Source organism: Pelophylax lessonae (assembly GCF_965119305.1).
Source record: "Pelophylax lessonae genome assembly, chromosome: 3".
Lineage (NCBI taxonomy): Eukaryota > Metazoa > Chordata > Amphibia > Anura > Ranidae > Pelophylax > Pelophylax lessonae.
In genome coordinates this window covers 608,086,959-608,375,316 of record NC_138770.1, presented here as the reverse complement: position 1 = coordinate 608,375,316, position 288,358 = coordinate 608,086,959, and the positions used below count along the sequence as shown (strand labels likewise).

At 43.7% G+C, this 288,358-nt stretch overlaps 2 protein-coding genes and 2 pseudogenes across 4 annotated transcripts; all 4 read left to right on the top strand.

Moving 5' to 3' along the window:
- The first annotated feature begins 74,988 nt into the window (after positions 1-74,988).
- On the top strand, positions 74,989-197,777 carry LOC309549109 (calpain-2 catalytic subunit-like). Its single transcript, XM_082249145.1, has 20 exons — positions 74,989-75,406; positions 91,204-91,273; positions 128,061-128,179; positions 131,648-131,781; positions 133,736-133,904; positions 138,487-138,570; positions 139,517-139,602; positions 141,563-141,637; positions 153,440-153,600; positions 154,937-155,130; positions 159,322-159,521; positions 163,397-163,433; positions 165,779-165,844; positions 173,081-173,138; positions 177,277-177,341; positions 178,874-178,942; positions 182,787-182,865; positions 186,935-187,051; positions 194,575-194,633; positions 197,739-197,777. The coding sequence occupies exons 1-20, from the start codon at positions 75,170-75,172 to the stop codon at positions 197,760-197,762; spliced, it is 2,103 nt and encodes a 700-aa protein (XP_082105271.1). The 5' UTR covers positions 74,989-75,169; the 3' UTR covers positions 197,763-197,777.
- A 17,918-nt stretch (positions 197,778-215,695) lies between these two features.
- Positions 215,696-272,658, top strand: LOC309550642 (calpain-2 catalytic subunit-like; the record flags this gene model as incomplete). The annotated part of the gene is made up of 12 exons (XM_082250979.1): positions 215,696-215,753; positions 215,902-216,020; positions 217,953-218,086; positions 220,031-220,199; positions 230,388-230,471; positions 231,378-231,463; positions 241,287-241,364; positions 263,266-263,426; positions 264,719-264,888; positions 268,229-268,240; positions 269,999-270,210; positions 272,499-272,658. The coding sequence occupies 12 exons, from the start codon at positions 215,696-215,698 to the stop codon at positions 272,656-272,658; spliced, it is 1,443 nt and encodes a 480-aa protein (XP_082107105.1).
- Positions 220,756-225,765, top strand: LOC309550194 (annotated as a pseudogene). The gene is made up of 3 exons: positions 220,756-220,778; positions 222,908-223,092; positions 225,160-225,765. The product of its transcript is annotated as an uncharacterized misc_RNA (transcript).
- Positions 272,659-272,959: 301 nt separating the features above from the next.
- LOC309550641 lies at positions 272,960-278,415 on the top strand (annotated as a pseudogene). The gene is made up of 2 exons: positions 272,960-272,983; positions 277,341-278,415. The product of its transcript is annotated as an uncharacterized misc_RNA (transcript).
- Positions 278,416-288,358: the final 9,943 nt, after the last annotated feature.

The window sequence follows — 288,358 nt, the reverse complement described above, 5'->3', positions numbered from 1 at the left end:
TCTCACTGATCCGCATCTAGTGGTGAAGGTTGCGACCTAGTGACTGGAACTCATCTGGAAGAAGATGGGTTGGGCAAAGGAATCTCAGTTCTTGCAGGTACCCTGACAGGTTCATGCAGAGGCAGTAGGTGATTTTGATGCCTTCAGAGGCCCTGTTCCCCCATCGGGACAGATTTGGTGAACAGAAAGGCAAGGCAATTGTTTGCAGATGACATACTGTTGGGAACTCCACCGCCCAGCTATCCTATGCTTTTCAGATGGCTCCGGTTTCTCAGCAACACTTTGTGTTCTAATGGCTGAAGAACATGAACCCGAACTCTCAGATCATAATTTTTCTTGTTTCACTGTCCTCTAGCTTTAGAAACATCTCCTAATGTCAACTTTTCACATACCTGACTGATGAGCCCAATAGTGCAGAGGAAGGCCTCCCTTACGTATATGACTTGCGGCCCCTGGTAGAGCAGACAGGTGGCACAGGAGAGCAGAATGGTATGAGGGCCTGGCAGGTCAGCTGTTGGACGGGCAGCTCCAAAGTCCCAGATGCTTTAAAGGAGACAACAAGCAGGTAGCAGGCTGAAGGCCAGAACGCCAGAGTCCACACTCACGCTGGGGGCTCACAAGAAAACGGATCAGTTCACAGGCCGGGTCAACAACAGGCGGGCGGCGTGGAATCCAAAGGAGCAGGCAGGTTCAAGGTCATAGGGGAGCCGAGGTCAGGTGCAGGCAGAAAGCAAGGGGAGTCCAAAAGTCAAGCCGGGTCGTACAGGAGATCAATCACAGAAGCAGGTAAACAGGAGCAGGGGGTCACAGGAAGCTGCAGATCAGACAGCAAAGACACAGTGCTGCTGAGGTGTTTATTAAATAAGGCAGCCTGTTGCCAGTCACTGAAATTAGTCTGCAGACTCTGCATTAACTTAACCCTTAAGCCCCGTACACACGTACCGAATGTCGGCCGAACGATCGGCCGTCTTTTGTCCAGTGCTGTCCTGTCGGTTGAAAAATGCTAAAGACTGCACACGAATTTTGTCGGCCAACAACAGCCGACTGCAGAAGTGATGCCATGTGATGGTTAACTTTCCGTGTGTTTTTTCTTCTCTGAGCATGCCCAGTCTTGCTCATCTGCTGTTTGTCGGCAGAATTCTGTACTGACAGACGAACAATCGGCCGTTCTGGTGACGGCCAACAAAAATTTTATAGCCTGCACACCCGATTCTGTTCGGCCGAAAAGTCGGAGTCGGCTGTCGGAAGCATCATACTAACAAGCCAACAATCGGCCGATCGTTCGGCAGCAGAATATTTACGGCCGACAATCGCTACGTGTGTATGGGCCTTTAGGTGGCAGACCCATGACACCTAAGTTATCTTTAGGTTCTTACAAAGATTTTCCACGTGGCCTCTGTGATATGAAGCTGACCTTCCATCTGTGGAGACGCTGAAGTCCAAATCACTGGCAGATGAGCTTCTTTCCAAAACATAAACCTAGGGGAAATAGCCAGTTGCATCATTCTCTGTACTACTGTAAGCATGCACCATAGCAGAGATGTGTCTGCTCCAATGTTTCCTACATTTTTCAGAAAGGGTCCCCAACATGTCAAGCAGGGTTCAATTAAACTTCACTGGCAGTGGATCCCCTTGAGGGTAATATGGAATTGTTCTTGATTTCTGAATGCCCAACATTTGCTTATTGAGCCTGCTTTCAAAGTCTCTTCCTTAATAGGAATGGGTTCTCTGAGGCAGTCAGTAATGAACAAAGCATTTTCACAACTCATTGATCCTTTGTGGGATAGGCTTGGGTGTAACAAATTAAATGATCAGTCACTACCAGTACATTCTTTTTGCCACTTGTGTGGGGATCCAGACTTAAGCAATCAATGTACAGTCTAAAGGTGGCCCATTGGTACAGCTCTGGAATGTAAAGTCTTCCTCTGGATTCAGTGAAGGCAGGGGTGGCAGTAGCTTTTAACTTCAGCTTGCATGCCAGTAGAATTGATCGATGACTAAATGGAATCTTTTGTCCAGCCCTAAATGCCCATGATCAACATGGAATTTCTTTAGCACTGTTCACCTATGCCTCTCTGGGAGGAATGATTGCCATCTTTCTTCTAGCTTGTCCGTGGGACCCTCTAGCAGACCACCCTATCGCGCAGTTGCAAATGATACCACTCTTTATGGACTAGTTCTTTTGAATGGTCTGTGGTGAGTAGAAACTCTGGGCGGCCTCCTTCCATGGCTTTCAAAATTATTCTGCACAGAGAAGGTTCTTTCCTCAAATCTCTCTCGAAGAAATTTAGCAAGTCTTCATCCCTCACTTGAGTTAAGTCATAGTGGAACTTTGGGTCTCCAGCGGCAGTGACTCCAATAGCTTCAGCCCCAACTGCCCCTCAAGCTATGTACTCTATCCCATGGCACAAAGCTTGAACCCCCTCTGGTTCCAATTGAGTCCACTCTTCATTGAGAGCCTCTGAGTTGTAGCGTCTTTTTGATAAAAAATCAATGTCCCTATTCTTGACTCCAGAGCAATATTATAGGCTGAAACGCAACCCAGAGACAGACACCAACCATCAATGTCTGGTAGCATCTAGCTTGGCCATGGTAAGGTCATACTTGAGTGGGTTGTTGTCTTCCTTCAGCTTGTCCAAAATTGCCCACTTCAGGGTCAAGAATTGTAACTTATGAGTAGCGTAGTTTCTCCCAGATGAGATAAGACTTTGGCTCAGATGAGGCAAGACTTTGGCTCAGATGAGGCAAGACTTTTGCTCATAGAATTTAAAGGCCTCAGAAATCCATTATGCTCTTGATACAGTACACCACCTAACACTTATCTGCTGGCATCGACATGCAGTTTATAAGGCGTGGCTGGGTCAGCATGAGCCAATACTGGAACACTGGTTAAACTCTACTCCACTGAAGAAAAACTTGTTCAAATTGGTCGGACAGTTCTCCCTCTCTGGACTCTCTGAATTTTCGGGGGTCATTTGGTTTGACAAACTCCTGCTGAGGTCTCTTGCTCTTCCTCATCCTCTTTAGGCCGCAGGAGCTTGGTGAGGGGTCAGGATATCTTTGCAAACCCTTCCACGAACCTCCCGCAATAGGAACAGAATCCCAGAAATTATCTGTCATGTACCTGGGTGGCACCCAGGGCAGGCATGCAGGGCAAGCGGGCTGTACAGAACTGAAGAGACGTAGTCAGAATTAGAGCCAGGGTCATACACAGCAGATCAGGCAGGAGGGTAACCAGAAGCATGGTCAGAAGCAAACTGAGGTCATGCACAGGAAGTCATCAAGAGAAGAGTTCATGGGAGTAAGCAAAGGTTGAAACCAAGACAGAAGCAGTCGACAGATCCAGAGGCAAGCCGGTTCGGTAATGGGAGGTCCCAGAACACAGAATACACGTGCCAATTTTTCAGGGTATTTGTCAAAGAATTCCTAAAGAAGCTTGACAGCGTGCATATTATTCTCAGGTTCTCATGAATTTTCCTTGAGTGCATACCCCTTCCACTTGATAAGATATTGGATTTTTTTCCTTTAACTCAGAACAGATTCCACCTCAAATTCCATTTTATCCCCAACTGTTATCAGTGGAGGAGGTGAATCTTCTCTCCTCGGAAAGAGATCTGGAACAATTGGTTTGAGAAGGGAAATGTGGGAAACCAGGTAAATCTTGTAAGAATTTGAGAGAGATAGTTCAAAAGCTACAGGATTTATTTCCCTTTTTAATTTCAAATGGGCCAATGAACCTTGGTCCCAGCTTCCAGAATGGACAGAAATTTTTTAAAGTGGAAGTAAAGCCTTTTGGGCATTTGTACCTACAGGTAAGCCTATAATAAGTCTTACATGTAGGTACATTGAATACCTCCTAAACCTGCACAGTTTAGGAGATATTCACACTGCATGCAGCCGGTGACGTCACCGGTGTTTATTCGCTCTGAAGAGATGGCATATCCATATCATCCCTTTAGATCTCAGTGCCGCGGTCCATGCGCATGGGAGTGATGTCATCGCAGCGCAGCCAATCAGACAGCCAGAGGATGCGAACCTGTGAGGAAGATTAAGTGAAGATGGAAGCGCCTGTCAGCGGTAACAGCGTGGCACTGGGGGCTGAGCTCTAAGGTATTTCATAATGTGCTAGTATGCATCACATGCTTTTACATTGCAGGGTTTAAAAAAAAAAAATTGGTGCAGTATACTACAGCTTTAATTTAGCTGTGGACAGCCAAGCCTTGTCCCTAACTTCCAGAGCTGGGTTCCCCTCCTCTTTTTATCATAGTTTTTTTCATAGTCTTCCTGTACACTTTGTATAGATTTCTGAAGTACCCGGTAATTGGTTTGAACAAAAGTTAGCCTGTTCTTCACTGTGGGCAATATTGCTTCTGGAATGGCATCTGGCAAAAAGAGAGGGTTGAATCGATAATTGGCCCAGAATGGAGATCGATTGGTGGCTGCATGAACTGATTACTGTATTTTCTGGCGTATAAGACTACTTTTGAACCTCAAAAAAATTGCCCAAAAATGGGGGGTCGTCTTATACGCCGAGTATAATATCTCCAAGGTAACCTAAGTATAAGTATTACCGGTAGATGAAAATTAGGGGGGTCGTCTTATACGCCCAGTCGTCTTATACGCCGGAAAATACGGTAGTTATACACAAATTCAGCAAATGGAAAAAGAAAAGCCCAGTTGTCTGAGAAACACCTGAAGTATTGTTCCAAACCCTGGTTGGTCCGTTCTGTTTAGCCATTACTTTAAAGGACAGAGGACAAGCAGACCTCAATCTTCAGAGCTTTACAGAGAGTCCTCCAAAATAGCTATGCTATTGTGCAATCCATGCAGTCTCACTATCTATTTTATGAACGAGTGTGCTGTCTCTGTAGCTGAGGGTGTACCCACCATTGGCAAAAAATAAGCCATTTTGCACAATTGATCCACTACTACCAGGATAGTAGTAAACCTCTTGAATGGAGGTAAGACCATTATAAAGTCCATGGCTATCTTTTCCCAGGGATAGTCTGGAATAGGTAGTGGCCAAACTGGTGAATGAGTTCTGTTGTCTTGTGAGCTCCAAAATGCCCAGCTAGCTGGTGATCATGAAAAGTTTGAAGGACCTGGGGCCCTATTTCCATGGGTACAAAAATGTAATTGTGCCACAAAAGTCCTTCTTGTCTCCTCAATAAACTAACTTCAGATTGAAGGCACTATGGAGAAGCATATCCAATGGATGTCATCAGAATGGATTGAAGTAACAGAAAGTTTTGAGATGTCAGAATGGTACCAGAAGATATAGATTCGGGGGTTTCTAGGAACATGCATGAAAGAGCATCTGCTTTTCCATTCTTGGACCTTGGGCAGTATGTTATATTTCTAAAGTTTAAACTGGAAATAAGCAAGGCCTATTGGGTCTACAGGGGTCCTTAGGTTTTCCCAAGTTCTTGTGATCAGTGAAAATCATAACAGGATGAGCTGCGCCCTCCAACAAGTACCTGCATTCCTGAAATGCGGACTTGATGGATTATAGTTCCTAGTCATCTACATTAGAATTCCTTTCAGCTTGGCTGAGTTTCCAAGAGAAAAAGCCACTGGGTGGAACAACGCCCTAGGCCCCTGGCGCTCTGACAGAATTACTCCAAATGCGACTGGTGAATCATAAACTTCGAGAACATAGTACAGAATAGAGTCTGGGTGTTACAACACAGGAGAAGAGGTTAACAAGGCTTTTAGTGTTTTAAAAGCTGATTGGGCTTCTTGAGTCCAGTGAAATCGAGTTTACTGGAGAGTGAGATGAGTGATTGGGGCAATAATGGTTGAGAATCCCCTTATCAACTTCCGATAAAAATTGGCAAGGCCCACAAATCTCTTGATGCCTTTCTGTCGGTTGTGGCAAGCCATTCAAGGACGGTGGACACCTTCTGTGGGTCCATAGTGATTCCATCAGTGGATATTTTTAGCCCCATTACTTGGATGGATTGTTTCTCAAATTTGCATTTTTTCGCCGTACAGTCCATGTTCCCCTGTAGATAAGACCTTCTTCACATAGACAATTGGTAATTCTAATGAGGCAGAAAAAAATAAGATGTAATCTAGATTAGGAAGGGGTCCAGAGATTCCCTAAAAATGTAATTCACAAAATGTTGAAAAGTGGCCGGGGCATTGCAAAGTCCAAATGGCATCAAAGTTTTCAAAATACCAGGAAGGCTGTTTTCCATTCATCACTCTCTCGGATTTGGACCAAATTGTAGACACTACGTAAGTCCAATTTCATGAAGATGTTGGCTCTTTGGAGCTAGCTGGGGTTGTGCACAGGAAGTCAGCAAGGGAAGAAACTATGAGAGTGAGCGAAGGTCGAAGCCAGGATAGAAGCAGTAGACAGGTCCTGAGGAAAGTCAGGCCAGTAACAGGAGTTCCAAGAACACAGAATACATGGGAGAAAGGAGTACAGGGAGCCGAAGATCAATCAGTAAACACAGAGCATATCAGTCATCCTTATAAAGGCCATTTGGCGCCAGGTCTTACTGAGGGAGTGTGCAGCATGCGCCAGCATGCATGGGAACATGGTGGTGCCATTCCAATATGTCTGCGCATATCCCTGCGCAAACTTTTATGGCCAAGTTAAAAATGCTTAAGTGTGCCAGGTCCTTGCTTGCCCTGCCATGATTTCAGCTCATTCACAGTCCAGGGCCTGGGCAAGGTGGTAACAGCTTCCAACTTTATAAGGTCAGTGGCCACTCCCTCAACGACACTATGCCCAAGGAAAGTGACCAATGACTGAAAGAATTGGCACTTCTCAAGAGATAGTTTCAACCCCTCTTCATAAAGATGCTTCAAGACTTTCTCCAATTGCTCCTCATGCTCTTCCAAAGTATGTCCCAAGATGATGATGTCATCTAGGAACAATAACATTTCAATTTGGTTCATGTCGCCAACTGTTTTCTCCATCAAACGCTGAAATGTAGCCAGGGCTCAACTATTCGCTTGCTCAAAAATATAATAAGTAAATACCACCTTTTGCCTGTACCGGAATATAGCTTTAATGTATCCCTTACAATAAGATTATTATTAACAAATAACAAGTGTGCTAAATAAAAAGAAAATAAAAATCAAATTTATGTACATAGAAAAGAAGTTTGCTATTATTTAACTCAAATATAACGAAATACAACATGGATGGTATCACTCCAAAGGAATGATGCTACGCATGTAAGCACAGAATGAAACCAATACATAGAGAAAATGACAGGAAAGAAAGTTACAGAAAAATATAATAAAGAATAATGGTGGTACATCACGCAGACACCCTGGTGTCCTGATGCCTGGGCTTAAAGAGAGGGGTAGAGAGAGCTGTGTCTTGCCTTTATATCCCCTCTCTGCCCCCCTCCCCCACCCAGGTAGAGACACACCCTCCAAAAGATTTCAGTAATTTTAAGATTTTGCCATTTCCATTCAACAGAAGGCCCTGTTGGACTGTGACAGAATCTCAAGACACTGGTCAGCTGTAGGTCACCAGCTGGCATTTATGACATCCATGTCCATGACATCCATGCCCAGCTGTGCTTACATTTTTTGAGCCCCCGTTTACATCGATTTGCATGTCCATTTGCTTGCCAAATCGCAGCCTATTGCTGGCAATGGCACCATCCGCATCGGTGTGGCGCCGACTTTGCCGCGCTGCACGATTTCCAAAAGTAGTTTTGGCGACTTTTGGGGTGATTTTAATAGACATATGTGCATAAACCCACACAGATGTCTTTGAAATCGCCCCCGAACTTGCAATGAAATGTGGGTTTGAAATCGTGTGAGTTCAGCTGAACGTGCACAATTTCAAACCCGCCTCCAATGTGAACAAGGGTAGAATTCAATTCCTGCAGAAAGATCTATTACAATACTTCCTAGGAGGTGTTAGAAATGTCAATGAGTGCAGGGCTTATTTCTTTACATCAGTCAGGTGGCCTTACTAACATGACCTCTTCAGAAACCCTTCCAGTGGTGTTTAATTGTGATAAAACAAATGGTAAAATGCCTATTTAACCAGTTACCGACCGCAAGCCGCAGATATACTGTGGCAAGGTGGCTCGGCTGCGCTAACCGCCGTACCCATAAGTCGATTGCGTGCAGGGCTAGGGGGGGCGCATGCGCGCCCCTGCCGTCTCAGCGATGTTCTGATTTGGTTTAGAACTGCCCAATTCCAGAACGTCCTGTGCCCATGTAATGTAAACACAGGCACAGGAAATGATGCAATCTCCTCTCCTGGAGTCCTTTGCGGTTCCAGCGTGAGAAGAGAGAACATCTACTGTGAGTACAGAAGCAGTACACTGACACCAGTACACATAGGCACACATTTAACCCCCTGATCTCCGCCCAGTTAACCATTTCACTCCCTGTCACAGTGCACACTATATACAGTATACAGATAAATTTACTGATCACTCAATTAGTGTCACTTGTGACTTCAGTTAGTGTGAGAGACAGTGGTAGTTAGAGGGAGTCCCAGATAGGGGATATATGGCGGGTACCCTAAACCTATCTCTACGTGGCTAGACGTTAAGTGGTTAAGATCAACCCAATAAAATCAGAAATCTGGGCTTAGCAGTAAGAAAGAACAAGCGCAAGTCATTTCCCATTCACCTGGGCAAAATCCAAATTAAAGTATCTCGGGATATATATAACAACATTAATAGAAAATCTTTACCAGGCTAATTATATACCCCTATTATATACCCCTATTAAATGAGATAAAATTGGATATTAGAAAAGATCTCAATCGCCAAGTATCATGGGTGGGGGGGATAAATGTGGTCAAGATGTTTTTGTTGCCCAAGATTCTGTATATTTTTCAAATGTTACCAATTGATATCCCACCTTCTTTCTTTAGGATTATAAAAACAATGATATTAAATTATACTGTATTTGGCAACGGAAGAAGTCTAGGGTGCAGTATGCGGTTCTCACTAGGGATAAATCACAAGGAGGGTTATCAGCACCAGATGTGGAAAGGTACTGCAAGGTAGTGATTATTTCATGAATGATAGAGTGGACAAAAGGGAATCTAGGGAAAAGGTGGGTGGAATTTGAATTTACACAAAACAATACTCAATTAAATAAAACTATATGGATCCCACCAAAATTTAGGGAAACACAAGAAGAAGCACTTGAAATGACAAGAGTGGTGTATACAATTTGGGATATGGTTAATAAACAGTTTAATTGGGAATAAAATGCCCCTTTGATATCACTAGAAGGCATAAAGTACTTTGCACCTGGAAGTGAGAAATATTTTAATAATTGGATAGGAAACATGCAGTTAAAGATATTATTCACAATGGTGATATTAGGACATACCAAGAGTTACATTTAAATCAAAATGGTATGAAATTAAATGAATGTAGGTATCTCCAGTTGAAGTATTTTGGGAGGTCTTTACCACAGCCAATTATATCTGAGAAAGAATACTAAACATTGTGGAAAAATTATGCAATGCAACTAATATGCTAAAACATAGTATATCTCAAATTAACAAGATGCTAACAAAGGGGATGTGTCTGGAGAAGCCTCCATTCATGACAAAATGGGAAAAGGAAATTGGGTCACAACTGTCAAATCATGAAATAGTTGTTATATTGAGAGCCGCACGCTGTTCTGCAATCAATGTGGGTACCATTGAATTGAACTATATGTTTGTCTAGATGGTATATTACACCAGTAAGAGCACACAAATATCAATCAGAGAAATCAGATCAATGTTATAGAGGATGTGGAGGTCTAGGGACGATGTTCCATATTTGGTGGGACTGTCCCAAGATCAGGGATTACTGGATGAAAGTCTGGCAAATTATCAGGGAGATACGAACATATTCGCCAGCACATCATTGATCTTGCAAAGCAGTCCAAAGAAACTTTTTATTGTAAAAGGATCACATTAGGAAAAGTGCAACGTTTCAAAGTCAGGGAGGTCACTGAGGTGGCCATCCCTGATGGTCCATGGTTGTGCCTGTTCCATAAAACAATAATACCATTAAAATAATATAGAACTACAATGGTCCCAATGGTTATTGAACGCAGCAAAGGGAGTAATACCAAAAAAATGTCTGGAAGTAGAGTCCAACCCTTAAGGAATGGTGTAGTAGAATCGACCACGTTTATAAAATGGAATATATTGGTAGTAGGGAAGAGGAACAATTAACAATTAAAAAAATTGGAAAAAAATCTAGTAAATATGTTGAAATCAGCACTTCAGATCCATTAAAGAAATAGAAATACTGGGTAAACTAGAGGAAAGATAGGAAGTGACATCAAATTGAATATCGATTAATAAAAGGTAGAAGGGGGGGTAAAAGGGGAGGGAGGGGGTATGGAAATTATTGAAATTATCAGAATTATGGTTAACGTTTTATAAAAATGTTTTTTCACTTTCTATTTCCTATTGTAAACAGGATTTAAAATCAATAAAATTTGTATAAAAAAAGAGAACGGTCACACATGATGGAGGGAGTCTGCCAGAAAGAGGAATAAGGACCATCCAGGACCACCCGGGCACCGACGAAAGGGAATCATTTCTGGATACATACCCTAAGCCTTATTGACCTCCTTGCCGTACGGCACTGGGGGTTAACATCTTCTGGTGAGTTTGTATTTCTACCATACCTCACGAGCACGGAGGGTGACAACACCATTGCATTATATTTGCACAGAATAGTGATTGGAAGACCCACTTCACTAGTCAATGTTATAGAGGAGTTTTTTCGGTGTTTATACTAAACACATCAACAGCATATTCACTTTGAACTTTTGGACACTTTGTATAAGGACATTAAATATCAGTTTTGTGTTCATAAAACCTCTTTTTTTATTAGTTTTCTTTCAACAATTTTTTGATGCACTTTTTTATGGACACTTTTTGTATTGCTTTATGATGCATTGCACATACTGTTTATGATCATCACAGATGCACTGTAATAGATGCACTTTATATCTTGGGATGCACCCTATATGATTAATATGTGAATTGCTAATGGCACATGCTATTTTATGGTATTATTTATTATATATATAGTTTTGATATGCACATTCCGTTTTCTATACCTACCCCTCTGTTTATTTGGTTTGTATGGATAGCACCCCTATCATACCCCTTGAGACATTGCGCTGTTAGTAATATATTATATTACATTTTACAAAAGGGGTCTATCACGTGTGGGTGGGATCATGGACTCCACAGTTGACTAGGAACAGGAAAGTACAGATGCAGGACTCACATAAATGGCAGGAGCACAGTGCAGCACTGAAGAGCTGGTCATAATGGCATGCAGGACACACTACACAAGGAATCTAGTACAAGAAGAAAACCTTTGGGTACTATCTGAGGAGTATAAAGCATGCCTGCACCTATAACGAAGGTGAGAGCCCTTGCAAGGGCCAAGAAGCAGAGTCTAAAGGCCCGTACACACAATCAGATTATCGAACGATCTGTCGTCCGTTTTTTGTGGCATGCTAGTCTGATGTGGAAAGTGAAGAGGTTATTTTCTTACGAATTTTCCCATACCACAGAATTCTACTTCAGAAGTGATGTCATGTGTTGGATTGCTTTGTATGTGTTCTTTCGTCTCTGAGCATGCCTAGTCTTGCTCTTAAGATTTTTTTCCGTCTAAATCTGTACTAATGAGACGAGACGAAACTCGGACGTTGTATTACGGACGACAAAAATTTTATAGCCTGCACATCAGGATTTTGTCAGCCGAAAAGTCGGAGTTGGCTGTCGAAAGCACCATACTAACAATCCGAAAATCGGCAGATCGGTCGTCGGACGAATTTTCCCTACAGATTTTCTTATCGTGTGTATGGGCCTTAAGGAACCACCTTGTCTTCTTCAGAACTCCTAGTGGTGGAGATGTTGCACTGCAGGCAGCTCCCAGGTTCCTGTCCTCAGACTCACCCAAAGAGGCAGCTACTGGGAACCAACAGACAATAAACAAATTAAAATCCCTTGTAGCACTGATGCACAGGGATCACTGGGCAGTAGAGAGCACAGTTCAAGCTGACAGATGTTTATGGAAACACAGATACTGGAGACAGATTCACAAAAGACATATCAGACAACTAGGATAAAATAGCCATGCAAACAGACAAAAAAGAATCTCTAGGAGCAGGTAGAGGTGCACAGTGACACTGGGCAGGAAATAGGCTTGGAATACACTTGTGGACACATAGGCAGACTGCTAGGAACACTAACCGACGACCGATCGGCCGTCTTTTGTCCAGTGTTGTTGTGTTGGTTGAAATGTGCTCTAGACTGCACACTAATTTTTTCGGCCAACAACAACCAACTTCAGAAGTGATGTCATGTGCTGGTTTACTTTCCATGTGTTTTTTCTTCTCTGAGCATGCCCAGTCTTGCTCATCTGATTTTTGTCTGCCGAAATCTGTACTGACAGAGGAACAATCGGCCGTTCTGTTGACGGCCAACAAAAATTTTATAGCATGTACACCAGATTTTGTTCGGCCGAAAAGTCGCAGTCGGTTGTCGGAAGCATCATACTATAGCCTCGTACACTGTAATACAAAAACAAAGAAAGGGCGCACCAGCCTAGCGCATTATCCTCAGCGAGTTTATTAGATAAAAGTTAAAATCAGTTAAAATTTGTCTTTGTTTTTGTATTACAGTTTTTGTATTACAGTGTTTGGTCGACCGCCCTGGTCGTAAGGGGCAGCAAAGCCTAGCCATAATGGATGCCAAGTTTTAGCACGAGTTCCCGGGATTGAGGCAGCCTGAGGACCGGGTTCTGAGCGCGGGAGGAGGGTGCTGTATAGCACATATCTTTTTTGGAGTATAGCCTCGTACACACGCAACGATTGTTGGCCGTTAATTTTCGGCCAACGTCCGATCGGCCGATTGTCGGCTTGTTAGTATGATGCTATGGTTGGAGATTGCCAACCATATTGTCACTGGTATTAGGGAATTGCTGGCTTTATCTAGTTCATTTTGTCAGTGTCAGCAAAGAAACTCATTAATACCAGAGCTCCATACATGTCAGATCAGGACACACGGGGTCTAGACCAAAACACAGCAATAGACAAACTAAGGCTGGCTATACATTATACAATTTTCTTCTACAACTTTTACCAAAACCATATAATATGGTTTTGGTAAAATATTTATTAATACACATTCAATTTTTCTCCTAAAAAAAAAAAAAAAAAAAACAATGGTTAAAAACGTACCAAAACTTTGCAAATAATAATATGAGAATACAGTAATGTACATACATTAAGTCTTTAACCACTTCTAGACCTGGAATGATTTGCCCCCTTAATGACCAGGCCTTTTTTGCGATTTGGCACTGTGTTATTTTAATGGATAATTGCGAGGTCATGCAAGGCTGTACCTAAATAAAATTGATGTGCTTTTTTTCCCACAAATTGAGCTTTCTTTTGGTGGTATTTTGATCACCTGTGCGATTTTTATTTTTTACGCTATAAACAAAAAAAGAGCGACAATTCTGTAAAAAATATAAATATATTTTTCACTTTCTGCTATATAACTTTCCCAACAAAAAAATGTAAAATGTCTATTATTTCATCCTTTTAGGCCAATTTGTATTCTGCTACATAGTTTTGGTAAAAAAAAGAATCCCAATAAGCGTTTTACCATAGTTAAAAATGAGCAGCTCAAAATAAACATTTAAAATGTATTTACAAAATGTTATTCTTCACCACAATTAAGCTCTTCAAAGCTGTTTCTCTATAAAAATACGTTATAGTGAATATACATGTAGCACCCTCTGGTGTGCTGTGCTTCTAGCGGTAGAGTAGGTAAATTATAGTTTGGCTCAGGGATAAGCCTGACCCATGGAATTTGGGTCAAGGTTACTAAAGTTTAGGGCTGCATGACTCACCCAGGCAGCTCTCTGGTGCCTCCCACTGGTTCTAGAATGTTGGAGAATGTTCTAGAAATTAGGGGGTGAAGGCTAGGAGGGTTGTCCTGCATATTTAGGGGAACTTAGCCAATCCCTAGGCAGTGGGCCTGGCAGGGGACTAAGTGAGCCCTTTAATATGTCATGCCAGCAGTGGAAGATAGAGATGGAGCGCTGATGGAGAATGTCTGTGGCCGTCGTGGGACCCCTGCTGGGGAGGGGCTCTACCTTGGGCAGGGGCTCTGGTGGCTGGCCTGGAAGGGTCCTACCACAGGAGAAGTTGGAGGAGGCTTTCCTGAGAGGCAGCAGGAGCCAGGAGAGACAATGTGGGTACTACAATGCGGGACAAGGGTCAAAGGGACAAAGAAGAGCAGAGACTGCCGGAGGTAGCGGAGGATAGTGGTGTGCTTAAATCTTCCCTCCTTGCCCTGGGAAATATCCAGAGAGTCAGTCGGGCAGACTGGTGAAGAGAATCAGTCAGATAGACTGGTGAAGAGAATCAGTCGGGTTTAGACTCAAAAAACGAAAGAAATAATTAGTGCAGCGAAAAAAATAATAATTTGTGAAAACCTAAAATAATATAAAGTAGAATATAGTATAAGTAATGCTGCTAACACACAAAAAGTGATTTTACCACACTTCACCAGTAAAACATAAATATCATGAAGAGTGTAGTGCAATACTTCTTACCATCTATCATAATTTACAATTAAAAAAATACTAACAATACATAAATCAGTGTTTAATCACATATATCATATAAATGAATCCATGAATATGTGAATCCACAAACGATCTCCACAAACGATATCTGTGCTCCTCCACCACATGAGACTTGCAATAAAATAGTGTGCCACACATTATCTGTTGCACTCTTTACCAGCAGGTCAAAATATGCTGTGCTTTCCTTTAAAGGCATTGGCATGGCATTTCTCTGCCTTGCTGCTCTGCCTTTCTCTTTGTGTCCCTGTGCCTCTCGATCTTTCTGTGATTCATCCGGGATATCAAACTTGGCATTATTTTGTGGCTCTCATTTTTTGTCAACAGCTGAAAGATGACAGTCCATATCAGTGCTTGACAGGGACTGGGTGACTGTACAAGGCCCCAATCCTGACAATTGTTCATTGTCCCCCTGTTCATCACTGCCACAACTCTGGGGTTTTGACTTTTGAAACTGTTCCTGCTTGTCTCTACATTCAAGTCAAGTGTTGTTTGGAATGATTTCTCCTTAAATCCCATAGTATAACTATTCTAACATCCATACACTCTTTCCCCTGTTTTGGCTATAGCCGTTCAAGCAGCCTGGAGATTTCCTGAACCTGTCTATAGTTCAATCTCCCCCCCATTAACTTTTGTGAAGCATTCTGAAATATTGTTTAAAAAAAGACTATTGCTTCTATTATCCCAAGAAGGATTACAGCATACTTGGATAATCAAAAATATTAGTGCATTGAGTAAAGCAGGTAGTTAATTGGGGCACAACTATCTGCATAATAGTTCACGGCAGCTACAAAATAGCTAGTGTCTACAGGTTACAAAGAAGACAGATTCTTACCCAATAAAATCACTCAATGTGATTTAAAGCGTTTGTTACCCCAACATATCATATTCCTGATATGTGGCTGCTGTACCATGTACTTGTATGAGAAAGTATCCTGTTCTCTTTGTATTGCTTCCTTTATGTGAAATCCCTGGTGTTCCTGCCAGTCCCCCTGTTTTCCTATTAAAAACTGACCACACTAAGCAGAAGAGCACAGCGTGGTCAGTTCTCTAGCTAGATTTCTAGCTATTTCTGGGAACTCAGCCCGCTCACCTCCAATTATCAGACTTGTCCTAACATGCCCCCGCTGCACAGCCATTCAGTCGCAAGCTCAGTGGCCTGCTGTTTTTCCTCCCCCTGCTCTTATGCAGCTGAGAATCGAGGGAATGTGATGTGATCACTTATAAAAAACAAAAAAAAAAAGGTATTTATAATGTTTTTAACCACTTTATCCACTTGAAGACCAGACCTTTTTTGATATTTGTTGCTTACAAAAAAATCAGTATTTTTGCTACAAAATTACTTAGAACCCCTAAACATTATATATTTTATATATTTTTTTAGCAGAGACTCTAGAGAATAAAATGGCAGTCGCTGCAATATTTTATGTCTCACTGTATTTGCGCAGCAGTCTTTCAAACTCAATTTACGGTGAAAGATGATGCTATGCCAAGTAAATAGATACCCAACATATCACGCTTTAAAATTGTTCACGCTTGTGGAATGGCAACAAACTAGGGTACAGTAAAACCTTGGATTGCGAGCATAATTCGTTCCGGAAACATGCTTGTAATCCAAAGCACTCTTATATCAAAGCGAATTTCCCCATAAGAAATAATGGAAACTCATATGATTCGTTCCACAAGTCCTTCAGTTTATAGTCTATATACAAAGATTATAGCAATGTGATAGGTTGTGTAACCATAAAATGTCCATCCACAATATGCAGCCTTCCCAAGGGGATTAGAAGCAAAATCTAGCAGAGCTACAGAATATAAGAGAGAAGAGAGGAGCCTCTAAGTGTAGCAATATGGTTACATTTAATGAAGGTTCAACATTTAGCAACTCACATGGTTGATGATTAAAATAGGCACACCTAAGTATGCAGGCATCCGGGGTAAAGCTGTCCACATAGACCATCTTCTGAACCACCGACTCTCACCACTGTCAGTCTGCAATCCTGACCGGGAAGAATAGCCTGCAGTAGAGTGATCTGAAAGTGAGGCTTTGAATCACTCTTGGAGTGCAGCGGGGAAGGGATGATGAAGCTGGCTGTGCAGAAGATGGTCTATGTGGACAGCTTTACCCCAGATGCCTGCATACTTAGATGTGCCTGTTTTAATCATCAACCATGTGAGTTGCTAAATATTGTACCTTCATTACATGTAACCATATTGCTACACTTTAGAGGCTCCTCTCTTCTTTTTTATACATGACGCTACTTGTATATCAGACATCGCTTGTATATCAAGTCAAAATTTATTTAAAAAATTTGCTTGTCTTGCAAAGCGCTCTCAAACCAAGTTACTCTCAAACCAAGGTTTTACTGTACTTAAAAAATCTTCATAGGTGTTGTTTAAACATTTTTACAGGTTTCCTGTTTAGAGTTACAGAGAAGGTCTTGTGCTAGAATTATTGCTCTAGCAGCGATACCTCACATGTGTGGTTTGAACACTGTTTATATATGCAGTGACTTACATATGCGTTTGCTTCTGCACGTGAGCATGGAGAGACGGGGCACCTAAAAAAAAAAATGTTCTTATTTATTTTTTTTTTCTTTCTTACTGTCCCTTCAAAAAAAAAAATTATCACTTTTATTGCTGTCACAAGAAAATTAAACATCCCTTGTTACAGTAATAGGCAGTGACAGGTACTCTTTATGGAGGGATCTGGGGTCTCCAGCCAACAGGCGGACGTGCTGGCTGGTTGCTCGAGTCTCCCAAGTCTCGAGTCTCTCAATACAATTTTATTTGAATCATACTGTTCATACTCAGTCTAATCAAAGACAAAAGGTTTAAAAAAGGAAGTTCAAATGAAGCTTTACTAGCTCAGGTGATCAGACAGTCAGACAAGGGCAGATAGAGGTGAAAACCTGTGTCTTGTTTGTTTATATACATTGCAGATACCAGCCCTATACTCAATTACTCCCATCCATCCAGGTAGATACACACCCTTTCAAATACAGTATTTTAAGACTTTACCACTTTCAGTGACCATATGCCACTGTTGGACTGTGACAAAATCCCAAGATACCGGTCAGCTTTAGGTCATCAGCTGGCATTTATGTCACCCATGTCCAGCAGAGCACACATCCTTGCAATTTAACTCCTGCAGAAAGATCTATTACAATACTTCCTAGGAGGTGTTAGAAATCACAAGTCCAGGGTAAATCCACTGAGCTGGTTGAATCATGTTGCCAGGGAGGATGGTAAACTACTTTGGTGGAGCTTAATTCTTCAGCAATAGGATTTCACAATCCAGCATAAGAAGGGCAGCACCCATGGCAATGCTAATAGGTTGTTGTGACAAGTTGAGCCAGCAGACGTCTGTTGTGTACTGGGTACACGAAAAGCTGTGTGTGTGTGGCACCATTTTGCTCAGGTCCCAAGTCACCCCTGCTATTTTGGCATAAGAGAGACATAGTTGCAGTGACCTTCCTCCTCCCTCCTCACTTCATATATTACACAACTGTTAGCTGATGCCAGAACCTTCTCATCGGATTCTTGAGAAGACAGATGTAGATCCTCTCACGCCTTTTACCTGAATCCACACTTTAGTCTAGAAACCCTAATAAAAATGTTAAATTTGCAAGCATAAGCAATCCCCCCCCCCCCCAAATCGTAAATACCTTAGCTGAAGTCCCTAGCAATAGACATTTCTGTCTCTTCCTCTTGGTAGAATCCATAATCCCAGTGTATTTCATGACTTCTGAAATAATAACCGTACAGCCATAATAAAAACATACTGTATTTAACTCCCTCAATTAATTAGTAGCGTTTTGAGCCCACAAACACGGCTATCCTAGGAGTACCAGGAGCAGAGCCAGCCCAATTCCCCTCCTAGGCATACTGGGCATCCGAAACCTATACCTATGGCTAATTTTTTGAACAACTGGTGTGATAAACCAGTGGCCCCCCAATACCACATATTGAAGTGGGGTGTCATCTGAGTATACTTTCATAAGTGTATTTGTGTCCTGCAACAATATTGCATCTTTTGCTGTGTTAACTCTGATACACACAGTGCCAAACTCCCTGGCTAATTTTTTGAACAACTGGTGTGATAAACCAGTGGCCCCCAATACCACATATTAAAGTGGGGTGTCATCTGAGTATACTTTCATAAGTGTATTTGTGTTCTGCAACAATATTGCCTCTTTTGCTGTGTTAACTCTGATACACACAGTGCCAAACTCCCTGGCAATTTTTTTGAACAACTGGTGTGATAAACCAGTGGCCCCCCATTACCACATATTGAAGTGGGGTGTCATCTGAGTATACTTTCATAAGTGTATTTGTGTCCTGCAACAATATTGCCTCTTTTGCTGTGTTAACTCTGATACACACAGTGCCAAACTCCCTGGCCAATTTTTTGAACAACTGGAGTGAAAAACCAGTGCCCCCCCAATACCACATATTGAAGTGGGGTGTTATTTAACATTATACTTTTCTAAGAGTGTATTTTAGTCCTGCAAAAATTTGGCCTCTTTTGCTGTGTTAACTGACTGTGCTACACACAGTGACAACAGTTACTGGGCAATTATTTGTGGAACTGGTCTGCTAAAACTGTGGCCCCCCAATATCACATATTGAAGTGGGCTGTTATTTAACAGTATACTTTTCTAAGATTGTATTTTAGCCCTGCAAAAATGTGGCCTCTTTTGCTGTGTTAACTGTGCTACACACAGTGACAACAGTTACTGGCCAATTATTTGTAGAACTGGTGTGATAAACCTGTGGCCCCCCAATACCACAGACTGAAGCATGGCGTTATATATACCCTTTTCCAGATATACTGCGATTCTCTAGAGACTTTTGTCACAGGGTAATTTAAAAACATGACAGGCAGACACTTACGCAGGGGTGGTAGGGGTAGGGCAGGAGCAGTAGGCTGGAGCCAAAGTGTGAAGTTTCAGAAGGCACGTTCTATTATGTCAAAGGACGCGCCAGACTTGGTTGAGTGGCTCACTCAACCTTCCTCTTCTGCACCCTCCTCATCCTCTCTAGCTGCAACCTCTTCACTCTCTGCTGTGTGCACCCCCAAAGACACCACCACAAACACCACCACCACCACCACCACATACCCTCTGCTTGAGTCACTGGAATTATTTTCCGATCCATCACAAGACATTTGCGATGCGCAGACATTGTTGGCATCGGATCAGGAAGAGGAGGTAGCAACAGCCGCCACTCAGCAGTCTGACGACAGTACCCAGATCAGCCCAAGGAGGTTGGTTCCCGCTGTTGCTGCCTACTCCGAGATCTCGAATGTTAGTGGTGGGGAAGGTGACGTGGATGATGACGTGTCTATGGAAGTCACGTGGGTGCCCACAAGAGAGGAAGAGGGAGAGATGGACCGGCAGATAGGGAGGAGAGGCAGGCAGAACTTGGATTGCACAAGAGGTACAAAGCAGACTGCAAATGTATCAGGAACGAGCCATCAACCATGTACAGTCACATCTGGCGCTCCCAGGACGTCTGCACATGGCTCCGCAGTGTGGGCTTTTTTTAATGTGTCCATTGCTGACAACAGTGTTGCCATCTGCAGCCTTTGCAGTCAACGCATACGTCGCCGTAAGCCCAACACTCACCTAGGGATGACCGCCTTAAGAAGGCACCTGAACTCCCATCACTGAACCCAGTGGGAGCATCACCTTCAGAACCCACAAAGCCACACTCCAGGCTCTCACCATCCAGCCTCTTCTCCTTCTCCTCTCTCCTCACATTTGTCCTCCACTCCACCTTCCATGATGCCGTCGTCACATTGTTCTGGAAAAAGGCAGGCTTCTGTGGCCCAAATGTTGGAGCAGAAAAAAATTAAGACGCCGGATAACCCTCTTGCCCAACGTTTGACTGCTGGCTTGTGGAAACTGATAGCCCGCCAACTACTGTCATATCAACTGGTGGACTCGGAGGCCTTTTGTAAATTTGTGGCCATTGGAACACCGCAATGGAAGGTCCCAGGCAGGAAATATTTCTCGCAGAAGGGCATTCCAGAGCTGTATGCATGTTCAGCGGCAAGTGAATATATCTCTGGCACACAGTGTTGGTGCCAAGATACATCTGACCACAGACACATGGTCTAGCAAACACGGGCAGGGAAGGTATATCACTTTTACAGCCCACTGGGTAAACCTTCTGACGGCCGTCAAGCATGTAACCTGTGGCACCCGTGTAGATTGGGTTGTACTGCCACGGATTGCATGCAGGCCTGCCTCTTCTTCTCCTCCTCTTCCTCCATCCTCCCTCTCCTCCTCGGCTGACTCCTCCTCTTCCGCTGCTACCGTCTCTTCCGCTGCCCCGCCCAAGATCCCCAGAACCTATTCCACATGCCAGGTGAGACGTTGCCATGCTGTGCTGCGTCTGTTGTGCCTGGAAGCCAAGAGCCACACTGGTCCTGCACTCCTTTCAGCTTTGCGTTCACAGGCAGATCAGTGGCTGACACCGCTCAATTAGACAGTTGGTAAAGTGGTGTGCGACAATGGTGCCAATCTGCTGAGCGCGCTGAAACAGGGCAAAATAACACACGTGCCATGCATGGCACACGTCCTGAACTTGGTGGTGCAGCGATTCATTGCCAAATACCCTGGGGTCCAGGACATCTTGCGGCAGGCCAGGAAAATCTCGGGCCATTCCAGAAGATCTTCACAGCCATGGCTCGCCTTGCTGACATTCAGCGGCGACACAACCTGCCCATCAGGAGTCTTATTTGTGACTGCCTGACGTAATGAAACTCAACGTTGCATATGCTTGATAGGCTGCTCCAGCAGAAACGTGCAGTTAACGACTACCTGTACGAACTCTGCGGCAGGACAGGTTCTGGGGAGCTTGGGTTTTTTTCACCTCGCCAGTGGCTGCACATGCGGGACGCATGCAAACTTCTGCAGCCATTCGGTGAGATCACTAAACTGGTCAGTCATGGCCAGGGCGCCATCAGTGACATCGTACCTTACGCCTTCTTTCTGGAGCGTGCATTGCATCGTGTCATTGATCAAGCCATCGAGGAGCAGGAAGATGGGGAAGTCGCAATGTTGGATGAATTCCTAGTGGGCGCTACTCCATCTGAGACAAGTCAACAGCATGAGTCTGAAGAGGAGTCAGAGGAGGATGGTGCTGGGGGGGATGAGGAGGAGCAAGAAGAGCATGCTTTAAACCTTTCTGGGATCCCTGGTGCTATCCGTGGATGTGGGGAGGAGAACGACAACGACATTATCGTGGATGATGAGCTGGAAGCAGGCCACTACACCGCTTCCAGTTTAGTGCGAATGGGGGCCTTCATGCTCCAGTGTTTTAGGGGGGCCCCCGTATAAAAAGCATAAAGGCCAAGGACCAGTACTGGGTGGCAACGTACTTAGACCCCTGGTAAAAACAAAAAATGGTGGAAAATGTTACCACAATCACAGAGGGCGGTCAGAATGCAGCACTTCCAGGCCTTACTGCGGGAAATGCTGTATTCTGCTTTTGCATGCACTGGCAGAGGAATTTCCACTCACAGAGAGACAGTTGCAGGTAGCAATCCAACTGCGCCTGCAAGAAGAGGGAGGTTTGAAGATGTCTTGGTCACTTCAGATCAGTGGCGGCTGGTGCTCAAAATTTTTGGGGGGGCGCAAACAGAAAAATGTAATAGGCATTGCTTTGCCGCAAAAAACGCGGTAAAAAATAGCGTGACTTTGAGGTCACACAAGTGTGAAAGGGGCCTTCAGTAATCAAGGTACAGTGTGCCCCATCAATGCAGAGTGACCAGTGAGCAGTGCCCCCATCAATGTAGAGTGACCACAGCATGCCCCCATCAATGTAGAGTGACCACAGCGTGCCCCCTTTAATGTAGAGTGACCACAGCATGCCCCCTTCAATGTAGAGTGACCACAGCGTGCCCCCTTCAATGTAGAGTGACCACAGCATGCCCCCTTCAATGTAGAGTGACCACGGTGTGCCCCCTTCAATTGACCACGGTGTGCCCCCTTCAATGTAGAGTGACCACAGCATGCCCCCTTCAATGTAGAGTGACCTCAGCGTACCCCCTTCAATGTAGAGTGACCACAGCATGCCCCCTTCAATGTAGAGTGACCACAGCGTGCCCCCTTCAATGTAGAGTGACCACAGCGTGCCCCCTTCAATGTAGAGTGACCACAGTGTGCCCCCATCAATGTAAAGTGACCACAGCGTGCCCCCTTCAATGTAAAGTGACCACAGCGTGCCCCCATCAATGTAGAGTGACCACAGCATGTCCCCTTCAATGTAGAGTGACCACAGCGTGCCCCCATCAATGTAAAGTGACCACAGCATTCCCCCTTCAATGTAGAGAGACCACAGCGCACCCCCTTCAATGCACAGTGACCACAGCGTGCCCCCTTCAATGTAGAGTGACGACAGCGTGCCCCCATCAATGTAGAATGACCACGGCGTGCCCCCCCACCACCGCCGGACTCGAGTCCGCAGTCCCGCACAGTGACAGGAGAAAGAGGAGGGAGGCACTGAGTCTGAGGCAGCGGCTGTATTGAATCACTTACCTCCTGCTCTTGGGCTGGCTCTCTCACGACGACCGGACCGGACCGACTCTGCTGCTCTCTGCTGCTGACGGCGGGACTCAGGAGACTCGGGACTCTGGAGACGAGACGTCTTCTTCCTCGATCACACGCGCAGCTGCTCCTCCTCTCTGACAGCGGGCGGGAAGGTGACGCCGGGACGGTGAGTGACTGACGCACGCACCGCCCCCACGCGACGTCACTCGGGATGTCCTCCTGTATGATTGGTCCAGGCTGGAGTCTGGACCAATCACAGCCAGGACAGCACCACAGTGGAGAGTGTCGGGGCGCATTGCTCTGCGCCCCGATGACTCCCAGAAGGCCGCCAATCGGCGCCTCTGCCTGGCGCATGTGGGGTGCAAAACCCCACCCCCCCATAGCCAGCTAGTGGGCTTCAAATGCTAATTATTATTTTTTTTTTTCTTTGCACAGATTGGGGGGCAGCGCCCATGCGCCCCCTATAGACCGGCCACCACTGCTTCAGATATGAGATCCTTCTTTCAGCCGACCCATCGACAGCTGTACTCCGGATCCAGCATCAGGGAAGGCCTAGACCGACAGGTGTCCGACTACATCGGGTTAACGGCCGATGTGGACCCTCTGAGGAGTGATGAGCCCCTGGACTACTGGGTGGGCAGGCTTGACCTCTGGCCCGAGCTTGCACAATTTGCAATGGAAATGTTGGCTTGCCCCCCATCCAGTGTCCTGTCCGAAAAGGACGTTCAGCGCAGCAGGGGGATCGAGACCGATAAGCGCACTCGCCTAGCTCATGACAGTGTAGACTACCTCACATTTATAAAAATCAATGAGGCATGGATCTCTGAGGAAGTCAACACATGGGACCAGTAGACCATGTTTCATTGAAATTCCTCATGCCAGGCCACAAATATCCGCCAGACCGCCATCCACCCACCCACAACAATTCCTGGTCCTTGTCTTCGCTAAATACAGAGGCATAAAAGGCATTTCATGTCCATTGAATGGCAAATTTTTGGGGCCTTTCAGGGCCGACAATTATTCACAGAATACTATGTTCTTAGCTGTCAAGTAAACCCATGTGGGCTAATTTTTGGGGCCAATACTGGCCAACACTTACTTCTGTATCCTGTGAATGCCTAATGTACCCTCAGCCACAGAATACTACGTTCTTAGCTGTCAGGTAAACCCATGTAGGCTAATTTTTGGGGCCTATACTGGCCGACACTTACTCCTGTATCCTGTGAATGCCTAATGTACCTTCAGCCACAGAATACTACGTTCTTAGCTGTCAGGTAAACCCATGTGGGCTAATTTTTGGGGCCAATACTGGCCGACACTTACTTCTGTATCCTGTGAATGCCTAATGTACCTTCAGCCACAGAATACAACATTCTTAACTGTCAGGTAAACCCATGTGGGCTAATTTTTGGGGTGTATACTGGCCGACACTTACTTCTGTATCCTGTGAATGCCTAATGTACCTTCAGCCACAGAATACTACGTTCTTAGCTGTCAGATAAACCCATGTGGGCTAATTTTTGGGGCCAATACTGGCCGACACTTACTTCTGTATCCTGTGAATGCCTAATGTACCTTCAGCCACAGAATACAACGTTCTCAGCTGTCAGGTAAACGCATGTGGGCTAATTTTTGGGGCCTGGAATGGCCGACACTTACTTCTTTATCCTGTGAATGCCTAATTTTTCAGACTGGAATTAAAAATCAATGGGTTTGTAAAGGTTCCCGCCAAATTGTAGAATGGATGCGGACCCATTTTACGGATGTGTGAATGGACCCTATATGTATTGGACATGTATTTACCGGCTGCTGTCAGTTCTGGCTGATTTATAAAAAAAAAAAAAAAATTTTTTTGCTGTAAAAAAAAAAAAAAGAAAAATTTTAGGGCAACTTTTCCAATTGCAATACTTCTGTTATAAGACGTGGATAAAAAGGCGCTGGTAATCTTTTATATTACTGGAAAAACTTATTCAAGGTATCACGTGTATTAAATTAAATATTAATATTATTAAAAATTATTAAAAAATATTTTTAATGCTGAGTAAAATAGTGCAGTTCGTGATTATAAAAATTGTTTAAAGGTGCATCAATCTATAATAGCAAATATTAATTATCATAAATCTCATAAATAAATATGTTACATAAATAAATATATAAAAATATTAATCAGTGCAACAAGCAAACAAAGTGCTAAATAGTGCGTGCATAAATTAAACCACATCAAATACAACTGAAAATGGTCGTGCTCTCCAGTAAAGTGCTCCAAAAAAATATATATAAAAATACTTCTGTTAGGACATTGTCCATGTGCTGGGACTATTTGTGCACAGCTAGTACGTCTTTTGTGGCTGCAAATATTACCTAAAGGTTTTTAAATTTCGCCTTCCATTAAAGTGAATGGGGCCCGCGGACTTTTGAGAAAATTTGCTGCTGACGTTCGCGAACCGCCCCGGCCGATGTTTGTCCATCACTATTAATGAGTATTTTCATTTTTCAACCTGTTTTGTTTTATTGTTGCCTTAGTGCCGGTTCACACTGAAGTGGCACGACTTCGGGGGGCACGATTTGCACGGACTTCATATAATGAATGTCTATGCAAGTCGCTCCGAGGTCGCCCCAAAGTAGTACAGGACCCTTTTTCTAAGTCGGAACGACTTGTGTCGCTCCTATTAGAACGGGTCCTGTAGCAGTCAATGGACCGCGACGGACTGCGACTTGTCAGGCTGACAAGTCGCCTGACAAGTCGCGGCAGTGTGAATGGGCTCTTAATGTCTCTTTGTTTTTTGTAATACCCTTTTTCTGTAAATATTTTATTTTCACCATTTTTACCTTTTCATGATTAAACAATATTTTGAAAAGTGTTAAAAGTGTCTCCAATGCCCTAATGGAAACGTAAAGATCCCTGTTTTTTGAAGAGCTCTACTACATTGTAAATCTCTGGACATACCTGTTTGTGGTGGCAGTGTGTGTACAGAGTTTTATTTAGATTCATAATTGCTATCTTGTGGCATTTTGGAGTTATAGGGTAATTTGCGTTTTTAACTAAACCCAGTGACAATCGCTCTCAGTCTATTGGCACTGAGATGGTGGTCCCCTAAGCTTGAAAATCTTTGTGCAGGGTGAGGCTTAGAGTGTCATTGTCACGTATCAGTGACAGCGTGGTGTGAGGTTGACCAGTCATACTGTATGTCACAAGTTGGCGAAAAGGACAGGGGTCTGACCCTCATTTGTCAGAAGAGGAAATCCACCCAAAGTGAGAAAATCCCTTGTCACCAGGTTCAACACTGACAAATTTCCTCTCTTTTTCTGTTATAGAGACAACCCAAAATTTGTGATTTTCTTTTAGTTTTGGTGATTATTATGATAAAAAAAAGGGAGGTACACAGAAAGCAATAACAACTGCACAGGTGTTCTAATCCTTCACCATTCAATCCAAAAGTAAAAAAAAAAGGTTTGCCTTTATTTATACTAGAAGGGCTCTCTGTTTATTCAGACCCATCACTAGGGGTGGTAATGGCAAACAGCCACCTTTGCCTGAGATTTGCCCATGAGATGCTTGTGCATCTCAACCACTGCCATTCTTATACATGTACTAATACCACAGTTGTAAAAATAGAAAGTGTATTTCAAAATGAATCATGTTTCTGTAACAACATAGCCCTGGTCCCCACCGTGCCAGTCCCTCACTGCACCTACTTGGCTGTCATTGAAATGCCATATTAACAGTCAGTACTGCAGCTGCTCTCACTTTTCTTGATCACTCCAGGTTGCATAGGTCACTCTGACTGGCTGTTGTACATTCTAGGAGGAAAGAGGACTGTTGGGAACCACCTGGGACTTTGGGAAATGTAGTTCCCAGGAGACATTTGAAAAAAGTAAGGTCTGGATATTAGGAACCCCTCTCAGTAAGACCTGTGTATTAAGGAAAATGATTGAATTGCCAGCACTTTCGCTTTTTTGAAAATTTGTGATAGGAAAGTATAGAATCCTATTATCTTGCTACTTTTTATGTTCAGAAACTGCCATTAGTGTTCCAAAATAGCAGAGTGGGTGATTTTAGTGATATCCCAGTTTGTAATCAAATATGGCTCCCTTTTGAATTTAAAATAATTTTTTATATCATAGGTTACGATGCTGACTGCAGAATGAAATGTATGATTGCGTGCTGCCCAAATTATCATGGACTGTAGCCATGTCATCTGCTGGTGTTGGTCCACTGTGTTTTATCAAGTCCTAAGTCAGGACACCCCTCTACCAGGAAATTCTGAACCATTTCATTCTTCCCTCTGCTGCCCAGCTTTATGGAGATGCTATTTCATTTTCCAGCAGCACTTGGCACCTGCCCACACTGACAAAAGTACCAATATCTAGTTTGATGTTCATGGTATCACTTTACTTGATTGGCCAGCAAACTCACATCACTTAAACCCCATAGAGAATCCGTGGGGTATTGTCAAGAGGAAGATGAGAGACACCAGACCCATTGCAGATGAGCTGGGCCTCTATCACAGCAACCTTGGCCAGTGGCGTAGCGTGGGGGGTAGAGGGGGGGCCGGCCGCACCGGGCGCAACATCTGGGGGGGGGGGGCGCATTCGCGAGGTCACTCTGTCTGTCTGACTCTGACATACACAGTTCACACACTGTCTGCGGCTGCCTCCATCTTTAGGCTGGGAGATGTCCAGCGCAGCCGCCCTATGGCTAAAAATGGCGGGTCAGGGCAGGGCTGGACTGTGCCTCACCTGTCCATTGGTGTAGGGTGGGGTGGCATTGCAAGCCAAGCCCCGCCTATGCTGCCTCTCCTCACTGCTCAGTCAGTTTAGCAGCGAGTGAGTCAGCAGCCTGGCACTGTCACAGAGTGTTTTTTTTTTTTTTAACTCACCTGATCAGAGGCTCGAATAGGCTTCAAAAAAGGGTGGACCCGGGGGGCAGAGCAGTGCGCCAGAGCCCACCCACTGTGTGACAATAGCGAATGAAAATTCGCTATTGTCACACAGATCCTCCTCCTGGCCAATCAGGGAGTGGGTCAGAGACCCGCTTCCTGATTGGCCGAAAGGCGAACTCATCCCATTGGCCGAGGAGGAGGCGGGAGGACTCGAGGAGATGCGGGGAACTGAGGAGAAGCCGCCGCTGCAGGTAAGTCTCTCTTCATTGAAAGGGGGCATGCTGGTCATTCTGCATTGAAGGGGGCACGCTGGTCTGTCTGCATTGAAAGGGGGCATTCTGGTCACTCTGCACTGAAAGGGGGCACGCTGGTCACTCTGCATTGAAAGGGGGCACGCTGGTCTGCCTGCATTGAAAGGGGGCACACTGATCTCTCTGCATTGAAATGGGGAACGATGATCTCTCTGCATTAAAAGGGGGCACGCTGGTCATTCTACATTGAAAGGGGGCATGCTGGTCATTCTGCATTGAAAGGAGGCACGCTGGTCATTCTGCATTGAAAGGGGGCACGCTGGTCATTCTGCATTGAAAGGGGGCACGCTGGTCTCCCTGCATTGAATGGGGGCACGCTGGTCTCTCTGCATTGAATGGGGGCACGCTGGTCACTCTGCATTGAAAGGGGGCACGCTGGTCACTCTGCATTGAAAGGGGGCACGCTGGTCATTCTGCATTGAAAGGTGCACGCTGGTTATTCTGCATTGAAAGGGGGCACGCTGGTCATTCTGCATTGAAAGGGGGCACGCTGGTCTCTCTGCATTGAAAGGGGGCACGCTGGTCATTCTGCATTGAAAGGGGGCACACTGGTCATTCTGCATTGAAAGGGGGCACGCTAGTCTCTCTGCATTGAAAGGGGGCAAGCTGGTCATTCTGCATTGAAAGGGGCACGCTGGTCTCTCTGCATTGAATGGGGGCATGCTGGTCATTCTGCATTGAAAGGGGGCACGCTGGTCATTCTGCATTGAAAGGGGGCACACTGGTCATTCTGCATTGAAAGGTGGCACGCTGGTCATTCTGCATTGAAAGGGGGCACGCTGGTCATTCTGCATTGAAAGGGGGCACGCTGGTCTCCCTGCATTGAAAGGGGGCACGCTGGTCTCTCTGCATTGAATGGGGGCACGCTGGTCACTCTGCATTGAAAGGGGGCACGCTGGTCTCTCTGCATTGAAAGGGGGCATGCTGGTCACTCTGCATTGAAAGGAGGCATGCAGGTCATTCTGCATTGAAAGGGGGCACACTGGACTCTCTGCATTGAAAGGGGGCACGCTGGTCATTCAAACTTGTATTTAGATGCTTTTTACTTTAATTACATCAGTATTTTCATAACAAACAATACATGTGCTTAGGGGGTAAGGGTTTATTTAACTAATCTAGTGGAAGAGACTTGAGTGCTAAAATCCCGTGGGTTAGGGGACGCAAATTACTTGCCTTGCCCCGGGTGCTGACAACCCACGCTACGCCACTGACCTGGGCTTCCATAACATCTCAGCAGGGTCACAGGCTGATTGCCTTAATGCCATGCCTCATTGATGCAGTAATAATGCAAAAGAAGCCCTGACCAAATATAGAGTACATACTATACGGTACATGGACATACTTTTCAGTAAGCCAACATTTCTGTATTTAAGAATTATTTTTATTTTTTTATTGTTCTTATATAATATTCTAATTTTCTGAGATACTGAATTTTGGGTTTTCACTCGCTGTAAGCCATAATCATCAAAATAAAAAATAAAAAAATGCTTGAAATATACTGTAGCATCTATATAAAATATAAGAGTTTCACTTTTTGAATTGAATTACTGAAATAAATTAACTTTTTGATTATATTCTAATTTTGAGATGCACCTGTATATAGCATTGTAATATCTGAACTGACCACTTGATGACAGTATAGATCGTTTATACTTTAATATTTTCATTCACCCTACAAAATGTTTGACTTAAGCAGAAGTAGTTTTGCAATAATAATTAAGTAAAGTAGCAATAAATGCAAAATGAAACATGATTAACATACCTGTTACAGTCTGTCATGCATTAACTCTTGAAAGTTTTGTTAGCATTATCAAACTGAGTCAGGTATATGCTGTGTGCAGAGGAATTTAAAACACCCCTAAGCACCCTTTTTTGAACAACCCCAACTAAAAACATTACAACTGCTAGATTTTATATTTCATACAGCTTAAAAGATCACAAAATTCTGGTCTGGGTAAAGGTTTGGTATTCCCCCATGTTGTCTTTTTTCTTTATTTATCTATGTTTTTTTATATTTTTATATTTTTTATATTTTAGACTGAGATTTGGCATTACTCTTTTACTGCCACCACCATAGAAACTACAGTGGTGGCTTCCGTTGGCAGTCAGATGGAAGCAATCTGGTGGCTGTGCTTGACAACTGCAGGTTCCCCCCTTCCTGCACGCACCTCTGCCACATTTTCTGGGCTGCACATGCCCATTGGCCGACCCATGACCAGCATTTTGAGTCTCCCCTTCCTGTTACTGACCCAGAAGTAAAATGTCACTTCCCCAGCTCAGTATGGAGGAAGAAGAAACCAATAGACTAAGATCTGCACTCTTTTAGTTACATTGGAGAATAGATGGGACATCAGGGGTTCCCCACCACCACATACACCAACGTCCGAGTGCAGTGGCGGCCGGTGTGTTGGGGGCTCAGGGGCGCCGCCCTCCCTATCCATGTGTCAGGCCCCCTAATCTACATGCGGGGCGCCGGACGCATGGAGTTCAATGGGTTTTTTTCTGAATCACCTGATTAGAGCCAGAGGCTCTAATAGGCTTCAGAAAAGGGTGGACCCGGGGCGCAGAGCACTGCACCCTAGCCCACCCATTTGTGTGACAAGTGAATGAAAATTCGCTATTGTCACTTGGATCCTCCTCCTGGCCAATCAGGAAGCGGGTCCTAAACCTGCTTCCTGATTGGCCGAAAGGCAAACTCATGCCATTGGCCATGGAGGAGGTGGGAGGACTCAAGGAGACGCAGGGGACTGAGGAGAAGCCACAGCTGCAGGTAAGTGCACTGGTCTCTCTGCTTTGAAAGAGGTCACAATGGTCACTCTACATTGAAAGGGGGCACGCTGGTCACTCTGCATTGAAAGGGGGCACGATGGTCACTCTGCATTGAAAGGGGGCACGATGGTCACTCTGCATTGAAAGGGGGCACGCTGGTCACTCTGCATTGAAAGGAGGCACGCTGTGGTCACTCTGCATTGAAAGGAGGCACGCTATGGTCACTCTGCATTGAAAGGGGGCACGATGGTCACTCTGCATTGAAAGGGGGCATGCTGTGGTCACTCTGCATTGAAAGGGGGCACGATGGTCATTCTGCATTGAAAGGGGCATGCTGTGGTCACTCTGCATTGAAAGGGGGCATGATGGTCACTCTGCATTGAAAGGGGGCATGATGGTCACTCTGCATTGAAGGGGGCACGCTGTGGTCACTCTGCATTGAAAGGGGCATGATGGTCACTCTGCATTGAAAGGGGGCACGGCACGCTGGTCACTCTGCATTGAAAGGGGGCACGCTGGTCACTCTGCATAGAAAGGGGGGCACGTTGGCCACTCTGCATTGAAAGGGGTCATGATTGTCACTCTGCATTGAAGGGGGCACGCTGTGGTCACTCTGCATTAAAAGGGGGCATGATGGTCACTCTTCATTGAAAGTGGGCACGGCACGCTGGTCACTCTGCATTGAAAGGGGGCACACTGGTGACTCTGCATTGAAAAGGGGCACGCTGGTCACTCTGCATTGAAAGGGGCACACTATACCTTGATTACTGAGGGCCCCTTTCACACTTTTGTGATCTCAAAGTCACGCAATTTTTTACAGCGTTTTTTTGCCGCAAAGCAATGCCTATTACATTTTTCTGTTTGTGCCCCCCACAAATTTTGAGCACCAGCCGCCACTGTACGAGTGTAAATGCATGTGTTGGTGGGCACATTTACGTGTGAAAATGTATTTTCCAGCACACTTATTTTATATCAGTGTTTCTCAACTCAAGTACCCCCAACAGGTCATGTTTTCAGGCTTTCCATTATTTTGCACAGGTGATTGTAACGCTGAGCGCTCCGGTCCTTGCTCCTGGACTGGAGCGCTCGCGGCGTTCGTCCCAGATCCACTCACCTGTGCCCGCTCCGGCTCTCTTCTCCGCTCCCCGATCACGTGGTTCCCGGCGTGCGCGTCCCTGCACCATAGGGCGCGCGCACCGGCTGTTTGAAATTTAAAGGGCCAGTGCACCAGTAATTGGTGCCTGGTCCAAACCTCCCTTCCTGTTTCCTGTTTCATATATAAGTGACCTGCCCCTTCTTGCCCTTGCCGGATCTTTGTTGCCTCAGTGCCCTAGTGAAAGCGTTATTTGTGTATCCCTTGCCTGTTGCCGAACCCTTTGCTAACGATTACCGCCTCTGAACCTGTGCTGCCTGCCCTGACCTTTGCTACGTCTAACTACGCCTCTGCCTGTCCCTTTTGTACTATGCCTATCTCAGCAGTCAGTGAGGTTGAGCCGCTACCGGAGGACACGACCTGGTAGTTACCGCCGCAGCAAGTCCATCCCGCCTTGCGGCGGGCTCTGGGGAAAACCAGTAACTACTTAGAACCGATCCTCCGGTACGGTCCACGCCATTCCCTCACTGACACGGCGGATCCACTCCCTGCACCGCTCCTGCTACCAGTCCGGAACCTGACAGTGATTTGATCAGTTTCACTACCTTAGTAATTACCAAAGCCGTTTCATCTGAGGGAAATCCTGAAAACATACTTACTTGAGGACTGGAGTTGAGAAACATTGTTATATATTACCACACACACCGGAGTGAGAGTAATAAATCTAGGCCCAAGTTTAAATTCTAAACTGTTGACCTGTAGATCTTTAAAAGCGCTGGAGTGCGCATACTCCATTGCAGAATGGTGCATGCTCCGAAACGCGTCACATTGCAATCTGGTCTAGTTGATGTCACTCTGCTTCTACGCCGCCCTCCACACTGCATTCCATGTTGCTATCCATCGAGGCTGCGAGAGACAACTGCTGACTTCCTCCTCCTCTCCTAGTAAGCACACACAGCCATCCATCGGGCGGCCGCGCAGATCTATCCACCGTCTAGCGTCCAGGTCTTTCACTGACGATGTGCTTGTTTTTTATCTTCATTTTGTGAGTAGCCCCTTAGGGGGTTATGTAATAAACCTTACCATTCTTACTACACTTAGTGGTGCTTCTCCTCTTTATTTATCTTATAGAATGTATAGGGTTTTGAAGTTTGTTGCAGTTTTAGGGGCGCACGTAAAGTAATATCCTTGTACTGGAACCCTATGTGCTGGCTTTTAATTTGTATGTCATTTTTTTATTGCTGTCTGTGTCCCCGCTGTCTGTTGGTCATGGTGACTATTATGACTGGAAAGTAAGAGATTCAAAATGTTACATTGTCACCAGAACAGAAATAGAGGGGAAATCTTCAAATTGGGATACCAATTATGGTAACAGTTTATATTTTGCATTTCCTGGTTCCCCTCTCCCCCGTATCAACATTGTAATGAAATTTTGAAATCAATCTTATTGATTTTTATGACATACCTTATTGTAGACCAACTAATATCATCACTGGCTCTCTGTGCTTCTATATGCAGTGCTGTGAAACACAGTTGGCAGGAGGGGCTTGCAGGATGCTGTACATAGCTTTGTGAAAACATCACTTGATGCAAGCAGTAGGCTCACTTTTGGGAGGAGTTGTGCAAATATGAAAATGCTCTGAGGGTGGAAGTAAATTTGGCGGAGTGGGCATTCCTAGGCAGGCTGTATTGCATGTAGACTACCCTAGGCAGCACCCATATGTGATGCTGAGCCTCCATGATTAAAATATATGAAATCCAATGGTGGGTTAGGGACAATCAAAGCACTATGATACTGGATGTCCTCCAGCCAGGAAATGCGGTAGGCTCTGACTGTCTAGATGTAGCTTTTAATGCACACTGTGAGAAGGTCACAGTGTGTGATCAAATCAGAGTACAGAAAAAAAGTCTACATCTGTGCAAGACTGAAGGGAAGGCTGGAGTTCAGCTTTAAGATGGGATTTACCCTAATTTTGAAGAGTTTTGCTTTCACTGCCTGGGATGTCTCCAGGACAGGAAGTAAAGGTAAATCCACCCAAGGGGGCTCAGGGATTAAACACAAAACCTGATGGAATTCTAACCATTCCCCACTATATCCAAAACATTTAAAAAAAAAGTTTTTCTTATGGATGCACACTTATTCAAGCTCTTCTGCCATTAATCAATTACCTATGTCATACACCTTTTTACATTTTTTTTTTTTTTTTATTAGTTAAAGCGGAGTTCCGGCCACAAAAAAATGTTTTCAATGAACATACCCCCGTGACAGTCAGGGCTAGTGCATTCCACAATGGCTAGCCTCTGATCTGTCCTGGTTCGCACTTACCTTTTAGAAGAAATACTTACTTTTAAAATTTCTTCTCCAGCGCTGCCATCTCAGGTGTGGGCAGCTTGAAGCCAGCGCGATCCTCTTCTGTGTTCTCTTCCGTCCTCTTCGGTCCCACGATGCACTGTGCCGGCCCCGCCGTCACTTCCGGGTCTGCAGCGTCATCTCTGCACAGCTTCTGGGCATGCCCAGAAGCTGTTTAGCAGGGAATGACGCGCCTGCGCCGGAACTGACGTCGGGGGCGGTGCAGGTGCATTGATTCCTGGGAGCGATGACGTTCAGCTCCCAGGAATCATTGCAAAGCGGAAGTGACGGCGCGGGCCGTGCGGCCGAGGGAGGAAGTGGAAGAGAGGTGAGTATTTTCTTTCTGCAATTACAAGGTAAGTAAAAAAAAAAATTACTAACTACCCATTTCTTTTTCAAGTGAGCTAGAGCAAGCGGATGGCCCAAAATCGACTATGTCGATTTTGTAGCAGGAACTCCGCTTTAAAAACTATTTTTAATTCGCAAAAACAGTGTTGGCTCCTGGCAACCTCTCTACACATTGAGATAAAGGGAAACCAGGGCTCTTCCTGTACAATGACTCACCGAGGTCTGTGACTCAATACACAAACTTGTAGAGCGCCTTTTCTGACAACCATAGCAACCGAGAATCGCATACCAAACACTCATCGTGAAAAGGAGGGTCTGAAATTGTATATTTTTCCTGAATAGCAAAACATTCTTGTTACATAAAAAACAATGTAGGTGCTACAAACACAAATCATTAAAGGAGATCTGTGGTCACAGCATACGCCTTCATTTTTATAACATCAGCATTGTGATATCAATACAAACAATACTTATATTTGACAATCCAGTATAAGCTTACTTGAAAAAACTCCTTTCAAGTTGTGAGTTCTGCCTGTCTGCTGGTCATCTCTTTCCACAATTTCTGGATTCCCTGCATGCATTGCAGCTTCTCCTTTGCTGTTAAAGAGGAGCTCCAGGCTCATTCAGACAAATATAAAAGTCAGCAGCTGGGAATATTGTAACTGCTGACTCTAATACTGGGCACTTTGACTCCCTTCCTGCCTGGGCCAATTTTCAGCTTTCAACGCTCTCACACTTTGAATGAAAATTGTGCTCATGCAACACTATACCCAAATGACATTTTTATAATTTTTTTTCACACAAATAGAGCTTTCTTTTGGTGGTATTTGATCACCACTGGGTTTTCATTTTTTTTCGAAACAAATGAAAAAAAAGACAGAAAATGTTGAAGAATTTTTTTTCCTTTGATTCTGTTATAAAATTATGTAAATAAGTATGTTTTATCCTTAACTGATGGGCATTGATAAAGCTGCACCGACGTGCACTGATGAGGTGTCACTGATAGGCAGCACTGATGGGCACTGATAGGCGGCACTGATGGGCACTGATAGGCGGCACTGATGGGCACTGATAGGCGGCACTGATGGGTGGCACTTATGGGCAGATGACACTGATAGGCAGCACTGATGAGGAGGCACTGACAGGCATTACTGATGGGCACTGATTGGCATCCCTGGTGGGCACTGATTGGCATCGCAGGTGGGTGGGTGCTTTTGGGCACTGGTGGGCATGAGAGGTGGGCACTGCTAATGGGGGCTGCTCAGATAACCACTGCACTGATTATCAATCAGTGATTGATTCCTGGGAGCGATGACGTTCAGCTCCCAGGAATCATTGCAAAGCGGAAGTGACGGCGCGGGCCGTGCTGCCCTAGGCAAGACTAAATTTGGGCGCCCCCCTCCTATGTAAATGTGCCCCACTCCTTCCTTTTTAATGGATGTGACTCCCTCCAAAAGTGAAGGACTACAAGTCCCAGCATGAACCCATGAGATCTCACGAGGGGGGTGAGAGGGGGTGGGAGAGAGAGAGGGGGTGGGTGAAGGAGGTAGAGAGAGGGGGGATGAGAGTGAGAGAGAGGGGATGTGAGGGAGAGAGAGAGGGGGGTGAGAGAGAGGGGGGGAGAGAGAGAGAGGGGGATGAGAGAGAGAGAGGGTGATGAGAGAGAGAGGGGGGTGAGAGAGAGAGAGGGTAGGTGAGAGAGAGAGAGAGAGATGCGGGGTGAGAGAGGCAGCTCTAGCAACTAGTGGCCAATAGAGTCTAAGGTGGAGGGGGGCTTTTTTGACGCCCCCCTGCAAAGTGCCGCCCTAGGCCTGGGCCTTGTCGGCCTAGGCCAAAATACAGCACTGCTTCCGGGTCCGGGTCCGGCCGCCGATCGGCGATTACGTCATTTGGCGATTCGCTAGTGCTGCTGGGATGTATCTCATGAAATCTCATGGGATGAAATCTCACATTATTACACAGGAGTCCTGAGCTGTACTCATATGTATTGGATTGAGTCCGTGCTCCGCCCCGTCTCCGCCCCGCCTCCTCTCAGTGAGCTGTACTCGGATGTATTGGATTGAGTCCGTGCTCCGCTCCGCCTCCTCTCAGTGAGCGAGGACTGAAAGCATTATATCCCGTAGAGCTCACTGAGAGGAGGCGGGGCGGAGACGGGGCGGAGCACAGACTCAATCCAATACATACGAGTACAGCTCAGGACTCCTGTGTAATAATGCGAGATTTCATCCCATGAGATACATCCCAGCAGCCCTTGCGAATCGCCGAATGACGTAATCGCCGATCGGCGGCCAGACCCGGAAGTGAGGATGAATAAAGAAGAAAAAAAGGTATTTCCTAGAAAAAAAAAAAGTTTCCATTGGTAAAAGTCGTTTTAAAGGGGATTACATACATCTAAAGTTACTAAAATGGGTGGAACTCCACTCTAAAGTGGTTCCCTTTTCATTTCTAAGCACTACATATCCCATGGTACCTTGCTTCCTGCAAGCAGTGATTCCTGTACTGACTCCGCCTCCTGAAACTCCTCCTCTCAGCACCTCTGTAGTTCAGAAGGCAGGCTTTGTGAAATGTGTGACACAGCAGTGCCTGCTCACAGGGCATAGTGACTACATGTCACAGAATTCAAGGAAGTAAATGTGTGGGGATCTTCACAAAGTTAATTTACAAACTTCTAGACCATTCAGGTTAATAGGAGTAGTGTAGATATTATTGAAATATAATGTGGACACACATATATGATTATACATTTTGACCATAGATATGCTTTAACAGCCACACTCACTGCATGTGTTTCAGTGTGTTTTACATGTGTTCAACTTGTTTGACTGTGTTTCTAATATACAATATTTTTTTTGTGTTTTATGCATTTTTTTTATTTTCCTTAAATATATTTCTCATTATTGTTTGGAATATATTCCAAAAACACCCACTTGCACGGGCTGCATTTTGTGCACTTATTGGCCTGAACCTACTGAAGAAACAATTGCAGAGGACCTCTTTTTTTTTTTTTTTTTTTACAGAAATATCTCTATAATTTTTCAAATCTGTGTGGAATCCCCCAGGGAACCTAGTGCATGGGACACTTGGTCCAGTTCTGATCTGTGGCTAGTGTGGTCAACAACTTACCCCCACCCCCTCTACATCACTGTTCATCCGCAGTGCTAATTAACCAGTTGCCTACTGGGCACTTATACCCTTCCTGCCCCGGCCAATTTTCAGCTTTCAGCACTGTCGCATCTTGAGTGACAATTGTGCGGACATGCAACACTGTACCCAAACTAAATGTTTATCTTTTTTTTTTTTTTTTTTTTTTACACAAATAGAGCTTTCTTTTGGTGGTATTAATCAACACTGTTTTTTTTTTTTTTTTTTTTTTTTTTGCTAAAGAAGCAAAAAAAAAACAGAAAATGTAAAAAAAAAATATTTTTTCATTGTAGTACCCTCCTAGGTGGGTACTAGGAAAAGCATATACTGTATGTGTCCCGGTCTGCTTATCAGTTTTAGTGAGGCTGTCATGTGTTTCCAGGTGTGGTCTGTTGAGTCTCCCCACTGTATCCAATGAGGGCTCTTGTTGGACAGTGGAGGAAACCTGGCCAATAGTGCATCAGGGCTTATAGCTGTCTGAGTGGGCGGAGTTTGCCGCAATGCACCCTGGAATCGGATATAAGCCTGAGGGGAGCATGTGATAGAGGGTCTTTGGTGGGAAGTAGAGTCCCAGAAGGAGGCTGACGGCTGTCTCTCCTCCTGTCAGAGCAAGTGAGGGTGTCCTGGGCAGTCGGCCTAGAGGACCAGAGGTTGAGCTGGGATGAGGGAAGTGGATCCAGAGCGTTGCTGACTGAGTGGAGTTGCTGGGCAGAAGTTTCCAGGAAAAACAGTATTGTGAGGACTCAAAACTGCCCAGGGGTCTGCCTAAGAGAGGTCCTTTGACTCCAGAAGGTCAAAGGGATCTGGGAGCCAGCTAAACAGTAAAGGAGGCTTAGAGGAAGGGGATTCCAGTGTCTAAGCCCTGAAGATTAGAGAGAGAAAGGGGGCGCCGGTGTGGGCCCTGAAGTGTTCAGTAGTGCAGCAGTATACAAGTAGCTACCTCAGCAAGAGTGCTTAAGGGAGCTCAAAGAGGACTTCTTTCGTCAGAAAGCAATCACAAGTCAGTTCAGCTTTAACAGGCATCCAGGCAGCATTAACCGATTGCCGACCGCCGCACGACTATTTACTGCGGCGGTCAGCCCCTCACAGGCAGAGCGACGTAGTACTACGTCGCTAGCCTGTGAGGGTCTAGGGAGCGACCCCCCCGCGCGTGTGACCGGCGGACCCGATCGTCCGCTGGTCACTCGCGATTGTCGGTGGAGAGGGAGAAAGGCAGGCGGCTAATGTAAACAAGCCGCATGTCATTCTCCCCGGTGTATGAATGATGATCATAGGGTTCTACTATGTAGAACCGTTGATCACTGTTCATACATCTCAAGCCACAGCCAATCACAGTTAGAATCAAGCCCCTAGGGACACACATAGCCCCTCCCTCTCAAAAAAAGTTAACCCCTTCACTGCCAGTGTAATTTTACAGTAACAGTGCATATGTATAGCACTGATTACTGTAGAAATGTCACTGGTAACCCCAAAAGTGTCAAAAATGTCAGTCAAGGATCCGATCTGTCCGCCGCAATGTCGCAGTACTGCAAAAAAAATCACAGATCGCCGCCATTACGCGTTAAAAAAAAAACAACAAAAATGACAAAAATCTTTCCCTTTGTTAGTAAACGCGATAACTTTTGCACAAACCAATCAAAATACGCTTTTTGCGCTTTTTTTTACCAAACATATGTAGCATAAAACAAATTGCCCAAAAATGTTAAAAAATTTTGATTTTTAAATTTTTTTGGGGGAATTTCATATAAAAAAAATGTGAAAAATATTGTTATTTTTGCAAAATTGTCGCTCTTTTTTTGTTTATAGCGCATGATCAAAAAATCACACAGGTGATCAAAAACCACCAAAAGAAAGCTCTGTTTGTGGGAAAAAAAGGACGTCAAATTCTTTTGGGTACAGTGTCGCACGACCATGCAATTGTCCGTTAAAGTCATGTAGTGCCAAATCGCAAAATAGGCCCTGGTCAGGAAGGGGGTAAAATCTTCCGGGGCTTAAGTGGTTAACCAGCGTCAAGTCAGCGCCAAATAGTGTTTTTTCAGTGTCCCCGCCAAATTGTGCATAGTTCAGTTTAGGAGTATCCCACTCATACCTTCTCCTATCAAAGTTACAAAATAAATACAAAAACCCAAAGATATTGGACTGGTCATTGTCTCAGTGCTCACACTTGGTGAAACATACTTAATTGTGCTGTTGTTGTTAGCGGTAACCCAGGGGGACCCATATACAGCAAAACAGCTGGGAATTGTGCTACATCATAGGTTATTATATAATTTTGCAAACATGTAATTATTCTCCTTCACTGATGTGCGCTGATAAGGCTGTACTGATGGACAGTGATGAGTGGCACTGATGGGCACTGGTGAAGCTGCACTGATAGGCACTGATGAGGCGTCACTGATGGGCACTGATGAAGAGACACTGATGAGGCTGCACTGAAAGGTGGCACTGATAGGTGACACTGGTGGGCACTGATTAGCAGCACCGGTGAGCACAGATTGGGACCGATGTCCCAGTAACAGAAGTGACTGGCTTTTTCTTTTATCCTCACGCTGATCGTTAGGAGCAAAAAAAGCCAATGACCGGTTTCTGTTTACTTCCGTCATCAGTTGTCATTGGCTGACAGCTGATCACGTGGTAAAGGGCTGCTGTGATTGGCCCTTTACCTTGTTTTATGACCAGCCATGATCAAAGGACTCAGGGATCACAGGGGATGCTTTCTAGAAGAGGTAGACCTAGTCCCTGCACTCTCCCTACTGCTTCAGAACCTTTCCCTATCTCTAAGTACTGTCTCTCACAGACAGTGAAACTATCCCCACAGTAGCCACTCGCATAAAGCATGCCAAACCCAGGAGCCAGGGTCTTAAATAGACTCTGTCTGACCGAAGATGGCCACCAAAGTCACATGGGGCACCAGCATCCAATCAGATAGCTGCCCCCGTGTGACTGAGGAAATCATAGGGGAACAAAGTTCCTCTCAGTTTCCTTCCCCATCTGCATTGCTGCTGCAGTTGGGCACCAACTGTAGTGGATAATACAGACTGCACCTGCCTACAAGGGTCCCCAATGTAAGATTCCCCCTCTTTTCCTGTTTTGGTCACAATCCAAAATGTGATATTTTCTTTTACTTACATTTCCAATGATAATGGTAAACAGGGTAAATAGAGAGGGTGATTCTCCCCAACGGGGACACAGACAGCAATAAACATCTAATAGGTGTTCTTATCCCTCTCCACTATAGCCACGAAAAAAAAAATTGTCTTTAGTTATGCTTTAACCACCTCAATACTGTGCCATAGCTGAAAAACAGCTACAGCACAGCTCTCTTGTTCTAGTAGGCCTTCCATGGATGTCCTCCCAGAAAACGCCTGTCGTGCTCCCCCCCCCCCCAGGCATGCAATGAGCGCGTTCTGTGACCATTCACAGCAGCCCTTTACCATGTGATCAGCTGTGTCCAGGGCACATGGGTCCAGGACACATCTACACTGATCATCAGTGCCCTAATTATTAGTGCAGCCCCATCAACTCCAATCTTTGTCCATCAGTGCAGCTTATCAGTGCCTATCAGGGCAACTCATCAGTGCCCATAAGTGCTGCTTCATCAGTGCAGCTTATTAGAGATGCATCATCAGTGCCCATCAGTGCAGCTTATCTCTGATGCCGCATCAGTGCTCATCAGCGCAGTCTCTTTAGTGCACATCAGTATAGCCTCTTTAGTGCACATCAGTGCAGCCTCACCCATGCACATCAGTACACATCAGTGCATTCTCATCAGTGCACATCAGTAATGAAGAAGAAAAAAACTTATTTGCAACATTTTATAATGGAAACTAAGACATTTTTTTTTTTATTCAGAATTTTCGGTATTTTTTCATTTGTTTAACAAAAGAAAAACCCAGTGGTGATTAAATACCATCAAGTTTTAAATAAATGAAAAAAAAAATTAATTTGGGTACAGCTTTGCCTTACCGTGCAATTGTCATTCAAAATGCAATGGCACTGAAAGCTGAAAATTGGCCTGGACAGGAAGGGGGTGAAAGTGCCCAGTAGGTAAGTGGTAAAGTGAGACTGACAGGCACAGAGAGATGAGGGGACAGTGATGGATATCGCACACTAATCTGAGAGGGTGGTGAGTTAGGCTTCAGTCCCAAGGTGCTGCTTGCACAAAGCAAGCATAAAGACATAGAAGAATGAGTTTGGGGTGGAGGAACTTGTCCTGACCTCAACCCGATAGAACACCTTTGAGATGAATTAGAGCGGAGACTGCAAGCCAGGCCTTCTCTCCAACATCAGTGCCTGTCCTCAAAAATGCGCTTCTGGAAGAATGGTTAAAACATTCTTAAAGACACACTTCTAAAACTTGTGGAGAGCCTTCCCAGAAGAGTTGAAGCTGGTTAGCTGTAAAGGGTGGGCCAACTCAATATTGAACCCTACGGACTAGAACTGAGATGCCATTAAATTTCATGTGCATGTAAAGGCAGATCCCAATACTTTTCATAATGCAGTGTATATGCATACAGTTCGTTCGCAATAGCTGATGATTAGACAAACTAGGCAAAGTACCATCTTGTAAGACAGAGATGTGCCCACAGTGTCACTGCTGGTAGAGCATGAATGCAATGCATGCATACCTTACTGCAAGCTCAGTTGAAAAGCCAAACACTCAGGTTGTGTAAGCTATGCTAATACAGGGAAGAGTGAAGGACTTATCCCTGCCTTATTTTAACAGAAGGTTCTATTGTGGGCGAGGTTTTTTTAATATAGATACAGGTTTTAAATTTTAATAAATATAGAATCTTTTTTTGCAGCAGCAGTTAAGGTTATGTTCGTTTGGGTGTGCAGTGTGCAAACCTGGGATTTCCCAGCCTGATGACATCAGATCCAGTGTAACAGGTTCCTAAGTGTGTTCTTACAGGAGTGGCACCTTAGTTCTGAAGCACAAAAATGTAGATCTTTTTGTGTAGTGGCCAGAGGTTATATCATAAGATAGCAGCTTAGCATCTGAAGCAAATTCTAGAGCAGAGGTCTCCAAACATTTTACATAAAGGACCAGTTTACTATCCTTTAGACTTTAGAAGAGACAGACGGTGGCCAATGGGAGTAGAAATTGTCTTGGCATAGGCAAAAGCGCCCCATCATTGGTGTTAGTGGAAGGAATAGTGTCCCATTGTTGGTGCCAGTGGGAGGAATAGTGCCCTATCATTGTTGTCAGTGGGAGGAATAGTGCCCTATCATTGTTGTCAGTGGGAGGAATAGAGCTCTATCATTGGTGTCAGTGGGAGGAATAGTGCCCCGTCATTGGTGTCAGTAGGAGGAGTAGTGCCTTATTATTGGTATCAGTGGGAGGAGTAGTGCCCTGTTATTAGTGGGAGAAAAAGTGCCCCAAAGGCCAGATAAAGGCAAGCAAAGGGCCATAGTTTGGTCTACAACAAGTTCAGCTTCACGTTAAAGTAGGGTGACCAGATGTCCTTGGTTTCCAGGGAGAGTCCCCGGACTGAGGACTCTGTCCCCAGACCAAGACCGTCCTCCGTTTTGTCCCGGCTTTGCAGGGCTGATCCTGGGCAGGTGCCCTGCAAACTGGGGAAGAGGAAGGGTGCCCAGGATTGGCCCTACCATGGACCTGACTGGGCCTATTAGGCGGCCTCGGAGGGGAAAGGATGGGCGAGTGCCGCTAGATTACACAGAGCAGGGATCTCGTGCTTATACAGCAGCTGCTGGCATACGAAGTCCCATCTCCTGGACTGGCTCCTATGATAGACAGCACACTTGCGACATCTATCATAGGAGTTGGTCCAGGAGGCAGGACTTCGTATGACAGAAGCCTTGCCAGGTAAGGAGGAGATCCCTGCTCTGTGTAATCCAGCAGCTCTCTAATCCCCATGCACTGAGTGATCACGCTGCAATGATGGGGCACTGGTGAGGCTGCATTGATTGGGCACCTATCATGCTGCATTGCTGGGGCATTGGTGAGGCTGCATTGATGGGGCACTGATCACGCTGCATTGATGGGGCACTGATGAGGCTGCATTGATGGGGCACTGGTGAGGCTGCATTGATGGAGCACTGAATAGGCTGCATTAATGGGGCACTGGTGAGGCTACATTGTTGAGGCACTGGGGAGGGTGCATTGATGGAGCACTGATCACGCTGCTTTGCTGGGGCACTATTGTGGCTGCATTGATGGGACACTGATCTCGCTGTATTGATGGGGCATCATTTCATTTATTTAAATATGCACTTGTGGATTTAAACTAATTCTCATTTACCCTTATTGGGGTTTGTTTATTATACATGTGGTATTCAGGCACTTTTTTCTAGTGTGTTGGATAGGTTGGGGAGAGTTTGTTGGTTTTTTCTATCTGTAGTTTTTTTTAGCAGCGCAGCACTTTTTCTTCCTCTGCTGTACATACTACCCACCACCATACACTCCATACCCGACTCCCTGCACATATTACCCTCCTCCATTCACGCCACATCACTCTCCTGCACATACTACCAGCCAGCATACACTCCACACCCCTCTCCTGTACATACTACCCACCGCCATACCCTCTGCACCCCTCTAATACTTCATAAAGTTTTTTCTCTATCTTATCTTCTTAACATTTAGTAGTCATATCTCAAAAAATTCTAAGAAGTATCTTTTTTTTATCCCATGGACAAAATGTGAGAAATAACGTATATGTTATACAATTATTTCAGAAACACATATCACATACACTGCATATATAATTTGAGGAAAATATGCTTAGAAAATAGTTTACCATTTGCCAATAAAAAAAAAAATATTTCCCCGGATTAGATTTTAGAAATCTGGTCACATTACTTTAAAGTCTATTTGAAAAGTGTCAGTTTTAAAAATGAGGTACTGCGAAAATGACCTGTGAAAGAAAATTTTCTAATGGGAACGCGTTTCAGTAATTTCTGGCTACAAGCTAAATTTCCTCCTACTTTCTGTTAAATCGCCAAGACTGGAAGTGAAAGAAAATTTTCCTAATGAGACACAGACAGCAAAAAATAAACTGATAGTGGCTTACTGCTTCCTTACTTTATTCATAACTAAAATAAAAAGGTATTAGCTTCACACACACTTTACTTAAAACTGCACCCACCCAACTACCCCCACCATGTATTTTGGGCTCCACTGTCCCTCCTGTGTCAGAGGGTTGAGCTGTGGGAGATCAATGAACATCCATACCTTGTTCGTCCCTCCAATGAATGAAGCCGGAAGCGAAAAGCACTTCAGTTCTGTCATTCCCCAGCAGTGCTGGCAAGAGAAGAAGTTAATCAAGCACGATCTGTGCTTGATCTGCTTCAACTGGGTATAACGGAGCCCTTAACCACTTAAGCCCGAAAGATTTTACCCCCTTCCTGACCAGGGGGTATTTTGCGATTCGGCACTGCGTGACTTTAACGGACAATTGCGTGATTGTGCGACGCTGTACCTAAACAAATTTGACGTCCTTTTTTTCCCACAAACAGAGCTTTCTTTTGGTGGTATTTGATCACCTGTGCGATTTTTTGATCATGCGCTATAAACAAAAAAAGAGCGTAAATTTTGCAAAAATAACAATATTTTTCACATTTTTTATATGAAATTCCCCAAAAAAATGTAAAAATCAAAATTTTTTAACATTTTCGGCCAATTTGTTTTATGCTACATATGTTTGGTAAAAAAAAAATCGCAAAAAGCGTATTTTGATTGGTTTGCCCAAAAGTTATCGCGTTTACTAACAAAGGGAAAGATTTTTGCCATTTTTGTTGGGTTTTTTTTAACGCGTAATGGCGGCGATCTGCGATTTTGTTTGCGGTACTGCGACATTGCGGCGGACAGATCGGACCCTTGACTGACATTTTTGACACTTTTGGGGTTACCAGTGACATTACTGCAGTAATCAGTGCTATACATATGCACTGTTACTGCAAAATTACACTGGTAGTGAAGGGGTTAACTTTATTTGAGAGGGAGGGGCTGTGTGTGTCCCTAGGGGCGTGATTCTAACTGTGATTGGCTGTCTGTTGAGCTGTAGAAACAGTGATCAACAGTTCTACATAGTAGAACCGTGTGATTACAGTTTCTACACAGGGGAGAATGACAGGCGGCTTGTTTACACAAGCTGCCTGACTTTCTCCCTCTGCAGCGGTGATCGCAGAGTGACTGGCGGACATCGGGTCCGCCGGTCACACGCACGGGGGGGGGGGTCCGTGACCACGCGGGAGCGGGAGCGCGCCTCCGGTGGCGCGCGCTCGCTCCCTAGACCCTCACAGGCTAGCGACGTAGACCTACGCCGCTTTGCCTGTGAGGGGCTGACTGCCGACGTAGATAGTCGTGCGGCAGTCGGCAAGTGGTTAAAGTGGACCTGTGGCGTCTATCATGCTATCACATAGAGGGCTATCAACCTCCCATGTTAAAGAGAAGTTCTGCTTTATTTACTCCTCTTCTTTTTTTTGTGGGGGGGGGGGGGGGGTAGGGGACTGGAGTGATTACAAAGATTTGGTAGGTACCGTACTCGCTCCCTTTTCTGGCCAGATTACCTAGGTGATTCCACTGAAAGTTTATCCCCAGTTTTTTGCTGTTTGACAATTTTTTCTCCAGGGTCTCGCTTTTAAAATATATACACCAATCAGCCATAACATAAAAATCACTGACGGGCAGGGCTTTTTTTCAGCGGGAATGCGGGGGAACGCAGTTCCGGCACCTCTAGCACTGAATGTATTTTATGAAAAGGTGTGCTGGAGGGTCTATTGATGTTGGCTGCTGGGGGGGATCTATTGTCACTGGTGAGGATCTATTTTTGTGGGGTCTACTGTTGCTGGGTAGGTCTATTTTTGTCAGCTAGGGGGTTTTTATGTTGCTGGGGGGGGGGGTCAATTGTTGCCGGGAGGGATCTACTGTTGAGGGAGGGGTCTGTTGTTGCTGCTGAGGCTCTATAGTTGCTAGGTTGGTATTTTGTCGCTGGGGGGAGGTCTGTTGCTGTGTGGGGGATGTATTGTTGCTGCGATGGGATCTATCAAATTCCCTACAAATTACTTAGTAGCACAAAATGATACTTGGTTCCGTATTCTCTAAAAGGGGTGGTACTGGGAGGTGGCAGGGGGTTGAGCCAAGATAAAGTGCATGTAGCAGGATTCCCAGCCTTTTTGCTGGATTTGGGTCCGCCAGGGTTACCGCTAACAACAGCACATTTAAGCATGTTCTCCAAGTGTGAGCACTGAGACAAGGAACAGTCCAGTATCTTTGGGTTTTTTATGTGTATTGTGAACTTGGATGGGAGAAGGGATGAGTGGGATACTCCTCTGGCTCAACTATGCACCATTTTAGTGGGACAACTGGAAAACACCTATTAGCGCTGACTTGACGCTGGCTGGATGTCGGTCAACGCCGATGGTGCTGGTTAACGCTGACTTGCTGTCTGTTAACGCTGAACTGACTTCTGACACCTTCTTGTGGCACAATGTTCTAGTTAAAGCTTCCTTTACCCCTCTTCACTGAGGTAGCTTCTTGTATACACTATTGCATTGTTTAACACTTCAGGGCCAGCACCGACACCCTATTTCACACACACTTCTCTTCAGGGCTTAGACACTGGCACCCCCTTTCCAGGCTCTCTCTACTGGTTAGCTGGCTCCTGGATCCCTCCGACCCTCTGGAGTGGTCCCCTTTCCTAGGCAGACCCCTGGGCATTTTACAGTACTCATGACTCTGCTTTCCTGAAAACTTCTGCCCAGCAGCTCCACTCAGTCCACAGCACACTGGATCCCTCTCTGCAGCTCAGCTCAACCTTCTGTCCTTCAGGCCAACCACCAAGGACACCTTCACTAGCGCTGACAGGAGAAGAGAAAGCCGTCATCCTCCTCCTGGGACTCTGCTTCCCGCCAAAGACGCTCTGTCATGTGCTCCCCTCAGACTTATATCCCCTCCCAGGATGCATTACAGCAGATTCTGCCCTCTGGGGTAGATACAACCCCTGGTATTCTATTGGCCAGTTTTCCTCCACCGTCCAATGAGAGCCCTCATTGGACAAAGTGGGGAGACTCCCCAAGCTCAACAGGCACACCTAGAAACACATGACAGCCTAGCTGAACAATCATTCCCCCCTGATAAGCAGACAGGGCCTCCACTATGGTTTTCCTAGCACCTAGGAGGGTGCTACATGAATAACACTGATTATCTCTTTATTACAGAAGAGAGAAGAGCTGCTGCAGACCTGCACAGTGCTGGACTGAGATCAGGCTCATGTGAGTATTTAGGGGGCAGGGGGGGAGCTGCATGTTAAAGGTTTTTTAACTTTATGCAAAGAATGCATTAAGATTAAAAAAAAAAAACTTTTACCTTTACAACCACTTTATCCAGTTCTGGACCAGAAGATTTTCCCCCTTAAGGACCAGGCCCTATTTTGCGATTCGGCACTGTGTTACTGTAACGGACAATTTTGCGGTCGTGCGGCTCTGTACCCAAATAAAATTGATGTCCTTTTTTCCCAGAAAATAAAGCTTTTTTTTGGTGGTATTTGATCACCTGTGCCATTTTTATTTTTTGCAGTATAAACATATAAAGAGCGACAATTTTGAAAAAAAAAAAAAAACAATATTTTTCACATTCTGCTATATGACATTCTCAAAAAAAAAAAATTCAAAATCAAATTTTTTTAACATTTTAGGCCAATTTGTTTTCTGCTACATATTTTTGGTAAAAAAAATCATACTAAGCGTATTTTGATTGGTTTGCGCAAAAGTTATTGCGTCTACTAACTACGGAAAGGATTTACGTATGTAATTTTTATTGTTTTTTTTTTTTTTTTACTAGTAATGGCGGCGATCTGCGATTTTTAGCGGGACTGCAACATTGCGGTGGACAGATCGGACCCTAACTGACATTTTTGACACTTTTGGGGGTACCAGTGACATTACTACAGTAATCAGTGCTTAAAATATGCACTGTTACTGTAATAATGCCATCGGCAGGGAAGGGGTTAATACTGTTGATGATCAAGGGGTTAAATGTGACCCTAGGGGAGTAATTCTAACTGTGGCGGGGGGGTGGGCTTGTGAGATGATCACAGAGACATGCGATCCTATATAGCAGGATCACATGGTCTCTGTGATCATTGCAGGGAGAAGGATGGACAGCTGTGTTTACATCAGCTGACCGTCCTTCTCCCTCAGTGGGGAGAGATCACCGGTGTCAGGCGGCAATCGGAGCCGCCTGACACACACACGCCGGATTCCCCGCTGACGATTAGGGGCGGGAGCACGCCACCGGCAGCGCCCGCTCGCCCCCTATCTCCTCCCAGGCAAATTACGTATATATATGTGATTCTGCCTGTAGGTGCCACTGTGCCGCCGTTTATATACAGTAAGCGGTCGGCAAGTGGTTTAAGTGGAACTATATCCTAGGTGATCTGATTGAAAGTATGTTCCCCCTCTCTTTGCCTGCAGCCTTCTTTGACATGACACGAGTCCCAGAAGGCTGCAGGACCATTTACAAAGCACAGCGCTGCTCACCCAAGCTGCAAGGAGTCAAAGCCAGTAAACATGCCGGCGCCGAGGGCCTGCAGACCAGTAAGGAACCAAGCCCAGGTGAGCACAGCACTGGATCCAAAAACAGGTAAGTGTCCTCTTATTAAAAGTCATCAACTTCAGTATTTGTAGCTGCTGCCTTTCTTTTTTTTCTCTCTAGGGTGAAGATCCTCTTTAATATTTATTTTTTATAGGTCTACTTTGGCCATTTACAGGAGCAAAATGGTCAAAATATTAAAAATATCTTCCTGTGTCTGAGATACTCATTTTACATTTTGTATTTTATGGAACATTGATTTGTATTGCGTCCTAGAATAAATGATTTATTGATAAAAAAAACGGTGACAAATCTCTTTGTGGTACAGAAGGCACTTCTGCCCTGATAACATTGCAGAGCGATCATTCTGCACCCAGTTTCCTCTCTCTGGATTGCAGGTTTGGCAGAATGAAGAACACGAGTGACTCATGTGGAAAACATGAATGGAACCCAGATGTGTTTCGGTGGTCACTTCCTAATGTCTCACTCACCCTAAAGAGAACCTCTCTTCTCATTTAGCAAAGTCAAGCATAACTGTTCACTGTGATAGAATTTTATCAATGTTATCTACAGTGAGGGAAAAAGGATTTGATCCCCCTGCTGATTTTGTACGTTTGCCCACTGACAAAGAAATGATCAGTCTATAATTTTAATGGTAAGTTTATTTTAACAGTGAGACACAGAATAATAACAATAAAATCCAGAAAAGCGCATATCAAAAAAGTTATAAACTGATTTGCATTTTACTTTCAATACATTTTTATTAAAGCATGTTAGTCACATGTACAAATACAGTCGCCAGTTGAGAGAAACAGAAATACAGACATCAGGCATCCACACATAGGGGCGTTAGCCCGCACCTGATACTGTTAACCACTTAAGCCCCGGAGGATTTTCCTGCTAAACGACCAGGGGGTATTTTGCGATTCGGCACTGCGTGACTTTAACAGACAATTGCGCGGTCGTGCGACGCTGTATCTAAACAAATTTGGCGTCCTTTTTTTCCCACAAACAGAGCTTTCTTTTGGTGGTATTTGATCACCCGTGCGATTTTTACTTTTTGCGCTATAAACAAAAAAAAAGCGTACATTTTGCAAAAATAACAATATTTTTCACATTTTTTTATATGAAATTCCCCCCAAAAAAAATGTAAAAATCAAATTTTTTTTAAATTTTCAGCCAATTTGTTTTATGCTACATATGTTTGGTAAACAAAATCGCAAAAAGCGTATTTTGATTGGTTTGCGCAAAAGTTATCGCGTTTACTAACAAAGGGAAAGATTTTTGCCATTTTTGTTGGGTTTTTTTTAACGCGTAATGGCGACGATCTGCGATTTTGTTTGCGGTACTGCGACATTGCGGCGGACAGATCGGACCCTTGACTGACATTTTTGACACTTTTGGGGTTACCAGTGACATTACTGCAGTAATCAGTGCTATACATATGCACTGTTACTGCAAAATTACACTGGTAGTGAAGGGGTTAACTTTATTTGAGAGGGAGGGGCTGTGTGTGTCCCTAGGGGCGTGATTCTAACTGTGATTGGCTGTCTGTTGAGCTGTAGAAACAGTGATCAACAGTTCTACATAGTAGAACCGTGTGATTACAGTTTCTACACAGGGGAGAATGACAGGCGGCTTGTTTACACAAGCTGCCTGACTTTCTCCCTCTGCAGCGGTGATCGCAGAGTGACTGGCGGACATCGGGTCCGCCGGTCACACGCACGGGGGGGGGGGGGTCCGTGACCACGCGGGAGCGGGAGCGCGCCTCCGGTGGCGCGCGCTCGCTCCCTAGACCCTCACAGGCTAGCGACGTAGACCTACGCCGCTTTGCCTCTGAGGGGCTGACTGCCGACGTAGATAGTCGTGCGGCAGTCGGCAAGTGGTTAAAGTGGACCTGTGGCGTCTAGGGAAAGATTTCTGTCATTTTTGGTGTTTTTTTTTTTAACGTGTAATGGCGGCGATCTGCGATTTTTTTTGCGGTACTGCGACATTGGGGAGGACAGATCGGACCCTTGACTGACATTTTTGACACTTTTGGGGTTACCAGTGACATTTCTACAGTAATCAGTGCTATATATATGCACTGTTACTGTAAAAATACACTGGTAGTGAAGGGGTTAACTTTATTTGGGAGGGAGGGGCTGTGTGTGTCCCTAGGGGCGTGCTTTCTACTGTGATTGGCTGTGGCTTGAGCTGTAAGGACACTGATCAACGGATCTACATACTAGATCCGAGTGATCAGTGTCTTTACAGCGAGGAGAATGACAGGTGGCTTGTTTACACAAGCTGCCTGACATTCTCCCTCTCCCCCGCCGATCGCCGAGTGACCGGCGGACATCGGGTCCGCTGGTCACACGCGCGGGGGGGTCCGTGACCGCGCGGGAGCACGCCTCCTCGGGCGCGCGCTCGCTCCCCAGATCCTCACAGGCGAGCGACGTAGACCTACGTCACTCTGCCTGTGAGGGGCCGACTGCCGCAGTAAATATACTGTGAGCAGTCGGCAAGCGGTTAATAAACAGAGTTGTACATATATCGTATAAGAAGATACATAGTACCATAGTTTAAACTAACAATCAGCTTACATTGGTCATAAACTGGGGGTATGGGGGAAACAGGGGGAAACTGGGTGAGGGGTCGAGTCTTGTAAGCAAAACAAGTAGTGTCATTCAAATGATCTCAGCTAATCTTCATTACCTTGAAAGCCACTCTACCCATGGAGCCCACAACTCGTCGGCTGTCTCCAGTCTATTATTGGCCGACGCAAACATTCTCTCATAGGAGCAATATTGGACTATTAGATGTAGCACTTCATCCATGGTCGGGATGAGGGGGGATTTCCATTTCCTCAGCACGGTTAGTCTAGGAGGTGGTGTAGGGTGCCCACCTGGCCACACCCTCTCCAACATAAGCTAGAGGTGTGGGGGTAGAATGTGGATAACCTAAAAGGAGTCAGGTACCATCTGTGGGTAATTTTGTACATCGTTTCCCAATGGTTGGCGTTTCTCGTGTATTTGTAAATGGAAGAAGCTGCCTCCCCCCACTGGTCTAAAGAATAGGTCACCCCCAAGTCCACCTCCCATGCATACATGGTATTGGACTTGACAAAGTCTAATTTACTACCCAGTATCGAGTAAGCAAGGGAGATACCACCCCTCACCATCCCCGAGCGTTGGAGGTAATGCCAAAGTTTGGAAGGAATTTTGTATGTTGTGGGTGTGGAGGGTCGCAGGAGGGAAGTTATCCGCATATAAGCAAAGAATTCCCCATCAGGTAGATCAAATTCATTTTGGAGGGTGACAAAGGATTTGATTCGGCCATAGGAGAACAATTGCCTAAGCCAGTGTACTCCTCTAGTATGCCAGTTAAGCAGGGATAGATCTGGTGTAAGGGCATTACATACTGCCAATTAGTGATGCACCGAAATTTCGGCCACCGAAACTTTCAGCCGAAAATGGGCTTATTCCATTTCGGCCGAAAATGGGTTAAATATGCCGATACTAAAGATGGCCGCCGCGGGCGCAGCGCAGGTTTCAAAAAACCCGCCTCTGGCCGGCGGCCCGCCTTCCGGTGATGTCACTACTACTGCGATCTGTGCATGAATGAATTAACACACCGGGCGGGCGGGCGAGCGGCCGCTAATAGCTGTAACTATGTGATCGCTTCACGTCCCTGTCATGCATGTATCTCCGCTGACAGGGAAGTGAAGCGATCACATAGTTATAGCTATTAGCGGCCGCTCGCCCGCCCGGTGTTTGAGTTCATTCATGCACAGATCGTAGTAGTAGTGACATCACAGAGAGGCGGGCCGCGGGCCAGAGGCAGGTTTTTTGAAAGGAAGGACACCGGAGGAGCAGAGTGAAAGTAAGGAGATTGCATTGGGATGGTGAGGGACGCTGAGGCGGGGGGGAGGGAAGCTGAGGCAGGGGGGGGACGCTGAGGCAAGCTTACCAATGGTATTAGTATTATGCAACATGAGAGGGTTAATGTATTGCCACTGCTGGTTACTGATGAATTAGTGACTGACCAGTGGCAGTTAATTAACCCCTTTGTGCTGCATTAGTGCAACCAGTATCAGTGCAACCAGTGTTAATTAACACTGATACTGGTTGCACTAATGCAGCACAAAGGGGTTAATTAACTGCCACTGGTCAGTCACTAATTCATCAGTGACCAGCAGTGGCAATACATTAACCCCCTCATGCTGCATAATACAAATACCATTGGTAATTCAATTAACCACTATACTGCAACAGGGTGGCAGCTACAAGTGTACGCCTGCCTGTTTTTGGTGTATGCCCCTGTTCTACCTATTTAAAAATTATTTGGGGGAAAAAAGTCATTTTCGGTTTCGGTTTTCGGCCAAGGGCATCCTGCATTTTCGGTTTCGGTTTCGGCCCAGAATTTTCATTTCAGTGCATCCCTACTGCCAATGGTATAGGAACATCACTCAGAGGGCCCTTTTGTTGGTGCTGGAGGACGTGTTTCCACGCGCTCAAGGTGGCCGTGACCGTGATGGGGATAGTTCCCAGCACAGCATGTGGCAGAGCCTGGGAAGCAAGGAGAGCCAATAAGTCTTTCCCTTGGATCGCCGCTGCTTCCAAAGATGGCCAGCGGTGGGGATGCAATGGAAGAAACCAATACCTGACTTGTGCTAGCAATGAGGCAAGATAATAGTCCTGGAGAACTACGTGTCCCAGGCCTCCTGCTTTCCTGTGTTTGACAAGTTTGGTAAAAGCACACCTGGATCTTCTGTTTTTCCATAAGAATGCGTTAACCATAGACTGTGCTTTGCGGAAGAAATGGACAGGAATAGGAATAGGAAGGGTTCTGAACAGGTATAATAGCTTCAGGAAGACTACCATTTTAAAGGCTGCCAACCCACCTAGCCACGAGAACTCAGTTTTAGATATTGCCGCCAGGGCAGAAGGGAGGGACTGCAGAAACGGGGCAAAATTCGATCTATAGAGGCCCGTGACATTATGCGTAAGTGTACAGTAATACCTTTATTTGCATTTTAATTAGTGAAATACAGTAAATATTTGATCCCCTATCAGTCAGCAATATTTCTGGCTCCCAGGTGTCTTCTATACAGGTAACAAACTGAGATTAGGATTGTTACCTGTATAAAAGACACCTGTCCACAGACGCAATTAATTAATCAAATTCCAATCTCTCCACCATGGCCAAGACCAAAGAGCTGTCCAAGAATGTCCGGGACAAGATTGTAGACCTACACAAGCCTGGAATGGGCTAAAAAGATCATCACCAAGCAGCTTAGTGAGAGGGTGACAGCAGTTGGTGCGATTATTCGCAAATGGATAAAAACACAAAATAACTGTAAATCTCCCTCGGTCTGGGGCTCCATGCAAGATCTCACCTTGTGGAGTTTCAATGATCATAAGAACGGTGAGGAATCAGCCCAGAACTACATGGGAAAATCCTGTCAATGATTTTAAGGCAGCTGGGACCATAATCACCAAGAAAACAATTGGTAACACACTACGCCACGAAGGACTGAAATCCTGCAGCCCCCGCAAGGTCCCCCTACTCAAGAAAGCTTATATATAGGCCTGTCTGAAGTTTGCCAATGAACATCTGAATGATTGAGAGGAGAACTGAGTGAAAGTGTTGTGGTCAGATGAGACCAAAATAGAGCTCTTTAGCATCAACTCAACTCGCCATGTTTGGAGGAGAAGGAATGCTGCCTATGACCCCAAGAACACTATCCCCACCGTCAAACATGGAGGTGGAAACATTCAGGGGAGGGCTGGCAGCCTTAAGCCTGGGGGGCAAGTCCGGTCAAGTGGCCCGCTGAACTACCGAATCAACTCACCATCCATGCCCAGCTTTTTAGTGGGACTGCGACATTGCGACGGACAAATCTGACACATAGTGACACTTTTTGGGGACCAGTGACACTAATACAGTGATCAGTGCTAAAAAATGCACTGCTACTGTATAAATGACGATGGCAGGAAAGGGGTTAACACTAGGGGTGATCAAGGGGTTAAGTTTGCTCCTAGGGAATGCTTTCTTACTGTGTGGGGGATGGATGTACTAGAGAAAATAAAAAGATCTGTGTTTCAGCTCAGCTGAAACACAGATCTCCATCTTCCCGTGACAGAACAGCCGTCTGCCTTGTTTACAAAGGCAGACCGCCGTTCTGTCATTCTCAGGGACCCAATACCTTTAAAGAGGTTGTAAACCCATGAAACTATTTTTTTTTTTTTTTGCTGCAACCTGAAAGAGAAACCCATAATGAGCTAGTATGCATCGCATACTAGCTCATTATGAAATACTTACCTTAGAACGAGCCCCCGCCGTGCTGCCCGCTTACCTGTATGACGGGCGACATGTCCAGTCACCCGTCTTCCGGGATTGCGGCATCCGGCCATCTGATTGGCCAGAGCCGCGGGAGCCGACAGTCACGGCACCGGACTCTGAAGAAACGGCACCAGCGGCCGTTCCTTAAGAGCGCATGCGCCAGTGACGTCACTGGCTGCATGTCAGGTAAATATCTCTTTAAAGAGGAAGTAAACCCTCCTCTGACATTTTTACCTATAGGTAAGCCTATGATAAGGATTACCTATAGGTACTGTAAATATCTCCTAAACATCTACCGTTTAGGAGATATTTACCTTACATGCAGCCAGTGACGTTACTGGCGCATGCGCTCTGAAGGACCGGCCGCTGGTGCCATTTCTTCAGAGTCCGGTGCCGTGACCGTCGGCTCCCGCGCTCGTGCGCGGGAGTGACGTCACCGCGGCTCCGGCCAATCAGATGGCCGGATGCCGCGATCCTGGAGGACAGGCGACTGGACATGTCGCCCGTCATCCAGCTAAACGGGCGGCACGGCACGGCGGGGGCTCATTCTAAGGTAAGTATTTCATAATGAGCTAGTATGCGATGCATACTAGCTCATTATGTCTCTCTTGCAGGGTCAAAAAGAAAAAAAAAAAAAAAGGGGTTTACAACCTCTTTAACTGGACTGTATACAGCCTGTTGATTGATGTATAGCTGCTCCTGGCTCTAAATACTTGTCTCATACCTGTATAATACAGGTATGAGACAGGTATATAGTGCCAGGAACAGCTATACATCAATATACAGGCTGTATACAGTGCCAGGGGGAAAGTACAGGGAAAAAATGTCCACATCATGTCACTTTTTTTTTTTTGTCACTCACTGGCTGCCGCTGCTCTTCTCCAGTCCCGACCACCTCACAGACACTGTCCACCGCACCGCAGCAGGTAACTTCACTAGAATCAATCTGGATTGCTGCTGACCCGCCGCTGTTGCCCGTTGCAGACTTGCATTTTCCTAGGCCAGGCCAGCCACCTCTTCTGCATCTGCCCCACGTTGATGGGATGGAGGGAGGAGCCGGAGGTGGGAGGGGCCGGGCGGCTGGGGCCAGTGATCGGCGCGGAGGACGGCCGAAGGTGCTTTGCATGATGGGTCTCCTCTCCTCTCTGCTCTGGAGACCGCTACGTCACTGGTTGCTAGACGCTAAGCGGCTGGTGATCTAGCAACCAGGTCTCCAGGGCAGGGCCAGGGCAGGAAGTGACAGCGTGTCTGTTACTGTGACTCACTGACTAGCGACATACCGTACCGACGGACGGCGGGACTGACCCAAAACTGAGCGGCCTTTTCTGAGGGGGATTAGACCGGCCCGGGGGGAAATTGCCACCTTGCCCCCCGGGCCAGCCCGCCTCTGGAAACATTATCCTGTTTAGGGGTGTTTTTCTGCTAAGGGGACAGGATAACTTCACCACATCACAAGGACGATGGACGGGGTCATGTACCGTTAAATCTTGGGTGAGAACCTCCTTCTTTCAGCCAGGGCATTTAAAATGGGTCATGGATGGGTATTCCAGCATGACAATGACCCAAAACACACAGCCAAGGCAACAAAGGAGTGGCTCAAGAAGAAGCACATTAAGGTCTTGGAGTGGCCTAGCCAGTCTCCTGACCTTAATCCCATAGAAAATATGTGGAGGGAGCTGAAGGTTACAGTTACCAAATTTCAGCCTCAATCCTTAATGACTTGGACAGAATCTGCAAAGAGGAGATCTAAGATGTGTGCAAACCTGGTGACCAACTACAAGAAATGTCTTACCTCTGTGATTGCCAACAATCGTTTTGCCCCCAAGTACTAAGTCATGTTTTGCAAAGCATATACTTATTTCACTCATTAAAATGAAAATCAATTTAAAAAAATTTTGAAATGCGTTTTTCTAGATATTTTTCTTTTATTATTCTGTCTCTCACTGTTAAAATAAACCTACCATTAAAAGTACAGACTTATAATTTCTTTGTCAGTGAGCAAATGTACAAAATCAGCAGGGGATCAAATCCTTTTTTCCCTCTGCAATTTATACCAATCGAAGGCGCCAACCCTATAAATGTGTCATAAACTTGCAAAGTAACTGCTGCCCCTTTAAATGTGATAAACACATAAAACAATTAGGTAAATAGTAAAGTAAGGGCGCTGTTATGGAAAAAAAAAAAACCTATGTTTTCAATATAAATGAATAAACCTGAAGAAAAAAATTAGTGTGTGTGCATCACCCCAAAAAAACATAAAACCAACAAAGTGTCAGTGAAATATAAATGAATATCACAGTCCACTGTAAATAAGATGTCGATAGTCTGTGTTGCACATCAATCTCTGTGACCACAACCAGTGTAGGATATTGGATAGCGATTCAGCACTGCAATAATTTAACTGGCAATTGCGCGGTCATGCTTTGCTGTACCCAAATAAAACTAATGTCCCTTTTTTCCCACAAATAGAGCTTTCTTTTGGTGGTATTTGATCACCTGTGCGATTTTTATTTTTTGCGCTATAAACAAAAAAATTGCATCAATTCTGAAAAAAAAAAATATATATTTTTCACATTCTGCTATATAACATTCCCAAAACAAAAAACATTTAAAATGTAAAATTTTTTAACATTTTAGGCCAATTTGTTTTCTGCTACATATTTTTGTTAAAAAAAACATGCCTTCTGCTTTCTGAGGTGAAGATATGCACTAAGGTGAATCGCGGTTGCTGTGGAAGAATCTCTGGATGTTTTGGTGCTTATATCCATTTAAAGCGTTAGAGGTCCCTGGGACCTGGGGACTCTGGTGAGCGCAGTATTTTTAGTATTTTTGTATTTCATGTGGTGAAGCACTTGTTTTATGGGAAGAGAAGCACATCCAATATTCTACACTGGTTGTGGTCACAGAGATTGATGTGCAACACAGACTATAATCACTTTATTTGAAGTGGACTGTGATATTCATTTATATTTCACTGACACTTTGTTGGTTTTATGTTTTTTTTTTTGGTGTGATGTACACACACTCATTTTTCTCTTCATGTTTATTCATTTATACTGAAAACATATGTTTTTTCCATAACAGCGCCCTACTTTACAATTTATTTAAAAACTTTTTTTCCTTCACTGTATATATTCGGTCAGTGTTAAGCTGAAAAAAATAGTCCATGAAAATATGTGTTAACCCCTTCTAGATGCGATAGACTTTCTTGATATGTGCTCGCTGTGACTGGCCTGTACTGCAGCCACTGACACAAGTTTCTATCCCTCTCCCCAGTCACAGTGAGCCAGAGGAGAGAGAATACACAGGTGTTTTTACAGGACTGCTTAGTAAATGAGGGAAAGCTTCACTTTGCAAAGAATACCCAATTACTGTACATGCAAGGAAAATAAAAAAACTGAATTTTTGCTTGCACATGATTGGATGATGGGAGCCAGCAGAGCTTCTGCTTATTTACTAAGCTCTGGAGCAAATTCCCTTGGAGAGTGCAACTACACTTGCAAATTACACAGTCTGTTTGCCTTTAGTAAATCAACCACTGTTATTGGCTGCAGTGCAGCCTGTGGAGGAAGGGGTTTTAAGCCCCCCCTTCTCCCCTTTTCTTCATGGGAAGGAAGTTGATGCAGGTAAATTTATTAAGTAATTTAAGAGTCCTTAATACAAATAGCTTATGCACTAACATTTTTGAAAAGAAAAGATATAGAGGAGACAAAAAGGTTAATGAAGTGTCGGCAGTATGGTTAGAATCAGAGGAAAAAAAGCAGGGAAGTAATAATTAATTGGCATATGTTAGTGAAGAATGCTTTAATGGAAAATTAAATGACAAGGTAAGTGGTATTCCAGAAGTGGTAGTTAAAGAAAGTATGCCTTGCTTACCATCACCACTGGGTTTTCATTTAGGCTGCATTCACATGTCAGCGTATGATCGCGGGCAGAACCGCCGCGGTTCCGCCCGCGATTCGGAGATTTATTGCAAATCGCGGGACGCCTAGCGTTGCCCGTTGATTTGCAATAGCCCCCCAAACGCCGAGCGATGTTGCCGCGATTTACGCCCGCCGAATCGCGGCAACATCGCGCAAACAAAATCGCGGGACGCAATACGCTCCAAAAAAGTACAAGAGCTTCTTTGGAGCGTATTGCGTCCCGCGATTTTGTTTGCGCGATGTTGCTGCGATTCGGCGGGCGTAAATCGCGGCAACATCGCTCAGCGTTTGGGGGGCTATTGCAAATCAATGGGCAACGCTAGGCGTCCCGCGATTTGCAATAAATCTCCGAATCATACGCTGACATGTGAATGCAGCCTTAACTATGAGCCTCAAAGAAAAAAATTGGAGTGAGGACTTTTTAGATATTTTGTCATTACTGCCATCCAGTAAAGAATTTCTGAGACAGGAGAAGAATGAGGAGGATAGAAGAAGGCGGGTTGCTAAGTTCTTTAATAATTGGCTACAGGCCTTCTCCATCTATGCTAGCATGATGTGTGAAAAGCATCCACATAAAGGTCCTGGTCTATTTCATCATATTGAAATCATCTTAGAAGCATACAAAAATGTTGGCGGCTTTGGGTGGTTTACATATGATTAATCATTTTGTCAAAAATTGGCAGTTCATAAAGATATTAAATAGGGTTGTAAAGATGTTGGATTATGGCTTAACCTGCTAATTTTTAAATCCGCCATTTGTCAATTTTAGAATTTCCCCATTGAATATTCTTCCTAAAAAAAAGAACCAAATAAATTAAGATTTATACATCATTTATCTTACCCACACGGTTATGCGCTCAATGACCAGATAGATTTGGAGGAATGCTCGGTTGAATATGCATCATTTTAAAGTGCCATTGGCTTTTTGAGAGGTCTGGGCAAAGAAGCATTGTTAGCAAAGGCTGATATAAAGTCGGCATTTAGACTGTTGCCCATTCATCCGAGCGGTTTTAATTCGCTTGGTTTTAGATTTAAAGATAGATACTATTTTGACAAATGCCTTCCAATGGGGTGTTCCTTATCTTGTTTCTACTTTGATGCCTTTGCAACCTTTGTAGAATGGGTTTTAAAGTCATTGATGGGATCAAATTATATTTTACATTATTTAAATGATTTTTTGTTTTTAGGTTCAGCGAAAACAGAAGATTGTTTAATGGCACTTTTCCACTGCAAGTACCGGCTCGGCTCTACCCGGCCCTGCTTGGCCCTGCTTGGCCCGGTTTGCTTTTCCACTGCTGGTACCGCATGGTACGGTGTTGGAACGGTTCGGTACGGTACGGTATGGTTTGCTTTTCCACTAAAGTAGTACTAAAGTTAAGTGGGTGGGATAACAACGGGGTGGGTGGGATTCTCTGACCAATCAGTGGCTAGTGACTGCATGTAAAGGATTGTGGCATATGGTACCGGGTATGGTACCTCTTGGAACCACAATCGAGGTGGTACTGTTTTTGAGAGCCGTACCGTTCGGTTCCATGCAGTGGAAAAGCGCCGCCGTACCGTACCGAACCGTTCCTACACCATAATATGCGGTACCAGCAGTGGAAAAGCACAAAAGCGAGCCGAACCGTTCGGTTCCATGCAGTGGAAAAGCGCCTTAAGTTTGTTATATGCTTTTATGGATCTTTCTAAGAAATTTGGTATTCCATTGGCGGAAGAAAAAACTGTGTATCCAACAGAATGTTTGGAATATCTAGGTATTACAATAGATACAATTAACATGGAATTTAGGCTGCCCCAAGATAAATTGGAAAAAATTGTTAATATAATTAACATCTTGATTAGAAAAAAAATATTATTGAAAGAGATGCAGAAACTGCTAGGATATTTAGCTTTTGCAACCAGGGTTCTACCGGTGGGCAGAAATCACTCAAGAAGGTTGTACTTAAGTATTACAGATTTAAAGAATCCATATTCACAGATCAAAGTGACGCAGGATTTACCCAAAGATATGTTAATTTGGATTCATTTTCAGGAAAGCGTCAATGGGAGAGCAATAAGGCAGCAAGACTTTGTATTGGATAGCCATTTCTGTTTATATACAGATGCAGCAGGGTCAAGTGGGTTTTCAGCTATATGGAGGAATAACTAGTGTGCTGCAAAATGGCCACAAAGCTGGAAAGAAAAAGGATTATTAAAGAACATAGTTTTGCTTGAATTATTTCGTATAGTGGTAGCTATGGAGATCTGGGGGGTTTGATTTAGTAACAGACGTCTTTTATTAAGTATAAATAACAGAGGTGTGCTATTTGAAATCAATTGCTTATCATCTAGATCCCCCCCCCCCCCCCCCCAGTGATAAAATTAATCAGATATCTAGAATCTAAATGTCTTCTACATAATATTTGGGTTAAAGCAAAATACATTCCAGGTAAACAAAATATTGTTTCTGACGCTCTTTCACGTTTTCAGATGAGCAAGTTTTTCCAGTTGGCGCCAGAAGCGGACAGAGTGGGTATAGCTTGTCCCGGGCATCTGTGGGACTTGGTTTGATTCAGCAAAACATTCAAAATTCCTTCCCAAAATCGAAGTGGAACAGTTATTTATCTGCATGGTTATTATGGTTGTCATTCCTAAATTAAACCAAAAATGATAAGGCAGTTGTTTCAGAAAGGATGGTGTTGGCATTTATTGGTTCATTATTAAAGGAAAATTATTCATGGTCGCATTTAAACAAGGTTTTTTAGAAAGTTACAAGGGTCAGTGTCACTGTTTAGTTTCTTTTCAGTTCAACAGGTTATGAAAGGTTACAGAAGAGAAAAATTTAAGACTGATAAAAGAGGTCCTGTTACAGCAGGAATTCTAAATGAGATCTGCAAGGGTAAGCAAAAAGTACGTTTTTCTGAGTTTGAAGCTAATCTCTTTCAAGCGGCTTATTCAATATGTTTTTTTGCTGCCTTGCGGATCTCAGAGCTCTTGCCGCAAAATAAAAAGGACTTAGGAGGACTATTATTAGAGGACGTAGTGATAGAATTAGATATGGTTAAAATCTTTTTGCGTAGATCTAAAACAGATTAATTGAGTAGAGGGGCATGGATATCTTACGCCAATGCCCTAATAGCAGGATTTGCCCAGTTAAATTCTTAGAAAGATACATTCAGAATATGCCTGTAGGAGTAAAGAATTTATTCATACAGTACATGCAGATATGACACCATTAACAAAATTTAAATTTAGCAAAGTTTTAAAAAAAATGTTTGGAAATTTTAGGAATGGGCAATGCTAATATATCTTGCCATTCATTTAGGATTGGGGCAGCCACTGAAGCTGCAAACTCAGGGATGGTCAAACAAAAAAAAAGAAAGTGGAAAGATGGAATTCTGATGTTTATTTAAGATACATTAGACCTAACTATGTATCCTTTAATTCCTAGGTAAGAAGTTAATAGTGTGGATTAACGGGCACTCTTTTGTCTATTGGGCACAAAAAAAGAGCTGAAGAGAGGAATTACGGAATTAACCAGGATTTGGACCCGAATCGTTGTAAAATAATCTGGTTTGTTAAGCGAGGAATGGTCTGGGATGAGTTGTCAGTGGAGTTAGGGAAATTGAGCTATGGCTGGCCAATGCCAGACATATTACTAATACATCTAGGAGGTAACGATATTGGAAAATAAAAAACTTTACATTTATTATTTAAAATGCACTTTGTTATTCAAAGATTAAAAGCAGTTTCTCCTAACACTATTGTGATAATTTCCTAGATCATTCCTCATTTAATTTGGTTACAAAATAAAGCAGGCAAAGTTTTTGAAAAGATGAGAAAGCGAATAAACAATAGGTTGGAAGCATTTTTGAGTTTGGGTTATGGGATGTCATAAAGACGTACAGATTTGGAGGGCGGAATTCCAGGCCTATATGGGAGGGATTAAAAAGGGGGAGCAGGCCACTAGTGTGAATGTCTCTGACCAAACAATCAGAAACAGACTTTGTGAGGGTGGCCTGAGGGCCCACCAGATGACGTTGGGCTCTCAGGCCACCCTCACGAAGTCTGTTTTTGATTGTTTGGTCAGAGACATTCACACTTGTGGCCTGCTTGATGTCATTTTGTAGGGCCGTGGCAGTACTCATCCTGTTCCACCTTGCACAAAGGAGCAGATACTGGTCCTGCTGATGGGTTAAGGACCTTCTATGGCCCTGTCCAGTTCTCCTAGAGTAACTGCCTGTCTTCTGGACTCTCCTCCGTGATCTTGAGACTGTGGCGAGAGACACAGCAAACCTTCTGGCAATGGCACATATTGATGTGCTATCCTGGAGAAGTTGAAATGCCTGTGCAACCTATATAGGGTCCAAGTATCGCCTCATGCTACCAGTAGTTACAATGACCCTAGCCAAATGCAAAACTAGTGAAAAACAGTCAGAATAAATGAGTAGGGAAAAAAGTTTCAGTGACCTCCACCTGTAAAACCATTCCTGTTTTGGAGGTTGTCTTATTGTTGCCAATCTAGTGCCCCTGTTGTTCATTTCATTAACACTAAAGAAGCTGAAACAGATTAACAACCCCCTCTGCTTCTTAACTTACCAGATCAATATCCCAGGAGTTTAATTGACTTGATGTTATATTCTGAATAAAAAGTGTTCCTTTAACTCATATATATATATATATATATATATATATATATATATATATATATATATATATATATATATATATATATATATATATATATACACACTATATATATATATATATATGTATACATACACAGATATATATATATATATATATATATATATATATATATATATATATATATTTATAAAGAAGAGGAGGGACACAATCTCCAATGCACATTTACTGAATAGTATTCTCCATACAATACATGAAAATTAGCAGCAACTGTACAGCAGTGTGTAACCACACAGGTGCATCCCAAATCACCAGTCCTACCTGGATTAACCCCTGCAGTCTACTATGTACATGAGATTACAAAAGTGTATAAAGATTTGCTGGTGGATCTTATTTTAAATTGTAGTACATATACTGTATATTATGTTTGAGTTACCTTACCAGATTAACTACTACACCATGGGAGGCTCGTCTGGCTCCCCTCCATACAGCGGGGGCATCTGTCTGTTCAGCGCTGGATGGTGGTGTCACAGTCAGTGAGATTTCACCCTGATGCCTAGTGAAAATTAGAGCCAATCTTTGTCAAAGAACAAAATGCTTCCGCTGCTATAATTTATGCAGCCATACCCTCTGGTGAGTGCCGAGTGTTGGTGGCAATTATTATTTGGTGGCCTACATAATAGAGGAAAAGGTCCAAACATACCTTTTATGAACTGGTGGAATGGAATTTATTTTTTAATTTAGTTGATGAACGGATGATTTTTAGCACATAAGTAAACATCATGCAACCATTATTATGCAATTATCTGTTGGTTCACATAAAAGTGGTGGCAGGTTTCATAAACATACTGTATCTTTTATAAATTGGTGGAATTTTTTGATATTTATATGTAGCTGTATGAGCTTTATTTTATTCAGTTGATGAATTGCACTTTATTTAATTTGATGAAAAAATAGTTTTATGTATCTAAATATTCACTTATTTAATTACTTTATTTGGATTTTTAGTATTGTATATTTATTTTTAGTGCTGCATCTAATATATATGTAAATTGTCCCACTGGATTACTGCACAGATGTGGAATAAATACACAAAATGAAATAGGAATACATGTAACTCTGGTATTTAGACAATATATACTTCAGTTTTAGGCTGCATTCATGGGGGTTTTGAATCGTGGGCAGAATAGCCAAGATTCTTCCGGCGATTTGAAATTCCAAGGTGTGAATGACAAAGCGCACAAGGCACAGAGCAGATGCCCTTCATTTGAATTGCACCTAAAAACTCGATGCGGTAATGCCACGATAAATCGCACGATAAATCGCAGCAAACCACATCGTCTGAAGCTTGTCGGCCAAAAAAGTTCAGGAGCTTCTATTGGACGACATGTTTCACGCTATGCAGTTTGCCATGATTGCAGCGCGATTTATTGTGCGACTATAGCGGTAGAACCGCACCACGTTTTTAGGTGCCATTCAAATGAATGCCATCTGAAATGTGCGATTTGTCATTCACACCTGGGTGTGTTAAAATCGCAGGCAGAATCACAGCTATTCTGCCCGCGATTTAAAACGCCCATGTGTGAATGCAGCCTAGGATACAGTACAGTCACACAGGCTGGGTGGAGAGGGCTGGGTGGAGGCTGTTTATTGAAAATCAATAGCCTGGTGTAAACATTAAACTATATTATGATGGAAATACTTTGAACCTTAACCATATGGTGTAAAATTGCAAATGAAGGGACATTAATATCGACAGCCGGATTGGGTGAACATTGTCTGGTGCTCCTTAAAGTAGAACTAAACGCAGAACATTGTTTTTTCATTTTGGATAGAGTAAGGGAGGGTTATAACCCCTGTAAGGTTTTTTTTTTGCCATCTGCCTCTCATTGGGGAGACGATTACCTTTAAGTGGTTCTAAAGTCACAAGGTTTACCAAATTCATTACCTGCATTAGGATGAAAAACCTTTCACTAAATGTTTGCTCCCCCAACTACTGAACCCAGTATGGATCCACAGTTTATTCCTGGACAGAACAGATTAATAGCAGTGGGAGCCATTGGCTACCACTGCTGTCAATGACATCCAATGTGGAGCGACTGGGGGCGGGGTTGAGCCGTACTGTGTGTGTCTGTGGATGTGACTAGCGCCTTGCTATGGTGGCAGACACAGAAGATGAGGAGAGGACAGCGCTGGTGGGGATCCCACAAGAGAAGTTTCAGGGAAGCTTTGTACAATACCAGTACACAGAGCAGGTAAGTATAAACCTCTTTTTTATCTTAAAGTGTTACTAAACCCAGGAGCCTGCATTCATTATATCCGGGTCTCCCACAGTACACAGAACATGGTAATGCAATTATTTTAATAAATATAAACTGCTAAATACCTTTTCCCATCAGCAGTATATAGCAGTCTTGTGACTTCTATCAGTGTCTGGTTAAAGCTTGAAGGAGGAGTTTTCATTCTCCTGTAGACAAACATGTAAACAGTGGTGAAAGCATTAGCATGTTTGGATAAATGCAAGGTCCGTTTTACAGTCCTAAGAGCAACAGACTAGAAGTTGGGATGTGCACAGTCAAAATACTCAGAGTCAGGGGGGGAGCCTGAAGCAGACCCCAGACATGCTAAAAACAAAAAAGAAACAGGCGCCTCTGCGTGCAGACTGCTGGTTGCTTTAATAATAAAACAGAAGAATAAAACTCACATAGAAGACAAGGTTAGTAGGTAGATAGGGTAAACCAGTGACTGGAGGCTGTGCTTGTCCGTCCTGGGAGCCGTCCTGGGAACAGGTCCGCCGTTTGTAGGGCCGTTGTTCTATCAGAAAACCCTACCCCATCGGATTTCCCTACCTTACGTCATTTCCGGTGCAGGTTCGTCATGCACCAGCTGTAGCCGCGCCACACGTCCTACTGCGCATGCGTGGAATAGGTAGGGAATTTTGATAACATAGTAAGGGGGGTGAGGCAATAGTCCTACTGCGCATGAGCGGGCGCATGCGCACCAACGGATCGGGTAGCGGCATCTCTTATAACAAACATCCATCCGATCTCCATGGCATACACTGCGCCGAGCCGACAATGGGACAATCCTATTCCTTACCCTCACGCGCACGCCCACTGTCTCATTGTCGGGTCGGGGCAGTGTGGGGCATGGAGATCGGATTGTCGAGTTGGTGCAGTGTCGGCTTGGTGCAGTGTGTGCCATGGAGATCGGATGGATGTTTTTTATCAGAGATCCCGCTGCCCGACCCGTTGGTGCGCATGTGCAGGCGCATGCACACTAGGACTTTTGCCTGACCCCTTACGATGTTATCAAAATGCCCTACCTATTCTGTGCATGCGCAGTAGGACGTGTGACGCGACTACAGCTGATTCATGATGAAGCCACAGCTGATCCGCAACCGGAAATGACGGAGGTATGGAATTCTGATAGGGTATGGTATTCTGACAGAACACCGTTCTTGTCAGCAGGAAGTGGCTGTGTGATAGTGTGTGGGAACGAGGGCTGGAATGCACTGGGACACAGGTTGGACCGCAGCGTCGTCCGTGATGATGTCACCGGTGTGTTCACGACGTGTTTCGGAGCATGCGCACTAAAGGAATACTGCCAGAGCACGCTCCTTCTTCAAGCTATTGTGATGGGGACAAGGAGCCAGGACAGCCTTACGAACAGCGGATCTGTTCCGAGGACGGCTCCCAGGATGGACAAGCACAGCCTTCAGTTACTGGTTTACCCTATCTGCCTTCTAACCTTGTCCTCTATGTGAGTTTTATTCTTCTGTTTCATTATTAAAGCAACTAGCAGTCAGCACTCAGAGGCTCCTATTTATTTTCTGTTTTTTCCATTCTCCTGTGACTGTCCTATGATGCTGCAGGACCCCTGACCCTCTGTCTGGACAGTGCTTATTGGCCCTGTGTCGATCACATGCACTCTCCCAAGAAAAAATACCCCTTCTAGCAATACACACCAAACTGAGCATGTGGAGCTTGCCCCCTAGCCTCTGTATTATCAGGAGATGGTTTGGGGACTCTGGAAGAATGGGAGGATTAGAAGAGACAGGATCAAACTGCATTTTTACACAATGCAAAGGATTAACCCCTTAGGTTTCACAGTGAGTATAACAAGCATGCTTTACTGCATATACAGACTGAATTTACTGTTGTGGGTTTAATAACAATTTCAGTAAAAAAAAGGAAGCCTTTAAAATGACTTTCACTTCCTGTCCCATAGCCAAAAGAACAAAAGAAGCCGACTCGCCCCCACCTCCATCTAAAACCAGTAGATCACTTTTCTGTGAACTTACGTAATAAAATATATTTTTGTTATATTAATGCATGCCTAAGTAAATTATGTTCGACACTTCCAGGATTATTTATTATCCCTCATAGAGGTCACAGAGCTTCCCACTCACAATGCGTTTATCTGCTTCTCTATACAGAAAGACAGTGCCTTCTTTGTTCATCCAAGGTCAACATTTGCTTCCTAGATACAAAAGATAACACTGTCATGTTAATTCTGGTGCCTGTGCAGTTTGTGGCCGTGTTCACAAACGTTTGACGAAGATCAGCCCTGGCTGCAGTCTCTCACCCTGCTACAAAGATGCAATGTACAGTCTGATTACTGGTGGAGAGGAGACTGAGAAAATGCTTCCTCCTGCCTGCCATGAATTGAAGACATAATTTAAGCCTAGGCAAAGTCTCTGCTGGACTGGGGCTCAAGGACTGATTGTTAATGATAAAAGGTACAGGTTGCTGTTATTGTTGCATATTGTGACATGCCAGTAATTTATTCATGACGACATGTAAAATACTGGCAGGTGCACTTTAATTTGCATGACTGGACTTCCTTCCTGGCTTTATACACTATATTACCAAAAGTAATGGGACACCTGTCTTTACACGCACATGAACTTTAATGGCATCCCAGTCTTAGTACGTAGGGTTCAATATTGAGTTGGCCCACCCCTTGCAGCTATAACATTTTCACCTCTTCTGGGAAGGCTGTCCATAAGGTTTAGGAGTGTGTCTATGGGAATGTTTGACCATTCTTCCAGAAGCGCATTTGTGAGGTCAGGCGCTGATGTTGGATGAGAAGGCCTGGCTCGCAGTCTCCGCTCTACTTCATCCTAAATCAGTGGTGGGATTCAAAAATTTTAGTAACCAGTTCCGACTTTCCCAGCAGAATGACCAGCGTGCCCCCTTTCAATGCACAGTGACCAGCGTGCCCCCTTTCAATGCACAGTGACCAGCGTGCCCCCTTTTCAATGCACAGTGACCAGCGTGCCCCCTTTCAAAGCACAGTGACCAGCGTGCCCCCCTTTCAATGCAGAGAGACCAGCGTGCCCCCTTTCAATGCACAGTGACCACAGCATTGCCCCCAATCATTGCAGAGTGCCACAGCATTGCCCCCAATCATTGCAGAGTGCCAGCCACAGCATTGCCCCAATCATTGCAGAGTGCCAGCCACAGCATTGCCCCCAGTCATTGCAGAGTGCCACAGAATTGCCCCCAAACATTGCAGAGTTCCACAGCACTGCCCCCAATCATTGCAGAGTGCCAGCCACAGCATTGCCCCTAATGATTGCAGTGCCAGCCACAGCATTGCCCCTAATGATTACAGAGTGCCAGCCACAGCACTGCCCCTAATGATTGCAGAGTGCCAGCCACAGGATTGACCCCAATGATTGCAGAGTGCCAGCCACAGCATTGCCCCCAATGATTGCAGAGTGCCAGCCACAGCACTGCCCCCAATCATTGCAGAGTGCCAGCCACAGCACTGCCCCCAATCATTGCAGAGTGTCAGCCACAGCATTGCCCCTAATGATTGCAGAGTGCCAGCCACAGCATTGCCCCCAATGATTGCAGAGTGCCAGCCACAGCATTGTCCCTAATGATTGCAGAGTGCCAGCCACAGGATTGACCCAATGATTGCAGAGTGCCAGCCACAGCATTGCCCCTAATGATTGCAGAGTGCCAGCCACAGCATTGCCCCTAATGATTGCAGAGTGCCAGCCACAGCATTGCCCTAATGATTGCAGAGTGCCAGCCACAGCATTGACCCCAATGATTTCAGAGTGCCAGCCACAGCATTGCCCCTAATGATTGCAGAGTGCCAGCCACAGCATTGCCTCCAATGATTGCAGAGTGCCAGCCACAGCATTGCCCCTAATGATTGCAGAGTGCCAGCCACAGCATTGCCCCCAATGATTGCAGAGTGTCAGCCACAGCATTGCCCCCAATGATTGCAGAGTGCCAGCCACAGCATTGCCCCCCAATGATTGCAGAGTGCCAGCCACAGCATTGCCCCCAATGATTGCAGAGTGCCAGCCACAGCATTGCCCCTAATGATTGCAGAGTGCCAGCCACAGCATTGCCCCTAATGATTGCAGAGTGCCAGCCACAGCATTGACCCCAATGATTGCAGAGTGCCAGCCACAGCATTGCCCCCAATGATTGCAGAGTGCCAGCCCCAGCATTGACCCCAATGATTGCAGAGTGCCAGCCACAGCATTGCCCCTAATGATTGCAGAGTGCCAGCCACAGCATTGCCCCCAATGATTGCAGAGTGCCAGCCACAGCATTGACCCCAATGATTGCAGAGTGCCAGCCACAGCATTGCCCCCAATGCCCAATGATTGCAGAGTGCCAGCCACAGCATTGCCCTCAATGATTGCAGAGTGCCAGCCACAGCATTGCCCCCAATGATTGCAGAGTGCCAGCCACAGCATTGCCCCCAATGCCCAATGATTGCAGAGTTCCAGCCACAGCATTGCCCCCAATGATTGCAGAGTGCCAGCGACCCCCCCCCCCCCCGCACTTACCTCACAGACAGTCTCGCAGCTTCGCTTCAGTCCCCGGCTCCCCGCGTCTCCGAGTCTTCAGTCCTCCCGCGGCGCCTCCTCCTCGTCCAATGGCACGGTGTTTGCCTTTCGGCCAATCAGGAAGCGGGAGGACCCGCTCCCTGATTGGCCAGGAGGACGATCCGTGTGACAATAGCGAATTCTCATTTGCTATTGTCACAGAATGGGTGGGTCGGGGCGCACTGCTCCGCTCCCTGGCAGCCACGTCTGCGGCTGCGCGGTGCGAACGCGGAACATTCAATTGTACTGCGCTCGGACGCGCAGAGGGATTCAGCCGGTTCTGCGAACTTGCAGAAAGTTAGTAACCGGTTCTATGGATCCGGTGCGAACTGGCTGAATCCCACCACTGTCCTAAATGTGTTCTATCGTGGTTGAGGTCAGGACTCTGTGCAGGCCAGTCATGTTCCTCAACCCCAAACCCGCTCACCCATGTCTTTATGGACCTTCCTTTGTGCAGTGGTGCGCAGTCATGTTGGAACAGGAAGGACCATCCCCAAACTTTCCCCACAAAGTTTGGAGCATGAAATTATCCAAAATGTCTTGGTATGCTGAGGCCGTAAGAGTTCCCTTCACTGGAACTAAGGGGCCAAGCCCAATCCCTGAAAAATGACCCCACACCATAATCCCCACTCCACCAAATTATTTGGACCAGTGCACAAAGCAAGGTCCATAATGACATAGATCAGTGAGTTTGGGGTGGAGGAACTTGACTGGCTCGAATTCTCCACTCTTATTCATCCCAAAACTGTTCTGTCGGGTTGAGATCAGGACTCTGTGCAGGCCAGTCAAGTTCCTCCACCCCAAACTCGCTCATCTATGTCTTTATGGACCTTGCTTTGTGCACTGGTCCAAATAATTTGGTGGAGGGGGGGGGGGGTTATGGTGTGGAGATTTTATTCAGAGGTTGGGCCTTGCCCCTTAGTTCCAGTGAAGGGAACCCTTAAGGCGTCAGCATACCAAGACATTTTGGACAATTTTGTGCGCTTAATTTTGAAGGAACAGTTTGGGGATGGCCCCTTCTGTTCCAACATGACTGCGCACCAATGGACAAAGGAAGGTCCATAAAGACATGGATGAGCGAGTTTCAGGTGGAGGAACTTGACTGGCCTGCACAGAGTCCTGACCTCAACCCGACAGATCAGCTGTTATAGCTGCAAAGGATGGGCCAACTCAATATTGAACCCTACGGACTAAAGCTGGATACACACTATACAACTTTTGTTGGTAGATTTCCTTTAGATTTACCTTTCAATGATGTAGTGCAAGGGCCTGCCTGATTGCATACAAATTGAAAGTGTTTAGGTCTGACCTCATATTATAGGGTTTTGGTAAATCTAAAGCCTTATACACACGATCAGATTAAGGAAAGATCTGTCGTCCGTTTTTTGTTGCATGCTAGTCTCATATGGAAAGTGAAGAGGTTACTTTCATACGAAAATTCCCGTACGACAGAACTCAACTTCAGAAGTGATGTCATGTGTTGGATTGTTTTGTATGTGTTCTTTAGTTTCCCAGCATGCCTAGTCTTGCTCTTATGATTTTTTTCAGACGAAAACTGTACTAATTAAACGAAAATCGGACGTTGTGTTGACGTACGATAAAAAATGTTATAGCCTGCACATCCTGTTTTTGTCGTCTGAAAATTCGTAATCGGCTGTCGAAAGCACTATACTAACAATCTGAAAATCGGCAGATCGTTCGTCGTACGAAATTTTCCTTCCGATTTTCGTATCGTGTGTACGGGCCATTAAGGAAAAAATCTAAAGATAATTGTATAGTGTGTATCCAGCTTAAGACTGGGATGCCATTTAAGTTCATGTGCGTGTTAAGACATGCATCCCAATACTTTTGGTAATATAGTGTATTTCAGTCTAAAAGACAGCCAGCCAATCACTTTTCACATAGAAAGAAATTGTCTACAGTGAAATATTGGCCAGTTTAGCTGCTCTATGTATAATATTTGCTACATACAATGGATCATTATTATTATTATTATAGGGCTGAAACAACTAATCGATTAATCAACAACTAATCGATTATGAAAATAGTTGTCAACTATTTTCGTAATCGATTAATCGGTCAGCCGATTAGTTGTCCTACATACGGAATGCATTATTTGCTTACATATCAGAAAATACAGTGCAACGCACCTACAGCTCAGTACACCCTCCATACATGTATGTAGATGTCAGAGAACCTGTGAATGTGTGAGGAGCAATGCCTTATGGTAAATGTAGTCCTGGGCAAGAGAAGGAACCAAGTAATTCTAAAGGCAGAGGTTTTTTTTACCTTGCTATAACAACACTCTGTAAAATACTGTACTATACTTTTCTATCAAGCTACCTGCCTATTAAAGTGGAGTTCCACCCTAAAATTATACTTGCCTCCATCTTCTCGCTCCGGGTCACCTGAAAAACAAATGATAATCGCAATTTTCTTTTTTTTTACTTACCTCGTTTAGAAGAACATATACTTACCTTACTTCCTCCTCCTCCCCTCGGCGGCCACGGCGATTCGTCACTTCCTGGCTTTGCAATGATTCCTGGGAGCTGAACGTCATCGCTCTCAGGAATCAATGCGCCTGCACCGGCCCCGATGTCAGTTCCGGTGCAGGCGCCGTCATACCTTGCTAAACAGCTTCTGGGCATGCCCAGAAGCTGTGCAGGGATGACGCTGTGGCACCGGAAGTGACGGCGGGGCCGGTGCAGTGCATCGTGGGACCGAAGAAGACGGAAGAGGACACAGAAGAGGATCGCGCTGGCTTCAAGCTGCCCACACCTGAGATGGCAGCGCTGGAGAATACATTTTCAAGGTAAGTATTTCTCCTAAAAGGTAAGTGCGAACCGGGACAGATCAGAGGCTATCCATTGTGGAATGTACTAGCCCTGACTGTCCCGGGGGTATTTTTATTAAAAAAAACTTTCACTGGGTGGAACTCCGCTTTAATAAGGGAGTCTATCATGAATATTATATACCAATCCGGTCTGAAAATTTGCAAAACAGCGTTTTAGGTCTTTTAAAAATATTGATCTCGGAGTCTGATATGTACCACATTTAAACCTCTAATAATGCATATATCTGTCCCACAGTGGATTAAATATCCAACTATATAGCTGGGTATTTATATTTACCACTGCATATAGATATTCAAGAATATTAACTAAATTATACACCAACCTTTTTTTTTTTTTTTTTTTCGAGGTTTCCGATTAGTCGATTAATCGAAACAATATTCGGCCAACTTATCGATTATGAAAATAATTGTTAGTTGCAGCTCTATATTATTATAGATGATTTTTATGGGGGCCAACAGTTTGCACAGCACTTTACATATAAAGGGAAAGTACAGTGGCAATACACTTTAAAACAAGGGGGTTAGGAGGACCCTGCTCAGGAAAGTTTGTATTTTTAATTTGCACTGTTAAAGAAATTGCAGATTGTCTGCACACAGCATCCCAGGTACTATTGGAAGGAACAGCCTAGGGCTGGCAGCTGCCTGTTCAGACAAGGCACACCCTGACTATCATCTGACAGGCTGGGCTGCCTCTTCCTGCAGCTGTAATGGGAAACCTCCTTGATGACGTTTCTCAGTATTTGCTGCATCTCCTTCATCCAGCCTCCCTCACTCCTCTGCACACACAGGGATGCCTGCACCTTTCTTCCCTCTGCTCTAATATATACATCTGTCTGTCTGTCCTGGGGTGTCAGTACAAGGACTGCTCTGCAGTGATTTCTCTGTGCATGCCTCTGAAGCCTCCTGCGTGCCTCCCCACCAGCTCCCTTCCTGTGATCACAGCCCAGGGACGATGATCGGTTCAGCAGCCAAGTTGGCTCATGACCGGGCTTTGGCCAATGGCTATGGCACCAATGAGAAGGCACTGAAATACCTCGACCAGGACTATGAGACCCTCAGGAATGAATGCCTCCAGTCTGGGACTTTGTTTAAGGATTCCCTTTTTCCAGCCATCCACTCCTCACTGGGGTTCAATGAACTGGGGGCCAACTCCCCCAAAGTGCAAGGGGTGGTGTGGAAGAGACCCACGGTAAGTCACCAACCAAAGGGGGGGGGGGGTGCATGTTGTATGAGAGTTGTAGAGTGTGGGACTGCCTGCTGTGGAACTACAAGTCCCAGCATGGGCTGATCTACTGCAAGATTGCTGTTTTTAGGTTGTTGCTGTGAAATTGGAGTTCTCAAGGTAACCAGCCAGGTTACAGGTAGGGTTACATATGAGAGCTGCCAATGTATATATGTGTATAACTACATGCCACTGGGCTGTCATCCTCAACCTCATTTCACTACTTAGCTGATCACACCTGCAGAACAAGTATGGGGTGGGGAGTTCCAGCTTGTCTGGATTCCTAGCACTTCCAAATCAATATCAAACCTAGACATGGGGCCAAGATTATGGAACTTGTACCTTTATGGACAAGTCAGCAGCGGGAGGCCCCCTCTTTCTGTACTGTCAGGTTCCTTAAAGAAGGGTTTGGGGATCCCGACATCCAACATCCCAGTTTATTTGTAGATACTGTCGGGGCCAGAATCTTTATTTTCCTGGTGACTACTAGTTCCAGCATGTCCGAACAGTATGCAATTGTCATGAAGTGTTAATGTTGGTCATGCATATGGCAGTTTATCATTTTATCTATTCCCATCTGGCATTTATAATAACTGAAAGAATCAAGATAACTTCTCACCAACAAATAGCTAAGTGGCAGGAATAGTGGGTGCATTGATCTGTTTGTTTTGTAAAAATGTCACAAGACTGTTCATTTATATCTTGTATTTCGAAGATAAACCAATGCGGAAAGTTTGGTGTTTAACCACTTCTGGACTGGAAGGATTTGCCCCCTTAATAGCCAGGCCATTTTTTGCGATTCGGCACTGCATTATTTTAACAGACAATTGCACGGTCGTGCAATGCTGTACCCAAATAAAATAGATGTCCTTTTTTTCCCTACAAATAGAGCTTTCTATTGGTGGTATTTGATCACCTGTGCAATTTTTATTTTTTGCGCTATAAACAAAAAAATAGCAACAATTCTGAAAAAAAGGAAAACAATATTTTTCACATTCTGCTATATAACATTCTCCCCAAAAAATGTAAAAATCTAATTTTTTCATCCTTTTAGGCCAATTTGTATACTGCTACATATTTTTGGTAAAAAAAAATTGGAATAAGCGTATTTTGATTTGTTTTCGCAAAAGTTATTGCGTTTACAAACTAGGGGAAAGATTTGTGTCATTTTTATTTATTTTTTACTAGTAATGGCGGCGATCTGCAATATTTAGCGGGACTGTGACATTACTACAGTAATCGGTGCTAAAAATATGCACTTGTTACTGTAATAATGACACTGGCAGGGAAGGGGGTGATCAAAGGGTTAAGTGTGAGCCTAGGGGAGTATTTTATAACTGTGGGGGGAGGGACTTGTGCAATGATCACAGAGACCTGTGATCCTAAATAGGAGTATCACGGGCATTCTGTGATCATTTCAGAGAGAAGAACGGTCAGCTGTGTTTACAACAGCTGATCGTCCTCTCTCAGCGGGGGAACGATCGTGGGATTGTCGCTGGTCCTGTACATCGGCATCCCCACTGCCTAGTAGAGGTAGCGGCGTGCCCCCAGGACAGCTCCCACGAGCCGATGTACCCCCTATGTCAGTTCGTGCAGCCAAGCCAGCCTGCCGCAGTAAATCTGTTGCGGGTAGTCGGCAAGCGGTTAAGTGATACCCTTAAGGCCCCTTTTACATGGGGTGGATTCCACTGACCGATCCCTTGCTGATCACAGCAGAGCGGGCATATGACACATCTATGTTTGCTCGGTTTCTGCAGAGTGAATACAGACAGAGCTCGCCCTGCTCTATGGGCACCTGGGAGTATACGGACGCCGCTGTCCATTTACACCCTACTACCCTCTGATCATATACCATAGCTAGCGTCCAACTGTCTCTGATTTTAAGGGACTGTCCCTGATTTCGAACAAAGTCCCTCTTGCCTCCTCATTTGTCCCTCATTTTGGTCTGATCTATACAGTTGTATATAAAATGCACTTTTAGGCCTCTTTCACACGGAGCGGACCGTATTGCGATCCGCTCCGGCACTTTTTTTTTTTTTTTTTACGGACACAGATGACACTTGTCATCTGGTCCGTATGTCCGCATATCATCCCATCCGTTTGCGGATGATATACGGACATAATGTATGTCTATGGGATAGCGGATGCCACCGCTGACATCCGATTTTGCGTCCTTTCCGTTTTTTAAACGGAAGAAAAATAGGGTTCTGTTCCGTTCCAAAAAACGGAACAGAACTGAAAGAACGCAAATCGGATGTCAGCGGATGGTATTCCGCTGACATCCACAATCCCATTGACTTACATTATGTCCGTATATCACCCGCAAATGGATGGAGTGATATACGGACATACGGAGTGCCGTGTGAAAGAGGCCTTAATCTTTCAAAAAGTGTTTCCCAATGCCAAACCTTTCCTCCAATTTCTAAATTGCTGCATTTGCAAAGTTCAGAAGCCAGTATAAAGGAATGTAAAGAAAAAGGGGTTCTAATGAGCCCCTTTTTCTAGATGGGATGGCGGCAGGCTTTTGTAAAGATAAGCATCCTTTAGTCATTACAATAGGTTACTAGGCAGATTTAGGTGGGCTAGCCAGTGTATGGTCAGAATAAGCCCCAGTCACTGTGGGGCTTATTCTGTAGCTAGGAAGAATAACATTTAAACTGGTTCTTTCTTGTTTTCTTCCCGCCCTTGAGCCTGCCCAGGATCTATTTAAAGGGGGGCTCGGCTCCTGAAGCGCCACTTACCTCAGGAAGAACGTCGTGTCAAGTTGAGAAGTTTTGTTACCCTCCCTCCCCTCCCCTTGGCTGTCGCGGCCAGTTTATACTTGTTAGGTCATCTTTGCGTGGTGCAAAGAGGGACTTTTTTTATTGTGGTTTACCCCTTTTATTGGGATGAGTATGCTTGGATAATTTGCTTTTGATATGATAATTTGTTGGTAACCTGGATCTCAGTGATCGTGTTAAAGTTATTGAGTTTATGTTAACAAATTTTAATACAAGTATTAAAACGGCCGCGGCCTTTATTTTTCCAAATGGTGTTGTCAGTCTCTTTTATTTTAGTTTAAGTTATTAAAGTTATAGAATAAAGTTCTGCCTGCTATCCCATAGTAGTGGTTACAAAAAAAAAAAAAGGCACTTGTGGGTTTAATCATTTTTTTGTATAGTATAATTCCCCATTTAAGGGCGTGTGGCAGGGGTGTGTGTCCTATGCCCACATATTTTTGCGAACAAGTGCCCCTCGTTTCCATCTCAAAAAGTTGAGAGGTATGGTATACCCCTAAATGGAAGAGGGCCGATCCCCTTCTGTTTAGCGGACTGAATCAGACCCAGAGGTAGGTGGGCGTGAATGGACATAAGTCCATTTACACTTTCCTATCCTTAGGGATGCATGGACCTTCCGATCAGGTCTGACCGAAAAACAGGCAGGAGGTTATGATCGGATCGCCCGTGTGAAAGGGGCCTTATTGGCTAACTTAGGCCCCGTTCACATAGGGGCGACGCTACTTCGCACCGCGACCTCGGAGCGGCCGCCACGTACTTCATAACATTGAAGTCTATGGCGGTCGCCTCCTGGTCGCCCCAAAGAAGCTTCGGACCCTTTTTCTAAGTCGGACCGACTTGTGTCGCTCCTATTAGAACGGGTCCGCAGCTTCCCTATGGGAGGCGACCTACGGCGACCTGTGAGGCGACCAGGTCGCCTCACAGGTCGCCCTAGTGTGAACCGGGACTCAAAGTGATTGTAAAGTCTTGTTTGTTATAAAAAAACAAAAAAAAAAATATGTTATACATGCCCTGTGCAGTTGGTTTTGCACAGAGTGGCCCAGGCCCTCCTCTTCTTGGGTCCCTCTTCAGCTCTCCTGGCCCCTCTCTCTGTTGAGTGCCCCCACAGCAAGCAGCTTCCTAAGGGGGTACCCGAGCCGAGTCACAGCTCCCTGTGTCCATTCAGACTTGGAGCCGTGACCCGCCCCCGCCCCCCTCTTTCTCTTGATTGGCTGGCTGGCTGACTGACTTAGACAGCAGCGGGAGCCAATCACGCTGCGCTGCTGTCTTAGCCAATGAAGAGGGTAAGACACTCCTGTAACATTGCTGTATAAAGATAAGCTCAGGTAAGTATTAGGGGGGCTGAGGGGGGCTGCTGCACTCAGAAGGTTTTTTTTATCTTAATGCATAGAATGCATTAAGATAAAAAAAACCTTCTGCCTTTAAAATCCCTTTAAAGGAGAAGTACACCTGTAGAGCAGAGAGCCGGTGAATGATAGTGGGGGACAGGTGCATCATCGGTAAGTATGATAAAAAAAATAAACAAACCCATACTTCTCTTTTAATGGGATTTTAAAGTCTCTTTTTTTATTTTTAAATAACGAACATGTTATACTTACCTGCTCTGTGCAGTTGTTTTTGCACAGAGCAGCCTGAATCCTCTTCTTCTCTGGTCCCTCTTCGCTGCTCCTGACCCTCCCTCCTGTCAAATGCCCCCCCCCCCCCAGCAAGCAGCTTGCTATGGGGGCACCCCAACTGATTTGCAGCTCTGTGTATCCATTCAGACACAGAGCTGCATTTCGGACCCGCCCCTCTCTCTCCTGATTGGTTAACTGACTTTGACAGCCACGGGATCCAATGGTCTCAGCCAATCAGGAGGGAGAGTCCCATACGGCCGAGGGACTTGTGGACATCGCTGGATAGAGAGGGGTCTCAGGTAAGTATAAGGGGGTGCTGGGGATGCTGATGCACACAGAAGGTTTTTTATCTGAATGCATAGAATGCATTCAGATAAAAAAAAACCTTCTGAATTTACAACTCCTTTAATTTTTTAAAGTGGCAAGCTTTCAGGATTCCTTATAGTTGAAATAAGATTAATTGTAAACAGATGGGCTCTGTATATATCCCATATGTAGGGGGTCACTTTCAGTCAGTGTATCCCATAATAGGGTGTCTCTCACAGTATATCCCATAATAGGGCCCCTGCTCCCTATTATGGGATATACTAGTACTGATGGACCCCTTAATATGTGATATATTGGGAGAATTTGTTCACGCAAGCGAAATACAGGGGGCAAAATGAGTGGAGTCTGTAAGAGGTGTGGCTTCTGAGAAGTGGGAGGGGTCAAATGGAAGGGCGCGGTCTTGTGCCCCACCTTTTTAAAACTTCACCAGCCGCCACTGCTTCACACCATCTAACCAAGCACAGATCGACTTGGTTAGATGTGTCCCCTGGTTATACTGGCCAGGCAACTATTCATCTAAAACCAGAAATTCTATCACTTCCGGTTTTATAGTTTGCATATGAGATTGAGGCTTGTATTTGCCTCCCGTTCACGGCTCTCTCCCTCCCCTAGCCAGTGGCTATGTTCCCAGGCTCCAATAGGAGTGGGAAAGCCCACGGGAGGAGGGGGGCGCCGACTCTGTGAAAGTGATGGGCAGCTATGGAGCATTTTTTGTTCCTTCCATTTGCGAATAATCGCACCAACTGTTGTCACCCTCTCACCACGCTGTTTGGCAATGATCTTGTAGTCCATTCCACCCTTGTGTAGGTCTTCAATCTTGTCCCTTACATACTTGGATAGATCTTTGGTCTTTGCCATGGTGGAGAGATTGGAATCTGATTGATTGATTGCTTCTGTGGAGAGGTGTCTTTTATACAGGAAACAAGTTGAGATTAGGGGCACTCCTTTTAAGAGAGTGCTCCTAATCTCAGCTCATTACCTGTATAGAAGACGCCTGAGAGCCAGAAATTGTGCTGATTGATAGGTGATCAAATACTTATTTCACTCATTGAAATGCAAATTAATTTAGAACTTTTTTTTAAAAAGCGTTTTTATGGATATTTTTTGTTATTCTGTCTCTCACTGTTAAAATAAATATATCATTAAAATTATAGGCTGATCATTTCTTTGTCAATGGGCAAACGTCCAAAATCAGCAGGGGATCAAATACTCTTTTCCCTCACTGTAAGAAAAATAAGGTTCTTTGTGCTTTCTTTTAGGAAGTGACAAGGAAACTGCGTTTTTGGAATGATCAACAGATATTTTCTGTACTTGTTGTTTTGGCTTATGTTATTGGCATGACATGACAAAACTTATGTAACCACCAAATTTTGGAACTTGGGTTTACTACTGCAACCAGTCAAACCCTTTTTTTTAATCTGAAACATGATTTTGCTTTGGGCAACTGTTCCAATTTTTTGGGTTTTCGTAAACCAGTTTTTGAACCTTAACTCCGATTGTAGTGTAGGCAATCTAATGCCTCTTACACACGCAACGATTATCGGCCGACCGATCGGCCGTCTTTTGTCCAGTGTTGTTGTGTTGGTTGAAATGTGCTCTAGACTGCACACAAATTTTCTCGGCCAACAAAAACCAACTTCAGAATTGATGTCATGTGCTGGTTTACTTTCCGTGTGTTTTTTCTTCTCTGAGCATGCCCAGTCTTGCTCATCAGATTTTTGTCTGCCGAAATCTGTCTGACGGAAAATCGGCCGTTCTGTTGACGGCCAACAAAAATTTTATAGCCTGCACACCAGATTTTGTTCGGCTGAAAAGTCGGAGTCGGTTGTAGAAAGCATCATACTAACAAGCCGAAAATCGGCCGATCGGGGGTTGGCCGAAAATTCAAGGCCAGCTATCGATGCGTGTGTACGAGGCTTAAGGCTAGTTTTTCTCAGCCAATCAGTAGGACTTTCTTTGCAGCTGAGGATGCTGGGAGAGAGTACTTATTTTTAGGAAGTCAGGTGATCTGGGTTTTTTCCACCCAGAGGTCTGGGTGGGTGTGTGAGTAAAAGCTGCTGCTGGGTAGCCCTGAAGCCTTGAGCCAGGTGCACAAGCTTCTGCAAGGGAGAGCCTGCTCACTATCTGGAGGCATGATTGAAAGGATGGAGGCCTGAGATGAAGTACCAGATGTTACTCCTGCATGGACAGGGGAACTGTGGAGAACCCGGGAAAGCGTCAAGACAGAATCATCCAAAGAGTTCCTGCACCTTCTTGTGAGTTGCTATAGGAGACTGCTTTTGCTACAAAGTACAGATTGCTGGTTCCAGCTTAAAGAGGAAGTAAACCCTCCTCTGCAAGTTGTACCTATAGGTAAGTCTATGATAAGGCTTACCTATAGGTACTGTAAATATCTCCTAAACATGTACCGTTTAGGAGATATTTACCTTACATGCAGCCAGTGACGTCACTGGAGCATGCGCTCTGAAGGAACGGCCGCTCGTGCCGTTTCTTCAGAGCCCCGTGCCGTGACCGTCGGCTCCCGCTCTCGTCCGCGGGAGTGACGTCACCGCGACTCCAGCCAATCAGATGGCCGGATGCCATGATCCCGGAAGACGGGCGACTGGACATGTTGCCCGTCATACATGTAAGCGGACGGCACGGCGGGGGCTCGTTCTAAGGTAAGTATTTCATAATGAGCTAGTATGCAATGCATACTAGCTCATTATGTGTTTCTCTTTCAGGTTGCAAAAATAAAAATAAAAATTTTGGGGGGTTTACAACCTCTTTAAAGGCTCTTTTTCTGTACTGCTGTCTATCTCTTCTACATTTTTGTCTAAGGAGTCTATCGGTCTGCTTGTCTGCTGCTTTATTTGACTCAGGGTGTCCTGTGCCTTACCCCTACCTACTACATTTTTTCCTGTTGTGAGTAATAAACTCCCTTTTGTTCAAGCAAAAAAGTGACTGGCCCCCAACTTTTCTACCTTGTATACCACCCACCATGCCTAGTAACCTGCAGCCTAAGGTGAAATGTCAGCCCTCCCTGTCTCTGGGGGACACCACCATGCCTCTGGAGGTCAGGGGGAGCACTATAGTAGGAAATGTGCAGTAAAAAATGAAAGCATTATTTGCCTGTCATGGCCAGCACTGGAGGTTGGGGTCCAAACTGGACTTTACAGGACGTCAGGATTTGCATACACTTTGATTGTCCTATATCACTGAATTTCCTGAATGTTGTAACACAAAGTTTTCACATCTTTGAAAATGGCAGTCTATGCACAGCCCACAATCCTCAATGTCAGCCAAGGCAGATGATCAAATTGGCCATGGTGGAATATGTTGTAAATTATACACTTTTTTTTTTTTTTTTTTGTTTCATGCAAATATGGAGCGCATAAGCGTAAGTAAAAGAAAAAACATAACCATTCCAAACTAGTGTTGTAGTCCAAAAAAATTTCAATTGCTGCAAAATATTTGCCCCTGTGATAATCTACCAAAAACATAAGCAAAAAATCCACATGTATAGCCAGTTTACAGCTCCGGTTCTGGGCAGATTATAAAAATACTGTATACTCCTTGAATTATAGCTGGCCATAGATGGATCAAAATTCATCCAGTTCAGCAGGGACCAGACAAATTTCAATCCTTGTGTGGTTATCCCTATTCTAACTGTAGCACTACTCCCTTGAGAGCTGCTGATTACGGCTTCCCCTGGGTTACCATTAGCAACAACATGACAGTTTGACATTTTCCCAAGTGTTTTAGCTTAGTCAGGAAACAGTCCAGTAGGTTTGATTTTTGTGGGGTTTTTTTTTTTGGAACTTGGATAGGAGAAGGGAATGAGTGGGATACTCCAACTTTATACAACTATGCACAATTGGCCGGGACGACTTGAAAGTGCTGAGTAACGCTGAGTAACGCTAGTCACGGTTAGGCAGCTTACACACGATACTCCTGTTAGAGCATCTACGTTTTCTGGCGTAATTGTAATGCGCGCATTTTTGCGCGCTTATGCGCTAGCGCAAATGCGCATTAATGCACGTAATTGCGCGTAAATTTATTCTAGCGTTCTTGATATTCAATTGGCATTTTGGGTCATTTGAGCGCATCCACGTGTATTTGCGCGCATCAGGCGCAAATTACTGACCAAAAATGCAGATTTTTCGATTTTGTTCTTACTGAAGAAAACGTGGCGCTCATTTACGCGGATGTGTGCATAGGCACATTAAGAATGAATGGGCTCTATTTTAGCTCAGAAAAAAAAAACGCTGTATTGAGCATTTTCAAGCTGCAGTGTGCAAGAGGCCTTAGGCCGCTGCTTCACTTTGCCCTTAGCTGTGAAGTATAAGGGAATGAGCTTTCTGAGGTAATCTGTACTGTATTGCTGAACAACTTCAGGGCCCTTCCTGGCACCCCCTTTGTTCCTCTTCTTCGGGGTCAACTACACGGCACCCGAGCTAGCTCCTTGAGCCCGACTTCTCTGGAGTGGTCCCCTCTCTCAGGCAGACCCTTAGGCAGAACTTCTGGTACCCACAATACTGTTTTTCCCAAAAGTCTCTGTCAGCAGCCCCTTTTGTCAGCGCTCTGGATCCTCTGCAGCTCAGCTCCACACACCAGGTTCACTGGGCTGTCCACCTGAACCCCCTTCCTCACACCTACAGGAGGAGAGACAGCTGTCCACCTCCTCCTGGGACTTTGCTCCTGCCAAAAGACACCCTGCCTCATGCGCCCCCCCCCCTTTTACCACCAATCCCATGATGCACCTCTCCAGATGCCAACCCACTGGGACAGTACAAAAGCTTGTGTATCATTGGCCAGGTTTTCTCCACTGTCCAACAGGCCTCCCCATTGGACACTCCCTCAGACCAGATAAATACACACTGAGCACAGAGAGCAGACCTAACTAAAGATCAGGCTCCCCTTATAAGCAGCAGGAGCATTCGATGCTTTTACCTAGGAGGGTGCTACAGCACGATTGACTTCTGTTGAACAAAAATGATGGAAAATGCTTGTTGATTAGTGGCTGCATCCACTGATCAGTGTATTATGACAGCGTAGAGTCCCGCTGTTGTAATACAATGTCCTGGTGAGGGAGATTCCTTCATCCACCTTGTACCCTGTTTCCCTGAAAATAAGCCCTACCCCGAAAATAAGACCTAGCATGATTTTCAGGGATGGCTGCAATATTAGCCCTACCCCAAAAATAAGACCTAGTAAAATCCTTGATCTCAGCCCCTCCTTCTGCAGTATTCGGGAGAGGGAAAGTAGAGCTCCTGAGGGTCACGTGAGTGCCCAGCGGCGCTGTAAATATGGTATTTTCCATAATAAAGTTACAAAAGGTGACACACTGCACATTACATAATCTTTTTACAAAATCCATTACATATTTTTACAATGACTTTATCCAAGTTTTATTTTTGGGATTACAGAATGTCATAATGCTGACTCCTGAGCTAACAGGGAGAGAACTTTTTTTTAACATTTTATTATTTTATTCCAGGTTTTTTAGAACATAAAGAGGGCTAAATGACACAACACAAGCACTGTGATGCCTACCACGCTTTAAAGGATCAGGAGATTTATTTATTTTAGGGTTACAATCCCTTTAAGTTCGTCTTTTTACATACCATAAATAAATAAGACATCCCCTGAAAATAAGCCCTAGTGCGTTTTTTGTAGCCAAAATTAATATAAGACCCGGTCTTATTTTCGTGGAAACACGGTATGTGTGTATGGAGGAATCGGTTTGATTTGTTTTTCTTTGTTCAACAGAAAAAAAATTAATCTATGTCCAGTTTAAGAATCTACTGCTCATTTGGTCTATGGGATATAATAGAGAGGGATATTTATCTTAAAGTGGATTAAGGCACAAGGTTTTTTTACCTTCATGCATTCTGTGCATGAAGGTAAAAAACCTTCTGTGTGCAGCAGGCCCCCTCCCCCCAGCCACACTTAATGCTTACATGAGCCCTCTCTCGATCCAGCAATGTCCACGAAAACCTTAGCTCTACTGGGACTTGCACTCCTGATTGGCTCACTGGCTGTGATTGGCCAAAAGCCAATCAGGAGAGGGAAGGGGTGGGGCCAAGCTGCGGCTTCGTGTGTGAATACACTGGCCGAGTTGCGGCTCGGGAGCACGCTTGCTTGGGTGCCCCCAGAGCTGGCTGCTTGCTCTGGGGACAGTTGGCAGGAGGGAGGAGCCAGGAGCACCAGCGAGGAACCCAAGAAGAGGAGGATCAGGGCTGTTCTGTGCAAAACCATTACACAGAGCAGGTAAGTATGACCCGTTTGGTATTTTAATGTAAAAAAACAAAAAAACAAGGGTTTAGTAACACTTAAATCACTTTAAGCCCGGAAGGATTTGCCCCCTTTCTGATCAGGCCCTATTATGCGATTCGGCACTGTGTTACTTTAACAGACAATTGCGTGGATGTGCGACACTGTACCCAAACAAAATTTACGTCCTTTTTTTCCCCACAAATAGAGCTTTCTTTTGGTGGTATTTGATTTTTTTAACATTTTAGGCCAATTTGTTTTCTGCTACATATTTTTGGCAAAAAAAAAAAACGCAATAAGGGTATTTTGATTGGTTTGCGCAAAAGTTATCGCGTCTACTAACTACGGGAAAGATTTGTCATTTTTATTGTTTTTTTTTCATTGTTTTTTTTTTTTTTTTTACTAGTAATGGCGGTGATCTGTGATTTTTTTGCGGTACTGCGACATTGCGGCGGACAGATCTGACCCCTAACTGATATTTTTGACACTTTTGGGGGTACCAGTGACATTACTACAGTAATCAGTGCTAAAAATGTGCACTGTTACTGTAATGCCATTGGCAGGGAAGGGGTTAACCTTGTGGGTTATCAAGGGGTTAAATGTGAGCCTAGGGGAGTGATTCTAACTGTGGGGGGGGGGGGGTTGGGCTTCTGAGATGATCATAGAGACCTGTAATCCTATACTGTATAGCAGGATCACATGAGCTCTATGATCATTCCAGGGAGAAGAACGGTCGGCTGTGTTTACAACATCCGACCGTCCTTCTCTCTCAGCGGGGAACGATTGCGAATGTCAGGCGGCAATCAGAGCCGCCTGACACATGCATTGGCTTCCCCGCTGACGAGTAGGCAGTTGGTAACTGGTTAAAGTATATGTAAACCCTCAGCTTGTAAAACAACCAATTCAGTTTATATAGACATAAAAAGCAAAACATTTGTGTATAGATATTATAAATATTGTTTTCTCCCTTTTTTTATATGTGATCATATTCCCTCTGTTCTCAGCTGCATAAGAGCTGGGGGAGGAAAAACAGCAGCACATTGAACTTCCCAATGAATGGCTGTGCAAGGGGGGGGGGGGCAGAGTGTCAAGACAAGTCTGATCATTTGAGGAGGGGTAAACTGAGTTCCCAGCACAGCTAGAGAACTGGCCGCAGTGTGTTCTGTTGCTTAGTGTGGTCAGTTTTTAGAAGGCAGAGGGACTGGCAGGAACACCAGGGATTTCACACAAAGTAAGCAATACAGAGAAAACCAAATACTTTTTCATACAAGTACATGGTACAGCAAGCACATATCAGGAACATAAAATGTTGGGTTTGCATATTTAATCCTTGATTCCTGGGCTTCTCATGCATGGTACTGCAACACTGTAGATATGTGTCCATGAGCTTAAGGGCTCTTTCACACGGGCGATCCGATCAGATCCGCCTGTCAGTTTTTTAGGCGGATCTGATCGGATCCTCCATGCAGCTCTATGGGGCAGCGGGTGTCAGCGGAGACACCTCCGCTGACACCCGCTGCCATCCGTATCCGATCCTGTCCCTAAAATCTGGACGGATGGAAACCCTATTTTTCCATCCGTTCAGTAATCGGATCGGATCTGATGAGAGCGGACAGGCGGTCCGCTCTCATCCGATCCCCCCCATAGAGGGCAGCGGGGGCTGAGACACCTCCCTCTCTGCTCTGCAAGCGTAGACGGAGCTGTCATCCGCCGGCTCAGCGGGGATCGCATATCGATCCCCGCTGAGCAACACGGATCCGCCTACGGAGGCGGACCCTGTGAAAGAGGCCTAAGTGGTTTCTTCAGGGGATATTAAGAAAAATAAATAAAAATACTACGATACTGCTTAGCATATCATGTTGGATTCCCTTTAGGAGTGAAATATTGTAATATTAGTTGCCTTGTAATACCAGCAGCTGGCTTGTGCATTGGTTATCTTTCTCCTCCAGTTGTCCTCCTTACCCCCACAGCCTCAATCTCCTGGTGCAGCAGGGGTTAATAGAACCGAGGGACCTGTCATATGCCCTCTTTAGAGTGCCAACTGTGCCTGGCCTTTCTGCCCACTTCCTTCATTCAAAGAAGCTGTGCTATGAATGAAAAGCACAATATGAATGGAGGAGTCGCGGATGAAATAATGATCCACCTCCTCCATTCATAGATCATGTTTGAAGCATGTGTAGGCCAAATGTAGTTTATTGCAATGAACACCTTGTTACCCCTAGGACATGTAAGCATTGCACTGCAATTGAAGATACAGGAAAAAGGTGAAAAAAATGTATCCATGATTATATGTTCCAAGATACTAATATGTTACAAATGATTGACCTATAGCTGGTGCACGGAGGTAGGGTATGATTTTATGGGGGGGGGGTTACATAATTGAAGTAAAGTTACTTTTAAAGTTTGGTATAAATTTGTTTTTCGGTATATACCTCTGGTGGGTAGTCTTTGACACAATATGCATTTGTTTCTAAACTTTGTTTACTCTAGACCAGCCTTTCTCTTAACTTTTTGAACCCAGAGAATCCCTTGAAATAATTTCTGGTCTTAGGGAACCCCCTGCTAAAATTATATCTACAACTCATGATTCATTAAGCCCCTTTAACACAACCTGTCCGTCGGACGGACTCTGTTTATCTCAGCTGGGATCGATCCCCCGCTGAGCAGGAGGATGACAGCTGTTCTCCGCGCTGTGTGCAGAGACACAGCTGTCAGTTCCCCATACATATCTATGGGGGAATCGGATGGGAACGGACCGTCGTTCCGTTCTCATCCGATCCCATCCGCTGCACGGATGGAAAATAGGGATTCCATCCGTCAAGATTTGACGGATCGGATCGGATGTCAGCGGACATGTCGCCGCTGACATCCGATGCCACGTAGGGATGCATAGGGGACCGTTCAGATCCGCCAAAAAAACGGACAGGCGGATCTGAACGGTCCGCCTGTGTGAAAGAGCCTTTAGTGCGATGTCAGTGTGAAGAATGCTCCTTACACTTGATATGAATTTGCCCCTTACAGAAAATTCAGTGTTGTTAGGAACTGCTCATTGCTCAAGGAACCTCTAGCAACCTCTGGAGGAACTCCGGGGTTCCACGGAAACTTGGTTGGGAAATTCTGCTCTAGACAGTGAATGTTAGGCTTGTAGGTCCAGTTCTTGCAGGTTCCATGTAAATACATTGTAATAATATTATTTGGTTTAGGATATGTGTTGATCAAAGGATTTTCACACAATTCTGTGCTTTTCAGCTAATCCCTATGTAGGCTGTATGCCAAATTGGTTTAGATGGAACATTTTAATATGTAACTTATGCAGAGCAGACATGGACACAGTCCTGCTGTCCTCTATAGGGCAATCGGATAGAAATGGCCTGATCCATCCCTTTCCATCCAATCCCAGGGCCATCTTACCGAATGGGCACACCGGGCAGTTGCCCTGGGGCCCCACTTGCCTGGGGGGCCCCACCTGCCCAGCGCCGCATCCCCAGCCAAGCATTACTCCTGATTCCCGTATGCATCCCGCCGCCGAACTTAGCAGGTGGCAAGCACATGTTGGCCTTGCAATGTTGTCAGGCCACTTGGGCCGTGGAGGGGGAGCCCACAACTGCACGAATGCCGGTCCGCCTCCACGGGAACAGGCACACACAGGACAGTCGAGTCTGACTCCCGTCCATGTGTGTGTTCACCGGACCCAACCGCCCAACTTGGAAGCTGTCGTTAGCCTGGCACTGCTGTACCAATAAATATCGCCTTATCGATAATTTGCATTTTTATTCTCGTGGGTGATTGTGTAGGCAGGGCCCCAGTGCACTGCATTGCCCAGGGGCCTATAATGCTCTTAAGATGGCACTGTCCAATCCACCAGACAGATCGAAAATAGGACCACCATACATCTGTTTTTGGTGGACAGGATCAGATGTTGGCGGGTGTCAGAGGACATGTGTCCACTGCGCCGCTCTATAGAGCAGAATGGAGGTTCTGATCAGGTCAGCCTTAAAATTTTACTGACAGACAGGGTCAAGGTTTCCATCCTGCTCTGGTGACCATCATTGCCTGACTCTTGGTAATGGTTCTAATTCTGGGGTTGAGGTCACCAGTAGTGCATCATGCCTGACCAGGACTTGGCAACTCCAGAAATCTGGCTAACATGTATGTACAGCCTCCTCTATCTTCAATAACCTTGCAGAGCATCCAGGTTTTGACATTACTGACTTTAATTGCCATCACTGTTAGCTCTTTATTCTGACTAAATGTGGGAAGTGCAATTTGACTTCTGTCTGCTTCTCAGAAAATGAAGAGCCAGCAACATCCATTATGGAAGAACTAAAAGATTACGATAAAGAGCAGCATTGGAGCACATCCATAGTGACAGCGGAAGCTTGTGGACTGCTTTTCTTTATTCTGTATATATTTTTAGATTGTTTGCATCAGGCCGAAGATGAGCACTCTGTCATTATCTGCATGGGAAGGGGGGGAGGGGGGGACGGAAATTGTTATACCTTTAATGAGTTTGATTGTAAAGTGACCTTTTCACTAGACCATTTATTACAACAAAAATCTTCCTATAAGGTTATACGGTATGTGCAGTTAACTTATTTTAGGTATGTTATTTACCTGCAAAAGCCTCCCTTGTGTAGACCTCAAAAAACTCAGAGACTGCTGCTGGGCCCCGCCATCTTGTAAGTGATGTCAGCATCCCCAGTAGAGGTGAAGGGAGGAGAACCTTTCATTAAAATGATATTCAAATGCACTATACTTTTGTTAATACCATTTCCTGTTTTCCTTCTAGGAATTGTGTTCCAGCCCTCAGTTCATCTCAGGAGGAGCAACTCGGACAGACATTTGTCAAGGAGCTCTAGGTAAGATGTTGAACTATCTAGCTGCTCATAGCAAATAAAAGTTCTTGGCGCAGCGCACTGCCATTGTCATTACCAAATGCTGGCACCTTTCTTGTATTGTATAAGCTTTACCATACCAATTAAAAAGTTACATCCTTAGGGCTCTTTCACACGGGCGTTCCGTATGTCCGTTTTTCATCCCATCCGTTTGCGGATGAAAAACGGACATAATGTATCTCTATGTAAATACGGATATCAGCGGATGACCATCCGCTGACATCTGTTTTGCGTCCTTTCCGTTCAGTTCAGTTTTTTGGAACGGAGTAGAACCCTATTTTTTCTTCCGTTCAAAAAACGTAACGGACGCAAAAATGGATGTCAGTGGTGTCATCTGCTGACATCCGTATTTACATAGAGATACATTATGTCCGTTTTTCATCCGCAAACGGATGGGGTGAAAAACGGACAGACGAACCGGATGACACAAGTGTCATCCGTGTCCGTTTCAAAAAAAAAAAAAAAAAGGACCTGATCGGGCAAAAAAAACTGAACGCCCGTGTGAAAGAGCCCTTAGTCTGGTTGAAAAAAAAAAGTCCATCTAGTTCAAACAGTAAAAGAGGGAAAAAAATGATACAATTCTATACCCACAGTTGATCGAGAGGAAGACAGAGAAAACCCCAAGAAAGCATGATCCATTTTGTTCCAGCAGAGGGAAAAAATTCCTTCCTGATCCCCCAAGAGGCAATTGAATATTACCTGGATGAACTTTACCTATAAATGTTAGTACCCAGTTATAATATTTACGTTTAGGAAAGAATCCATGCCTTTTTTAAAGCAATCTACTGAACCACCCCTGGAGGGAGTCTATTCCACATTTTCACAGCTCTTACTGTGAAGAAACCTTTCCGTATTTAGAGATTACATTTCTCTTCCTCCAAACATAAAGTGTGCACCCTTGTCCTCTGTGATGACCTTCAAAGGGAATAACTCAAAAAAACAGGTTCGCTATATGGACCCCTTATGTATTTATACATGTTGATCATATCCCCCTTTAATCTCCTCTTCTCAAGGGAGAATAAATTCAGTTCCTCTAATCCATAGCTGAGCTTCTCTATACCTCTTATCCATTTGGTTGCTCTTCTCTGTACTTTCGCTGGTGTCTACAATTCCTGGTGCATTCTCTGTAATAAAAAGTTGAACAAAATATATTTATCTTTTAGAAGCATGTTACATATTACACCCATATTTTGAGTGTAATATGTAACATGCCACTATTCCCTCACTGCCTGAACCCCCCTCCCTGTGTTAGTGGGCAGGGGTTCCTCTCCCTAAACCCACTATGATATTTTCAAAACTGCACGGCTGTGTGTGGTTCCACCTGCACAGCCATGTCATTCATTCACAGCAATCTGTGAATGAATGAAGGAACGGCAAGTCCTGTCTGCCACTGTGGCAGATCAGCACCTTCATAGTCCATTCATACTGCCTTCAACTCTGTACATGAAAGCCTGTAAATGGATACAGGCAAAAAGTGTGTGCAGGAGCCTGACATTGCACTTGTGATCCATTGATTGTGGTTGCAGTGCAGTGCTCTGCAGGTTTCTGTGGGAAAAAATAATAAATGCACGTTTTTTTTTCCCTGAAAAAAAATATGTGCATTTATTATTTTTATATATATATATATATATATATATATATATATATATATATATGTATATGTATATGTATGTATGTGTGTGTGTGTGTGTGTATATATATATATATATATATATATATATATATATATATATATATATATATTTATTATTATTATTATTATTATTTATATATATATATATATATATATTTTTTTTCTTTTCAAGAAGGGGAACTTAGCCTTTAAAGCTAAAAATAACTGAAATCCAGTGACAGAAAGGTGCAGGCCAGGGAAAGTCTGACTGGGAAGGAAAGGACTATGGCTATGGATGGAGCTGAATGTCCTTAAGCCAGATGAGATCCAGATTCTCCGGGTGATTGGATTGTAGCAAATTTGTCCGATTGGAGTTCGCCTCAAACTGGCAAATTTTGTCTGAATTTGTCTGGACCTGTCTGTGCCCTCATCAGGGTTACCAGACCCAATACAAACTGATAATCCATTTCAGAATCACCAGATCAATATTTATCCAATGCATGCATGGTGAGCTTAAGGGAGATTTTCCTTCTCTTCCTTTCCTGGGGACAGAGCAAGAAGAAACGAGTATTTATCTTCTACAGGAACACTAACCCTTCCATTCTCAATCATAAGCTAAAATAAAAGTTTTGGCTGGAGTTGGGACTTTAACAACTTTTTGCTGACCGTCCTCAAATGCAGCCTCACTGGACTGGGTTTTATTCTGTGGGGCTGCGTATTTGCATATCTCCCATCACAGAGACCGGGATCTCACTGAGAGCCCCGTTCTGATGATCGGGACCTTGAACGTCCGATTCTGGGTCACCTGATGGCTGTGATATCGGCATAATCCACCTGGCTGCACAGAGTAGTTGTGATGATACATACGGTTTTACTTACACATGTCAAAGTTGCAAAGTTGGGCTTAGGCATTAGGATTTGTTTTACCCTTAGGTGTGAAGGGGTTAATATTTTAAGCCACTTTCATCTTCACATCAAAGCTTCAGTTTTAGTTGATTTAAAGAGCAAGTAAACTCTCTTTTTACTTGTATCTACAGGTAAGCCTATAAGAAGCATACCTGCCAACTGTCCCGTTTTTCCCAGTACAATCCCGGCAAATAGGAGCCTGTCCCGGGTAATTTACATTGTCCCTGTTAATCAGGGACAATGTAAATCATAAAAAATTTTTTTTTTTTAAAATTTTGTTCCACACAGTGTCGCTCTCACCCCAGCTATGTGTTGAAGTTCTGGCAGCAGGTTGTCTCTCTATCGGTGCCCGCTCACTCTTCCTGCCTGTCGCAAATTTAACGTGTCACGGGAGGCAGGGTGTCAGCATGGTGCACTTTCCGAAATCCGCCAGCAGGGGGAGGCAGATCACCTTCGGACAAGCTGACACTTTAGAATTGCAGGGAATTGTGATGAGAATTTTAAACTTTAGGCAGAAGTATTACAGCTGAATAGGAGAATATTTCCAACTCTGCTACTTTGGCCTCAAGTTTTCAATTCCCTTTTCAAATTCCTGTAATTCTCTCTTTATGAAGTAGACCCTATAATCTGATAAGTAAGCAGAGATTAATTATGCAGAGTGGGCGGAGCTTCGGGGGAAGTGGGTGTGGTAAGTAATTGATAGCTGTGCTGCAAAGTGTCCCTGGAAATTTTTTTCAAATGTTGGCAACTATGAAGAAGGCTTACCTGACTTTAAATATCACCTAAACTTGCACAGCTTACCGTGCCAGACCTTCAGAGCCCGTGCCGCAAACAGGCATGCACGGGAGTGACATCATGGCGGCTCTGGCCACTCGCAGCGCTGGAGCCTGCGAACCCGGAAGAAACACAGTGGAAGATAGCAGCTGTCTCAGCGGTGTGCGGGCACCGCTAAGACAGCGTCCTTCTAAGGTAAGTATTTCATAATGAGCTAGTATGATTATTGATTATGGTTGTAAATGACCACCTTGTAAAAACGAAGCATTCAGTTTCAAATAGAAATGGAAGGCAAAACTTTTTTGTGGAGATATTAAAAAAAAAAATTACTTGTTTTCCCTTTTTTAAAGTGATTACATTCCCTCTGTTCTCAGCTGCATATGAGCTGGGGGGAAGGAGAAGCAGCAGTACACTGAACTTCCCAGTGAATGGTTTTGCAGCTAGGGCGTGTCAGGACAAGTCTGATCAATAGAGGAGAGTACACTGAGTTCCCAGCATAGCTAGAGAACTAACCAGGCTGTGCTCCCCTGCTTAGTGTGGTCAGTTTTTAATAGGAAAGCAGAGGAACACCAGGGATTTCACTCAAAGGAAGCAATACAAAGAGAACAGGATACAGCAGGCACATATCAGGAATATGAAATGTTGGGGTAACAAACACTTTAAGTTACCCATGCAGTGAACAGTGCTTACTCCTCAGTTGGCAGGTTGGTCTGTTAAGTATTTTAAGAGATCACAGGAAGCTGATAGTGTGACAGGAAGAATTTTAACAATATGTGATTTCCTGTTACAGGGTGCCAAGATCCAAATACTGTTTCAATGACTTTACCTTATGATGTTAGGTGATGAGGAATGTTTTCTGTAACCGTGCATTATAATCAGTATCGTATACGGAGTATGGTGTAATTAAATATTTAATGCAGCTTTTTAATCTATAATGCCTCAATTATTGTATTTTTAATGCAAGCAGTGCAAGAACCTATATCAGCCTCTGGGAGTCCCCTGTACAGCAGGACTGGAGTGTGAGAGGAAGAAGCAGCACAAGGATCCAATCAGTTCATGTGCTGGCAAGAACTGTACCACACGAGTCAAACACAAGGTCCTTGGGCCAAATCCAGCCCTCCAGGCAATTTCATGTGGCTCCATGCACCTCTCCTGCAGCTGCGGCAACCCCCTTGTCTCAGGAGCAGAGAGGAGGACAAAACTCCTCCACCAGATCCTACACTTCTCCAATTTGTCCCAGAGAGGCTAATCTCTGCCCCTCCCCCATTTGAGCAATTAGCATCAGACAGGAGGACAGAACTCCTACAGATCCTGTGACTCTCTGTGCATCCAAAGCACCCCATCGTCTTCACCTCCCATTCAGCAGACTCCAGCTCTTCTCTGGTCCTCCTCCAGACCCTGCACTTTCTGCTTCCCAGCTCCACCCCAAGCTTCTTCCAGGCAGCAGCGCAATGTAAGGCGGGTGCACTGTGATGTAAGGGAGGGTGGGGGACTCTGGACATCTAGACTTACAAATAGGATACAACTGGCTCTTTGAGGGCAACCTTGATGCTGATATGGCCTGAGATAAAATGAAGTTTGACACCCCTAAACTATACTGATAGGGGGAGAGACCAGAGTGACAAAAAGATGAATCCATCACTGTGCTACTTTTTCTTTTCACTGTCTAGTTACAGGCTGGAGTAGGTCCATGCCAACCTGGGATCAGAGGAAGGGGGTTAAATGATGCTGTCCATGTGATTGAGGACACCTAGAGGCAAAAATAAAGTACTTTGGGGATGGAGGTCTCTGGATTAAAGGTAAATAATGAAGAAAAAGCTAGTTACTCTATCGCTCATTGACAGACGTAGTCTTCTTGATTCTCAAGAGCTGGGTTATGTTGTCTCCGCAGGAGTAGGACTAGGCAGAAAGACAAAACGTTCTGGCTCCACCTTAGGGGCAGTCCCTGAGGGTATATCCTCCCTCTCTCTGCTACAGGGAATCAGTTTTTTTCTGTCTAGTCAGGAGTAAGGACCTAAGTTCCTTGCTGGGATCTTTTTGGTCCTGGCAAGATTTTTTCTTTAGAAAAAATATTTTTTTAGGTAGTTTTTCTCCAGTGTTTTTTCCTGTGAGATCTTCAAGCAAAAACGCCGGACTGGGCGACACTAGTGGTCACCCCAGCCGGCCTACGAGCGCGCGCAGACCATTGCATTGCGCTTGGTCGGCCGCGACATATTCAAGTAAGTATGCGGGGACGGGCGACGGGCTGGGTGTTGAGATCCAGTGGTCACCCCGGTTTCTGCCTACGAGCGCGTGCAGACCAGAGCTCCACGCTGGGTCGGCCGCGACGGAGTCCCAGTGGAGGGACTGACCTTGCGAGTTAAAAGTCTCGCTTGGACGCCAGGAACCAGAGAGTCGAGGCGTCCGGAGTGGTCCACAACCCCCCACCCCGGTGGAGAGGGTATTGTGAAGAGAGGGTGCCTGTCGGTTTGGTATGGTGAGTAAACGTTCCCTTTTTTCTTTCCTCGTTATGAGGCAGTATGAATTATGGGCCCCTCCATACATGGTCAGTATATATCTGACACTAAAAAGTCCCCCTTGTAAATACAGTATGTGTTTGTGGGAAGTGGACTTGGTTTGAGAGCTAACACTCTACCCAGCAGACTGTAACATTACAGCAGACATAGGAGGTATAATCCTACCTTATTTGTAGTGTATCTCCTGTAGATCCATATATCGCCACTTAGCAGAGATGCAGGTGGATGTGCTGGGAAAACGATTTCGGCGGTCCGCCGCCATTTTGCCGTAGACCAAGTGCATGTATGTCCTCAGGTCACGCCGGCCGCCATGTTTTTGGAGTCTTATGTCTCTTGTATGGGGGCGGCCATGTTTCATGAGCCCAGCTACCTCGTGGAGAGCTGGGAACGCCGGAAGGCGTACACAGGGGGTGGAGCCACGTCCTTCTACCCGGGAAAAAGCAACAGCTCCTTCCAGTCTGTAAAAGACAGACGCTGACTGCAGTTGGTTGGAAACTTCACTGCATCGGTTGGTGAGCCTTGGGGGTCCCTCTCTCTCTCTGTGGGGATCGAGAAGCAGGTACTCTGAGGGGCGCTATTGCGCTAGGGGGAGACACATTAAAAAAAAAAAAAAAAAGTTTTTTTGTTTTTTCTGGCAAAGGTGTCCTGAATTAACATGGACCCTGCCACTCATGTATCTCCTCCGGATCCCCTCGAGGGGTCTGCAGGATCCTCCAGCACCCCACTGACGATTGAATCATTGTCAGCTATTATGGAAACTTTTGTGTCCCGGGTGGAAGTGGCTTGTCAGGGACAGGGCGCAAGAAAGCGACCCCCGCCTAACCCCTTATTATCTGAAACCTCGGATTCAGACTCTGAGCCTATTTCTGCAGTTGCGGGTACTTCATCTGGGATTGGTGTCTCGTGTACTGTCTCTTCAGACAGTGAGGAGGATGTTTCGGCATCAGCCATAGCCAGAGAGGAAGCGTTGGTAAACGCACTCATTGTATCTGTTCAAGAAACCTTAAGATTACAGGGTATTCCGTCGGAAATAGCTGAAACTGAAATCCCTTTTGGGACTGAAAAACGCATCAAAGTGGCGAAGGTTTTTCCATTGCCCAAATGTTTTGGCAATCCAATCGAAGAAGAATGGCGTCTGCCAAAACGCACTTTTACTATTTCTAAACGCATTAACAGGCGTTATCCGTTTGAGGAAACCCTCATTAAGAAATGGACAGAACCACCTGTGGTGGATTCGCCAATTGCTAGATTGAATAAAGCCACGGTTATTCCTCTAGAAGACGCTCCGTCTTTTAAAGATCCAGTGGATCACAAGATAGAAGCTATGTCTCGCACCATGTTTTCCTTGATTGGATCAGCTTTCAGACCTATAATAGCTATTGGTCTGGTTTCGCAGGCTGTAACTGAATGGACCAAGTGGGTACGCCGGGACTTAGAAGAGTTCCCTCAGGCGGTATCAGATTTGTTGGAACAAATGATACAGGGGTTACAGTTTGTGTGTGATGCGGCGTTAGACGCCACTCCATTATTGGCGCGAGCATCAATCTCAGCAGTGGTTCTCAGGCGTACACTGTGGCTAAAAGGTTGGTTAGCCGACCAAGGTTCCAAAAAAGCATTGGCTAATATCCCCTTTTTAGGAGAGCGTCTATTTGGAGCCAACTTAGATGAGATCATTAAGGATCTCACGGGTGGAAAGAGCACCTTTTTACCGCAAAATTTTAAAGGTAAAGGAACTCGTCAAAGACGAGGGCCTTCTTTTTCTGCTCACAAGAGGTTTTTTCGTCCCGCGGGTGAAAAAATTAAGTCCGCCAAAGCTCCTTCAGGAGGCTTCAGGGGTCGTTGGTCGGGCAAGCAAAAGCCCGCCCCCTCCAGACCTGAAGATAAATCGTCCAAAGCCTGAAGGTGCGCCCCCACCCATAACTGGGGTGGGGGGGACGTCTTCGCCGGTTCCCGGATCCATGGCTTTCCAGAATCCCGGACAAGTGGGTTTGCGAAGTCATAAGGTCAGGGTACAAGATCGAGTTTCGATCTCTCCCACCGGCGCGATTCTTCCCTTCCAATATTCGACTATCCCCGGATCGTTTAGAAGATCTGCGGAGAGCAGTCACGGATTTACTACAACAAGGAGTGGTAGTCCACGTTCCTCGGACAGAACGTTTTCAGGGGTTTTATTCAAACCTATTTACAATACCCAGGAAAGAGGGCAAAGTGCGTCCAATTCTGGACTTAAGGGCACTCAATTCTTTTGTCAACATAAGAAAATTCAGAATGGAGTCCATTCGCACAGTAGCAGCCTTCCTGCATCCAGGGGATGTCCTAGCGTCCATAGACATCAAGGACGCATATCTTCACATTCCCATTTTCGCAGGACATCAGCGGTTTCTACGCTTTTCCGTAGAAGAGAACCACTATCAGTTTGTGGCGTTACCTTTCGGTCTCGCCACGGCTCCTCGGGTCTTCACGAAGGTGTTGGCCCCAATGTTGGCACTACTGCGCCAAAGAGGCATATCGATTCTTGGTTACCTAGACAATCTTCTGCTTCATGCAGAGTCTCCTCAGACCTTGCTACAAAACATAGAAATTACTATGATTTCTTTACAGGAATTCGGGTGGCTGGTGAACCAGCAAAAGTCATTTCTGGTTCCCACCCAGAGGCTCGAATATCTGGGTCTAATTCTAGACACAGTCAGGACAAGAGTTTTCCTTCCGGTAGGGAAACTCCGAAAGATTCAATCAGCAGTCCAGTTGTTAACTATCCAACAGCTGGTCTTCCCTTCGGACTTGCATGAGGGTTCTGGGGTTGATGGTGGCTTCCTTCGAAGCAGTCCCATTTGCCCAGTCCCATACCCGAATTCTTCAGCAAGAGATTCTTCTCAGATGGAATCGGAATCCGGAATCCCTGGACAATCAGATCCGATTGAGCAAACAGACCAGAGAGTCTCTAGTCTGGTGGCTTCGGTCTCCGATGCTCAGCCAGGGAAAGTCATTTCTGCCAATATATTGGACGATAGTGACCACGGATGCCAGTCTATCCGGATGGGGAGGAATTCTCGGTCAGTTATCTGTCCAGGGACTTTGGTCCCCGGAAGAATCCAGGTTGCCGATAAATGTATTGGAACTGAGAGCGATCAGACTTTGTCTGATTCACTGGACCGAGCAGCTTCAGGGCAGCCCGGTTCGGATCCAGTCGGACAATGCCACGGCCGTGGCTTATGTCAATCACCAGGGGGGCACCAAGAGTGTCCGAGCGGCCAAAGAAGTGGCTTGCATTCTTCGCTGGGCGGAACGATTTGTTCCAGCGATCTCTGCGGTGTTCATTCCGGGGGTGGAGAATTGGCAGGCAGATTATCTCAGCCGTCAGACTCTGGATCAGGGGGAATGGTCCCTCCATCCAGACGTTTTCCACCAGTTGTGCCTACGGTGGGGCACCCCGGATGTGGATCTGTTGGCATCACGATTCAACAGGAAAGTACAGAGATTCGTGGCTCGCTCCCGCGATCCTCTAGCAGAGACCGCAGACGCACTGATCGCCCCGTGGGGGCAATACCAGCTAATGTATGCCTTCCCTCCTCTCGCGTTACTGCCAAGACTTCTTCGCAGGATAGAGGAGGAAGGAATTCCAGTAATTCTGGTAGCTCCGGACTGGCCTCGTCGAGCTTGGTACGCCGACGTGGTCAGACTGGTGGCGGACGTCCCGTGGAGACTTCCTCTCAGGGAGGACCTACTGTCTCAGGGACCGATCTTCCATCCTGCTTTACGATCGCTGGCTTTAACGGCCTGGCTATTGAGACCCAGGTGCTGAAGGACAAGGGATTGTCAGCTTCAGTTATTCCTACTCTAGTTGAAGCAAGGAAAGCGACTTCCAGAAAGATTTATCATCGTACATGAAAGTCCTACATTGCATGGTGTGAACCTCTGGGGTTCCGTCCACGGTCTTATTCGGTTAGTCGAATATTAGCTTTTCTGCAACAAGGGGTTGAGCAGAAACTGGCCTTGAGTACTATCAAGGGTCAGGTCTCAGCATTAGCTATCTTCTTTCAGAAGCCTTTGGCTACTCATTCCTTGGTGCGGAATTTCATCCAGGGGGTGCGACATCTGGCTCCGCCAGTGCGCGCGCCGTTACCACCCTGGGATCTTAATTTAGTATTGTCGGTTCTTCAGAAACCTCCCTTTGAAGATATTAGGGAGATTCCTCTACCTACGTTGTCCCAGAAGGTGGCCTTCTTGGTGGCTATCACTTCTGCACGCAGGGTGTCAGAACTGGCCGCATTATCTTGTCGTTCACCATATCTGGTGGTTCATAGAGATAAGGTGGTTCTTCGTCCGAATCCATCCTTCCTACCAAAAGTGGTTTCAGAATTTCATCTGAATGAAGAAATTGTATTACCTTCCCTGTGTCCTAAGCCCAGTCATCCTCGGGAGTTTGCTTTACATTCCTTGGATGTGGTCCGGGCTATCAGGGTATACTTAAGAACGACAGACTCGTTTCGCAAGACGGATTCACTTTTTGTGATCCCGGATGGACCCAAAAAGGGGTTGCCTGCATCTGCCGCGACCATTTCCAAATGGATCAGACAGACGGTGGTACAGGCTTATTCTATTAAGGGTCGGGAGCCCCCGTTCCCTGTTAAGGCGCACTCCACTCGGGCACTTAGTGCGTCATGGGCCTTTCGCCATCAGGCGTCAGTGGTCCAGGTGTGCAAGGCGGCTACCTGGTCGTCGGTGCATACCTTTACAAAACATTATAAAGTTGATGTAATGGCATCATCTGATGCCGTGTTTGGCCGCAAGGTTTTGCAGGCCGCCATTTGAGGAGACCAGTGGTCTGCCTCGAGGGTTTTTTCCGTTGGAAATTTTTCTTTTGAGTCTCATTCTTTGTTTATAATGAGCCTTTAAAACTTCTAGTTTGGCACCGGTTGGGCCTTCTAGATTGGATTTGATTTTTCTCAATCCCACCCCTCATTTGTGGCACTGCTTCTGGATGTCCCAGCTCTTGAGAATCAAGAAGACTACGTCTGTCAATGAGCGATAGAGAAAAATGGATTTTTGTAAGATCTTACCGTAAAATCCTTTTCTTAAGCTCATTGACAGACGTAGTACCCGCCCCTCTATCATTGAGTTGGGTTGGGTTAAATTCTCTGTTACTGCTTTAGAACAGAACTGATTCCCTGTAGCAGAGAGAGGGAGGATATACCCTCAGGGACTGCCCCTAAGGTGGAGCCAGAACGTTTTGTCTTTCTGCCTAGTCCTACTCCTGCGGAGACAACATAACCCAGCTCTTGAGAATCAAGAAGACTACGTCTGTCAATGAGCTTAAGAGAAAAGGATTTTACGGTAAGATCTTACAAAAATCCATTTTTTGTTATTTTATCTTTTAATTGGCTATTTATTTTCAGAAAGTAGACTCTCCAAGCTATTTGCTGAGAGGCATTTTGAATATTTTGCAGATCTTGCTTTTGGACATTTTACTTTTCTTTCTTCATTTTCCAAAACAAATGAGAGCTGTAAAAACTCCCCATGCCTCTTAGCATATACCTTGGGGTGTATAATTTTTGAAAAAGGGTCATTTGGGGGGGTTGGCATGTTTGAGCAATATAGTGACAACTTTGTGTAAAAAAAAAAAAAAAAAAAAAAAAATATATATATATATTTTTGTAATTTTCCCGAAACTTAAACTTATGGCAAAATATCATTTGTGGGGGTTTTGTGCTATCTTGACATTTCAGGGCCTCCAAAACTGTGATAGGTAAAATGAGCAATTTACGCCATTAGAAAACCTGAAGGTGATGATTGGTTTTCGGGGTTCCGTACACAGCTAAGCTCCCAAAAAGTCTCACACATGTGGTATCCCTGTACTCAGGAGAAGCAGCAGAATGTATTTTGAGGTGTCATTTCACATATACCCATGGCATGGGTGAGCAATATATCATTTACTGACAACTTTGTGTAAAAAAAAAAAAAATGTTTTCTTATTTATATATTTATATATTTCTGAAACTTGTGGCAAAATATAAAATATTCCATGGGCTCAACCTGCCTCTCAGCAAAAAGCTTGGGGTGTCTACTTTCCAAAAAGGGGTAATTTGGGGGGTTTTTGAACTGTCCTGGCATTTTTTTGCCCAATATTAGAAGCTTATGCCCCACATCACCCACTCTTTTAACCACTTGAAAACCAAGCCCTTTCTGACACCTTTTCACTGTTTACATGAAAACATTTTTTTTTTTTTTTTTTTTACTAGAAAATTACTTTGAACCCCCAAACATTATACATGTTTTAAAGCAGAGGCCCAACAGAACAAAATGGTGAGCGTTGCAATTTTTTTTTTTTTTTATTATACGGTATTTGTGCAGAGATTTTCCGAACGCAATTTTTTGGGGAAAAAATACTTTTTTTTTTTTTTTTTTTTTAATGTAATGCACAAATGCACTATATATTACCCAATTGCTTGGTAAAATATAAAAGATGATCTTTATGCCCGGTACATAGATACCAAACATGACATACTTTAAAATTGCGCACGCCCGTGCAGCGGCGACAAACTACATTTTTAAAACCCTATACAGGTTACCACTTTAGATTTACAGAGGAGGTCTTCTGCAAGAATAACTGGCCTCGATCTGATATTCGTGGCGATACCTCACATGCATGGTGCAATTGCTGTTTACATATGGCACGAGACTGATTTGCGCACAAACACGGGGTACAGGGGTGCTTGAATTTTTATTTTTATATTTTATTATTTATTTTGCTTTCAGCTTGTTGGGGCCTATACAAGGCTGCAAACTTTTGGCTGAAGTGATTTACGAGATGGCCGAATTTTGTGGAGCCGGTCATATCCAGGGTCACCCTGAGCACGACAGAGTTCATTGTCCTTGAAATGCATGAACCGCAAGATTTGCTCATATCTAGTCCTGGCCATGGCAGCAGAGAACACGGGCATATGATGAATTGGGTCAGTGGACCAATATGACCGCAACTCTCTCTTTTAGGTAATGCCCATAATGAGGGATAGGCCCAGAAAGGTTTTAAATTCGGAAACAGTATTACATTTCCATGCAAATTCTCTGGCAAGGGTCAAATTTGGAATTGTGGTGATGAATTGATCTGCATATAAATTATAAATTGCTTTGGTCCACAATAGATCTGTACAGATCTTCCGAAAAAAAAAAAAAAACGCTCATAAAAAACAAGGGGAGTAAAATCGTCTGTTTCCACCTGAATTCTGGGTTGGTCAGTGAACGGGGGAAGTACGGGCGCTGCAGAAGTGGTGGGCTCCCAATCAGGATTTGCAAGCGCATCAAGAAGGGCACTTTGGCTCTACGGGTCTGTCTTCGAATTCTTGGTGGCTGTGGGACACTACCTGTGCTAGCCACCGCACCAGCTTGAAATGCACTTATGGGACTCGCCACGTCATCAAGTGTTACTGCAGTGCTGGTTTGACTATGACCAGGATGTACTAGGCTGCTGGTGCTAGCTAGTTCACCAGAAGGTTGAGCGCCACTAGTACCGACACTCTGCTACATACGAGAACCCTGCACCTCAGCAACAGAAGAATGGGGTCGGGTATGCCTGACCTTAGCAGGGACCACTACTCCATCATCAGAACTATCTGTCAGGGTGCCACTGCTCTGTACAGGTTAGAATACTGAGTCTAATTCTGACAGTGAGGCTTCCCCGTCGCTCTTATCTGTCATGATCAGCATCATGTAGGCCTCTTCAATAGTGTACCTCTGTTTGGACATTGTGGCCAATAAATTTATAGGTACTTAGTGTGACTCACAGATAAACAAGCACCTGGTTGTCAACGACTGTTTGAACCACTACCAAAAAATTTAACTGCTATGTGCTGTGTATTGGAAGTGACAGTAATCTGCTGATACTGCACTTCTTGGGGGGGCAGAGGGGCTAAACGCAGGTGCTGGCAGGTGTCGGGGCTAATCCTTCTAACGCTGCATTCTGGGAACACTATACTAAACTAATGGGGATGCTAGTATACTTCCGATCTGATCAAAGATATTGATCCGTTCAGACACTATACTAGAAATGGAAGTGTTTAGTGTGTGTATGTCACTGGCAATCAAAGGGTCAAAATGTATTAATAAATATGTGGCGGGCAATCTGACGCTGTCCTGGATTAACGCTAACTAACATTAACGCTAACTGATGTCACCTTTGACACTAATACAGTGATCAGAAAAAAGATCTGTACACTATAATAGTGACACTGTGACAGGGCAATGAAGGGGTGATCAGGGGGTTAAATCCTTATTGGGGGATATATGGCGGGTACTCTAAACATATCTGGGACTGCCTCTAACTACCACTAACTGTCTCACGCTAACTGAAGTCACAAGTGACAATAATACAGTGATCAGTAAATTATCTGTATACTGAAAAAATAAATTTGATGACAAGAGTAGAATCCAATCAAGGACAAATTCTAGTAGCACAATAGTGGTGACAACCCCTTTCACCACTTACCAATAAATAAGTAAGCATAAATGGGACATAGACCTTATAATGATAAAACCAATACTGTATCATAAAATCAAAATAAGAGTCTCCATGCAAAGTCCATCAGCTTAAATATAAAGTAACTGTGCGTTTGAATCCAGAGGTCTTGATGGGCGTGATATTACACAGGGTCACCCCACACTCCACCACCACTATACCGGAAGTAAAGTAGAATTCAACACTCACCAAAAAGAGATGCTTATTCACTCTCATGAACAAGCTCACAACGCATGAAATGCAAAGGCTTCAATGGCATCACTTTTTCAGTCTCCCAAAGAACCAGGCAGGTGTAACTCCGATACATGTGGAAAGTAAATGAAATAGCCTCCACTAGTGCAATAGCGTATAAACTCCTTTATTATGGTATAAATACAAATAGTGCACTCACTTGTATTGCTGATAAAAATGCACATCAATGTAATGGGGAAAGAGAGCACCCATTGGACACGAGCTCACGGCTCCACGCCAGACCAGATTCTGCCAGATGCTTCTTCACCGTTGTTGTTGTTGCTGAGAACACCGTCTGGTCACTTCCGACTTCGTCACTGGGGGCGTATACTGTATACAGTGAAACTGTGACAAGGAGTGAAAGGGTTAACTGGGGGGTGATCAGGGTGTGACAAATGTGCCTATGTGTACTGGTGTTGTCAGTGTAGTGCTTTTGTACTCACTGTGTGTTGTTCTCTCCTCACATGCTGGAACCAAAAAGGGCTCCAGGAGAGAAGATTGCATTGTTTCCTGTGCCTGTGTTTACATTACACAGGCACAAGACATTCTGCAATTGGTCAGAACCAATCACCAGGTCCAGACCATAAATCATTGGCCTGGACCTGATGCCTGGTCGGTTCTGAACGAATTGGCACATCGCGGGGACGGTGGGTCAGCGCCCCCTAGCTTCGTACAGTTACGTCGGTTCGCGCAGCCACGCCACCTTGCCGCAGTAAAACTGTAATAGGGGGGTCGCGACTGGTTAAAGTACTCTCTGTAACAATACACTGCCTAACTAGCCAAAGGTTTGTATTGATAATGAACACTTGAATGAGTTTATAAGGGGTAGGTGCTCTGCAGTCTTCTAACCATAGAAAGACTACAAGTACCAACACATCTAAAGAGCATGGCAAAAATGATTTGTTGATACCATTTTAGATATACAGTATTTTATTTATACTATATATGACTTTGACTAAGGCTTTGTAGCTGAAACGCATAAGTCGTTGTATACTGTATTCCACCTGTATCCATAAGTACATTTGCTTTGGATGACATGTTACCGGTTCTGAAGCTCGATCCTATGCTGTACTTGGGTGTTAGGAAGACGCCATCAGCCAGTTCACTCACCTTTTCCAGGGAATCCAGATAGCTGTTGCTTCTTTCTTCTAAAATTTTAATTATACCACATGAAGTGGGATTGCAGTTAAACAGTTATGAAACCTATATAGGTCAATAGTTTTACCTAACAATAATTTTGCGGTTCTGTTCAGCTGGTTTTATGCTTCATACACCCCTGCCTCCCAATATAGCCAGGTGGATGACGTCAGAATTTTAGCAGTATAGCTAAAATTGTCACCTCCCCATATCCAGCTTTTTAACTGGACAAAGCATAAATATCATCCCCAATGCTGAGATTTTTTTTTTTTTATCTCCCCTCCTGTAAACTGCCTAAGTATATCAGCTGTCACTACATCCCTCCCCCGCTCAAACATGTTAGATTTAAAGTGTTGTGCAATGCAGTGAAGCCTCTTTTCAGTATTATAGTTATTTTATAGGATTTTATATAATGCCACTAGTTTGTACAGGTAGACTGTACAGTTACAATACAAATCAAGATGAGGGTTTAGAAGGCCCTGGTCATGAGAGCTTACAATCTAAAAGGGAGGGGCAAGTGATAGAAAAGGAAATCGCTGCGTGGGGATAAATTGAGGGAGAAAAAGTAAAGGTTCAGTTCTTGGGGCAGGATAGGCTTCCCTGAAGAGATGAGTTTTCAGGGATCGCCTAATGGCGAATTTATTCTATTTGAAATTAGAATTTTGGAAGATGGTTATATTCTTTCTATTCTATTGTTATTTCTATGCTATTCTTTTCTTTTATTTTCTGTTCTATTCTTTTCTTTACTATTATATTATATTCTTTTCTATTCCATTTGAGTTAAAAATTATTTTATTGGAAATTTGAATTTCAAGAGATGGTTATATTCTTTCTATTATATTGTTTTTTGTTTTTTTTTTGTATTATATTCTATCCGTTTCTACTCTAGTCTATTCTATGCTTTTATTTTCTATTCTATTCAAACTGAAATGTATTCTATTCAAATTTTGGGAAATGGCTATATCTATTTTATTTTTTATTCTATTCTATTCCTTTTATTTTCTATTCATTTTTATTCTGTTCTCTTATTTTCTATTCTATTTTGTTCTATTTTACTATACTCTTTTCTATTCTATTTTTTTTATTTTCTATTTTATGCCTTTTTTATTTTCTATTCTTTTATTTTGTATTCTGTTTCACCCTGTTATAATATTATATATTTTTTGTCTTTACTGTTTTTTTTCTTTTCTATTCTTTTCCTTTATTCCTTTACCTTCTATTCTATTTTATTCTCTTCGGAAATTCAAGTTTGATTCAAAAACTATTTGAAAACTATTTGAATTTCATCCAATATTTTGTTTCCTTATTTTGGATTTGTTAAAATTCATTACTATTGTAATTTGGATATTCAAATGCATCCAAATTTCTGAATAACGAAAAATTTGCAGAATTTCAATTCGGAACTAAATTAACCATGTCTTGAAGGAATTGCAATAGTCGATGTGGGAGATAACAACAGTAGCGTGGGGATCACATTGGTTAAGAAGGGGCGTATTGTGGAAATATTTGAGGTAAAGATAACAAGATTTGGACAGCAATAGATGTGGGACTGAAAAGACAAGTCTGTGTCCAGGATTGCACCTAGCACCATGGCAGGGGAGGAGGGGGGCACTGGTGGAGAAATATTCTGAGCTCCGTTTTGGAAAGATTAAGTTTAAGAAGGGAAGTGGAATGAAAACCATAGTGATATGTCAGTTAGTAAATTAGTGATGTGTGATGAGCTTGAAGGGGTAGATGCATGGGTGTCAAACTGGTGACCCTCAAGCTGTTGCAGAACTAATAAGTCCCAAGAGGTATTGCAAGGCTGATAGTTACATGACTCCCAAAAACAGAGGCATGATGGGACTTGTAGTTCCGCAACAGCTGAGGGGCCACCAGTTTAACATTCCTTGGGTAGAGAGAGAAATTTGGGTGTTGCCTGCATAAAGATGGTAATGCAGGCTTTGGGAAGATATCAGCTGACCCAGGAAGGAGGTGTAGATGGAGAATAGAAGGGGTCTGAGGACAGAGCTTTGGGGGACCCCTATGGAGGGAGCAGGATATAGAGTTGTAGGTAACAGCGAAGGACCACTTAGACAGGTAGGAAGAGAACCAGGCGAGAGCATAGTCTTGGAGGACTAGGGAGTGGAGTAACATCAACAAGTTCCATTTGTACTGTCCAGATGGCAGCTGTAGCTGGTCCTAGTTGGATAGCCCTCACCCCTGCTTGCTACCTCCTCTCACCATTTGTGTAGCCAATGCTAGGTATAATCTAAGTTGATATAACAGATTTATATATACTGTACGTGCATGTATGTCCTGCAGGTTTGTGTTTTGTATCCACCTAAGTTTTACATTGCCAAGGCTCATTGCATATAGAAAGGCTTTTAGTCAAAAAAACCCAAGAAAGCACTTTACATCACTGCAATCAATAATATTGATTTGCTGCAGTAACCGTTATGTAGAATCCATTGCATTAGCAGCAGTCCATTATCTCTCTTAGTTTAGCCTACTGCAGCTAGACGCTGTTCAAGCCAAGAAAAAATGTCTACACTTATTAATATGTTCTCAAAGAGATCAGCTTGCTGTGAGTATGAGTGTTTGTTAAAGCGGAGCTCCACCCAAAAGGGGGAACTCCTCTTGTCAGACGTTATCATGCTGATAACAGAGGAATGGAACAGGAGAAAGACATGGGACTTGGGGCTTTGTAGAAAGATAAGTAAACACTACAGATAGACGTGCCCAGGTCAGATTTCATGAATAGGGTTTACATCCTCTAACATCCAGCCGTCACACATGTGCCTCTTAGGTTTTGTAATGAGGACGCGGTCACAGCACACTGACTGAGCTGTCACCAACAGCATCCAGCCACTGTTCCCGATCAGGAGCCATCAGGACAGGCTTCCAATCATGAGACCTCTGAAACAGCCAATCAGTGATTATTTGATCAGGAAGCCACCTCTCCTTAACACCCACTTTTAAGTCCCTTTCACACACGTCCGTTCAGATCCGCCTGTCAGTTTTTCAGGCGGATCTGAACGGATGCCCCATGCATCTCTATGGAGCATCGGATGTCAGCGGAGACATGTCCGCCCTACATCTGATCCGATCTGTCAAAACCGGACGGATGGAAACCCTATTTTCCATCCGTCTGGAGGATCGGATCAGATAAGAACGGACCGTCTGTCCATTCCCATCCGACGATTCCCCCATAGAGAAGAATGGAGACCTGACAGCTGTGTCTCCGCACACAGCGCGGAGACACAGCTGTCACATGCCTGCTCAGCGGGGGATCGGTGGACCGATCCACCGCTGAGAAAAACTGAGTCCGCCTGAGGGACTCCATGTGTGAAAGGGGCCTAAGGGTTGCTGGGAGGCGGCAGCGAAAGGTTAAAAGCTGTTCTAAATGAAAAGAGAAGTCATTGTGTGGGACTTCTGGTACAATGTAATCTGGATGTCTGTGTATTCTGTCATGCGTCAACATGATGTGCTATTCACAGCCCATTCAGAGGAGGCCTGGAGCAGGTGGCCATGGCCCTTCCTTACTGTCGTCACTAAATACAGAAATGCTTTGTGACAATCGCTCCTGAAAATGAAAGCCCTGCAGGCATTTACAGTGAAGCTATAATCTTTCTAATACTGCTTAGATGCACATGGGAAATGAAGCTTTAAAGTCAACCTGTATTCCTTTCCGTGACAGCAGGTCACAGCCTCAGAAAATGAGGCCTTGTTTATCAGGCAAACGCAGTTATGTGGCTGTGTAAACCCCGGAGCTGGAAGGCTGAGGAGAAACTAAAGATAACTAATCAAAAAACTGTGAGCAAGCATCAATTTATTGTTGAAGAGATATACTATGCCTCTTCTGCAAAAATGAACACTTTACATGTCTGCTTAGTCTTCAATTGAACGCACACTCCAGCTGTGCTGAAATGACGGACTCCTGTGCGCATTCGCAGCATGACATCATTCCACCACCGGCCAATTGAGAGCTTGAAAACCCAATATCCAGAAAAAGTCAGGGAAAAAAATGACGAAGGATTTAAACTCCACATCGCTGGAATGAAGAGGGGAGTATTTTTTTCAGTATAGTTCCGCTTTAAAGAGGTTGTAAACCTCAGAAATAAAAAAAAAACAAATACCTGAAAGACAAACACATAATGAGCTAGTATGCATCGCATACTAGCTCATTCTGAAATGCTTACCTTAGAACGAAGCCCCGCAGTGCCATAGTTGCCAACATTTGAAAAAAATTTTCAGGGACACTTTGCAGCACAGCTATCAATTACTTACCACACCCACTTCCCCGAAGCTCCGCCCTCTCCGCATAATTAATCTCCGCCTACTTATCATATTATATGGTCTACTTCATAAAGAGAGAATTACAGGAAATTGAAAACTTAAGGCCAAAGTAGCAGAGTTGGAATAATTCTCCCATTCAGCTGCACTACTTCTGCCTAAAGTTTAAAATTCTCATCACAATTCCCTGCAATTCTAAAGTGTGAAATGTGCTCAGGTGTGACCAGAGAAAAAATGTAATATGGAAATATAAATAAAGTACAAGGTGTAAATAAGTATGATTATACTATCTGGTATAATTAGGTTTTATTGTACTTATTTACACCTTGCACTTTATATTTACATATTCCATTTTTTGTATGGTCACACCTGAGCACATTTCACACTTTATTCACCTGTCTTTGAATTCAGCCCTCTGTAGAGTGATGATTTTTATTTACACATTACCCAGTCCACACCAGTATAGATCCTAACACATTACCCAGTCCATACCAGCAGTGCTGTATCTTGGCCTAGGCCAACAAGGCCCAGGCCTAGGGAGGCACTTTGCAGGGGGGCAGCAAAAAAGCTGCACCCGGCACGAAAAAACATCCTTCTCCCGGGTTCTGCACGAAAAGGGTCTACACTTTTAGTATAGTGCCAGTCTTATGGGGTGAATTGGGCCAGAGGGCAGAGTCCAGGAGGCAAATCAGTCTGGCACCCCCATAAAGCGGTCAGTGATGAGGCTGCACTGATGGGTAGTAATGAGGCGGCCCTGATAAAGCTGCACAGATGGGCACTGATGAGGCTGAATGTATGGGAACCGATGAGGCTACGCTGATGGGCACTGATAGACTTGTGGTCTGTGGATCACAGATGACAGGGCCGGTCGTAAACAGTAAAGGGCGTGGCCTTAACAGGAAGGGGTGGGTCATATGTAAATTAGGGGGTGCACAAGTTTAGTCAGCCTAGGGCAGCACAGAACTTTAATACACCACTGCATACCAGTATAGATTCTAACACATTACCCAGTCCATACCAGTATAGATCCTAACACATTACCCAGTCCATATCGGTATAGATCCTAACACATTCCCCAGTCCATACCAGTATAGATCCTAACACATTACCCAGTCCATACCATCCTAACACATTACAGAGTCCATACCAGTATAGTCCATACCAGTATAGATCCTAACACATTACCCAGTCCATATTATCCTAACACATACCAAGTCCATACCAGTATAGATATCCAGCATGAGATTTTTCCCATTGAGGATTGAGGTCTGTTTTCATTTTTTTGAGCTATATATATATATATATATATATATATATGCACACACATACACATACACGGATATGTACACACATTTATCTAGAGCTAGAAAATTATATATACTGTATCAATTAACAGGTGTATAAATTATATCCATAAAAAAACATTATTGATAGTAATTAATGGAGTGTGAGGCCTCCAGCTTGTCGGAAGGTGCTCTGCCTCCCCCTGCTGGCGGATTTTGGAAAGTGCACCATGCTGACACCCTGCCTTCGGTGACACGTTAAATTTGCGACCGGCGGGAAGAGTGAGCGGGCACAGAGAGAGAGACAACCTGCTGCCAGAACTACAACTCCTAGCTGGAGTGAGAGCGACACTGTGTGGCACAAAATTTTTTATTTTTTTTTTGTGATTTACATTGTCCCTGATTAACAGGGACACTGTAAAATACCCGGGACAGGCTCCTATTTGCCGGGATTGTCCCGGGAAAAACGGGACAGTTGGCAGGTATGCAGTGCCGCCCGCTCACCTCTCTCACGGGTGTCCGGTCGCCCTTCTTCCGGGTTTGCAGCATCTGGCCATCATAGACTTACCTATAGGTACAAGTTGCAGAGGACGGTTTACTTCTTCCTTTAAGGGCCGGTTCACACCATAGAAATGCAGTCTGGGTGCGTTCTGGACACTTTTCTGTATGCAATTTTTTCACAAATTTTTGATGCTTTCCAGTGCATTTTCCCCCTCCTTTTTTTTCTTCACCTTAAATAAGGACGTGTTTTTCAGTGTGTTTTAGGTGTGTTTTTTGATGTGTGTTACCACGTGCCAGTACAGTTCAGTGCAGAAAAAATAAAGCATGATCTAGTTTTTTTTTTTTTTTTTTTTTTTTTTTTTTTTAGAACTGAACGCACTGGTGTGAACTATGCCATTGAAACCATATAACCTACTATCCATGCACTTTTGAGGCAGAAAAACAACACACTGGACTGCATGTGATGTGAAATGGTCCTTAAAAGAGATAGGTGGCTTTCAGCTTTAATTTGTTAGTGACTTAAATAAAGTTTATCTAATTCGACTGGTCCATCTGACACAATTCTCTCCAATAAAATGCTGCCTTCCACGGTGTCACCATTGCTCCTCCATAGATAGATATTACATTTCTGTTTTGGGGTTTAGATACAGTTTATTGTTCTTTTAAATGAGAAGTATAGCCAAAGCTCGTTTGGCTGTACTTCTCCTATGGATCACAGGAGTGCAGTTTGTTCTGCACGCCTGTGACCCGTTTTCAGCAGAGAGCAGGCTGAAGCCTGCTATCAGCTGATGTCACAGAGACAATCTAGGCTCAGGAAGGATCACGACAATGGAGTCGGGATCCACCCACATGCCTGGACTGGCACCAAGCTCAGCCTCTCTGTGACCCGCCGAAAGCCTGAGCCGGCCGCTCCCACCCCCTCCACAGCCCAGTGCTCCAGTGAGCATGGGAGGGCAGAGCAGAGAGCCGTGATGACAGTCACCTGCTCTCTCTGCTCATGGAGCTGTGTGAACCGAGCGCTCAGCTGTGTTTGATCGCTCGGTTCTCAGTGTTTGAGGCGCCGGGGGACAGATGCTGCATCCAACTAACTTAGTGAAGTAAGTGTAGTAAGGGATTCTAGAAAAAAAACAAAAAAACATACATCTCTTTTAAAGACGGAGACCTGTTTCCAGTTTCTTGTATTCAAATGACTTTTCATTACATGTTCTCTGCACAAAATGCACCATTAATTCTGAGATTACAACATCTGATTATGAGGTTTAGCAGCGGTGAGGGTTTTCCACCACACCCAAAGTGAGAAATCCTGTGTGTGTGACTCAGCTGGTACAATGTACCCTGGATAGGTTTGTATTCTGTGTCAATAGGATCTGCTATTCACAGCTCATTCACAAGAGGCCTGGAGCAGGAGGTGCGTCGTCCCTTTATTGTCACTAATAACAGAAGGGACAGAGCAAACTCTTTGTGACGATAACTCCTGAAACCCGAAGCCCAGCAGGCATTTAGGGCAAAGTTATCATTTTTATACATTATTATACATTTTGTTAGATTTATGTGGTAAATAACGCTTTAGAGTTAACCTGTATTCTTCGCATGACAGCAGACATCATAATTTATTCTTCTCTTCCCGGCCACCACTGCTCACAGATCATCTTCCAGGGTGCATGACACCCAGTGTCCCATTTGTGGCTTTAAAGTGGCAGTACACGCCACTTCTGGACTTGTACCTACAGGTAAGCCTATAATATATTATAACTTGCACAGTTTAGGAGATATTCACACAACATGCAGTTGTGACATCACTGGCTCATGTGCTCTGAAGGGATGGCATATTGTGTCAGACTTTCAGAGCTCAGTGGAAGCATGCCAGCCACTCATACAGCCTGAGCTTGTGAACCCGAAAAGGAAGACCGGGTGAAAATGGCAATATCGGGGAGCCATGACAGTGCTGGACTGGAGGGCTCTGTGTGTAGATCAGTCTGTCATAATGTGCTAGTATGTGGTGCATACTAGTACATTATGACTTAACCTGCAGGCAAGGATCAGACGAGGGGTGGGCAGGGTGGGAAACTGCCCTGGGTGCAATGGTTTATTGCATGTGGATACCATGACCCAGAAGGGGGAACAGTTTAGCATATTTTCCCTGAGCGCTGGATGGTCTTGCCCCGGCACTGCTTGCAGGGGGGCCCAATGCATTTTCTTTTTCTTGCAGTTTCCTACCGCTTTATCAATGAAATACACATAGGGGAACTGTTTTACCTGGCAAATTATTTGTATTTCTGTTCTTCTTGTTTTCAGATTTTTACACCTCTGCCAAACAGCACAGCCCTGTCTGGCAGGGCAGGAGACATGATTTTTGTCTGCTGCGGTTAAGTCATTTTACATTTACATTTAAGGGAAGGGGGCGCATCTTGTGATGGACAGTTGACCTCTCCTCCATGTGTTCCCCATTAACTTGTAGGGCCCCAAGGGGCACACAGAAGGCCTACCCCGGGGTGGGTTCTTCTGGGCTACCCCAGCAACCAGAAGTATCATATGTTGTAACAGAGGGTTTACACCTTGCCCAAGGGCATGCTCCTCATTGCCAAGACCTGACAAGGGCTGCGGTCATGTGAAGAATCAAACCTAAAGAGTCCTCCCACTCATAGCACTGCACAGAAGTGGCTTGCCTATGTGGAATCCTTTCTGAGAACGTGGTCCCGTATACTACACACCTGTACAGGTGTATGTGTTGCATTAGGAGAGACATGCAGAGCCTATGCCCACTCCACCAGTCCATGTACTCTGTCACCTCAAATCCACTAGCAGAATGGGGTCCTAATGAGCACATAGCACTTAACCTTCCATACTCTGTACCAGGTGACTAGGCCGTGACTTCCCGTGACGCTAGTCTGCTCCTGGGGACTGTTAGAAACTTAGAAAATATGTATGTAAAAAATATTTATTATATTGCATAAATTCCCATATGAAGTTATGCAATAGATGTATCATTTATACTATACTTTTGTTACCCATAGAATTGGTGATACATCCTTGAAAAAGGCCGTGTACGGCCGAAACGTGTCGGAAAACTGATTGGACACCCCCTCTGAATTTAGTTCCTGTCGTTAACACATGGAACAGCAGAGCAGGAATGTCCTAAATGAATGTCACCAATACTCACCCGCAAACTCACTTTCAATCTTTCTTGTCACTTTCACCCAATGGGCCTTCACCCATTCACCTAATAAATGTTTGTAAATATCTTATTATTTTCTTCAATAAATTGTTTTATACCAAACCATCAGAATCCATTTACTCCTGCCCATAAAGTCCCAAACCTGGCTTGAGGCACCAAAAACTACAACAAGAAACAGACAGCTAGGGAGGGAGCCATAACACTGGGCCCCCTCACTATTGGAAAGCCTGTCACCCTACCAGGTACCACACCAACTAATGGTTGCAGTTCACCTTTTGTTGTGATCTCACAGGCTGTTGTGATGACTCAGACCCTATATGTGTGCGCCAGGATCCCATGTGCACCCCTTGAATAACTTCAGACCAGGCTTCTTGCAGTTATTAATCTTTACTAGAAGTACGGCATAATAAACATAGCCTGGCAGAACATCCTTTCCCATCTAACGCTAATTGTAGCTGCCCCAGAGTACCTGTTCAGGTAAAGTCCTTATGGGTGAATCCATAGCTGGAATATCTCAATGGGAGAAGTTCAAGCTTGGAAGAATTCTGAAAAACGGTGCTCCATAGAAGAACTGTAAGTCTCAGCACAGTCCCGGTCCTCTGTCGCTGACCCTATTCGACCTGACCCAACCCTTGAGATCCGAACTCCTGCCTTTTATAAATCACAGGACAGGAGGCTGGACTCCAAAGACCATGGTTGCCACAGTAACGGCGATCAAGAAAGAGGCTTGGATAGCATTGCGATCGTGCATGTGTGAGGTTTCGGCAGGGGAAACGAGGAAGGGTGTAAATGAGGTCCACAGGGGAGACAGAAATCAATACAAAAGATGGGGCAGCCGATTCTCGGAAGGAGATATAATTTATAATACTAAAAAAAGGTAATTGCGAATTGTTTTTTACTACCGTTATAAAGTGCAATGAATGAAAATACTTTGTTGTATGACAGTGTTCAAAAAAGGAGAAAAAGAAAGCAGAGTTTTATTTCCTCTTTAAGTATACCCCTCGAGAGACCAAACAACACATAAACAAACACGGTTATAAAGTCATCTGAATCTTATATTATCATAGTGTTAAAAAGCAGAGGTAATGGAAAACACCTTGTCGTATAAAAACATATATACAGAATGAAGTTAACAGCACCTGGCATTCATCTGTCAACGCGTTTCATGGAAACTGCTTTTTCTGGACAGAGGTGCCAATCTTCAATATGCTGAGATACAATTTTAAAGAAACAATATTCAAAAAACATCAATGCATAGAATATAATATTGCTACCAGGACTTGGGTAGAGCCAAATGTTCCAAAGAAGAACAAATCCATATATTTATACATGTAATTGTAAAGATGAAAAATTACAGTATGAAAAACTGTCCATATTGCTTAAAAAGGTGTGGGGGGGATAAATAACACACACACCTGTCCAAGAAGAATGTCAGACCAGCATCTGGTTTGTTGGGGCGCAGTCTTCTTTGGCCTAAGGGGGAGGTGTGGGTATACAGACGCATAACCTCTGCAATACAATTCAAATATCGTGCTACAACACTGAAGACTAAAACCACGTAAGATCTTTATCATTATAAGGAAAAGCAAATAAATCAGTGTATGTGTGTGTGTGTATATATATACACTATATTGTTAAAAGTATTGGGACGCTTGCCTTTACACGCACAACTAGTGCCCAAAGCAAGGTCCATAAAGACATGGATGAGCGAGTTTGGGGAGGAGGAACTGTGCAGGCCAGTCAAGATCATTTGGTGGAGGGGGGATTATAGTGTGGAGTTGTTTTTTAGGGGTTGGGCTTTGCCCGTTCATTCCAGTGAAGGGAACTCCTAAGGCATCATCATTCCAAGACATTTTGGGCAATTTCATGTTCTCAAACTCAATCCGCACATCTGGCAGTTCACACTGCCATATGCGATACGCAGGGGGTGTCAATTAAAAGTTAACGACACCCCCAGTTTGATTGCATATCGCAGTGCGATCTGCAAGTACGCACAGAATCGGATCACACAAGTGTGAACCACAGTGCGATTCGATTTTGATGCGGCTCAAAAAATGCCTCCTGTGCGTCTCTGGTGCCGATGCAGTGCGAATTCAGCCATACAAAGTGTATGGCTGAAATTTGCACCGCACATGAGATCGCATGTAATAAAGGAGCAGTGCGTTTCGAATTACATGCGATCTCCACAGCCGCACAAGTGTGAACCGGCAGTAAATCTGCTGTCCCCTCAAAATAACACAACACACAGCCATTAATGTCTAAACCGCTGGCAACAAAAGTGAGTATACCCCTAAGTGAAAATGTCCCAAGTTGGGCCCAATTAGCCAATCCCCCCCCCCCCCCCCCCGGTGTCATGTAACTTGTTAGTGTTACAATGTCTCAAGTCTGAATGGGGAGCAGGTTTGTTAAATTTGTTTTTTTTCCCACTCCTGCTCTCTTATACTGGTCACTGGAAGTTCAACATGGCACCTCATGGCAAAGAACTCTCTGAGGATCTGAAAAAAAAGAATTGTTGCTCTACATAAAGATGGCCTAGGCTATAAGAAGTGTGCCAAGACCCTGAAACTGAGCTGCAGCACGGTGACCAAGACCATACTGCAGTTAAACAGGACAGGTTCCACTCAGAACAGGTTTTGTCACGGTTGAACAAAGAAGTTGATTGCATGTACTCAGCGTCCTATTCAGAGGTTTTCTTTGGGAAATAGACGTATAAGCAGTGCCATCTTAGGAGCATTAAAGGGCCCCGGGCAATGCAGTGCACTGGGGCCCTGCCTACACAATCACCTACGAGAATAAAAATGCAAATTGTGGATAAGACGATATTTATTGGTACAGCAGTGCCAGGCTAATGACAGCTTCCAAGTTTGGCGGATGGGAGTCAGACTCTACTGTCCTGTCTGTGCCTGTTCCCATGGAGGTTGACAGGCATTCCTGCAGTTGTGGTCTTCCCCCTCCATGGCCCAAGTGGCCTAACAGCAGCGCAGGGCCGACAGGCGCTTGCCACCTGCTAAGTTCAGCAGGGGAATGCACACAGGAATTGGGACTAATGCTTAACTGGGGCTGGGTCACTGGGCAGATGGATGGGACTCCCCGGGCAACTGGGGCCCCGGGCAACTGCCCAGCGTGCCCATTTGGTAAGTTGGCCCTGCGTATGAGTGCTGCCAGCATTTCTGCAGAGGTTGAAAGGGTGGGGGTCAGCCTGTCAGTGCTCAGACCATATAGCTCACACTATATCAAATTGGTCTGTATGGCTGTTGCCCCAGAAGGAAGCCTCTTCTAAAGATGATGCACAAGAAAGCCCGCAAACAGTTTGCTGAAGACAAGCAGACTAAGGACATGGATTACTGGAACCATGTCCTGTGGTCTGATGAGACCAAGAAAAACTTATTTAGTTCAAGCGTGTCTGGCGGCAACCTGGTAAGGAGTACAAAGACAAGTGTGTTTTGCCTACAGTCAAGCATGGTGGTGGGAGTGTCATAGTCTGGGGCTGCATTAGAGCTACTGCCACTGGGGAGCTTCAATTCATTGAGAGAACCATGAATGCCAACATGTACTGTGGCATACTGATCCCCTCCCTTCGGAGACTGGGCCGCAGGGCAGTGTTCCAACATAATGACCCCTAACACACCTCCAACACGACCACTGCCTTGCTAAAGAAGCTGAGGGTAAAGGTGTTGGACTGGCCTAACATGTCTCCAGACCTAAATCCTATTGAGCATCTGTGGGGCATCCTCAAATAGAAGGTGGAGGAGCGTAAGGTCTCTAACATCCACCAGCTCTGTGATGTCGTCATGGAGGAGTGGAAGAGGACTCCAGTGGCAACCTGCGAAACTCTGGTGAACTCCATGCCCAAGAGGGTTAAGGCAGTGCCGGTAAATAATGGTGGCCACACAAAATATTGACACTTTGGGCCCAATTTGGACGTTTTCACTTAAGGTTGTACTCACTTTTGTTGCCAGTGGTTTAGACATTAACCACTTTAAGACCGTAAGGATTTGCCCCCTTCCTGACCAGGCCCTATTTTGCAATTCGGCACTGTGTTATTTTAACAGATAATTGCGCGGTCGTGCGGTGCTGTACCCAAATACAATTGATGTCATTTTTTCCCCACAAATATAGCTTTCTTTTGGTGGCATTTGATCACCTGTGCGATTTTTTTTTTTTTTTTTTTTTTTTTTTTATAAACAAAAAAAGAGCGACAATTTTGGGGGAAAAAACGATATTTTTCTGCTATATAACATTCCCCAAAAAAATATTTAAAAATCAAAATTTTTTAACATTTTAGGCCAATTTGTTTTCTGCTACATAAGTTTAGTAAAAAAAACGCAATAAGCGTATTTTGATTGGCTTGTGCAAAAGTTATTGCGTCTACTAACTGCGGGAAACATTTATGTCATTTTTATTGTTTTTTTATTTTTTTATTTTGCGGGACTGTGACATTGACAGATCGGACCCCTAACTGACATTTTTGACACTTTTGGGGGGACCAGTGACATTACTACAGTAATCAGTGCTAAAAATATGCACGGTTACCGTAATAATGCCATTGGCAGGGAAGGGGTCAACCCTGTGGGTGATCAGTGGGTTAAATGTGAGCCTAGGGGAGTGATTCTAACTGTGGGGGGCGTGGCTTCCGAAATGACCATAGAGACATGTGATCCTATATAGAAGGATCACATGGGCTCTATGATCATTTCAGGGAGAAGAATGGTCAGCTGTGTTTACAACAGCTGACCATTCTTCTCTCTCAGCGGGGAGCGATCTTGGGTGTCAGACGGCAATCGGAGCCGCCTGACCCGTGCATCGGCTTCCCCGATGCCGAGTGGGGGGCGGAAGCGCGCCACCGGCGGCGCACGCTCGCCCCCTAGTTTCCTGCGTGTGACCGACTTAGGTATACGTTGGTTTGCGCAGGAGAGCCACCCTGCCGCAGTAAAAAGGCGGCGGGTGGCCGGGAAGTGGTTAATGGCTGTGCGTGGAGTTATTTTGAAGGGACAGCAAACTTACACTGTTATACAAGCTGTACACTCACTACTTTACATTGTAGCAAAGTGTCATTTCTTCTGTGTTGTCACATGAAAAGATAGAATAAATATTTACAAAAATGTGAGGGGTGTACTCACTTTTGTGAGATACTGTATGTATATGTATGTATATATGTAATATATATATATATATGTGTGTGTGTGTGTGTGTGTGTGTGTGTGTGTGTGTGTGTGTGTGTGTGTGTGTTTGTATATATGTGTGTGTGCGTGTGTGTATGTATGTATGTATGTATGTATGTGTGTGTGTATATATATATATATATATATATATATATATATATATATATATTATAGATAAAAAAGGTATACAGCATATACTCACAAGTTAAAATGTATTCATGCTCAAATTGTAGCCAGAACTAAGTGGTGTGGTTGTATACTGACAGTTTTCAATGGATGTTTGTTTCGGTTCCATCCGGCTGCACCTCATTGTGAGATGTATTTCCTCCTCCTGGGCCATGATGTATGCAGTGAGTGGGGCTATACCCGGGTCTGCCCGGATTAGGTGTGTTCTGTGTGCTCTTTGGACCCTAGCTTACACCGGAGTGGTCAACAAAAGTAGAACATGTTGCGTTTTTTTCTGTATGGAATGCATCTGGTACACAGAAAACACACTGAAACGCATGTAAACGCACCGGAATGCACATATCCTGAACTGAGACAGGGAAAAAAAAGAAAAACGCACTGGAATGCATCAAAAAGCGCGTAAACACGCATACAGAAACACATCCGGAACACAGAGATTGTGGTGTGAACTGGCCCTGAGAACATACAGTATATAAACTCAAGTATCAGGGGAAATCAGATGCTCGCTCCATTCTTTATTCTGAGCTAGAAAAATGAAAAAAAAAGAAGAATTTTATTATATGTTAAAAAACGCAAATAACCTTCAGCCCGTCATTCTATAGCTGGATTTTCCTCCTCTCTGTGACTGGAGACGGTTGGGGATTTTCCATCAGGCCGGCATGTATTTGAATATTCAGAAAGAAGCACAGAGCTCTCTTTCATACAATCATTTCATCACAAATCACACGACTTTCCTGCCTGTGAATACAGATATTTATAACATTTACTGCAGACCTACGCTTCTTGCTGATTTGAATTTACAGGCGATTAAAGAGTCCATAGACTTTCAGCAGTTTACTAATAAAATCAAGTTAAAGCTAAACTTTAACCACTTCAGCCCCAGAAGGTTTACCCCCCTTCATGACCAGGTCACTTTTTGCGCTTTGGCACTGCGTTATTTTAACTGACAATTGCGCGGTTGTGCAACGCTTTACCCAAATAAAATGTATGTCCTTTTTTTCCCCTACAAGTAGAGCTTTCTTTTGGTTGTACTGTATTTGATCAGCTCTGCGATTTTTTTTTTTTTTTTTTCTTTTTCCCTTTTTTGCGCTAAAAAAGATTGACAGTTTTGATTTTATCAATTTAGGCCAATATGTATTCTGCTACATATTTTTACTAAAAATAAAATCCAAATAAGCATATGTTGATTGGTTTGTGCAAAAGTTATAACATCTACAAACTATGGGATAGATTTATGGAATTTAAATGTTTTTACATTTTTTTGTACTAGTAATAAAAATTAGTAAAATCCGACACTAAATTACACTAATACAGTGATTAGTGCTAAAAAAAAAAAGCACTTTCAGTGTATAACTGACACTGGCAGGGATTGACATCAGGGGCAGGGTTGGCAGGGTTGACATCAGGGGCAACCAAAAGGTTAAGTGTGCTTCTAGGGAGTGTTTTCTAACTGTGTGTGGGATTTGGCCTAACTGGAGAAAGACAGAGATCCGTGTTTCTGCTTAGCAAAAACACAAGATCTCCATCTTCCTTTAGGACAGAACAGCGATCTGTCTTGTTTACATTTGCAGACTGCTGTTTTGCCTCTCCTCTGAACGATTGGCAGGTCCACTGATTGGCTCCCACTGTGATTAGACACGTGCGACCCAGGGAATGAGCAAGTACATTGGTTCACGCAGGAGGGCCGTCCTGTCTCAGTATATCTGCATGTGTGGCGGTTCTCAAGTAGTTAATCTGCTTGTATTTGCCTGTCAAGGTTCCTCTTTAGCACCGCAAGCACCTCTCCAACCTCCCATCAACCTGTTCATCGTATATTTAAATAAACCCTTTCTGTTTGCAATATACAGCTTATTATAGACCCAGTGACATCATCACTGGGTCTCTGTGCCCCACCTATGTAATTCAGGCAAATCACGGCTGCTGGGAGGGAGGAGCAGGGTGCTGTGCATAACTTCCTGAAAACATCACAGCTCCCTGGCTTAATCTTTTCAGTGTTTAAGCTAGGGTACCCCAGATGTATACCACTAATACATAAATAGTTTATTTAACAAATTAACCAATGTAATATTTCCTTGAAACAGAAGTAATACACAAACCAGTATTCATAATATATAGGTTGCTGGTCTTGGGAGGCATCAAAGTACCAAATTCAGATTGTGTGACCACGTTAATACTTAACTATCCCCAGCTGCGCAACACCGGCTCGGGGACCAACACACTTCACCACAGATACCACTTTGTAACCACTTCCCCGTTAATCCACCATTAACTGGGATCCCATAGAGGACGCCATACCTTAGATGGGTCACCCTATGCTTACTGTTCCAAAATTGTTAAAGCCTCCAAAAACCCCCAACCGCCACAACGCATAGGTGTAAAGCCTTACACTTGTGGGCTCCTCCACAAATCTAATGCTCTCTGAACACCATCTTGGATGCCAAGAAACCACAAATCTGTCCCTATGGCATTCAAGTGGACCCCATCGCTCCGCAGATACTGCCAGGTATCCACCTCCAGAACGTGATGTGCGCCTTGTTCAGCTTCTCGACCGACCTAGCCAAACTCCAAGAAGAGCGGCCGATAATATCTGACCAAACCACTACCATGTCCGGGAAAGTCATGTGCAGTCTGAGAAAATCAAATTTAATATCACAAATGAGGTGACGCATTGACCGAACGCCAAGGTCGTTGCCAACCACATGCAGCACCAATATGTCTGGTGCCCTGTCAAGCCAGGCGAAATTATGTACTCCTGGAAGGACCCTGCACCATAGCAAACCCGGAATCCCTATCCACCTAATAGTGGCCTCCATTCTAGGAAAACCCAGCTTGTGCCTATTAGGTCGGACATCTGACCGCTTCGCCCCCCAAAACACAAAAGAGTGCCCCAAGATCCACACGAGGCAAGCAGCAGAAGGAAGGACATCAAAGAAACCATGGCAGAAATGAATTTGCCTACAACAACAGAACAACAGGACAAATGAACATAAAAGAAATACTAGATCAATTCAGGACGCACATATATCCTAAAGCGATCGGATTCCCATCTGCAGATGCACTTCAAAACTCACTCATCCAAACCCCACCGAGCGGCTTCTATAGCTGCCCCGATGCGGAAGGAGTGTGAGGAGTAATTCCGAGGATCGAAACCCAATGCTAACGGGGAACGCCTAAATACAGAAAAAACTGAAATTTCGACAAGGCGGACACGTCCTGATGCATCAGAAAGGAGCCCTTGCGCTGTGGGCGTATCCGCCTGAATTCCTCCACCACAGCGACTGGGCAAATTGGGGAACCCCACACTCTGTGAAGACGCAAATACGTACCTCTGCCCACCTGAACGTCAAATAAAGTGAACCAATGCAGAATGAGAACCACTAACCTCATCTGTCAGCTGCCCACCGTGCACCATTTTTTTAGAAGGACTTACCAACTCGCTAATCCAAACAACCCGAAAAATGCCAGCACGAACGCCGTCCTGAACAAAAGCAACTCATACTCAGAGGTGCATACGAAACTTTACTGACCTCACAAATCCTGCAGCATAAGAAAAGTGACCGGACGGCGACCGTCCTTATTCTGGAAACCCCTCCTATAGCCCTTGCTTCATTAGAAAATCCTTCATGAAATCTTGGACATCCCACAATTTAAACAGGAATGCCAAACGTGCCAACTTACGATTGATGGGTGAGAGTGACACCCTCTGTTCAAATTTAAACAGATTGTCTGTTGAAAAGATTAAGTCTGTTGATTAAGTCTGGCTAAATCCCATACTGATCGTCTCAACTTCCACTCGCGCTAAAAATTCCTTCCATTCCTGCCATACCTTTGAATACGCCGACCAGGTGGATGCACTCAAGGAGCTCTGTAACAAGCCGGTGGCGACCCCAGCGCAATTCGCCACAGCTCCTGCGGACAAGGCACTATGTGTTGCTCCGTATTCGGTGGCAACTCTCGGAACCTGTCCAGCTGCAAACGAGACAAAGTATCCGCCAATGTGTTAGTCGCCCCCCGGCAGGTACGGTGTACAAAATACATTTAACTGCAGACAACACAAAACAAGATGACACAATAACCTGATAACCGGTAGTGAAGAAGCTGAAAGCCAGTTAATACCCTGCACTATTGCCATGTTGTCACAGTTTAAACTCCTTTTCCTATTCCAGAAAGAATCCCCTAAAGTTCAACTTCCACGGCATCTAATACTGGAAAAATTGACAACAAGACCAGGTTTCGCAAGAACCCGACCTCCTGCCACTCCACCGGCCAACGCTCTGCACTCCACTGGCCACAAAGGAAGGTGCCATACCCTATGGAGCTCGCAGCATCCCTATAAAGGTTCATATCAAATTTGCTGACAGGGCCCTGTTGCCAAAGGGAATAGCGGTTAAAGATTTCCAGGAAGATGTGGCAAACCTGCAAATCCTCCCTATGCTCTGAACTCTGTGTAATGAAATGACGAGACCCCCGCAGTAGATGCCGATAAGTGATGGCTAAAAACCCGGCCTATCGGAATAATGCAACATGCATAGTAGAGCTTACCGAGGAGAGACTGCAACTGCCGGAGTTGAATTTTCCGCTTGCCGACTACCAAAGCAATTTCAAATTTTAGTGCGAGCAGTTATCCTCAGGCAAGCGACATTCCATGGCTAGTGAGTCAATAACTATCCCCAAAAATCTGATTGTCGAAATTGGGCCTTCAGTCTTATCCCCAGCCAACGGGATACTGAAACACCGCCACATGTTCAATCGTGGCCAGCAAGATGCCACACAAATTGGACGAGGGAGGACCCACACACAAAAAGTCGTCCAAGTAATGTATGACAGAACTGACCCCCGATCCCTCCCGGACCACCCATTCAACAAAGGAGCTGAACGTTTTTTCGAAAAAAGACCAAGAGATAGAACAACCCATAGCGGTCAACGTAAAACAAATTCAACCACCTGCAACCTAAGCGATAAAAAGCTACCCAATAGATCGCTGCATCAAACGAGGTGTAAGACACGGCACAAGCCTCTGGATCTATCGCGTCGTTGACCGAGCCACCTTTGGGAAAAGAAAGATGATGGATAAGACGGAACTTCCCCGGTTCCTTTTTTTGGGAACCGAACCCAAAGGGGAAACTTATAAACTGGCAAGTAAAAAGTGCACTTTTCTGGAAGTGGAATGCCCTGGAACTGACCGCACTGGTGTGAACTATGCCATTCAAAACCATATAACCTACTATCTATGCGTTTTTGATGCAGAAAAAAAATCACACTGGATTGCATGCAGTGGGAACTGGCTTTAATCTAAAAAGACATTCTATATCACAACGGCTTAGGCTCAGTTCACACTGCCAAGACTTGGGATCCAACTTCCAGTGAATGAGATCTGTCTTAATCAGCACTACTGAAGTCGCTCTGACTTTGGAAAAGGTTTCTGTACTCCCTTTAAGATGACTTCCATCCGACTTTTATTCTATACTTCTATCAAAGTAGTGCTCAAGTTGGACCTTTTAAGTTGCACGACTTTCAGGTGGCGGCAGAATGAACTGAGCCTAAATCTGTGTAGTGCATATTCAACTCCTAATACCAAAAATAATAAAATGTTGTTAGATTTTTACTCCAGGAGTTCATAGTGAGTTTGGAAATTCTAGAGAAATGCTTAAATATTGCATTACAATTTAACTAAACCCATTAGATTTTAGTTGACTAAAATAAGACTAAAACTAAAATGGCATTTTAGTCAAAGACGATGAGTAAAAATAAATCGAAATTTGATGTCAAAATTAACAATGACTGCAAGAAGCTGACACCGGGTAGATTTAGGCACTTACATTGCTCATATTAAAAAGAATAATATATTAAGGCTCTGTTCACATCTTGGTGTCCCATATTGCGAGCAGATTCGCCGCTATTCTTCCCGCGATACCGAATCACGACAAATCGCGAGATCCCCGTCCTTTCCAATGGCACCCCGATCACATTGCGATTTTGCTGCGATTGTCGCCTGATGAATCACGGTAAAATCGCACAAACAGAATTACTGGACATCTGTCATCACTTCTTTTGGGCAACAGGCATCCCGTGATTCTGTTTGCTGTAAAATTGCGCCGCGATTGGGGTGCCATTGGAAGTGATGGGGATTGCACGGGCGCAACGCGTTTTGCCGTGATTCGCGATCCTGGGATGCCAAGATGTGAACAGAGCCTTAAGGATGTAGTGACACCCTGGGCAGATTATAATGCCTTGCACTCACAGGAAGTCCTCTCCTAGGTCTGGGTTGGCTAATGCTAGGTGGTGAAAATTAAATACTGCGTCAGACAAAACTGGAGAGGAGGTGAGTATTCCAACCAGAACTTTTAACTCTTGCTGGGGGGGCAATAAACAGAACAAATCTGGGGGTTGGGCTTTATGAATTGGCACCTAAAAATCAGAACTATATTGAATAATGTTGGTGTAGTTCTCTAATTCAAGATCTCTTTTGTATTCTTTCCAGGTGATTGCTGGCTGCTGGCTGCCATCGCTTCCCTTACACTCAATGACCAGGTCCTCTCCAGAGTGGTCCCAAATGATCAGAGCTTCCAGGAGAAATATGCAGGGATCTTCCATTTCCAGGTAATCCAAGGAAGTACATCTGGCAATGTCAGACTGGCCATGGATGACTCTTTTGAGGCTAATGCATGATGCGTGCTAACATGAACATATCTTCTTGCCTATAGTGACCAATCAGCTTCCAGTTATCATTTCTGCAGTGTGGAGTTGGAAATAAAAGAAAGCATTCTGATTTGTTGTTATGGGCAGCAGGACATGTTGATTCAAGCACACCTGCAAGCCCTGTGCACAACTCAAAATGTGTGTTACTTGGCATCCTATTGTTTTTAAAGGGTCTTGTTGAAATATATGGATGATCGGGGACAGTTTGCATTCGGAGAGGATGACCCATTCCATGTCTGTAAAATTTTGACATGCGGCTGTGTCTGTGCAGCCACTACATCTGCTTTCATATCCATAGACTCCCTGCACCAAGATTGGGGCGGAAGAAGGTGCAAAAATGAATGCCTTATTCACACAATACAGGAGACAGCGCCCTTATGAATTAAGCCATCCCCAGCAGAATATTTGACAACAATGTAACACAGACAAAGAGAATCAAACACTGCTAACAATATCATAGTTGTGAAACAAGATCACAATGTCATTTGTATAGTCTGATTGTGCATTTTCTTCAATGAAATGTTAAGAATATGTGCTAATTATTTTCTATGTAGAATAGCGAAAAATGTGCAGTTGTTTAGTATATAAAATAAAAAAGGTTTGGAAAGAGAAAATTGTAATCTACAAAACTGAGTTATAAGTAAATACCCACATAGCGTCTGAAACAAGAACTCTCTCTCTCTTTCAACAGAAAAAAAAACAACTTTTTTTCCTTCTTTTCTCCTTAAAGCCTGCCATAAACGAAGGGGTCTATTTAAAAATAATTTGTGTGAGAATTCCTCAGCATTAGTACAATCCTTGAGAACAATCCCCACAATGTGTCTATTATGTGTGTTTCCTAGAAACACCAGCTCCATCTATTGGCCAAAATGTGGTATTTTGCTGATTAGTATTTTCCTGAAATATTGCATATTATGGCCACTAGGTGGACCTGATGATCATAGGAAAAATATGCATAGTAGACACCTTATAAGCATTATTCCCTTATGGCTGTGTAACAACTGACAAATCTGATTTGCTTCTATCAGAAGATTATTGTAAGGGGATTTTAATAACCTAAGGAGCTATATTTCCTAGCTCGGGTCTTGGTGTTGGCAGTGCACAGGTTTGTAGTTCTGTTACAACCCAAAATCTCTAGACTCTGATCAGAGAGATTTAAAGATAACTGGCTTAAATAATAAAGAAAATAAGAAATTAATTTATTTCTTCAGGCAAATCAAGCCAATTTTCAAAAATAAATTTGACTTACTTCCTTGCTTTTGAGAGTATACTTACATAGTTACATAGTAGTTGAGGTTGAATAAAGACAATAGTCCATCCAGTTCAACCTGTGTAGGTGTGTGTGGCCGTAATCATCTCTCATACCCCTGAATGTTCTGATCCTAGAGATGGACGTCCAAGAGTCTTTTGAAAGCAACCATACTTCCCGCAGAAACCAACTCTTGTAGAGAATTCCACAATCCTGTAGCCCTAACAGTAAAGACCCCCCTGCGTTGCCTGAGGTAAAAACGCTTCTCCTCTAATCGCATTGTATGCCCTCGAGTCCTAATGCAATCCTTTCAACTGAATAGCTTTTTTTCTATGCTGAGATCGCCATTGAGGTATTTATAAATTGCTATCATGTCCCCTCTCAGGCGTCTCTTCTCCAGGGAGAATAAATCAAGCGATTGCAGACGCTCTTCATAATTAAGGTCTTCCAATCCCCAAATTAGTTTAGTTGCCCTTCTCTGGACTCTCTCCAGCTCTAACACATCCCTCCTGAGGACTGGCGACCAGAACTGGACAGAATACTCCAGATGCGGTCGGACCAGAGTTTTATAAAGTGGTAGAATTATAGTTTTATCTCTGGAAAACATCCCTTTCTTTATGCATGCTAATATTCTGTCGGCTTTGGCAGCTGCCGCTTGACATTGCATGCTATTGCTTAGTCTATCCTCTACCAAGACTCCCAGATCCTTCTCCATTTTTGATTCCCCCAAGGGTCCTCCCCCCCCCCCCCTAAAGTGTATTGTGCTTTTATGTTTTTAGTCCCCAAGTGCAAAACCTTACACCACATTAAACCTCATTTGCCATGTCGTTGCCCACTCTGTTATTTTGTTCAGGTCATTCTGTAGGATATCTGCTTCATGCCGTGCAGTTATTGCCCTGCCCAATTTTGTGTCATCTGCAAAAACTGATATAGAACTAATGATCCCGTCCTCAATGCTGTTTATGAATAAATTGAACAGGGTTAGTCCCAGGACTGAGCCTTGGGGGACCCCACTTACCACCTTAGACCAGTCTGAGTATGCGCTATTTATTACCGCCCTTTGGACATGCCCTTTTAGCCAGTTCCGTATCCAAGAGCAAACCTTTGCGGTCGATTCCTGCAGACCTTATTTTATAAATTAAGTGCTTGTGGGGAACTGTATCAAACGCCTTAGCGAAATCCAGGTACACCACATCCACTGGTCTCCCCCTATCTAGCTCACAGCTCATCTCCTCATAGAATGTTAAGAGATTGGTTTGACAAGTACGCCCATTTGTAAACCCGTGCTGATTACTGCTGATGATGTTGTCTTTAGCAAACACTACGATATAGTCCCTTATCATCCCCTCCAGAAGTTTACATACTATCGATGTCAGACTGGCAGGCCTATAATTTCCCGGGACATGCCTCTGCCCTTTTCTGAATATCGGTATCACGTTAGCTTTCCTCCAATCCCCCGGTACATTTCCTGTCATAATACTGTCAGCAAAGATCAGGAACAGTGGTCTAGATATAGTCTTACTAAGTTCTTTGAGTACTCTCAGATGTACGCCATCCGGGCCTGGTGATTTATTTGTGTTCAATATCAAGATTTGCAAAATTCAAATTTCATTCTATTTCCTGATAAACTTGCAGATAGTCCCATGGTTTTCTATATGTAGAGTTAAAGGAATGAACACATCCCTGGCATGCATGGATCAGCAGGAACTCCCCTCCTCTTCCTCTTAGCCCTTTTCTTTCTGTCCATGCTTTCAAATAATTTATTCAAAGCATGTGCTGTATAGAAAAAAAAAATCCTGGTACTAAATCAACATGATATGGAGCGTAACCTACATAGATCATTTTAGTTTTATCAATAAATAGAAAAATGTTTTAAAAAGTTTCATGCTATCACCGTTCCAATCTATGTGACCTAAAGTTGTAGCAACTTTAAAAAGGTTCCTGCACTACTTTGATGCAACTTTCTTGTGACTCGAGTGCCAGAGAGTGTAAAGTTGCATCAAAGTCTCACTTGAAATTGCGTGAGTTTAGAGTCGCACTAGTGTGAACAGAACCTTACATTTACATAACATTACATAACATATTTATGTCTCCTATTTTTTTTTTTTTTTCTCCTCTAGTTCTGGCAGTTTGGAGAATGGGTGGATGTGGTTATCGATGACAGACTTCCAACCAAAAATGGGGAGCTCCTCTTCGTTCACTCAGCCGAAGGGACTGAATTTTGGAGTGCCCTGATGGAGAAAGCCTATGCAAAGTAAGTGGTGGGCAACTCCTACCCTAAGGGCTTATTAACACCAGCCCTGGAGGGCTGTATCAGACAGCGTTGTGCAATGCGGTCCCATTTCATAGACAAGGCAATTTGTCTTATGTCCTACCAGTGAGCTGCGCTAATGTGCACTGAAAAAATAGGACTTGTTAAATAGAAATGAATAAAAGTAAAAACAAAAGTAAGCACTGCGATATGCTTTAACATCATATTGTGCGTACAAAATTATGCACACCTTAATGCACCCTTGCTTGTGAGCATGAGCCCTTAGCATTAGGTAAGTTAAAGGCTAAGTTCAAAACAGTTTATTCCTTCACAGCGATCTGTGAATGAGAGAACTACAAGTCCCATCTTCCACCGCAGCAGGTGGCCTGTAGTTCTCCATGAACTGTGAAGTCAGTGTTGAGCGCGCTTGAAGTTCATTCACAAGACCTGTAGCTTTCAAATTGATGGGCTGAAAGCTGTAGGGCTTGTCTGCAGGGGCCTGACATTGCACCCATGAACCATTAATCACAGATGCAATTATTTGCAGGCTACTGCAGGAAAAAAATAATAAATGTGCATTTTTTTCTGCAAAAATATGTGCATTTATTATTTTTCCCCAAAAGGTGACTTTATCCTTTTAAACACCTCTTGCTATACAGTGAGGGGAAAAAGGGCTGTAGAGAAATCTCTGAGCACAGAAGGACTGAAGTGGTAATGTATTGTAGCAGTCTCATGTAAAGTGTGCCTAGTCTCTAGCTTGCCATACATGTACAGATTTCTCTTGTTCAGGTCAGCAGGCTGTATGAGAGAAATTAATAGATAACCCCATCCATGTTAAACAGCGTGGATGGACAGATCTTCTGCTGCTGGCTATTTTGTTCTGACAGCCTGAGCCAGCACCCACGGACAGCTGCTAAATACTATATGTGGCCCTTTGGTGAAGTCAGTTGCTGCTGTACACAGCGAGGGAAAAAACTATTTGATCCCCTGCTGATTTTGTATGTTTGCCCACTGACCAATAAATAATCAGTCTATAATTTTAAGGGTAGGTTTATTTTAACAGTGAGAGATAATAACAAAAATAAAATCCAGAAAAATGCATTTCAAAAAGTTATAAATTGATTTGCATTTAGCCCTTCTAAAATGACTATCTATAACATCTAGTGATTACATCAATTAAAAAAGAGAATGAACAACACAAAAAAAGCGTAAAGAAAAAAGCACAGATGACTAATTATGTTGGGTCTTTGGCTTAGAACAGGGGTGTCAAACTCAATTTTATCGAGAGCCACATCGGCATTATGGTTTCCCTCAAAGGGCCAGTTGTATCTGTAAGACTATGTATACAGAGTTCAGGAGTGTGCCACATACAGAGTGCAGGGTTCAGGAGTATGCTCTGTACAGGGTGCAGTGTTCAGGAGTGCGCTACATACAGAGTGCAGAGTTAAGGAGTGTACTTTGTATTTTCAGGGAGATCATTGGTAGTCACCTGTCCATGCCATGAGTGCATGCAGGGCAGGCAGGTATATGTGAGAGCCGCCAAGAGGAAAGCTGTCCTTGTAAACACAGAAGGCTTCTGTGTTTACAAGTGATAGTGGTGAGCAGGGGGCGAAAGCCAGAGGTGGTGGAATGGAGTTCCACCATGTTCTGGATAAAAAAAAAAGCCCTGGCTGCAAGGGCCGCACAAAATGGCCTGGAGGGCCGAATTTGGCCCCCGGGCCTTGTGTTTGACACATGTGGCTTAGAAGATTAGCCAATTTGCCTACTAGTGGTTAATATGGTTTAAACAGGTCTATCCTTAGACTATAGAAGATTTTTGTACTTTGTTGTTGCAAGTACAGATATGTACCGAACATTTCAGCGGCCAATTCTAACAGAAGATGGGTGAGTCAGGTCAGATAAAAAGCCATGCTATAATATCCAGATGCATTATAGAACTTATTGTCCTTAAACACAGGCTGAATGGGTCCTATGAAGCTCTGTCTGGCGGGGCCACCACAGAGGGTTTTGAAGACTTCACCGGGGGTCTGGCCGAGTGGTACGAGCTGAAAAAAGCTCCAAACAACCTGTTCAAGATCATACAGAAGGCTCTGAAGACAGGTTCTCTTCTGGGCTGCTCCATAGATGTAAGTAATTGTCTTTATACCACTACAAAAAAAACTTTATCAAAAGCAATATGAACTCTAACAATGAACTTCTCTTATTTGCTGCTTTTGAGCTGTGAAATATACAGTCAAAAGCATTTTGTTATATCTCTTCAATACATGGAAAAATCTCTTCTATTAACGCTAATAGGCTGATAACTTACAGTGCTGACTGTTACATTATTCCCAGGGCTCTCTATCTGGACTACGGAACACCCCCCCCCCCCACACGCACACATTTATGTTATGGAGAAGTGGAGAGAGTGAGGGTGTTTGTAGTCCAGTCTTGGGTGATGGTGCTGCTCCTCCATAGATACAGTACAGTGAGGGTTTTCACCAGGGGCGTAACTACAGGGGTTGCAGGGGTTGCAATCGCAACCGGGCCCCATGCTCCAGGGGGCCTGTGCAGCTCCCCTGTACACCTGGATAGGAGGGGCGGCAGGGGCAGCATGTAGAGAAATCACTGTACTCCTTTTTCCTCTTGTAGCTGCAGGCCCCAAGATGGAAGGAAAGGGGCCCACTGCAGAATTTGTGAAAGGGTCCCGCTGCGGTACTGTAATAAAGGGCCTCACAACGTGAGTAAAGGACCCCAGGATCAGTGGGAAGAGCCCCAGGCTTGAAGGGAAGGGCCCCCCCGGCCAGAGGTCCGAGGGGCCCTTCATGGTTTCTTGCCCCGGGGCCCTGAAGGTTCTAGTTACGCCTCTGGTTTTCACCCTAGAATAGGAAGGGTGTTACTGGCATGAACACAAGATAAAAATAAAGGAAAAAAGCTTGGAAAAAAAGAAAACGAATGCAGTCTCCACATCTAAGGAGTAGTAAGCTGCAGTATATTACATTTTTCCTTTTGGGTTTGAAAATAAGTTTTTCAATTCAGCCAGTGAATAACCTAACGTGTCTTTACTTTATACTGAAGTATGTAATATTAAAGCTTGCAATGGTTCTGTAATCTGGTGGGTCAGAGGGTGGGAGCCTACAAAATAGCTGAAGCGCAGGATGAGCGTCGCTATTGCAGTGATTTTCAAAGAGCAGGAAGGAGCTGGGGCAGTGGCCCCTATGTAAATTAGTATCGGGTACATACCAAAAAAGTGAACAAAAGTATTAACAACACAAGACCGTTTTTGACAAATCCTTTATTAAAAAATAAAAACTAGAAAATAGTGCTCCTCGATGTAAATCCAGGGCCAATCACGCTGCCCTCCAACCCTGAAAAAAATGAAAACGCTCCTGCCTCCGCTGTATGCCCACTCCGTGCTTTGACATTTCTTATATAGACAAGGGGCAAGGGGATGACTATGTCATCTGGTGGCCCCACCCCTTTCTGACTTCACCCCCCGCCCCAAAGAACCCACTCTCCCATGTTGAGGGCATGTGGCCTGGTATGGTTCTTTCCTGACCTACCAGGCTACATGCCCAAATAAAGGTCTGGTATAGATTTTGGGGGCCCTGTATGGATTGGGAGGGAACCCACGCCATTTTTTTTCTTACATTTTTCAATAGCCGGGGGCCGGCAATGGTAACCGCGAGTGATTTTAAATGGGATTTGACTCAATTTTTGACTCGGCCTTACAAACTTAATTTTTTGCAAAAAATACACTTTTTTTTTCCTATAATGTGAAAGATAATGTTACTCCGGGTAAAAAGATACCGAACATATCATGCATCAAAATTACGGGCACTCGTGGAATGGCGACAAACATTGGTACCTAAAAATAGGCGACGCTTTAAACATTTTTACAGGTTACCAGTTTAGAGTTACAGAGGAGGTCTAGGTCTAGAATTATTGTTCTCGCTCGATCTCTCTCTGATCGCAGCGATACCTCACATGTGTGGGTTGAACACCGTTTACATATGTGGGCGCGACTTGCGTATGCATTTGCTTCTGAGCGCGAACTCTGAGGGACGGATCGCTTTAAATTTTTATTTTACCTTTTATTTTTTAATTTTACACTGTCTCTTTAAAAAATAAAAAAAAATTTATCACTTTAATTCCTATTACAAGGGATGTAAACATCCCTTGTAATAGAAATAAGCAGGACAGGTCCTCTTTAATGTGAGATCGGGGGTCAAAAAGACCTCAGATCTCACATCTACACTTAAAAGCAAAAAAACTAAATACCTTCTTTTCAGCATGAAAAAAATGGGCCCTTTAAGGCCGCCGGGTGGAAGCGACATATGACGTCGCTCTGGTCCTCCAAGGTAATTGAGTCGAGTGGGGGCCATCTTGCCCTAACTCGACTTCCTGCCTGGGACACGGACAGACCGGATCGCTTTTCCCGCTACCAACGGCTCTGGTAAGCGGGGTGTTGGTTTTAACCGCTCCAAGGTTGGCTCCGGTTGGGCTCTGGACTCTGCAGGCCTGGAGGCCAATCTGATGAAACTCAATACACAGGCAGCATAGGTTCGTTCAGAATGACCTGATATCCGTTTATTTCGTACAAACTTATATACTAAAGTATTGTCATAGGAAAACATTGAAAGACAAAACAAGCCCAGTGTCCCTCAGACTACGTATTTAGATTATACATGACATGTCATAGGACTTTTGGCAGTTAACAGAAAAATTAGACATTTAAGTCTCACTTAGATCTCACTTAGATCGAAACTTGTCTGGAACATTCAAAAATAATATTTCTGTGAAAACCACAAAGTCTATAACCCATAACAATGTATTTATAAAGTACTGCGTGGGCAAAGATCTAATGCAAAATACATAAATTAAGAATACAGTAATCTTCTAGAATGATTTTTACACAAAATGGCTGAGCTATGGCTCAAGGCCCATATTCCTTTCACGGGGAAACGACCGGCAAGCTGCAGGGGGGGAACCTCTCCTGCCGCCCATAAACGTGATCCCGCAGTGAATCTGCTGCTGGGATCACTTTTATGTGAAAGAGGACCGCCCGCCCTTAAGAAAATACTGGGGTTATGGCAGCTATCTGCTGCCATAATACCAGTATTTAATGTCAAATACCGACATAAAACCGCCGCGGGCAGTCTGGAAGTGGTTAAAATAATTTTTCATTTTTAGTGTTGCACTTTAAGCTTAACTAAAATCACTGCTCCTAAAAAAACTTTTTTTTTTTATTGATACATGTCCCCCAGGACACTACCTAGACCCCCATACTCCTTTTATGGCCAATTACTTGGATATAAGCCTTCAAAATGGGTACTCTAGATTTTTTTCCTGTTTGGTCCCCATTGACCTATATGAGATTCGCCGTTTGGGTTTGAACATTTTCCCTGTTCGGGAGTTCTGCTCTGAACTGAGCAGGTGGGTATTCGGCCCATCCCTACTCTTGATATGCAGCCATATAACACAGAAGTAGATGGACCACAGCTCTGTGTATTACTTTACACATCTGATGAATATTTCAGATCTATGTTTTTCAACTGCATTTTTAAAATGTATTAGAGTGGGGAGAACCCCTGTTTAATTGCTGTCTGTGCTGGGGAAATTCACACTTTCTTTTTGTCCTAATGGCTGTTGCCGCTGGAGCTGACAGTGAGGCCAAATCCAAATGTTGCATTGTTACCAGAACAAGAATAGAGAGTAAATCTTCCAATAAGGACACTTGTTGGGTTACAACTACAGGGAAAGACCATTGCTCTTTGTATGGAAGCAGTGGCCTCTCTGCAGAGGTTCAACATGCTCCCCACTTAGTCATAGCTAGATGTCTCTATTCAAGTGTAGCCCTATTTGTACACCCTCTGCAAGCTACTGCTGGCACCACCTGTGTGTACTAAAATCTAAGTTGCGTTACTTTTTTTTTTTTTTTTAATCAGCACAAGGGACAGTACTTATATATACTGAGAATAGTCCCTTGTGCTGGTGGCTGCTGTCCTGGTCCTCTGCCCCCCTATACCCCCGCAGTGGTAATCTTCTGGTGATGCGGGGTTAATATGAGCTGTTGCACCTATCATAGGCATTCGTCAAGAGTGTGACCATGCCCACCCTTTTCAACCCCTTCCTCTATTCATAGAAGCTGTACTATAACTTCCATTATTGAAAAGTGTTCTATGAATCTAAAAATGGAGGAAGTGGCAGATGAATGAAAGTTCTATTCATAGAGTGCTTTTCATTGATGGAAGCTATAGTGCAACTTCTATGAATAAAGGAGGAGGATAAAAGGGCGAGCATAGTGACACTCTTGTTAAGCAGCTATGATAGACTTATCTTAAGCCCCACTGAACCAGGGGATACTACTGCGGAGTTATGGTGGAGGGTTCACAGGAGGGATGATCTCACAGGGTGAAAGTTCCGAAGCCCTTTAAGATTTTTCTGCACCCATCCCTTAATTAGAAGAAATTTTAGTTTTTGTTTGAGTTTAGCAAAAAAGAAAATTGTTATTCATTTTTCTGTGCAACTTCAAAAGGAATTTTTTTTGTCTGCTTCTGAAAAGATGAAAGCAACTATGTTGAGTGTAGATTCAGTAACAGTACATGGGGAGATCTAAACTGTACAGAGCAAACAATCGTATTGTTTTTTTCTTTTGTTTAATATTCCATGAGAGCTTTGTCTCCGTGCAGCCATGTGGAAGCACTTTTGTTACCTTTTCTTTTACAGATCACAAGTGCCGCAGAGACCGAGGCGATCACCTTCCAGAAGCTGGTGAAAGGTCACGCCTACTCCGTCACCGCGGCAGAAGAGGTTAGTACTGGGAGAGAATAATGTAAAGCCCTTTTATCAAAGGGTTTAAAGAACTTTTGGTTGCATGGATTGATGTGTCAGTGGGAAATGTCTGTATCGTCCTTTGTCCATTTAACTATTCTGTACTGGGGACAAAGAGATGAACAAGGAAGCACACCGATAGATGAGGCTTGCTCACTGCGGCTTGAAAGTATCCAGGTAAAGTTTTAAGTGCCAGCTGGAAACCTATTGGTGGCTATAAGACAATACAAGCAAATTTCACAAAATTTGATCAGATTTTTAAATCTAGAGTTTCTGTTTCTAGGGCATTTCCAGAAATGGCATTTAAAAACCCAAAATGATAAAAAAATATAAAAAATATTTCACCAATGTACTTGGTATACTATGAAAAGCCAAATTCACCATTCCTTCAGTGGCCGATCCAGAGACTAAAGTCTATGCCCAAGGCTCTTGGGAGACCAATGTCTGCTTGAACAGAGACCCCCCGCCCCCTTTGACAGAGAACACATGACTAATTCCTCTACATTGGTCACATGAGTTAACAGTTGAGGGGTGCCAGATCTGGGGTTCTATAGAAGAAGGTGACTTTTCTAGTCTTTATATTACATTTAAGTTGCAGAGTGCACATTTGGATTAGTTTGGCATTTATGATTAACATTAGTTAATGTTAATTAATAATCTCCCTATATTTTTTCGATAACATTCTTCCTTGGTTTAGGATGGCCATAATTATCCCAATAATCCAAAGCAATGCTCCAGGTTTGAGCATCACCTAAACGCTATATTATTTGCTTCCCTCATAACTAAGAGAGAATCACAGCCCCAGCCACTTTTTCCAAAACAGGAAAATATCTCCCTGCCCATTGTTCTCTTGGAGATACCAACCTTTCCATAGGTAGGCTTATTGCTTTTTGGTTTGAATGTGTAAGCAATTCTCATTTAACAGGTGGACTACAGAGGAAGCATGGAAAAGCTCATCAGAATCCGCAATCCATGGGGAGAAGTGGAGTGGACGGGTGCTTGGAGTGACAAGTGAGCATAAACAGAATGACAAAGCTATTAGTAAAGTGGGCCATTGCTGAGAGGATGACAGAGACTACTCCAACATACTGTACATAGAAGATAGAGCACCTTACTTTACATCTAATTGATGTCACCAACCTATACCTTCCCTGCATTCATCCACCTCCATTGTGCCCCGCAGCCATAAATATTCAGTAATTTTGGGTATGACGGACATGTTACATGTAACCCCCTTCAAAAAGCGCTTGGTACCTAAGCAGCCAGTCAGTGCTGGAAGAAGGGGGAGGGGTATGCATTCGAAGCATTAGTAGGGCTGTAAAGGGATTAGGGTACACCTGGGCACACCAAAGAGATACAATTAGATAATTAGCAGAGCATGTGGTATGTTGCATTGAACAGTGAGCAGAGCGAGGTAGAGCCTAAGCTGGCTTGTTACCCGCAAAGTACGCTTCAATTACTGTGCCACAAGCAACAGTCTCACAGACGGACATAAACCTCAGGACAAAAGGTATTTAACCTGTTTGCCCTGAGCGAACGCAAATATGCGGCCTTTCATCTGCTGGGGCTTGGCACTGAGTGGCCACATATTTGCGTGCAATAGCACCGATAGAGCTGTGCAGAGAATGCGGGCTCTGTGCACTCCCGGCACAGTTACCAGCGGTTAACAGAAAGCTCCCGTTTGCTGGTCACATGACCTTAAGCCCCGCCTCGCCTCCTGGCATTCTGAACCCCTTAAATAACCAGCAGGCGCCAGCTCGAAGGGGTTAAAAAAAAAAAATCTAAGTTTTCCATCACATGCCCTTTTGCACACAGAATATTGATGAAGAGCTAATGCTTTGTCTGGTCCTAACTTAAAAGAGATCTTAATTTGGGCCTGCTTGGCACCCATGTGTGACAGTTCACACATGGGATGATTAGCCTAAGGGAGGTCAGCAATAAGGAGTGTGTAACATATAGCACAGTTTATAGAGTACAGTGGTCACGAATATTAAAAAATACAACATAGTGTAAAGAATGCAGAAGTATGTAATGTACAACATGGAATATAGGTCGCTTGGGTCAGGAGTATATAACATACTGCACAATATATAGCTCAGGAGATTGCAAAATACAACATAGTAAATAGAGTAGTAGGTAAAATACAACTTTCTTGTCATCATAGATACAATGTTATTAACACTTATCATGATTCATTGTTAAGGAAAACATGGGTTTAATAGTTTAACGCAGTTTCCAAGTAGACCTGTCATACATGTTAAATCCTAACATGCTAGGCACATTCTACACCAATCCCCACTGCCATCTCTCACATTACCCATAATTAGCAATTTAGCCCAGTCTCTAAAGTATGTTCCCACCCACCATATAAAAATAATGGCGCCTAATGATTGGATGTTGAGGCCTTGAGCATTGCATTGTAGGGAAGCAGGGAGCATGTAACATGCTATACCTCACATGGAAAAACTATGAATTTGACAGAGTGGTTATGGGTGGAGAAACATTACTGGTAAATTTGCCCTCTGAGTGTGTGGGTAAGTGTAGGTAATAATTTTTGATAGGTCTGTGTTCATGCTGGTCGTGGACAGGCAGAGAATTAGAATCTACCCATTCTGGCAGCACTGTTTGCTCAACACACCTGAAGCATGCAGGGCACCCATGGTTTGTGGGATAACATCTATCATATGAAGGGTTTTCAGCAAGTAAGACATTTCTGTGTGATAACAAACGCTTTGAGGAGCCCTAGGTGGCCCCATTACTGCCTAAACATTATACTGGGATGTTATGGGGCAGGAGCCATAACATCCCAGTATAATGTTTAGGCAACCTTTATGGCCACCATAGCTCTGATTCTTTGAAGGTCAGAAGCCCCCTCTGCTCGGGTGACCACGTTTTTTTTTTTTTTTTACTCTGTTTTTAACCTAATAAAGTAACTTGCTAAATACCATTTTTTTTTATTCCTGGCCTCCAGCTCCAGTGAGTGGAATTCTGTGGATCCCAGTGTGAGGGACAGGCTGATTAAGCGATGTGATGATGGCGAATTCTGGTAAGTGACTTGGACATGATCTGATCTACATTACATATGATTAGTGTGTATGCTAGATTATGTATGGTTATTGTATATCCATAAAGCGCAAGGGAGAATGTTGGGGTTACCAAAAACACAAACGTACATACTCGCCTCTATGATGCCGCATCCATATGACACTGCAGCTGTTCCGTGCGCTAAGACAGAGAGCTGACAGTTTACATGACCACTGATCGGTTGGAGCAAAGCCAGCTGTCAATCAGACATCTGAGTAGATCCAGACAATAGTGTGCTGTCATCTGATGCTGGGTTTTAGATGTACAATAGTAGTTTGACTCCTGTTACACAAAAGAATGTAAAGCCATGAAAGATTTGGCCATACATCTCTTTGAACTCTCCCCCTAGCCTGTGATTGGCTATTGAAGGAGCAGAAGCTCACTGTTGAGCTTTTCACTCTGCTCTCTCTCCGTGTCTGTAAGTTCTTTGTAATACATGAGCACTAGATCACATCTGATTAAACAGGAACTGCAGTCTGCTCACATAATTTGTAATACAAACATCTTTGCCATTCTGAAGCTTTGTCATGGTCTTACCTTCTTGCTGTTCTCCTTCGTTTGACATGTGCTGGCGGCCATCTTGGTTTCTGGGTTTCTTGTAGCCTCCCACCCTGCGGCTCCTCCTTCCCACTGGGAGGAGCTGGATACCTAGCTCATATATATAGGAGGTCTGTGGCTTCAGTTCCCTGCTTGGTCCTCCTGTGTTCACATGCTACTAAGACTGCTGCTACTTCTGGTTCCTGTTCCTGGCTTCGTCTGACTACCCTGCTGGTTCCTGATCCTGGCTTCGTCTGACTACCCTGCTGGTTCCTGTTCCTGGCTTCGTCTGACTACCCTGCTGGTTCCTGATCCTGGCTTCGTCTGACTACCCTGCTGGTTCCTGTTCCTGGCTTCGTCTGACTACCCTGCTGGTTCCTGATCCCTGGCTTCGCAAAGACTCTGCATCGGTTTCGCCATCCGTTTGGACTTTTGCTTTATAGCTTGTTTTTCAATAAAGCTTTCTTATTTTCACTTATCTGTTGTTGTACGTCTGGTTCATGGTTCCGTGACAAGCTTCCCTCCAACTACTTTGCATGTTATTTTATATGTACTGTGATTCTGTACTTGCAAAATATGCTGCAGAAGTCTCCCTCCACTAAGTTTGGCTGCAGCCATTTTAACTATGGGCAAAACAGACCTATAACAGTGCAAATTTCCTGGCCCCTCAAAACAACTCAACACATAGCCATTAATGTCTAAACCGCTGGAAACAAAAGTGAGTACACTCTTAGGTGAAAATATCCAAGTTGGGCCCAGTTAGCCATTTTCCCTTCCCAGTGTCATGTGACTCGTTAGTGTTACAAGGTCTCAGGTGTGTTCAATTTGGTGTTCTCATACTGGTCACTGGAAGTTCAACATGACACCTCATGGCAAAGAACTCTTAGGATCTGAAAAAAAGAACTGTTGCTCTACATAAAGATGGCCTAGGCTATAAGAAGATTGCCAAGACCCTGAAACTGAGCTGCAGCATGGTGGTCAAGACCATACAGCGGTTTAACAGGACAGGTTCCATTCAGAACAGGTCTCGCCATGGTTGACCAAAGAAGTCGAGTGCACGTGCTCAGCATCATATACAGAGGTTGTCTTTGGGAAATAGACGTATGAGTGCTGCCAGCATTGCTGCAGAGGTTGAAGGGGTGGTGGATCAGCCTGTCATTGCTCAGACCATACACCACACACTGCTTCAAATTGGTCTGCATGGCTGTTGTCCCAGAAGGAAGCCTCTTCTAAAGATGATGCACAAGAAAGCCAGAAAACAGTAATCTGAAGACAAGTAGACTAAGGACATGGATTACTGGAACCATGTCCTGTGGTCTAATGAGTTCAAGATAAACTTATTTGGTTCAGATGGTGTCGAGCGTGTGTGGCGGCAACCAGTTCAGGAGTACAAAGACAAGTGTGACCTGCCTATAGTCCAGCATGGTGATGGGAGTGTCAAGGTCTGGGGCTGCATGAGTGCTGCCGGCACTGGGGAGCTACAGTTCATTGAGGGAACCATGAATTCCAACATGTATTGTGACATACTGAAGCAGAGCATGATCCCCTTCCTTCAGAGATTGGGCCGCAGGGCACTATTCCAACATGTTAACGACCCCAAACACACCTCCAAGACGACCACTGCTAAAGAAGCTGAAGGTAAAGGTGGTGGACTAGCCAAGCATGTCTCCAAACCTAAATTCTATTGAGCATCTGTGGGGCATCCTCAAACGGAAGGTGGAGGAGTGCAATGTCTCTAACATCCACCAGCTCAGTGATGTCATCATGGAGGAGTGGAAGAGGACTCCAGTAACAACCTGTGAAGCTCTGGTGAACTCCATGCCCAAGAGGGTTATGGCAGTGCTGGAAAATAATGGTGATCACACAAAATATTGACACTTTGGGCCCAATTTGGACATTTTCATTTGGGTTGTACTCCCTTTTGTTGCCAGCGGTTTAGACATTGATGGCTGTGTGTTTAGTTATTTTGAGGGTAGAGCAAATTTACACTGTTATACAACCTGTACACTCACTACTTTACATTGTAGCAAAGTCTTATTTCACACATGAAAAGATATAATAAAATATTTACAAAAATGTGAGGAGTGTACTCACTTTCATGAGATACTGTATGTACATTTAGACACACCTACACCACTGCTTTTCTGCACAATTCTCCTTTGTTAATGAATACTTCTGAATCTCTGCAGTCTCTTGTTATCTCCACCCTCATCCAAGCCCCTCCAACTCTTCAGATCTCATTGGCCATACTATGACACATCCCTGCCTCCCTTGCTGGCAAACTCTGAGAGTAAGAGAGGGAGAGCTGTGCATAATGTCCTTAGGCTAATGACCAGACAAGAAACGAAGTGGGCTTTATAAGGTATTTACTGGCAGAAAAAAAATGTTTTACTATCCAAAGTTGAAACAACAATCGCAGAGGATTTAATAGATGGAAAGATGAAAAAAGTGACCTAAGAGCTGCTTTAACTCCCTTCTGTCTCCTGAGCCTGAGCTCTGCTGTAGAGGGGATTAAAGAAGTCTCATACCAAGTCAAACGTAGGTACTTCTGTTAGCTTCATTTAAAAGCATATTGAATATTTTTTAAATAAATATATATCTGAATTATATCTGTGTCTATCACATAGGCAGGTGCAGTGACTGGTAATACTGTGCACAGTGACGCTAAACCTGCAGTGACATGGATTTAAAGAATCCATGTCACTGAAGAGGCTCAGCCGCTGCACCTGCCTGAAAGATAGGTGCACCAGCCAGGTAAAGTGCACAGTAATGCCAAGTTTTCCAGTGGTTTTACCAGGCTCGGCATCACTGAGTTGCACTGAAGATGAGTTTGCCCCCTCTCACTTGCACAGCAAGTTTTAAACGCTTGTTTTATCAAAGGGTAAAGCAATAGGCAGCTATACTTGGCTTATTCCTTGTTCTTCCAGCAGCTGGCACTCTCCTCTGCTCTCCAGTGCTTTATGATGTGGAAGCAAAGAAACAAAAAAGGGCGCACCGACCTAGCGCATTATCCTCAATAGAAGGCTTTATTGAAGTAACATTAAAAATGGCTACTGACGCGTTTCGAGGCCCAGCCTCTTCCTCAGAGCCACCTCTCTGGCTCTGAGGAAGAGGCTGGGCCTCGAAACGCGTCAGCGTCATCTCATCAGTTATGAACGATTGTATGGACTACACCCGGACGTTTGAGCAATTGAGCTTGATATGACTTACTTTATCTACGTCTGTGAGTAGCCATTTTTTAATGTTACTTCAATAAAGCCTTCTATTGAGGATAATGCGCTAGGTCGGTGCGCCCTTTTTTGTTTCTTTGCTTTCAGTACCGGTGGACTACCCCAGTCCGTTATGGGCAGCAAGACCTAAGCCATCTAAGAAGCCAGTTGTGAGTCCCGTGAGGAGTGTGGTCGAGGGGCTTGGATACCAAGCGCAGGAGGAGGGTGGTCACACCTTATTGTTTTTTGGAGCTTTATGATGTGGGCAGGTCCTCCCCATCCTCATATACCATGCAGGAGTGCTGGTCCTGCATTGTCCATGTTGACATCAGAATGCTTGTGACCTGAGGAGCAGTGAAGGGGTGCAGCTTCAGGAGGGGGAAGCCTGTGCAGAATAAAGAATAAGTTAAGCATACCTGCCTATTCCTCTACCCCTAGACAAAACAAGAATTTCACCCTTGCAGTGTGAAGGGGGGGGGGGGGGACCCCAGAGGGATCATTATTTCACTGAACTCAGGGTTTAGCTTTAGGTCAGCACCCTTCAGCTTTGTTTTCCGTTTTATTGGTTATTTGTGCACATTTTTGTGTCCTTCGGAATTGAGGGATCCTGCTTACACCACTGCACTTGTTCCTTTTGCTTTGGATTAAATTACCAATTAGGCCGGCTGATGTTTGTTTGCCTCTGTGTTAACCAGAAGTGAAATCCTGAAATTAAAGGTTTGGTCTATGATGCTGGTAATCTGGACTTGCTTGACACTTACCAGGCTCCTTTAATGAGCAAAGCCCGTGAGATGTACAAATCAGGTTCTTCTGTACATTGTCATGTATGATCTGCTGATTAGTCATTAGCAGGCCAGTCCAAACATTTTACATAATGAAGAATGTCTGTTACAGTTTCATGCTCATAAGAAAGGTAAGGTTCTTCAACAATCATAAACGCTCAACCTGCAAGCCGCCTATGGCATGGAAAAACATAAAAACCTCAAGACTATCTAAAGCTGTAAAAGTTTTTGGATAGCATTGGAAATTTTTAAAGGTGATCTTTACTTACCTATTATATCTTATTTTAGTCTGTGTGCTTCTCTATGTGAAGCTACTGTATATACAGCCACAACCGAGGCTATATATATATATATATATATCAATACCTGAGAATACCTGCGGTTAGGGGATATATGATTGTGGCTGAATGGAACTGGTGAAATGGTCAAAAACAAAATATTGGGAACAGGCAGCTCTTTATTGCAGAAGAGATATGCACTAATATAAACTTACCTGCCTGTTCACAATGCTCTGCAGAATGTACATGGGGTTCTGCAATCGCAGCTCCGTTTACATTTCTGGTATAGCGCTTGTGTGTCGGGATAAATGACTCCCCTGCATGAGCGGGAGTGATGTCATCTCGCACCAGCCAATCAAAACAGCTAAAGACTGGCACCCAGAAGAAGCTGTGAACATGATGCTGCTGCGGGACCTCACACCAAGATTGCAAACAGTTGTGCTGCAAGTTTAAAAATGACTTGCTAAGCTATTGCTAGACTTGCCGGGCTTCACAAGTTTGTTGCACAATTGCAGCAAGTCTGTATTGCATGACTCCATATCAACTTTCTTTTCAAACATTCTGCAAGTCTGCTCTGGGCTGGCCCAAGAAATTGTGCAGCCTGGGTCCAAGAATGAAATGCTGCCCCCTAACCCCCCCCCCCCCCCCCAAAAAAAAAAAAAAAACACAGCCACCAAAAGGCCCCCACATCCATTATTTTATATCATGATTATTAAAACCAAAATTAAATTTATCAGGAATTTAGATTTACATGCAACATCACATTGACTATATGGAAAAGGGGTGCATTGTGGGGAGCTTAAAGGGCTGTTTTGTGTGTGTTGGGGGCGGGGGGGAGGATTAAGGGGCTGCTTTGTGGGGTATAGGGAGCAAAAAAAAAATAGTAATAACTTTATTAAATATGAAATTTAGAAAATAGTATACTGTTATCTTTTATAACTCACCGCCAGCCTGGTCCACCAAACCCACTCTGTCACTCCTGTGTCTGCTGCCGCTACCGCCCGAGAGGATCCAGCCTGCCCTGTATGAGATGGGAGTGCGCTGATGTCTAACGTCATTGCGCACACCACAATCATGCGAGGGATGTTTCTTGAAGGAGACTCTCCGCCTCCTCATACTCATCAGTTTGCACTAAGGGGGCAGAATGAGATGGGAAAATGCCACCCATAACGTGCCGCAAACTGATGACACACAAAACTGCTGGAAATAAATCTTGGGCGTCAATTTGCTGCCCCTCTTAAAGTTCAGCCTGGGTCCAATGGACCCAGTGGGACCCATGGTAGGGCCGGCCCTTAGTCTGTTGTAAGTTCTGGTTGACTTATGTTGTGCGCTAGTCATCCCACCACAGGGGTCACTGTGACTGAATTTTCATGCTGTAGACTCATCACTGCAACTTTGCTCTTGTGCTTCAAGTGCTCTGCAAGTGTATAACTTGCCAGTGAAAATGTACAGCAAGTTAACAGACTTAAGCTGAATACACACTATACAACTTTTGTTGGTAGATTTCCTTTAGATTTACCTTCAACTCTGTAGTGCAGGAGCCTGCCTGATTGCATACAAATTGAAAGTGTTAAGGCCTGACCTCATATTATATGGTTTTGGTAAGTCTAAAGGAAAAAATCTAAAGAAAATTGTATAGTGTGTGTCCAGCTTTACAATTCACTACCACAAATTTGTGGCACGTTATCCTTACTATCTGGGCAGGCATCGGACCTTTGGATCCTAGGTAAGTATTCTTGCCTTTAGTTCAACTTTAACTGCAGGTAATCGCTGTTTGTGTGAACAGTCACCGATAGCCGTAGCCGCCATCGGCCTGTCACTACTTTATATAGGCTGACATTTTTAAAAACCCCCTGTCATTCCAGCCACAGGAATCGGTATATTCTAGCAGCTGGAATTTGCAGTGTGTGCCAATCGCCATTGCCAATGCATCCTTATTCTTTATTCTCACATATTATAGAACTAAAAACTGAATTTTGATCGATTAACATGGTTTGCACAGAGAAAATGAATTCCACAATACCAAAAGCTTATTTGGCAAGGCAGAATGCTGTAAGTCCTTGCTGCTGGTGTGACTCAATAACTTGTGTACATGGGTATCTGAGCTGGAACTGCTTTTCTCCCCCTACAAGTCAACAGGACTACAAAAAAAACAGCTTAAAGCAGGTCAGAAAAAACTCTGGAGCATCTGGAATGCAAGATGGATGCACCTAAGAGCCAACTGCATTCATAAAATAATGAAGTAAAATGTGATTGTTGATGGATTATGTGCTTACTAATTCTATACTGTACTGAGTACGCCTTGTGTCTTTTCCATGAATATAACAACAGAAACATCCATGAGTCACTCCACCTCCCACTGACAGTAGGAAATAGCAATCCTATTATTCATGGCAGAATAGAGGGTGGAAAATGGTGCCATCTGCTGGTAAAAATTGTCAACTACATTCCAATATCCCCAAGAAAGCCAAAATTGTGTGGATAAATAAAAAAGTAATTACAGGATATATGGGGCCAGGCCAGATTTTAGACTAAGCACAATACTCCGCTTCTACAGGACAACAGAAAAAAAACACTATAACACCACTTGAATTCACTGTAGATAACCATACATATTGTTGGCATTTTAAATATTTTCTCAAGTTTTAGATTTTTTGTTGATGGCCACTTCCAGAAGTAATTCCCAAAAACGTGTCCATAGCAACAGTTCAGAACTTGTAGTTTACATATTTGCCCTAGTAGGATGTGGGATAGTGCCCATGGCAATCAAAATAACTATGACTGTTCTTCAGGAGCTCGGGAAGGAAACTATGTCTCATATCATTCAATCAAATACAAAGTATTCTTCTAGAAAATAGTACATATGAGTCAGCTGGAATTTGAATAAATCATATAATAATCCAGTACACAGCTGGGTGGAGCATTGTACACAGTGCTTGGTTGCCCGAGGTCCTCCATTCAGTTCCCATCATGACTTTTTATGCACAGCGTCTCTCCATTTTGTGTGGGTTTCCTCCAGGCACTGCAGTCACAATTCAAGTGCACCTCAGGACCAAATCACACAAGCTTTGTGGTGTGCTGGCTAGGCGCGTTGGGGTGCTATTAAAAATAATGGCCGCAAAATGCATTGCACTTAGATTCATGCAGTACCCCAGAGCGATAGTCTGATTGGGCCCGGAGATCAAATTGAAAGGGTAACTTAATTTTTGTGGGTAAAAAAAAATGGCAAATGAAGATAAAATATTCTAACTTATACAATTGTGACACAAGTCATTATGTAATTGTTATTAACCACTTTAAGACTGGAAGGATTTGCCCTCTTAAGGACCAGGCCCTATTTTGCGATTCGGCACTGCGTTACTTTAACGGACAATTGCGCGGTCGTGCGACGCTGTACCCAAATAAAATTGATGTCCTTTTTTTCCCCACAAATAGAGCTTTCCTTTGGTGGTATTTAATCACCTGTGTGATTTTTTTTTTTTTTAATTTTTGCGCTATAAACAAAAAAAGAGAGACAAATTTGGAAGCAAAAAACAATTTTTTTCACATTCTGCTATATAACATTCCCAAAAAAAAATCTAAATTTTTTAGCATCTTAGGCCAATTTGTTTTCTGCTACATATTTTTGGTAAAAAAATTTGCAATAAGCGTATTTTGATTGGTTTGTGCAAAAGTTATTGCATTTACTAACTACGGGAAAGATTTATGTCATTTTTTATTGTTTTTTTTTTTTTTACTAGTAATGGCGGGGATCTGCGATTTTTAGCAGGACTGCGACATTGCGGCGGACGGATCGGAACCCTAACTGACACTTTTGACACTTTTGGGGGGACCAGTCACATTACTACAGTAATACAGTAATCAGTACTAAAAATATGCACTGTTACTGTAATAATGACACTGGCAGGGAAAGGGTTAGCCCTGTGGTTGATCAATGGGTTAAATGTATGCCTCATGCTTACTGACGTGTGGGGAAGGGGGGGGGGGGGTTCTGTGACAGAGACAGAAATCGCAGGTTCAGCTATGCTGAATCCTGTGATCTCCTCCTGTCTGTCACAAAGAAGATCCACCTGCTTTGTTTACATAAGCAGGCGGGTCTTCTCACACTTTCCCCGACGATCGCGGAAGGCAGGCGGCAATCGCTGCCTCTCCTCCTCCGGCCCGACTCCTGCTGGGATTTGACACACGTGCGCACGCCGCCAAAATCACTAGGAGTCCAGCGAAGTAGGTCTACGTCGCTGGACCCAGGGGAGCTGCGCTGCCACAGTAGGATTACTGTGCTTAAAAATCACCTTTCTTTTTCAATCTGAAGCTTTTTTTCTGAGAATGCAATGCAATATGGCTTCCTGGAGATGTTCTGTATACAGAATGTGTACAGAGCGCCCCCCCAGAAACATAATTTCCTGCTTGTGTGATTGGCTCACCTACAAGGCTTTGAAAAAGTATCCGTACCCTTTGACATTTTCCATATTTTGTACTGTTACAACCAAACACATAAATGCGTTTTATTGGGATTTTATGTGATAGACCAACACAAAGAAGCGCATAATTGTGAAGTGGAAGGAAAATGATAAATGGTTTTCATTTAAAAAAAAAAAAAAAAAATGTAATAAATGTGGCGTTCATTTGTATTAAGCCCCCCTGAGTCAATACTTTGTAGAACCATCTATCGCTGCAATTACAGCTGCAAGTCTTTTTGGGGATGTCTCTACCAGATTTGCACATCTAGAGAGTGAAATTTTTGCCCATTCGTCTTTTAAAAAATAGCTCAAGCTCTGTCAGATTGGTTGGAGAGCGTCTGTGAACAGCAATTTTCAGGTCTTGCCACAGATTCTCAATTGGATTTAGGTCTGGACTTTGACTGGGCCATTGTAACACATGAACATGCTTGGATCTAAACCATTCCATTGTAGCTCTGGCTGTATGTTTAGGGTCGTTGTCCTGCTGGAAGGTGAACCTCTGCCCCAGCCTCAGGTCTTTTACGTACTCTAACAGGTTTTCTTCTAAGATTGCCCTGTATTTGGTGAAGAAATCACCGAATACAGGGCATTCCTGCTGAAGAAAAGCATCCCCACAACACAATGCTGCCACCGCCATGTTTCACGGTGAGGATGGTGTGTCCATGATGGTGTGCAGTGCTAGTTTTCCGCCACACATAGCATTTTGCTTTTAGGCCAAAAAGCTAAATTTTGGTCTCATCTGACCAGAGCACCTTCTTCCACATGTTTGCTGTGTCCCCCACATGATTATCGCAAACTGTAAACAGGACTTCTTATGGCTTTCTTTCAACAATGACTTTCTTCTTGCCACTCTTCCATAAAGGCCAGATTTGTGGAGTGCATGGCTAATAGTTTTCCTGTGGACAGATTCTCCCACCTGAGCTATGGATCTCTGCACCTCCTATAGAGTTACCATGGGCCTCCTGGCTGCTTCTCTGATTAATGCTCTCCTGGCCTGACCTGTCAGTTTAAGTGGACGGCCATGTCTTGGTAGGTTTGCAGTTATGCCATACTCTTTCCATTTGAAGTTCTTGCAGCGAATGGCTAATGGGTTTTAAGGACCTGCCTCTTCCTCAGAGACCTGTCTGGTGTGTTCCCTGGCCTTCATGATACTGTTTGTTCACTAAGGTTCTCTAACAAACCTCTAAGGGCTTCACAAGACAGCTGTATTTATATGAAGAATAAATTACACACAGGTGGACTCTATTTACTAACTAGATGACTTCTGAAGGTTATTGGTTCCACTAGATTCTAGTTCGGGGTTTATCTGCCTACAGCTTTGGAGCTCAGCTTTAAAGGTCAACTACACTAAAGCGGGCTATAAAAAAAATCAATAGTGAAAATATGCCAGTCATTTGCACAGGCTCCACAAATCTTCAATGTAATTTTAATGATAGGACATTTTAAGAGATTGTTAGTGCCATCTAGTGACAATAATTCAGTATTTTTCCAGATTGAATTATTTTAAAAAAAATACTGCATAAATGCCACCAGATGACAATGATGATCCTAGGAAAGAAACCTTTTAGGAGAATTATAGTGAAGATTTATAGAGCCAGTGTGAATGATTGACATTTTAAACAGCAACATTTTTTCATAGGCCCATGGTAAAGTTGTCCAGTGCAGCCTCTTCTGTGCCACACCGCCTTTGCAAGTAAAACATCCCAGCTGAGTCAGGTGCCTAGTGCTCACATCCATCACAGCCCCATTTATTCCTGAGGATGGTCCTCAGCGGGAGTAATAGAGCCCCATCATTGGTGTCAGTGGGTGGAATAGAGCCCCATCATTGGTGTCAGTGGGTGGAATAGTGCCTCTTCATTGGTGTCAGTGGGTGGAATAATGCCCTATCATTGATGTCAGTGGGAGGAATAGTGTCCCATCATTGGTGTCAGTGGGAGGAATAGTTCCCTATCATTGATGTCAGTGGAAGGATTAGTGCCCCATCATTGGTGTCAGTGGGTGGAATAGTGCCTCATCATTGGTGTCAGTGGGAGGAATAGTTCCTCATCATTGGTGTCAGTGGGAGGAATAGTTCCTCATCATTGGTGTCAGAGGAAGAATGTATGCTCAGTCATTGGGGTCAGTGGTAGGAACAATACCCAACTGTTGATGCCAGAGGAAGGAATGGTATCCAAAGGGTTGGGTAAAGGCGAGTAAAGGACCGCAGTTTGGAGACCACTGCGTAATAGGAACAAGTTAAGAAAAAAGAATAATTCTGAGTCATGCTCTAGAGGGGAAGAGAGGAGGTATTGTGGTACGTCTTGGTTTTGCCTTGGTTGACTCTTTTACAGACAGACTTTAATATGTAAAATGTATCTACATAATTACAGCAGGAGGTTAGATTGTAAGCTCCTCTAGGGCAGGGATACAAAGAATGTATCAGAATCCTATATATGTTTTCTGTAAAGCTTTCTGAATATGTCAGTGTATATGATATATATTACCTGCTCTCCCCCTAGGATGTCATTCAATGATTTCCTGAGACATTTCTCCAGGCTCGAGATCTGTAATCTCACCCCCGACACCCTGAGCTCAGACAAATACAAGAAGTGGAGTCTGGTGAAGATGGATGGGATGTGGAGGCGAGGAGCCACTGCTGGCGGATGCCGGAATTTCCCAGGTAGGTCACAGGGAGAAAAGGAGTCCTAGCTTCCTTAATATTATGGCTGCTAATTGGTGTAGGGAACAGTTGCAATATTTTCTCCACATTTATGAACTGCTGGGCAAGGCTTGTGCACTCACGTATAGTACTGATTTCAAATGCTGCTCTGCCAGTGTTCTCTGCACCCAACGGAGCCCCAAATCAATGCCTCTTCGATTACAATGCAGCTGAGTCACTGTTGGGAGGGGGAGCTGAGCTGATCAGTCACTACTGGGAGCAGAATTAGTTTTTTTTTTTTTTTTGTCCATCCACACTATAGGCATTTTCAGGATTTTAGTGGCAGGAAAGATTACAGGCAGAAAAAAGAAAACATCACTTGTGCGTTTTGGAGAGGAGCTTTTGAGCATAAAAAAAACACTCAAAAGCTCCTTAAAATGCGTTAGCAGGCATTAACGCTAGGTGCGTTCCCGCGTTAATGCATTCTAATAGCCAGAATTCTGACCAATAGCAGCATTATCGTCAGTCGCCGGAGCATGTGTTAACGCACATTACTGCGAATGCAAAAACACGTTTTGAGGCTGCAATCTCCTGTAGGAGAAAAACTTTATAGGCTTACAGCTGTGCATGAGGCCTTACTGAGAGAATGACTTGGAACCACTTCAGTGTTTCTGCTGTGAATTTTGATAATAAATTGCTCCACAGTGCTGGCAGCTACAGAGATTAGTGAAGGCTGTTTTAAAAGCTAATTTACTACTTGTATTTAGAAATACTTAAAGTGATATTAAAGGTTCCTTTTTTTAAAATAACATAAAAAAATGTGTCATAATTACCTGCTCTGTGCAATTGTTTTGCACAGAGCAGCCCCGATCCTCTTCTCGCTGGTGCTCCTCAGCTTTGGCGAGTGCCCCCATAGGAAGCTAATTCCTATGGGGGTACTCGTGCAGGCTCGGTCCCAAGCTGCCTTGTCTGCGTCCATTAACACTCGGCCCCACCCCACACTCCTCATCACAGCATTTGATTGACAGCAGTGGGAGCCAATGGCTCCAGCTACTATCAATCTTCCCAGAGAGGAGGGACATATCCCGGAGAGCTTTGACTATCATGCACTGTGCTGGATCGGGTAAGTATAAAGGGGGGGGGGGGGGGATTGTTACACAGAAAGTTTTTTTAACTTAATGCATAGAAATGCATTAAGGGAAAAAAATGTAGGCTTTAGAACCATTTTAAATGTTGAAAGCCTGGTCACAGATTCAATTAAACCATACCCCGTAGAATTATAGCAGTAGCATAGTCCATACCCCGTAGAATTATAGCAGTAGCACAGTACATAGCAAAGTGATGTTTCTTTCTACAGACACCTTTTGGATGAACCCGCAGTATATGATAAAGCTGAATGATGAGGACGATGATCCGGATGATGGAGAGGAAGGCTGCACGTTCATTGTGGGTCTGATACAGAAGAATCGGAGGAAGGCTCGGAAGATTGGGGAGGACATGCACACTATTGGCTTCGCCATCTATGAGGTGGGTTACTTTATTTTTACACCAGTGCCGCTTAAAGGGTCAGCACTGTCAAATGGCCAAAGATTGTTGTTGAAAAATGCAAATATCCATTGGCCCTGTTATTTGGTATTGTTATGTACCCTTGGGAACAGACATGTCAGACCCCTTCTGGATAACTGCATGTGGTTAAAGAAGAAGAGGGGATTGGGACTTTAAATGAGGTGCGCTGCAGATAGTTGGTAAATAGTGCTAATAATATGGAAGGCAAGTTTTTTTTAGCAATGGCCTCTTCGGCAGATTATAAAATATTTTACAAAATTGCAACAATTTATCTGATAAATCATATTCATCAATATTATGATTGAATCCTAGCACGCTAATATATGGATAAGGGTTAAGAGCTGATTGTTTAGGAAATCTCAGTAAACAATACAATATTGGTTCATGATAGGTAAAGATTCATATAAAACAAACATATACAGAATCATTGCACGTGAAAATGCTTGACATGTTTCGTGGAATTCGCTCCACTTCCTCAGGAGCAAGCGCAAGTAGTGTATTTACAAAAAGTATATAAACAACAATGTAGTAGGATAATTGGCAAAACATCTAGAGGGGGGAGGGGGGCCCCATCAGAATGGAACAGTGCCCTTCACAAATTTACAAATCCGCTCAGAGTTCAACACGTGGTGCTTAGGACCGGGGGTTGTCTGGAGACGTCCCAAACTACCCTTTTCTTTGGATGACTGCATGTGCTAACACCATCACTGCTTCCCATTTTACTTGCTGAGTCAATTGATACATGATTCATACAGTCCACAGTAATGATAGGCTGACACAGCATTGCAGTCTGGGTAAATGAAGATAAGACAGAATCTGAAAAGAACCTATTAGTCCTATGGTTAACTCTGAATTAAAGAAAACATAATAAATGCAGCTCTGTATTATATATACCCACAAGGAGCAGGTTAGCTGTACTGCAGTGCTCACGTGCTAATAAGGGGCATGCTGATAGAAGCAGGGAGCAAAGTGACAGAGAGATAAGCTCATCAGTCTCCTGCTTCTCTTTTCACTGTCCAATCAAAGGCAGGAGGCGGAGTGACAAGACCTGTAAGTGTTACTGAACTGCAGCAGAGAAAAATTAGGTCTCCTGTCTTGCCAGATCAGATCTTGCCAGAGCTGTGCTGTGTGGCAGAGCTGTGCAAAGCTCTGGACTTGATAGACAGAAATACAAATCTGTTGGCATGTTCAGTAGCTCCCTCATATGTAATTTATTTGTAATTTCTGGTGTTTGAGTGAAGTTCAGCCTTTAAATAACACACAAGATTTCACTGACATAAATTATATGTAGATCTGTTACTGACATATAATAATTCCCACTTTATCATTTCTGATTTCAGGTCCCACCCCAGGTATGTTGATATTTTATCATTTTCTGCTTAGATCAAGGTCACGTTTATTATTTTAGAAGGTGAGTGTAAATATATGACAGCATATCGTCATGAAGTGCTGTATATACAGTATCTCACAAAAGTGAGTACACCCCTCACATTTTTGTAAATATTTTATGTGTTTGGGATTGTTATCATGTTGGAATACTGCTCTGCGATCCAGTCTTTGAAGGGAGGGGGGCCATGCTCTGCTTCAGTATGTCACAGTACATGTTGGCATTCATGGTTCCCTCAATGAACTGTAGCTCCCCAGTGCCGGCAGCTCTCATGCAGCCCCAGACCATGACACTCCCACCACCATACTTGACTGTAGGCAAAACACACTTGTCTTTGTACTCCTCACCTGGTTGCCACCTCACGCGCTTGACACCATCTGAACCCAATAAGTTTATCTTGGTCTCATCAGACCACGGGACATGGTTCCAGTAATCCATCGCCTTAGTCTGCTTGTCTTCAGCAAACTGTTTTTTGGGGATTTCTTGTGCATCATCTTTAGAAGAGGCTTCCTTCTGGGACGACAGCCATGCAGACCAATTTGATGCAGTGTGTGGCGTATGGTTTGAGCACTGAAAGGCTGAACCCCCCACCACTTCAACCTCTGCAGCAATGCTGGCAGCACTAGTACGTCTATTTCCCAAAGACAACCTCTGGATATGACGCTGAGCATGCGCACTCAACTTCTTTGGTCGACCATGGCGAAGCCTGTTCTGAGTGGAACCTGTCCTGTTAAACTGCTGTATGGTCTTCGCCGCCATGCTGCAGCTCAGTTTCAGGGTCTTGGCAATCTTCATATAGCCTAGGCCATCTTTATGTAGAGCAACAATTCTTTTTTTTCAGATCCTCCAGAGAGTTTTTTGCCATGAGGTGCCATGTTGAACTTCCAGTGACCAGTATGAGAGAATGAGAGCGATAACACCACATTTATCACACCTGCTCCCCATTCACACCTGAGACCTTGTCACACTAACGAGTCACATGACACTGGGCAGGCAACGTGGCTAATTGGGCCCAATTTGGACATTTTCACTTAGGGGTGTACTCACTTTTGTTGCCAGCAGTTTAGACATTAATGGCTGTGTGTTGAGTTGATTTGAGGGGACAGCAAATTTACACTGTTATACAAGCTGTACACTCACTACTTTACATTGTAGCAAAGTGTAATTTCTTCAGTGTTGTCACATGAAAAGATATTATAAAATATTTACAAAAATGTGAGGGGTGTACTTACTTTTGTGAGATATTGTATTACTCCCTCTGTTTAATCTTGGAGGTAAGTGGTCAAGTTCCAGTAGCCCAGAATCTGTATTTTCAGAGGGCTGAATAAATAAAAAAAAAAAGGATTCCCCCATTCACACAAAGGAGGTGGATGTAAGAAACCATCCAGCTAAGACATTGTGGCCGTCCCTGCTGCAGCCGCTGTCAGAGTACAAACTGATCAACATTTTCCCAGTCTCAAACAAACTGTTCAGTGTATGGCCAGATTTAGATCCCCTATAATGCATTTTTTTTTTTTTTTTTTGCTGTCTATATTCTGTTGGAGAGATTTCCCTACCTCCTGCCCCAGAGGCATAACAAGAAATAAAAGGAAATCTCCACAAAGCAAGGTAGAATACCCTTTTTGACATTTTGTTACTGAAACAAGTGTTCCCATGGGAAGATTTGCTCTACTTTTCTGGTGACATATGTCAATTTCTGGATTTCCTGGATGGTCAGCAGGACAAGTAAAGAGGGTAGTCTCCCCAAACGAGACACAGACAGAGATTAAAACCCATCACTATTCTATCTAAAAAAAAAAAATCAGTTTGGCTGTAGATGCACTTTAACTATTTACTGGCCAGGGACATATCAATGCGTCGCTGGAGTGGAAGGGACTTACTGCAGCAATGATCAAGATAAAAAAAATTTCTGCTGGCAATTCCCTTCACTGTAAAAGTAATCCTAGCAGCCAGGGAGCTGCTGGATTACTTTTGAAGGTGGTGAAAGGGGTTCCCACCCCCTCCCGCCAGCTCTGTGCGATCAGGAAGCCCAGTAAGGATGCGACCAGTGGCATCTAGTTACTGGAAAACAGTGAGAGGAACTGATGGTGTTCCTCCCCCTGTGTGATGACAGAAACCGAAAACGAAGAGGGTTTTGTCACTTCTGGTTTTGGTCTCCTGTAAACAAACCGTTACCGGCTTGAACAAGCATCTGATCAAACTGATCTTGGTTTGATCAGATGCTTTGGAGGCCAGAGAAGAGATATGAGGTCTAAAAGACCCCAGATCTCTCCATAAAGAAAACCTATCATTGCCCATGCTATTACAAGGGTTGTTCATCAAATAAATAATAAAATAAACAATAAAATAATAATAAAAAAATAGTACCTTAGTTTGCCCCGTTCCACAGGCAGATGCTATTTTAAAGTGTGACATGTTTTGGTATCTATTTACTCGGCATATCATCATCTTTTATATTTTCCCAAACAATTGGGTGATATATTGTGTTTTTTGCATTAAAATTCATTAAAGTATATTTAAAAAAAAAAAAAAAAAAAATTCCTTTTGAAAAACCACAGCACACACAAAAAAAAATCGTAACAAACATAATTTTATTCTCTAAGGCCTCTGCTTAAAAGAATATACGGTATAATGTTTGGGGGTTGGAAGTATTTTTCTAGCAAAAAAATCTAGATATTTTTTTATGTAGGTGTAAAATGTCAGAATAGGCCCGATGTTGAAGTGTTTTCCTACATCTAAAGCTACATTTTTTGGTGGATGCTTTGCTTATGTTGCAGATGAAAGGACAGACCAATGTTCACCTGAATAGAGATTTCTTCCTGCGGAACAAGGCCAAGGATCGCTCAGACACCTTCATAAATCTTCGAGAGGTTCTGAACAGGTTTCGGCTGCCAGCTGGGGAATATGTCATTGTACCATCGACCTTCGAGCCCCATAAAGTGGGAGACTTCTGTGTGCGAGTTTTCTCAGAGAAGTGTGCAGAGTCACAGTAAGTATCCCATGATAATAACCTGGCTTCCGGTTGAGGTTTGGCCAGCCTACAGAAGAACCAAATTCAGACTTGTGGCTGTAGATCAGGTGTGTGTGGAGGAAGGGGTGAAGGGAATACAACTTTGGTTTTCAGCATCTTCACATGACAGGAGAGTGTGAGCAGCCGCGGTGTGTTTTTGGGTCCAGTCCAGGTGCAAATTCAGGCAAAGATTTGGACCTGAATCGTACCTGAACTGGTGAACAAAAACGTGCCGGACCCCATGCTGGGAACCGCAGGCCGTACATATGTGAACCCGGCCTAAGTCTGTAAAAATCTGGTTTGGTCAGCTGTGTTAAAGTATATCTAAATTCAAGAACATAAAATGATTATATTGCAGTTTGCCAATCCATATGTAGTGGGAGCATTGTTTTTGTTTTGTTTTTTAGGCTTTTTTTTGCCTTTGCTCTTGCCTAGTTATCCTGTCAGTTACATACTGCACTGTATCTATAGAGAAACAGCATTGTCAACCTAGGGCAGAAATACAGAACAACCCCCCCCCCCCCCCCAGATATAGCTGTGAACAATAAAACTCATAATAATGCAGCAGAGAGCACAGCGCGTTATCAGCTAACAAGTTTTCTGGCGGAATCAACAGGTATTTTTTGGCACTTATAACAGATATAAGAAAGCTCCTTGAATGTAGTATTTAACAGAACAAAATGGAACAAATAGGAGAGGTTTATTGTTATAATTTAAAATCCTGTGACCTTTCCCTCGCCCCAGCCCTAATCTGCACCATGGAGCCAATTTATAGGCTGCATTCCCTGTTATGCTAAATAATCTGAGGACAAGATTAGGAATTCTTTATAATGGATGTAGCAGCAGTCCCTAGCTGAGCGTTGTAGTTCTATTTGCCAGCAGTTAAGTCACCATAGGGACCCAGTAGTATCAGATGCTAATGATGTTTTGGCCAGTATAGCCTTTAAGTCTTTTAACCCAGTGGAAAGGCACCCAACCGGGAACACTCACAGGATGAAAAAGCTACAGTATGTGTAGCAGAGCAGGTCTTGGATGTGCCAATATCGCCTGTCTTCAGAGGAGGAATGTTGCCTGGCTGGTCTGTGTCCAAATGGGGAGATCCCCAGGAAGGCTGGCATTTACCTATCCTTTCCCTATTGTTCTGGAACCTCTCCCCACCGGTAATCACTGCCCGTGACAGACGAGTGACCTGTGCCTACGCTACCCACAGTGAAATGCGCGCCAAGTCCAGCACCCAGGATTTAAAGAGACTCTGCCTGACCTAAGATGGCCACCAGAGCCACATGGGGTGGCAGCTGTTAATCAGATAACTTCCCCACTGACCCAGGAAACCATAGAGTAGTGGTCTCCAAACTGCAGCCAGTGGGCTGAGTGCGGCCCTTTGCTTGTGATTATCCGGGTCTTGGGGCACTATTCCTCCCACTGATACCAACAAGAGGGCACTATTCCTCCCACTGACACCAACAAGGGGGCACCCTTCCTTCCACTGACACAAGAGTGGGAACAACTCCTCTCAATGACACCAACAATGGGGCATTTATTCTTCCACTGATGCCAACAATGGGGCGTATCTCCTCCCACTGATATAAATAGGCTCTATTCCTCCCACTAATACCAATGATGGGGCACTACTCCTCCTACTGACTATAGGCACTGTCATTTTTTTTTTTTTTTTTTTCTATAGGCACTGTCATTTTTTTTTTTTTTTTTTTACTGATGCTGGGGCATTTTCTACTTCGACTAGCCACTGCAGCCCCCCTAAAGTCTAAAGGACAGTAAACCAGCCCTTTGCTTAGAAAGTTTGGAAACCATCTTCCTCTGAAATGCAGCTGTGGTTGAGTGCTACATGCAGTGAAGATATTATTTTTTGCAGCTTCTCAGTCCTTAGACCTGAGAAGAGAAACAGGCGCCACTGTAATAAGCCAAAGGTTTTATTGCACAAATTTACATAGTAACTTACATGGAAGTTAACGCCAGTCCATGTAGCAGCACCTCCAGCCGCACGATCCGGCCGTCCACCGGCCCGGAAGTGACGTCGCAGGAAGCTGGTTTCACCGGAAGCCGCAATGGAGCGCAGGCTACCGGAAATGACGCAACGCGTTTCGGAGCATGCGCACTCGGCTCCTTCCTCAAGCCCTGACGCTTGAGGAAGGAGCCGAGTGCGCATGCTCCGAAACGCGTTGCGTCATTTCCGGTAGCCTGCGCTCCATTGCGGCTTCCGGTGAAACCAGCTTCTCGGACCAGCTTCCTGCGACGTCACTTCCGGGTGGACGGCCGGATTGTGCGGTTGGAGGTGCTGCTACATGGACTGGCGTTAACTTCCATGTAAGTTACTATGTAAATTTGTGCAATAAAACCTTTGGCTTATTACAGTGGCGCCTGTTTCTCTTCTCACTTCTGCCAGCGGAATTCTCTGAGTTTTTCCCGCCAGTGCTGCCTTGTACCCGGGCATCCTGGACAGTTCACACCAAGAACCTGGAGCCATCCCCTGCGCCCCCTTATTGCGGTGGATCCCCCCTCCTCTTGTTTAGTTAGAAGCGCCCAAATCCACTTTCTCTGAACTCAGTCCTTAGACCTGGTGGCTGCATTAACTTTTTTTTTTTTCCAGGCTTGTTTTTCTTTTTCACCTTGTGATCTAGTGAGTAACACACTTGCTGTCCTAGGTGGCTACGCTCAAGTACTGTACTATATCTACAGTGGCAGCCATGGTTTTCCTAGGCTGGACTTCAAACATGTCTTCCTCTCTTCTTCTCCACAATACAAAGGTGGGGGAATTACTCGTTTATAGAAGGGAAATTGCATTGATTTAGCTTTTAGTTCAGATTTCAGGAAGTGACAAGGACACTTCATTTCTGGGAAGGTCAACAGGTATTTTCTGTACTTGCTGAATATATTTTATAGCCTGGAAAATGAAAACGCATGTAGCCACCGCATCGGACTGGTATGCTGCAATATATTACATTGTTCTACCTTGTTAGATAGTATTAATTTTGGCTGATGAAATGTGTTTAAACAGAGGGAAAATTAGAAGCACAACTACAATTATATTATTTGTTAAATTTGTGACAGAATGGGGATAGAATAGAATCTTTCAGATGTTTATTGCTGTCTGGGAAGATCCCACTTGTTATACTGGTGACTCCCTGCCACACTTTACCACACATGGGACAAGAGAAAAAGGGATGCCTCTCTATTGACAACACACACAGCAATACATATTTTACAGAGGTTCTAAACCTTCCTCACTTTATTTAAGAAAATTGTTTGTATTGCCGTTGTCTTATTCCCTCACTTCCTGTTCTGATGATAGGGTTTTAATGGGTAGTTATTTGGAATAATCATTAGGCTCGGTTCACACTCCTGCGAATAGGGATCCGACTTGTGAGACCCCAAGTCGCGTGACATGTGAAATCCTATTATAGTCAATGAGAGCTGTCTTAATTAGCACTACTGAAGTCGCTCCAGCTTTAGAAAAGGTTCCTGTACTACTTCAAGGGGATTTCTTACCAACTTGTGCCCATAGACTTTATTGGAAGTCGCCTCTTCATCTTAATTGATGTGATTTGGATTCGACATTACAGGAAGATTACACAGGCATTCCCTGAAACTGCTTTAAAGTGGCGCCAAAGTTGACTGGCAAAGTTGCACTGTAAGTCACGCAACTTTCAGGTTGTGGCAGTGTAAATCGTGCCTAAGGCAAAACATTTTCTAAACAAAGTTCGGATAACGAGTGTGAGATCTTTAGTGTGGTCACCAGTGAGCCTTCTACACCCAAGACCTCAATCCCCTTTACACCCATAGTTTATGCATTGTTTATTTAACCTCTCCTGACTGATCAATTTTAATGCTTTCAGGGTTGTCGACGATAAGATCGAGGCCAACATTGAAGAAGTAAGATTTCCTTTTACATCTTTTAAAATGTATTATTCCGATTAAAGTAGTATCAAACCCTAAGCCTTTTTCTAGCTTAACACATGGAACACCATAAAATAAAAATTCCCGAGTAAATTGTTAAAATCTTTACCCAAGCACTTACATTTTACACATTTCAATGCTGCTGGCTCCTGCTTTCAGTGCTGCATCTGAACTTCTGGTCTGAACACGAAAAAGTTAACAGTTGACGGCGCATTCTCAAGCCAGTCTTTTAGCCTGGAGGGGGGGAGGAGCAGGTTAGCGTCATACCATCCTTGGCTATGGGCTGTGTGTTTCTATTGATGCAGACAGTGTAAGGAGACACAACTAGTCCCTGCAGGCAAGGATGCTACAAGAGAAAGGAGCCACCCTGAAACAGGAAATCTGGGGCCACGGCTATGGCACTAGCTTAAACTGGAACATTGGCAAGGATTAAAAGACAAAGAAGCTCAGTAAGTGATTAAAGGGGTTGTAAAGTCAGAGACAGTCCACAGCTGTCCGGAACTTCACTCATCATTGGCTATGACACAGCAGCGGTGCCATTGGCTCCCGCTGCTGTCCACCAAAGTTAGTTAGCAAATGAGGAGAGAGGGGGCGAGGCCAAACCACAGCTCCATATCTGAATGGATACAAGGAGCTGTGCCTCGGCTCACGTGCCCCCACAGCAAACTGCATGCGGTGGGGGCACTCAAAGGGAGGGAGGGGCCAGGAGAGCTGAAGAGGGACTCAAGAAGAGGAGGATCCAGGCAGCTCTGTGTGAAACCATTACACAGAGGAGGTAAGTATAAGATGTTTGTTATTTATATTGAAAAAAAAAATTAGACTTTACAATCACTAAGTCAGCTTCTAAAAGTGTTAAAAAAAAAACACACAATGGTACTTTATATCCTTTTTGTGTTTAATATTTATACCAAATCTTTATTTTACAAATAAAATGTTTTATATTGGTTGCTTTTGCATTACAGAGCACTATAAGAGCACAGCAGGGGCTGTTTACTTTCAGACTTTTTCTTTTCTCTAATTAAAACCCCATGCAGCCCTGCACAGGCATGGCTGTTGTGGGATCTTTACTACCGTTTTTCAGTTCATTTATCTGGTGGCCATTTAAATGGCTGCTACCTATAAATTATATAGTTTTCATATTGTTTTAAGTAAGTTTTTAGTAGCAAGGATGTAAATAAAAGGACGGGTATAGACTGCTTCAAAATCACATTTGATGCATCCACTTTGAACATTGTGATATGCAGGCAGCTTCTGACTTCTTTAGAGGGCGAACATTGGAACCGCAGTTAGACAGAAGTGTCCCAGCTTGTTGTAAATCATTTTGGCAGTGGCGACAATTCTTTACTTTACAAATACTGTAGCTGCTGACTTTTACTATTAGGGAAATTACCTGTCCAGGTATCCAGCGGTGTTTTCACCAGAGCCGATTCTTGAATCCGCTCTCAGGTGCTGGCACTGCCATCTTGGCTAATGGAAACTGACAGTGAAGCCTTGCGGCTTCACAGCTTGTTTCCTACTACGCATGTGCGAATCACGCTGCGCTCTGTGAATGGGCCGGCTGGGAGGGGAAAGAAAGGGGGGCTCATTTCGCCATGGTGAACTGAGCCGGAAGTGGGAGCCAGTACCTGTCAAAACTGGGTACCCGCTCCCCCCCTAAAAGGTGCCAAATGTGGGAGCGGAGGGGGGAGGAGGCAAACAAGCAGAGCTTCCCCTTTTGGGTGGAGCTCCACTTTAAATAGGATCAAAATAATCTTGTTGCACTACCGTTTTTGTCCTCTAGTAGTTTGTTTAGGAATGGGTAGGTAATTCCCTGACCACAATTCTTGGTGACATATATCCCTATATATACAGTAAGCAGTATATACTGTATGTCTACAGTGTATACTGTTTTTGTACTCCCCTCAACATGACGGATTTGTTCATTGAATGCTTTTGAAAGCTTGCTCCTCTAAATATATTAACTTAGCCAAAATATTGCTTAACTTTTTACTTTCCACCTGGCATCACCCATGTGATCAAATGCTGGGGCACAGGTCACACGTTACATGATCTCTGCAGAAGGGACCTCCGCCTATTCTATTTGATTATTCAGCAGAGATCATATGGTCAGTTCCTAGGCATGTGGTCATGTGACCAGTGCCAGGGCGAGCCCAGAGCACAAATCCTTGCAAAAAAAAGGAAAGTACATCAGTGTTTGTTTTAGCATTTAATATTTATAGGAACCATGCAGTCACAATGTTGGTGTTTACATTATGGTTCTATTTTAATGCTTTCCTTGATATAATTTGGACTGTAGTCACAGTGTTTTTTTGTTTTTTTAGCCGGATCTCAGTGAAGATCATATTGATCCAAACTTTAGAAAGTTGTTTCTGCAGCTGGCGGGCGAGGTGAGTTCTATACATTTTCTATACATTAACTTCTCCTTATACAGTGCATCTGGAAAGTATTCACAGCGCTTCACTTTTTCCACATTTTGTTATGTTACAGTCTTATTCCAAAATAAATTAAGTGTATTATTTTCCTTAAAATTCCACAAACAATACCCCATAATGACAACGTGAAAGAAGTTTGTTTGAAATCTTTGCAAATTTACTAAAAATAAAAAACAAAAATGTATATAAGTATTCACAGCCTTTGCCATGACACTCAGAAATAAGCTCAGGTGCATCTTGTTTCCACTGATCATCCTTGTCAGAGCACAAACCAAGCCATGAAGTCAAAGGAATTGTCTGCGATCATCGAGACAGGATTGTATCGAAGGCACAGATCTGGGGGAAGGGTATAGAAACATTTCTGCAGCATTGAAGGTCCCAATGAGCACAGTGGCCTCCTTTATCTGTAAATGGTAGAAGTTTGGAACCACCAGGACTCTTCCTAGAGTGGGCTACCTGGCAAAACTGAGCAATCGGGGGAGAAGTGCCTTAGTCAGGGAGGTGACCAAGAACCCGATGGTCACTCTGACAGAGGTCCACTGTTCCTCTGTGGAGAAAGGAGAACGTTCCAGAAGAACCACCATCTCTGCAGCACTCCACCAATCAAGCCGGTATAGTAGAGTGGCTAGACGGAAGACACTCGTCAGTAAAAGACAGCCCCCCCTGGAGTTGACCAAAGGCACCTGAAGAACTCTCGGACTATGAGAAACAAAATGATCTGGTTTGATGAAAGAAAGATTGAACTCTTTGGCCTGAATAGCAAGTGCCATATCTGAAGGAAACCACGCACCGCTCATCACCTGGCCAATACCAGTATGGTGGTGGCAGCATCATGCTGTGGGGATGTTTTTCAGTGGTAGGAACTGGGAGACTAGTCAGGATCAAGGGAAAGATGAATGCAGCAATGTACAGAGACATCCTTGATGAAAAACTGCTCCAGAGCGCTCTGGACCTCAGATTGGGGCCAAGGTTCATATTCCAACTGGACAACTACCCTAAGCACACAGCCAAGATAACAAAAGAGTGGCTATAGGACAACTCTGTGAATGTCCCTTAGTGGCCCAGCCAGAGCCCAGACTTGAACCTGATTGAACATCTTTGGAGGGATCTGAAAATGGAGCTTGAGAGGTCCTGCAAAGAAGAATGGGAGAAACTGATCAAAAATGTTGCCAAGCTTGTAGCATCATACTCAAAACGACTTATAGCTGTAATTGGTGCCAAAGGTGCTTCAACAAAGTATTGAGCAAAGGCTGTGAATTGGGATTTTTTTATTTTTTTTATTTTTATAAAATTTAAAAAGATTGCAACCACATTTCTTTCACAATGTCATTATGGGGTATTGTTTGTAGCATTTTAAATAAAATAATTAATTTAATCCATTTTGGAATAAGGCTGTAACATAACAAAATGTGGAAAAAGTCAAGCGCTGTGAATACTTTCCGGATGTACTGTAAGCATTCTTTGTTATGGGGGCTTTGACTTTTATTGACTTCTATTAATTTTTTTAAGTCCATGGGGTCAGATTAACTAGTATACACAGAAAGGATGGAAGATTAGTTTAGGTATTTCTTGACACAGCTACTGAACACCCCTAAAGACACAAATGCACATTCCTTCAGACTCAGAGCAGCAAATATACATGTAAATCAAAAGACACAGGTGGTTCTTCTTGGTTTGTAGTGCTGTGCAGTGATTGTGCTATACCAGGCATTACTAAATGGCAGACCGCAGTCCGGACATGGACTGTGTGACAGTCCTGTGCAGACCGCCACGGCTGTGCCATTTAGCTGCCTGTGTGTTCCTCCTGGTGCTGTCTCTTCACAGCAGGGCAGAGAGTGGGAGATGCGATCGATCTGCATGGAGAGCAGGAGCTGCTCCACTTTTCAGGTCAACAAGGAAGTAATTGGTTGCTACGATGTGGGGCAGTCCTGAAAACCAATCATCCGCTTGCTAACAGAAGAAATTGGGAAGCTGCCGGCATCCATCCAGAATGACAGCACCTCCCACTCTCTGCTAAGAAAGGTAGGGCGGGAGGGGGAGGAACGAACATATGGATGTAAAGGAAGGGGAGCTTTGCTGATAAGGTGGGTTGCCTTATGTAAAGAGGGGCACTGAGATGTAGCAGGGGTGCTGTAACATAAAGATGGTGTTCCATAATAAAAAAAGGGGGGCTGTACTGTACGAGGGGGACTTGAATGTGGCTGGTGCTGTGATGTAAAGGGGGGACTCGATATAAAAGGGGGGAAGCTATATAAAAGGAGGCTGTGATATGAAGGAGGAGCTATAATGCAAAGCAGTAACTGTATTGTAAAAGGGTGGACATTTTTAGGAAGGGGGCTCTAATCTACAGGGAAGACTGTGTTGTAAAGATGAGGGACTATAATACAAAGGGGGGGGGCAGGGGCGGCAATGTAAGGATTGAGGACTGTGATGTAAAAGGAGGACTGTGATGCAAAGGGGTGGAACTGTGATATATATAGATGGGGACTGTACTGTTAAGATAGGGGAATACATTCAAAAGGGGGGGAGGGACTGTGATATAAAAATGTGGGACTTTTCTGTAAGGTAAAAAGGGGGGAGTACGCTGTAAAGTTGGGGAACTACGTTGCACAGGGGGAAAACTGTGATGTAAAGATAGAGGACTGTGATGCAAAGGGATGAAACAGCGATATAAGGATGGGGGACTAAGTTGCATAGGGGGGAACTGTGATATAAAGAAGGGGGAACTGTGATGTAAAAGGGGGAACTGTGATGCAAAGGGGTGGAACTGGGATATAAAAATGGGGAATGACGTTGCAAAGGGCGGGGAAACTGTGATATAAAGATGGGTGACTGTGCTGTAAAGATAGGGGACTATGTTGCAAAGGTGGGAAACTGTGATATAAAGATTCGGGGCAGTAATATAAGGATAGGGGACTGTGATGTAAAGGGGGCTGCATTGTAAAAGATTGTGGCTGCATTGTAAAAGATTGTGCCGTGACGTAAATATTGTGCTGTGATATGAAGGGGGGCTGAGTAAGAACACAAACATGAGATTCGGATGGATGCTGATCGGACCGCTGATCGGACCTCTGTAGTCTGTACATTTTAATTCAATTCCTCTGTGCTATACTGTCTGGTGGTGCAATTCATTTTATGACAGCAGGTGTCCCTGATCTAAAGATAACCACTAGGTTAGGAGATTTACTAAAACTGGAGCACCCCGAATCTTGTGCAGCTGAGCATTGTAGCCAATCAAAGTCTAACTTCAGCTTAATAAATAAAACCTGCAAGCTGCTTGGTTTCAATGCAGAGCTGCACCAGATTTTGCACCATCCTGTTTTAGTAAATAACCCCCAGGAGTTTTTTAAATCTATACAGCAAGCATGTAAAATTGCAGGGATTTTGTGCAAAAATGGCTTCAGGTAAATTCTGTAATGATGGTTTTAAAACCAAACTCCAGGCAGATATGAGGATACACCAGTAATTACAGTTATGTATTTAACTATTAGCAAATCTATTTTTGTTGCAAGGAATGTAAATACCTGAACCCTATTTGGTGTCGACCTCTTGTATTCCCCATGTTCAGCAACACTGAGATTGGGAGGGGTGGGATTCAGAGCCAATCAGTTGTGTTGTATGCATATATTCCAGCTAAGAACATGTTGATTAAAATGGAGAGCAAAGGGATGGCTCATCAGTAGGCTGCTGCATCTTTGCTATCCAGGTTAGGGGAGGAGAGGTGACCAAGCTGCATTGCTTAACTGCATTAGAGAAAAGTTAGATCACCAGCCTGGCTCTGCTACCTGATAGCACTTTGTAAATATAAGGACTGGATGGTGAGAAATATAGATAATTTAACAGGTAAAACAAGTTCCATATATGTATTTCAGTAGTGTATTTAGCTGTTTGCCTGGAGTCCAACTTTAAATGTATAAACTAACAATACACTGTGTTTTTTTCTTGTATAAGCAAAAGCCAGAGAGAACTGAAAGTTATTTGCTTACAGTTCCCTAAGCACTTTTCACCTATGCTATTTCCTTAGCTGAATACTGGCATAATATTGAAGCTTCTACCACCATTTTTCAACTAACCCTGTGTTCTGGTTTGATTTTTCCATTGGCATAGATCTCACCAGAGGTATGGTTGCTTCTAACGCTGCGTGCTCTTTCTAGCTACTTTCCTGCCCATGCTGTCCTCTTCTCCCATATGCTGTATGTGCTACATCGAGTGACCCATTGTCTAGCAATATAGAATCTGTACCCCCGGCCCACACATAAAAAGGAAGGTAAACTGCCAGGGCCCAGCTATCCAGGCAACTTACAGGTTTGAACAAAACTGCGATAGTAGCTAGAAGGTCAGGCAATCTCTTTTTTTGGTTCTCCCCAAGAATGGTCAAAAGTTTGTGGACACATCTATGTGGGCTAATTGGACTATCCATTCCCAAAACCTTGGGTGTCAATATGGAGTTGCTCCTCTTTATGACCATAACAGCCTCCACTCTTCTGGAAGACTTTCCAAAACGATTTCTGCAATGTATCTGTGGGAATTTGTGCCTCGTTACCTGAAACCGCATGTGAGGTCAGGATCTGATGTTTAAAATGGTTCACTGTCAGTGTTCCAATTAATCCCTCGGTAATCAGTATGGTTGAAGTCAAGGCTCTGTGCAGGCCACTCAAGTTCCTCCAACACAAACTCATAAAACCATGTCTTTATGGAGCTGGTTTTGTGGACAATGACATAGTGATGTTGGAATAAAAAAGGGTCTTCCCCAAGCTGTTGCCTCAAGGTTAGAAGTGCTAAATTTTCTAAGGTGTCCTTGTATGTTGTAGCATTAACAGTGCCTGGAGTTACTTGAATGCAGTACCTTAGAGAAGTCCATGTGATTTTGACCATAAAGTAGTTTAGTTGCTTTCACTGGTCCCTATAAAACCATAATATATATGTTATATAACTATCCCCAGTAGGCTAAAGATGACACTCGACTATAGCTTTACTAATGGAGCGCTGTTATATGACTTACCCTAAAGTTTCCCTATGATGCCCTTATAATACCAAGTCCCTTACACAGAATGTTTTTATCACCTTCTCATGAGTAATTAGTCTATCTGGATATTTTACAAGATCTGTTCTAGAAGTTATATCTCTTATTCCTTTCTACTCGCTTGGCTTTTCACAGCTGCCGACTGCTAGCTTCATCCTGCATGTGCCATGAAAATGCCGTGTGTCATTGTCATCCAGACATGGCACAGGACCTCTATGATAAAACCCGGAGCTTTGATTGAAATCTGTTATTCAACTGTCCAATCCAGAATCTTCTTACTTTGGTCCTCCAAACCATTCTTACCTCTTTTGTCTTGTCCCCCTATTTGTCTCTCCCCTTTTTCTCCCATTTTTTTTAGTCCTTCAGCAGTTGGTTTAGTATGACCATTCTTCCCATGAAAGATCTTTCTGTAGACATGCATATTGGCATTGGGTGGATTTGTATGTTTGTGCCTTTAATAGGGGGAGGACTAAAGCCTAGTACACAGGGACAGAATGTTGGGCGGCATCGGCCGGTTCAATAGAAACCGACTGACATTCAGTCCATGTATATTGCAGTCGAAAGGGCATGACCAAAAAAAAGGTCTGCCGATCAGCTCCCGATCAGCCAATGGCTGAGGGCTGTTCTCGTGGGGGGGGGCATCACCCAGGGGGCATCCCCCTGTCAGAACACAATAGCACACACAGCAGGGGAAATCGTTGTACTAATGTCAGATAGTTAGTATAGTGGCTCCTCCTGAGCTGTCAGTTTTTTTTTTTTTTTTTTGTTCAACCCTGCTGGGTTGAAAGAAAAAAAAATGCTAGTGTGTACTAGGCTTAAGTTTTCCCCCAAGCAAGTTCAGCTGGGGAAGGACTGTTGTGGTCATGTAAACATATAAACCAAGGGTCTCCAAACTGTGGCCCAGAGACCACATGCGACTTTTGCTTGCCTTCATTTGGCCCTTGGGCACTATTCCTCCCATTGATACAAGACACTATTCTTCCCACTGACACCAAAATGGGACATTATTTCCGCCAATGACATCAACAATAGCATTATTCCTCCCACTGACACCAACAATGGGACATCATTTTTTTCCACTGACCTCAACAATAACACAATTCCTCCCACTAACCCCAAAGATGAGGCACCATTCTTCCAGTGATACCAACCATGAGGGGACTATTCCTACCCCTAATGCCAAAGCTGCCCTATATTTTCCCACTTATGCCAATACTATTTCTACTCCCAATGACCACAGTCCAGCCCCATTAAAGTCTGAAATACAGTAAACTGCCCCTTTGTTTAGAAAGTTTGGAGACCCCTGACATAAATGTTCTTTAGTCTGATTGTACATGGCCAGACTGCGCAAATGTTCTCTAAATGTAAAGAACTTTATTATCTTTTTCAATTTATACTTCCGTCTCCCTCCCCTTCATTCTCTTCTTTTTTCCCTTTCTTTCTCTCGCCCTCGGTTTCTCTCATCTTCTCACTTTTACAGTCTCTCTCTCTCATTGTCAGTCTCTCCTATATGTTTCTCTCGCTCTCGTTGTAGTGTGTATTCCTGGTTTGCTGTGAGTAGCTCATAGGTAAACCCTAAGGAACCTGGCAGAGTGTTCAGTAGAGACTCTGCCAAGTTTTGTAACCTATGAGCTTAACTGAACACTTTGAACTCTTGAGTCTTCTGTAATTGAAGGATATCTAATGCGCCTTACATAGTTTAATTTACTTAAGACTGTTCACTTTACAAGGAAATTTTACCCAGAGTTGAGTGAACGAGGGGAAGCCCTGCTGACTTCCATCATCCAAACACATGCAAGAACATGTTTGGATATTCTTTGCAAAGGGAAATGTTACCACATTCACTAAGCTTTGCCAGGGAATTTTCCTCAAAGTGAAAAACATGTCTGCCTTTAGAAAATCAACCCATTTGCCTCAGATTGCTACTATTGCTTTTAGCAACCAATCAAATTATTATTTTCTAATTTGCTAGCATAATGTGATGGATAACTCTGAAAAATATGGCCCCCTATACAGTATTAATGGCATTCACAGATCAGCTGACTTGTCTGGGCCCACAATCAGTCTGGTCAATATTTCTCTCATGGGTTGAATGTGAGTATTTGGGTTCTGGGGCCTCTTCAATCTCTTCCTCCTCTTTTTCTGACAGTCCGATCTTTTCTCATCAGGATAAGGAGATCTCAGCATTCGAGCTGTATGGCATTCTACAGAAGGTCATTTCCAGACGTGAGTATCAATTCTGTGTGTCAATTATATTATGTGCAATGGAAGTTGGAGCACATACCTAAAAAATGAATTACAAAATTATCTTGCTGCCTCAGCCTCCGCAACCTCTTCAAAATACGCCCCTTTCTAACCAATGACACCACAAAGCTCATTGTTCATTCCCTGGTCATCTCTCACCTCGAATACTGCAACTCCCTCCCCATTACCTTTATATAGGCTATCCCCCCCTTCAGTCCATCATGAATGCTGTTGCTAGGCTCATCCACCTGACCAGTTGTTCAGTGTCTGCCACCCCTCTCTGCCAATCCATTCACTGGCTTCCAATGAATTCAATAAAAAATACTAACAACTTACAAAGCCATTCACAACTCAGCCCCCAACTACATCACTAACCTAATCTCAAAACACTGACCAAATTGTTCTCTTCGTCCCTCCCAAGACCTCCTGCTCTCCAATTCCCTTGTCACCTCCTCGCATGCTCACCTCCAAACTTTTACTGAACCTCTATCATTCTCTGGAATTCCCTACCCCAATCTGTCCGACTATCTCCTACGTTGTCCACTTTTAAATGATTCCTGAAAACCTTTCTCAGAGAAGTCTATCGTGCCCACACCTAACAACTGTACTTTTATTTTCTCCATCAGCCCCCCCCAGCTATTACCTCTTTTATCACTTGACCCTCTCTTCCAGATTGTAAGCTGTAATGAGCAGGGCCCTCTGATTCCTCCTGTATTAAATTGTATTGTAACTGTACTGTCTGCCCTCATGTTGTAAAGTGCTGTGTAAACTGTTGGCGCTATATAAATTCTCTATAATAATAACAATCAGCATTGTAAATAGTGTGTATTTGCAGTCTTTGTTTTAGAAAATCATAACTGTCTGAAGACGGAAATGGAAAGAGGATTTTTAGTAACATTTTTTACTACAAAAAAATGTTCTGTACCTATATGTGTCACATACATAATGAAACCAGAGCTTTATTTATAGAAAAGTAGTCAGAAATGGGCATCTCTAAAATGCAAAGCTTGGTATAATTATGCAACCATTTTGTTTTTATTTACTTGCATTCCCTCCATATCAGAGCACAAGTGTCTGTGTAATTCATGTAATACAAACAGAATCCGTTCTGAGATCAATTAGGAAATAGGGCATGCAGAAATGGCTGAGGGCTTTTAAGAGCCAATAGGGAGTCTGGGGCCACTGTGCTGCTTCTAAGATAGGTGAAGTGGATGAAAGGATGTGCCAGCCAATAAATTATAATTACTTCTGCACCTGGACTCCCCGATTACTGGGAGATGAGAATTAATGTGAAGAAATAAAGTGTGCTGTCTCAATGTGGATGTATTATTGAGCTGATACACACTCAGAAATACAAAGTGTAGTGCTTTGTATCAAACAAATGAAAAACGTGTGCACTAACAATAATACATTTCAAAAAAACGTGCATAAATATACTAAATGTGACCTATAATGGGAACCAAAGGCATAAAAAGCAATGTGCAGCAACATTGAAAAAAATGAACAAAATCAAAAATTCCCAAAGCAAACTCTGTTGATGTTTGCCTAATATATTCAAAAAGTCCCAAATTGTGAATAGTGGTGCTAAGATGGTGCTTAATCCTTAGACTTTAAAGTGCTGCATGCATCACCACCGTGCTGAAAGAATGAAATGGCCGCTTACCAGACCCAAAGGGTCAATGGGCATGTATGCTGCTCTTAGCTGGGAAGACCTCAATCTGTGTTGCTGCCTGAATGGGACTCTGGACCTTCAAAGGTTCCCAGGCTCATAGATGGATGTAAGGATGAAAAGGAGGACTAATAGTACATTATGGCTTCAAACATGTGTTTATTTAAAAAAGAGTTGGACTTACAAATGTTTGCTGAAATAGCACAGATACTCTTGGAGGCACGCTGCATGCAGTACGGTCTGTGCGCGCTGACGTCACGGCTGTCTCCATCCAACGCGTTTCTCCTCAGAAGGTTTCAACTGGGATTCAAGCTCGAAGATAAACCATTGGGTCAGCTGTTTTTAGAGAATAGATATTCTGCAAAAGATTCTTCACAACCGAGGGATTCACAATAAATAAGTAAATCCTTTTATAAATGGCAAATTTTGTCTGGCCTGGGCAACACAACAGTTGCCTTTCCCTTTTGGCTCCATTCACACTTGTGGGACAGCTATTAAAATATGTGCGACTTAAAGTCACAGCAACTTAACAAAAAGGTTCCTGAGCTACTTTGGTCTAACTTTCATGCGACTTGAGTGCCATAGACTGCAGTTTAAACCCTCAAGGGTCGCATGATAGTAACACCTGAATGTTATATATATGTGACAGTTGTGCAACAGTTGTCCATTATCATTGGTCAAAACCAAAGTCGCACCCAAGTCGCGCCTATCCAAAGTTGCATTTCAAAGTCACTCAACTTTGGAGTCGTACAAGTGTGAATGGAGGTATGGCAAATGAGTAAAAGATTAAAGGACTTGTTGGTAGAGCAACCCTAAAATAGGTGTCTGGAAAAACAGGGAGCATATTCCATAATGGTCCCATTATTCTTTAAAGTGGACCTGTCAGACCTTTCTAATATTGAACAGTAGAAGTTCAGCAGATACCAGAAGAAGCCTGTTATTACCTTTATTACTTGCTAAACCAACCTATGTACCAGCTAATTGCCATTCTCTTTCCCAGTTTGAGTGCCTTAAATGGTCATTGGACAGGAAGAGGAAAATTGATGGGGCTTAAAGTGGTTCTAAAGCCTAAACATTTGTATTCCTTGCATTAAGGTAAAACATTTTAGGCATCAGCACCCCCCCCCCTTTTACATACCTGAGCCCTCATTCAATCAAACACTGTGCACATCTGCAGCTCTTCTCTCCCCTCACTTCCGGGTCTCGCTGACATGGCTGGTGCACTGGGAGCCATTGGCTGTCAATCAAAGCCAGTGACGAGGGTGCTGGGGCAAGGGCCAAATCACACATGAGTGCCCCCATGGGAAGCAGCTTTCTATGGGCACACTGGACAGAGAAGGAGCCAGGAGTGCCGGCAGGGGACCTGAGAAGAGGAGATTCACAGCCGCTCTGTGCAATTCCAGAGAGGAGATATGATAGCGTTATACAAATATCTCAATGGTGATTGCAGCATTGGGAGGAAACTTTTCAGTTGCAGGGAGTTTAAGAGGACATGGGGTCACTCAATGAAATTGGAGGAGAAGCAGTTTAACCTTAAACTGTGCAGGGGGTTTTTCACTATCAGGGTGGTAAGGATGTGGAATTTTCTTCCACAATTGGTGGTGTCAGCAAGAAGTATTGATAGTTTCAAAAAACTCTTAGATGGGCATCTTAGCAAGCACATTATACAGGGATATGATTTTTGACATGAGCACACACACCTACACAGGTTGAACTGGATGGACTGGTGTCTTTATTCAACCTTGCCAACTATGAACAGTAGCTATGTGTTTTTAAGCTGTTCAAAACCAGCTGAAACCTAACTTTTTCTTAGGTTCACACTATTGCGGGTGTGTGAATGTAGGTAAATCCAACACATTTCCGTACCCACAGCCAAAACACACTGCTCTTTAGCAGATGTGCGGGGATGCCATAAAATGTTTAATGGCACCCCTACGCAAAACGTGGATGTGGAAAACACATCAAAGCACCATGCAATGCCATGCAACCGCTTTTTCAAAAAAGGGTCAAGGACTTTTTTCCTGCAGGAAACACAGGTACAGCGGCTCATTCAAATGAATAGGCTGCAGTGCCTGTGCAAATGTGAGCTGCACCACACGCTCCTGTGTAAACCTAAACTTTGAGTCTATTGTGATCTTTGGGAATGAATAACTTCACACTACAAGCAGCCGCAGGAAATAAAGGCTATTTTTAAAGCTTTTTAACTGCTTGTTAGGATTATGCAAAACAATAATTGTCCATAGTATGGGCACAGATGTGCTTTAAAACTGGATAGGACAGCTGTAGAAGTCTGCAGTAGGAAGGATTGCTCACCTTTATGTTCTACTGCATCAGGTTATGACAAGAAAATCAAAATGGAAATCAAAGTACCTACAAGTGTCCCATGTGACTTCAGTAAAATTAGGTGATAAGTAATTGCAATATTTTTTTTTCACTCCTTGTCTTATTCAGAAACCGACATCAAGTCAGATGGATTCAGTATGGAGACATGTAAGACCATTGTGGATCTCCTGGATGTATCCTTTCTGTTATGTATACTGCCCTTTCCTTACTGGATAAATATATATTGACCCAGTTTTACATTACATTGCAGTTTGTTTTATATTCTCGGGCAAGATTCCTATGTGTCTTGCCTGTTTCTATTAAAAAAAAAAGGCTTTTCTAAATTAAAGGGTCTGTCTACCCAAAACGGTAATACAAGTTTGGTTTAGGCTGGCCATACACGGTTCCTGCTGAACAGGCTGAGATTCAAACCAGTAATGAGCAGGCTTAATGTACCCAGTTGATCAAGGTATTCTCTTGCCAATATCACAGGAAAGAAATTTGCACAAGTCCCCCATCAACACAGACAGTGCTGACAGGGGAATCCGCAATTGTCTTCTCCCTGCGGGGGCAGGCACCCCTCCCAGGAGAAGATAGTGATTATCGCTAGTGGCTATAGCAGCCACTAGCGATAAACACAAGTGATCCAGCAGGCTGGTTGTACCCAAGTTGATTGATCAAATTGGTACATTCAGCCTGCCCACTAACGGTTCGAATCTCGGCCGGTTCCTGCTGAACTGGCTGAGATTTGAACCATGTATAGCCAGCCTTAGTCACCCTCCTACAACTGTTTTTATTACCCTCATTATCAGACCACCTCCATTCCTATCCCTGTGGAGAATCCAGGAAATAGAGCATGACCACCTTGCTGTAAACTGAAGAAACATAAATCACTATTGTATAGGGTTTTGAGGTACGCGGAGGCAACCTAACCTCTGAGATGCCTAACAGTTTAAATAAAATGGTGAGTAAATAAACATGACTATTGGCATCCCAAACGAGTACCCAAAATTGAATTAGATTTAAATAGTTGCATAGTTAAGTCAGGTTGAAAAAAGACACAGCTATATCAACACAAACACAGAGAGAGGGCACACCAGCCCTAGTGTAACAGTTAATAAAATTAAATAAAAAAATTAAAATACATCACATCCAATGCACTTACAAGGATGAACGATAGTCAGGCACATCTGTGGTGTTCCCCGCCACCTCTCCTGGATCACAATCGTCATCAGCACAAGGATTCCCTGACGCTTCTTATAGACAGTCCAATGTCCCTCAATAGAGCTGACGAAGCTCAACAGTGTTCCCAGGGAAGTACTGCACATGCGCCCGGTCCAACCGGCGCCTTGCACCGATGAAACGGGATTCCGACAAGCAAGAAGGGGAAGAGGAACATATCACTGGGTTGCCATAACGATGCATTTCAGAAGCGTAGCCTTCTTCCTCAGGACTGATGATGGCTGTGATCCAGGAGAGGCAGCCGGGAACACCTTAGATGTGCCTGATTCTTCCTGATCCCCCAAGAGGCAACCAGATGTTTCCTAGACTTGCCCTTTAAGACTATGATTTCGTAGAAGATGATCAGGAACACAGGAGTTTGTTGAACTCTACTAATACCAGTTCACAAAGCAGACGTTTTTTTTTTTTTTTTAGGGTAAATAATATTAGCCGATGAGATTTTCTTTGTTTCAATTGCTTTCTTTAACTTATTACAATAATACAGTCTGATGGGTCAGGAAAGCTGGGCTTAAAAGAGTTTAACATCCTCTGGTCCAAACTACAGAAATACCAGGTAAGTCTTATAAACAAATTATTTTTTGGAGTTATGCGTATGGGCAGTTTTTAAACTGAAGAAAATAAAATTAAAATCAGTTACTTTTTAGGTTTCTGTACATATTCCATTGATTACCTGCATGCATGCACATTTAGGGCTCATGCACACTGCAGCTCAAAAAAGCTCAAAGAAGCGGCTCCTACAGGCTTTTGAACTTTTTTGAGCTCTTCTTTTTTCTGCCTGGAAACTCCCCTCCATGTTAGGCAATGTGTCCATGCACACTATGGCTTTTTCAGGAGTTTACAGCAGCCATTTTCAACCAGGGTGCCCAGGCACCTAGGGCTGCCTTGAGGCTTCTTTAGGGGTGCCTTGGCAAAATGCCTAAAATTTGATCAAAAATTGTATACAAGCCAGCAGGTGGATGAAGCCTGCCTTTTGTTTAAACAAAGCCACGGGTTTTCATTATGCACCATTACGACTTTCTAGACACTGGCATCCTTACAAACAATTATGTCAGTTGATAAGGAGGATGTCTGTCGCTTCCACAGCATCTTTGTTTGACCCTCCTCTGCCCCTCTCCCTCAGCACTGGGGTCACATTATCTGAATGATGGAGAGAAATTGAGGGAGAAGAGAAACATTGGAATACTAATCAGTACCAGTGTGCAAAAGTGTATTTGCTTTGTAAGAAAAAAATCACCTCTATCGTTGGGTGTCATACGTGTGTGGATGTTCCTGTGTAAAATTATTAGAATAGCTTTTTACATTTTAGAATGGGGTGCCTCAACACAAAATGTAAAAGGGTGCCTTGAGATTGTCTAATTTTAAAGGGTGCCTTGACTGAAAAAAGGTTGCGAAACACTGGTGTACAGGCATATGCTCTTACATGCAGAAAAAAACCCCACCAAGAGATGAGTGCCCAAAAACACGCAAAAAGCATGAAAAAGCTCAAAGAAGCTTGAAAACGCACACACAAAAAATGAGCTGAGGGGAGAGTTTGTGAAAAAAGCTTCAAGCTGAAATAAAAGTGCAAATGCCTGTAAAAGCTTCTTTTTGTTTTTGAGCTGTAGTGTGCATGAGCCCTAAGTGTTTAAAAACTGCAGGTCAGTATTCCCTATGGATTTTAAGCACAGTTATGCTGCAGGGAATCAACACCTTTTTTGCATGTTGCTGCATCCTCTGCAAAGTCTGCCCAACTTACACAGAAGTCCATAAGCAGAAGGCCTTGTAGATTATGCTGCAGTTTAAACAGCCCCACTGTCACCTGTGAAGGGTATCTCAGAAGAACTTTTCTGCAAGTTAAAATGCTCAGGATCATAATAAAGCACAAAAGGGCAAGGCCATTAAAGCAATGCTAAGCTGATCAAATTAATGCGGAGTTCCAGCCTGGGGGGAAAAATTAAGTCAGCAGCTACAAATACTGTAGCTGCTGACTTTTACTATAAGGACACTTACCTATCCAGGGTGCCCACAATGTCGGCACCCAAAGCCGACCCATCCATCGGCTCTGGGTGCAGGCACTGGCATCCTTACTAAGGGAAACGGGAGGTAAAGCTTTGCTGCTTCACAGTTTGTTTCCTATTGCACGTGCACTTGTCGCGCTGCACTTTCTCAATGGTCCCCCTGTCTTCTGGGACCTCTGTGTGACTCCCAGAAGGCAGCAGGGGAGGGAGGAGGGCCGCAAATGACCTAGGGTGTCAGGGCACCCTTACCTGGAAGTGGGAATAGGTACCTGTTTTTGACAGGTTTCCGCTACCCCCTCCCCCCGGAAAGGTGCCAAATGTGGCACCAGAGGGGGGGGGGGGGAGTGGTAAAGTAGAGCTTCCATATTTGGGTGGAACTCCACTTTAAGGCACCTTTCACACAGGGAGTCCGTTCAAATCCGCCTGTCCATTTTTCATGCGGATCTGAAAGGAGGCTCCATGCATCTCTATGGGGCATTGGATGTCAGTGGAGACATGTCTGCTGAAATCCGATCCGTCAAATCCGGACTGATGGAAACCCTATTTTCCATCCGTCTGGCAGATCAGATCGGATGAAAACGGACAGACAGTCCATTCTCATCTGATTCCCCCATAGAGAAGAATGGGGACCTGGCAGCTCTGTCTCTGCACACAGTGCGGAGACAGAGCTGCCATCCTCCTGCTCAGCGGGGGATTGGCGGATCGATCCCCCCGCTGAGAAAAACGGAGTCCGTCTAATGGACTCCCTGTGTGAAAGGGGCCTTACTGTCACAAAATAGTTAAATTCGAGGCATGCCATGATCATAACTGTCACAGTTGCTTGTACTCTCAAATGACCTGTCAAGCACTCAAATAGCTGATGTCAAACCTGATCACATGCGCAGCGCCATGGCAACTGCATATCAAACCCAGTCTAAGATGGCAGCTTACTTGGCTGTAAAGAATAGGGGGGTTAATTCTTCCTTTAAGGGGAACAGCCGGTGCAGTGTCAGGACAGGGTCACTTGTAAACAGAACATGTCCTGAGATGCCAAGATATATCTGAGACAGGTAGTTGCAGCACAATTCTTTTATATTAGTTTGTCCAAGATACAAAGTAACAGCAACAGTTTCAAGCATGCCATGCTCTTTACAGATGCCTATGGTGTTGGTGATGAGATCACTTCCTATCTGTTCACTTTAGGCTCCATTCACATCTTGGGTAATTCTGCCTGCGATCCTGAATCACGGCCAGATGCCCATGCAATCCCCGTCACTTCCAATGGCACCCTGATTGTGGCGCAATTTTGCTGCAATGGTCGCCCGACGAATCGTGGTAAAATCATGAAAACAGAATCGCGGGGCACCTGTCGCCCAAAAGAAGTTGTTCGATCGTGCCGCAATCAGGGAGCCATTGGAAGTGGCGGGGATCACACGGGCGTCCCGCGATTTGCTGTGATTCAGGATCGGGGGCAGAATCACAGCAATTCTGCCCGTGATCCGGGACGCCAAGAACAGAGCTCTAAAGCGTAACTAAAAATACTCTCCTCTTTGTCTGGATCTTGAGCTGCCTCGGATCTTGGTCTGATGTCTGCAAGATCCCTCGCATGGCCGGTCTTTAAACTGTGCATGCGCAGCTCAGTGTACATTGTCGAGAGGACTGCAAGCAGGCAGGTAAATTAGTTTTATTGCATGTCTCTCCTGTAGTAATATCCCGCCTTCTCAGAAGACTTTTTAATTTAACTTTAGTTCTACTTTAAATGATACAGTACATGAAACTTATTTGTAATTGGGACATGGTATGCCTGAAACTGTTGTTGTTACTTTGTGAGCTAAAATAAAAGAATAGATTTGTGCTGCTACCGCCTGTCTTGGATTCCTGTATATAAGAGGCGGGATGTGGGTTACCCTCCTGTTGCATGGTCACACTATTGACTTGAACAGGTACAAGTGCTGCTTCCTTCAGACTGTGTGTATATATTTATCGTTCCGGTGGCCCAAGAATGGGCACAATTAGACCTTTCTACTTCTTCTGTGGCAGGAGGGGATTGCAGAAGGATGACTTTATCAGTACAGTATTTCTCCCTTTTTCACTCAGACTAGTTGGTGGATCCTGGACTGGGGATGTATTGCTAAATTGCAGTGTGGTCAGGGAGGAATGTGCTAGCTGATGCTGGATGTCCTCAAGTCAGGAAAAAGTTCAAGCTCTAGCTGACTTGCTGATGCTGAATCTTCTTCTACACCGTTTGAGAAGCTCACAGTGTTCAGTGAAATGCAGAGTAATATTTTTTTAATACATAAGAGGAGCCTGTACAACTGTAAAGCTGTAAATTCAAGTTTAATATTCAAATGTAATGTTTTAAGCTGTGTGCTGCCATCTTCTGGCTGAAAAAGGTAATCGTGTGTCTTTCCTTGGCTGTAGAAAATTTACCGCAGCATTGATGTGGATCGATCTGGGACGATGAATACCACTGAGATGAGGAAAGCCCTCGAAGCAGCAGGTCAGTATATGTGTATTAGGGGGGCTTGGAGATTATATAGATGGGTGTGTGTTTACAGTACAAACAGAACCTTCCTCGGAATTTAAGTTTTGTAAAGAGCAAATACTATCCCATCTTGTTCTTTTGTGCCTTTACTAAATCTTTAGTAGATGAATGCCCAAACTGATGTATCACCCTACAGGTAGGTGCTAGGTAAAATATAGTGTGCTTTGTCTGCCTAACAGCAGAGCCATGATTTATTTTGATCAGGTAGGTTGTCATGGCTCCCACTTGTGTCTGCTGAAAGGGAGTCTCTCCACTGGCCCTGTGAGAGGTTTTTCATTGGGCAGTGGAGGAAACCCAATCAGAGACACATTCAAGCTTGTAACTACCCCAGAAGGCAGATTCTGCCGCAGAGGATTCTGGGAGTGGGTATAAGTTTGGGGGTGGCACATGAAACAATGTCTTTAGCGGGAAGCAGAGTCCCAGGAGGGAGAGTATGGCTGTCTCTCCTCCTGTCAGAGGAAGCGGATGTCTCTGGGTGCTGCCTGAGAGTCCAGAGGGTGCTGAGTTGAGCTTAAGGTGATCCGGTGTGCCGAGAACCAGCAGAGAGAGAGGGTTCCAGTCCCAGGAAAGCCTACAAAGGTTGTGAGTAGTGTAGATTACCCCTGGGGGTCTGCCTAGAGTCAGAGGGGACCACTCCGGAGAAGGTTCTGGGATCCAAGAGTCAGCAAGCTGTAAAGGGGGTGACTGGTCAGAGGACCCTGAAGTATTAGAGGGGGTACCTAGGTTGAGGACCCTGAAGTGTAAAGGGGGCATCTGCAGTTTGGGCCCTGATGAGTTAGTGTGCAGTGTGGAGTGTACAGGTTGAGAGTTGCAGCAGCACAGGATTTTACACAGAGCTACCTCAAGCCGGCGCAAGGCCGGAGGGAGCTGTGCAAGGATTTTTGAGCAAAGCAGTGTCAGAAGTCAAGTATGCTACAGTCCTGGATCTTCTGGATTAAAGTCGAGGTTCCAGCACAGTTTTCAGTGTTACAATATCTTCAAGTGTCAGGAAGCGTTGGCCGGCATGCAGCTGGCGCCAAGACAGCGCTTACAGGCATTTTTCTACAAAGTCCCAAAATTGTACCTAGTTGAGCCAGAGGAGTATCTCACTCATTCCCTTCCCCCATCCCCTAAACTCAATGAAAGAAAACAAACCAAGATGCCGAAATTGTCATCGTCTCAGTTCTCACACCTTGGGTTACAGCTCAAAAGGGCTGGGAGTGTTACCGGTAACAATGGCAGACCCACATCGGCCCAATGCCTGGAAAACCTGCTACATTGAATTCAGTATGCTAAAGCACCATAAAAATAAATGTTAAAAATGTAATAACATAATGGTTATGTTTTTTCATCCTTTGTTGTATCTCAGTGCTGCTGATCTCCCAGAGCCTCTTTGAAGCCACTTCTTGTTTATATGCAGTTTAGCGTTGGCTGTGTGGCATTTCTCAGGCTGGGGTTCCTGACAGCGACAACACTGGATCCATGCCATCATAATGTGTGTTGAAGCAGTCCTTTGCAGTCACTGTCAGAAGTCTAAGGCCGGCCATACATGGTGCAAATTTCTTTCCTGCAACCACACAGACAGTGTTGACAGGGGAATCCCACCAGAAGAAGACTGATTATCGGCAGCAGCTTTAGCAGCTGCTAGCGATAATCGCAAAATAATCCAGCAGGCTGGTAGTACCCAAGTTGATCGATGAATCAACATGGTACATTCAGCTTACCTGTTAACAGTTTGAATTGCAGCCGGTTTCTGCCGGACCGGCCGAGATTCAAACCATATACGGCCGGCCTTAGTAACAAGGTGACAACGCAGGAGCCCATATGGGAGACAGGGACAAAGCGTTGTCACCCTATGGCAGGAAGTTTCTGAACAAGGACCTTTATGGCAGAATCACCATAGTGATATTTTAATTTATTTAAGCTGCAGATATATAAATATTGAAAATTACAGTATCTTTGCAGAGATTTTGTTATTTGGGTTCCAATATTCAGGTGCATCTCAAAAAATTAGAATATCATCAAAAAGGTCATTTATTTCAGTAATTCAATTCAAAAAGTGAAACTCATATATTTTTTATAGATGCATTACACATGGAGTGATATATTTCAAACATTTCTTTCTTTTTAGTTTTGATGATTATGGCTTACAGCTAGTGAAAACCTAAAATTCAGTATCTCAGAAAATGAGAATATTACACAAGAGCAATAAAAAAAAATAAAAAAAAAGGATTTTTAATACAGAAATGTTGGCTTACTGAAAAGTATGTCCATGTACAGTATTGTATGCACTCAATACTTGGTAAGGGCTCCTTTTGCATGAATTACTGCATCAATACGGCGTGGGATGAAGGCGATCAGCCTGTGACGCTGGTGAGGTGTTATGGAAGCCCAGGTTGCTTTGATAGCAGCTTTCAGCTCGTCTGCATTGTTGGGTCTGGAGTCTCTCATCTTCCTCTTGACAATACCCCACAGATTCTCTATGGCAAGTTTGCTGGCCAATCAAGCACAGTGATACCATGATCATTAAACCAGGTATTGGTACTTTTGGCAGTGTGGGCAGGTGCCAAGTCCTGCTGGAAAATTAAATCAGCATCTCCATAAAGCTGGTCAGCAGAGGGAAGCATGAAGTGCTCTAGAATTTCCTGGTAGAGGGTTGGGCTGATTTTGGACTTGATAAAACACAGTGGACCAACACCAGCAGATGACATGGCTCCCCAAATCATCACGAACTGTAGAAAATGTTGCATTTCATTTGGAAATCAAGGTCCCAGAGTATGGAGGAAGAGTGGGGAGGCACAGAATCCAAGTTGCATGAGGTCCAGTGTGAAGTTTCCACAGTCAGTGATGATTTGGGGAGCCAAGTCATCTGCTGGTGTTGGTCCACTGTGTTTTATCAAGTCTAAAGTCAGCACAGCCCTCTACCAGGAAATTCTAGAGCACTTTATGCTTCCCACTGCTGACCAGCTTTATGGAGATGCTGCTTTCATTTTCCAGCAAGACTTGGCACCTGCCCACACTGCCAAAAGTACCAATACCTGGTTTAATGATCATGGTATCACTTTGCTTGATTGGCCAGCAAACTCGCCTGACCTAAATCCCATAGAGAATCTGTGGGTATTGTTAAGAGGAAGATTAGAGACACCAGACCCAACAATGCAGATGAGCTGAAGGTTGCTAGCAAAGCAACCTGGACTTCCATACCACCTCAACAGTGCCACAGGCTGATCACCTCCATCCCACGCCACAATTATGCAGTAATTCATGATAAAGGAGCCCTGACCAAGTATTGAGTGCATACTATACTGTACATGGACATACTTTTCAGTAAGCCAACATTTCTGTATTAAAAATTCTTTTTTTTTTTTTTTTTTTTTTTTTTTTTTTTTTATTGGTCTTGTGTAATATTCTAATTTTCTGACATACTGAATTTTGGGTTTTTACTAGCTGTAAGCCATAATCAAAAATAAAAGAAAGACATGCTTGAAATATATCACACTGTGTGTAACGCATTTATATAAAATATATATGGTTCACTTTTTGAATTGAATTACTGAAATAAATTAACTTTTTGATATTCTAATTTTATGAGATGCACCTGTACTATGGTGAATTTTAATAGGCCAGCCACCAATGTGCAATACACAGAAACCTGGCTCCATTTCTGTATAAAACACTGCCTGGCATGCATACTTACCTCATCCACGCTCCCCTAAACTGCCAGATTCCACCCTGAGTAAATTCCAGTTTTGGAGAGTGTTGAAGGTTACCCGATTGGATGATGTCACTGTACACCCCAAACCATTGTTGAAGAGATTTTCTCTCACTTCCGGTTTCGTCTTCAGGACAGACAGTAAGGAGAAATCTTGCCATCAGGAATAAAGTCCTGATAGAGGTTCTAACTGTTCTCTGCTATATGCCAAAATTATAAAGTCAACTATTTTTTATCCTGAATCTCAATTTAAATCTCTCAGTTGTGTGATTCTAATATGGTAGTTAAGCCCTCAATCCCAGCACAGTGTTGACCGTCTTCATTTCTTCCCAGGATTTAAGCTGAATTCTCCAATCCACCAGCTGCTTGTGGCTCGCTTTGCTGATGAAAATTTCTCCATTGACTTTGATAACTTTGTACGGTGTCTCATCCGCCTGGAAATAATGTTCAGTAAGTAGAAAGGCAACTGAAGTGTATGTCTGGGCAAAACATTCAAAAACATTTTCAGAACATCTCTGCAATACATGCACATTTCCTCATGGTTTGTCACTATGCAGCACATAGGAGAGTCAGACCGCAGCTCTCACACAAGCGTTAGCCTGCTCTCCAGTAGTCCAATGCTCCCGAAACATGGCTCTAATCAACACTGCTGTCACTCCATGGAAAGTGCTGGTAATTGGAGCAGTGTGAAGGGGAGGGGTGTCAGCCCACTGGAGAGCTGTGCATAAGAGCAGTGGCTCAGCTCTCCTGTGTTCTGCAAGTACAGAGTATTTTACATTTGTAAAAAAAAAAAAAAAATATATATATATATATATATATATATATATATATATATATATATATATATATATATATATATATATATATATATATATAGTTTTTTTAAAGCCCCGTATTCATCATTGTATGTGCAGCCATGTGCAATACAGTAATCAATAACGAGGGCTCAGTTGGAGTTTAGGACAGCTGATCCGATTGTACAGTGCATCCGGAAGGTATTCACAGCGCTTCACTTTTTCCACATTTTGTTCTGTTACAGCCTTATTCCAAAATGGAATAAATTCATTATTTTCCACAAAATTCTACAAACAATATCCCATAATGACAACGTGAAAGAAGTTTGAAATCTTTTCAAATCTAATAAAATAAAAATAAAAAAAATCCCATGTGTTCACAACCTTTGCTCAATATACAAATTGAATTTAAAACAGCGCTAGAAAGTAAAAATGTGTTATAAAAATATATAAAAATGTAAAACAATCCTTATTCGTGATGTATCCAATAAGTTATTATTATTATTGGTGACAAAATGATCAAACAGTCCTTAAATAATATAGTGTCCAATAAAGTGCTCAGGTGCAAAAAAACGGAGGATGGGGAGGTGAAGTTAGTCTGCAGAGCTCAGTGAGGAGAGCTGAGAGCCGATTGGAGGGAAGGGACACAGCCCCTTTAAACAGCACACAGGAACAAAGCTGAGGCTTTCAATCACAGGCTGTGTGCTGGAGGTCCCTCCCCTGTCACCTTTTTTCTCTTGGTGTGGGAAAACTTGTCAGAAGTGATTCAAGCTATAGAGGGATATGCTTTGTTCATATTACTGAGGTTTACAATCACTTTAAGTCCTGTTAGATCACATCAGGCCGGTCCCTTTTGAAGTTATAGCTATGTAAAACAATAAAAATTAGTGCTTTTACCCAATCTATGATAAACCGATACTTGTGGCAAGGTAAAAAGGCGAGATGAGCATTTAGTAAATTGGTTACAACTAGGAAAGCAGCAGTGGTGGGACTGGTGATACTTAAGGATTATTATATTGCCTCAATCCTTGCACAACTTTAAAATTGGTTCCCTCAGGCTATAAGCACCATGTGGGAGGAGCTAGAACGTTTTCAAACACAGGGACATCATTTTTATAATTTTCTTCTAGCTAGCCAATATTACACTTATCCAGCTACAGCATTGTCCCCAACTGTTCTAGCTTCACTTCAAGCTTGGCGTATCCTACTAGCCACAACATTTCAAGATCTGTTACTACCTTGCTCCCTCTGCATCTACTCAGTTTGCCCATTATCATTCCGGACCTAAAAGTCACTCGATAGGTGACCAAAGGAATTAAAGGGATAGATTAACTGATGATAGGTCCAGCACCCAAAACTTTTAGATCCCTGCAGATTGAATATGGCTTGTCAAACTCCGACTACTACTACACTTACCTACAGATCAAGCATTTTATCCGTGCCAATCCAAATACCTCCATATCTCTGCCATGGAATGTAGCCCAATATTACTCTAAGTCTAATACCAAGATTAGGGGTATCTCCCTATTTTTAAATTTGCTCAACAATAAAAATGTATTCCTTAAAACTGCTCATATCCAAGCATGGGGAAAAAAATGTAAGTATCTGTTACACTCCTGTACAATGGGAAAAGGCGCTCTGCATCACATATCTGGCAACAAAAAGCATTAACCTGTTGGAATGTACTCAAAAAATGTTACTTGGTGGTACTTCCATACAGGATATCCAGATTTTCCCCACAAGCTTCTCCTACATGTTGGAGGAATTTTGGAGCAATAGGTACACTATACCACATACTTTGGACATGCCCGGTTATAGCCAACTTTTGGGCAGCGATTTTCCGATTGCTCACACATATTCTGGGGATAATTGCACCCATATCACCAGGACTGGCTATTCTGTCCTTGGGTATAGAAACAATACCAATAGATATTAGAGATATAGCCACCCACATTCTACTAAGTGCAAAATTAGCTCTAGTATGCCATTGGAAAGCTCATACAGCTCCTTCTATCCGCAAAGTGATAGAGACAACCCACACACATGCCACATACGAGATGCTAATCGCCTCCTCTCAGGGCAGATATCAAACTGCTAAATCTCAGTGGAAAGTATGGATTGATTGGTAAAAAATTTTCTCTACTGATTAAATGTGCAATTTGCATAGGCGGAAATGCGACATAAACCTATTGACTCTTCGGTTTTGTCCTGTCCTTCTGTTGTTTTGGAACACAGCTCTGTTGCACATAATTCTCTTACACCCTAATCCCAACTGCAAATCCTAAATTTGTTCAAGGACATATGTAGATGTACCTTATAGACCTAGAAATGGTCTCATCTGACATAAAAATGCTGAATTTTTTCCTTCTGTATGTACACCATTGTACACCATCTATGCATAATCCATATCATATCAAATGTCCTTTTCTCTTTCGTTCATCAGTGGATACAGCGCTCCATAAATGATAACTACTGGGTTATATTGCCTCCTCCAGCAGTAGGACTAGCCAGAACAAAAAACAGCTGGATACACCCATGGGCCATCCTCAGCTGGTATATAACCCCCTCTCTGCTCTAGGTGATCAGTTTTAATCTGTCTAGTCAGGAGTTAAGACCTAGGCTTCCGGTTGGGATCTCTAGTCCTAGCAATTTTTTCTCCTTCCTTACATCTTTCTTGTTTTTTTTCTCTCGGGAGATCTACAATCAACTGCCGGGCTGGGCGACAGGCTGGATAATCTAGATCAAGTGGACCCCCCAGCCCAGTCAGTGAGCGCGTGCAGACCGCAGCTATGCACTGGGTCGGCCGCGACATAGCCTCATGGACAGAGGCTGGACCGTGAGTTAAACATCTCGCAGGGTCGCATACGACCTAGCTTGGGTCTGAGTCACAGCGGTCCCTTGAATGACCGCTCCCCTACTTCGGTGGCGAGGATTCTGTCTGGAGCGTTACCCGCACCATGGAAGGATAAGTACAGTCCCCCTCTCCCCTTTTTGTGGGGCTCCCTTATGGAGCCTTAGGGTCACATCTCCCCCACTGACCCCCTATTGAAGGTGGCAGGTCCCTCGGAATCCCAGCTTCCCATGGTTGCACTGACAATGGTCCTGCAGTCCTTAGTGTGGGGTGGGAGTGGCGTGTGGGCAAAGGCTCCAGGAGGAAGTATCCCCCGCCTTTCCCTGCTCAGTCTGTCTCATCTGATTCTGAGCCTGATGCTGCCCACCCAGGAGGGCTTAAAATCACACCCTCAGATCCATCTGCTAGAATGATTCCTCTATGGTCACAGCAGCAAATTAAAAAGTAGCTGGTAGACTCCCTTATCAATGCAGTGCCTGAGACTTGAAAAATGGGAGGATGCGGCTGATTTAGCCATGAATGTGGCTGTGTTGTTTGGTACACATAAGTCACCTCACACTCCAAAGGTGTTTCCTTATGTGCCTTATTTTGACAGGTTTTCCTGTAAGGAATGGGAACAACCAAAATTACCCTTTGTGGTCCCCAAACATTTTGCTGCACGTTACCCTTTTCAGGAGTCACTTTTAAAAAGTGTACTAGTCCAACAGTGGTGGAACCTCCTGTTTCCAGGTTGAACAAAGCTATCATGATCCCAGTAGAGGAATCCCCGTCCTTGAAGGACCCGACTGACAGGAAAGCGGAGGCTGTGGCCCACAGCATGTTTACTATGGCTGGTTCGACATTGCGGCCAATCTTTCCCTAAGCCCTGGTGTCTCAGACCCTAACTGAATGGGCCAAGCTTTTGCGCCAGGACCTGGGGGGTGAGCAGGTCCCTGCTTCTTATGTTGAATTAGCGGACCAGTTGGTCCATGGACTGCAGTCTATTTGTGATGCAGCTTTGGATACAGCTCCTGTGCTGTCCACATTTTCTGTTTCAGCGGTGGTGATTAGGCGTGTGCTATAGCTTAAGAATTGGTCCGCAGACCAAGCCTCTAAGAAAACTCTCATTGATCTGCCCTTTCAAGGCGATTGCCTATTTGGGGCTACCCTGGATGACATAAATGAGAATAAAGGAAATCGATCTTTCAAATCTTCCCCCGGGAGTTTCCAAGCATCCTTGGTCTGGTAAGCCTAGAGCTAGCTTCTCCGGACCCACAGACAAGACTCCTTCAGCATGAAGGTCTTCCCTCACCCATTTTTGGGGGTGCGGGAACATCTTCGCTGGTTTCCGACGTCGTGGACCTCCTTCATGAGCGCCAAGGGGATCTACTAAATGTTTCTTTTGGGGGTACCCAGAAAGGGGAACAAAGCTTGTCCTTTTCAGGTTTTTTAGGTCCTGAGTCTCTTTGTGCGGATTTAATTCACAAAGGTTCAGGTGATGTCTGAACTACTCAAAGTCCCCTCTATCCCTGTCAGGTCGTGATTCACACATATAGTTTTCTCTCCCATTTTGCACACTGGTTCTGAGTCTGGTGGTATCCACCTTCATGACAGTTCGGTTTGCACAGTCCTACATGCAGCTCCTTTTAGCAGGTTCGGCTCTACAGGAGGATACCGATGTTCGTGGCGAGATCACGGGTTCCTCTAGCAGACGCAGCAGGCGTCCAAGGGCCACGGTAAGACCAATATCATCCTCGGCTCAGGCTTCTTCCGCAATTCCTGTGAGGAAACAAGGGAGGGGATCTTCCTATCAGTCTGGTGGCCATAACTGTCCCTTGGGGCTTCCTCTCAGAGAAAACCAGTTGTCCCAAGGGCTGATCTACCATCCTGCTTTACAGTCACTGGTTTTAATGGCTTAGGTATTGAAAGCCAGGTACTGAGGGATAGAGGTCTGTCTGGATTAGTGATCCCTACTATGGTTAAGGCGAAGAAGTCCTCTTCCAGCAAGATATACCATTGTACGGGGAAAGCATACATTTCTTGGTGTGAGTTGATTGCCGCTCATCCTCGGCCCTTTTCTGTGGCTCAGACCTTGACCTTTCTTCAAGGGCCTTGTGTCTGCCCTGGCAACCTTCTTTCACCAACTCATAGCCACGCACTCTTTAGTTCTTACCTTCATTCAGGGGGTTCAACATGTGGCTCCACCTGTACAGTCTCTTTTGCCACCATGGGATTTAAATTTAGTACTTTCGGTTCTCCAGAAACCTCCATTTGAGAATTCAGGCGATTCCCTTGCCTACGTTATCCCAGAAGATGACATTCTTGGTGGCTATTACCTTGGCCCACAGGGTATCGGAATTGGCTGCATTATCCTCTCCCAGTCCCTATTTAGTGGTCCATAGGGATAAAACTGGTTCTTCGTCCCTGTCCATCATTCCTGCCCAAAGTTGTCTCTGACTTCCTTTTGAATGAGGACATTGTGTTGCCTTCCTTGCCGGCTCATCCCAGGGAATTTGCTTTGCATACCTTGGATGTGGTTTGTGCGATTCGGCTGTATATGGCAGCGACTGAGTCCTTTCGGAGGTCAGACTCTCTTTTTGTGGTTACAGACGGACCAAGGAAAGGGCTGGCCGCTTCTTCGGCTACCATCTCCAGGTGGATCAGGCAGACGGTGACTAGGCCCAAACCATTAAAGGTCAGGTTCCACCTTTCCTTGTCACAGCGCATTCTACTCGGGTGCTGTGTACTTCTTGGGTCTTACGTCATCAGGCACAAATATCACAAGCTTGCAAGGCGGCCACTTGGTTGTTGGTGCATACCTTCGCAAAATTCTATAAGGTAGATACTTTGGCATCTGCGTATGCTTCTTTTGGCCTCAAAGTTTTGCAGGCTGCTGTTTAATAGGGGCTGTTCCCTCTTGAGGGGTGTTTTTCTTTAAACTTTTATTTTTCAGATGGGGCACCTGTGACCTGTTTAGCCTTGGGTTATTTTCCCCACCCCTCATTTTTGTTTTGGCACTGCTTTTGGACGTCCCAGTCGTTATGATTCATGGAGCTCTGTGTCCGTCGATGAACGAAAGAAAAAATGGGATTTTTGTACTTACCGTAAAATCCATTTCTCCGAGTTCATCGACGAACACAGCACCCACCCCTCTACGGAGTTCTGATACTTCTAATACTGCTTGCTACTAAACTGATTACCTAGAGCAGAGAGAGGGTTATATACCAGCTGAGGACGCCCATGGGCGTAGCCAGGTGTTTTTTGTTCTGCCTAGCCCTACTCCTGGAGTAGGCAATATGACCCAGTAGTTATGATTTATGGGGCGCTGTGTCCGTCAATGAACTTGGAGAAATGGATTTTACGGTAAGTACAAAAATCCAATTTTTCTCTATTCCTTTTGTAATGTTTATACCTTTTTTATATCAATAAAGAAATATTGAAATTAAAAGTGCCTATACTTTTTAAAATCCAGTAGTGCACAGGTCTCCTCCTGCTCTGCACATGCTCAGTTGCTCTCTATTCTCTGCACTGTGCCGAAAGTCCGAGGCACCAGAGGCCGATCTGCTGACAGCTTAAAGATTTACTGCTGCTCAGGGGCTCTGGGCTTCAGCAAAATGGCAGCCTCCAGCAAGAAGAAACAGGAGCAATACTGGAGGCAATTTACAGCACGCACTAATTTTGGTAGCATTATTATTAATGTGGAATGTATGTTCCTTGCTAATGAACATTATTTTTTATCAAGCGGTTACTGATGAAGTTTTGCTTTAAGCTTGGAGAGGGGGGTGGTGGGAGTGGTAAGGCCTGGGTGATCATGAGACCAGTGTGATTGGCTTTAATAGTGATTACATGATCAGGAGCCAGTCCCACTGGATCCTGATCAGTAGTAGGAACTACTCTTGACAACTCGGTCATTGTGCTGAGAGCGTGAAGTGAGTGTGCTCTCAGCACAGAAAGCTCTGCCATCCATGGACACAAAATTGTGGTTTCCATTGACTGTAGGGAGTTGGGATTGTGCCCTGATTGAATGTAGTAGAAAGATCGAATCACTTTAACAGGGAAGATACTACTGCAATACTGTCTTTTAAACTGTGTTGAAGCTGTCAATTTATTGCCCGTTTTTGACTTTACAAAGCGAGGGAGCTTGCTAAGTTTCTCGTATCTGCAGTTCTTACTGGCTAAAAAGTGGTTTCAATTAACTGAAGATTGCCACATGTATGACCACCGTTTGTAGCTCTTAGAGAGCAGACACTGTGTGTTATAGTATGATGTGTAAGATATTAGTGTTGTAGACAAATGTCCTCACAAGCATCCCTAGACCTTCATAGTAATTGTGTTTTATAAATCTGCAGAAATTTTCAAGCGGATGGATACAGAGAATAGTGGAGTGGTGCCTCTCTCTTTTGATAATGTAAGTATAAGATAGACCGGAGGTCAATAACCTTTTCCATGTGAAGGGGTGTATTTATAAAAAAAAAGAAAAAAAACATACCTGTTCGCCCATCAAAACTGCATGTAAGTTAATTCTGTGCAAAGGGCAAAACCGAATATTCTCAGGACTATATTATCTGCAATTTAAATATGTGAATGTGGAAATTATCACATTATGGCCACAGATGGAGCAAAGGAGCAGACTTTTTTTGTATAATAGTACCATCCAGTGGCGCTGATATGGTTTTCCTGCATTCACACATTTGAATTGCAGATAATATAGCCCGAGAACATTTGATGTTTGCCCCATTTGCACAGAACAAATTTACATGCAGTTTTTATGGATGAACAGCTATGCAAATTTTTTATATACACCCCCAGTGTAATTTCTGCAAGTATTGGACAACTGGCATGTCATTGAACAGTAGCTCCTTCTAGTCCCAGTTTGGTTTCAATAGTTGCACTTATAGCTGTACTGCTAATGAAAAAGGGCGATTAAAATAGGATCAGCCCCAGTGCATGCATTTCAGACCTCAGATCAGCTATCATTGTCAGGGACATCACTTCTATCCTCAGACACCCCCTATAGCCCATGCAAGTACAGCAGCATTTTAATAAAGGGTTAAATATTCGTTTTTTCTAGTGGTTTTATTAAAGTGTACTTTATTTCTCTATCGTTCATTAACTGACGCAGGTCTCTGATTCATATCAGTAGGGTTATACTGCCCCCTACAGGAGTAGGACACTAGGCAGAAAAAAAGTTCTGGCTATGCCTATGGGCAGTCCCAGAGGGTACACCCTCTCTCTTCCTGCATAGGATGTCAGTTTTAATTTGCCTAGTCGGGAGTAAGGACCTAGTTCCTTGCTAGGATCCTTGGTCCTGGCATAAAAGTATTTTTTTATGTAGATTTTTTTTAGCTAGCCTTTTTCTCCAGAATTCTTTCCTGTGAGATCTTCAAGCAACTATGCCTCTCTGGGAGACAGGCTGGATAATCTAGATCCAGTGGTCACCCCAGTCTGGCCAGTGTGCGCATGCAGGCCCTAGCTCCGTGCTGGGTCTCCCGCGACATAGTCCCACTGGATGGGGACTGGCTTATTTTTTTCTCATAAAATAATAAACATGTTATCCTTGCCTGCTCTGTGTAATGGAGTTGCACAGAGTGGCCCTAAATCTCCTCTTTTGGGGTCCCCGACCGCCGCTCTAGGCTCCCCCTACTTCTCTGTCCCCATAGCCAGCTGTGTGCTGTGGGGGCATACGCGTGGGCATGTTACCGAGCTCTGCTCTGTGTGCGTCCATAGACACACACATCGCAACTTGGCCCCTTCCCCACTCCCTTCTCACAGAATTTTAAATGACAGCAGCAGGGCCAATGGCTTGCGTTGCTGCATTTGTTTCCTGTAAGGGGGGGATCAGAGACCGGCGCCGCTGCAGGGGAGCACAACGCAGGATTGAGATAGGACTCAGGTAAGTATATAGGGAAGTAGGGTGGGGGAGGGGGTGATACAAGTACTGGGACATTTTTTACTTTAATGCAGAGAATACATTAAGGTAAAAAATAAGTCTTGCCTTTACAACCACTTTTAAGTGACCCTAAACAATATCCACATTCTCCAAATATAATCCACACACATCCACTCCTTATTAGCCCTGTCATCTATTTTTCATGAAATGGTTTCCTGCTGTTTTTTTCTGCCTCCTTGTATTGCCTTTGTGAGCTCACAAACCTCTCCTTTTCCCCCTCTTCTGTTTAGAACAAGCAATGCACACTAGTTGGGGTGATGTGCATTGCTCTATGTACAATACACTCTTTCCTCCCCAGCCTAAAGCTCTGTACACACAATCTGAAAATCAGATGACAGATCGGCCATTTTATTTTATTTTTGCATGCTAGTCGCATATTGAAAATAAAGAATTTACCAAAGTTATGAACATTCTCGTACGACAGAATAAAAAATCGGAAGTGATGTCATGTGTTGTAATTTATTTGTATTGTATTTTCGAATGACAACTGTACCGATTAAACTAAAATCGTACAATCAGGTATCGTACGAGAAATATTTTCATGCTTGTCCGATTGGATAATATCGGATGAACTGTCGTGATCGGCTCTTGAAAGCTGTATACTAACAATCCAATTATTTTACAATCGCTTAGAACGTGGTATTTTTCGTCCGATTTTCTAATTGTGTGTATGGGCCTTCCCTGTGCCTGGCCTGCCCGTTCAATTCATTGAATATCTGTTAGGTTAGATATGGGAGGCTCAGCGCCACATGTTGAATTTACCTAGGGTCACCTGCATGCAAATACCATCTGCCTAGGAACGCCCACTTCTCCAGACTGACATCCACCCAGCAAATCATTTTGATATTTGCATAACTCCTCCCAAGAGCCAGCCCACTATTTTCATCAGGACTGAGAGCTCTTGAGAGAAGTATTGAGACAGGGAGATGGCTGATGTTTCCAGGAAGCTACACACAGCATCCTCCTGCCAGCCATGATCTGCCTTCATTGTATAGAGAAGCACAGAGAACTCAGAACATAGAGTGGTGATGTCACTGGCCCTAAAATAAGATATGTACCTCCTGCTCTATAGCACCCTTGTCTCCTCCTCCCATGCTCATCTCCAGGAGTTCTCCAGAGCCTCTCCCATCCTCTGGAACTCTCTACCTTAATCTATCCAGCTATCTCCTGCTCTAGCTGCCTTTAGGTAATCCCTGAAAACTCATCTCTTCAGGGAAGCCTATCATGCCTCCAACTCATTTTTTTATCACTTTCATCAGCTCATCCCCCAAAATTCATAACCTTTTGTACCATTTGTCCAACCCTATTAGATTGTAAGCTCTTATGAGCAGGGCCCTCTTAACCATTTCCTATTTTATTGTATTGTAACTGTCTCCCTTTATATTGTAAAGCGCTGTGTAAACTGTTGTGCTATATAAATGCTGTAAAATAATAATAGGTAATGGAAAGTTTTTATTTAAAAATGTAATTAGAAAATGAAGGGGAAAGGTTTAATACATGAGCAGAATAAATTCCAGCTTTAGGTAACACATACAACTGAACCGTATTTGTCTTTTCTTTCAGTGGATGACATTAACAGTCATGTGATCAGCAGTCCAGAGATCTCCGTATAATGCACCCCGATAGAATGCCGACTGCAAGGAACCTTCCTGTTATGTATCTGACCCGGGTGCCTTTAAGAAAAATGCTATCTGATGGAGCTGAAGATCCTCCTAGCAGCAAAAAGGATTTACAAGCAGCCTCTAATGAGGGAAATGTACAGGCCACCTTCTTCTTAAGAAAATGCTAGTTGCTTGGCTCTCATTCTGAATCTCTTGCTTTCATGCCTTGAGTCCCTGAACAAGACATCTGACTTTTTTTTTCTAGACTTTCCTAATCTCTTTACCTATCCTGGGTCTGTGACTTAGAACATATTGAAGCCACTAGATCAACACAACATCCAGGCAATTGGCACTTTCTGAAGGAGAGATCATCTATATATTCTCTCAGTACAAGTGCCCTATAATCCAATTAATGAAGCCATTCATGCTTAGGTTTGGCACCATCTAGTGGTGCTTTGGTGTATGATCACCATTTATATGGGATGAGCAATACTACTGTACTTCCACATTTGCTGTGATGCCTTTCTGTTTATTTGCCTTCCACCTAAATGCCTTTAACGTCACTGATGAATGTTAACAACATTGCAGCATTACCTGTTTTGACTTTGCTTACAATTACATATTAAGAGTTTAAAGAGAACTTGTCCTCGTGGGGAATCAAGTAGCTTTAAAGATCCACTTCGCAGTTCAGGGCAGTGAGAGTGTCTGTTAAGCTTCCCCCCACAAATCTTCCCTTGCCAGTGCACTTTTACCTGCATTGCAGCCGACACTAGTCAGCTGGAGGTGAACACTATAGGGGAGCGGTGACAGTGCTCAGGTCTAGCGATTGGCTATCTCTGTCACATGCTCCTGCCTACCCACAAGCACCAGGTATTTTTATGGCTGACAGTCATAAATAGAGCCATGGTGAAACACCAATACACACATATAAAAAATTAATCAAAATTTGTTTCCAAATTTATAAAGAAAAGTCCTACTGTGAAATGACCATCCCTACTGGGCAACCAATGAAAGATTCACTGAACCACCAGTGCAAATAGTGACAAAGAAAATAGAGTATTATTATTAGGACAGAGAGACGTGCTGACATCACCGCGTTTCTCTGATCCTGGAAGGAAAGGCGTTTGTGTACTAGCCAACCGGCTTGTGTTTCTCGATGCATTTTTAATGCTTTCTTGATGTAAGTGTAACCTTTAATGTTGGATTAAAGTTTTTCAAGTTTTTACATTATGGCAAGCCTTATATTTTTTGGGGATCCTTTACGAGTGTGATATCCGTAGGGGGTCTCTGTGTTATATGAGCTCTTTGGAGGGCCTCAGTCAGAATTGAGCTGTGATTGTCGCTGAACCTTTGCCGTGGGAAATCCGAATATGGTGGGAGTTGCCATCTTCATACACCTCCTGGATGGATAAAGGCCATGGCTGGGTATAAGCCACAAGTGTTGTTAACCTTCTGTTATAGGAGGTCCATGCAAGCTGGTAAGCGAGCACTATATATGGTGGAGGTCACACTTCATTTTTTGGTGTTGGATGGTGTCACTAGCACTGGAAGGACTCCTCTCATAGAATAGATCCTCTCTAGAATTTGGATTTAACTCATCTTATTTGTCACTATTTGCACTGGTGGTTCAGTGTATCTTTCAATGATTGCCCAGAAGGGATGAACATTTTACAGCAGAACTTTTTCTTTATAAATTTGGAAATTATTTTAGATTAATTTATTGTATGTGTATTGGTGCTTCAGCGCAGCTCTATTTATGATTGCTTACTAATGACTTTGCATATCACACAGCAGAGTTACTACTCTTAAAGGTCATTTAAAATTTATAGCGCAGTTTTTCCTTTTGTTAAAATTTATATCGCTGAGGCAGTGGAAAAAGCAGTAAGGGGAGCATCAAAGGTTCGTGGGGAGGGAGGGAGGGAGAAAGAGACCTTTACCCTAAATTACCCTAAAAGGTGACAGTATCTCTTTAAGAAAACCTGTGCTGCCATTGCTGAGCTCTTTCTAAAAAGGCTAGTTGCTGGGCTGTCCGTATCTTCAGGACTTTGAGACCCTGACGAGCTTGCAGATCAGGAGAGTCAGGCTGAAGTCAGATCTTCTACTTTACATCCTTGTCCCCTCAGTGGTTAAAAATGACTGAAGCTGTTAGATCTGTGTGGTAGCCCAGTAACTTAGCATTTTTCAAAATGGGAGATCAGCATTAGTGATCTTCATTATTTTTCACTACAGAAAAATGTAATCTAGGGAAGAATTTTTTTTTTTTAACCTGTCTCCTTCATGCTGCATTACGCAGCGTCATTACGGATAAGCAACTCTGCCAAAGCACGACTTCTATCCTAAAGGGCTACATAATATAATGCAGTTGGTGTAGTTAAAAAAGTACCTAACAGAGTGCTAATGTTCATTATTGTCCACAGGTTCTCTTCAATAGGCACCACAGAAGTAGAATGTGTGAGCCAAAGCCACAGTTCACTAGGAGCCAATGATATGCATCACAGCAAAGGCTTCCCTTCCCTGTAAGCCAATAATGCTGCATTCCCCTTTGGTTCACCTCTTGCAGAATGGTGACCTTCCATTGGATAGTATCATAGACTGGATTAGGTGGTGGAGGGAATTTTTTGTTGTGGCCTCGGTTTTGGCAGTCAGGGATATTTCATAACCAAATCACTATAAGATGATCTATGCAAAAATCGCAGATAAGCGGTGTTCATGACAGATTTATTTATATAATATGAGCCTTGTTAAATATGTTATGCAAGATGTTTTTGAAATGCTGGTTAATAAAGAGGAAACTAAAGCACTGGCTGATTTCCTGGATTATAGTAATTTGCTAAATCAACCCGCCGTCTTAAATGTACGCCTAAACAATTAACTTTTCTTATTTTACCCCATTTGGTCTGTTAAATATACCATTGAAAATGTGTTTTGGTATATCTGTTTGAGAAGTGTAAAAATACCTGTTGATCCTGCCAGCTGTGCTCCTTGCCTTTGCTGACGTTAATCAGGCACATGCTCCCAGGTCTTTCTGTGAGCTGCAGAACACTAACCATGTTATGGGGATGAGAAGGAAGGAGGGTGTTCTATGGTCCAGGGTGACAATGGTGCTTCTGTATAAATACTGTGGGTGTAGTCACCTAGGATAGGAAGTGTGTTACTGGCAGGATCACCAGGCTAAAATAAAGGGGGGGGGGAATCCTTAAAATATGCAGATACCACATCTACAGTAAATCTTCTTGGGTATAGATACACCCCTTTTTTATGGATAGTGTAGGACCCACTGATAATGGGGTACTTTGACGCAGTGGTGGGCTTGAGCATGATATGGCCATATGGTGGGACTAAATCCCCATTTTTATTTATGGATTGTCTCCATATTTGATAGCCATTTCTTTTGCGCTATTCTTTTTTAATATAGATACACTAAACAAGCAAAAAGTTGGGGGAGCAAACCCTGAACATGTATTTCTAAAGCTGGTGCAGCTAGGAACCAAGCGACATGCATACTAAAAAAAGAATAGCGCACACATGCAAAAGAAATGACCATCAAATATGAAGACAATCCATAAATAAAAATGGGGATTTGGTCCCACCATATGGCCATATCGTGCTCAAGCCCACCAGTACGTCAAAGTACCCCATTGTCAGTGGGTCCTACACCTACACACCCTTGGATCACCGCTATGTCTCATTGCGCCACCGGATAAATTATCTGGGAGACTATGCTACATCTTGGTTGCCTGCACCAAAGCCACTCTGTATGAGACGTTGCCCAGCATCGAAGCGAGTGGGGACTCTGTGTAGGTGCATTTTTCAGTCACCGATCAGAGGAAGTGAGCGCTGTCTAATTAACCCCCTTTTGTACAGAGTCTTAGGCCCCTTACCAGATTCTCAAATCTTTACCCTACCCTCTGTGTCTGTCTTGGCATCTCTAGAGCTACATAAAGAGTGTATGATCAAAAACTTCAGGAAGGGATTCTGCAAAGGTTGCAAACTTAAACTTAGTCCTAAAAGACTAGAAACACATTGCAAGAAAGACTGGCCCCACTATGGAACACGGTGGCCCCCCAGAGGGAACATTTGACCTGTTACCGGACTGTTAGCACTGACTCACAGAAACATGACCAATTCCCATACATAGACTGTTGGAAGAGGGTAATAGAGGATGATCCAAAGTGGGTGCAGAAAGCAAGGGAGGAACAGTGTAGAACTATGATTATGACAAAAGTAAAACCAGAAGCTAAGAGTACCAAAAACATATACATCCTTCCTGAAGAAGAAGAGCAGCCTCTCCCATATGTAGAGGAACAAGTCACAGGAGGATATGAGCAGAGAGTGAGTCCCGACGCCCCACCCTGTAGACTGGAAGAATCGAGCTTGAATCATTGCCCCCCCCCCCCCCCCGGGAAGATGACAAGACTCCGTCAATTTTCAGTCCCAGTGTACATACTCCCATATTTAGCCCCGGGCGTGACACTCTTAGTATAAGTAGGATGGGAGCTGGGGCCACAGAAGCGACCAATGGGCGCACAGGTCAAATGTCCACTTCCACCCCAAAGAATCCCAGTGCCCGTAACCAAACTCTTGCCCCGTCCTTCAACTTAACTTTGCTGTAGGGGGAACACCGGACTCTGGTTTATGCTCCCTTAACAACAATGGATTTGCTGAACTGGAAAACCCACAACACCTGGTACAGTGAGAAGCCCCAAGCTTACTCCTCTTATTATTCAAACGCATAACCCCACCTGGTCAGACTGCCAGCAACTTCTACTGCCTCTTTTCAATAAAGAGGAGAGATACAGAATAAGCCAGGCAGCTCTAAAGTATGAAGAGTTAGGAAGAACCAAATGGGTCCCACCTAGCTGGTCTGCAGAACCCCATCCAAAAGCAGACCCTCTTTGGGATCCAAACTCAAGGGAAGACATGGACAAACCTCAACTTTATCAGACAGCTATTATAGAGGTGATGAAATCAGCTGGTAGAAGACCCACTAACCTTAAGCCCAATGAAAGTCCGGGACAGTTTTATGAAAGACTATGCAAAGCTTTTAGGCTGTACACCCCTTTCAATCCAGGGATAAAGGATAATCAGACTTTAGTAAATACAGCTTTTGTCAGCCATTCTGCAAGGGATATTAACCACCTCCCACCCGGGCCATTGTACATATACGGCCGGGTGGGAGTCTCGTCCTTCTGATCGGACGTTCTGGAACGTCCTTCAGAAGGAAAGAGATCGCGCCGCCGCGGGCACGCGCAGCGGTGCGATCTCGATGTGCCTGTGTCCCTAGGACACAGAGCAACAAGACTCGGCAGGAGGGCCCTGTGATTGGCCCTCCTGATCACATGACGGCTGTGTCCAATCACAGCCGTCATGTAATGTCAATACAGCCGTTGTAACGGCTTCGATCTCTTCTCCTCCTGACAGATCCTGTCAGTGAGGAGAAGAGGAGAGGATCGATTCTGCAGCCGGGGTAATCAGTGAGTATCTCTAATTACTCACTGATCAAAGGGGGGGTCTGTGCTGGTAATCAGATGATTGATTACCAGTGCAGCCCTGGGGGGAGGGGGTGCCACTAGAGCCACCAGGGATGCCCACCCATGGCCACCAGGGATGGCAAACAGGGCTCAGAGAGCCTGCCAGTGGTGCCCCCCTATCAGTGCTGCCCACCAATGCCATCTATCAGTGCTGCCCACCAGTGCCCGTTATTGCCATCTATCAGTGCCGCCCAACAGTGCCCATTATTGCCCACCAGTGCTGCCTATCAGTGCCCCCCATCAGTGCCGCCGATCAGTCCCCATCAGTGCTGCCTATCAGTGCCCATCAGCGCTGCCTATCAGTGCCACCCCATCAGTGTCTCCTCATCAGTGCCTGTCAGTGCGGCGTCATCAGTGCTCATCAGTGCAGGAAAAACGTATCTATTTACAAAATTTTATAACCTAAACAAAAAAACTTTTTTTTTTTTTCAAACTTTTCGGTCTTTTTTTATTTGTGCACCAAAAAAGAAAAAACCTGACGGTGATCAAATACCACCAAAAGAAAGCTCTATTTGTGGGGAAAAAATGACATAAATTTGGTTTAGGTACAGTGTTGCATGACCGCGCAATTGTCATTCAAAATGCAACAGCGCTAAAAGGGGAAAATTGGTCTGGGAAGGAAGGGGGTTTAAGTGCCCAGTATTGAGGTGGTTAAGAAAAAATTGCAGAAGCAAGAGGGTTTTGCAGGCATGAATATTTTGCAATTATTAGAAATAGCCACAAAAGTATTTGTTAAGTGGGACTTGGAAACAAAAAGAGAAGCAGACCGGAGAATGAAACAAAAGGTTGATATACTAGCATAAACACTGACAGTAAAAACTCAGAGGGGAGGGAAAGGAAATTATGTGTCAAAACTGAGCAGGAACCAGTGTGCATATTGCAAAGAAGAGGGACACTGGAAGTGAGAGTGCCCCCAAAAGGGACCTGGGAGACAGAGACCGGACCATTTAAGGAAGGAATCACAGGGGGGGGGGGGGGTCAAGTTTAAAATTGGCGATATGAGAGGAACAGGTAGAAAGACAAGTATGCAGACTTTGTGGGACTGGTGGGTTCTGTGTACCAGATGAGGATCAGTACTGAGACTGACCAGGCTCCATCCCAATAGGCCCCCTGGAGCTCTTGGTCGCTGCTACAATAGGGGGCCATAGGACAAAAAGACTTTGTAACCTGGGTGGACATCAAGTCCAACATGAGTTCTTGTATATGCCAGACTGTCCCATTCCCTTGCTCGGCAGAGACTCACTTACTAAACTCAGAGCACTCATAATATTACATACCTTGGCAGAATTTGATTTCTTGGCCATTTTTCAGAGAATATGAATGATAACACAAAAACTTTTCTTTCACTCATGGTTAGTGTTTGGCTGAAGCCATTTATAATCAATCAACTGTGTTTACTCTTTTTAAATCATAATTACATCAGAAACTTACCAAATGACCCTGATCAAAAGTTTACATACCCTGGTGATTTTGGCCTGATAACATGCACACCAGTTGACACAAAGGGGTTTAAATGGCTATTGAAGGTAACCATCTTCACCGGTTATCTGTTTGCTTGTAATTAGTGTGTGTGTATAAAAGGTCAATGAGCTTCTGGACTCATGACAGACCCTTGCATCTTTCATCCAGTGCTGCACTGACGTATCTGGATTCTGAGTCATGGTGAAAGCAAAAGAATTGTCAAAGAATCTGCGGGAAAACGTAGTTGAACTGTATAAAACTGGAAAGGGATATAAAAAGATATCCAAGGAATTGAGAATGCCAATCAGCAGTGTTCAAACTCTAACCAAGAAGTCGAAAATAAGGGGTTCTGTTGAGACCAAACCACGGTCAAGTAGACCAACTAAATTTTCAGCCACAACTGCCAGGAAAATTGTTTGGGATGCAAAAAAAAAAACCCACAAATAACTTCAGGTGAAATACAGGACTCTCTGAAAACACGTGGTGTGGCTGTTTCAAGATGCACGATGAGGCACTTGAAGAAAGATGGTCGAGTTGCCAGAAGAAAGCCATTACTATGCAAATGCCACAAAGTATCCCGCTTACAATACGCCAAACAGCACAGAGACAAGCCTCAAACCTTCTGGCATAGTCATTTGGAGTGATGAGACCAAAAACTGGACTTTTGTAAGAACTTACCGTGAAATCCTTTTCTCTGAAGTTCATCGACAGACGCAGCTCTTTCTATTCATAGACTCGTAGGGATGTCCCAAAGCAGTATATCATAAGCGGTAGGAACAATACAGAAAACAAAAAACTGAATTTCCCAATGGCTAAAGTAGCCAACCCGGTTAAAATAGAGCTCAACCAGGAACAACTGGAGCTCACCCAGAAACAATGGAACCCTCAAAGAGAAACAAAAGGAATTCTCTTTTAAACTGCAGCCTGCAAAACTTTGCGGCCAAAAGAAGCATCCGCGGATGCCAACACATCTACCTTATAGAATTTAGTGAACGTCTGCACAGACGACCAAGTTGCCACCTTGCAAACTTGTAACACCAATGTCATAGCGAAAAGCCCAAGAGACAATCAGCGCTCTCGTAGAGTGAGCCTTCACTGGGAAAGGAGGAACCTGACCCTCCAGTGAATAGGCTTGTACCACCGTCTGCCTGATCCATCTGGAAATGGTCGCAGTAAACACAGTCATACCCTTACGAGGTCCATCAAAAAGGACAAAAGGAGCGTCCGATTTTTGAAAGGACTCAGTGGTTTGTAAATAGATCCTGATAGACCGAACCACTGCCAAAGAATTTGAAGCATTCTCTGTCAGATGCCGAGGTTTAGGACAAAGTGAAGGCAATACAATGTCTTCATTCAGATGAAAATCCGAAATCAACTTAGGAAGGAACGACTGATTAGGTCGAAGTACCACCTTATCGCTTTGTACCACCAGATAAGGTGATTGGCAAGACAACGCTGCCAGTCAGACACTCTGCAGGCAGAAGTGATAGCCACCAGGAAAGCAACCTTCTGAGACAAGGACAGCAGTGAAAGCCCCCAAAATCTTTCAAAAGGAGGCAGTTGAAGAACAGATAACACCATGAAATGTACGATTTCCACATACGATAATAGATCTTCCTGGAAGACGACTTCCTGGCCTTCAAATAGCATAGGAATCAGAGTCAGAAAGACCTCTATTCCTCAACACCTGGCTTTCAACAGCCATGCCATTAAAACCAGCGACTGTAAAGCAGGATGAAAGATTAGGCATTGAGACAGAAGATCTTCCCAGAGAGGAAGTCTCCAAGGAGCATTGACGATCAACCTTACTAGATCTGCGTACCAAGACCGGCGAGGCCAGTCTGGGGCCACCAGAATGACCAGAACTCCCCCCTCCCCCTTTCCTGCGTAAAAGTCTCGGCAGGAGATTCAAAGTATGGAAGGCATAACTCAGTAGGTCCCCCTCCCACGCCTCCCTTCCTTCTGATTTATGTTCTACATAACTCAGTAGGTACTGACCCTAAGGTGCCACCAGTGCATCTTTGGCGTCGGTCAGAGGATCCCGAGACCTGGCTACAAACCTCTGAACCCTCTAGGTGAGGCAAGAAACAAAACAAATTGACCCCCCCCCCCCCGGACAGGACAATATTGCAGATGAGTTGCCCAGTGGCTCCTGTCAAACCGTATTGCCCTGAGCCTCTGCAATTTCGCAGAAAAGACAGACCGTAACTTTTGCGGCTTATCCGAGGGACGGAAGACCATCACCAAAGCGGAATCCCCTATAAATCATACTTGAGAGGAACCCAGCTCTGGAAACAATCAAAGACGTCCCCCCACCTATTTTCCTGTGGAAAACAAAATCCACGGCCACATTCCCATGGGATAAAAATTTAATGTAAGTCAGAGACGGGGGAGAAATGAAAAGATCAGGAAGGAAGTAGGATGCTCTAAGAAGGTTCTGACACACTGATGGGAGACATTTGAAGCTGAAACAGGCGATTCAAAAGGAACATCCCAGGCAACAGACATAGAAGTCTTTGGTAAAGTATACCTTCTGTATTTTCTATAGGCAATTTGCTTGCCATATACATCTGACTGTACCATTATTATCTTTATAGCATCAATATTTGAATTTAGATCATTCTAACTGCAGTATGACTGGTCTATTTTCTAATCTTGGGAATTTATATACATACAGGGAGTGCAGAATTATTAGGCAAATTAGTATTTTTGAGGATTAATTTTATTATTGAACAACAACCATGTTCTCAATGAACCCAAAAAACTCATTAATATCAAAGCTGACAATTTCTGGAAGTAGTTTTTAGTTTGTTTTTAGTTTTAGCTATTTTAGGGGGATATCTGTGTGTGCAGGTGACTATTACTGTGCATAATTATTAGGCAACTTAACAAAAATCAAATATACAGTATACCCATTTCAATTATTTATTTTTACCAGTGAAACCAATATAACCTCTCAACATTCACAAATATACATTTCTGACATTCAAAAACAAAACAAAAACAAATCAGTGACCAATATAGCCACCTTTCTTTGCAAGGACACTCAAAAGCCTGCCATCCATGGATTCTGTCAGTGTTTTGATCTGTTCACCAACAACATTGCGTGCAGCAGCAACCACAGCCTCCCAGACACTGTTCAGAGAGGTGTACTGTTTTCCCTCCTTGTAAATCTCACATTTGATGATGGACCAAAGGTACTCAATGGGGTTCAGATAAGGTGAACAAGGAGGCCATGTCATTAGCTTTTCTTCTTTTATACCCTTTCTTGCCAGCCACGCTGTGGAGTACTTGGACGCGTGTGATGGAGCATTGTCCTGCATGAAAATCATGTTTTTCTTGAAGGATGCAGACTTCTTCCTGTACCACTGCTTGAAGAAGGTGTCTTCCAGAAACTGGCAGTAGGACTGGGAGTTGAGCTTGACTCCATCCTCAACCCGAAAAGGCCCCACAAGCTCATCTTTGATGATACCAGCCCAAACCAGTACTCCACCTCCACCTTTGCTGGCGTCTGAGTCGGACTGGAGCTCTCTGCCCTTTACCAATCCAGCCACGGGCCCATCCATCTGGCCCATCAAGACTCACTCTCATTTCATCAGTCCATAAAACCTTTGAAAAATCAGTCTTGAGATATTTCTTGGCCCAGTCTTGACGTTTCAGCTTGTGTGTCTTGTTCAGTGGTGGTCGTCTTTCAGCCTTTCTTACCTTGGCCATGTCTCTGAGTATTGCACACCTTGTGCTTTTGGGCACTCCAGTGATGTTGCAGCTCTGAAATATGGCCAAACTGGTGGCAAGTGGCATCTTGGCAGCTGCATGCTTGACTTTTCTCAGTTCATGGGCTGTTATTTTGCGCCTTGGTTTTTCCACACGTTTCTTGCGACCCTGTTGACTATTTTGAATGAAATGCTTGATTGTTCGATGATCACGCTTCAGAAGCTTTGCAATTTTAAGAGTGCTGCATCCCTCTGCAAGATATCTCACTATTTTTGACTTTTCTGAGCCTGTCAAGTCCTTCTTTTGACCCATTTTGCCCAAGGAAAGGAAGTTGCCTAATAATTATGCACACCTGATATAGGGTGTTGATGTCATTAGACCACACCCCTTCTCATTACAGAGATGCACATCACCTAATATGCTTAATTGGTAGTAGGCTTTCGAGCCTATACAGCTTGGAGTAAGACAACAAGCATAAAGAGGATGATGTGGTCAAAATACTAATTTGCCTAATAATTCTGCACTCCCTGTATGTATTAAATTCCCTTGAGGCTGATTTCAGTCCATAGTAAATGGTGCAATTGTAATGTATTCTTAAAATAGATTAAATTAGTAGAAGTTTATTTTACCAAAAACAATCTTGACTTCTGGCAAGTCTGGGTGCATGGTGTAACAATTTTTGTCCATGCAATTTTAAACACTGAGTTGTGAACATCTGTTGGCTGAGAGAGGTCATGTGTCAAATCTGTAAAATTTTGTTTCCATATTTTATGAGCTCATGAGAAGCTATTAATCACATTCCAGAAGTTATGGGTTTTGGTTACTTTGATATTCTGTAATAATATCCTTTTGATTGCATTTCTCACATTACCTGTGTGATACATATTATTGAATTTTGTTCCGCATTTTGTGTTTATTACCAGTTATATTTTGACATTATTCTGCACTGATTTTATTTAATATATATATTTTTTCACAAAATTGTATTCTTCTTATCTTCAAGTTAGCGCCAATAAACAATCTCAAGTTTTTGTTGGTTTATGGAAATAAGTCGAGAATCTTCTTAATTATAGATCCTTTCTTATTTGCATAAATAGACACTGTTTATCAGAGCAGTATAAACATTCTGACAAAGTGGCGAGGTGGTGAACATTATCTCTGAACTCAAAGTAGGGAAAAAAACTTTGGAAGGGGTACCATCAAATGGGGACACTAGTTCCCGTGACAAATGTCTCAGAGGGGTTTTCCTCTCATTTTCTGTTGTCTCTACAAGACAGGAAGTGAAGGGACATCTCCCCAGAAACCTGACGGGTTTTCATATGCTACACAAAATGGAAGAAAGAGGTCTTGCCTTTTATTCAACACCTTACATATGGAAAAGTATATGAAAGAATCCATTAGAAGAAGAGGCCAGGGATGTAACCAAATTATATTTCTCTCAATACAGATTTCCTTGAAAGGAGAATTACTTTGAGGTTGACAATGAAACCACACAGACTTCAATTACAATATTACCAATCGCAACGTGACTTTTTTATTTTATTTTTTATTTAAACCTTTTTTTTTCTCTGGAGTTCACAAAGCATTTCTAAACTACATATTCCAGCAATGACAAAAAAATAAATAAATATATAATAATGTTTTAGTAAAATACTGAAGTCCTCTATATCTATATGGTCCAGTTGTAAAATGTATAGGTTTATGTTAGTAAGAATTTTTTTTTTTTTTCGGCCATTCATGTCATAAAAAAAATAATCCCTACATGGGGTCTGTGCATGCTTCATATATGATGCTGGAATGGATCGGAGATTAATAATATTGAGAGGGCACAAAGAAGCTTACGGGCCCAGCTGAGAGCAGCCTGGACTACCCTTCACTGACGACCCGTCTACAATCAGATGCATTGGCCGTTTAAGAGTGCAGTCCTTTGTGGGTATTGGGTATGTGTGCAGTCGCTGACACAGCGCATGTTGCAATCCTTCAAGCCCCGTACACACGTACCGAATGTCGGCCGAACGATCGGCCGTCTTTTGTCCGGTGCTGTCCTGTCGGTTGAAAAGTGCTAAAGACTGCACAGGAATTTTGTCGGCCAACAACAGCCGACTGCAGAAGTGATGTCATGTGATGGTTAACTTTTCCGTGTGTTTTTTCTTCTCTGAGCATGCCCAGTCTTGCTCATCTGCTGTTTGTCGGCCGAATTCTGTACTGACTGGTGAACAATCGGCCATTCTGGTGTTGGCCAACAAAAATTTTAATGCCTGCACACCAGATTCTGTTCGGCCGAAAAGTCGCAGTCGGTTGTCGGAAGCATCATACTAACAAGCCGACAATTGGCCGATCGGTCGGTGGCCGAATATTTACGGCCGACATTCGGTACGTGTGTACGGGGCTTTATTCGTGAAAAAGTTGACAATTTTTCTTCAAGTGACGCAAGACATCTGGATGTTTCCTGGCTGTAAAATTGCAGAATGATCTAAGCCAAAGTTCTTTGTCTTTGGTTTGATTCTTGGGTAGAGCTAAAAAAAAAAAAAAATACATAATCAGCTTATGTACTTATGGAGGACCCTTCTTTAAAGCTGAACTCCAGGCAGATATAAAATACACAAATACATTTCATTCTGAATTCAATAAGGTGGTTCTAAAGTCTAAATGTTTTTTTACCATAATGCATTCCTTAACCATCTCAACACCAGGCCAATTCTGACACTTCTCACACATATATATAAAAATCTAAATGTTTTTTTGCTAGAACATTTAGAACCCCCAAACAATATATATTTATATAGGCCCTAGAGAATAAAATGGAGGGTGTTGCAATTTTTTTATGTCACGTATTTGTGCAGCGGTTGTTTAAACGCAATTTTCTGTAAAAAAAAACCTGTATTTTTGACTTACCCTAAAATCCTTTTCTCTGAAGTTCATTGACAGACGCAGCTCCATATTCTTCTTAACCATTGGTTTATGCTGCACCCTACAGGAATAGGACACTAGGCAGGAGAAAAAACTTTACCATGCCTATGGGGCAGTCCCTGCAGGCATACACCCACTCACTCTGCTAAAGGGTTCTGATTTGTTGCAAGCAGTGTCAGAAGTAAAAAACCCCAACTCACTCAGAAATAGAGGGGCGGATGCTGCGTCTGTCAATGAACTTCAGAGAAAAGGATTTTATGGTAAGTCAAAAATCCAGTTTGCTCTATCGTTCATTAACAGATGCAGCTCCATATTCTTCTTAACCACTGAGACATCCCGAAGCAGTATTTGCATGAGGGGTGGGAAAACAATACAGAAAAAGAACATAACTCAAAGGCTAAACTTAGTCAACAAGGGAACTTGGATCTCAACTAGGAACAACTGGAGCTCACCTAGAAACAACATACACCCTCAAAGAGAAAAAAAATGCTCTTTGTCCAATGACTCAAGCAAAGCTTTATCGCTGTGAGTTCCAGAATTTTGATCTGGGGGAGGGTGGGATGAGTGTCAGTGCTGGGGATGGGAGGAGTGGCAGTGCTGAGGGAGGGGGTGGGATGAGTGGCAGTGCGAGGGAGGGATGGGATGGGATCGGATGAGTTGAGTGGCAGTGCTGGGGGAGGGGGGAGTGGGATGAGTGGCAGTGCTGGGGGAGGGGGGAGTTGGATGAGTGTCAGTGCTAGGGGAGGGGGGGAGTTAGATGAGTGGCAGTGCTGGGGGAGTGGGATGAGTGGCAGTGCTGGGGGAGGAGGGGTGGGATTAGTGGCAGTGCTGGGGGAGTGGGATGAGTGGCAGTGCTGGTGGAGGGAGGGAGTGGGATGAGTGGCAGTGCTGGGGGAGTAGGATGAGTGTCAGTGCTGGGGGAGAGGGTAGTGGGATGAGTGTCAGTGCTGGGGAGGGATGTGATGAGTGTCAGTGCTGAGGGTAAGATGAGTGTCAGTGCTGGGGGAGGGGGTGGGATGAGTGTCAGTGCTGGGGGAGGGGCTGTGGGATGAGTGGCAGTGCTGGGGGAGGGGGGAGTGGGATGAGTGGCAGTGCTGGGGGAGGGGGTGGGATGAGTGGTGGTTCTGGGGGTGCTGGAGGTGGGATGAATGTCGGTGCTGGAGGAGGGGGGGGGTGGGGATGAATCGGTTCATTTCGAACTACTCACTGAAATGAACCATTTCAGGAATCGATTCTTTGGTTCACTTGCTGAGTCTGCTGACAAGCAAGTGAACCGAAGCTCTGACTCAACCTTTCTTCATACAGCAACCCCTGTATACCATATACAGAGAACTAACCCACAGAGCTGACACTCTAATATACAGAGAGACGTTACAGTATATAGAGATGTGTGTTGGCTCTGCAGGACACACCTCTCTCAATATACTGTCTCTGTATCCTCTCTGTATATTAGAGGGTCAGCTCTGCAGGACACATCTCACTTTATACTGTATCCTCTCTGTATTTTAGAGTGTCAGCTCTGCAGGATACACCTCTCTCTTTATATTTTATAGAGATATGAGTCTTGTGCTATCATGGATTGATTTATATAAATTAAAAATGTCTCCCTGATGCAGCAAGTACAGAAATCTGTTACCTTATACAGTTAACCAAAGAATATATTGTGTGTGTGTGTGTGGGGGGGGGGGGGGGGAGTACTGCGCTTCAGAGATCACTAAGTATATGGTATGCTAATATATTACATAAATATTATTCATGTTGAGTATATTATATATATAAACTGAAGGGATGTTGTTGGTGTATAGCATACAATAAAGAAATTATCATATAAATAATAAATTAATCACATAAATCTACCACTTGAAGTAATTGTGCAAACGTGCATTCCTTATGTGCAAATATTTAAAGTGCTTCAAAGGAGACACTCCGTGGTGGGTATATAAAGATATAAAATGTATATACTTTTCCGATAAACAAAAAAGTGAGAAAGCTCAAAATACTAAATAAATAGTGTTATCAATCAATATATAAAGTGCAAATGCTTACATAAGTGCCAAATGAATAAACTTTAACTCCCATGTGAATTCATAAATTGTGAAGTAAATAAATCACTGAAGATATGTGCTAAATTGTCCAATATATAAGTGAAATTCCTCTAAACAAAAATTATTTTTGTGCTGAAAACAATGTCCAATCAATAAGTGATGATTCCCAATCGATTGCTTCTTGATCTTGCTTAGTAAACTCCTTACACCTCAAAACCGTGACCCAGGTGCTCTTCAGTGCTTGCACTTCTATGTGCTCTAACTGCTCACCATACATCAATATCAAATGCGCCTATCTTATATATGCCTGGATCCTGTGTCTCCTCCACTCCTCACTTTCCTCTGGGTGGTCAGGTGGGGTTTCTTCCCTCTCTTTAATCGATCTGGGGTTTGTTTTTCCTTCCTCCTTATAACGACCTTTACAGCTTGTTAGAATAAAGGGGCCATCATTGTGCAGTAGATTAAAACTCTTTATTAAAAAACAAGGGCTCCCCCGAGGAAGTCATGTGGTGCCGTGACGTAACGCGTAAGGCGTACACCAGAGACAAACCGGAAGTGACGTTACGGGACGGACGGAACGAGTCCCGCGGCAGATAAACAAACAGATCCCGGCAGTTTTAAATGTAAGTGACTACATTGTTTTTTAATAAAGAGCTTTAATCTACTGCACAATGATGGCCCCTTTATTCTAACAAGCTGTAAAGGTCGTTATAAGGAGGAAGGAAAAACAAACCCCAGATCGATTAAAGAGAGGGAAGGAACCCCACCTGACCACCCAGAGGAAAGTGAGGAGTGGAGGAGACACAGGATCCAGGCATATATAACATAGGCGCATTTGATATTGATCTAAGGTGAGCAGTTAGAGGCTGAGCACATAGAAGTGCCAGCACTGATGGGCACCTGGGTCACTGTTTTGAGGTGTAAGGAGTTCACCAAGCAAGATCAAGAAGCAATCGATTGGGAATCATCACTTTTATTGAACATTGTTTTCAGCACAAAAATAATTTTTGTTTAGAGGAATTTCACTTATTTATTGGACAATTTAGCACATATCTTCAGTGATTTATTTACTTCACAATTTATGAATTCACATGGGAGTTAAAGTTTATTCATTTGGCACTTATGTAAGCATTTGCACTTTATATATTGATTGATAACACTATTTATTTAGTATTTTGAGTTTTCTCACGTTTTTTGTTTATCGGAAAAGTATATACATTTTCTATTTTATATACCCACCACGGAGTGTCTCCTTTGAAGCACTTTAAATATTTGCACATAAGGAATGCACGTTTGCACAATTACTTCAAGTGGTAGATCTATGTGATTAATTTATTATTTATATGATAATTTCTTTATTGTATGCTATATACCAACAATATCCCTTTAGTTTATATATATATATATATATATATATATATATATATATATAATATACTCAACATGAATAATATTCTCTCTATATATTATTCTCTGTATATTAGAGAGAGGTGTTTCCTGCAGAGCTGACGCTCTAATATACAGGGAGGATACAGAGACAGTATATAGAGAGATGTGTGTCCTGCAGAGCTAACACTCTAACTAAAGGGTTAAATAATAAATCTGAATTTTGATCTCTTCTCATCCAGACTGTGTCCCCGCTGTCTGTGCCTCATCACTGCTGCTAATCATTGATTTGGTGTATTGTTCTACTGGTGGTGAATGATTCTTTTAGTGTACTTGGTTCTGAGACTCAAATGATTCTTTCAGTGTGCTCGGTTCTAACCGACGCTGACTCATATGTGACGATTCTTTGACTCAGTAACTGGTGTAGTCAGTACACTTGACTCGGAACTGTTATAGGCTTGTTTCCAGCATGTCAGTGTGCTGGGAGGGTCTGATTGGTTGCAGGGAGGAGCTAAGCTCTTTCACTCTAGGATCATATTACCAGACCTCTCTGTCCTATTGATTTAATAGTGAACTGTTTCATATGAATCAGTTCAGTCAGATGAACTGATTCATCCACTGAAAAGAATCGATTCAAAAGAATGATTCATTCATGAACTGGACATCACTAACACTTACTTGCTGTCAGTGTCCACTTGGTTCCCCCTGCATTGCTGTCTCTATCGGCCCCTTCTGCTCCACGTGTCTCCACTACGTGTCTCCACGTGTCTACACGTGTCTACATGTGTCTCCACTGACATCCAACCTCCTGCAGCTCCTCCCCATCACTGTACTGGGTCCGCTGACTCTTTTAGAATCGGCTCTCAGACAACATGCCTGCAGCTGCCCTGAACTGGCGGAGACTGTGTGGGTGGTCCCCTGTGCTGTGCGGTAAGTGTCCCTGTCCAGACCAAAGTGTTACTTGAGAAGCCAGCGGGCCCCCCCACAGTGGCGGAACTCCACGTGCAACTGCTGCAACCCTGGTGGTTCCGCCACTGTGGAGTTCTCTAATTGAAGATCTCTTTTGTGTTCTTTCTAGGTGATTTCTGGCTGCTGGCTGCCATCGCTTCCCTTACACTCAATGACCAGGTCCTCTCCAGAGTGGTCCCAAATGATCAGAGCTTCAAGGAAAACTATACAGGAATCTTCTATTTCCAGGTAATCCAGGGAAGAACATCTGGCAATGTCAGACTGGCCATGGATGACTCTTTTGAGGCTAATGCATGATGCGTGCTAACATGAACATATCTTATTGCCTATAGTGACCAATCAGCTTCCAGCTATCATTTCTACAGTGTAGGAGTTGGAAATAAAAGAAAGCATTCTGATTTGTTGTTATGGGCAGCAGGAAATGTTGATTCGAGCACACCTGCAAGCCCTGTGCACAACTCAAAATGTGTGTTACTTGGCATCCTATTGTTTTTAAAGGGTCTGGTTCACATATATGAGCAATCGGGGACAGTGTGCATTCGGAGAGGATGACCCATTCCTGCATGTCTGTAAAATTTTCTGTGTCTGTGCAGCCGCTACATCTGCTTTCATATCCATAGACTCCCTGCACCAAGCTTGTGGCGGATGCAGGTGCAAAAATGAATGCCTTATTCACACAATACAGGAGACAGCGCCCTTATGAATTAAGTCATCCCCAGCAGAATATTTGACAACAATGTAACACAGACAAAGAGAATCAAACACTGCTAACAATATCATAGTTGTGAAACAAGATCACAATGTCATTTGTATAGTCTGATTGTGCATTTTCTTCAATGAAATGTTAAGAATATGTGCTAATTATTTACTATGTAGAATAGAGAAAAATGTGCAGTTGTTTAGTATATAAAATAAAAAAGGTTTGGAAAAAGAAAATTGTAATCTACAAAACTGATTTATAAGTAAATACCCACATAGCGTCTGAAACAAGAATTGTCTCTCTTTCAATAGAAAAAAACAACTTTTTTCCTTCTTTTCTCCTTCTACCAGAAGAACCGTTATTTAAAGCCTGCAATAAACTTAGGGGTCTATTTATAAATAATTTGTGTGCGAATGCCTCATTAGCATTAGTACAATCCTTGAGAACAATCCCCACAATGTGTCTTTTATGTGTATTTCCTAGGAACACCAGCTCCATCTATTGGCCAAAATGTGGTATTTTGCTGATTGCAATATTTCAGGATAATACTATATTATGGCCACTAGGTGGACCTGATGATCATAGGAAAAATACTCATAGTAGACACCTTATATGCATTATTCCCTTATGGCTGTGCAACAACTGACGTTTCTGATTTGCTTGTATCAGAAGATTAGTGTAAGGGGATTTTAGTAACCTAAGGAGCTATATTTCCTAGCTCGGGTCTTGGTGTTGGCAGTGCTCAGGCTTGTAGTTCTGTTACAACCCAAAATCTCTAGGCTATGATCAGAGTAATTTAAAGATAACTGACTTAAATAATAAAGACAATAAGAAATTAGTTTATTTCTTCAGGCAAATCAAGCCAATTCTCAAACAGAAATTTTACTTATTTCCTTACTTTTGAGAGTATACTTGAATTATCAAGCGTTGCAAAATTCTAATTTTCCGTTCTATTTCCTGATAAACTTGCAGATAGTCCCATGGTTTTCTGTATGTAGAGTTAAAGGAATGAACACATCCCCGGCATGCATGGATCAGCAGGAACTCACCTCCTCTTCCTATTACCCCTTTTCTTTCTGTCCATATTTTCAAATCATTTATTCAAAGCATGTGCTGTATAGAGAAAAAAAATCAAGGTATTAAATCACCATGATATGGAGAGTAACCTACATAGATCATTTTAGTTTTAGCAATAAATAGAAAAAAAATGTAAAAAAAAAAGTTTCATGCTACCACCTTTAGGCACCCGTTCCAATCTATGTAACCTAAAGTTTCAGCGATTTTAAAAAGGTTCCTGCACTACTTTGATGGAACTTTCTTGTGACTCGAGTGCCAGAGAGTGTAAAGATGCATCAAAGTCGCACTTGAAATTGCGTGAGTTTAGAGCCGCACTAGTGTGAACAGAACCTTAGTTTATAACATTTTTAAAAATGTCTTCTAATTTTTTTTTTCTCATTTAGTTAAGGCAGTATGGAGAATGGGTGGATTTGGTTATCAATGACAGACTTCCAACCAAAAATGGGGAGCTCCTCTTCGTTCACTCAGCCAAAGGGACTGAATCTTGGAGTGCCCTGATGGAGAAAGCCTATGCAAAGTAAGTGGTGGGCAACTCCTACCCTAAGGGCTTATTCACACACACATACATACAGTACACACACATACACACAGTACACACACATACATACATACATACACACACATACAGTACACACACATACACACAAATACATACATACACACACATACAGTACACACACATACACACAAATACATACATACACACACATACAGTACACACATACATACACACACATACAGTACACACATACATACATACACATACACACATATAGTACACACACATACATACATACATGCACACACACACATACATACATACACACACATACATATATAGATGCACATATGCACACACATACATAAATGCATACATACAGAAAGCCTTTTTTTAAAAAACGAGAGAGGACTTTACCTTCCTGTAACTTCCTGCTGGGTATTGCACTGTAGGGGGAGGCAGAGAGCACAGCACACATTCTGCTTTCACTTTCCATTGATTCCAATGTTATGTGAGATTAGCTCCGTCGGGAGGATCGGGGGAGCTCGGTCGCAGCTTCGCTTGCCGCTCCTCCTCGCTATACATACAGGGGGCCCTCTCAGGCCCCCTGCAGCATGGGGCCCGGTCGCCATGGCGACCCCTGTACGTCCGCCCCTGCCCTGGGCCTCCTCCAAACATGGCGAGTTGAGTTGATGCCAAAGAGCTCCATTTTGGTCTCATCTGACCACAACACTTTCACCTAGTTCTCCTCTAAATCATTCAGATATTCATTAGCAAACTTCAGACGGGCCTGTACATGTGCTTTTTTGAGCAGGGGGACCTTGCGAACGATGCAGGATTTCAGTCCTTCACAGCGTAGCGTGTTACCAATTGTTTTCTTGCTGACTATGGTCCCAGCTGCCTTGAGATCATTGACAAGATTCTCCCGTGTAGTTCTGGGCTGATTTCTTACCATTCTCATGATCATTGAAACTCCATGAGGTGAGATCTTGCATGGAGCCCCAGACCGATGGACCGCTATTTTGTGTTTCTTCCATTTGGGAATAATCGCACCAATTGTTGTCACCCTCTCACCAAGCTGCTTGGCGATGGTCTTATAGCCCATTCCAGCCTTGTGTAGGTCTACAGTCTTGTCCTTGACATCCTTGGACAGCTCTCATTAAAATGCAAATCAATTTATAACTTTTTTGAAATGCATTTTTTTGGATTTTATTTTTATTATTCTGTCTCCCACTGTTAAAATAAACTTACATTTAAAATTATAGACTGATCATTTCTTTGTCAGTGGGCAAACGTACAAAATCAGCAGGGGGATCAAATACTTTTTTCCCTCACTGTATACAGCAGCAAATGACTTCACTAAAGGGCCACATATAGTATTTAGCAGCTGTCCGCGGGTGCTGGCTCAGGCTGTCAGAACAAAATAGCCAGCAGCAGAAGATCTGTCCATCCACGCTGTTTAGCATGGAAGGGGCTATCTATGAATTTCTCTCATACAGCCTGCTGACCTGAACAAGAGAAATCTGTACATGTATGGCAAGCTAGAGACTAGGCACACTTTACATGAGACTGCTAGAGCACATTACCACTTCCGTCCTTCTGTGCTCCGAGATTTCTCTACAGCCCTCCTAAAATTACTATCCATGACATCTAGTGATTACATCAATTTAAAAAAAAGAGAATAAACAACACAGAAAAAAGTTTGAAGAATAAAAGCACAGATGGCTAATTATGCTGGGTCTTTGGCTAAGAAGATCAGCCAAGTTGCCTACTAGTTGCTAATATGGTTTAAACAGGTCTATCCTTACTACTAGACTATAGCAGATTTTTGTACTTTGTTGTTGCAAGTATAGATATGTACCGAACATTTCAGTGGCCAATTCTAGCAGATGGGTCAGGTCAGATGAAAGGCCATGCTCTAAAATCCAGATGCATTATCGAACTTATTGTCCTTATACACAGGCAGAATGGGCCCTCTGAAGCTTGGTCTGGCGGGGCCACCACAGAGGGTTTTAAGGACTTCACCGGGGGTCTGGCCGAGGGGTATGATCTGAAAAAAGCTCCAAATAACCTGTACAAGATCATACAGAAGGCTCTGAAGACAGGTTCTCTCCTGGGCTGCTCCATAGATGTAAGTAATGGTCTTCATACCACTACTAAAAAACTTTATGAAAAGCAATATGAACTCTAACAATGAACTTCTCTTATTTTCTGCTTTTAGGCTGTTAAATATACAGTCAAAAGCATTATGTTATATCTGTTCAATACATTGGAAAACCTCTTCTATTAAATCTAATAAGCTGATAACTTACAGTGCTGACTGTTACATTATTCCCAGTGCTCTTTATCTGGACTACAGAACACCCCCCCCCCCACACACACACACACACACACACACACACACACACACACACACTTATGTTATGGAGGAGAGAGGGAGGGTGTTTGTAGTCCAGTCTTGGGTGATGGTGCTGCTCCTCCATAGAAACAGTACAGTGAGGGTTGTCACCCTAGAATAGGAAGGGTGTTACTGGCATGATCACCAGATAAAAATAAAGAAAAAAAGCTTGAAAAAAACGAAAACGAATGCAGTCTCCACATCTAAGGAGTAGTAAGCTGCAGTATATTACATTTTTCCTTTTGGGTTTAAAAATAGGTTTTTCAATTCAGCCAGTGAATAACCTAACATGTGTCTTTACTTTATACTGAAGTATGTAATATTAAAGCTTGCAATGGTTCTGTAATCTGGTGGGTCAGAGGGTGGGAGCCTACAAAATAGCTGAAGCTCAGGATGAGCGTCACTGTTGCATTGATTTTCAAAAGAGCAGGAAGGAGATGGGGCAGTAGAACAGTGTCTCTAGAATTTTAGTCTCTGAATGTTCTAACTCTTGATCAAGGATGGGCGAACGGTTCATCCCAAGCATGAGTTTAGGCATAACATTTGCCTGTTCGGCAGTTATTAAAAAAATGGGATGGGAAGCTGGCCACAGCATCCTTAACCAATGAGTCATCAGCTGTCAATGGGTTTCCCTGTTGACAGCTGAATAAAAAAAAAAAAAAAAAAAAGTCTGGTAAAAAAAAAAAAAAAAAAAAGAAAAAAAAACTGTGTGGGGTCCCCCCCCCAGTCTATACTAGACCTTTTGGGTCTGGTCAAAAAAAAAAAAAAAATGGCTGGGTTCCCACCAAAATCCATACCAGACCCTTATCCAGGCATGCAACCTGGCAGGTCAGGTCAGGAAAGGAGGGGGGGAGAGAGCAAGCACCCCCTCCCCTCCTGAACCATACCAGGCCACTTGCCCTCAACATGGGGGTGGGTGCTTTGTGGCAGGGAGGGCTCTGCCCCCCACCTCAAAGCACCTTGTCCCCTTGTTGATGGAGACAAGGGCCTCTTCCCGACAACCCTGGCCTGTGGGTGGGGGGCTTATCAGAATCTGGAAGCCCCCCCTATGTAAATTAGTATCGGGTACATAGTACCCTTACCATTCACCAAAACAATGTACAAAAGCATTAACAACACAAGACCGTTTTTGACAAATCCTTTATTAAAAAATTAAAAAATAGTGCCCCTCGATGTAAATCCGTTGCCAATCACGCCGCCCACCAACCCGAAAAAAATTAAAACGCTCTGCCTCCTGGAAGGCCGTTCCGTGCTTTGACATTTTTTATATAGACAAGGGGCACTATGTCATCCGGAGGCCCTGCCCCCTTCTGACATCACCCCCCTTGCCCCAAAGCACCCACTCCCCCATGTTGAGGGCATGTGTCCTGGTATGGTTCTTTCCTGGCCTGCCAGGCTGCATGCCCAAATAAGGATCTGGTATAGATTTTGGGGGCCTGGTATGGATCGGGGGGGGGGGGGGAACCCACGCCATTTTTTCTTTAATTTTTCAATAGCCGAGTGCCGGCAATTGTAACCGCGAGTGGTTCTAAATGGGTTTTGACTCTATTTTTTTTTTTCTTTACTAATGTGATTTTTGCTGTAGCATGTTTTATGCATGCTACAGATCTGTGTATTACTTTACACATCTGATGAATATTTCATATGTATGTTTTTCAACTGCTTTTTTTTTAATTTGTTAGAGTGGAGAGAACCCCTGTTTAATTGCTGTCTGTGTCTGTGCTGGGGAAATTCACACTTTCTATTTGTCCTAATGGCTGTTGCCACTGGAGCTGACAGTGAGGCCAATCCACATTTTGCATTGTTACCAGAAAAAGAATAGAGAGTAAATCTTCCAATAAGGACACTTGTTGGGTTACAACTACAGGGAAAGACCATGGAAGCAGTGGCCTCTCTGCAGAGGTCCAACACGCTCCCCACTTAGTCATAGCTAGATGTCTCTATTCAAGTGTAGCTCTATTTGTACACCCTCTGCAAGCTACTGCTGGCACCACCTGTGTGTGCTAAAACCTAAGTTGCGTTACTTTATTTTTTTTAATCAGCACAAGGGACATTACGTATATTTACCGAGAATGGTCCCTTGTGCTGGTGGCTGCTGTCCTGGTCCTTTGCACCCCCTTTACCACTGCATTGGTAATCTTCTATTGCTGCGAGGGTTCATTTGAGCTGTTGCACCTATCATAGGCATTTGTGCTGCCACGCAGCTTTAACTGTCTAGCAGTTGTTATTACATGTTATGTTATGCTATGTTATTGGTATCATCCTTGCACCCCTGCTGTTTGTGGCTAGTTGGTTGCTCCCACCCTTCATTTCCTGCTGTAACTCCATTTTGTTTAGTTGTTATGAAGTGGCTGCAGAGTGTGGGAGCTGTGTAACTTCATTGGAAATTTATCTATGGAAAAGCCTCTATGTTTATGCCTTTGCTAACTTGAAGCATAAAGAAGCATTGGAGAACACCTCTGGAGTCTTTATTCATTGGGTAAACTATCTGTTAAAGTCATCATTCAACCTGCTGCACACACTTACAGACTGGGTCTACAAGAAGGTCACAGGTACAATCGATGCTGAGACAGAACAGTAAATTTCCAGAAGAATCCATCACAGGTATCTCTGCAGCTTCAGAAATGTGAGTAACCACGTGCCTGTGTGTTACTGTCGCAGTCACCAGAAGCATTACTCTGCATATGAAGCCAGCCACCTACTGAATGCTTCATTACTGTTACAGCTTTCTGAGCTGAGCTATCCAGTCTGAACCAGTTGCAACACTAGCTAGCTATTGTCACAAATACCCAGCTCCTCAGCTCAGCCTGCTTACTAACAGAAGTCACTACTTACAGAGCTGAGCTCTGGCAGATTTCTAACAAGACACCAAAACTACAGTACTTATTATGTCTGACAGAGATCCCACAGAGTTACCTGCATTTAGTCAAGATAAAGCAGACTCCTTACTTCATTCTCCTCGTCCTGTCAGAGCCCCTCATCCATCCTTGAAGGCAAGGGAGGTTTATGAAGCAAGTAAGGAAGAAACATCTAGTAACTTGACTGCATTATGGGAAAAGACTTTAAGTTGTATAACAGCCACTAATGAAACTAGCAACAATTCTAAAGCAATTGAACACTGCTCTCTTAAGGGTTAAGAAGGCATTTGAGAATTATAAAAGACTTTCTGAGAAGTACTATTCCCTATTGTCACATTCCAACATAGAGGAAGCTGCATTGGAATTAAAGGACTTTAATTCTACTGACCAGCAGAGGCAAAGCACATATCTTGAAGCAAAGGCACAGATAGAAGGTAGATTAGCACATCTACATGAAACTACATCCTGTAAATCTGCTTCTTCCAGACACTCAGGAAAATCTAGATCTGCCAGCTCATATCATAAATCTTCTTCTAAGTCATTACGGTCCTGCTCTATAAGGTCAATACTGAGCGACCAAATACTCAAAGCTCGCCAAAAGGTTGCAGTAGCCCAGGTTCAAGCAGCCTTTAAGGCAGAAGCTAAATGCAAGGAAGCAAGAATACAAGCAGAAACAGAGGCTCAGCTAGAAATTCTTCAGAAGAATAGAGAAAAGGAAGTAGCTTTAGCAGAGTTATTTGTCTTGGAACAAGCCCTATTGAAAGAAGAAGGAGCAGCTTGTACCAGCTTGGCTGCTTGTCAAGACCCTGTTGAAAGGACCCTACAGTTTGTCTTAACTCAGAACCACGACAATACAGTCCCACCTACAGTTGGAGATTCTTCTCCTAATCATCCAGCAAGTGGATCAGAAGGCAATGTGTCGCCAAAGCAAGCTGGTCAACTAGACACACCTACTAACAGAGACCCTCCACAACTACCGCACGTCACAAAATCAAGCAAATCAACCTACGCAGGTCATGTGCCACCACAACCCTATGTGCATAGAGATTACAAGGGCACAGCAGAAGACTACAGAATGAACTCTATACCCCCTTTTATACAGCTCTCTTTAACTTCAAATGCTCAGAGACCTTCAGACTACAGACCCTTACCTAGATTAAACCCATCTGCAACACCTTTCTCTCTACCTACCAGCCAGCATCAGATACCAACCATGGTCCAAGAGGACGCACCATCAGTACCCCCTGTGGCTATAAAAACTGAAAGCACTGACATTGCAGAGTTCAGCAAGTATATGATTCGACGAGAGTTGATTACAACTGGACTGTCTAGATTTGATGACCGCCCAGAGAACTACAGGAGTTGGAGATCTACATTTAAGGCAGTAACCAAGAACTTGGACATTGAACCTCAAGCAGAACTTGACTTACTAATAAAGTGGTTGGGGCGTCAATCTTCAGAACAAGTAAAGAGAATTAAATCTGTCTACATTTATAACTTTAAAGCAGGCCTTGATGCTGCCTGGGAACGTCTAGAACAAGACTATGGGAGCCCTGAAGTCATTGAATCAGCCTTATTCCAGAGACTAAACGACTTTCCTAAGATCTCTGTTAAGGACAATCATAAGCTTAGAGAGTTAGGTGACCTCCTTCATGAACTTGAAATTGCTAAGTTAGATCCTAGTTTACCAGGTCTTAGCTATTTAGACGCTGCTCAGGGCGTAAATCCTATTGTAGCAAAGTTGCCTAGTTATCTTCAGGGAAAGTGGACTAGTGTAGGATCAAAGTATAAGTATGAACATCATGTTTCCTTCCCTCCCTTTTCTTATTTAGCAGAGTTTGTGCGGAAGGTTGCAAGATCCAGGAATGACCCAAGCTTCTTCTATCCAGATACAACCACCATTCCTTTAACTACTTCAAGGGGTATTGCCACCAACAGTAAATTCAAGGATTTAAGGCATCCTATTGCCGTGAGGAAGACCGCGATAGCATCCAACGTCTTAGCTACAGACATTAAAGCTAGCAGTCTTAATCAACAGTGTCCTATTCATAATGCGCCACACTCTCTCTCCAAATGTCGTGCATTTAAGGACAAGCCTTTTGAAGAATGCAAGTCATTTCTCAAGGAGCATAATATCTGTTTTAAGTGTTGTGCATCCTCCGATCATTTAGCTAGAGACTGTAAGATTGCCATCAGGTGTTCTCTCTGTAACAGTGCCAAACATGTGGACGCTCTTCATTCAGACCTGTTCAAAAGGAAACCTTCACCCGGCAGCAACCCCAAGACTACATCAGATGATGGCGGGGAGAGAACTGAGCAATATGCCAACCCCGTAACCACAAGGTGTACAGAGGTATGTGGAGAAGGACTTCATAGCAAGTCTTGTAGCAAGATATGTCTTGTAAGGGTTTTTCCTGAAGGATGTCCACAAAATTCCATAAAAATGTATGCCATACTCGATGATCAGAGCAATCGCTCATTGGCCAGTACAGAATTCTTTGACCTATTCAACATTCAAGGAGAGACCTGGTCTTATACCTTGCAGACATGTGCAGGAAAGATCAATACTTCTGGAAGAAGAGCCCACAACTTCATAGTTGCATCAGAATATGAGGACACAGAGTTTCCTCTTCCAACTCTAATCGAATGTGATCAGCTACCGAACAACAGAGAAGAAATCCCCACACCAGAGGTTGCACGTCATCACCCTCATTTGAGCCACATTGCTAACTACATTCCACCACTTAACAAGGATGTTAAGATTTTGATTCTACTAAGGAGAGACATTCCTAGAGTTCATAAAATAAGAGAGTTATGCAACGGTCCAGATGATGCTCCTCAGGCCCAGAAACTTGATCTTGGATGGGTGATAATAGGAGAAGTCTGTTTAGACCAATCTCACAAGCTCTTGGATGTAGCTTCCTACAAAACTAATGTTACCTATCGATTGATGAAATGTCCATTGCACTATTATGTGAAGGAAAGACTTGATTTTAAAAACGAAGTTCAATATCAAGCACTCCAAAGTATTAACTGCAAGCTCACTTCTCAAAAGGACTTTGGTCATTCAGTGTACCAGACTACTTGTGATGACAACAAGATTGCTCCTTCAGTCGAAGACAAGGAGTTCATCAAGATTATGGATGAAGAGTTCTTCAAGGACAATTCCAACAGTTGGGTAGCTCCATTACCCTTCCGAGTACCAAGGCTTACTCCTCCTAACAATTGAGAACAAGCTTTAACCAGATTTGCTGCACTTAAGAAAACTCTCCGTAACAAACCTGAGATGCAAGAGCACTTTCTAGCATTCATGCAGAAGATTTTAGATAACCTTCACGCTGAGCCAGCACCAGACCTTAAGAAAGGACCCAAGTTTTTAATGGACCAGTCTTCTACAAGATATCGATTTCCACCTGGAGGATCCGGATACTGATCCGGAAATCCGGCCTGAAGTTGTAGCTTTTAGTTCCAACATCTGCTCAAGAAGAAATTTGGAGGTAAGACGTTTTGAACCTTTCTCCTCTTGGAAAAGGTTGGTGAAGACTATAGCAAGATTGAGTCATATTGCACAGATTTTCCGCAAATCGAATCAGACATCGTCTTGCCATGGATGGCACACCTGTAAGGAGTCACCCCATGCATTAGAGTATGAGAGGGCTGAGCTATTCATCATAGGTCGTGTGCAAGAAGAAGTCTTTGTGGAAGAGAGTAAGTGCTTAAGAGGCAATGGACCAGTCCCAAAATGTAGCCCACTATTCACACTGAACCCAGTGATCGACAACGAGGGCATGCTTCGAGTCAGTGGACGACTAAAAAGGTCAAACCTGCTAGGGAAAGAACAGAACCCCTTGATAATACCAAAAAAGTGGCAAACACAGAAGCCTTAATTTAAAGGAAAGGGACCTGGTTCTTCTAAAAGACAAGCAAACTCACTGGATCCAGTGGCCAGTTGGAGTTATTACAAAGGCCATTACTAGTGATGATGGAAAGGTCCAAAGTGTGGAAGTCAGGATTGTAAAGGACGGGAGCCAAAAAACCTTCCTGAGACCAGTCACTGAGACAGTCCTAATTTTGCCTGCTTCCACAAATTCTGATTCAGTGTTATGTAAAGGAGTGACTTAGACCTCTAGCATAGTTAGCTTAGAGGAGAGGGCTACATAGCATTTTTGTATATATATCCCCCATGGCTACTTGCTCCCTCAAAACATCCTATCCCATTCTCCTTTTCCAAAAAATACACGTACCAGATCTGTTATTTTAAGAATTGAAAAGTGTAAACAGCATATATATATGCATCATTATTGCCTAAGCATTACTAATATTATAATATTTTTTACAATATATATCTCATCTCATGTAATGCAGACTCGCACTGTGGACTTGCCCCCCTGCACAACCCAATTACAACCCCCGGCACGGAAAGCCCCGCCCTTGGCGGGGGAACGTTCGGGGCAAAGACCAGCTGCCGCTTTGTCAGCCGAGAGGCTTGTCGGCTCCAACAACAGCCTACGGCATCCGGATTGCCCCTCTCTCTCCGTGTCGGCGGCGTCCTTTGTTGCCAGGTAACGGATAGACTTCCTCGTCACTGACCGCGCAGCAGCCCAGGCGCATGCGCGGTACATACGAGTGAAGCACTTCCGCCCTGACAGATAGGACCGCGCGGCTCCGTAGTGCGCATGCGCGGCCTATATTTAAGGCGCCGGGGATCCCATAGTGTGCCATTCATCTCCAAGCTTGTGGAGTGAAAGCACCACCTGGAGGACGGCGGAACCCTTACATCCTTGGACAGAACTCCCTCTACTGGAGACAGGTACAACCTACAGCCTTTAAACCGCTCCACATAGCCCTGTAAACACAGGATACTTTTTCCTCACCTTCCTCCGCTGCCACAATGATGTATCTTTCCACAGGAGAGATCATCTAACAACAAGGAAAGGTCACCCTGCTACAGACTTAGGCTTTACAGCCATAACAAGTATATCCTTCTGCAGCATATACAAAAAGGTGATTTTCTGGGTATTAGCCTACACTGAAATTCTGGCACTAAATCCCATAGGTTGTTACAATGACATTTGGTCCCCTTCTAGATAAAAGAACAAGACAACCCACCACTTAGAAGCATCGCAGGTGCTCCTTCCTGCAGAGAGACCACTATAAACAAGACGCCTAACAGGTATACATTATCCGAGTATTAGTTGCAAATAATTTGCCTACATGTGGATCATACTTTTCCTAAATCCAAATATTTATACAAAAAATATATATTTCTTAGGGACAGCCCACATAATCAAGGATACTCATGATTTGAAAACCAGCCACACCCGGACCCTGTGAGTAAACTTTGTAAACTTAAAGGGCTGCATACTTATGTATACTATATACTATTTACAATTCGGTGGTTTTTCAGAACCCAATCGCTACCACCATTCCTCCCCTTCGGGATCCTGTGGTTGCTTTGGGACATAAGAGGGGGCTCCTCCAAAACAGATCCAGTACTGCACAAAAAACTCAATGTAAGCTAAATATTGCAAACCATATAACAAAATTGCTCAAACTTTCTAATATGACACTAATAAAGACTAAATATCTTTACATAGATACGGTGAAAATCCTTGAAAAAGGCTCAGCCGAAACGCGTTGGATTGAAACGCATCCTGCAACATCCAACATCTATGGATGACAGGAATCTGCGATTCTAAAAAAGTCACCTATTATCACAGTGTCACAATCTTTTCTTTCGTGCACCATCACGGATGGGCCTTCACCCATCGAGCACTTTACATTTCATGTTCTGTACATGTAAAATTATTTTATGAAAAACCTTGTTTTATGATAAAACGTTAAAACCTTTCAATACTTTTTCTTTTCAATTATTTGCCTAAAAGTCCCACCCTCTGGCCTGTGGAACCAAAAATTACTACTTGTTCTAATCAGGGATGTTGGCACCAATACAATATTCAAATCTACTTTAAATTTCGGTTTTCTAGAACTCAACACAAACTATACTACTGTATGCAATGTTAATTGTATGTTTATGGAAAATAATTGTGTAGTGGTATCTCATGATACCAGGCGGGAGTGTGCTGCCACGCAGCTTTAACTGTCTAGCAGTTGTTATTACATGTTATGTTATGCTATGTTATTGATATCATCCTTCCACCCCTGCTGTTTGTGGCTAGTTGGTTGCTCCCACCCTTCATTTCCTGCTGTAACTCCATTTTGTTTAGTTGTTATGAAGTGGCTGTAGAGAGCTGTGTAACTTCATTGGAAATTTATCTATGGAAAAGCCTCTATGTTTATGCCTTTGCTAACTTGAAGCATAAAGAAGCATTGGAGAACACCTCTGGAGTCTTTTTTATTGGGTAAACTATCTGTTAAAGTCATCATTCAACCTGCTGCACACACTTACAGACTGGGTCTACAAGAAGGTCACAGGTACAATCGATGCTGAGACAGAACAGCATTCGTCAAGAGTATGACCATGCCCACCCTTTTCAACCCCTTCCTCTATTCATAGAAGCTGTACTATAACTTCCATTAATAAAAAGTGTTCTATGAATCTAAAAATGGAGGAAAGAGGCAGATGAATGAAAGCTCTATTCATAGAGTGCTTTTCATTGATGGAAGCTATAGTGCAGCTTCTATGAATAGAGGAGGAGGATAAAAGGGTGGGCATAGTCACACTCTTGATAAGCAGCTATGATAGGCTTATCTTAAGCCCCACTGAACCAGGGGATACTACTGTGAAGTTATGGTGGAGGGTTCACAGGATGGAGGATCTCACAGGGTGAAAGTTCAGTTGCCCTTGATTAGAAGAAATTTACTTTTTGTTTGAGTTTAGCAAAAAAGAAAATCTTTATTTGTTTTTCTGTGCAACATTACAAGGATTTTTTTTTGGTCTGGTTCTGAAAAGATGAAATCGACTATGTTGAGTGTGGACTCAGTAACACTAAAGCGTACAGAGCAAACAATCGTATTGTTTTTTTCTTTTGTTTAATATTCCATGAGAGCTTTGTCTCCGTGCAGCCATGTGGAAGCACTTTTCTTACCTTTTCTTTTACAGATCACAAGTGCCGCTAAGACCGAGGCAATCACCTTCCAGAAGCTGGTGAAAGGTCACGCCTACTCCGTCACTGCCGCAGAAGAGGTGGGTACTGGGAGAGAATAATGTAAAGCCCTTTTATCAAAGGGTTTAAAGAACTTTTGGCCGCATAGATTGATGTGTCAATGGGAAATGTCTGTATCATTCTTTGTCTATTTAAATCTTCTGTACTGGGGACAAGGAGATGAAGAAGAGAGCACACCGATAGACAAAGCTCGTTGACCGCCGTTTGAAAGTATCCAGTTAAAATTTCAAGTGGCAGCTGGAAACCTATTGGTGGCTATAAGACAATACAAGCAAATTTCACAAAATGTGATCAGATTTTTAAATCTAGAGTTTCTGTTTCTAGGGCATTTCCAGAAATTTACTTAATATGCTATAAAAAATTGTCTTTTGCATAAAAAAACTAAATTTACCTATCCTTTAGTGGCTGGTCCAGAGACTAAAGTCTGTGCGCAATGCTATTGGGAGACCATTGTCTGCTTGAACAGAGACCCCCCCCCCCTCTTTGACAGAGAACACATGACTAATCCCTCTACATTGGTCTCATGAGTTAACAGTTGAGGGGTGTTAGATCTGGGGTTTTATTGAAGAAGGTGACTTTTCTAGTCTTTATATAACATTTAAGTTGATTGCAGAGTGCACATTTGGATTAGTTTGGCATTTATGATTAATATTGATTCATGTTAATTAATAATCTTTCTATATTTTTTCAATAACATTCTTCCTTGGTTTAGAATGGCTATAATTATCCCAATAATCACAAGCAATGAAGCATCGCTTAAACGCTACATTATTTGCTTCCCCCCTAAGGGAGTATCACAGCCCCAGCCACTTTTTCCAAAACAGATAAATACCTCCTTGCCCATTGTTCTCTTGGAGATACCCACCTTTCTATAGGTAGGCTTATTGCTTTATGGCTTGAATTTGTAAGCAATTCTATATTAACAGGTGGTCTACAGAGGAAGCATGGAAAAGCTCATCAGAATCCGCAATCCATGGGGAGAAGTGGAGTGGACGGGTGCTTGGAGTGACAAGTGAGCATAAACAGAAGGACAAAGCTATTAGTTAAGTGGGCCATTTCTGAGAGGATGACAGAGACTACTCCAACATACTGTACATAGAAGATAGAGCACCTTACTTTACATCTAATTGATGTCACCAACCTATACCTTCCCTGCATTCACCTCCATTGTGCCCCACAGCCAGAAATAATCAGTGCTTTTGGGTATGATGGACATGTTACATGTAACCCCCTTCAAAAAGCACTTGGTACCCAAGCAGCCAGTCAGTGCTGGAAGAAGGGGGAGGGGTATGCATTAGAAGCATTAGTAGGGCTGTAAAGGCATTAGAGTACACCTGGGCACACTAAAGAGATACAATTAGATCATTCAAAGGGGTTGAGAAATCCGCCCTATGAAATAACTTAAGGCTGTGGCCTACCTCAAAATACAACCCAAAGGATTGTATTCAGTTAATGGTTAAAGTGGTAGTGAGGTAAATGGCGCTGCCTTTCAATAGGTAATTAGGAGCACTGTATGCAGATGTTATCAGCAGGATAATTCAAAGCACATGTGATCATATTGCCCCTTCTAACACCACAATGAATACATTTAATACATATACAGTGGGTACGGAAAGTATTCAGACCCCCTTAAATTTTTCACTCTTTGTTATATTGCAGCCATTTGCTAAAATCATTTAAGTTCATTCTTCTTCCTCATGAATGTACACATAGCACCCCATACTGACAGAAAAATACAGAATTGTTGACATTGTTGCAGATTTATTAAAAAAGAAAAACTGAAATATCACATGGTCCTAAGTATTCAGACCCTTTGCTCAGTATTTAGTAAAAGCCCCCTTTTGATCTAATACAGCCAGGAGTCTTTTTGGGAAAGATGCAACAAATCTTTCACACCTGGATTTGGGGATCCTCTGCCATTCCTCCTTGCAGATCCTCTCCAGTTCTGTCAGGTTGGATGGTAAACGTTGGTGGACAGCCATTTTTAGGTCTCTCCAGAGATGCTCAATTGGGTTTAAGTCAGGGCTCTGGCTGGGCCATTCAAGAACAGTCACGGAGTTGTTGTGAAGCCACTCCTTCGTTATTTTAGCTGTGTGCTTAGGGTCTTTGTCTTGTTGGAAGGTAAACCTTCGGCCCAGTCTGAGATCCAGAGCACTCTGGAGTTTGTCCAGGATATCCCTGTACTTGGCCGCATTCATCTTTCCCTCGATTGCAACCAGTCGTCCTGTCCCTGCAGCTGAAAAACACCCCCACAGCATGATGCTGCCACCACCATGCTTCACTGTTGGGACTGTATTGGACAGGTGATGAGCAGTGCCTGGTTTTCTCCACACATCCCGCTTAGAATTAAGGCCAAAAAGTTCTATTTTGGTCTCATCAGACCAGAGAATCTTATTTCTCACCATCTTGGAGTCCTTCAGGTGTTTTTTAGCAAACTCCATGCGGGCTTTCATGTGTCTTACACTGAGGAGAGGCTTCCGTCGGGCCACTCTGCCATAAAGCCCCGACTGGTGGAGGGCTGCAGTGATGGTTGACTTTCTACAACTTTCTCCCATCTCCTGACTGCATCTCTGGAGCTCAGCCACAGTGATCTTTGGGTTCTTCTTTACCTCTCTCACCAAGGCTCTTCTCCCCCGATAGCTCAGTTTGGCCGGACGGCCAGCTGTAGGAAGGGTTCTGGTCATCCCAAACGTCTTCCATTTGAGGATTATGGAGGCCACTGTGCTCTTAGGAACCTTAAGTGCAGCAGAAATCTTTTTGTAACCTTGGCCAGATCTGTGCCTTGCCACCATTCTGTCTCTGAGCTCTTCAGGCAGTTCCTTTGACCTCATGATTCTCATTTGCTCTGACATGCATTGTGATCTGGAAGGTCTTATATAGACAGGTGTGTGGCTTTCCTAATTAAGTCCAATCAGTATAATCAAACACAGCTGGACTCAAATGAAGGTGTAGAACCATCTCAAGGATGATCAGAAGAAATGGAAAGCACCTGAGTTAAATATATGAGTGTCACAGCAAAGGGTCTGAATACTTAGGACCATGTGATATTTCAGTTTTTCTTTTTTAATAAATCTGCAACAATGTCAACAATTCTGTGTTTTTCTTTCAGTATGGGGTGCTATGTGTACATTCATGAGGAAGAAGAATGAACCTAAATGATTTTAGCAAATGGCTGCAATATAACAAAGAGTGAAAAATTTAAGGGGGTCTGAATACTTTCCGTACCCACTGTAAATAAATACATATTGAAAAGTGCAAACAGTGCAATAAAAGTGTTGGTTCATGGTGTGAACAATAGATTATTAATTTGATAAATATAACGCAATAAAAATAAATATATAGTATAAATATATAGTGCTCAGTGAGAGGTGACAAATTTAAGTAATAAATAATATCCAAAAAAACCTAAGCAAGTAAGCGGTCAGTAAATGTACCAGCTGCTAAGAAAAATGTTACTAAATGTGGTTGAACACAAAACATATGATTTAAATTAAACGAGTGTATCCAATAAATATGTAATAAGGTGATGTAGTGACAATTGGTCCAATATATGATTTTACATAAAAACCACAAATTAAATATAAAGTGACTTAGTGCGGCCTAACCTAATATATATGCAAAGAACTTGCAATATTGGGCGGCCAAAGGAGTGAAATAAAGTGACTTAAATAATTAATTAAATTTAACAGTATCAGTCCATAAGGTGATTAATTGGTGAGATAAAATTCCAAAAAGTTGAATGGGGTGATCCAAATGGAACGTGCCTGGTGAGGAAACTGGTGCTCCCCTTTCAATTCTGCCCGCACTCACCGAAGCTCAATACCCCTACAGGGGTAACCAGCGTGATGTTAGAAGGGGTTCCCTCTGCCAGACAGGGCCCAGGTGCACCCAATTTCATGAATTTCTGGGTCGGCCCGAGGCGAATGCATTATGCGCCAGTTCACGAGTACACTAAACCACTGAAGCCACTGACACCTAGGAGCACCAGTTTCCTCACCCGGCACGTTCCATTTGGATGACTCCGAGATTCACCCATCAACTTTTTTGGAATTTTATCTCACCAATTAATCACCTTATGGACTGATACTGTTTAATTTAATAAATTTTTTGAGTCTCTGTATTTCACTCCTTTGGCCGCCCCATATTGCAAGTTCTTTGCATATATATTGGGTTAGGCTGCACTAAGTCAGTGGTTCCCAACTCCGGTCCTCGGGACCCACCAACAGGCCAGAATTTAAGTATTACCTTGGGGAGATGCAGACTACAATACTGCAATCACTGAACAGCAAATGAGATCACCTGTGATGTTATTTAGTTATCTTACAAACCTGGTCTGTTGGTGGGTCCCGAGGACCGGAGTTGGGAACCACTGCACTAAGTCACTTTATATTTACCTAATTAAATGAAGGTACCTACGCTCAGGATGAATATTGCACACTATGTATCAAAGCTGCTGCTAGATAGAAAAGGGGGATTCCTTTTAGAGTGATGAATGTGAGGTTATCAGTGCTGCTAATGAATTATTAATGTATCCAAAGTGCAAAACAATTAAGGTGCAATGTGTAATCAATAAATATTCACAATCATAAATTAATAAACTCATACAATAATTATGCTAGTATAAACAAATTTTTGACATGTGCTAAAAATACAATAAAGTGCAACGTGAATAAACGAATAAATCAAGTAGTCCCACCAGGATCTCTTCCACAGAAATCAAAAGTGCTCAGTGCTCAGTGATTCCGTGGTATATATTGCTGACAGTTCCACAAAAAATGTGACACAATAACTAAATCAATAGTCCCATACAGTTCTCCTCAATCAGAAGTACACAGTGCTCAGTGTTATCGTGACATATATTGCTGACAGTTCCACACATAGGTGTAAAAGTGCTCAGTGTCTTCTTTGTGTGCTCCCCTCTTGGTTCCCCACTCACCGGACAACCAGAGTAAAACAGCTCGTCAATATCACTTCCCTTCCAGGTCTGGAAAATGAATGCCGGCTGGTAATGGGTGCACACACTCAAATATGCACTGCGGTAGCGTGATTCCAAGTTCTTAGGTTCTCCTATATAGCTCCCCCACAGGTGTAGCCATAAAAATAGAGAGGTCCTCCATTGTGTAGTATTTAAAACAAACTTTTATTGGATAAAAAATACAGTACCTTGCGAAAGTATTTGCCCCCCTTGAACTTTTCGACCTTTTGCCACATTTCAGGCTTCAAACATAAAGATATAAAACTGTAATTTTTTGTGACGAATCAACAACAAGTGGGACACAATCATGAAGTGGAACGAAATTTATTGGATATTTCAAACTTTTTTAACCGGTTGCCGACCGCCGCACGACTATATACTGCGGCGGTCAGCCCCGGCCAGGCAGAGTGACGTATCGGTACGTCACTCGCCTGTCACTGACTTGCGAGCCTATCGCGGGCGGGCGCGCGCCCGCCGAGGCGCGCGCCCGCCGCGGCTCGTTCACAGGCAAGTCAGTGCGTGTGACCGGCGGACTCGATGTCCGCCAGTCACACTGCGATCGCTCCTGTGAAGGGAGAAAGACAGAGCAGCTTGTGTAAACAAGCTGCCTGTCAGTTCTCCCTGTGTAAAAGTAAAGATCTGACCGTTCTACTATGTAGAACGGTTGATCTTTGCTTTTACACCAATAGCCATGTCCCTACACAGTAGAAAGCACGCCCCTAGGACACACTTAACCCCTCCCTGTCCAATAAAGTTAACCCCTTCCCTGCCAGTGTCATTTTTGCAGTAACAGTGCATATGTATAGCACTGATTACTGCAGTAATGTCACTGGTCCCCCCCAAAAGTGTCAAAAATGTCAGTCAAGGGTCCGATCTGTCCGCCGCAATGTCGCAGTACCGAAAAAAAATCGCAGATCGCCCCCATTACGCGTTAAAAAAAAAAACACCAAAAATGACAAAAATCTTTCTCTTTGTTAGTAAACGCGATAACTTTTGCGCAAACCAATCAAAATACGCTTTTTGCGATTTTTTTTACCAAACATAGGTAGCATAAAACAAATTGGCCGAAAAATGTTAAAAAATTTTGATTTTTACTTTTTTTTGGGGGGAATTTCATATAAAAAAATGTGAAAAATATTGTTATTTTTGCAAAATTTACGCTCTTTTTTTGTTTATAGCGCGTGATCAAAAAATCGCACAGGTGATCAAATACCACCAAAAGAAAGCTCTGTTTGTGGGAAAAAAAGGACGTCAAATTCGTTTAGGTACAGCGTCGCATCGACCGCGCAATTGTCCGTTAAAGTCACGCAGTAAAAAATCGCAAAAAAACCCCTGGTCCTTTAGCAGCCAAATCCTCCGGGGCTTAAGTGGTTAACAAATAAAAAAATGAAAAATTGGGCGTGCAAAATTATTCAGCCCCCTTAAGTTAATACTTTGTAGCGCCACCTTTTGCTGCGATTACAGCTGTAAGTCGCTTGGGGTATGTCTCTATCAGTTTTGCACATTGAGAGATTGAAATTTTTGCCCATTCCTCCTTGCAAAACAGCTCCCGCTCAGTGAGGTTGGATGGAGAGCGTTTGTGAACAGCAGTTTTCAGTTCTTTCCACAGATTCTCGATTGGATTCAGGTCTGGACTTTGACTTGGCCATTCTAACACCTGGATATGTTTATTTGTGAACCATTCCATTGTAGATTTTGCTTTATGTTTTGGATCATTGTCTTGTTGGAAGACAAATCTCCGTCCCAGTCTCAGGTCTTATGCAAACTCCATCAGGTTTTCTTCCAGAATGGTCCTGTATTTGGCTCCATCCATCTACCCCTCAATTTTAACCATCTTCCCTGTCCCTGCTGAAGAAAAGCAGGCTCAAACCATGATGCTGTCACCACCATGTTTGACAGTGGGGATGGTGTGTTCAGGGTGATGAGCTGTGTTGCTTTTACGCCAAACATAACATTTTGCATTGTTGCCAAAAAGTTAGATTTTGGTTTCATCTGACCAGAGCACCTTCTTCCACATGTTTGGTGTGTCTCCCAGGTGGCTTGTGGCAAACTTTAAACAACACTTTTTATGGATATCTTTAAGAAATGGCTTTCTTCTTGCCACTCTTCCATAAAGGCCAGATTTGTGCAGTATACGACTGATTGTTGTCCTATGGATAGAGTCTCCCACCTCAGCTCTAGATCTCTGCAGTTCATCCAGAGTGATCATGGGCCTCTTGGCTGCATCTCTGATCAGTCTTCTCCTTGTATGAGCTGAAAGTTTAGAGGGACGGCCAGGTCTTCGTAGATTTGCAGTGGTCTGATACTCCTTCCATTTCAATATTATCGCTTGCACAGTGCTCCTTGGGATGTTTAAAGCTTGGGAAATCTTTTTGTATCCAAATCCGGCTTTAAACTTCTCCACAACAGTATCTCGGACCTGCCTGGTGTGTTCCTTGTTCTTCATGATGCTCTCTGCACTTTAAACGGACCTCTGAGACTATCATAGTGCAGGTGCATTTATACGGAGACTTGATTACACACAGGTGGATTCTATTTATCATCATTAGTCATTTAGGTCAACATTGGATCATTCAGAGATCCTCACTGAACTTCTGGAGAGAGTTTGCTGCACTGAAAGTAAAGGGGCTTAATAATTTTGCACGCCCAATTTTTCAGTTTTTTATTTATTAACAAAGTTTGAAATATCCAATAAATTTCGTTCCACTTCATGATTGTGTCCCACTTGTTGTTGATTCTTCACAAAAAAATTACAGTTTTATATCTTTATGTTTGAAGCCTGAAATGTGGCAAAAGGTCGAAAAGTTCAAGGTGGCCGAATACTTTTGCAAGGCACTGTAGATATGCTCTCACGGCTTGGGTTTCAACCACCGGAACCGGATATGACGTCGGACGTACGAGCAACGGCTTGACGTGTTTCGCCCCTCCCACTAGGGCATCCTCTGAAGCTGGTTGGAACGCAAGCGGTGAGAGCGGCGTACACCACCCGGAAGTCAGGCGCATTCACATCGTCTGTTTGTAAGTGTATCTATTTTTTATCCAATAAAAGTTTATTTTAAATACTACACAATGGAGATACACTTACAAACAGACGATGTGAATGCGCCTGACTTCCGGGTGGTGTATGTTGCTCTCACCGCTTGCGTTCCAACCAGCTTCAGAGGATGCCCTAGTGGGAGGGGTGAAACACGTCAAGCCGTTGCTCGTACGTCCGACGTCATATCCGGTTCCGGTGGTTGGAACCCAAGCAGTGAGAGCGTCGTCCCCCACCCGGAAGTCAGGAGCATTCACATCGTTTGTTTGTAAGTGTATCTATTTTTTATCTTATTTTTTTTTTTAATAATACACAATGGAGGACCTTCTCTCTATTTTTATGGCTACACCTGTGGGGGTGCTATATAGGAGAACCTAAGAACTTGGAATCACGCTACCGCCATGCATATTTGAGTGTGGGCACCCATTACCAGCCGGCATCCATTTTCCAGACCTGGAAGGGAAGTGATATTGACGAGCTGTTTTACTCTGGTTGTCTGGTGAGTGGGGAACCAAGAGGGGAGCACACAAAGAAGACACTGAGCACTTTTACACCTATGTGTGGAACTGTCAGCAATATATGTCACGATAACACTGAGCACTTTTTACTTCTGAATGAGGAGAACTGTGTGGGACTATTGATTTAGTTATTGTGTCACATTTTTTGTGGAACTGTCAGCAATATATACCACAGAATCACTGGGCAGTGAGCACTTTGGATTTCTGTGGAAGAGATCCTGATGGGACTACTTGATTTATACGTTTATACAAGTTGCACTTTATTGTATTTTTAGCACATGTCAAAAATTTGTTTATACTAGCATAATTAGTGTATGCGTTTTTTTAATTTATGATTATGAATATTTATTGATTACACATTGCACCTAAATTGTTTTGCACTTTGGTTACATTAATAATTAATTAGCAGCGCTGATACACTCACATTCATCACTTTATATTTACTGGTAATTAATTTGTGTATTTATGTAAAATCATATATTGGACCAATTGTCACTATGTCACATTATTACATATTTATTGGATACACTAATTTCGTTTAAATCATATGTTTTGTGTTCACCCACATTTAGTAACATTTTTCTTAGCAGCTGGTACATTTACTGACCAATTGCTGAGGTTTTTTGGGATATTATGTATTACTTAAATTTGTCACCTCTCACTGAGCACTTTATATTTATACTATATATTTATTTTTATTGCATTATATTTACCAAATTAATAATCTATGGTTCACACCACGAATCAACACTTTTATTGCATGTTTGCACTTTTCAATATTTACGTATTTATTTATAAGTATTCATTGTATTCATTGTGGTGTTAGAAGTGGCAATGCAATCACATGTACTTTGAATTATCCTGCTTAGAACATCTGCATACAGTGCCCCTAATTACCTATTGAAAGGCAGCGCCATTTACCTCACTACCCCTTTAACAATCAGATAATTAGCAGAGCATGTGGTATGTTGCATTGAACAGTGAGTAGAGAGAAAGAAGTAGAGTCTAACCTGTCTTGTTACCTACAAAGTACGCTTCAATTACTGTGCCACAAGCAACAGTCTCACAGACAGACATAAACCTCAGGACAAAAGGTATTTAACCTGTTCGCCCTAAGCGCACGCAAATATGCGGCCTTTCATCCGCTGGGGCTTGGCACTGAGTGACCGCATATTTGTGTGCAATAGCACCGATAGAGCTGTGCCGAGAACGCGGGATCTGTGTGCTCCCAGCACAGTTACCAGCGGTTAACAGAAAGCTCCTGTTCGCAGGTCACAGGACCTTAAGCCCTGCCTTGCCTCCTGGCATTCTGAACCCCTTAAATAAGCAGCAGGCGCCAGCTCAAAGGGGTTCAAAACAAAAATCAAAGTTTTCGATCACATGCCCTTTTGCACAAAGAATATTGACAAAGGGCTAATGCTTTGTCTGATCCTAACTTAAAAGAGATCTTAGTTTTGGCCTGCTTGCATCCATGTGTGACAGTTCACACATGGAATGGTTAGCCTAAGGGAGGTCAGCAATAAGGAGTATGTAACATACAGCACAGTTTATAGAGTACAGTGGTCACGAATATTCAAAAATACAACATAGTGTAAAGAATGCAGAAGTATGTAATGTACAACATGGAAAATAGGTTGCATGGGTTAGGAGTAAATAACATACTACACAATATATAGATCAGGAGATTGAAAAATACAACATAATGTTAAGAATGCAGAGGTATGTAATGTACAACATGGAATATAGGTTGCATGGGTCAGGAGTATATAACATACTGCACAATATATAGATCAGGAGATTGAAAAATACAACATAGTAAATAGACAACCTCTGGATATGACGCTGAGCACGTGCACTCAACTTCTTTGGTCGACCATGGTGAGGCTTGTTCTGAGTGTAACCTGTCCTGTTAAACCGCTGTATGGTCTTGGCAACCATGCTGCAGTTCAGTTTCAGGGTCTTGGCAATCTTCTTATAGCCTAGGCCATCTTTATGTAGAGCAACAGCTCTTTTTTTCAGATCCTCAGAGAGTCCATCTGGCTCAAGCATGTTGCCCTGAAAGGTTTTCAGCAAGTAAGAAATTTCTGTGTGATAACAAGCACTTTGAGGAGCCCCAGGTGGCTCCATTACTGCCTGAACATTATACTGGGATGTTATGGGGCGGAAGCTATTTATAGCCACCATAGCTCTGATTCTTTGAAGGTCAGAACCCCCCTCTGCTCGGGTGACCAAGTTTTTTTTACTCCATGTTTTTAACCTAATAAAGTAACTATTGCTAAATACCATTTTTTTTATTCCTGGCCTCCAGCTCCAGTGAGTGGAATTCTGTGGATCCCAGCGTGAGGGACAGGCTGCTTAATAAGCGATGTGATGATGGCAAATTCTGGTAAGTGACTTGGACTTGATCTAAAGCACTGATCTACATTACATATGATTAGTGTGCATGCTAGATTTTGTATGGTTATTGTATATCCATAAAGCGCAAGGGAGAATGTTGGGGTTACCAAAAACACAAACGTACATACTCGCCTCTATGATGCCGTATCCATGTGACACTGCAGCTGTTCTGTGCTCTAAGACAGAGAGCTGACAGTTCACATGACCACTGATCAGTTGGAGCAAAGCCAGCTGTCAACCAGACATCTGAGTAGATCCCGACAATAGCCTGCTGTCATCTGATGCTGGGTTGTAGATGTACAATAGTAGATGGACTCCTGTTACAAAAAAGAATGTAAAGCCATGAAAGATTTGGCCATACCTCTCTTTGAACTCTCCCCCTAGCCTGTGATTGGCTATTGAAGGAGCAGAAGCTCACTGTTGTTTTTCACTCTGCTCTCCCTCCATATCTGTAAGTTCTTTGTACTAACATGAGCACTAGATCACATCTGATTAAAGAGGAACTGCAGTCTGCTCACATAATTTGTAATAAAAACACTTTTGCCATTCTGAAGCTTCCCTCCAACTACTTTGCATATTATTTCATATATACTCTGATTTTGTACTTGCCAAATATGCTGCAGAAGTCTCCATCCACTAAGTCTGGCTGCAGTCATTTTAACCGTGGGCAACACAGATATATATATATATATATATATATATACACAGTATCTCACAAAAGTAAGTACACCCCTCACATTGTAAATATTTTATTATATCTTTTTTCATGTGATATCACTGAAGAAATTACACTTTACTGCAATCTAAAGTATTGAGTGTACAGCTTGTATAACAGTGTAAATTTGCTGTTCCCTTGAAATAACTCAACACACAGCCATTAATGTCTAAACCACTGGCAACAAAAGTGAGTACACCCCTAAGTGAATATGTCCAAATTGTGCCCAATTAGCCATTTTCCCTTCCCAGTGTCATGTGACTCGTTAGTGTTACAAGGTCTCAGGTTTGAATGGGGAGCAGGTGTGTTCAATTTGGTGTTATCACTCTCACTCTCTCATATTGATCACTGGAAGTTCAAAATGGCACCTCATGGCAAAGAACTCTGAAAAAAAGAACTGTTGCTCTACATAAAGATGGCCTAGGCTATAAGAAGATTGCCAAGACCCTGGAACTGAGCTGCAGCACGGTGGCCAAGATCATACAGCGGTTTAACAGGACAGGTTCCACTCAGAACAAGCCTCATCAAAGAAGTTGAGTGCATGTGCTCAGCGTCATATCCAGAGGTTGTCTTTGGAAAATAGACGTATGAGTGCTGCCAGCATTGCTAAAGAGGTTGAAGGGGTGGGGGGTCAGCCTGTCAGTGCTTAGACCTTACGCTGCACACTGCATCAAATTGGTCTGCATGGCTGTTGTCCCAGAAGGAAGCCTCTTCTAAAGATGATGCATAAGAAAGCCCGCAAACAGTTTGCTGAAGACAAGTAGACAAAGGACATGGATTATTGGAACCATGTCCTGTGGTCTGATGAGACCAAGATAAACCTATTTGGTTCAGATGGTGTCGAGCGTGTGTGGCGGCAACCAGGTGAGGAGTACAAAGATAAGAGTGTCATGGTCTGGGACTGCATAAGTGCTGCCGGCACTGGGGAGCTACAGTTCATTGAGGTAACCATGAATGCCAACATGTACTGTGACATACTGAAGAAAAGCATGACCATCCTCCCTTCGGCAGGGCAGTATTCCAACATGATAATGACCCCAAACATACCTCCAAGACAACCACTGCATTGCTAAAGAACCTGAGGGTAAATGTGATGGACTGGCTAAGCACCTAAACCCTATTGAGCATCTTTGGGGCTTCCTCAAACGTAAGGTGGAGGAGCACAAGGTCTCTTTTTTTTTTTTTTAACAAGAAAATAAACGTTTATTGAGCTTAAGAATCTCATAGTACAAACAGTATAAAAGATAAAAAATATGGCAGTAACATGATGTGCAACACAGTGCAATACAAGTCAAGATTTGAAAAGTCACATACAATCATGACATAATCAGAGGAAAATGCAACTGTATGGGTTCATAAATTGTTCAAATATCAAAGCTCAAACACAGAGTAATGGTTCAGGAAGTCAAAGCTATCCTAACAGAGGGAAAAAGAAAACAAAAAATAAATAAAGAAAAAGGGAATGGGAAAGGGGAAACATTTCCACTGGAGTAAACAGATAATATCACAGTTAGCATTAGAAAACCAAGTAAAGTCTAACCCATCAAGAGCCTATCCATCACCAACCCGAGGTGGTGCCCGGGACGGATCATCCAACCATGGCTGCCAAAGGGAATAGAACTTTTTGTGCGCCTCACGATGTTGATAAGTGACTTTTTCTCTAATCAGTAAATTATTAACTTGTTCGACCCATTGTGCGACCGTTGGTACATGGGAGGTTATCCAATATCTGGCTATCAATTTGCGAGCCACATACAGCAGGCGAAGGACCGACGTATAGGCATGTGGTGTCAAATTCTCTTTCTCCAGTGCACCAAGTAGGCACACAACTGGATCCCTAGGCAATATAAAATTATAGACCCTGGATATAGAGTCAATGACCTCATTCCAGTATCGGAACAACTTGGGACATCTCCAAATCATGTGAATAAGAGTGCCCTGATCCCTATTACATTTGGGACACACATCATTTTCCCTACGCCCCCATTTAAACAGCTGAACCGGAGTTCGATAAGCATAATGAAAGAGGAATAAATGAGAAATTTTCTGCGATGCCGACACCGAGACCAATGGTATAGAGGAAAGGCATAGTTCCCAGGTTTCACCATCAATAGGGCCCAAGTCCCTCTCCCAGCCAGCCCGGGCCGGAAGAGAGGCCGGGTCCTGCAAAGCAGCCAACAGAGTAAGATAGATGTGAGAGATCATGCCTCGTTTGCAGTGATGGTAGTAACTGCATTTAAGTAAACGGCGTTAATTAACGCAGTTACTTTTGAGGGTAACGAGTAATCTAATTGATTACCCATCCCTTCCCTGTAATGCCCTTGCCGCTACTTTCGGCTGCGTTACCGCAATTACATCTACCGCCACTAGATGGCTGTAGATGTAATTGTAATTCCCCCTCTCCTCTATGACCGCTGTCCGTGGTACTGGAGAGAGGAGGAGGAGGAGACTCAGACTGTGAGAGAGGAGAGGCGAGCGGCAGAGAGAGCACAGCACGCCAGGCCCAGGAGGAGGGCATGCCAGAGCATGCGGCGACCCTCTGCCACTTTGCCAGCCTGGCCACCCATATAGATAGATAAAATAAGTATAAAAAAATATAGTCAAGGACCAGGACTCCACCAGGGCAGCAGGAAGTCCACCACCAGTCCACCACCGCACACAGCCAGCCCAGAAGAGAAGAGAGGCGCAGACAGACAGGCCTGGAGGAGGACAGAGCTAGACGGACCGGGACCACAGTGTGCCAGTGCCTGGGCAGGCCACACCACCACCAGCAGCCAGCACAGCAGGTACCAAAAAACAAAAACCTCACAGTCACAGACTCAGTCACAGTCAGGAGTCAGGACTCAGACCCCCACCACCACCACCAGTGTACCACACCGCCACCACTACCAGTGTGCACACCGCCACCAGTACCAGTGTGCCACACTGCCACCACCAGTGTGCCACACTGCCACCCCCACCAGTGTGCCACACCGCCACCACCCCCACCAGTGTGCCAAACTGCCACCACCACCACCAGTGTGCCACACCGCCACCACCACCAGTGTGCCACACTGCCACCACCACCACCAGTGTGCCACACCGCCACCACCAGTGTGCCACACTGCCACCACCACCACCAGTGTGCCACACTGCCACCACCACCACCAGTGTGCCACACCGCCACCACTACCACCAGTGTGCCACACCGCCACCACCAGTGTGCCACACTGCCACCACCACCACCAGTGTGCCACACCACCAGTGTGCCACATCGCCACCACCAGTATGCCACACCGCCATCACCACCGTGCCACACCGCCATCACCACCGCCATGGTGCCACACCACCACAACCATCGTGCCACACCGCCACCACCAGTGTGCCACACCGCCACCACCAGTGTGCCACACCACCACCATCACCACTAGTGTGTACACCGCCACCACCCGTGTGCCACACCACCAGCCAGCCACTCCAGGCAGCAGGTAACAAAAAACAAAACAAAATACAGTTACTCACACAGTCAGGAGGACTCAGGACTCAGACCCCCACAGTGTGCCACACCGCCACCACTATTAAAGATTTTATAGAACATATTTGCATTATAGAATAGCTAACTCAATAACTTTTTGGGAGAAGTAATTTGTAACTGTAACTAATTACTTTTTTAAAGTAAGATGACCAACACTGCTCGTTTGTCAGTGGTCTGAAAAACATCTAATGTCAGGTTATGTTCAGTCAGCCTAAGTGGTACCGTCCTTGATTGGATTGCTATGGCGTGGCGCAACTGCGGGTATCGAAAAAAGTAATGCCTAGGGAGATCAAACTCCTGTTGGAGTTCCACTCCCTCCAATCGAAGCAACTCTCGATAGTTGGAATTCCGCCACAGTGAAGTACCATGGAAGAACCCCTTTATTCAAAGCATTCTCCGCACGCATTGCCACAATGTAATGAGAAGCCTGATCGTCGGGAGCGAGGCTTTTAAATGTGTAAACCCAGCCTCTAAGTGTGTGAACGCTGTATATGGAGAACTCGGGGGACCAGGAGAGCACGGATGGGATCAGAAAGGTCATGCAGTTCCCAGCCGCCCAAATGCTGAACCTGAGAGGCAAGGAAGTACATCCTAGAATTGGGGACCGCGAGTCCCCCAATGTCCTTACTCATCTGAAGCGTGGTGAGCCTAATGCGAGCCACCTTCTTTTTCCAAATTAGATCGCGAAACAAGGATTCCACACAGAGGAACCACCGCTTCGGGATCCAGAGGGGATCATTATGTAGTACACAGAGGAGATGGGGAGCCCAAATCATCTTAACCAGGTTAACCCAGCCTGCTGCCGACAGAGAAAGCTTACATCAAGCCGTACACTTGAGGCAAAATTTACGAAGCAGGGGTACTAGGTTAAGCTCCAGGTATCGTCCAACATCTGGGGACACCTGGACACAAAAGTATTTAAACTGGTCCACCACACGCACATCTACAGCGCGAGCTGGCTGGGGGGCAATGATGGGATCCAATGGCATAAGGACTGATTTGTCCCAATTAATAGAGAACCCGGAGAAGGAACCGAAGAAGTCAATAAGAGACATAGCCTCACTCAGCGACTCCCCCGTGTCTCCCAGGTAGAGGGTGTCGTCTGCATATAACGAAATAACATCCACATGTGGACCCCGTCGGAAGCCAACAATCCCCGGGGATGCCCGAATGCATGCTGCCAGTGGCTCCAAGGCCATGGCAAACCGCAGGGGTGAGAGTGGGCACCCCTGCCTAGTGCCCCGGAAAAGGTTGAAGGGCTCCGACAGTTCCCCATTAATCTTTAATCTTGCTCGTGGATTAGCATAAAGTAATTTAACCCAGCTGATAAAGGTCTCACCCACTCCAAAACGCCTCCACACTGCCCAAAGATAAGGCCATTCAACACTGTCGAAGGCCTTAGCTGCATCCAGGGAGAATATTGCTCTGTTACCGGGATTATCTACAGGGAGCTGAAGGTTAAGGAATAAACGCCGCAAATTCAAGGCCGTAGCCCGCGTGGGGATAAAGCCCGACTGATCCCTGTGAAAAAGGGTCTGTATGACAATGGACAGTCTGGAGGCCAACATCTTGGCCAGTAGTTTAACATCCGCCGTCAGTAGGGAGATGGGCCTATACGAATCTGTAGTGCGTCATTAAGTACTTGTAATAGGATAGGCACCAGTTGTTCAGAGTATCGCCCATAAACCTGACGGAAGGCCGTCCGCTCCCGGTGATTTACCCTTCGGGGCAGCTTTTAGGGCCATAAGAAGTTCATCCTCGGTCAAGGGGGCGTCTAGCCCCACAGCATCCATGGCAGACAATAAGGGCAACTCACATGCATCGAAAAAATCCTCCACCACCTGTGGCGCAGCGACACCTTGGATGAGTACAGATCCGAATAAAACTCCCGGAGAGCCCTAGAGATCTCATGGGTAGTACTCCACTGAACGCCCGAGGGGTCCCTAAGTTCCGCAATAAATGTGGCCGGTTGTTGGGAACGTACCAACATAGCCCGCATATGACCCGTACTCTCCCCCTCCTCAAAATGTTTTTGTTGAAGGAAGAACCTTTTGTTTTCAGCTAATTGTAATGCCACCATCTTAGAGAGGGATTGGGCTGCCAACTAAGAGCGCTGGATGTCATCAATAGGGTTATTCACATATGCTTCCTCTGTCCCCGTTACCTCCGCCATAACTGTATTCTCCCACAATTTAGTAGAGGACTTAATATTGGTAATCAAATAGCTAAATTGTCCCCGCAAAAAGGCCTTTGCTGCATCCCACAAGACCCCCAAGTCTGCCGTATTCAGGTTAGTTTTAAAGTAGGAGGACAGTAAAGCAGATACAGGGTCTGGCCTAGGGAAAAGTGTTAACCAGAAGGGGTTTAGTCTCCAGAGGGGCCTCCCCGTTCTAGTCAGGAGGGACAGTCTGATCCGGAGCAGGGCATGGTGCGAGACAAGTCTCGGGCCATACTCAGCTTCCATCACAAGAGGCAAAAGGGCCTCCCATATCAATACCTGAAAGGCCCGCCTGTGCAGCTGAAAAGCAGGAGTACACCCTATCACCCGGGTGGCCCAGCCTCCACACATCCGTCAGTCAAGCTCCCCCATCAGCCAAGCAAAGGGGGTCCCGATGCCAGCCGGTGGCGGGGTCCCGGAGCGAGGGGAGAACCTATCCCAGTGGGGATCCAGTATTGCATTATAGTCACCGACCACTAACAGAGGAACCGCCGGAAGTCCAGCAATTCGCTCTGCCAGTAGTCTAATCACCCCAGTAGAAAAAGGAGGCGGGACATAGACCGTAATAAGTGCACAAGTCAACCCCCCAACAGTACATAGTAGCAAAATCACAAATTTACCCTCAGGATCTAAAAAACTAGAGGAGCAGGCAAATCGAACCCCCCTCCACACCAAGACACAGACCCCCCCCCCCCTGGAAAAAGTAGACAAAGTAGAGTGATATTGATAACTAAATATAGTAGGGGCCAGGCTAGGCGACGGATCAGGGGACAGATGAGTCTCCTGCAGGCATACCACATCAGCTTGCAATCTTTTTAGATTTCTAAGTACTGCAGTTCTCTTCAATGGGTTGTTCAGTCCAAGAACATTCCATGAAACAATGCTTACAGTGTCAGCTATAGCAGGTCTTGCGTCAATAGATGTAGACAATTAGGTTCAGTACTCAGCTGGGCAAAGAACCTCGACACCCCAGGGGGGAACGAGGAAACACAGGAGGAGAAGGGGACTGCCCAGAAAGATCCATAGAGGCAGAGCAGTCCAAGTCCCCGACACACACATAGGTAACACCATCAGCCATGGGAGATGACGTCCCGGGTGAAGACAAGGGCATGATCAATAGCTCCAGTGGAAAAAAAGGGGGCAAAAATAAAAGGCAGAAAAAATGGTAAAAATTTCAATTGATAACTGTTGGAAGAATTCCAGGCTTGGAAACCGGTGTTTGTAGGAAAACAAGTACGTTCGCTTTATTTCATGTGCACATGGAGAAATACACAAATGCAAGCAGGTGTATGCTAAAGGTTCAGTCTGCCGGTATGTGATTCCTATCGATCCCCCACAGGGCTTAAGCTTTTATAGTAATGAATATGCATGAGACATAGATGTATCCTGGGCTGTAACCTAGGTGTGACCATGTAACTGGTCCAATCAGAGTCCATTTTCTTATTATGGTTAGTTGCAACTGGTTTGTGACGAGACCAATCTCGCCACTGGGCATTGGAGAAGCCTGGTTGCTCGCCTCCTGCAAGGTGACTATGGACCCTCTCTCATCAGCCCATGCTAAACGTAAACCCCATGGCAGTTTGACTGTGTTTGTGGCATCTGAGCGCTGTTTGGATATGTTGAGCGCTCCGATCCAGGCTATCTGGGGATGGGTTGAATGTGGGGGTTCTGTTCAGTAGACTGGGAGTTATGCATTTTTGTGTCTTTTTGTGTTTCTTTAACCAATGTGGCTAATGGAGTCTTGCCTCTATCCTGGAAGCTAAAACGTATTCCTGTAAACTGTAAGGAACAGGAAGTCAACTCCTAATATGGTCATTCCAGGAAGTTCTGAGGAGACGGACTGTCTAAGGTGGCTCCCCATTCACCTTTTGTCAGGTGTGCTAATGACCTCACCTGTTGTCTGCTAAGGGAGGTATTGACACTCAGAGTAATGTGTATTGAGGGCTCGTTAGGGAACCATTGTTCTGTGTCTGACTATAGTTTACATTGATTGCCCCCTAGGGCTTCTGTCTCCTTGCATTGGTCAAAGCTATCTGACCAATCCCTGTTGACTCATTTTCAAGTCCTCATTTGCATAGCAGCCCTCATGGTCAAGCTATCTGACCAATCACTACTGACTCATTTTCGAGCCCTCATTTGCATGTCTGGAGAGGACCTTATTGGGGACTGCAGGTACTGTGAAATTGACCAATGGGAAAGCGGTTGTTGGGGGAAGGATGTTCCAAATTCTGTATAAAAGTGTGCTGTGTTCTTCCAATAAATGTTGTTCCTGTTTTACCCTCAACTCGGAGCTCTGTCTCGTTCTTGGGGGGATTCACTGTATGCTGTTGGAGACTGATTGCTAGGAGTGTAAGCTGATGTATGTTTTTCCTGTTCGTCTGCTAGCAGCTATTCGTGAGGTTCCAGGTTGGAGTGCTATTTTGTATCCAGTTCGGGAGTTTGGTGTTCTCCAGTAGCTGTGCCTGTCTCTCAGAAAGGGGCATATCGCCTAAACGGATTTTAACCCCTTGTCTGCTGAAACGGTCCGTTACATGGTTTTATTACAACTGGTGGTCAATTTCGTTGGTTCTTTAACCACAAATGTCTATTCGTTGATCAAACAGGGAAGTAAGCCATTGGTTTTCACCATGTTGCCACTGTCCTCTTTTGAAATAAGCAGACCATCTGTTTCTGTTGTTTTCCTCGGATAAGCATATTTCATTAGTTACAAGTAAGCTTAAAGCATAACTCTATGTATATTTTAGGTTCACGCAAAACATGGTTTATTCAATTTACCTAACATTTCCCTCCTGTTGAACCTACAATATATAGGCTTTGCTCAAAACCCTGTTTCAACAGGCATTACCATAAAAACAGTTGGCCTCTTAAATTTTTTTATAAGCATATACTGTATGTACATTTTACACAGTTGTTACCTCATCCAAAGGCGGATCAAGTTCATTGGTGGCAAGAACTGTATACATTACATCGCTAGCAGCTTTGTCCGCTATCCTTGAGATGAGTCCCTTCATACATGGTACCAGACAGCAGCCTAAGCATAATAACACTGACAGCACTACTGAAACCGCAGTGGCTAGGGTAGTAAAATACTTGCCCCTTTTTCCAAACCATTGTTCCATGCATCCGGTGAAGGGGTCCTCAATCCCGCTATATTTTGCCAATTCCAGAGATAGCATCTCCAAGCCCTTCAATGTGTGGAAGACGCTGCCATCCGCTCCAGTGTTGTTGGGGATATAGGTACAGCAGGTGGTACCAAACATCATACAAACCCATATTCTGACACAGACAGCGTCGGCTTACATGTAAAAGCAGTCCTAGCGGATAATTGCCTGCTAGACTGCTTTTACAAGCAGTGGGACTCCCCCCTCCTGCCGCCTTACGGGTTTTTTCCCGGGCTCTCCTGTCCCACTGGTTAACACAAGAGTGCAGCTGGTGGCTCAGTTATCTAACCATAGAGCTGATTGGAGACGAGAAGGGCTCCAATCATCTCTATGGCCTAAGATACTGGAAGCTACGAGCATTTCATGACTTCTGTTTCAATAAACAGCGCCATTGGGAAATTGGGAAAGCATTTTATCACACCAATTTTGGTGTGGTCAGATGCGTTAAGGTCAGAGGAGAGATCTAGAGTCTAAAAGACCCCGATTTTTAAAAAAAGAGTACCTGTCACTTAGGGCTGCGCATCTTCACTCGTCTCACGATTCGATTACGATTATCAAGGCAACGATTCGATTAGATTCCGCGATGCATCATGATTACTGCCCAATGACCATGCCCAGCCCACTGCCCAATGGTTTTCAAAAAGGTGAAAGTATCAGCGCGACTGTGTGTGGAATCGCACACTAGTATACAATATAATACTCGCAGCAGCTATATCAAAATGCGTGAATCACTGCACATAGAAGGATCATGAATAGAAAGATACAGCGCTACTAACATAAATGATGTGCAAAATAAGCAAAAAGTGTGCTGAATATGCTAGTACAGTCCTGATGTGGGAAGTATTAGATCAAAGGGTATAAAGGTGCTAATATTACCAAAACCAGCAGCGCAGTAATCCTATTATATATAGATCACCCTGCTACAATATTTTATAATATGATTATACCAAATGCATACAAATATCAATAAATAATGTGCAATATATAAAGTGCAAAAAAAAAAAATATATATATATACCACTTGGCAGCAGTAATAAATATTAATCATAATCTAAAGTGCATAAGTGTGTAAACAATATCACTTGGTAAAGTGCATTTAATTATAAACCATAAATCAAGTGCTCCAGTGCTCTGTGCAAATAACGAATCAGTCCTTTTGTTTCCTGTGCTATGCCTTACACCAGTCCATGCACATTTCCAGGCATGCAGAAGAATATTGGTGGTGGGAACCTCTTATCACCAAATACACCCCGTGGAGAAGGTGGGGGCTTACCGGATTAAATATACACTTGAGCCTTGTTGCAAATAAACCATCAGCTGCATACAGGAAGACTCCAGGACTTAGGGTCCACTGCAAAAGGCGTCCTTTGCATCAATGTCTCCTACACAGCTTAGGGCAAACACAAGGGACTCCACATAGCGTAATTTGTTCACAACTTTTATTAAAACAATACCAGTTTTAAAAACATCAGCGACTTCTATGTTTGGACCGCACTCTGTCCACTATATGTATTTTTACCGTGTGTCTGATGTTTACTCTCCTAACACAGTCACAAACCGGCAATCAGCAGGCAGATGGAGTCGGTGTGCGTGTCACTCTGGATTAGGGACTCACGCAATATAATATATAACTGCGAAAAGTAGTGCAAATTGGCAAAAATAAATCACAATATATAATACAGTGCAAGTGACATAGAAAACCTCTAGGGATAATAATATCAGTAATAGAGGTTTTCTAGAGGTTTTCTATGTCACTTGCACTGTATTATATATTGTGATTTATTTTTGACAATTTGCACTTATATATTATATTGGGTGAGCTCATATATGTTTTATACTAGACATTCTTGCTAGCACCTTTTATACCCTTTGATCTAGTACTTTTCACATGGGAACTGTACTAGCACATTCAGCACATATATCACTAGGAGTAGAATAACAATCCTGCTCACCCAGCGCTTCCAAAACTCGGACTTCCAAGTCCGTGATGACGAAACACGTTAGGGCGTGAGCACGCAGTTACCTTGGTTACCGACACACGTCAGACGCCACACCCGGAAGTTATCCGCCTATGGCACCCAGCGGTCGGCAGTAACGAACGGTGTGTCCCGATCGACAGTGCGGTAACTGCTTAACATACAATTTACAACGTTTGTCTTTATTTTGAGCATGTGAGTGTAATCCCTAAGGGATGAGTGTTATGCTTTTATCTTTTCAATAAATGAAAACGGGGTTACGCTATGTGCTTGTGATATTCATTTTACATGTACGTCTTGGTGAGTGGTCAAGCAGTCTGGGTTCCTTTTGGAGACGATACCACATTGACTCTGGTGTTTGAGGATCTTGCAGAAGATTACTACAGGCCTATATCTGTGCGCATTTCCATCTGGGCGTGCACTGTGGTGAGGTGGAGGTTTTGTATCCTGCTGCCTGCATGCGGTTGTGCTGCACTTCAAACAGACTTTTATTTGGACTGTTTTTCCACTTTTGAAATATACAGTGGTTCACTTACCAATAATTGCATGTGCTATTACTGTCGGTGTATGTAGATTATGCACCCTTAGCGCCGCTAGTGGACTCATGAGGAGTTTTCTTTCATATTTTAAACTTTAAAAGAGTGCACCTGTTTTGTACATTCAGCACATATTTGCAAAATTAGTGTCAGTGACTATGTTTCAGGGACAATTCCAGTGTGTAAGGGTTGATGTAAACTGATGCCTGAGTGATTACCTTATTATCTCCAGTATTTTCATCATCAGTCTCCTCTCCTGCACTTAGCCAGCGGTGAGGAGGAGGAGGAGGAGGAGGAGATCGGCTGGCCAGAGGGCACCACTTGAATGTGACTGAGATGTAAAATCCTGAGATGATAAGGTAAATTCAGGAATCAGTTTACATTAACCCTTACACACTGGAAGGGTGCCCTGAAACTGAGTTACTGACACTAATTTGTTTTAACTTTTGATGCACTGGCAGCCGGGCTGTCCTTGGAGAGGCCGGGGGGGGGGGCGGATGACGTCATCCACGCATCGCTTCGGCCGCTCCTCAGCATCGGATTTAAATCGTTCAAGCCGCATCGCGATGCATCGATGCAACGATTATTTTCAACACCCCTACTGTCACTACAGATTGCTATCATAGGGGATATTTAAATTCACTGCGATAAAAAATAAAAATGGTTAAAAAAAAAAAAAATGAAAGGAAAGGAAAGGTGTCAAAATAACATAAAAAAAAATCAAGCCCTCCCTGTCCCCCTGTGCTTGCGCGCAAAGGCGCACGCAAGCGTTGGTCTAGTGTCATATGTAAACCGCAATTGCAACATGCATGTGAGGTATCGCCGCAAACGCCAGGTTGAGGGCAGTAATTCTTGCTGTAGACCTCCTCTGTAAGTCTAAAGTGGTAACCTGTAAAGACTTTTAAAAGCTTTTAAAAATGTACATAGTTTGTTGCCACTGCACAGGTGTGCACAATTTTTAAAGCATGTCATGTTTGTTATCTATGTACTCGGCATAAGATCATCTTTTAAATTTTACCAAACAATTTGGAATTATATAGTGTATTTGTGCATTAAATTTAAAAAAATATTTTTTTTTCGCAGAAATTGCGTTTGGAAAATCTGTGCGCAAATAGCGTGTGACAATAAAATTTGCAATATCCACCATTTTGTTCTGTAGGGCCTCTGCTTTAAAAAAAATATATAATGTTTGGGGGTTCAAAGTAATTTTCTAGTAAAAAAAAATATTTTTCATGTAAAAAAGTCACAGAAAAAGCTTGGTTTTCAAGTGGTTAGAAGAGTGGGTGATGTGTGGCTAAGATTGAGCATAAAATGCCAGGACAGTTCAAACACCCCCAAAATTACCCCTTTTTGAAAAGTAGACACCCAAAGCCATTTGCTGAGAGGCATATTGAGTCCATGGAGTATTTTGTATTTTGCCCTAAGTTTCGGGAAGGTGACAATTTGTTTTTGTTTTTTTTACAAAAAGTTGTCACTAAATTATATATTGCTCAGGCATGCCATGGGTATACTGTATGTGAAATGACACCCCAAAATAAATTCTGCTGCTTCTCCTGAGTACAGGGATGCGTAAATTGTGCATTTTACTTGCGCACTACCTGTCACAGTTTCAGAGGCCCTGGAATTTCAAGATAGCACAAAACCCCCCAAATGACCCCATTTTGCAAAGTAGACATTCCCTGTACTCAGTATCCCTGTACTCAGAAGAAGCAGCAGAATATATCTTGGGATGTAATTACACATATACCCATGGTATGCGTAAGCAATATATCATTTCAATGACAACTTTGTGTTAAAAAAATATATATATTTTTTAGTCATTTTTCAAACACCTGTGACAAAAAAAAATTAAATATTCAATGAGCTCAACATGCCTCTCAGGACATTCCTTAGGATGTCTACTTTCCAAAAAGTGGTAATTTGGGGGGGGGGGGGGTTGTACTGCCCTGCCATTTTAGCACTTCATGAAATGAGATAGGCAGTCAGAAAGTAAAAGCTGCATAAATTCCAGTATTTTACACCATAGTTTGTAGACGCTATAACTTTTGCGCAAGCCAATAAAAATACACTCATTGAGATTTTTTTTGTCAAAGACATGTAACTAAATACAATTTGGCCAAAATATATGACATAAATTGAGTATATTGGATATTTTTTAAAAGACAAAGTTGAAAATGTAATTTTTTCTCAAAATGTTCGCTCTTTTTTTATTAATATCGCAAAAAATAAAAAGCACAGAGGTGATCAATTACCACCAAAAGAAAGCTCTATTTGTGGGAAAAAAGGATGTAAATTTTATTTGGGTATCGCATTGCATGACCGCACAATTGTCAGTTAAAGTCACGCAGTGCCAAGTTGGAAAAAGGGGCCTGGTCATTGAGCAGCCAAATCCTCCAGGGCTAAAGTGGTTAATGAACAGCTTGGTTGAATGCTATTTACGACTCAGTTCTGGTCCTTAATGGATTTGTTCAAAGTTTTACGACAGGCCTTTTGGAAGAACAGACATCCTATCCCAGATAGCAATTAGAGGTTTCCTGTCTCTGAGTTGAGATAACGGTTCTTTTGAAGTGTAAAACATCTGCATTCCATGAGTGAATTGAGGTGGGGAGGGGGGAGAATATCACTGCGTGTATATCTGTTCTGCCTGTCATGGCTGCCTACTGAACAAAATGGTTGCTTCTGAACAACATGGCTGCCTGTGACAGCTTTTGTAAATCCAGTGCAGGATATCATTAGTGGCATCATTAAATCAGGGGGAATTTCTGGCCTCCATCGATATCAAAGATGTGTATCTCCATGTCCCCATATTCGAGGGACATCAACAATTCCTCTGTTTTGCGGTGGCAGAGGAGCATTTTCAATTTGTGGCGTAACCCTTTGGTCTCGCCTCCACTCCCAGAGTCTTTACCAAGGTCCTGGCCCCTGTGCAGGCCTTTTTACGTCAGCGAGGTATCTCGATTGTGGGATATCTGGACGATCTTCTGTTGCGAGCAGTCTCCCATTCGGATCTGTTGGGCAACATCTCTATTACAGTTCAGACCCTTCAACAATTCGGGTGGATGATCAATTTCTAGAAATCTGTTCTGACGCCATCCGTGCAGGTCACTTATCTGGGGCTGACTCTCGACTCTGCTCTGGCGAGGGTCTTTCTTTCCTTAGAGAAGCTTCAGATGCTGCAAAGGGCGATCAGGTTGCTGATGGAAACCTATCAGTCCTCCTTGTCAGTCCCCCTAGCATGAGGTCCCTGGGCCTGATGGTGTCGACCTTCGAAGCAGTCCCGTTTGAACAGTCTCACTTGAGACCTTTGCAGAAGGAGTTTCTGGCAAAGTGGAACAGGGATCCTCGGCCATTGGACCAGAATATTTGTTTGAGCCATCTCGCGAATTCGGCTCTATGCTGGTGGATCCAGTCAACTGTTCTGTGTCAGGGCAAGTCATTCCTACCGTTGTTCTGGACGGTGGTGACCATGGGCGCCAGCCTATCAGGCTGGGGGTGGAGTGCTTGGGGAAACTTTGTGTCCAGGGGACTTGAATGGCTGAGGAGTCTTCCTTGCCGATCAATATTCTGGAACTGAGGGCTATCAAGCTTTGCCTGCTCCACTGGATGAGTCGACTAAGTGGCTCACCGGTTCAGATACAGTCGGACAATGCCACGGCTGTGGCTTACATCAATCATCAAGGGGGCACCAAGAGGGTCCTGGCGGCCAAGGAGGTGGCTGAGATTCTGGTTTGGGCGGAAACCAATGTTCTGGCCCTTTCCACAGTCCACATACCGAGTGTGGAAAATTGGCAAGCGGATTACCTGAATCATCAGGTGTTGGATCAAGGGGAATGGTCCCTTCATCCAGAAGTGTTTCATCTCCAGTGTGCTCGGTGGGGGACTCCAGAGGTGGATCTGTTTGCATCTCGTCTCAACAGGAAAGTTCAGCGTTTTGTGGCCAGGTCTCAGGATCCTCTAGCCAACGCCACAGAGGCTCTGGTGGCTCCTTGGAGCCAATATTGCCTGATTTATGCCTTCCCTTCACTAGTACTCCTGCCGAGGTTTCTTCGCTGGGTGGTGGTGGAAGGCATTCCGATCGTTTTGGTGGCACCAGACTGGCCTTGACGATCTTGGAACTCAGAACTGGTAAAAATGGTTGTGGATCCTCCATGGCGACCTCCTCTACGGGAAGATCTGCTGTCTCAAGGACTGATCTTCCATCCTGCTTTACGGTATCTGGCTTTAATGGCTTGGCTGTTGAAAGCAAGGTGTTGAGGGATAGAGATCTATCTGACTCAGTGATTTCTACTCTTTTGAACGCCAGGAAGTCAACTTCTAGGAAGATCTATCATCGTACGTGGAAATCATACATTTCATGGTGTGAATCGCTGCAGCTACACCCTCGCTTGTTTTCTATAGCTAAGGTTTTGGTCTTTTTACAAAAAGGGGTTGAGCAGCACTTGGCGTTAGGCACTATCAAGGGTCAGGTGTTGGCCTTGGCCCTTTACTTCCAATGCACGTTGGCTACTAATAGCTTGATTCCCACATTTATTCAATGGGTTGCGGCATCTGGCTCCTGCGAGGAGATCCCCGTTACCTCCATGGTGTTGTCTGTTCTTCAAAAGCCTCCTTTTGACAATATTAGGAAGATTTCTCTGTCTCAGAAGGTAGCTGTAACGGATCAACCGACAGTTGACGGATGCTCCTAGTGCTTCCCAAGGGCTCCAAGCACTCCACCAGACACCATAACCACCTCAGACCCCACAAAACACCGTAGCTTGGTTAGGGTCTCGCTGTCTCCTACCCACCTTGGACCTATGACAAGGCTCCAGGTTCTAGTGGGTGAACCTCTCTTTCCCCAGAGAGTGAAGCAGGTACAGTACAAGCTCTTACAAGAGCTTAGTGATTATCCAAGGGAGTATGAAGTGCAAGGCAATCCTACATTGTGGGTGAAATAGAACTCAAACTTTAATGGTACAGCTGCCCTTTTTACAGTTTTCCCCAACCAGGTTACTACCCAGGTGAACCTTGTTGGGAACAAGCCCTGAAATTCACAATCAAATGAAAAGAGTTTTACACTCCCATACAGTGTACACAATCCCTCCCCTCTGCCTGATTACAGTATCATATGCAGATGAAAGTGTATGGATGTGATGGATTGAACAGTGCTCTGTGAGATGTTCAATGCTTGGGATATTTTTTTTTATAACCTAACCCTGCTTTAAACTTCTCCAGAACTTTATCTCTGACCTGGAACAAGAAAAAACAGAGGGCGCACCGGCCTAGCGCATTACCTCGAAATAAAACAGCTTTATTAAAAGTAAGTGCAAACTCATACTCACAAACCAAGATTGTATAAAAGCATATCAACAATATTTTTTCGGCATCTGGGTTGTCGCGTCACAGTAATGAAGTTCTTGCAGCGACTGGCTAATGGATTTAAAGGACCTGCCTCTTCCTCAGAGCCTCAGAGACCTGTCCGGTGTGTTCCTTGGCCTTCATGATGCTGTTTGCTCACTAAGGTTCTCTAACAAACCTCTATGGGCTTCACAAGACAGCTGTATTTATACTAAGAATAAATTACACACAGGTGGACTCCATTTACTAATTAGGTGACTTCTGAAGGCTATTGGTTACACTAGATTTTAGTTAAAGGTATCAGAGTAAAGGGGGCTGAATTCAAATGTACGCCACACTTCCACTTCACAATCATGTGCCACTTTGTTTTGGTCTATCATATAAAATCCCAATAAAATACATTTACGTTTTTGGTTGTAACATGACAAAATGTGGAAAATTTCAACAGGTATGAATACTTTTTCAAGGAGACACTGTATTTTCCCAGAAGTCTGCACTAAGATGCAAGTCAGACATCAGGCTTCCCCTGATGAATGTAATTTTTGGTGAGATACTCCCAATAGGAAATCACATCTAAAAGTATGCAGACCCAGCAGCTTTCCTCAGCTCAGGACAACTACACTATAAGCGGTCTATAAAAAAAATCCATAGTGCAAATATGCCAGTCATTTTGCACAGGCTCCACAAATCTTCACTGTAATTTCAATGATAGGACATTTAAGAGATTGTTAGTGCCATCTAGTGACAATAATGCAGTATTTTTCCTGGTTGAATTATTAAAAAAAAAAATACTGCATTAACCACTTGCGGACCGCCGCACGACTATTTTCTGCGGCGGTCAGCCCCGTATAGGCAAAGTGACGTAGGACTACGTCGCTAGCCTGTGAGCCTCTAGGGGGCGAGCGCGCGCCGCCGGAGGCGCGCTCCCGCCCCCGCTCGTTCCCTATCTAGTCCACGCGTGTGACCAGCGGACCCAATGTCCTCCGGCCACTCGCGATCTCCCCGTGGAGAGGGAGAAAGGCAGGCGGCTGATGTAAACAGAGCTGCCTGTCATTCTCCCTGATCCTGCTATGTAGGATCGTATGTCTCTGTGCTTACATCACTAGCCACATCCCTTTACAGTTAGAAGCACGCCCCTAGGGACACACTTAACCCCTGCATCACCAATAAGTTTAACCCCTTCCCTGCCAGTGTCATTTTTACAGTAACAGTGCATATGTATAGCACTGATTACTGTAGTAATGTCACTGGTAACCCCAAAAGTGTCAAAAATGTCAGTCAAGGGTCCGATCTGTCCGCCGCAATGTCGCAGTCCCGCAAAAAAAATCACAGATCGCCGCCATTACTCGTTAAAAAAAAAAACACCAAAAATGACAGAAATCTTTCCCTTAGTTAGTAAACGCAATAACTTTTGCACAAACCAATCAAAATACGCTTATTGCGATTTTTTTCACCAAACATATGTAGCAGAAAACAAATTGGCCAAAAATGTTAAAAAATTTAGATTTTACATTTTTTGGGGAATTTCATATAAAAAAATTTGAAAAATATTGTTATTTTTTCCAAATTTACGCTCTTTTTTTGTTTATAGCGCAAAAAGTAAAAATCGCACAGGTGATCAAATACCACCAAAAGAAAGCTCTGTTTGTGGGGAAAAAAGGATGTCAATTTCATTTACAGCATCGCACGACCGCGCAATTGTCCGTTAAAGTCACGCAGTGCCGAATCGCAAAATAGGGCCTGGTCAGGAAGGGGGTAAAATCTTCCGGGGCTTAAGTGGTTACTGCCACTAGATGGCAATGATGATCCTAGGAAAGAAACCTTTTAGGAAAATTATAGTGGAGATTTATAGAGCCAGTGTGAATGATTGACATTTTAAACAGCAACATTTTTTTCATAAGCCTGTGGTGAAGTTGTCCAGTGCAGCCTCTCCTGTGCCACACAGCCATTGCAAGTAAAACATCCCAGCTGGGTCCGGTGCCTAGTGCTCACATCCATCACAGCCCCATTTATTCCTGAGGATGGTCCTCAGTGGGATGAATAGTGCCTCTTCATTGGTGTCAGTGGGTGGAATAGTGCCCTATCATTGATGTCAGTGGGAGGAATAGTGCCCTATCATTGGTGTCAGTGGGAGGAATAGTGCCTCTTCATTGGTGTCAGTGGGTGGAATAGTGCCCTATCATTGATGTCAGTGGGAGGAATAGTGCCATATCATTGGTGCCAGTGGGTGGAATAGTGCCCTATCATTGATGTCAGTGGGAGGAATAGTGCCCTATCATTGGTGTCAGTGGGAGGAATAGTGCCCTATCATTGGTGTCAGTGGGTAGAATAGTGCCCTATCATTGATGTCAGTGGGAGGAATAGTGCCCTATCATTGGTGTCAGTGGGAGGAATAGTGCCCTATCATTGGTGTCAGTGGGAGGAATAGTGCCCTATCATTGGTGTCAGTGGGTAGAATAGTGCCCTATCATTGATGTCAGTGGGAGGAATAGTGCCCTATCATTGGTTTCAGTGGGTAGAATACTGACCTATCATACCTGCCAACTGTCCCGTTATTCCCGGGACAATCCCGGCAAATAGGAGCCTGTCCCGGGTATTTTACATTGTCCCTGTTAATCAGGGACAATGTAAATCTTTTTTTTTTATTTTGTGCCACACAGTGTCGCTCTCACCCCAGCTAGGAGTTGTAGTTCTGGCAGCAGGTTGTCTCTCTCTCTCTGCCCGCTCACTCCTCCCGCCTGTCGCAAATTTAACGTGTCACCGAAGGCAGGGTGTCAGCATGGTGCACTTTCCAAAATCTGCCAGCAGGGGGAGGCAGAGCACCTTCCGACAAGCTGGAGGCCTCACACTCCATTAATTACTACTATCAATAATGTTTTTTTTATAGATTTAATTTATACACCTGTTAATTGATACATATATATAGTTTTCTAGCTCTAGATAAATGTGTGTACATATCCGTGTATGTGTGTGCATATATATATATATATATATATATATATATATATATATATATATATATTGCTCAAAAAAATGAAAACAGACCTCAATCCTCAATGGGAAAAATCTCATGCTGGATATCTATACTGGTATGCACTTGGTATGTGTTAGGATAACATGGACTGGGTAATGTGTTAGGATCTATACTGGTATGGACTATACTGTTATGGACTCTGTAAGGTGTTAGGATGGTATGGACTGGGTAATGTGTTAGGATCTATACTGGTATGGACTTGGTAATGTGTTAGGATGATATGGACTGGGTAATGTGTTAGGATCTATACTGGTATGGACTCGGTAATGTGTTAGGATGGTATGGACTGGGTAATGTGTTAGAATCTATACTGGTATGGACTGGGTAATGTGTTAGGATCTATACTGGTATGGACTGGGTAATGTGTTAGGAAGGAAAGGATGCTACATTGTTTTATGTAAATTAAAACTATCACCCTACAGAGGGCTGAATTCAAAGACAGGTGAATAAAGTGTGAAATGTGCTCAGGTGGGACCATACAAAAAATGAAATATGTAAATCTAAATAAAGTGTTAGGTGTAAATAAGTACAATAAAACCTAATTATACTAGATAGTATAATCATACTTATTTACATCTTGCACTTTATTTATATTTACATATTACATTTTTTTGTATGGTCACACCTGAGCACATTTCACACTTTAGAATTGCAGGGAATTGTGATGAGAATTTTAAACTTTAGGCAGAAGTAGTGCAGTAGAATGGGAGAATTATTCTAACTCTGCTACTTTGGCCTTAAGTTTTCAATTTCCTGTAATTCTCTCTTTATGAAGTAGACCCTATAATCTGATAAGTAGGCGGAGATTAATTATTCAGAGTGGGCGGAGCTTCAGGGAAGTGGGTGTGGTAAGTAATTGATAGCTGTGCTGCAAAGTGTCTCTGGAATTTTTTTTCAAATGTTGTCAACTATGCCCTATCATTGATGTCAGTGGGAGGAATAGTGCCCCATCATTGGTGTCAGCTGAGGAATAGTGCCTCATCATTGTCAGTGGGAGCAATAGTTCCTGATCATTGGTGTCAGAGGAAGAATGTATGCTTCATCATTGGGGTCAGTGGGAGGAACAATACCCCACTGTTGATGCCAGAGGGAGGAATGGTATCCCAAGGGTTGGGTAAAGGAACGCAGTTTGGAGACCTCTGCCTTATAGGAACAAGTTAAGAAAAACGAATAATGATGAGTCATGCTCTAGAGGGGGAGAGAGGAGGTATTGTGGTAAGTCTGGATAATTTCATTAGCTGACTCTTTTACAGACAGACTTTAATATGTAAAATGTATCTATATAATTACAGCAGGAGATTAGATTGTAAGCTCCTCTAGGGCAGGGATACAAATAATGTATCAGAATCCTATATATGTTTTCTGTGAAGCTATGTTATATTACCTGCTCTCCCCCTAGGATGTCATTCAATGATTTCCTGAGACATTTCTCCAGGCTCGAGATCTGTAACCTCACCCCCGACACCCTGAGCTCAGACAAATACAAGAAGTGGAGTCTGGTGAAGATGGACGGGATGTGGAGGCGAGGAGCCACTGCTGGAGAATGCCAGAATTTCCCAGGTAGGTCACAGGGAGAAAAGGAATCCTAGCTTCCTTAATATTATGGCTGCTAATTGGTGTAGGGAACAGTTGCAATATTTTCTCCACATTCTGTGAGCTGCTGGGCAAGGCTTGTGCACTCACGTATAGTACTGATTCCAAATCCAGCTCTGCCAGTGTTCTCTGCAGGCTTCCAACAGAGCCCCAAATCAATGCCTCTTTAATTACAATAACGCAGTCACTGTTGGGAGGGGGAGCTGAGCTGATCAGTCACTACTGGAGCAGAGTTAGGCCTCGTGCACACTGCAGCTCCAAAAATCATTCTTCAGATATTCAAGCTTTTTTTTTTTTTTTTGCACATCCACACTATAGGCATTTTCAGGATTTTAGTGGCAGGGAAGTTTACAGGCAGAAAAAAAGAAAACATCACTTGTGCGTTTTTGAGAGGAACTTTTGAGCATAAGAAACACTCAAAAGAACCCTTACACGCGTTAGCACACATTAATGCTAGGCACGTTTGAACTCTGACCAATAGAAGCATTAATATCAGACGCCAGAGCATGCGTTAACGCAAATTCAAAAACACCTTCTGAGGCTGCAATCTCCTGTAGGAGTTAGGCTTACAGCTGTGCATGAGGCCTTACTGCGAGAATAACTTGAAACAACTTCAGTGGTTCTGCTGTGAATTTTGATAATAAATTGCTCCACAGTGCTGGCAGCTACAGAGATTAATGAGGGCTTTTTTTAAAGCTCATTTACTATTTGTATATATAAATACTTAAAGTGATATTAAAGGTTACTTTTTTTTTTTAAATAAACATGTCATACTTGGCTGCTATGTGCAATGGTTTTGCACAGAGCAGCCCGATCCTCTTCTCCCTGGTGCTCCTCAGCTTTGGCGAGTGCCCCCAGAGGAAGCCGATTCCTTTGGGGGCACTCGTGCAGGCTCGGTCCCAAGCTGCCATGTCTGCGTCCATTAACACTCGACCCCATCCCACACTCCTTGTCACAGCATTTGATTGACAGCAGTGGGAGCCAATGGCTCCAGCTACTCTCAATCTGCCCAGAGAGGAGGAACAGATCCCGAAGAGCCTCGCCTATCATGCACAATGCGGGATCAGGTAAGTATAAGGGGGGATTTTGTTACAGAGAAGGTTTTTTTAACTTAATACATAGAAATGCATTAAGGGAAAAAATGTAGGCTTTAGAACCACTTTAAATGTTGAAAGCCTGGTCACAGATTAAATTAAACCATAGCCTGTAGAATTATAGCAGTAGCACAGTACATAGCAAATTGATGTTTCTCTCTACAGACTCCTTTTGGATGAACCTGCAGTATATGATAAAGCTGAATGAGGAGGACGATGATCCGAATGATGGAGAGGAAGGCTGCACATCCATTGTGGGTCTAATGCAGAAGAATCGGAGGAAGGCTCAGAAGATTGGGGAGAACATGCACACTATTGGCTTCGCCATCTATGAGGTGGGTTACTTTATTTTTACACCAGTGCCACTTAAAGAGTCAGGTCACCAAAAATATACACTTTTAATTGGACACTGGTGGGTTCAGCCAATATCTGTCCAGGATTACCTTTTGAAAATGTATCCTTGTCACTTTTTTTAGTCTCACTGGCTTTGTGTGAGCCTGACAAAGTGAGAGGTCAGATGATGTTTAAATTACTCAACTACATGACCTCATGCTGTTATCTCAGGTGCTTTCCTGTAAATGTTGTCTCCCAGCCCTTGAATGTGCATATCAATGTCAAATGGCCGAAGATTGTTGTTGAAAAATGCAGATGTCCATGGGCCCTGTTATTTGGTATTGTTATGTACTCTTGGGAACAGACATGTCAGGCCCTTTCTGGATAACTGCATGTGGTTAAAGAAGAAGAGGGGGTTGGGACTTTAAATGAGGTGCGCAGTCTCCCTCTAGTGGTGACTAAAGGCAGTGCGGGCTGTGAAAGTATCACAGCCAGTCTTATTACTCAGTAGGAATTTCCCTTATTCCCTTATACTCCCCAGTCACGGAACCACGTCTCGGTTAGCTAGTCGCCGTGGGCGTGGTCAAATCGTGACAGAAGATTGTTGTTGAAAAATGCAAATGTCCATGGGCTCCCTTATTTGGTATTGTTATGTACTCTTGGGAACAGACATGTCAGGCCCCTTCTGGATAACTATCATGTGGTTAAAGAAGAAGAAGGGGTTGGGACTTTAAATGAGGTGCGCAGCAGACAGTTGGTAAATAGCTCTAATAATATGGAAGGCAAGTTTTTTATTAAATGGCCTCTGTCTTCAGCAGATTATAAAATATTTTACATAATTGCAACAATTCATTTGATTAAACATATTCAGCAATAATATGATTGAATCATATCATGCTAACATATGGATAAGGGTTAAGAGCTGATTGCATAGGAAATCTCAGTAAACAATACAATATTGGTTCATGATAGGCAAATATTCATATAAAATAAACATATGATTTTGACAGAAGAATGGTACCTGAAAATGCTCGACGTGTTTCGTGGAATTCGCTCCACTTCCTCAGGAGCAGGTGCAAGTAGCGTCTCTACAAAAAGTATATAAACAACAATGTAGCAGGATAATTGACAAAAAATCTAGAGGGGGGAGGGGGGCCCCATCAGAATGGAACAGTGCCCTTCACAAATTTACAAATCAGCTCAGAGTTCAACACGTGGTGCTTAGGACCGGGGTTGTCTGGAGACGTCCCAAACTACCCTTTTCTTTGGATGACTGCATGTGCTAACACTGTCACTGCTTCCCATTTTACTTGCTGAGTCGATTGATACATGATTCATACAGTCCACAGTAGTTATAGGCTGACACAGCATTGCAGTCTGGGTAAATAAAGATAAGACAGAATCTGAAAAAACATATTAGTCCTATGGCTAACTCTGAATTAAAGAAAACGCAATGAATGCAACTCTGTAATATATATACCCACAAGGAGCAGGTTAGCTGTACTGCAGTGCTCACGTGCTAATAAGGGGCATACTAGAAGCGAGGAGCAAAGTGACAGAGAGATAAGCTCATCAGTCTACTGCTTCTCTTTTCACTGTCCAGTCACAGGCTGGGGGAGTGACAAGATCTGAAAGTGTTACTGAACTGCAGCAAAGAAAAATCAGGTCTCCTGTCTTGCCAGATCAGATCATGCCAGAGCTGTACTGTGTGGCAGAGCTGTGCAAAGCTCTGGACTGGATAGACAGAAAAACAAATCATTTGGCATGTTCAGTAGCTACAATGTAAAGTAGTGAGTGTACAGCTTGTATAACAGTGTGAATTTGCTGTCCCCTCAAAATAACTCAACACACAGCCATTAATGTCTAAACCGCTGGTAAAAAAGTGAGTACACCCTTAAGTGGGCCCAAAGTGTCAATATTTTGTGTGGCCACCATTATTTTCCAGCACTGCCTTAACCCTCTTGGGCATGGAGTTCACCAGAGCTTCACAGGTTCTACTCCTCCATGATGATATCACGGAGCTGGTGGATGTTAGAGACCTTGCGCTCCTCCACCTTCTGTTTGAGGATGCCCCACAGATGCTCAGTAGGGTTTAGGTCTGGAGACATGCTTGGCCAGTCCATCACGTTTACCCTCAGCTTCTTTAGAAAGGCAGTGGCCATCTTGGAGGTGTGTTTGGGGTCATTATCATGTTGGAATACTGCCCTGCGGCCCAGTTTCCGAAGGGAGTAGATCGTGCTCTGCTTCAATATGTCACAGTACATGTTGGCATTCATGGTTTTCTCTATAAACTGTAGCTCCCCAGTGCTGACAGCACTCATGAAGCCCCAGACCATGACACTCCCACCACCATGCTTGACTGTAGGCAAGACACACTTGTCTTTGTACTCCTCACCTGGTTGTTGCCACACACACTGGACAACATCTGAACTAAATAAGTTTATCTTGGTCTCATCAGACCACAGGACATGGTTCCAGTAATCCATGTCCTTAGTCTGCTTGTCTTCAGCAAACTGTTTGTGGGCTTTCTTGTGCATTATCTTTAGAAGAGGCTTCCTTCTGGGACGAGAGCCATGCAGACAAATTTGATGCAGTGTATGGCGTATGGTCTGAGCACTGACAGGCTGACCCCCCCTCCCCTTCAACCTCTGCAGCAATGCTGGCAGCACTCATACATCTATTTCCAAAAGACAACTTCTGGATAGGATGCACAGACACTCAACTTCTTTGGTCCACCATGGCGAGGCTTATTCTGAGTGGAACCTGTTCTGTTAAACTGTTGTATGGTCTTGACCACCGTGCTGCAGCTCAATTTCAGGATCTTGGCAATCTTCTTATAGCCTAGGCCATCTTTATGTAGAGCAACATTTCTTTTTTTCAGATCCTCAGAGAGTTCTTTGCCATGAGGTGCCATGTTGAACTTCCAGTGACCAGTATGAGAGAGTGAGAGCGATAACACCAAATTTAACACACCTGCTTCCATTTCACACCCAGGACCTTGTAACACTAACGAGTCACATGACACCGGTGAGTGAAAATGGCTAATTGGGCCCAATTTGGACATTTCCACTTAGGAATGTACTCACTTTTCTTGCCAGCGGTTTAGACATTAATGGCTGTGTGTTGAGTTATTTTGAGGGGACAGCAAATTTACACTGTTATACAAGCTGTACACTCACTACTTTACATTGTAGCAAAGAGTAATTTCTTCAGTGTTGTCACATGAAAAGATATAATAAAATATTTACAAAAATGTGAGGGGTGTACTCCCTTTTGTGAGATACTGTATGTAGATTTGTTACTGACATATAATAATTCCCACTTTATCATTTCTTATTTCAGGTCCCACCCCAGGTATGTTGATATTTTATAGTTTCCTGCCTCGATCAAGATTTAAGATCACATTTATTATTTTAGAAGGTGAGTGTAAATATATGACAGCATATAGTCATGAAGTACTGTATATATTACTCCCTAGTTACTGTTTAATCCTGGTGGTCAAGTGGCCAAGTTTGAGTAGCCTAGAATCTGTGTTTTCAGAGGGCTGAATAAAAAAAAAGAAACAACAGATTCCCCTATCCACACAAAGGAGGAGGATGGAAGAAACCATCCAGCTGAAACATTGTACACTGACAGCGGCTGCAGCAGGGACGGACACAAACTGATCAACATTTTCCCAGTCTCTAACAAACTGTTCAGTGTATGGCCAGCTTTAGATCCCCTATAAAGCATTTTTTTTTTTGCTGTCTGTATTCTATTGGAGAGATTTCCCCACCTCCTGCCCCAGAGACATAACAAGAAATAAAAGGAAATCTCCCCAAAGCCAGGTAGAATGCCCTCTTTGACATTTTGTTACTGAAACAAGTGTTCCCATGGGAAGATTTGCTCTACTTTTCTGGTGACACCGGTAAATTTCTGGACTTCCTGGATGGTCAACAGGACAAATAAAGAGGGTAGTCTCCCCAAACGAGACACAGACAGAGATAAAAACCCATCACTATTCTATCTTAAAAAAAAAAATAGTTTGGCTGTAGATGCGCTTTAACTATTTACCGACCAGGGACATATCGGTACTTTGCTGGAATGGAAGCGTGATATCTCTGTCATCACTGCAGCTGCAGCAATGATCAAGATAACATTTTCTTCTTCTGGCATTTCCCTTCACTGTAAAAGTAATCCTAGTGGCTTACACCCCCTTCCCGCCACCGCCGTGCGATCGGGAAGCCCAGTAAGGATGCGACCAGTGGCATCCAGTTCCTGGGACACAGTGAGAGGAACTGATGTTGCTCCTCCCCCTATGTGATGACAGAAACCGGAAGCGAAGAGGATTTTGTCACTTCTGGTTTTGGTCTCGTGTAAACAAACCGTTACCGGCTTGAACAAGCATCTGATCAAGCTGATTTTGGTTTGATCAGATGCTTTGGAGGCCAGAGGAGAGATATAAGGTCTAAAAGACCCCAGATCTCTCCATAAAGAGAATCTATCATGGCCCATGCTATCACAAGGGTTGTTCATCAAATAAATTATAAAATGAATAATAAAAAATAAATTAAAGCGCCCCCGTTCCCCCATGCGCACGTAGGTCCCACACGCATATGTAAACGGCAATTGAACGTCAGTATGAGGGAAATAATTTTAGCTCTAGACCTCCTCTGTTGCTTTAAACTGGTAACCTAAAAACTTTTTTTGATGTGCCACCTAGGGAGATTTTTAGGTACCGTAGTTTGCCCCGTTCCACAGGCAGATGCTTTTTTAAAGTGTGACATGTTTGGTATCTATCATATTTTATATTTTACCAAACAATTGGGTATCATATTGTGTTTTTTTTGCATTAAAATTCATTAAAGTGCATTTTTTTTTTAAATTGCATTTCAAAAACTACGGAGCAAATACCGTGTGACATAAAAAATCGCAAAAAAACATCATTTTATTCTCTAGGGCCCCTACCTAAAAGAATATACGGTATAATGTTTGGGGGTTTTAAGTATTTTTCTTGCAAAAAAAATCTAGATTTGTTACATGTAGGTGTTAAGTGTCAGCATAGGCCCGATGTTGAAGTGGTTACTACATCTAAAGCCACATTTTTTGGTGGATGCTATGCTTTTGTTGCAGATGCAAGGACAGACCAATGTTCACCTGAATAGAGATTTCTTTCTGCGGAACAAGGCCAAAGATCTCTCAGACACCTTCATAAATCTTCGAGAGTTTCTGAACAGGTTTCGACTGCCGGCTGGGGAATATATCATTGTACCATCGACCTTAGAACCCTATAAAGTGGGAGACTTCTGTGTGCGAGTTTTCTCAGAGAAGAGTGCAGAGTCACAGTAAGTATCCCATGATAATAACCTGGCTTGCAGTTGAGGTTTGGCCAGCCTACAGAAGAACCAAATTCAGACTTTATGCAAAAGAGCTGTGATCTGGAAAAGTGGACCTTTCTCTATATATGGCCATAGCATCTATTTTGTTCTTGGCATCTTATTAGATGGGAAGAGTAATCAATTACACAAAAGAAGTTCTGCCTGTGTTATAGTTAATCATCCACGTGCCAGTATTCCACATTTTTCTACATTTCATAAACACTGACATCCAAGAGGATGGGGCTGTAGATCAGGTGTGTGTGGAGGAAGGGGTGAGGGGAATACAGCTTTGGTTTTCAGCATCTTCACATGACAGGAGAATGTGACCGGCTCTCATTGGAGCTGGTTCACGCATGTCTGGGGCGGCCGCTGTGTGTTTTTGGGCCCAGTCCAAGTGCAAATTCATGCAATGATTTGGACCTGAATCACACCTGAATTGGTGAACAGAAATGTGCCGGACCCCATGCTGGGAACCACGGCCGCACATATGTGAACCCGGCTGTAGTACGGGTCTATATTCATTATTGATTTACAAAGAACTTGGTATTAGTTGTTATTAACTATGATAGTTTTAAGTGATCATTTCTTATACAAACCCAATTCCAAAAAAGTTGGGACACTGTACAAATTGTGAGTAAAAAAGGAATGGACTCATTTATAAATCTCATAAATGTATATTTTATTCACAATATCATATATATAACATATCAAATGTTGAAAGTGAGACATTTTGAAATGTCATGCCAAATATTGGCTCATTTTGGATTTCATGAGAGCTACACATTCCAAAAAAGTTGGGACAGGTAGCAATAAAAGGCCGGAAAAGTTACATGTACATATAAGGAACAGCTGGATGACCAATTTGCAACTTATTTGGTCAATTGGCAATATGATTGGGTATAAAAAGAGCCTCTCAGAGTGGCAGTGTCCCTCAGAAGTCAAGATGTGCAGAGGATCACCAACTCCCCCAATGCTGCGGCGAAAAATAGTAGAGCAATATCAGAAAGGAGTTTCTCAGAGAAAAATTGCAAAGAGATTGAAGTTATCATCATCTACAGAGCATAATATCAACCAAAGATTCAGAGTCTGGAACAATCTCTGTGCGTAAGGGTCAAGGCGAAAAATAATTTGGATGCCCGTAATCTTCGGGCCCTTATACGGCACTGCATCACATACAGGAATGCTACTGTAATGGAAATCACAACATGGGTTTAGGAATACTTCCAGAAAACATTGTCGGTGAACACAATCCACCGTGCCATTCGCCGTTGCCAGCTACAACTCTATAGGCCAAAAAAGAAGCCAAATCTAAACATGATCCAGAAGCACAGGCGTTTTCTCTGGGCCAAGGCTTATTTAAAATGATCTGTGGCAAAGTGGAAAACTGTTCTGTGGTCAGACTAATCAAAATGTGAAGTTCTTTTTGGAAAACTGTGACGCCATATCATCCGGACTAAAGAGGACAAGGACAACCCAAGTTGTTCTCAGCGCTCAGTTCAGAAGCCTGCATCTCTGATGGTATGGGGTTGCATGAGTGCGTGTGGCATGGGCAGCTTACACATATGGAAAGGCACCATCATTGCTAAAAGGTATATCCAAGTTCTAGAACAACATATGCTCCAATCTAGATGTTGTCTCTTGCAGGGAAGACCTTGCATTTTCCAATATGACAATGCCAGACCACATACTGCATCAATTACAACATCATGGCTGCGTAGAAGAAGGATCCGGGTACTGAAATGGCCAACCTGCAGTCCAGATCTTTCACCCATAGAAACATTTGGCGCATCATAAAGAGGAAGATGCAAGAAAGAAGACCTAAGACAGTTGAGCATGAGCAACTAAAAACCTGTATTAGACAAGAATGTGACAGCATTCCTATTCCTAAACTTGGGCAACTTGTCTCCTCAGTCCCCAGACGTTCGCAGACTGTTATAAAAAGAAGAGGGGATGTCACACAGTGGTAAACATGGCCTTGTATCAACTTTTTTGAGATGTGTTGATGCCATAAAATTTAAAATCAATTTTATTTTTCCCTTAAAATTATACATTTTCTCAGTTTAAACATTTGATATGTCATCTATGTTGTATTCTGAATAAAATCTTGAAATTTGAAACTTCCACATCATTGCATTCGGTTTTTCTTCACAATTTGTACAGTGTCCCAACTTTTTTGGAATCAGGTTTGTATATACATTTCTGTATACTGAATGGCTCTGCCATTTTTGCATACATTGATCTTTCTGACCTCACAGATGGTTACATTGTCTCAGGACCGTTATAGCCATTCTTTTATTAGAACTGGATGAAACCAGCTTATTGGTTCCTTTTTTCATTCATAAAATACAATACATGCTTGAGATGAATCAGAACCTCGTCCACGACATACAAGAGATTCGATGCTTGGAGATATAGAGATTGTCGATTCCAGAACTTTCTGATGACTTCAGAAGTTGAGGGGTTCTCTGGATTGAAACTGAATTTGAATTTATTTGTTTTATCATCTGTATTCCATCTTTAATCTTTTAGTAAATCTTTTTATTACTATACTACTTGTCTGTGGTCTTAATTATTGTACTTCATCCATAAATCTGAAAGGGTAAATATATGAACCTGCCAATAAATGAATATATGTAACATGAAAATTAACCCTTTGTTACATAAATGGCGCTGTGAGCAGGATGTTTTAACCCTTTCAGTGCTGGTTAGAAGTGCAATGATTAATCCTAGTAATACTGCTGTAAATTGTAATGCTTTATGAGATATCGGAAACTGTAATATTAGTGTGTACTGTGATAGGTTTGTTGCTATCTTTGCTTTGGTGGCATTAGGATGTTTAAATAGGTAAACAGATTGAAGGGGGGAGACAGTCGAAAGAGCCCCATCCCAGAGTGGGCAGATTCTAGACACTGGTCTACTGGCTCGTGAATTGATCAAGTATCAGGATCAGTGGCAGCTGGTGCTCCAAATTTTTGGGGGGGCGAAAACAGAAAAATGTAATAGGCATTGCTTTGCGGCAAAAAACGCTGTAAAAAATTGTGTGACTTTGAGGTCGCAAAAGCGTGAAAGGGGGCTTCAGTAATTAAGGTATAGTGTGCCCCCTTTCAATGCACAGTGACCAGCGTGCCCCCTTTCAATGCACAGTGACCAACGTGCCCCATTTCAATGCACAGTGACCAGCGTGCCCCCTTTCAATGCACAGTGACCAGCGTGCCCTCTTTCAATGCAGTGACCAGTGTTCATGTCCCCTTCAATGCAGAGATCAGCGTACATGTCCCCAATGCAGAGACCAGCATACATGCCCCCAATGCAGTAACCAGCGTACATGCTCCCAATGCAGTGACCAGCATACCATTCCCCCAATGTAGTGACCAGCGTACATGCCCCCAATGCAGTGACCAGCGTACATGCCCCCAATGCAGTAACCAGCGTACATGCCCCTAATGCAGAGATCAGCGTGCGTGCCCCCTTCAATGCAGTGACCAGCATACATGCCCCCAATGCAGTGACCAGCGTACATGCCCCCAATGCAGTGACCAGCATACATGCCCCCAATGCAGTGACCAGCATACATGCCCCAAATACAGAGATCAGCGTGCATGCCCCCAATGTAGTGACCAGCATACATGCCCCCAATGCAGAGATCAGCGTGTGCATGCCCCCAATGTAGTGACCAGCATACATGCCCCCAATGCAGAGATCAGCGTGCATGCCCCCAATGTAGTGACCAGCATACATGCCCCCAATGCAGAGATCAGCGTGCATGCCCCCAATGTAGTGACCAGCATACATGCCCCCAATGCAGAGATCAGCATGCGTGCGCCCAATGTAGTGACCAGCATACATGCCCCCAATGCAAAGATCAGCGTGTGTGCCCCCAATGTAGTGACCAGCATACATGCCCCCAATGTGGTGACCAGCATACATGCCCCCAATGCAGAGATCAGTGTGCGTGCCCCCAATGTAGTGACCAGCATACATGCCCCCAATGCAGAGTTCAGCGTGCGTGCCCCCTTCAATGCAATGAACATTGTGCTGTGCCCCCATCAATGCAGAGTTCAGCGTGCATGGCCCACCCACCCCCCCCCCCCCGAGAGCAGTGCACTTACCTGGAGCCCTGGAGCAGCCCGGCGGCAACAGCTTCTCTTGTCTTCAGTCCCGGACTCCCGGCGGGTGGCTTCTTCTCACTCCGGGGGCGCGTCTTCTCTTGTCCTCCTGCTCCCGCCTCCTCCTCAGCCAATGGCATGGGGTTTGCCATGCGACCAATCAGGAAGTCGGTATTAGACCGGCTTCCTGATTGGCCAGGAGGAGGATCGGTGTGACAATAGCGAATTTTAATTCGCTATTGTCACACAATGGGTGGGCTCTGGGCGCACTGCTCTGCGCCCCGGGACCACCCTTTGCATCACCCTATTAGAGTCTCTGGCTCTAATCAGGTGATTTAAAAAAAAAAAAAACATTAAGCTCCATGTGTCCGGTGCCCTGCATGCAGATTAGGGGGCCGGACGCATGGATGTATACACCAGCCATCACTGATCAGGGTGCAATTAAAGTGGAAGACCCCCGCCATTGTCTCCTGAATCTTTATTTGTCTCGATGTTCAAAATCGGAACAGAAAGCTGCATCTATATTAGGGGACTTCAGTAATTAAGGTATAGTGTGCCCCCTTTCAATGCAGAGTGACCAGCGTGCCCCATTTCAATGCACAGTGACCAGCGTGCCCCCTTTCAATGCACAGTGACCAGTGTGCCCCCTTTCAATGCAGTGACCAGTGTACATGCCCCCTTCAATGCAGAGATCAGCGTACATGCCCCCAATGCAGAGACCAGCATACAGTGGATACGGAAAGTATTCAGACCCCCTTAAATTTTTCACTCTTTGTTATATCGCAGCCATTTGCTAAAATCATTTAAGTTCATTCTTCTTCCTCATGAATGTACACATAGCACCCCATACTGACAGAAAAACACAGAATTGTTGACATTGTTGCAGATTTATTAAAAAAGAAAAACTGAAATATCACATGGTCCTAAGTATTCAGACCCTTTGCTGTGACACTCATATATTTAACTATATTTAGTTCTTCTTCTGATCATCCTTGAGATGGTTCTACAGCTACATTTGAGTCCAGCTGTGTTTAATTATACTGATTGGACTTGATTAGGAAAGCCACACACCTGTCTATATAAGACCTTCCAGATCACAATGCATGTCAGAGCAAATAAGAATCATGAGGTCAAAGGAACTGCCTGAAGAGCTCAGAGACAGAATTGTGGCAAGGCACAGATCTGGCCAAGGTTACAAAAAGATTTCTGCTGCACTTAAGGTTCCTAAGAGCACAGTGGCCTCCATAATCCTCAAATGGAAGACGTTTGGGATGACCAGAACCCTTCCTAGAGCTGGCCGTCCAGCCAAACTGAGCTATCGGGGGAGAAGAGCCTTGGTGAGAGAGGTAAAGAAGAACCCAAAGATCACTGTGGCTGAGCTCCAGAGATGCAGTCAGGAGATGGGAGAAAGTTGTAGAAAGTCAACCATCACTGCAGCCCTCCACCAGTCGGGGCTTTATGGCAGAGTGGCCCGACGGAAGCCTCTCCTCAGTGTAAGACACATGAAAGCCCGCATGGAGTTTGCTAAAAAACACCTGAAGGACTCCAAGATGGTGAGAAATAAGATTCTCTGGTCTGATGAGGCCAAAATAGAACTTTTTGGCCCTAATTCTAAGCGGTATGTGTGGAGAAAACCAGGCACTGCTCATCACCTGTCCAATACAGTCCCAACAGTGAAGCATGGTGGTGGCAGCATCATGCTGTGGGGGTGTTTTTCAGCTGCAGGGACAGGACGACTGGTTGCAATCGAGGGAAAGATGAATGCGGCCAAGTACAGGGATATCCTGGACAAAAACCTTCTCCAGAGTGCTCTGGACCTCAGACTGGGCCGAAGGTTTACCTTCCAACAAGACAATGACCCTAAGCACACAGCTAAAATAACGAAGGAGTGGCTTCACAACAACTCCGTGACTGTTCTTGAATGGCCCAGCCAGAGCCCTGACTTAAACCCAATTGAGCATCTCTGGAGAGACCTAAAAATGGCTGTCCACCAACGTTTACCATCCAACCTGACAGAACTGGAGAGGATCTGCAAGGAGGAATGGCAGAGGATCCCCAAATCCAGGTGTGAAAGACTTGTTGCATCTTTCCCAAAAAGACTCCTGGCTGTATTAGATCAAAAGGGGGCTTCTACTAAATACTGAGCAAAGGGTCTGAATACTTAGGACCATGTGATATTTCAGTTTTTTCTTTTTTAATAAATCTGCAACAATGTCAACAATTCTGTGTTTTTCTGTCAGTATGGGGTGCTATGTGTACATTCATGAGGAAGAAGAATGAACTTAAATGGTTTTAGCAAATGGCTGCAATATAACAAAGAGTGAAAAATTTAAGGGGGTCTGAATACTTTCCGTACCCACTGTACATGCCCCCAATGCAGTAACCAGCGTACATGCCCCCAATGCAGTGACCAGCATACCATTCCCCCAATGCAGTGACCAGCATACATGCCCCCAATGCAGTGACCAGCATACATGCCCCCAATGCAGAGATCAGCGTGCGTGCCCCCTTCAATGCAGTGACCAGCATACATGCCCCCAATGCAGTGACCAGCGTACATGCCCCTAATGCAGTGACCAGCGTACATGCCCCCAATGCAGTGACCAGCATACATGCCCCCAATGCAGTGACCAGCATACATGCCCCAAATACAGAGATCAGCGTGCATGCCCCCAATGTAGTGACCAGCATACATGCCCCCAATGCAGAGATCAGCGTGTGCATGCCCCCAATGTAGTGACCAGCATACATGCCCCCAATGCAGAGATCAGCGTGCGTGCCCCCAATGTAGTGACCAGCATACATGCCCCCAATGCAGAGATCAGCGTGCATGCCCCCAATGTAGTGACCAGCATACATGCCCCCAATGCAGAGATCAGCGTGCGTGCCCCCAATGTAGTGACCAGCATACATGCCCCCAATGCAAAGCTGCATCTATATTAGGGGGCTTCAGTAATTAAGGTATCTATATTAGGATGGATATTTTTGCAGGCGCTCATTAATGAGACAAAAAAGAGGGAAGCTGTTGAGATGGAACTGCAGGCAGCACCAGATCAACTTCAAATCCTAAAGGAATGTTTTAGATCCTCCGAAAAACATAGGGAGGAAATGGAAACACAGTTTTCAGAGTATGTAGTGAGAACTGTGAATAAGCAGCGTAGGAAAAAAGTTAGGAGATTACCAGGAAATAATGCTGCAGTAAAAGTACGTACCCTGGTTACTAGATGTGACTGGGAGGAATTAGCCTACTGGTCTAGATCAGACACAGATGAAGAAATCAAAATTGTTGATGAGTTAAAAGAAGACAAGGCTCATCCTATTGTTACAACTAGACAAAGAAGAGAGGTAACTGAACGTGCTAGTAATTCTCTTTCATCATCTGAAGAGGTATCACATTCCGCGCAGGCTGCTGAACAACAGTATACAGAAGAGACGAGGTCTTACACAGCAGGAGAGCTAACAGAGTTATGACAAAAGTTTGCACAGAGACCTGGAGAAAGTTTGCTGACAGGGGTTCTGCGTGTGGGACCTAGGGGGAGATGGAATTATTTTGTCTAACAGAGAGGCTGTAGAATTAGGTAGCATGGCGAAAGATTCAAGAGTGAGACTTTAGCTGCGCAGAGCTAGAGACACTACTGTTGTATTCTCTCTATTGCATCTGATAAGAGATTCTATAGTCCAAGTTCCTGACACTCCTTCAGAACTTATGGATTTAACTCCTTGGCGCACAATATGAGAAGGAATTCACAGGCTGCGAGAGTATGGGTGTGTAAGTGGATTGATTGCAGATCCTCTGGTAGAAACTCTTACTGTGCATGATAATTGGACAAGACCTGATATGGCTTTGTTCAAGGCACATATGAGAAATAAGTTGCTGGCTGGTGCTTTTTCACACTTAAAAGCTCCATTGTTTACAATGTTGAGTTCTATTGATGCGAAGAAGGAGAAGGTGCAAGAGGCAGCTACTTTACTAGGACAATTAGCAGAACTGGAGAGTGTCGGAGTCAGGGTTAAACAAAGGAATGTGGAGGAGAAAATTACCGTAGGGAAGCTGAAGATTACATGAAAGCAGTTATTTTTAGATCTTTTGCAGAGTGGTGTATCAATATCAGATATTGATTGCATCTCAACAGGTTCTCTATTAAAACAATGGAAAGATTTACATCTCAAGAGAAATTAAAATCTAGCTTGCCTAAGAGGATGGCAACCAGTGATGTTGAGGATATCTTTGTCTTTCCTCCTGCCCCTCCTGTGGAGAGAAAGCCAAACCCTTATGGGGCGGCAGCAGAAGAGTTAATGAAGCACAAAAAGAAATTTGAACGCAGAGGATGGGAAGTGCCCACTCCTCTGGAGTGACAGGCGGGCGAGTCCTCTGGTTCAAGTTAACATGCTGAAACCAGGGGATCACCACCCATATGTATCAGTGGCAATATATTGGCAAGGACAACACAGACCACAAAGAGTTCCTGCCCTGTTAGACACTGGAGCTGAAGTTACTTTGTTTCACAGTATAAAAAGTAAAAACCATCAGAGTACAGGGGTAGTGGCAGTTGAAAGGCTGGGAGGACAACACACTTGGGCTCACAAGGTGTACTGCAGATTGCAAATTGGAAAAGGCCCCATATTTAAGGCACAAGTTCTAATATCTGAGCTACCTTATAACATACTGGGAATGGATATCTTGAGGGGTCAGATAATCCAAACCGATGCAGGTGTGTTTTCATTTGGTAACTCAGTGCATTCTTTCTTTGTGTCTGCAGTAAAACCTATCATCAGGGGACATGCCAAGTAGACGCCAGTGTACATTCCTCCGCCCAAACACCCTGTGAATCTTAAGCAGTATCACATACCTGGAGGACACAAAGAAGTGACTGACACAATACAGGCCTTGCTGGATGTAGGAGTATTCAGGCCTGCAGTGAGCCCCTTTAACTCACCTATCTTTCCTGTAAGAAAACCGGATGGAACTTATAGGATGACCATAGACTATCGAGGGTTAAACAAAGTGGCTCCACCTCTTGCAGCTGTGGTCCCAGATATGGCGTCACTTGTAGATACTGTTTTTTAAACCGCTGGAGAATAGCATGCAGTGTTGGATTTAGCAAACACATTTTTCTCCATAGCTATTGATGAGAAATCACAAGATTAATTTGCTTTTACCTGGGAAGGAAAACAACATACAGCCACTGTTGTCCCTCAGGGCTACTAACATAGTCCAACAATTTGCCATGGATTGGTAGCCAGGGATCTGGCTATGTTACCAAAACTGGACTGTAAATTATATCATTATATTGAGGATATCATGCTCGCTGGTAATACAGAAGGACAAGTAAGACAAGACTTGACTACAGTGCAGGCTCATATGCAAAACAGAGGATCAGCCATTAACCCTACAAAGATTCAAGGACCAGTTATGAGTGTCAAATTTCTAGGAATGATTTGGTCTGGGCCCATCAAGACTGTTCCACAACCTGCTAGACTCTATTGCAGCATTGAAGCCTCCCAAAAATGTGAGGCTCAGAGTTTACTCAGTTTACTGGGCTTTTGGGGACCTTTCATTCCTCAATTAGGCCTGATTCTCCGGCCAATCTACAATGTTACTCGGAAAAAGACTGTATTTTTATGGGGACCAGACCAGTAGTTGGCACTGACACTGCCAAAGAGACTGTAAGAACACATCACTCATTAGGTCCCTTGAAACCAGATCAGCCTTTCATCCTAGATGTGACTGCAACTGAACATGGAATGTCATGGGGTCTGGGGCAGAAAGGCCCAAATCCAAGAGATCGGAAGATACCATTGGGATTCTAGTCCAAACAGTTCACTGCTGCACCGAGAAAGTACAGCCCTTTGGAGAAGCAGTTGCTGGCTGCCTATACTGCCTTACAACATGTGGAAGCAACAACAAAGCAGCAGTCAGTGACAGTGAGTACTGTAAGTGAAATAAAATCCGCGCTAAGGTTATCAGAGGATTAAAATAATATATGCACAGATCAGCTGCAGCCTACCCTAAACTATTGTCCGAGGACTATATAAAATGATGTATAAAAATTGGGGTATTGGCGCTGCTTGGTCTATAAAGTGCAAAACAGTGGAATAAATAAGTGTACAAACTGTGGATGTGTTGTTGACACACACAAATATTGATATATAAAATAGATAAATAATAAAAAATATATGTACAATATAAATACAATTGACAATAAATATAGTGCAGTAGTAGTGAATGGCCAACAAAGGCGTGACAAAAAGTGCAAGGTGCTTATCAAGACCAATTACTTAATAAAATAGGAAAATATGATGTGTATACAGCACCTAGTAAAATACAATACAAACAAATATATATATGACCGGCAGGAGGTGTAACCAAGTGCAAAAAACAGCGTCTCAATAAATAAATGTTAAAATAAAGAAGGTGCTTAGGTGAAATAAATGTGGACAGTAAGTGCTAGATAGTAGCCTTAAAAAAGAAGTAAAATATAAGCATAAAAGTATGCTAATAAAGAATGTGTGGTGAGTGAATAAGCATAAGAATATGCTATAGAAATACAATAAGTGAATGATACACCAAATAAATACAAATTAGTGTACAGAGAATTGATTAGAAGAGTGTGGCAGGAGATAATGTCCAATAAGCCAATAATTTAGAAAAAAGAAAAAACGAAAAAGAAAATAGTCCGTATATTAGTGGATGTGCCAACGAAGTGAAAAATGACCTTACGGTGACCCCCAAGGTGGGTGACTGGCGAGGTGCGGGGTGACCCCTAGTAAAAAGACCTACTAACCAGATATACCCACCCCACACAGGGGTATAGAGCGGGTATTTTTGGATATAGCTGAATGATCCTTCCTCTGGCTTCTTAATACCCTTCTGTATAGGGGAAGATGTATTGGACGGCCAGTGGTGATCCCAGATGTCCCAAAGGAGAACCAGGTTATGTGGGGTCCTCTCCTAGTAGTATGGGGTCCGGCGGTCCGTGGGTGAAGTCAAATCACTCGGAGGTGTATGGGTGGGAGGGTCACATAGGGCAAAGAAAGGCGCTGTCACATCACTTCCGGTTCCGGTATCCTGGTGGAACGCATTGCGTTCCAGGAAGCCATTACCACGCTCTGAATTGTATTTTTGATTGTGAGTACCCATCTTTTACTTATTGATTGAATAAAGGTGTTTAAGCGATATTGTCAGGGAAGAACTTGATAAAGAATGGCAAAGTTGCCAATTTCCAAAATGGCCATGCAGGACTGTCAGGAAATGACATATATGCTAATTCCAAAATGGCCATGTGGGACGTCCTAATTAGGGCCAATTATCAACACCCACTTCCTATATAAACTCAGCACTGGCTGCCATTCATTGCTGGATTATCTTCAGCTAGTACCTGATTGCCTTGTAACTCCTGCTTGATTGACTACCCGTTACCAACCCGGCTATCCTTGACTTGCTCTGGCTTTCTCCTGCTCTGAACCCGGCTTGCCTTACGGACTTCTCCCTGCCTGCTCCTGATTGACTACCTGTGTTTGACCCTCGGCCTGGCTTCTGACCTTGATTTGCACTAACCTGCCTGCACTTCCAGTGATCCAAGTGACTGTCTTTCCTACTGCGGATCCGAGTCCTGACACAGCTACACCTGCAGGCAACCTGTGCACCTTTGGGCACAGCACCCTCTGTCACCATCTCCAGGGGTGCTCTGCACTCAGCCGCAAGGGGAGCCCTCTCGTCACCTCAGCCTCCAACCAGGTTTGTGACAGATATCACACTATCGAGCCTTTCTTTGCCCTATGTGACCCTCCCACCCATACACCTCCGAGTGATTTGACTTCACCCAGGGACCGCCGGACCCCATACTACTAGGAGAGGACCCCACATAACCTGGTTCTCCTTTGGGACATCTGGGATCACCACTGGCCGTCCAATACATCTTCCCCTATACAGAAGGGTATTAAGAAGCCAGAGGAAGGATCATTCAGCTATATCCAAAAATACCCGCTCTTTACCCCTGTGTGGGATGGGTATATCTGGTTAGTAGGTCTTTTTACTAGGGGTCACCCCGCACCTCGCCGGTCACCCACCTTGGGGTCACCGTAAGGTCATTTTTCACTTCGTTGGCACATCCACTAATATACGGACTATTTTCTTTTTCGTTTTTTCTTTTTTCTAAATTATTGGCTTATTGGACATTATCTCCTGCCACACTCTTCTAATCAATTCTCTGTACACTAATTTGTATTTATTTGGTGTATCATTCACTTATTGTATTTCTATAGCATATTCTTATGCTTATTCACTCACCACACATTCTTTATTAGCATACTTTTATGCTTATATTTTACTTCTTTTTTTAAGGCTACTATCTAGCACTTACTGTCCACATTTATTTCACCTAAGCACCTTCTTTTTTTTAACATTTATTTATTTATTTATTGAGACGCTGTTTTTTTTGCACTTGGTTACACCTCCTGCCGGTCATATATATATTTGTTTGTATTGTATTTTACTAGTTGCTGTATACACATCATATTTTCCTAATTTATTAAGTAATTGGTCTTGATAAGCACCTTGCACTTTTTGTCACGCCTTTGTTGGCCATTCACTACTACTGCACTATATTGTCAATTGTATTTATATTGTACATATATTTTTTATTATTTATCTATTTTATATATCAATATTTGTGTGTGTCAACAACACATCCACAGTTTGTACACTTATTTATTCCACTGTTTTGCACTTTATAGACCAAGCAGCGCCAATACCCCAATTTTTATACGACAGTGAGTACTGACCTACCAATTTCTGGGTGGGTGAGACAAGAAGGCTTTCAAGCTCATACAAGTGTGGACACATGTAGTGGACTTTTGCAAGTTTATGCTACTAAACATGCTGATCAGAAGACAACCTTGAAACGTATGTTGACACAGCATTACGGCGTGCCTCAAGAAATCCAATCAGACCATGGCACACATTTTACGGGAGAAGCCGTTAAACAATGGGCAGAGGACCATGGTGTACACTGGGTGTTTCACATCCCCTATCATCCACAAGCAGCAGGTTTGATTGAGAGAATGAATGGTTTGCTTAAAGAGCAAAAAATAAATCTAACACCTAAACACACACTCGGGGGGTGGGATAAGGTGTTATAAGAAGCAGTGTACATTTTGAACAACAGATTGGTAGGACAGAGCACTCCTATGCAGCGAATGTTGGGAAGTAGTGTTGAAAGTGTAGGAGAATGGGTAGTGACTGTAATTACTAAAGGTCCAACAATTCCCGTAACTCAACCCATATCAGTTACAATGCTTCAAGATATGGAAGTAGGAGGGGGTGAGGGGGAAGTAAATCCTAAAAGAAAGGAAAAGGAGGCGCAAACACCTAGTGCATTACCCGTGGTACTGTTTAAAATAATTTAATAAAATGCTGAATGCATACTCACAAACATGAAGAATTAAAATCTTATTGCAAATTCCCGTCACCCATGTGTTGGACCATGTCCTGGAAATTGCGACCGCTAACACGTTTCGGGAGTCAAGCTCCCTTCGAGCTTGACTCCCGAAACGCGTTAGCGGTCGCAATTTCCAGGACATGGTCCAACACATGGGTGACGGGAATTTGCAATACGATTTTAATTCTTCATGTTTGTGAGTATGCATTCAGCATTTTATTAAATTATTTTAAACAGTACCACGGGTAATGCACTAGGTGTTTGCGCCTCCTTTTCCTTTCTTTTATGCATCCGTTTGGAGTTCCCTGCCTGAGGAGAGCAGCACACCAGTCTTCCCCTTCGGAGTGAGCGCTTGGCTGATACATTTGTTTGGAAGTAAATCCTAGCCCTCACTCTCACATATCAGTACCCACTGGCATTTTACAGTTAGATCCCACATGTGATTTGCAGTTCATTCCAGACTCTCAGTTGACTGAATGGTGTGAGTGTGATACAGAAGTGAAAAAAGATGTGCTGGGAGAATATTGTGTTACCATAATACCTTTATAAATAGGATGTCTGAAAAAAGGACAAAAAATAGGAGAGATAATAATAATACCAAAACATCTGCGGGTACAAGGAAAAATGTATTCTGTCCAATTAGGGACCAAGGTGTGGGTAGCCCCAAGTGTAGCTGAGAGGAGAAGAGTAAAAGGAAGGAAGGGAGAAATTGTGGCCTGGGGACCCGGGTCCACAGCTTTAGTTTTAATTGAACTGGAAGGCCAACCTATTTATGTTCCTATCCACAGATTGTTGCCATTGCCATGAGGACATCACTATGGCTTCAGATGATGACCAGCCTTGTTTTCAGTGGAACAGCACAGAAGAATTTTTCCACGAGACTCTGAAAGCAACAGCTCATGTTTTTAATGTTACAAACTGTTGGGTGTGTGGACAAACACCTCGTGCTGCACCTGAGGGCATACCATTATTTGGACTACCAGTTAATATTAGCTGGTTGCCTTTTGACGATCCTTGGAGAATATCAATAGTAAATGTTCCTTAATTGGGGATGAGTGTTACTCCTATATTTCAGATAGTAGTGAAAACATTGAGTCAGAATTAAGAGGCTTGAAAAGCTGTTAGTAAACTTCATTCTATATCTAATGATGGGATATTTGCAAAAATATAATTGGTAAATTGGGGCAACAAGTGGTTATATATATTGATATATATTGCATGGTTTATTTTATTAGCATTAGGAATTTTTATTATAGTCAAGATTATTTTTGTCTGTATTGAGGCTTTACCTATACGTAAGTCTGAAGATTATGTCTATGACCTTAGTTCCATGTAAATCAAGGGGTGGGATGTAGTACAGGTCTATATTCATAATTGATTTACAAATTGATTCTTAAAAATTGATTCTTTGATTCTTAAAAAAAATTGATTAATTGATTCTTAAAAAAACACACAATGGTACTTTATATCCCTTTTGTGTTTAATATTTATACCAAATCTTTATTTTACAAATAAAACATTTAATATTGGTTGCATTTGTGTTACAGAGCACTATAAGAGAGCACAGCAGGGGCTGTTTACTTTCAGACTTTTTTTTCTCTAATTGAAACCCCATGCAGCCCTGCACAGGCATGGAGGTTGTGGGATCTCTACTACCATTTTTCGGTTTGTTTATCTTTTAGCCATTTAAATGGCTGCTACCTATAAATGATATAGTTTTCATAGTGTTTTTTGTAAGTTTTAAGTAGCAAGGATATAATTAAAAGGATGGGTATAGACCGCTTCAAAATCACAATTGAGTACAAACAGAGGAAAGTTTGGGACTTTGAATGAGACATATAGATTGCCTCCATCCCTGGTTCAATGAGACATAAAGAAACGTTGGGACTTTGAATGAGGAGCAATGCAAAAAATTGGCCAAAAGTGATGAGTATGTAATAAAAATAGCAAAGTTTATTGCGGCTGCCACAGCATGTAGTACATGAAATACATATTGTCAATGAAATAACATAATAGAAAAACAGGACATTACCAACAGAGTCATAAACCAACAACATGAAATATGGTGATACAAATAAATGCATTACAATATTGATGTTTGAAAAAAGGTATATCATGGGAAGTGAAGAGAGTACAAAAATGAGGTAGGTATATTCAGCACAGTATTGGCATCATATTGCTCTAAGCGTTTCATAGACCAAGCTACTTCCTCAGGAGCGGATGCACAAAAGGGTGTCTAGAATAAATATACATCATAAGAAATAAGTAATGAACAGAAAGTGTAAATAAACAGGGACTGTCAAAGCGTCCAAAACGTCCATGATGGGAACTGAGGGAGTTGAACTCAAGGTACAAAACGTATGCAGGAACAACATTTGATAAGATCGCCATAAGGATGAGTAGGACAGCAAAATGGACAAGGCAACAAGGATTCTAGGGGTGAAACAACAGAGTGTGTGTATATATATATATATATATATATATATATATATATATATATATATATATATATATATATGTGTGTAACTATGTCAACATATAAAAATGCCAGACAGCATATAGTGGGTGACTAATGAGTGTTTTGGACGCTTTTGACAGTCGCTTGGACAGAAGAGCCTCTTCCTGCCTAAAGGTAGGCACGACTATCTCCACATTCTCATGAAAGACAGAGGTAACCTTTGGTCTTGCTTCCAACATAGGGATTAAGACTACCCTGTCTGGGAAAAAGGTTAGGAAGGGCTCCTGCACCCCTAAGGCTCCGATTTCAGAGACTCTCTTCGCGGATGTAATGGCTACCAAGAAAACGGTCACCAATGTCAATTCCCTGATGGTAAGAGTTTCATCTGTATCACAAATACGTTGTGATAGAAAATCCAGGACTAAGGGGAGATCCCACTTGGAGAACCTTGGCTTCTTCTGGAGTCTTACTGCCCCCTTGAAAAATTGTCGGACCAGAGTATGGCTAGCCCAAGAGATGCCAGTAAAAGCTGAAATAGCCAAAACCTGAACTCTAAGGGAGCTTACTGAAAGTGGAAGATCTAGACCAGACTGCAGAAAGCTCAACACATCCTGGATCTTGATGGATGAATGAGGGTTGGACCTTGCGGCCAGATGTGAGGAGAATCTTGACCAGATTCTTTCATACACCCCGTTGGTTGAACTCTGTCTGGCACTCAGAAGTGTAGAGAGAGCCTCTTTGGGGCACCCTAAGGCCTGTAACCTTCCCCTCTCAATAACCAAGCCTTCAGGTGTAGCCAGGCTGGACAAGGATGCAGTATGGCACCTTGTAATAGCAGATCTTGCCTGAGGGGCAGCGGGATCGGATCCTGAACACTGAGGAGTGTTAGAAGAGGGAACCAAGGCATGTTGGGCCAGAATGGTATCAACACTACTTCCGCTGTTTCTGACCTGAGTCTCCGGAGGAACTGTAGGATTATTGGAACTGGAGGGAAGGCATATGCCCTGCGGAACCTCCACCGATCCGTGTGGTTGTGAGGGGAGGCAAAGAGGTCAATCTCTGGGGAGAAACCCAGGGTCAGGATCCACTCGAAGACATCTTCGTGGAGAGACCACTTGTTGTCCAACTGCACACGAGATAGAAAATCGGCTTGGACATTTTGGACCCCGGAACATACACTGCCGACAGGTCGGACAAGTTCTTTTGCGCCCAGGCCATAATCGGTTCCACCTTTCGCAGCAAGGACCAACTGCGTGTCCCTCCTTGCTTCCTTATATATGTGACTGCCGAGGTGTTGTCCAGTCTGAGCATCACTGGAAGCCCTTTCGTCAAGTGATGGAACCATTGCAGAACTCGAAGAGCCGCCTGTAGCTCTAGAATGTTGGAAACTATTCCCCGAGAGGAAAAGTTCTATTTGCCCTGAGTCACTTCTGAGAGGCAATGGGCCCCCCATCCTTTGCTGCTGGCGTCCGAGGTCACAACAATCCATGAGGTTGGCACAAGAGAATGGCATCTCAGAAGATGTTCCCAATGTAGCCACCACGGAAGATTCGCCCTCATGGCCGGGGTCAGGAAGATGGACTGATCCAGATGCCAGGTGTCCCACTGTTGAAGAAAACCTTTCTGGAAGGGTCTCATTCTCCATAGAGCCCATTTTACCATGGGAGCCACAGCTACCATGGTCCCGATGATTCTCACTGACGCGCATGGAGGTGAGGAGATGAGAGGGCATGGAGAATTCTGTCCCGGACCACTGCGATTTTCTCCTCCGGAAGAGACACTGTCGTTGTCACTGTATTGAACAAGGCCCCGAGGTAGACGAGGGAATGGGTGGGAATTAGATGGCTCTTCTCTAAATTTAGCAGCCAACCGAACATTTGAAGGGTGGACACGACTTGGTCCAGGTGCACCAACAGCTGAGTTCTGTCTTGGGACAAGAGAAGAAGGTCGTCCAAATAGTGATGAAGACGAATGCCCTTTGTTCTCAACAGAGCTACCACAGCCAGCAAAACTTTCGAAAAGGTTCGTGGAGATGTGGAAAGCCTGAAGGGGAGACAAGTAAACTGCAGGTGCAATTGGCCGACTGAAAACCGGAGATATCTCTGGAAATC

Bases quoted from the DNA above. Each gene is read 5' to 3' on its own strand.
- LOC309549109 (XM_082249145.1), top strand. From the start codon at position 75,170: ATGATCGGTTCAGCAGCCAAGTTGGCTCATGACCGGGCTTTGGCCAAT. The intron at 91,274-128,060 runs GTAAGATGTTGA...TATTCTTTCCAG, and splicing joins CATTTGTCAAGGAGCTCTAG to GTGATTGCTGGCTGCTGGCT. The intron at 165,845-173,080 runs GTGAGTTCTATA...TTTTCTCATCAG, and splicing joins TTCTGCAGCTGGCGGGCGAG to GATAAGGAGATCTCAGCATT.